The following is a 288,358-nucleotide window of genomic DNA, read 5'->3' on the forward strand; positions in this document are numbered from 1 at the left end:
TTGAAGCTGCCCTTCCTTACCTCGTGGTCCAGTTAGCTTTATCTCCAGATAAACATGTAACATGTGCAGCCTCCAAACTCTAGAGATTTTTAGATTTCTAAGCAGCTTTTTGGTGAGCCTCTATCTCTAGTATCAACACAAAATTCAACCCCGGGCCCAGCGCCTCCCAGCCGACGCCAACCTTGCAGTGTGACGTAATGCAGAGGGCCTCCCCCAGCCACGCGCCGGGCCTCCGGCGCCCCCGCCTCCCTCGGACGGCTCCTCGTGGACCGCTGAGGAGCCCAGTCCCCGCCAGGCCAGCGCTCGGGCGGAGAAGCCACCGGCGGGGGGAGACACGCGACGCAGGCTTGGCAGTAACGGTCCCAGCTGCGATGCCCCCTCCCCGACTCAGGGTCCCCGCCGCCTTTCAGAAAATGGAAAGTCTCCAAACGAATAGATGATAGATGACAACTTTGTGTAACGTGTGGAAGCACTCACAGCGGTCACGTCAGGGAGACTATGAATCCTTTCCTCTATAATCAGAAGGAGAAGGAAGGCTTTTCCGTCCCCAGCTCTGTGTGACTACGGCTGCCACCGTCCCGGTCATGGCACCCTTGAAGGGGCCTCCCTCTCCCCACATGTCCCTGGAACAGAAGCTGAGGGTCTACTCGGTGAAGGCCGCGGGTCTCAGGGAGGCCTGGGGACTATTATTTTAGGCGGCTTCGATGTACCTGAAGCTCTGTACGTACCTGATGTTCTGGGAAAGGGGCACTTAACACCCATTCTGGAGATGAAGACATCAAATCCAGAGGAGCCAAGTCACCGTGGGGCTGGGATTTGAACCCAGGTCTGTCTGGCTCCGAATCCCATCAGCTGTCCCTGTGTCGCCCTCAGGACACCCTAGGCTGGGCAGGCCCAGCCTTCTGCACAGTAGGAAGCTCCGGGGAGCTTTAAAAACCCTCGGCGTGGAGCCCCACCCCAGAGACCGTTTAATGGGCCTCAGGTGAGGCCCCATCACCGGATGGGAACAGTCCCCAGGTGACCGTAATGAGCCGCCCAGGGAGAAGCCCCGCCTGCCACGCGCAGCACCTGCGAAGGTCGGAGCCACAGCCTATGCCCCCTGCCCCCCGCCAGTGGGTGGACTCATTCACTGAGAACTCGCATGTCCACGCGGCCTGGGCAGAAACCCCAGTCCTGGCGCTGACCTGCTTGACGGATGAGACCCAAAACTGTGTCCCCGCCCCGCTGCCCAGACCACACGGCCCGCAGGGCCCGCCTAGCCGGGCTCTGTCCCCGTCTGCAAAACGCACACCCCGAGTCACTGCAACGTGCAGGCGCCGGGCTGAGGTTTGGAGGGGGCACAGGATAACTGCCCCGCGCGTCCTCCAGTCTAGCGGAGGAGACACAGCTCAGCTAAACAAAAGAAACGGGGAAAAAGGACAAATACATTCCACCATATGAAAAGAACCAAACAAGTGCCCAACTGGGGGTGCCCCATCGGGTGTGTGGGCCCGAGCGACGGTGGGCACAGGGAGGAAGAGACAGGTGTTTGCTATCGAGAGATGAGTGATTGTGAGCCCTGCCTGATCGCACACACGTGTGCACACACACACACACATCCCCCCAGGCTTCAGCGCGAAGTAGGTTAACCTTTTTGCAGGGGCAGAGAGGGTGCCGCTTCCTGCTACTACAGGCGGCTCTGCAGGCATAGGGAGCGTGGTTTCTTTGCCCCAGGGGTAACCCCATAAAGCTGTTGGGAACCCCCTTTCTTCTCTCTCTCCCCCTCCCCACCCCCATGACCTCAGGGATCCCCAGAGCTTCAGCTCCTACACAACTCACATCCGGCGCAGCCCTCACCTGTCCCCTGAGCTGCGGACGCCCCGCCTGGACGCCTGCCCACTGGACGCCGCAGCGGGCCCCGCAAACTCCCCCTCCCCCCGGCGACAGCCCCACCCCCAAGTCCTCCTCTGCGGAACTTTCCACCCGGGCAGTTCAGGGACAGCCGACTGGCCCTCTGCTCCAAGACTGGCATGTGACCCAGAGGTGGGCACGAGGCTCCGGCCAGACGGGTCACTGCCGGGTCCCCGGTGAGAAGGGGCAGCGGAGTGGCCGGGCTGGGGACCAGGAGGGTGAGCTGCCGGGGAAGCCGAGCGGGGAGAAGGCGGCTCTAGCACCGGCCCCGGGGTGCCTGCCCCCGCCGAGCGCCAGGCCCCCTCCCGGCCTCCCGTGCAGCCACTAGCACTGTCCCATGTCTGCATGAGCCGGTCCGAGCTGGCTTTTGTCCCTTTTTGCCATCAAAGGCTCCTCGAACAAGATGAGCCCACGGCCTCCAGGCCCAGCGACCAGCTCCTGGCCGGCCCCCCGGCTGCCCTGGTGGCAGCGCCGCCCGCGTCCGCCGCTCCGACCCGCACCCCGGCGCCTCGTCCCCCCGCGTCGCCCGCGCCCCGCTGCACCCCGGCGGCCCCCTCCATCCCCCTCCAACCCCCTCACCTGGGCCCGGACGACTTCAGCCATTTCCTCCCTGGGCCTCCCGGCTCCGCTCCGCCCTGCGCTCCGCCGCGGGATGTTTCTAGAACCAGCGCTGATCCGACAATCGACCTTCATCGACCCCCTCCTGACGCCGGAACCGCGCTCTCGACCACAGCTCTAATCCCCGGGCTCACGTGCGCTTCTCGCTGTCCCCGCCAGCGCCCCGGCCCGGGCCACTCAACGGCGTCGTCCCCTCCGAGGGCGACTGGCCTGCGCCTCCGCCCCGCACCCCGGGCCCCCCAGACCCCGGGGCAGCGGAGTCTGCGCCTCCCTCACCCTGGGGTTTCCTACCTGGCTCCGTAGGCCCCGGGCGCCCGCAGGTGATGCCTGAGCGAAGGAAGGAGGGACCCACCCACCACGTGCCTCCCGTGCCCGCCCCGCCGGCCCCGCCCCTCCTCGCCCGCCCCGCCCCTCCCCGCCCCTCCTCGCCCCCCCGCCCCTCCTCGCCCCCCCTCCCCTCCCCTCCTCGCCCCCCCTCCCCTCCCCTCCTCGCCCCCCCTCCCCTCCCCTCCTCGCCCCCCCTCCCCTCCCCTCCTCGCCCCCCTCCCCTCCCCTCCCCTCCTCGCCCCCCCTCCCCTCCCCTCCTCTCCCCGCCCCGCCCCGCCCCGCCCCGCCCCGCCCCGCCCCGCCTCCAGCTTCCCTCCGGGGCTGCAGATCAGCGTGACATCGTTGGGAAGCTCACCTCCTGGAAGCCAATGCGCACGCTTTTCTGGCTCCTTTCTTTCTCCCCCAATTAAACAAAAACTTTAAAAAACCCAGCGGTATAGGGGGGATGACGAGGTGGAGCACCAAGGACTTGGGGGGAGTGAAACTAGTCTGTCCCCTGCTGTGATGGCGGATCCACGTCGTGGACGTCTGTCCAAACCCACAGGACATCCGCCACCGAGCGAGCCCTCGTGCCAACCGCGGTCTCCGGGGGACAGGGACAGGGACAGGGCCCGTGCAGGCTCATGCGTTGTCGTAGACGCCCCCCGCCCCGGCGTGCCGGGGTGTGAGGATGGGGCCGCTGGGGACAGAGAGTAAATCCTTCCTCTCCGTTTTGCTGTGAACCTAAAACTAGTCTTAAGAAAAAAAAAAAGACAATACATAACAGGAAAAACTGGCTCGGGTGCAGCTCAGTTTCAGTAAAGATGAGGTGCTTCCCTCCTTTCCTGTTCACGCCACGCCTCCACCCACCTCTGCCCACACCCCGCTGCCTCTGCTTCCACTCTCCTCGCCCACTGAGGCTGACGGACGGGCCCTCGTCCCTTCACTCAGGGTCACCATGTGGGCACCTTTAGCCCCACCTTCTCCGGCAGGATCCAAACCCTGGAGAGTCAGCACTTAACCTCAGGGGGCGTAGGGCTGGGCCCTGGTGCTGGTGAGCGGGGAGGGAAAGCAGGTGGGAATGATCTGGAAGATTCCAGAAGGACATGGGCCAGGCCGCCGACCCTGCTGCTGCCTGGTAGGGCCCCGAGGCCCAGAGCTGGGAGGACGGCGTCCCGGGCGACAGGGCACAGGCCCCCCGGGGCAGAGCCCGGCTGTCACCAGGGGCGGGGCTGGGCTGTGGAGGACACGGCAGGACGGCGGGCAGCCCCCGGCCACTGCGACTGTGCAGAGCCCGGGGAGGAATAAGCGGGCGCTTGAGGCTGGGGGACATGACCCGCGGCCAGTCGGCTGACACAGAGCCCTGGATTCTGGGCCCCTGAGGAGGGGTGGGGGGTGCTTAGGCAGGCGTCGCTGTAGGGTAGCAGGTCTAGGCAGCACTGGGGAGGGGCGCCGGGCCGGGGCAGGGCCCCCTCCGGCGTCCTCACGATCCTGTCCGTGAGCTGGGTTCTGCCGGCGAAGGCGTTGGGACTTGGAGGACGCGCTGGGGCCAGTGCGCTGGCTCCGGGGCCACCTGCCTCTAGCCATCTCCCGCCGTCCCGGTGGCCGCCGGCTTCCCACCCTCCCCCAGAGACCGCGGCCCCTTGGTCCCGGGGGAGGCCTGGTCGGGACGCGGGGTGTGCGTACGGTCCGCACAAGGCTGCGGTGAGGCCGCGGGCGCCTGGGCGCACCTACCCCCCGCCAGGGTCCCCGTGCCCGAGGGAGCCGACCTTAAACAGCCAACAAGCAACACCATGGGGGTGGGTAGGAGAGAGAGAGAGGGAAGGAGAAAGGCTTTCCCTGCATTTCGAACAAGGGCCCCCCCGTTTTCGTTTTGCTCCGGGTCCCGCAATTGCCGGCCAGCTCTGGCGAAGGGACAAGCAGGTATCAGAAGACGGGGGCCCAGAGGTCCAGGAGGGAGACGCAGGCGGAGGCGCCTGCTCCCAGAACTCAGGGCTGAGGTCGGGCTCATGCAGCACTCACGCAGCTTCGCTTCCTGGGCCGGGGCCCGGTTCCGGGGTGCGGTGGGGTCCCTGTGCTGCTACAGGTGGGTGGGTAGCTACACGGGCTGGAGAAGAGGGCAGGCGGGGTGTTGGAAGGAAGGTCCTGGCGCATGTCCTAGATTTCAGAGTTATTCCAGCCCAGACGACGGCCTCGGTGTTCCTGACGGCAGCTGGCGGCACAGCCGACCGGCAGGAGCCCGGGACTGTGTGTAATTTCTGGAACAGTGGTTTTCGAACCTTCCTGGGCTTCAGAATTCTCTGGGAATTTGCTAATTCCCTCCTGAGAAAAATTCCTGAATCAGTAAGTCCGGAATTGTTAACGAGCAACCCAGGAACTCTCTCTAGTGTGCGTGGGTTGTCCACACCGAGGAGCTGAAGGGCCTCCCGTCTTGGAGGTTCTGCCCCGGCAGACGCCTTGTGGAGCAGAGATGAGCCAGCCCTGCAGAGCCCTGCCACCCACGGAATCCTGCCCCTAAGTTCTGGTGTCACTTGCTTTGCAGCAGAGAAGCTGGAACAGTCAGGAAGGCACTGAGTAACCTTGGGAACACATGGGCAGCACCCACATGGTATCTGCTTCCACGTCTGAGAAGCAGGTGCTCCCAGTTTTCTGTAACTGCTGCTTCAGTGGACACCACACAGCACCACAGACCCCCACGGCACCCACCTTCCGTTTTAGCATTTTTCTGGTGGGCAATTTCATCCTAACAAGGCCACCCATTAGCCAGCTGACCTGGGCAAGTCATTTCACCCTCATCTCTGCTCCAAGGCGATAAGGATTTTTTTTCCTTCCCAGTTCACTGGACGTGGGTGAAGATGAGAGACAAAACCCACGGGAAAACAAGTTGCAATGTGCAACGTGCTATATAAACATGTCCGAGAGTGAGGAAGGAATGGAAGTCGGGCCCAACTAAAACAGCAGTATTCAATAAATAAAAACAGCGTTGAGAGGCAAGATGACCGCTTTAACTTTTTTCTCCATATTTTCCTGCAGCTCCCAAATTTTCCAAACTTTTACTTAAAAGAGCTGCCCCCGTCCCTGGAAGAAGGCGGGCTGGGGAGCGGCTGCAGCCTCGCCGGCCTCCCTGACTCTTGCGGGCGAGGTGGAGGCTGCCAGCCGCCGGGCACGCACCTCCCTCCCTCCTTGGGCTGTGGCTTCCTTCCCCGAAAAGCAAAACGGGAAAGGAGTGCCCGCTGGTTTCTTATTTAGGACACTGATTTGGCAGCCGAGAATTGGAGGGGCCTGTTTTGTCATTGTTAAAGAGTAACCTTCAATTTCAAGTTTAAAATAAACCCGGTCCTCTCCCCGGGTCCCAGCCTCCCCGGGAGCTGGTGGTGGAAAGGGGGCCCAGGCGGGCCGGCACCCGGGCGGGGAGCTGGTGGCGGGGCGGTGCGCCGGAGGGCCCTTCTCGCTCCTCGGCCGCTTCCAGGAGCCTTTGGAATCTGAGAGTCGGGCACCAATGCAGAAACTCAAGCAAGATTTCTGGGTGGCTTGTGCTCAGGCTGTGGCTGGAGCAGCGCCTGGTGGGAGGAGACGCCAGAAGGGCCCAGAATCCACACAGTCCAACACCCGGCCTGGGCTCCGCCTCCCTCCCGCTGAGACGGGGACCAGACCCTCCCACCCTCCCACGCAGGTGTCGGCCCAGCAGGTCTGCGAGAGTGACTTTCTTAGTGCTGGATGTCCTGAGACCCGTCAGGTCACTGTGCCCGCCCCCTCGTGGCTCCTCTTCCCTTGGACTTGCCTTGATTCCGTATCTTCCTGGTCTAGTCCGTTTGTCTCCCACTGTTACAACCTTCGTTCCGCAGGGAAAGGAGTCTTCTGTCTTTTTCCTCACTCTGTTCTCCATGCTGAGGACAGTGCCAGGTGCACAGCAGCGGCCCAGGCTACACCTTGTTGAATAAAGGCACCCGTCGGGGTAACTGGATCCTGGGAAGAAACAAGCAAAACACCCCCAAAGCTCCATCCAGTTCAAGGCCTTATCCATGTTTTGACAGCTACAAAAGTAAAACTGATTTTTAAACATAAACTCCTTTCATTTCCCCATCTTGTAATAGGGATGGTAAATCGCGAAGGGGGTTTCTAACGGGAGCAAGCAGAAGGTGAGGCAGGGCCTCGGGGGAGATGGCCCTTGGTTCTCTGGGGTCACCTGTGCTTGACTGGGATTCTTTGAAGAGAAAACAGAAGGGAAAACCCAAGCCCACGTGTTTACCTAATAAACGCATCACTCTTGGGACTTCCCTGGCGGTCCAGCGGTTAAGACGTCGCCTTCCACTGCAGGGGGTGCGGGTTCGATCCCTGGTCAGGGAGCTAAGATCCCACATGCCTCATGGCCAAAAAGACCAAAACCTAAAACAGAAGCAATATTATAACAAATTCAATAAAGACTTTAAAAATCGTCCACATCAAAAAAAAATCTTAAAAAACAACAAAAAAGGAAAACCCGCCCCATCCCCGCCCATCATTCTTGACGCTAAGGCTCCTCATGTAACTCGCCATCAGAGCCAAAATATAAACTCTGCCAGGAACGCGCACTCTGCATGTGCCCACGGCCTCCCTCTTCCAGGACAGCTGCCTGGGCGAGCGGGCGCCGGCCAGCCTGAGCGTCCTCCCCGTCTGCCCGGGGCCGGCAGCACGGGAGACTCAGGCCGGGGCGGAGGTGGGCGCCTGGGGGTGAGGTGGCCTGGGAGGAAGGGCCCGCAGCTCATTCCCCAGGGGCAGGGGGCCCCGGATGGCTGACAGCCCCAAGCACGGGAGGTGACAGGGCAGATGAACTTCCTCTCCTCTTCCTAAGTAACAGGCTTATTACTCTTTTGATAAATTCCATCTTTCACCTCCTATATGCTTCTTCCAGCATCACCCAGACCCCCAGGGGTTGTACCCAACACACGCAGACATCGGTGGGCGGAGGGGCATTTCCCTGGGGTCTGCACCCTGCGTCTTTTGCGTCCTATTCCACAGGGGCTGCCCCTTTGCCCTTCACACTGACCACGCGCATTCCCAGTTCCCAGCCAGGGACGACCCCATTCCTGGGGAGGCACTGTTAAGTGCGGCTCCTCGGTGGCCAGCGGCAACCCCGCGCCCATGAGGGCTTGTCTCCTGGGAGCTGCTTGTTTATGTTACAACCATTCCTGAGTTATTTGGTTGTTTTATTAACACCGGTCAGGACCCCTCACTGGACCTCACCAAAGCCAGTCTGTCTCCTGGAGCTGGTGTGTGTACGGGGGGCCCGGAGGCCTTAAGGGCCAGAGCAATCAACTCTTGTCCTGCAGGCCCTGGCGCTCAGAACTGTAACAGGGTCAACTCGCTGGAAGCATTTTCTGCAATCAGCTCCCCTGAACCCAGCTTCCTCCAGGGCTGCTTTGAGATCCACTCCCAGCTTAGAGGATTCGGGACTTCGCCCTTTTGCTGCTTTACGATGGCAGATCCCCCAAACATGGGTTCTGACCTGCTCTGTCCCCCAGCCCTGGGGTCACCATCCTGTCCAGGCCACTCCCCTGTCCAGACTAACTCAGGACTCCTTTGAGTTACAGCAGTTCTCCGCCTGGGGACAACTCAATCTCGTGTAACCAGGTTGGAGGAGGAGGAAAGACAAAGTGGATCCCGGGAGCCGCTGGCCAGAAATACAGCCCCTGGCGTCAGTGGTCGTGAGCAAGGACCGAGCTGCTGCTGCCGCGGCCCCGGAAGAGACCACCCTGGGCGAGCCAAGATGAGGGCACGAGGCAGCTTTTGAGAGATGCCACCTGGGTGACGGCTCTCACGGGTGCCACGCTGGTGGCAAGCAGGCCTGAGGTTCCCCCCCCCCCCCCCGATGGCCATGGACACCAATGACCCGTCCCCAGCAGGCTGCGGCCTGGGGGTGGGACAAGCTAACAGGATCACAGCAAATCAGAGGACGGGTGACCGGCAACCTGCCGTTTTTAAAATATAACATTTATTGCTTAGATGGTTTGATACAGAACAGCTTTTCTTCTCATTCTGAATTTGGAAGTACTATACAACTGAATACAAAGAGGAGCGAAAAGTACCAAAACCAAATTTGTGATTCTCTGTTCATGTGGCATAAACCAGTTTTGTACATAACATGTAGCAGCAGTTTTTAAGTTCCCTTTAGAAAAATATGAATTCTACACATTTATTATTGTTTCCTGTTTAATGCATGGGCTGAAATCACTAGGATCAACTTCCTTCTGGAGGAAAGAGAGGAACAGAGGGTGGAAAGAACGGTGAAACTTCCTGAAACCGGCATCCGACTGTCACATAGCTTCCCCAGGGCTGGTGGAAAAAACAGCCCTTTGGGTTTTTTGTTTTGTTTTCACAGCCGGGAGTTTCATGTAGTGATTGAATCTCAGCATCGTGTCCATAAATCAAAGAGAAAAACAAAAGAGAGAAACTTGCACCTCAAAAAACTTTTCAGAAGATCCATATATATATATTTTTTTGTAAAAGCCCTGAGAGAAGGAGAAAGAGAATCAAACAAATGTATAGAAACAAATTAGCTGGACATGCAAACTAAGCTATGATTCACCCAGAGTTTAAACAAATCACAAATTTCACAGTTTAATATTGGGGGAGGGGACAGAACAACAAACAAATGATACATCTCTCAACCTCACTAGTAAAATGTGGCAAGACCTTATCGACTACGAGGGTGCAGACAAGGCTAAATAAAGCTTTCAGTCGATCGTGATCACCGCGAGCGGCAGCCCCGGCTGTGCTGCCGGCCCAGCTCCTGCTCCGTCTCACCCCAGCGTAGAGCTAAGTCGTGGCTGCTCCCCACAGCGTTCCGAGTTTGAGTGTGGAGAGCTGCGAAGAACAACAAAACACAAGCAACCCCAAATAGTAACAACAACAAAAATAACAACAACAATCGTCGTAAGAAATTAAGGGATGAATGAACTGGTTTTTAACTAAGCACACCACGCTTGGTAGGAAGTGATACTGGGTGGGGGAATCATTGGTTCTGATTCGTGCTCACGGAGAGTGAAGAAAACCTCCTTTTGAAACTGGTTCACACATCCCTAATACAGTTAAAAGTCATATATACCTCAACCTTTTTCCTTTCACATGCAAAAAGAGATCACTTTTTCATCATGTCAACAACACACAGCTTCCTTTGAAGCCCGGGTGGTTGGCTTTTGGCTACCAGGAGTTGGTGAGGAAGTGGAGAGGAAGGGGGTCCCTGTGGTGGACACAGGCGTAAGGGCAGAGGAGCCCTGGGGGCCAGAAAGGGCGAGGGTCCCGGGAGGGGTGGCACGGGAGGCCTGAGGCACTGAGGCTGGGGCGTCCCAGGCGTCTGGCGGGAGGACAGGATGCTGAACACAGCCCAGGTACAGTAGGATCTGTTTCTTTTCACTGCGGGCAGCTACAGTAAGGGGGTCTATGGCCTGCAAACGATGCTCACGCAAGAAAATCCCGCCTCTGTGCACCCAGGGGTCCAGGCGATTCAGAAACTAGACACAACATGTTTATCTTCGAGCACCAACCCCAAATCACAGGAAGGTAAACATACACCTATTTTTCCTCTTCAATCTCGCATGTGCAGTTTTATTACCAGTAGTAGTATTTCATCGCTCTGCAAAGGACAGGAGCACAGGCGGGTGAGGCTTGGGCTGGGTTTGGCAGGAAGACCGCGAGTGACAGGTCTTGCTGCCTGGCTTTCCCGGAAGCCCAGGCATGCACCTCGCCTCCTCTCCCCTCCCCGGCTGCCCCTCGGCCCCGCGGGCGGGCGGGAGGACCACACGGCCCCTGCTGGGTTCTGCAGTCACGGAAGAAAGGCTTGTCTAAGTACAGTAGAAGAGCCACCGCCCGGGGAGCCAAGGACAGCTGCGGGCAGACGCTCACACGGGGACCTGGGGGCGGCCCAGGTCTCCCAGGACAAATATTGCCCATTTGTTTCTGCTGACTGCAGAGACCAGCAAACTGATGAACTACAAATAATAATAATAATAATAATAATATTATTAATACATATACCGAAAGGGGGGGGGAAATCAGATACATGACACCTATGCATGTTTTCCATCAGTTCAGTTGCCAGGGGAACTCTTCTCTGTCTTGAAACTTGAACAGTAATGGCATATCTAACGCTGAGAGTGTGGAAACATGTACGAGGCCGAAGCTAGAATCTTTCCTGGTTTTGGCTTGAACCAAACTGGAAACCTTCATCAACCACATCCTGCAATATATCGAGGACCAAATTACAGCTCCACCATGTAGCAAACAGGGAAAAAAAAAAAAAAAAAAAAGTCTAGTTGAGAAATGAGCATCTTCTCCACATTTCCTCTGGGAATTTACATGAAATTCACATCGCTTTCTTCCAGTTATTGGCCGTGGGTATCCAAGGGCATGTTTTTTTTTTTTTCCTTCTGTTTCCAGCTCACAGAACAAACGTTACTATCACAGAATTGCAAAAACAAGTTAACACACACCAAAACAGAAGGTAACGTTAATGCTTAAATGAAAAGGTCCTCTCCAAATAATTCATTAAAATATTTGCTTTGTTTTTTAAAAAGTCATTTTGGGAAAACACAACACCCAAGACGACACCAAAGGGCTGGTAAGTAGTTAAGGCACTCGAGTCGCACGTGCTGCATCTCCGCATGGGTCTGTAAGGCTATGGCACTGAGCGAGGCGCCCGCCTCTCTCTCCACACCCCTCCCCCTCCCTCCCCCACCCCGAGAGCTGAAGGGCACTGAGGAAACCTGGGGAAATATAGACTCAGGACATTTTGCTCTGCTGGCTGTCGTCTGTGTGCTGGGGGGCAGGACGGGCTGTCATTCCAGGCCCAGGAGCGAGGCGCTGTCGGCAGCGGCCAGGAGGGGGTGGGCGGGCCTCCTGCCGGGCAGCTCCAGCAGGTCCTGCACGAGGGCCGCCGGGCTCTCCCGCTCGGGGTCACCCGGGGACGCCTGCTCCTGGGGGCTGCCCGCGGCAGCGGCCCTGGGGGCACCCCTGCTGGCCTCAGCCTGGCTGGCACCCGCCGTCCGGCCGGCGTCCTTGGGGGCCAGACTCTCCTTCCGGCTGCGGGTGCCGGCCACGTGGCTGCCGGCGGGCAGGCCCGGGTCCGCCTCGCCCTCCGACGCGGGGTTGTTGCCGCTGTGGGCGGACTCGCTCTCGCTGTCCTCCTCGCCCCGCTCCTCCTTGTCGCTGTCCTTGCCGGGGGGCCTGGGCTGCCGGGCCTTCTGGTGGACCCGCTGGTGGCGCACCAGGCTGTGCTTCAAGGTGAAGGTTCGCTCGCAGGTCTGGCATTTGTACGGCCTCTCTCCTGGGGGACGGAGAGAGATTCACGGCTGTCAGCAAGGCCACCGGCACCCACCTCCCTGCGCCGCATGAGAGCAAGCGAAGGCCCCAGGGGAAGGGCGGCGAGGCCCGGGCCGGGCCTCCCTCCCGCTCACAGGAAACCTTATCTGTCTGAACTGGCAAAATGGGGAAGGAGGAGAGTGGAGGCCCACACAGCCCTGTCTCCTCGTCCTTCAGCCCAGGCTTCGCACACCCGATCCAGGAACCAGAGTCCCAGAAGCGGAACCTCAGGGACAACCAGACCGGCCTGAAAGAACCCCGTGGAAGGACAGCAGCGGCGTCCTTCCCAGGGTCGGGCACCGTCGCCAGGGACCCTGCAGGGCGGCACCTCCCTAGTCAAAGCTGCAGATATGCTGTGCTCTGACTCAGAGCAGCTGGGGCTTCCCCTCTCGCTTGCAAACACGGAGCTGAGAGCAGCTGAGAGCACCACCTGCCAGCAGCCCGAGAATCTCTCTCTGCTGGGAGCCAAGCTCCGGTGCCCTCAAGTCCCAGCACAGGGCCGTGGGTATGTGTGGGGGGCACGTGTGCACCTTGGCCGCTGGGAGGAGAGGGGAGCTGAAACCAAGACACAGGGGAGCTTTTCTGTTTGGCGGGGGAAGAATCACTTGTATCTTCCGGCTTCACGAGGACATCCAGGCGGCCTTTCTACCAGAACAGCAGCCCCTGCTTTGGGGCTTGCAGCCTCAAGCCCAGAGGCGGTGGGTTCCAGGAGGAGCAAGGACGTGCCCAGGAAGCAGCCGGGTGACCGCCCCGTTCAGCCCCATCAGCCCCGCTGCTGCGAAGCCAAGAACAGACAAGGTTCTCGCTGCACGGCCCACCTAACACCTGCTGGCTGGCGACGAATCCCGGGTGCCTCCCCACACAGGCCCCGGGCCGCCAGCCCCAAGGAGCCCGGCCGCAGCGCCTGCTCCGCCGGCCACACCCCCAGCCCCGCCCCGCCCGCCCCCGGGCCAAACCCACATTCTTCTAGATGCTGCTACCAGACAGGGCAGCCATCATCCCCATTCTAGAGACAGGACGACGGAGGCTCAGAGGGCTAAGAGGCCGATCAAAACGTGCTGGCCAACACCCCTCCGCCGTCCACTGCTCCAGCCCGTGCCCTCCAGTGCTAAGAGCTGGACAAGCCCTTACAATTCCTAGCTCACCCGGACTCTCTCCCCGCTCGGCAAAGGCGTCCTGCTGCCCACGGCGGCTGAAGGACGGGAACCCGGCTGGCTCGCCGCCCCCTCACCCCCCACCAGCAGCCCTCCCTCCGCCCCTGCCGCCTCACCTGTGTGCGACCTCATGTGCCGCGTCAGGTCCTGCAGGGACCAGAACCTCTTGCTGCACACGCTGCACACCTTCTTCCTCTTGTCCGCCTTGCTGGCCGCACTCCTGGGGGAGGCTGTCTTTGGCTTCCTGTCGTCCTCACTCTTCTCCGAGGGCTTCTGCTCGGCCAGGCCCTCCCCATCCCCGTCCGAGGGGCCCTCGGCCTCCTCGCTCTGCTTCTCTGTGGGGGCTTCGGACACGGCCTCCGCCTGGGCGGGGGGCTCGGCGGCCGGGGGCTCGGCGGGCCTCGGAGGCAGCTCGGGGGCAGTGGGCGGTGGCCCTTCGGGCTCCCGGGGGGCCGCGCTCTTGTCCCCGGGCTCCTCGCGGCCGTGGGCCTTGCGGTGGCGGTTGAGGGTTCCGAGGAACTTGAAGCTCTTGCCGCAGACGTGGCAGGCGTGGCGGGCGTGCCGGTGGTCCTGCGCAGCCGGGTCCCCGCCGCCCCCCGCGCCGGCCTCGCCCTCGGCCAGCTTGAAGCCCATCAGCTTGCTGGCGAGGTTGAGGTCCAGGCTCTTGTTGCTGACCGTGTCCTCCTCGGGGCTGTCTGCGTCCTCGTCCCACTCCTCCTCCGCGCGCTCGTCCTCGGGCTCCGCGTCCTCCTCGGCGCCCCTCTCCTCCCCGGCCAGCGGCGTGGCTGCCGCCGGCTTCGCCTCCTCCGCCGGCGACTCGTCCGGGACCGGGCTGGGCTCGGCTGCTCCTTCCGGTGTCGGCGGCTCCCTCTCCCGGGAGGTGAGGTCCAGCACTTCGCCTCCCGCCGATGCCTCAGCGTCCGACTGGCTGTCTGCGGAGCAAGCACGGGGCAGGCTGAGACCCGGGCCACCAGACACGCCCCTTCCGAGGGCTCGCTCGTGACCCACCCCCCGGGGGCCTGTCTCCCAACCCCCGCCAGGACCTCTCTCACCCAAATCCCCCTCACCCCTTATGTCCCTCAAGGGCCAAGACGAATCTGGGGTTAATTTTAAAAAGGCAGAAGGAGCAGCCGCACATGGGCGCACACAGGCTGGGGTCACAGGGTCGCTGCGCCTGCAGCTCCCGGCCTCCCTTCACCCCCCATGCCGAGCCAGCCCCCTCCACGGGCACACACAGGGATGCTCGGGGCCCCCAGGGGCAGCCAGACAGAGCGACGGCGAGAGAGGACAGCTGGCACATTCCAGAGACTCGCAGCACGAGGGAGGTTGAGGAAGCTGAGCCGTAGAAGTTATTTTCCAGTGCAAAGAGGTTGTATACACATGCAGCCTACACAGGACCACCCCCCAAACACGGTATCTGGGAGCACCTCACAGGAAGTGGCCCAAAGCAAGTATTCTGTGTATGTGGCACTCATGCTCCCGCCTGACGGCTGGTTTCCAGGAGAGGTCCCAGGCAACAGGAGACGCATGCACATCTGTATGCACACCTGCAGGCCCCCCTGGCAGCTGTCAGGACCCCGTGTAGGGAGCGGAAACATTCCCTGTCTCTCAAGGGGTTCCTACCTGCCCAGTCTCCACAGCAAAACCAGATGTGGACAGGCCACCAGTTTCTATCAGCCTTCTTAAGGGCTGGCCTGGTGGTAACAGTATCGACACCAAAGAGATGACGGTATTTATCAAAAGCACCATCTCCTCTCTGTTCTGGTTGAACAAGGTCTGACCCAGTATTTTATTATGTGCTCTGACAGTGAAGCTAAAGCTTGCTGAGCCTGACTAGTAACTACAGATGCAATGGCCAACGGACTACTGTGGCATCAGGCTGATAAAAGTTGTTATTTCATGGCACATACGTGACATGCACCTCCCTCGTCATGCTAGGTCTCCGATCACAAGGTCACACATCTAACCTGAAGCCTCACCTGATGAGAGCACACCACCGCCACACCGACCCAGGCCCGTGGCTCTGAGTCACAGGCTCCATGACTCGCCACCAATGCAGCCCTGGGCTGGGGGCGAAGGAGCTGCACCAGCCCTGCCATGGCCACACTGCCTGGGGCTCTCGGCTCACCTACAGCAGTCTACGCAGCTCTCCCACTTTACTTCTCTTCACTGGTTTTATTCTGATTACTTTTTGGCAACCACTGTTTGAGTATCTTAAAAGGTTTCAGAAGGAAACAAGTAATTGTAGGGTGAATATAAAATTTCTGAATGAAATTCTGACAATTTAAATGATTTCTGACAATTATCCAAAAGATGAAAGAAGATGACCCCTGAGACATGCACACCAACATCGAGGCCATATTCCAGGGGAAAAACCAGCTGCTCATTTTCTTGAATCACGCAAATGGAGAGCACCTATTAAATGGCTTTTGGTATAAACTCCAAAATAAAAAAAAATACAGAATGCTTGGTTTCCTATTTGTTGGTTCCGTGGGTAGTTACATTAAAGCCAAAAAAAAAGAAAAAAAAAAAAAACAAAAACGCGAGGGGAGGGTTGATCTCTGGTTACTCCCTATTTGTCCCAGTATATTCTAGGCTGTTTCACTTAATTATTAATTTTTTTCCACCAAAGAACATGGATTATTTAAAATTTCAACTGTAGTAGGATATATTTAAGATGATAAACTTTGGGGGAAAAATTCACAGTGAATTCTGAAATCAAACCCAAGTAAAAATACTAAGATAATAGACTAAGATCAGATCGTTCTGACTCCTGGGCCCTCCCTAAGTGTGGATAACAGAGAGCTCACCCTAAAGGCAATGGGAGGCCAACTTACTTCCTCCGAGGAGTGGAGAGGGCTTGCTGCGTTCTACCCAACGTCCACTAGGGGGCGTGTTTTAGCAGGGCAGCCGGTGCCCTTCAAGTTCCCAGCAGCACCAAGGGCTCTTCTCAGCAATTCTTGGGAACAATGCACTTAGCCCCCTCTGTCTCGTGAACACCCGCCTTACAGCGCCAGGTCCTATCTTGACCTCGTCCTCCACAGCTGCTCACCCTTCCAAGAGCAGGTGGCAGAGCTGATGACTTCTGTAAGCAATGCGGCTTTAAAAATGTGTTGATTTGGGGACTTCCCTGGCAGTCCAGTGGTTAGGACTCTGCGCTTCCACTGCAGGGGGCCTGGGTTCGATCCCTGGTCGGGGAACTAAGATCCCGCAAGCTGTGACGTGCAGCCAAAAAAAGAAAAAGAAAAGAAAAGAAAAGAAAGGAAAAGGAAAAGAAAAAGGGGAGGGGGAGGGGGGAGGGGGGAGGGGGAGGGGGGAGGGGGGAGGGGGGAGGGGGGAGGGGGGAGGGGGAGGCAGGGGAAGAAAAATGTGTTTTTTTTTCTGTCCCTGTCAGCCAGTCCCTCATTCGTGATGCTAATCTAAGAAAACTGCTAGAGAAAGCAGACAGAATCTGAAGGCACCAGTAGGTAAGAAGCCCAAAGCTCCTCCGATGCGACGCGGAGTGTGGAGACTTCTACGTTAGCGCGACAATCAAGTATCTACTGCTTCCTAGAAATTTCGCGTCACCCAACTGAGGTGACAATGTACTGACCTCAACACCTACCTGGCTGGGCAGGGGCACAGCCTCCACTTTATCTAGACCAGCACTTCCCGTGGTGCAGTCCATGCCCGTACGTGGCCTTCTGGGCCGGCAAGGGGGCCACCACTGAGGGACAGTCTTCAAGTGTCCACGCTGGGGAATTAATTCCCTGGCGCTCCAGTGGTTGGGACTCGGCGCTTTGACTGCTCTGGGCCCGGGTTCAATCCCTGGCTGGGGAAGTAAGATCCCAAAAGCCGTGCGGCGAGGCCAAAAAAAAAAAGTCCATGTTTACACTGATTTGAAAAGTCACATGCAGGTGCCCACAAGTAGGAAGGCTCCTACAGGCATCATCTGAGGAGGAACCAGGAGCGTCCCCTGAGGGCAAAGTGGGCCAGGGCACCTCTGCCCACAAGAAAGTGAACCACAGTTTCAGCCTAGCTTTGAACTATCAATATGTCCCTTTCAGCTAAAACTGCCCCCATCGGAGTATCTTCAGCATGCCTTTGGGGGAAAATCTAGGGCGCATTTTTGTGAGACCTTATGTGATCGAAAAAGTCAGACCTATGTTGCAAAACATGTCCTGGGATTTTAAGAAAATGCAAACCTAGGCATATAAACCTAGAAATCCCTCAAGAACTGCCTTGGTCATTTCCTGCCTTTGTGTTTTTACGGTCTTTCTCCAAAGCCTCACTTTTAACTTTATGGGAGGGAGCCGGAAAGAAACCTTCACTCCCTCCATGATGCTCACCTGGTTTAAAAAAATTCCCCTTGAAGTCACTGAAATCCACCTCCCTGACCCTCCTTCTCCCCATCTTACCTCTCAGCCCTCTTTCTCACCACGGATTGTGACCACAATTAAACCAAACCCATATTTTTCTCTTTGCTGGTTTCACGTTACAACTCTCACTGAACTTTCTTTTTCCAGAGGCTTTGTCCCTTAAAGGAAACCTACACAGCCTCTGGGCAGGGTTGGGGCAAGGAGGGCGCTGATGGGACTTGGAAAAACAAAACTCATAACTGCAATTTAAAAAATAAATTCACCCACCATGAAGATGTGGGCTGCACCGAAGCTAAGATATAAGTTCCGATTAGCTTTACGCCTGCAGGAGCCCTGGCTTTGGTGTTCCTTGATCATACAGATCAAGATGCTGAACCCAAAGTATGGATCCAGCACGTGGCTGTTACAGTTTAAGACCTGTCTGCCAGCGTGGGAAACCAAGGGCTCCCCGCGGCCACCTCGACTGTCAGCTGCTTTCCCTCCTTTGGGACCGCGACGGGCTGTGAGAAAATGGGCTGGGTAGAACGTGGTGTGGCAGCTGACACTCAAACACTGAGAGGAGTCATCCCAGTGAAGGTGTGCTCTGCCAGCCTCGCTGCCAGTTTCCTGGGGTTGGACAGCAGATCACCCAGCAACCTCGGGCTCGAGGGCACCCGAGTCACGGCAAGATTCTGTGGGACCTGTGCGTTTCTCTACTCACAGATCCTGGCAAGCCACGTGGACCTGGACGCTGGAGGCAGGGTGGCAAACCGGCCTATACTTTTATACCCTGAGAGGGTCTGGGTGCACCGCGACCGAGGGCCTGGCCGCTCGAGGGCTTGTTTCACTGGGCTCGGTGGGAGGTGTGGGGAAAGAGTGCAGGGCTCGGCACCAGCCCCTCTTCCTGGAGAGGCTGCCCGTTCACCGCGCCCCTCTCCCCCGTACCTGGGACAAGGACGAGGGGGCTGGGGCTGGGGCTGGAGCCTGACCCTGCAGTCCACACTCACTCACAGACAACACAGCCCCCAACCCACCCAAGTCTGCGGGAGAGAGGCCCGGACACAGTCACAACCCTAGAAAAGCACATTTGCGGGGAATCTCCTCGGATTCAGAAAAGGGGGAAATGTCAAGCTTTCAAGATTTGCCAGACTGAACCCATACCTGCAATAGTTATTCAGCACTGGCCAACCAGCCCTGTGTCTGAGTAACCTGCAGCAGCCGATGTTCTGTTTTGTTTTGGGGGGCGAGGGACACAAAACCCCAGCAGTTGGAGATAACGGAATATATTGAATAGAGGACACGAGTAAATACAGAAGCTGTAAGGAAAAAAAAGGTGGCAGGAGACGCACGGGGCAGCTGTTAATTGCTCTATAGGGGCCGGAGGAAGGAAGCACATATCAGCACATGAGAAGAATACCCGGATTCGGGTCAAGCAGAGATGTGATTAAAGAAAGGACATGCAGAGTGCTTTTTCAAACAAGACAAAGTTTTTTTACTGGGAAAAGAATTACTGAAAAGAAGAACGCCCCACCCAGCCCGGCCCCTCCTGTTGAGGGCGGAGCATCACTAGCCCCTGCAACACCCTGACACCCGAGTGGCCCATCCCTGCTCTGTAGGATGCGGCAGACGCTGGGGTTTGAGAAAGCAACACCCGAGGAGTTCCACATCCCTTTCAGACGTGTTCCTAGGCAGAGCTGGACTGTGCTCCCTCCTGCACAGCCCAGCTCCACGGGGCAAAGGGCAGGGACAGGCGTCTGGGGTGGGGCGGTGGGGAACAGATCTTCCCTAGCAGCTCAGAGAAGCAGCCTGGGGGCGCTACCGTGGCCCCCATACCCGTCCTGCTGCTGGGATGCCAGCAGGATGCCTCAGGGTCCTGCAGAGAAGGGGAGGCCGCCAGCCGCAGCGCGGAGGCCGGGGCACGGCTAACGGGCTCCTGTGGCGCCCTCCTCTCCATCGCTTGGAGGCACTACCTGTGCTATCATGGGCTCCAACATCACTCTCTTTTGACTGAGGGATAAGCCCGTTTCTTCTCAGGGAACAGGCGGTAACTCCGTGTTTGCGCAACTGGTGGCGTTCACAGTTAGATTTGGTGGAAAAGAAGGCACCGCATTTTTGACAAGGGAAGGGTTTCTGACCTGAAGCGGGAAAAAAAATACATGTTTATCTGGCTTTCTACTGCAATGAAAAAGAAAAATCGCTTTCCATTCATTCTCCTGGGATTGTTGGCATTTGTCCACCCCCCCACCAAACCCCTTTCCTCTAAGAAAATAAACAAAATACATTAAAAAAAACAAACAAACACTGAGAACAGCAGCAACTCAAATGATCACCTTCGCTTATCCTGAGTGGGATGAAAGATTTGTCTTCAAAATACTAAAAGTTAACAATGAAACCAAGATACATATCTGAAGTAAAACAGCAGTATTACAATTACAAATCTTACATAATAACTACAACAACAAAGGTGAGCGAAGGGATTTGAGCACAGCAGGAGAACACCTGTGTCCATCACAGAGAGAAGATGCCTGTGACAGTTTCCAGCCTGGCAAGTACCGTGGGTGTGGGGCATCGAATGGGACGAAGGGCAACGCCCGGGCCTCCTGGAGGAACCCTGAACCCTCTGGCTGTCTCTGGGGTCCGGCCCTCCCACCTGGACTGGGAGTGCTGGGTTCTGACTTCCCGGGATGCCTCCTGTCTGACCTCTGCCCAAGGTCACTGTGGTCCTAGCTGGCAAGACAGCGGAGGTCGGCTTGGTGCACGAAGGTTCTCTGTCCCCCTGCTCTAAGCTCTTGCTGGTGGTGGATCGGTGACCAAGGTCCCGAGTCTCATCAGAGCCGCGGGCTCCACTCAGCAGCCCGTGTGCGAAGCTGAGTCACTGAGCGGCCCCCAACCCCACCAGCCCCACGAGAGGGCCAGCTGCCTGTCCCCGCCCCGGCCATTAGCTGCTTTGACCGGCCTCTCCCCTTCTTCCATTTGGATTCCTTTTGCAGGCTCCTCAGCACCCGGTCCCATGTCTGCATGGACGGACGAGGGGGCGAAGCCAGGGCAGACCACGAGGACAAAGAGAAGGAAAGAGGAGGGACCAGGGAAGGGAGTGGGCGGGCACCAGGACAGAGGAGGTGTGGTTATCAGCTACTGCATCACTGGATTCTTCTGTTTTCCCCCCGAGTGCCACATTCTAAGGTCCCGGTTTCTGATTTTACAGGGAAAAGGTTTCGTGCACCAACAAACAGGACTCATAGAGCTGCAGCCAGCACGGCTGTCTCATAACCCCAGGGCTGCCACGATCACACACACATCAAGACATGACAGGCAAGTCAATCAGCGCGGTTCCCTGGAAACACTAAGGGGGGTGTGGGGCTGGGCTTCAGCCTTCCACTCAGGTTTAGACGAGCATTAACGGACCCCAGACCCAGCGCAGGCGCACAAGTCCAGGCACCAGGGAGTGAGCAGCGCGGGCCTGGAGCCCCGAGTTCTCAGGCCAGGAAGGGCTGGCACTGCCAGCCGCACAGCTCTGGGGCGCCGTTTGCACGGAGCACACCGCTGTGACCCCGAATCCCCGCACTCCAAGTGTGGGCATCCGCAGTAACCAAAGAAAGGGGACACCCACTTCCGCCCGAGCCATGGCGCCCAATCACGGTTAGAGGTTTTTAAGAACACAGATGCCTAGAACCGTCAAAGACCACGGAATTAGAAGCCTGGCAAGGTGGAATCAGACACTCAGAAACCGGGCCCGTGCACCGCTAAGGAGCTCCACTTGGGCCTGAGAGGATGAACTGGAGAACCCGACTGCTTCACAAAGCTTGTAGGTGTTTTGCGCTAAATTTATAAAAATGCTCCCATTAAAAAAAAAAAAAAAAAAATCACGCTTTTTGCGTGAAGACTAGTTGTAAAGTATTTTAATGTTTTTTTTGTGCGCCCCTCTCGCTTTTCACTAAAAGTTGAACATAATGTTTAATAATTATTCAGGCTGTGTTAAGTAAGAAGAAACTACTTTTCCTTTAACATTTTATTGTCAAAAGGCAACATCACAGCTTCCCTGAATCAGGCCAGTTTGAAAAACAAGAGAACCAGGCTCGAGACGAAAACAAGTCAGGAGCTGTGACTATGAACTGTGACCTGGTTCTTGATTTCAAATAAAGCAGTTAGTTTCTTGCTTCTTCCTCTTACATGATTTATTCTGTAATTTTCACACTGGTCAATGCTTCACTCTTACGGCTGGTTTGAATAGCCAGGCTGGTGTCCCATGATGATGAAGAGTCATGTTAAGGTTAACTGTAGAAAACGATTCAATGACCTGAAAGTATTGTATCCAGTTAGGAAGATTCCCAAAGTGACAACTAACAGGGGTCTTTAAAAGTCCCCATTTCACTGCATAAGCTGCACATGTGACACAGCAGTGTGCTCTCTCCAGACTGCATGCACACAGGAAAACAAGAGCGCTTTCACTATTTTATGATCATACAGGTTTCAGAAAAACCTTGCTGACTCGTAATCTATGTGGAAAGTATCCACTGATTTTATTCATTTGGTAGCAGCCACAGAAGACTGTTTCAGCAGGGGTGTTTCTAAACGCACCTGTAACAAGGAGCTACCTCTGCACCAAAGGCCCCTGACGTCCTTCCACCCCACCCCGCGATGTCAGCCAGCGGTTTTCACTCTCACAGAACAGTCAAGAAACGAAGAGAGAAATTCTTCAGGAGACGACGCCATCTGGCAGGCACTGGGCAGGAAGGAATAAAGGACGAACAACCAGAGCAAGTCCGATGGCCCGGCCTCACACCCTCATACGCCTCTCCGTCTCTCCGTACCCCCCCACCCCGCCCAGGCCCGGGGCACAGGCCTCTCTGTCTGTCTGTCTTTCTTTCAGGATTTGGCAGACGCAGGGCCGGCCAGGTAAACGCTTTCAGAGCTGCCCCTTAAGAAAGTTGGAAGCAGCCAAACACGGCTGGTGTCAGAAGTGCTTCCACACTGAGGTGTGTACATCTCACTGCTCTCAGCTCCGACGCCGGTTGCCTGTGAACAGCGGATGGGAGAGGTGGGTGGGGCGGGCCCCAGGCTGGCAGAAAAGGGCAGCGAAGCCAACCATGAGAGAGTGAGCAGGCAGGGGGCCCGGGGTGTCAGAGCGGGGGGGCTCCTCGGCATCACAGGTACCGGCCCCTCTGTTCCACAAGGAGGAAGATGAGGAAGGGGCTGAAATGGACCGTTTTCTGGCACTCTCTCCTCTACCTGTGGCCTCAAAACACACGGGACGCCCACGAGGGGGAAAGGCAGGAAGAGTGAGCCGTCTTCTCCTGAAGAGGCAGCACTGCTCAGGCTGAGAAGGGAAGGAGCCAGGACGGCCCTCCTCAACAGGATGCCATGGGCTAGCGGGGGGGGAGGAGGAAACTCAGCTGTGTGTGGAGCTCACGCCAGGATCTCACGAAGTGCGCCAGCAGACGCCAGCTTCCTCCTAAGGCGATTCCTAGAACCTGAGCCACGCAGAGAAAGGGCTGAAACCACGTGCCCCTTGCCTGAGCAACAGTGAACCCCCGGCTGGACACTGAACACCTGGGCTACTTAATGCTGCCTATTTACGGGGCGGGGTGCACTGGAAACACGTCTGTGAGACGATGTATAGATGCTAGAATTCTTTGCATTCGCTGAGAGGTTGGGAAAAGGCCGACTCTCAAGATGCACAGTTTGCTTCAATCCAGGTTAAAACTGGACACCACTCAAAAGCTTCTGGCTGGAATGCAGCTAGACTGTAACACCACCACGCCGGCCCCCCAAGCCTCTTCCCTGTGTAACGAGGTTTTACAGGGTCATTGCAGAGTCCACGTTTAGTTTCTGCTGCATGTGAGCCTCAGTCTAATTTCAGCATTGTGGAGGGAGCGCCTCACAGGAAGCCAGGAGGCAGGCACTCGGAGATCCCACAGCAGAGCCGTCTACCAGGAAAACCTCAGTGTGCAGGAAGGGTGGGCAGGTCACATGATTTCTCAGGCTCCGTCCAGCTCCAGCACCGTACCAGACGTAGCCGAGGGCTGTACAAAATTACTGAATGGAGCTACTGCTGAGACTGCTGCTGGAAGCTGAGGCTGTGGAAGAGCGAAGGACGTTACCCGAGCCCCATGGGCGCCAGCCTCCGTCTAGGTCTAAGCGTGCGGTTAGCACCATCCCACGGCCACGAAGCCTCTGGTCAACAGCTCGTGGTCCACAGCCGTGTTCCACCTTGTCTCAAACCACTTCCCAATCTTCTGCGTTGGGACGTGTCAGGATACAGCGGGGCAGAAGAGGCACGCCCCCTGCATCCTCAGACGGAACCTGACCCTGGCTCCCACCCCCAGCACTACTGCGCGTCCCCCGAATGCCTGCAGGCAAATTACTCAAGCCTCCCTAAACCTCACCTTCGTCATGGCAAGATGGGGACGACATGGCCCTCGTGGCCCGGTCACCACCACTAGCCCTGGAAGGGTTCTCTACCCGCCCGAATGCGCCCCTCGAGAGACAAAGCCCGCGACCCCACGGCAAGAACACAGGATGTGAGGGACGGGCTGGAAGCAGACACGGCCGTCAGGGGGCAGTGACTGTGGGGGGAGAAGCGGCAGAACATGTTCACACCTACACCTGCCCCCGCCCCCCCCCCGCCCCCGTCTCAGACTAACTCCCATCTCCTCTGCTCCATTCCGACGCCACCAAATTTTAAACCAACGAGGACACTTCAGCGTTCAAAAGGAGCTTCTATCAGGCACCTGCAAAAACACGGCACGACCCTTGAGAGGAAGTAGCGGCGGCTCAGTCCTCTCAGGGAGACCGCTGGCGTGCAGGGAAGAGAACAGAGCGCCCGAGAACCAGTGGTACCCGCCAAGCACAGGGCTCCCGGCTGGAGGAGGAGGTGGGGAGGCGGTGCTGGCAGGGGAGAGCGCGCCTCATCACACCCAGACCATCTGCTTGCTCAAAGGCGGTAACGGGAATACTCACTTCTCCAGAGACTCTGCAGGCGACAAACAGGTGCCACCCAAAGAGGGCGGCAAGAGAGACTGCTGTGCGGGGCACCTTCTCTCTAAGAAGCATCTTCTTTCTGAACTGCTTTCTTCCTTAGAACTGTTCCCTTACTTTGTCAGGCTTAAATGATTTCAAACGGAGAGAAAATGACAGCCTGAAAATGCAGCACAGACTCTACAAATCTAGGAATTCTGGTTCCTGTTAAATGAGTCCTCCGTGGACAAGACACTCCTGACTGATGCCTGGGTTTGAGGCCCCACCACGCTGGAAAGAGCCGCGGTGCCCACGTGGCAGCCAGCCTCAGACAGACCCTGCAGCGCACCCTCCCCTCCCCTCCCCTGCCCTGCCCGTCTCCTCGGCACTCTCATTGCCCAGGACAGCGCTGCCATCCCCTCCCCATGTCCCAACTTGTTAGGAGAAACAGCCTTCCACGGAGGATCCACCCTGCGTGAAGCCTCTCCACCTGGATACAGAGCGTGGCTCCCGCCCAGCCCCCGCCATCTTCCCCTCTCCACACCGTCACGAGCCTCTGCACTGCCTGCGGTTGCCAGATTCAGCAACTAAAAATACAGGATGCCCAGTTAAATCTGAATTTCAGATACACAACAAATAAGTTTTTAGTACATCCCAGATAGTGCATGGAAGATATTTATACTAAAAATTATTTGTTGCTTATTTGAAATTAAAAATTTAACTGGCATCCTGTATTTTATCGGGCAATCCTGTACCATACAATTCTTTATTCTGTTTTAGGTCCTATCAATTAATATTTGGGTGGTGATCTCCAAAAGGTTAAGGATCTCACCCAATTTGTCCTTAGTTCAAAGATGTAAATTTTGAATACTCAGCTTGAGTATTCAGTAACTCATAATTAAGATGACCTTAAGATGACCCTAAGTTGTAGGGTCATCTGACTACTAACTACTTGGTATAAAATTATTTAAAGTGTATTTCTTATCTCAAACTTCTCTTTAAAAATCAATACACGAAAACATTTGAAAAATACTTTTAGGATATCTTTTTGTCAACTTAAGTCTGTTACTTAGAATAATATTTATATTTGCGTGTTTCTCTCTGCAACAGCCAACAATTTTAGTACAGATACAAAATTTTTTAAATTCTAAAGCTACTCTGTCACTGACGTTCACGATGAACAGGAGAAGATGTAATCGCCTTAGTGAACTGAAAGGTAACTGCAAAATTTGCAATATTTCCCTTTATGAATACACAGCAGTCAAAAGAACTTCACAGAATGTCTGCAATTTTAAAAGCTGCCTTGAATGCAAATTCTTCTGCCAAAGTCCTCGTCCCCCTAAGCTGCCTCCTGTGCGTAACCAAGTAGATGATGTCTCAACCAAGCAGATAATGCCTCGACCACGTGAGGGATGCGATGGCCCAAGACCATCTCACCTAAAAACACCCTGCCTGACCCTTCCCTTCACCAGCAGCCCTCGGAGGCCCAGCCAACGGAAACAGGCCATTCTGGTTATACGAGCACACAGGGAAAAACTCTCGGCCCCATCAGGCAAGCCCCTGCTTCTGAGACTGAGGGAGAAGAGAAGCTAGGAATGGGGAGGCGGGAAGAGGGCCCCCTCCTTCGACCCCACCCGTTGCTGCCCCTCAGCCCGGCGGCTGGGCCACAGCCTGCCCGGCCCTCTTACCAGTGTGCGTGAGCATGTGCCTCTGCAGGGAGCTGGCCCAGGGGAAGACCCGCGGGCAGTGGGGGCAGTTGATCTTCTGCAGGCAGCTGGCATAGGAGTTGCGCTTTGCCCTCAGCAGCTTGTCCTCCGGGGGGCTGCCCTGCTCCTCATCGCTGGGCCCGCTGTGGTCCGCGGCCACCTCGTCCTGAGCGTCGTCCTCCGCGCTCTGCAGGAACGGACTGAACTTGTTGGTGTCCGTCGTCGCCAGCATCTTCTCGATGCTGGCGAACTCCCCGCTGGAGTCCAGGTCCGCCCCGCCGCTGGTGCGCAGCCGGCTCCTCGTCCCCTTTTTCCGGCCCCTCTTCTTTGACAAGCCAGCTGGTCCCGGCTCCGTGGGCGAGGCTGCCTCTGGGCTGGTGGCAGCAGGGGGGGAGTCACTGGATCCCTTCCTGCCGGTGACGTCGGTGGTGGCTTTGGAGACGGCGCCCCCTACAACGTCCGCAGCTGCGGCGTCACTGCCGGTGCTCGCGGGCCCCGGGTCGGCCACCTTGGTTTTCAGCAAGGTGGGGGCCGAGGACACGGATGAGATGATCTGGGCAATGGAGGCCAGCGGGGGCAGCTCTTCCGTCACGGGGGGCTTTGGCAAAAGCAGGGGGGGCTTGGGGCGCAGCGGCCGCAGCAAGGCTGGGCTGCTTATGAGGGTGGAGTTGCCCAAGAGCGGGGAGCTGTTGACCAGGGCTGAGGAGTAGATGGGCACAGCGAGTTGAACGGAGCCCTGCAGGGGCGGAGCCGGGGCTTCCAGCGCGCTGGCGGCAGAGGCCGCCGCTGCAGCGGCCGCGGGCTCTTCCAGGAGCCCGCTGGGGCCCACGGTCGCCGGCAGGGCGGGGCGGGCTGGCGGACAGGGGGAGGCCCGCTCACTGCTCGCGGGTCCCTGCTCGGGCCTCCTGGCTTCCCCGGGGGCGGCCGCGTCCTCGTCTCCCCTCCTGAGGTTCTTGGGGATGGACAGATCGATGGGCTCCATGGAGCAGTCGTACGGGGCCGAGGCGCAAGGGCTCAGGAAGGAGGCCGAGTTCTCCTGCTTCACTTGGACCAGGGCCAGGCCCTTCTGGGAGAAGTCCAGGGGCTCGTTGAAGTCCCCTGTGAAGTTGCTGGCGGGCTCCACTTTGACCGCGACGTGCGGGGGCAGCGGCTGGGCGGGGGCCCCGTGACGGAAGCCGTTCTGGGGCTCCAGGAAGGCGGCCAGGGGCTTACGCTCGCCCAGGGCCGCGCCGCCCTCCTCCACCCTGCCCGGGGCCTCGGCGGGCGCGTCGGCGGGGCCCAGGCCGTCGGCCGCCAGGACGTAGCTCTCGATGTCGCGCTCGGGCACGTGCAGGTGCTGCTTGAGGACGTGGTGGATGCAGTTGCGCTTGGCCGAGAAGGCGGCGCTGCACTCCTTGCACTCGAAGGGCTTGCGGGCCTTGGGGCAGCCGCCCAGGCCGCGGCCGCAGTGCGTGCGCATGTGGATGCGGAGGGCGCGGTAGTGCTTGAGGTCCTCGCCGCACAGCCGGCACACTGTGTCTGGGGAGCAAAAGGCGTCCACCATCTCGGCCGCGCTGCTGGTCACGTACTCGATGTTCTTCTCGATGTCCTTGCGTGTGGCCTTGAGGTGCTTCTTGCGCAGGTGCCGCTCGCAGTTGGCCTTGACCGTGAAGGGGTAATGGCAGATCTTGCAGATGTAGGGCCGCTCGCCGCTATGTGTGCGCAGGTGGCGGATGAGTGCGGCCTTGTCGGCGGCGATGTAGTCGCAGATGTTGCACTGATAGGGCGAGATGCCCAGGTGGGAGCGCACGTGCGCGCGCAGCACCCCCGAGAAGGCGAACACCTGGTTGCAGAAGCGGCAGGGGTAGAGCACCTTGCGCATGGCCGGCGCCTTCTTGCCGCTGGGGGCTGTCATGATGGCCTTGAGGTCCCCCTCCGTGATCTCCTGCTTGATCTTGGCCTCCATGCTCAGGGGCAGGAGGGCCTCGATGATGCTGTCCTGCTCCAGCTGCGTCTTCATCTCGGCCTGGCCCGGCAGCTCAAGGCGCGGCTGCTGCAGGAAGAGCTGTGCGGCTGTGTTTGGCTGCGCCCCCGACTGGGACTGCAGCAGGTGGGCGTCGGAGGCCGCCTCCACGGAGCCCTTGAGGAGCTTCAGCGGCGGCGGCGGCAGGCTAGGGCTGATGCAGCCCGGGGAGGCCTGCTGCGCGTTGACGAGGGGCGGAGGCGTGGAGGTGGCCACCACCGTCCGCGGCGTGACCAGGGGCTTTGGCTTCAGAGGGGGCATGTGTTTGAAAATGGCCTGTAGAGGGGCAGCGGGGGCCTTGGACAGAGGCGGAAGACTGATCTGAGGGGGGGCCGAGGCTGCCATCTTCAGGATCTGCTGGATGTCCGCCAGCTCGATGGCCGACTCCCCGGAGATGGGCTTGACCACAATACTGCTGTCAGGCTGGATGATGAAGCCCTTCTGGAAGGGCTGCAGGGACAGATGCTTCACGCTCTCCTTGGTGGCCGGGAGGACGGTGAGAGACCCGCCCAGGGAAGCAGCTTCGAAAGGAGACAGACTCAGCAAGTTGGTGCAGCCAGGGTCCTGAGGTAGCTGACACTTGAGTGCCTGGAGCTGTATTGCTTGGTTGTCATCCGGCAGCGGCTCCTCGGCCGGTGCAGGCCTGGCGTCTTCGATGTGCTGCAGGCCCAACATGGCCAGGAAGACCTTCTGGTCGGGGGCGTCGCCAGGCAGGGCCCTGGCCTGCAGCTGTTCCCGTCCCTGGTCGGCAGTGACATGGCTCTGCTTGTGCAGGGTGAGCGAGGAGAGCATGGGGAAGGCCTTGTCACACGTGTCGCAGACGAAGCGGTGCTGCTCACTGATGCACCTGCGCAGGTTCGTTTCACACCAGGCCTGCATGGAAGCCGGCGGGCGAAAGCAGGGGAACAGAGAGGAGCATTTAGAAATGATCGCCACGCTGCACAGCTGCCCCCGGCATCCGGCCCTTCTCCACGGCACGTAGGGTGCCCACCTTCCCCTGCTCGCTAACTCCCGGACTGAGTAAGGAAACCAACTAAGCATCTTACGAATCCTATCTGCTTGATGAATGACGTCAATCCCCAGGATGTCTCGGCAGGGCAGCACCGAAGCACGGTTAAGTAATAACACCACAGAGGTAGGATTAATTCTCTCTTTAAAAATGGGGGCCTTGCAAGCCTAACTGATGGCAACCACCACCATCAGTGAAGAACTGGCTTCCTCTGTGACTGCGGGAGAGGAGCTGCCTGGGAAGGGGCACCGTGGGGGAGGGGGCTACATGAGCGTACACACGTGGGTACGTACACACGTGGACATAGGCATGTGCGTGTGCACACGTGGACGTATGCACGTGGTCATGTACACGTGGAATAAGTCACTGAGTCTGGGGCTTCTGTGATGGAAGGATTTCACTGTTGATACCTTCTACCTCAATTTTTTTTTAATTGGAAAAAAATGGGTTCCAAAGTAGTTTTAGCAGGTGTTTTATAAGCAGAACACAAATACAGCTCAGGCCAACACTGACCCAAAATATTTGAATAGAAGCTACAACACTAGAAATATTTAGCTGTGATATCGATATTAAAGAAATATTTAAAAAATACAAATTCAATTCACCTAGGGTTGTGTGGGGTAGTGAACAATTCACAACTTTAAACCCAAATGCCCCCCAAATGGGCAAAGTACCGATGAGCTACACTCATATGCCAGTTAGCATGAAATTCAGCACGCAAAATAGAAGGCCGCCCGCCCTCGTCAACTCAACAACTCAATGAAACGGGAAGGGCCAAGCTGAATTTCAAGAGAAAGGTACTACTAAACAGAAAAAACCCAAATGACAGCATTTTAAGGAAAGGAAGCCTCAGGTGAGGAAATTCAGTCCCGCTGTGTGGACCACGGAGGCGGCTGCCAGTCATGGGCCAATTGGAATACCTGAGAAATGCGAGGAAACTTCCTACAGGAGAAGTCGGTGAAGCCTAAGTCATGGAAGCCGGCAGGGATGGAGGGGTTGTTCTGGATGAAGGGCCTTCCCACTGCGTCCCTGGGAAGCTGCTTGTGGACCAGCGCGTTGTGGCGCAGCAGTCCTCGGTGTGTGCGGAAGGTGACGCAGCAAATGTCACATCTGCGGGAAGAAGACACAGGACGTAAGGAGGCAGCCACGCCGGGGCGTCCACCTGCCCGTTAGCCGTATTGTGTTTTCCGTTGCTTCATTTCAAGGGAGCAAAACAAAAAGGATGTGACATCAAGAAGCCAGCCACCTCACGGTGAGCAGCAAAAGCCTCTCCCTTTCAAAAAGAATGTATGTCCTACCAGCCTCTGGACACCCAGTCTTTGCAGACGGCACAAGTGTGAACAGAGCAGAGAGGTGGGAACCTGAGGCCACTTGCTCTTACCTGTGTTACACGATGTGGAGGGAACACTTCCCTCCCCCAGCTCCATGGATTCTGATTATCGAAAACGTTTAGAAGCCAAAAAGCACAAATCTCCACAGCAGCTGCAGCAGTCACATCAGCATCCCTGATACGTGACTGGGATAAAATGATAATCAGATCCTCCAACTGAACTGGTAGCACGTGACAGCGATTATGTATTCAATTCTGCTATTATTACCATCTATCTAAGAAATAACCATAGCTCCCGAACGCTGAGCCCACGCTAAGTGCGAGGGCACCCCACAGGGGTAGCGCACGACCCGGCAGGTGGGTGGGCATTCTCATCTTCATCTTCCAGAGGAAAACACCGAGGCGCGAAAATGTTCAGCAACGTGGTGGAGGTCACACAGCCAGGAAGAAGCAAAGACAAAATGTGAGCCCCGTTCATACTCCCACCCTCACCTACCATGAAGCCATCTCCCTATCCTAGAAAGACTCTTACAGATGCGGTCCACGGAAAGATGAGAGACTATCACGCTTCACTTCAGAGATGACTGCATACACCTGACCCGTCCTGGGCCACATGGACGTGTGACCAACACCACTTTCTAACGGTGGCTCCGTTTTCTCCATGTTTCACACCAGTGCCGCCCTCTAGGTCTTCACTGAGAGCCATCTTAAAAACCAACAATCATTAGGACATCACCCGCATCCTCTAGACCTGCACTGAATACAGCGGCCATGACAGCCCTATTTAAATGAATTAACACGTCCTCAGTCACAGGAGCCCCGTCCCACGGGCTCCGCCGCGTCAGGCGGTGCAGGCCTGGCTCACTCCCAGGATCGCAGGAAATCCCACTGGACAGCGCCTCTTTCCAACTACTTACGCATACAAACACATCTGCCCCTCACAAAAGCTCTACGGCAGGTCTTATCCCTGTCTCACAGAGAAGGAATCTGGGGCACAGAGGGGTACAGCGACCTGATTGAGCTTACACTGCACACACCTTAATGGAAACTTCTTTTGCTTTGAAATTCTTCTCTGGAAATCAAAGAGATAACGGCATCACTCATGAAGCAGCTGGGCTTCACGTGTAGCGCCGAAAGACCAGTGCCAAGTATGTGCAGCTCCGCTCCCTGTGCCGGGCCGTGGCTGGCACAGCGGCGCGCTCCTGTGTCCCCACCTCCTCGACACCCCCCTCCCCCTGCTGACGCACCCGCATCTCGCCACTGAGATTCCTGTCATCATTCAATTAAATTTAGCATGCTGGGTTCCCACGAGCCACTCAAAACACAAACCCCTTTTGAGGGACTTCTGGTTAAGCTCACCGACTGTGATAAAGGCTCTGGGCAGGGATGGCCGCAGAGAACCCAGACGCCTATAGGTATGGAAAGTTCTCACGCCGTGGGCCGGCACAGCGCAGCTTCCGTCTCTCCCCGGCCCTGCTTCCCGCAATCCCTTGCACTGTTCAGATTTTCTCTCCCTGCACCTCTTCCTCCTCCTCTCTGTCCTGTCTGAGCCACAAGCAGGTGAAGTTCGGGGAACTGTCTGGAAGCTGGTCTGTGCCTTCCCCGAAAGGTGAGACTAAGAGGAGGTTAAGAAAGAAAGGACAAGCGCAAAGGCAGCAGGGAGCTGCCACCCAGTGGGCCCTCAGGCGTCTTCCACCTGACGTCCACGACGACTCACTCTTCCCGAGTTAACAATTAGCACCGACGACATATATGTTGTGTAGAATACTTGCAAAGTGTTTATAATTAACTTTTACCAGCGCTGGGACATTGCAACAAATACGTGAGCTCAGCGCATCCTAGCAACCCTGCCGGTGTGTGACCATCCCGTCACAACGGAAGCGGAGGCCTGGTTCTCGCTCGCCCTCAGAAGGCAGCAGGGCTCACTCCGTCTGGCAGAGAAAGGGTCGTTCATCAAAGTTGGGTAAAGGGGTGGGGTGGGGGGGTCCTCATTAAAAAAAAAAAAATCATGCACATTTAATATTTTACTCAACCTAAAACATATTCAGTTGATCCTCATTATTTGCGGATTCTGTGTTTGTGAATTTGCCTACTTGCCAAAATTTATTTGTAAACCCAAATCAATACTCGCGGTGTGTGCTTGGACAGGCAACGCAACAGAGAACAGAGTGGGAAGAATCTGAGTTGCCTGACGCACACGTTCCCTGCTGGGGTTGGACAAGGAGACGCTCTGCCCTCTCGTTTCAGCTCCTACTGTAAACAAGTGTCCTTTTCGCTGTCTCTTTAGTGCTGCCACATTTCTAGCATTTTAGTGCTTCTTCTTGATGAGTCTGCTATTTAAAATGGTCCCCAAGGGCTTCCCTGGTGGCACAGTGGTTAAGAATCTGCCTGCCAATGCAGGCGACACGGGTTCAAGCCCTGGGTCGGGAAGATCCCACATGCGGCGGAGCAGCTAAGCCCGTGTGCCACAACTACTGAGCCTGCGCTCTAGAGCCCAGGAGCCACAACTACTGAGCCCGTGTGCCACAACTACTGAAGCCTGCGTGCCTAGAGCCCATGCTCCACAACAAGAGAAGCCACCGCAGTGAGAAGCCTGTGCGCACCGCAACGAAGCGTAGCCCCCCCGCTCCCCGCCACTAGAGAAAAGCCCGCGCAGCAACGAAGACCCAACACAGCCAAAAATAAATAAATAAAATAAATAAATTTTAAAAATAAAATAAAATGGTCCCCAAGCGTAATGCTGAAGTGCCATCCAGAGTCACCAAGAACAAGAAGGCTATGACGTGCTTTGTGGAGAAAATACGCGTGTTAGATGAGCTCCGTTCAGGCGTGAGCTAGAGTGCTGTCGGCTGTGAGTTCAATGTTGATGAGTCAACAGTATATACTACATAGAGTGTCTTTAAACAGAAACACACTTAATACAACAAGGTTACGTATCAATTAGCTGATGAAAATGTGACCAGAGGCTCGCAGGAAACTAACCCTGTGTTTCCTCCAGGAACAATGGTTCAGCGCCCACTAACTCTCTGTCTGTGGGGACTTCACGGAACGTACCTGCTGTGTAACAAGACCCCACTGCACATTCATCTCGCCCATCTTTTATGGGGGCCAAGGACTTAGCTTTGAGTCTAGTTCCACTGAGTGAAGATCCATGTCGTCATCACTGGGAGTCACACTCATAACAGCATCTTTGATTTCTGGTTTTAGATGCTTTCAGGTAGAGCAAGAACTTAGATTTCTGCAAACCAAACTAAAGCAGCATCCTAGGTTCTTATGATTGTTTCTCTCAACTGTTCACAGCTGTCTTGCCCACCCTAAATTTGACAGCAAAACAAACAAACAACAGCAACAACAAAAACCTGTCCAATCTGGATTATGTGCAAGTATGCCCAACTTAGTTTTCAGACTATTCTTTAAAAAAAAAAAACAACAATATTTCGCTGGCTTACAGAAAATTTAATTAAATTACAGCAAATAATTACAAGTATTACTGACATAAACAGGTTGGGGAGAAATAATACTGACCCTCGGCAGCCTGCATGTCAACTGCAGAAGGTGAGCAGGTGGGCCTGGGCAGGGGGCTGCACGCTTCTCGAGCTTTTAACCTTGAGCTTCTAACTTTAGACTTAGAACGTTTTTGAGCATTTATCCCGTATCTGCTTGCTGTTGGAGAAATGTGTGTGTGTTATGTATCTTTATGTATTTATATGCACACATATATAATGTACCAGGTACATTATAAAATATAAAAATAGAAAGTTTTAAAGGATGAGTGAAGAAAAGTCCTATTATTTTGCCTTTGTGCCCCAGAGATCTTTCTGAACACCCCCCCACCTTTTGAGACTATGGCATCAGTGCAGAGTCTACTGGCCATGAGTATTCCACGTGAGGGCATCACCCGTGGGTTGTACAAGGGAATGGAGAGTGTCTCGGAAGGTGGCGATAAGGATTACTGCCCTTCTACCGTAGCCGTGAATTCTCAGTAACGCTGAGTTTGCACCATTTATCTAGACATATCCATCTCCTCCTTCATTCTCTTATTCACCTTCAAACCCTTCCCATTTCTGGTATCTGGTACCGAGTTTGCGCTCCATACACACGTGGCAGAATTACCTGGCACCAACCACAGGCTGTGTCCTCTGAGGAAGGCAGGTGTGGAGCAGTGGGGGGATGGGCGCAGGGACCAGGGAGTCCCAGCTGGGAATGGGGAGTCAGACTGTGTGACCTTGGACAACTTGTTTCATCTGTATTTCAGCTGCCTGCTGTGTAAAATTTCCCAAACGTGCCTGAGATAAGAATCCCCTCGTGACCTTGTTAAAAACCAGATTCCTGGGGCCACTGCTGATGGACCGGCATCAGAGTAACTGGAGGAGGAACCCAGGAATCTGTATATGTGCAAGCACACCAGGCGCCTCTTACACCAGACAAGTGTGGAAAATAAATTAGTGAGAATTAAGCAAGAGGATCTCGAATTTATGAACAACTTAAGCTACAAGCCTGGGAGCGCTCATTCCCTTCCTGCTATGAGTCTCCGTTTTCTTTCTCATCTGTATGTGGGGATCTTTAGAGTTACTGTGAATAACAGGTAACCAAATGCTCGGAGAACTGCAAGGTGCTAGACCAAATTTAACCATTATTTTATAGCGCTAGGTACAAAAAAAAAAAAAATCAGGAATAACCCATTTCCTGGCAATGACAGCAAACACAAAAACGCAGAAAAAATGGAATTTTAATTTCCAAAGGATGTATTCTCTCCTTTCGCTCTCGAGAACTTCCCAGAACAGCAGAACTTCTCCACTGCTGCTGTTAAATCTGGAGACTCACTGGGGGAAACGTGTGTTCCTTCTAGTCCTGCCTCTGCCCCGCACCCCCTGCTTCCTCATCACCCCCGTTCCCTTCTGGAGCCACAGCCTGCACGCAAATGCACCAAGAGCCTCCTAATGCCGTGAAACGAGGCCTCCATCCACCACATCACACCTCTGTTTCCACAGGATTTCAATCAAGGTGCTCCTATTTCACTTCTGAAAGGATGCAGACTATCACCTTACAAACAAACTTCTTGAAAAGTGGCAGAGAAAATAAAAATCTGCCTTGAAATCAGAAGCACATCAAGAGGCTGGTTAAAAAGAAGGAAAGAACCCTCGTGGGAAAAAACACTGCCCCCCCATCTCACACTTGGACCTCTATCTGCGGACAGACTTTAAAGGAAACCATTACGGAAAACCGTCACCCCGAGACGTTCAGATGGCCTTCATCAGGCAGAGACACTCGGTTCCTCCTGAGGCCCGGTGGAGGTCACTGCACATCTGCAGGTGACGAGCTGGCTGCAGGCGCTGGTCTGGGGCTATCTGCTAACCTCGCTTCGGTCTGTCACCTTCATTAGGCCACAGCCACTGATCGGGTGGTCCCCACCACTCTTCTCCTCGACCCCGGTTTGGGGGATCTTTCAACCCTGCCAGGAACTCGTGAACAGCACACTGTAAAATATTTAGATGGAGTGGAACTGTACTTAGAGTCACAGCAGAGCGACTGGAGGATGATTTCATTTTGCAAGTGATCTGACGACGTGCCAGGGGGAAATTTTACAGATCCGAGAGGCTGCTTTCGGATTTTCTGGCAACGGAGATGGCCTTAAGTTGCAAACTGAGGGTAACTTTTCCAAATGGAGACTAACTTTCGCTGTCAGTAAGATAAATGCATTTAATGGGGGAAAGTGTATCTAGCTGTAGGGTTTAAAGAAGCTAATAACATTCCACCCACTCTTCTAAGAACAAAACTTTATTTTTTTCTTTTTAAATCACATACTCAAATAGACTACCGTAAAGAAAACAAAAATTCATCATTTGAAAAAACTCTAAAGGACAATTTAAGTAAAGGTGAGCTTACTTATGAAACACAGGGACGAATGCCAATGTGGACATCCTGCCTGCCCTTGGCTTACGGAAGGATGATCACCTATATGTGAGCCCCAAATCGTCTGCTCACAGAAACAGCGTTTCTGTACCCAAGGCAGTTCACCAGAGCCCACTTCACCCAGAAAGCACTTGAATCCCAGCACGTGTTAGCAAATGCTTCTCTGAGAAAGGAAGCACGTTCAGTTCAGAGTGCTGGGAGAGCGTCCTGCTCCCCCAGCTGCAGGGTTCCACCTCCCTCAGGGCGGCTCTACTCCCGGGGCAGGGGCTCCAGCACTTCAGTTTACTCGGGGTGGGTGGTAAGGGAAGCGCTGAGGTTTGGGGCCGCGCAGGGTTGGAACTTCTGGAAGCGGAGGGAAAGCAGCTGTCTGTCTGCAGCTTATCTGCTCCGCCTGCTGTGGCAGCACCTGCGGCGTCACTGAGGGGGTTTGGGGAGGTGTGAAGCAGAGACAGGAGGGGCTGGGCTGGGGGTCCCAGGGGAGGGAAATGCCCCCCAGCAGCAGGCAGGTGAGTGAGCCAAGTTTCCACTGTGGCCCCCGGGAAACAAAGGGACAGATGGCAGGACTGGGGGCTGCCAGCGCTGGGGCTGGAGGGAGGCACTGTGATCCCAGGGCACCTCCACCACGCGCTGGATCTGTAGCCTGTCCTGTCCCTTCTCCTTCAGAAATCAAGCAAACTCACACAGTCTCTCAGCACACGGGCTCTGGCCCTGACGTTGGGCCTCGCCGGGAAGAGCACACTGTGAACGTGGTCAGAGAAGGCTGACTTCCACGAGAGTGGCAAACTGCACTGATCTTGAAGCTACCCTGCCAGCCACAGCTCAGGCCAGGGATGGGCCAGGCAGCTCCGGGAGGTCCAGGAAGTACTCTCCTTTGTTAGCTGGGGCTTTGTCCTTTCAGTTCTCAGAGGGCTTCAATGCAAATGAATGATGTTCTTGTTCATGCCCAGATCCAGGACTAGTCTCAAAAAAACAAACGTCAGGATCTGAAAGTCACTGAATCGAGGACTGACACGTACCACGGCGCACCCAATGGGGCAGGGCACCACGGAAGCCGTTCTTCACAACACATGCCCTTCCTTCTGATTTATTTTTCAGAAGAAAACTGCAGAATTCTGGGCTGGGGTAGGCATGTGCTATGATACACGTGCTATGATATGACGGCGTGGGCGCTGTGCGGGAAGTAGGGGTACGGGAAGAAGCTGTCAACCGAGCAGCTCACAGTAGGGCTGACAGTGACTTAGCAGGACGAACTCTCACAACTAAAGGCATCAGCCGTGAAACAAGGAACGTGTAACCACTAACCAGAGTGGGTTTCCCAACTAACCTTCCTGAAGGATCTACAATGGAGGGGAGCTCGCACACACACACAGAAGATTGAGTCAAACCAAGGTAAATGTGGAGGCAAAATCACCAGCAAAAGCATCTACAGAAATGGAAAACAAGGCCACCAAAAAGCTTTAAAGAAATTTTTTTTAAGCCTTGTGGCTAAGCAATTCTGGGACTAACTCCTCCCAGGGTCTGCTACAGTAATACTGTATCATCTGGTGACCCCTTACTTCCACATTGTTCTATCATGTCTCCCAGTTAAGGGACAGACAGACGACCCCCACTGCCACAAGAAAGGGTTAAAAAAATTTTTTTCACTATGCTAAACATATTTTTGAAAGACTGCTTTGGCAAATTTCAAACATCAGGAAACACATTTCTTTAGAATCTCAGGTTTCCCCAACAATCTAAGGGAAATGGTGTGCGGTTCTATAATTCAAAGGTATCAGGACCTTCCCAGCTTCCAGTCGTCTGGGTTTCTGTACAGCTGGATCACAACACTTGGGAGGCAGGACTCACACCAAATGTAAACAGCCATTCAGTCAACCAATCTTTACAAAAGCAAAATCAGATACAAGTGGCTATTTACAACGATAAAGACTAAAGGCCAAACTGCTTTCATGTTCTCTGTCAAGGAAATGGTACCTGGAGAAGCTCCGGCATTGGCTTCCTTCTCTATTTTACCGGAATGGGATTCCCAGAGAGCGACATGAACCCATGACTGTAAGTGTCGCAAGGGCTAAAATATTAAAAACAACACATGTTCTAAATAATAGTATCAGAAGTAAATGTTCACTGACTGTTTGTCACAGTCTGGGGACTGTGGATGCTCCCTTCATCCTCACACAGGCCCTAAGTCCATTTTCCAGACGGGGAGACTGAGCCCACGGTCACGGAGACGCCAGGCCCCGGTCAGGCTGCAGCCGGTTCCCTCACCACCCCCTGCTGCAGCTGCTGCGCTGTGTGTTCAGAGGATGGTTACTGCAGGTGTCCCAGCTCCTTCTACAGCCCACGTCACGTCCTTAACGCCTGGGCCCCGGACGGCGGCTCGACTGGGAGTCTTCCCGACACTCCCCGAGCAGCAGCAGGCCCGGCCCTGTCGTCAGAACCCGTGAAATACCCTGCTGAGAAAGTGGCAGTCACCCTGGCTGCTTCCTTGAGATACTGAATTTCTTGCTCATTACAGTGTTTTAATCGAGGGACTGACATTCCTTTTTAAAGGGATTCCATGCTTCATTTTCTCTGCTCTGTCTACGGAGGCAAGAGGGGCGAGTGCGAACAGCTTCTCGTCAGAGCCCCGCCCGGTTCAGACACTCCTCTCCCCTGGTGCCCACCCTCCCTGCCCTCCCCCGCTTCCCAGCCGCAGAGCTGACAGCCAACAGCTGCACTAATCTCTCCCAGTTGCTGGGAGCAACAGTGACGGCCTGTGAGAGGGCCCTGGCCAGGGGCAGCCTGCCCTCCCCACGCCCAGGAATCCGCCGGGCTGCACACTGCGTCCTGACGCCCTGCTAGGTCTGTTCGACCGAAGCAACGCAGCGGGAAGCCGGGCAGGTCCAGGGACTGCTCAACGGGCGGCTGGGGTGAGCCCAGAAGCCGGCGGCAGTCCCCACTCCGCACGGCCGGCGGAGAGGCCCCTGGGCAGGGTGGGGAGGGGCCGCCCGGACAGAGGCCTCCAGCTTCCGGCCAGTCAGGGGGCGGATCTTCTCCTCCCTCAGCCCCCAGCAACGTTTTAAATCTGCCCTCCACCTGGCTGAGCCTCAGACCCCCGGGGCTCTTATAGGAGATGCTGTAGAGTATTCTGTTATACCCTCTCCCTATTTTTAGGATGACATTTAACAAGTGTGGGACCAGCGCCATGCCAGTCAGTCTTAGGGTCTCCCTGCAGGTGACGGGAGTGTGTAGAGGGGGGGTGGGGTGCAGGGCAGGCGGTCGAACGTTCCTTGGAACACTTGAGAATCCAGAAGAAGAAGGTCCTGGCGACTCTCCCCACCTCTGGCAGCCCGCCCTCCATGCCTGTGGGCACCTGCCCTCCCCTCCGTGCCGCCGCGTGCCCGCAGAGCCCACTCGGGTCCCCACCTTCCAACTCCCCATGTAGATTTAAGGGCATCACCATAACGTTTTCCTCACAGACGACCAGGATCGGTAACTGGACTGGACTGAGGAGGGCCTGCCCCGGGCAAGCGCCCCAGCATCCAGTGTAAAATGCCGTGGGAAGCTTTCCGCCAACCCATCCGGCTCCCCGGCTCCCTCTGCGTGGAAAACAGGCTGCTGGCCTGTCTGGCCCTGAACTGACCCACTTCACTCTGCTGTGATCGCTCTTTTACTCTTTGCCGACAGCCCTCGAGGGGCCCTGTCTCCACTGTCACCGCTTTTTTCTTAAGTCTGGTCAAGGGCCTGGCACACAACAAGCACTCATTCATTTGCCGGATACATTTTAGCTGAACTAACTTAAAAATTATTTATTACCCGATCTCCTTTAATCAAGAAGCCACGTAAGATTATACAATAACTTTTGCCAAATTTCGCCCCCAGCTGCAGCCACAGTGCCACCGTGACTACCCAGAGGTCCCCCCGGCCCAGCCCAGCCCCCATTAGCCAGAGGCTAGTCATTCAGACACAAAATGGGGAGGGGGGAGGGGGGCGGGGTCTGAGACAAAGCCCTCCCAGCTACAGGTGGGCTTGTCCTAGGCTCGCACCTATCCATGGGCTGCTGGGGGCTTGGAATGTGCCTCTTCCAATTGAAATGGGCTGCGATCATTCCCCACACACCAGATGGCAAAGACTGTATGAGAATGAGAATGTAAATCACATCACTGACGATTTCTGTACTGACATTATATTTTGGATATATTAGTATACCAGCAAAGCATGATCAATTTCAGCAAAGCATGACCAATTTGGCTATTTGTTCTTCCTGTTTTAGAATGTGGCTACTAGAAAACTTAAGGTGGCCCTTGTGGCTCTCCTCCTGTTCGCACTGGTGGGTGCTGACCTGGACTTCCCTCCCAGCTAACTTTACTCAGGGCGGCGGACGGCCTGTTGCTCTGTTCTATTCTTATAACCGGGCACGATATTCAACACCCAGGCACCCTCACACAGGGATGTCCTCTCTGCATCCAGCTGCTCACTGAACACTCTGTCACCTCCAGTCCCAAGTGCCAGCTCCCACCAAGCCTCTGCTTCTCCTGTCTGGGGGGCTGTACAGAAGGGCCAGGGCAAAAACAAACCCGACACTCGGAGCCAGAACCACTACAGTGGTTTGTGTCTTCCTTTTGCTCTACGCTTACACTTCGTTAACTTGAAACACAAGGCACTGCAGGAGAATGGCCTCGGCGCTTACATGAGTTTGGATTTCCAATGCTTTTTATTAAGGAACAACGGGCACCTTGCCAGCTTTGGGGGTGGGCGGTAAGGGCAGGAGAGGGAGAGAAAGAAGCCAACAGCTGTTTCGAGTTATAAACTTTCTGTCTAATCTGGTAGCATCCCACTGTGGTTCTGCTGCCTCTGGGGTTTGCAAATGGAGCTGGTGCCTATTTTAGCTCTGGGTTAACGAGCAGCCTCTCCCACCAGCTACCGTCACGGTTCGCTGCCTGGCTGGGCCCTGCCGGCTCATGCCCGTCCCCATGGCATCCTCTGATGGCAGGCCATTACGTGGAGGGCAGAGCAGAGGGGAGAGAAGGGAAATTAACTATGTTCTGTAATTAACTCCTTTGGTTCCCAGGCACAAGACCCACCCACACAGCAACAGCCGCCAGACGGGATGCCATGCTTGCCCCCACCACGGATGCAAGCCAACCTCTTCTCGCGCCACTGCCGGGAGGGGCCGAGCCCCCCACCAGGCTCAGAACTCCTCCAGTCCGCCCTCCCCAAACAAAGGATGCTATCACCCAGTGGGCAGGGAGGACCTGAGGCTTAACTTCACAGCCTTGGCGTCACGGCAAGTGAATCACGCACCAAGTCATGTGAAACAGCGAACCAGTGTCCACGGCGCTTCCCGTCTCCATGTGCTCCAAGCAGCCAGCGAAGCCTGTCCCCAGATTAGGTGCCGGTCCAGAAGGCCCCACTCCAGGCGCACCCACGCCCCGGTGCCGGCCAGCACTAAAGGAGGGGACACCCGATCTGCCTCTATCATCGCTATACACTGTGCCGTGCAGGCTCCAGCTGCCCAGAAATCTCTCTCGAGAGTCATTTTCCCTGTCGGACAGAATCATCTAGAAGAGGGTAAATGGGTAGTTCCTAAGATGGTATCTGATCACAGAATACAACACAAAGTGAAAGAAAACCTCGGGAGGAACCCAGAGAGGAGCAGTGTGTGGACTGAGGCACCCTGCAGCGCCGGGTCAGAAGCGCTGACGGGGGTCGGGGGTCGCAGCTGCTATTCCTGCCTCTGCCCACGACTCACCACGTGAGGTTTGTCTGGTAACTTCACCTCCGCTTGCTCAGGTCCTGCATCTAGAGAACTATTCCAATAGTCACCACCCACCACCAGCCCGCGTCCTGGGATGCTGTGAACGTTAATGAAACCGTGAAGTCAAGTTCCTGAATCTCTCAGAACGACAGGGCCTACAGAAGGAAGAGCCAAGTGCCCTTTCTTGGTAGACAGAAGAACAACTGCTAAGAGGCAGGTTTCAGAGTCACAGAATTTCAGGCCTGAAAGGGAACACAAGGACGATCTGGTCCAGCTCTCTTTCAAGGCTCAGATGCAGCTGGCCCAGGCCCCATGCGGGCAGAGGCGGGACAGGGACCCAGGGGCCTGGCCACCAGTCCGTGCCTGCCCGTCACATCCAAGAGTCTCCCAAGACGGGCAGTCACCTGAAGACGTGTTCTAGCACTTCCATTGCTCAGAGTTTAATCTCCCCATAAACTCTTTTTTCTCTCTAATGGAAAAATGTCACGCTAATGTGATTAAGGATAATGATTATTTGACACGACTCTATGTTACTGGACAATTAGGCTTTTTCCCCCAACACAAACATGTTTAGCTGCCTCAGACCTTTTCACTCCTAAGTCACAACCAAACATGTGCCCCCAGGAAGGAAATGTGGTCCATGTATTGGTGAGTCAGACAAACAGATGTCCAGATTTCTGCACTCCCAAGCTGTCTTCTGAAACCCAAAGCTGCGACCACGTACGCACTGGCCTCCGCTCTGGGGACCTTCAGCTGTGCCTCTCAGGACGTGCCACTTTCAAGTCTCACGATACCAGAGGCTCCCCTACAGCGCCTTAAAAATGATACAGTAGCAGTTTCAGAGAGGAATAGGGTACCTGCTCAGCAGGAACAAAGGGCTTTCTGCCTGATAAAAACGTAGGCAAGAAGGTCGGGGAGGCAAGCCGAGCTCTCCCCCGACCCCAGCCCCAAATTCTACCGGAGGTCCGCCTGGGACCACTGAAAATCAGAAAAACTATGTGGAGCCTGGACCAGCAGAACCATCACCTTTGCTGCTACTGCGACGGGCTTCATTCAGGTCCCGTGTCCTGCATGACAGAACTCTGTCTTGCCCCCAAATGCTCTCCTAGGTTTCTGTGCTACCAGCCCATTCCAGACACCCACGAGCACCTGATCTGCCCTCCCCGTCCTTATCACACACACGGGCGCAGCTAACGACCATTTGGGCTGCAACACCTTGTGTGAAGAAAACGTGCCTGCTGCCCAAAGCCCGGTGCTAGGAGGCTACCCGTGGGCGGGGGCTCATGGGGATCGCCCGGGGGCCCCGCCAGGAGTGCAGGAGGCGCCGTGACCCCGGTGAATCCTCCCGGGGCTGCAGCCACCTGCCCTGACCCCTCTCAGCCCCACTTCCACCCCCGCAAGCACTCTGATCGGCCTCACTAACGGCCTCACAGCCCAGGCTGGGGTAACAGGAGGTAGGTTGCATCACACATCACAAGGAGGAGCCCCCAGAGCACAGGCCCGCCCCAGCCTCTCTCCTACCTTAGAGGGTTATCTGAGTGGGTCTCCATGTGGGTCTCCAGCCCGTACTTGCACACGAACTCCTTGAAACACAGTGGGCAGTGAAACACTTCATCAGCTTTCTTCTCCATGTCACCCGACTGCCTGTCCTCTACCATCTTAGGGGAAAGTAAAAACATTAGGTCACAAGGGAGGGCTCCCACGTGGTTTGTTTCAGAGAAGCCGACACTAAATCCAGAATCTGAAAGGAAAAGGACGCCTCCCTCCTAGGCATTAAGGATGTTACTGACCAACGCTTCATGTAACAAAACCTCACCCAACAGCAGCACCCACCCACCCACCCTCAACCCACTCATCCATTCAGCAGATATTCACGGAGCACCTAGGACCTGCCAGGCACTGGGAATACACGAGTGAGGACAAAAGAGTCCCTAATACTCAGGAACCTTCCATGCTAGCTGGAGAAACAAAAGCCTGGGAACAACGAAACAAGCCCCTCAAATCATCAGTGGGCTCAGCGGGGGGCTCTTCCTTCCACAAAGGAAGAGCAACCAGGCACTCTTTTCTCCAGAGACCTTATGAAACAGTGCAGGGAAACAGAGGTTAGAAGCTTGGGACGGGTGTCCGCCAAGCCCCCAGACTGCGAAAATAAAGGCTGGAGGGATTTCTGCCAAGAGTCCCTGGGGCAGGCACATCTGTGCTGGGGGCAGAGAGGACCTTTTTAGCAGGCGCTGGGTCTTCCTTCTCTGACTCTGTGTCGTGACTCAGTTTCCTTTTGGAGGACAGCCGCCTGCGCTTCAGTGGGGACGGAGGGGCTGCAGCTGTAGCGCTGCTGGGGTCCTTCTCATGAATCTTCATATGTCTGGAAAGAACACACACACAGACAATGTGATTTAGCAAAAACTGAGTTGGTTTATTTAAAATGTTTTATATTTTCTATTTGGGCACTGGTAGTTAAATTTTCCTTAGTTAAGAGATACGGGGTATAATTTATACAGTGACTTCTTTTTAAAAACCTTATAATCTCCTTGAACCCCTCGTGAAGCTCTCACAACGAAGTGCTATCCAAAAACGTGGCTCAGTGCCTTGCTGTCTGTTGGAAGATATTCATGAACTTCACTGGCACTAATGAGATAAAAACAAACTATTTGATGATCTGTTCTACTTATTCAGGCAAGCTGTACTATTTTAGGGCACATAATTCTATAGACAAAAGAAGTCCCAGGTACCACTAGTTCACAAACCAAGAAACCACTCTGTGGTCCCAGAACCCACCCCCTGTCTACCAGTAGAATGTGTTCTCTCTCTTCTGCCTCTGGAAGCATGTTGGGGGTCAAATATGAGAAGTGCTGGCCGAGCACATGTCTGAAGTGCCTGAGACCTGAAAGCCTGCCCATGCTCTCCAAGGTCTTACATGGATTTGCAGATCATGAGAGTAGCTGGGACAATGGGATAAGTTAACGTGTTGCAACCCTGACATCTATAGGACTAGGAATACACATACAAGAAAGTATTATATTAGTATGCATATGTCTGTTCCAAAAAGAGAGTTTTATGGGTGACCTGACTTAAGTGACCTTACATTATCAAGTTCTAAAACAAACATTCTAGGAACCAGGTCCCAAGAGCTATAGGGAAAGAAAGAATGGCATTACAAAAAGAAAGTCTCAGTTTCCTTGCTTTGTGACGTTAAAGGTTTACTTTTCCTAATGACAATCATCATCGGCATCATCATCTCTGACCGGGGTTAAACTGTGCCAGATGTGGGAATGTAGCCACAGCTTTTTATAAATAACCCTCTGATGGGATTATCTTACTGGAGACGTTCTCAGGAATAGGAAAAGACAGCAAGTTTTCATAAACGATCCTGTCAGACCTCTACAAAGAACTTCTGCTCAGCTCAAGCTCACATTTTGCTGCACCTTCTGTACAGGAGACAGGCTGGGGATAAAAGGGCTGAGAAGCTCATGAACCACCAGCAGCAACAATTCAAGCTCTCAGGCCAATGATTCAACGAGACGGCTAGGCAACACCTTTCCCACACACAACCTCTGCCTCCAGACACCCGTGAGTCCTCCTTCTATGCGTGTGTGGAGGTAAGAGCTAGGATCTCCCTGGTTCTGGCCCTACAGACGTACTCTAGAAGGTGGAGGGGTCCCCACGCCAGCCCCTGACCACACCAGCCTCTGCCCGAGGAGCACCAGCCCAGCATCCACCAGTAGGCGAGATGTGGCCTAACCTCTGAGGAATGGCATTCAAGGAAGGAGGCTCAGGCCAGCCCTCTGTTCTCTTAGGGGGAATCAGTGTGGTGAGTCAGAAAGATCTAGTGGGAGAAAATGGAAAAGAATCACAGACAACCATCACGCCCACAGCCACATAATTCCTTGCTTAGATTATTAGGGAAGGATGCTTTATTATTAGTTCTTGGTCACCTAAAGCCTTGAGAAAGTTAATGGAGACAAACAGCCTTGTTCTATGTACCCCCTCTATTTCAACGCGATTGGGAGTTCAGGAGACCATCACTTAATATCAGTGTTTGGAGAAAAAAAGAAAGGCTGGCAAGTTTCTTTCGACATTTATTGTATGGCACATTCCAATTTTAGAAATGTAAAAAAAGTCTTCAGGCATCTAAGAATTGAGGAAGTATGATAATACTATGGGATGTAAATTAGTACCAAACCCATCCTTTCAAGAAATCACTCAAAATGAATTTTAAAAACGAATATCCTTTTCTACAGCCAACAGGCTACTTGTGCAGATAAACATGAGGCTACGATAACCCACGAGGATACTGGAAATCAGAGACTGACAACTGTAAGCAGCCCACTAGCGCATTTCAAGCTATCAGCACACCTTTCCTGTCAATACGACAGTAACAGTCACAAGACTGATGCTTTATTATCTAGCTCCTGGGATTTATGACAGAAGCTGTTTTCACAGAGCAGAGGAAGAGGGGGGACTGAGCGAGCACACAGTGAGGATCTGCTGGGAACTTCACCCAGATTATGATTTCCATTATGCAGATGAGGCCGTTGAGGTGTGGAGAGGCTGACATGCCAGGGCCTCACAGCTGGGATGGACCCAGGTGTGCCAACTCCAAGGTCTGTGCTTTTCCCCCAAACTGCCTTTAAAGGCCGAGCCTTTGCATCTCTGTTCTAGATCACGGATCACGGGCTGGACACTCAAGGCTATTCCCTGAACCCTGGACACTTCTTCTCTGAGTGACTGTGGCCCACAGTCTTGCAGTTGGTACCAAACTCTAATCTCCGTTCAACAGGAGACTGAAGGGCCCACAGGTCAGGCCTGGACGCTCCCACCTCCAGTCCCGTGTCACTGCTAACAGCAGGGGGACGAGACCAGGTCAAGGCCGTCTCTGGGGCTTGGTGGCAAGCATGAGGCTTCTGAACATACCAGCCACTCCGGCTCCCCCACTGAGCCCAGCTGGAGCCTCAGTTCAAAGCTCAAGCAATGCTCCATTCTAGGGTTAAATTGTGCTTGTTGGCCAAGACACAGGGGGTTCGCAGTCTGTCCTTCCACCTATGGGATGGCCAACTTCTGGAGGCTCGTTTAAGAACTTGATTCAGTCAATAATTGAGCTGCCAGGCGCTGGGATCTCCGGGCATTTCTGAATTTGGATGTGATCTGCAGTTAAAGACACTCCCTACCCTGACCCCTTCTCGTCTTCCCTCCAGTAGCAGGAGCGGCCACAGGAGTGTCAGTTTCCTCCCCGATGCTCACAGGAAGTGTGGCGAGTCACCATGATGAGCCACTAATGGCCTCTTCCCTGCAGAGTGTGGCCAGAAACAGAGAGGAGCGTGGGCAGGGAGGAGAGAATCCAATTTCTCTTCTTTAGAAGACCTGGGTCTGTTTTTCTTTCAGGTTTTATTTCAAGGGCTAATTCACCTAATTTCCATGTACCCTAAGAATCAGCAAATTACAAAGAGCCTCAGGACTGGAAGGGAGGTGAGACGCTATCCCACCACCACGCAGCACAGAGCGTCCCTCAGCAGCGTGCACTGGAGACAACGCCGTTCAGTTCGGATCGAGCGCTTCCAGCAGCGAGGGCACCTCCGTTGTCAACAAGGCCAGCTGTCAAAACCATCTTCCCCATGTCGAGTCAAAGCTTCCATCCCGGGCTTCCCCGGTGGCGCAGGGGTTGGGAGTCTGCCTGCCGATGCAGGGGACACGGGTTCGAGCCCTGGTCTGGGAAGATCCCACATGCCGCGGAGCGGCTGGGCCCGTGCGCCACAACTACTGAGCCTGCGCGTCTGGAGCCTGTGCTCCGCAACAAGAGAGGCCACGATAGTGAGAGGCCCGCGCACCGCGATGAAGAGGGGCCCCCGCTCGCCTTAACTAGAGAAAGCCCTCGCACAGAAACGAAGACCCAACACAGCCAAAAAAAAAAAAACAAAAAAAACCAAAAAAGCTTCCATCCTTCCTTTAAACGTGTCTGTCCTCGGGGGCGACGCAGAGCCAGTCCACCTGCTCTTCCGCAGGGCAGCCCTTCAGATAGTTCAAGGTGAGGTCTGCGTCTCTCCGGAGTTTCTCTTCCCAAAACTGAACAACTCCGGCTCCTTCAGCCAGCGCCCTCCAGCTCTGCGCTCCAGTCTGCTGGTCGCTACTCATCTTGGAATACTCTCCAGTTTGCGAACATCCTTCATGAAATGTTGGATCGGAAGTGAACACCAGTTTGGATGTGGTCTGAGTGCAGGGCACACAGAGGGCTGGGACGACCACGTCCTGAGGTTGTGTAAACGGAGCTGGGGTTCCCAGGTGTGTGGGTCTTGTTTCGTTTTGTTTTACTTTTTGGCCGCGCCGCACAGCATGCGGGACCTCAGTTCCCTGACCAGGGATCGAACCCCCTGCAGTGGAACCTCAGAGTCTTAACCACTGGACCCCAGGCAAGTCCCCCCCCCTGTGTGTTTAACAGCAACGTGACACCCTCAGCTCGTGCTCAGACCCCCGTGATTCCTTTGTTCAAACTGCTGTCAAGCCCTGCGCCCTCCATCCTGCACCTGAACACTGAACAGCTGTTCACTTTCCAGGCGGGCCAAGACGAGCAATATGCAGCAGTGCTGTGGTACACAAAGCTGGCTCTCAACACTGTGGATGGTACTGAGCACTGGTAACCACCTTTCTGCAAAGTAGGTGCGTAACAGGGATCTGAATTTTAAATACACATGCCCTTTACTCCAGTGATTCCACTTCTAGAGATTTGTCTCGAAAACTAATAATTGGACAAAAGTGCAAAGATCTACGCACAGGGATTGACGTGCCATCATACCCACAGATGGATATACCGCAAAAACGGCAACCACAGGATTCTTGACTGGCTGGTCGTAACATTTTACACTGGCCACCCTGCTTTCCCTCTTGCCCTCCTGTTGTTCGTTCTCTACAAGGCAGCCAGAGTGAACTTCTAAAACATGGATCAAATCAGACACTCCTCCACGTAAATGCCTCTGATGGTCCCCTCTTAGATCTGCCTACTTCTTGGGCCTCCTTTGTCGGCACCGTACCCCGATCCAAGGTGCTTTCAGACGTAGTACTCTCTCCAGGTCCCTCAAAGGCATCCAACCAGTCTGACCCTAGGGCTGGTGCACTTGCTGCGCGCCCTCTACCCAGGCTGCTCCGCCCCCGGCCTTCCAGGGCTGGTGCCTGCCGTCACAGCAAGCGCCCCAGCCCACTCAACAGAGATGCTCTCCAGCCTTCGACCCAGTTTTACTTCCTTCACGGCACATACCAGTAACTGGAAATACCGGGTATTTACTCGTGTGACTGTCTCCTCGGCTCAGACTGAAAAAAAGTTTCATTATAATCTTGTCTCTCCTGTTCTCTGCACTCGCCCCTGGGGATGCAGTGAGTGGTTAATAAATAGCGGTCAAATGGCCGGATGGATGAGTAGGCGGATGAATCAATCACCGCTGAATGGACGGATGGATGGAGGGAATGGATGGACGGATGACGTGTACGCAGAAAGCCTGCTACACTTGCAGCATCACTACCACATACGTCTTCAGGTTCCAAGATAACTTCTCACTCACCGTGCTAGGATTTAATGTGCACTAACTTGATATGAGATGGTATAGAAAACAGTGTCACAGTGAAGGGACCTCGATGAAGAACACTCCAAAGATCAACACTGAGGACATGGGGTAGTTTTTTCTCTTATTGGAATTCATCTGTATTTATGCATTCAAAACTACACCTAACATCCACAGTAGAGAGAAGTTGATGTAAAATCAAAGTAAACATCTGTTTTCTGCATATAATCCTAGAAATTTCCTTTGGAGGCATGCCACATCGACTGTAGAAATCCTGCCACATTGCGGTCTAAGGAAGGCATTTTACCAGAACTCTTTCAGGAGTCAAGGGAAATTTTCTCCCATTCCTAACACTGCACTCCCGGCCCCCTCCTGGGAGGTGGGGGGACTCTTCCAGTAATGAATAATGACAAATATTGCAGATGTTTTTCAAACAAGGGGAAAAAAATCTAAGCCTGAGTACTTTTTAGGAGCCCACTTTGAATTCTGGGGTGGATGTATATTTTCAGCTCAAAGTTTCCCTCCTGTAAATGTTATTATTTAACTTCTAAAATGTGAAAAGATCCATTTTAGCTAGGGTGGGATGTCTGTAAGAATACTGAATACATCACAGCTAAAACAACTACACCTGTACAAGAGCTGAATGCCAGTCTAGTAACTCAGAGCAGACAGACCAATTCCTAAAGCACATCCCTCCCTCCCCCCCCAACTTCCTCACTTCCAGTTCCAAATACAAGAATTTTCTACTGACCTTTCTTAGGTGTGATTTGGAAATGGAGATAAACCCTTAACCATTCAAGCATTGGCTTGCTCTGAGAACGAAGCGGGAATTCAGTAGGTGAAAAAGCAAATTCAGGTGGGAAGATGGTGTAGTAGGTGGAGAGACCATGTGACGGCAATGAAGCCTTGGGGTGGTCTCAGAGCATCGAAGACGTTTTAGATGATACCACCTAATAACCATCTAGTAACCACGGAGACCCCACTAGTTACTTAGGTATGTTAGCTTCAGATTCCACACCTATAAAATGGGGATAATACTGACAGTCTTCCAGAGCACTGGTTTGCAAACTGTGGTCCTCCAACCAGAAGCATTGGCATTTACCCAGGAGCTTGTTACAGATGTAAATTCAGGCCTGGCTGAAGACCTGCAGACTCAGAGGCTGTGGGCCAGGGCTCGGTACCCTGGGTTTCACTCCACTGATACCCATGCCTGCTCAAGCGTGACAAACACTGGATCCCAGTTACCTTCTTTAACCGTTCGCACTGTTCACAGGTCAGTTAACTATCGGACTACGATGCTGACATTTTTTGGATATAAGCATTAAACCTGTCCCAGGTTCACTCTGCAGTTTACCTGCACAAGTTTACCAGGTATAAATACGTAACAAATACGGGGAAATTTAACCTTCTTATCTTGGGGGTAAAATCCCTTGAAAAACTTTCAACAAGTTTAAAGGACCACCTGGTAGAAGGTGTCCCCATGGCAGGTCTCAAACCTTCTTCAAGCTTTCCCGTGTCTAATTTATGAGTGAAGGTCAAAGTTCAGGCAACATCTAGACACTTCCAGTGTCTGCTCCCTTCTCAGCCTGAATTTCCACATAGGCTTTACTGATCCAGGGGCCGAATCCTCTGAGTGAATGGCATCATAAGGAAGGTCACGCTTTCAGTAAACAGGACACAAACCGTACACAAAACCAGCACCGAGCATGGCTCAGGGCCCCGCCAGACTGAAGTCAACAGGTTCGCACAGGTTTTCACAGCCTGATTATAGACACCTCGCCGTCCATACCCCGTGCTAGCTTTGCTTTTACAACAAAGCCTTGTGATAACCACAGAGGGAATGAACGAGATGAAGAGGCATCGCACCTCTACAACCTATTTTTTGGGCCAAAGCAAAGTAAGTCTCCAGAAAGATTTGTGTGCGTTTCCCTAACAGATGTTTAGGGGAGGAGTTTCAGGGTGCGGAGCCCAGAGTGACGCCTGTAAGTCAATCACGCCCTGTGCTGGCAAACGACGGGGTGGCGGGGGAGTGAAGACAGAGGTGGACAAGGGGCCGGTGGGGGAGCTCTTCCCCGTGTGGCCCCACCTGTGAGCCCAAAGGCACCTTCTGATGATTCGGGTGTTGCTCAGGTTCAGTCATGCTTATCCAGAAGGCAGGTCACGCCAGCTGTGCCAGGGTGTGGAGGAAGGTTTGATGGTGGTGTAAGCAGCCTTGCAGACTGAAGAGACAGCACCCTCGGGAACGTCTACAAGTCAGGCCTGAGAGAGGCGCAGACCTCAGGGAGGCGCCCCCCCACCCCGCCGTCCGCAGGCCGGCCGCGGGGATCCTCTGCCAGGAGCTCCTGGGGGCTGCCCTGGACAAAATGCCTGGAGGCTGCAGCCCGCCCCCGGGCCTCTGCCACGTGGCTGGTGGAGGCCGCGACAAAGGAGGTTCCCTCCTCCTGCCCCTGCCTCCACTCAGGGGCAGAGCATGGCATGTCGGCCTTTCCCCACAGCTCCTCTCCCCCTGACCCTAGGGAGACGCACCCCAAAGCAGAGCATCTCTCTCCTCGTGCCGACCGCGGCCTTGCGCTCTGCTGCTGCCACTGCGAGGGTGGTTTGAAACTGTGGGAGAAGTTAGGGAATCTTAACTCGAGGCAGGATGTATCCGGGGGTCAGGTCCACGTTTCTCGTTAACAAATAAATGCCTCTGCGCTCTCCCCCTCCAGAGCTCCCCAGCCCAGAGAGGCTCTGCAGCCCGACTCAGGGCTCCATGAGTCTCCAGCTCCGGCTGGACCTGATTTCTGCTCCTCTGTCTCTGGGTTCCTTCTCCATCTTAGTCTCGTGGGAGACCCTGGTACAAACACTTCCTCACTGACGGACAGGGCTGGGGTCACGCCGCCTGAAGAGTATTTCCCCTCCCGTCCTCGCTCTCCCGGCCATCCTTCAGGCAGGAGTGAGGCCACCTTTGGCTGCTGCGTTCCTTCCCTACTTTCATGTTGACACTGGGAGCCACTGACTTCAGAGCAGAATCGAGGGACACGCTCTCTTGTTATCGACCGTCTACTTAGACAACAGAGGGCCCGTGCCGCTCACTCTCAAGTCCCGTCCTCCTCTCCTGACTTTCAAATCCAGCGCAGGGAGCTTGGCAGTCGGCCCACGTCAATAAATATCAACTTGTAAAAAAATCTTTATTCTAGACCTTGTTCCTAACAGCCATGCCTTTGAATCCGAATACCCTGAACCCTCTTGTACTTTTCCCCTTTGTCTGCCCTTGTTTTGCTAAAATAATCTTTCATTTGTTATAACACTCTCCATGCATTATTTGGCTCCTTTGTTTATAATACCCACAAAGACACTGAGTACCTATTTCCATGTAAAATTAAAGATTCTGAAACAAAAAAACTAAAGACCCCAGAGGCTGGATGAGCTGACTGCTCTCGCATGCAAAGAGAACTCTCTCATTCACGCAGAGCTCAACCAGCCTGCCTGCCGGGCCCATCCTGTGTTAATCCAGAGAAGAGAATGACCGCTTTCCCCCTTGACAGCCCCTAGGTATCTCCGGGCGGCCGTCATGTTGTGCGGACTCTTCCCTTCCCTGGGCTAGACTCCTCCATTTCTTCAACCTTCCCATACAGCGCGGGGGCCGCCCCACACTCAGAGCTGGCCCTGTCCCAAGAGTGACTCGTATCTATGGTCTTGGGTGATGGGGGCCCTCCGCTGGGAGCCATCACCTCCGAGGGAAGCACCTGCCACCGCCCCCCAAGAAGGCCCTTCGGTGGCAAACAGCTAAAAGGCCAGTCAAGCGAATTCCCAAACCAACGCTTCACGGTAGAATGGAAATGCGCACGGCACCCGGACCCTTCCGCAGAGCCCAGCAATTCACATCCTTTCTGGGCAAGGAGGAAGAGAGGACTACCTGGTAATAAGGGGGTGCCACGGCACCGTGTGCTGCCCCCCAGCCTTTTCCAAAAGAGGAACAAGCAGTGCCTGCGCCGGGCCATTTGAGACGGCCTGCCACGCACCGCAGGGAGAAGGCAGGTGTGGGCGTGGGTGCAGGAGATCACCACCACTGCGGGGACAGCATCCTCTACGCCTCAGGGGCCAGCGAGAGACAGAGAGAAAATGAACAGGGCTCCAAAGACAAACTTCACCTGCGAAACGAACTAGATCACAGGGCCCCTATCTGTGACTGCAGTCCCTGCTATCTAAGTGGGATAAAGGCTGGCCAGGGGTGACACACAGGACCACATGATGTGCTGTGGGGGAAGGAGGGTCCAAGATGTGCTTGGGCCTTGGCTAAACTCCGTGCCACTGCAGACCTCAGTCTTCTCACCTGCAAAACCGGCACAGCCTCCCGAGGGCGCTGGGTTATATAAGCTCAGAGAGTGAGACTGGAGTGCAGTCGCGGCATCCCAGTGAACCCATTATGCAACTGCATCTCCGGTTTAAGGAAACACAAACTCTCTCCCCACTGAAGGCCAACAAGCTTTCCGTCAACCCAGAGCCCTGAAGGAAGCAGAGGAGAAAGGCCACCAGCACACACACACGCCCCAAGGGAGAGAGTGGGTATCCAGTGTGGTAAATACACGTGCTAAGATTTTTGTGCTACTTGTTCACATTTTTTTTTGGGGGGGTGGGCGTGGGGTGCAGAATTTGCTGCTAATCACCTTCCTTAACAAATCAGAAAAACGTTGACAGTTTCGATGTTTGCTAGCACCAGCTTGTTCAGCCCAAACAGGTTGGACAGGTTGAATATTTAAGCAAAGGCGGAAAAATGCGAGGTATAAAGCAGGACGTGCTGCGTGGCCTGCAGCCAGCACCCTGCAGGCTTAAGTTTGTGATCTAACGCTGGCAGTCAGACTCGCCCTCTCCCGCCTCCCTCCTCACCTTGCTCCTTGCACATTATAAAACTAAATGGGACCCACACTCATGATCTGCTCAAAGTTCTCGGGCCATCAGACGAGGGGAGTGTGCAGAGGAGAAGAGGGCAGAGGCCAGCTCCCCGGGCCGCATCCCACCCCAGCAAACACACACCTTGCCTCCCATGACCTGATTTCCAGCGTGCACAACTGCCAGGTTGCTCAAGTGTGGGCAAGCAGGGATGCTCCAGATTTTGATGCCATTTACCAGTTTTACCTGGTGCAACTGAGCTTTCGAAATAGTTTGACAAGGTGGGTCAAAAATACCAAATCACCCGCGCCCAACATTTCTTTTGCGTTTGCTTAATCTCCAGAAACAAACTAATAGACAAACACCACCTCTGCCAAAACAGAAGAAAAGCTAAGTTGTAAACCTCAGCATCCAGGTGGCCAAATGGTAACAAACGATTTAATTAGGAAGCAGATCGTAAATGTGAGAAGCAGTGATACAAGGAAAAACGCTTGGCTGGTGTTTACCACCTCCCTGCGCTCCGACGGTCCTATGAATAAACTCTCTCCAGCATAAGTGAACTTGAACTGGTCCTTCAGAGGAAAACGCAGAATCAAAAGTGAGACACAGCACAAGGACATTTTTCAATTAGCCCTTCAAAAAAGATAAAATAAAATAAGCTGTGCTGGGGTGTCCCTGGTGGCGCAGTGGTTAAGAATCTGCCTGCCAATGCAGGGGACATGGGTTCGGGCCCTGGTCCGGGAAGATCCCACATGCTGCGGAGCAACTAAGCCCGTGAGCCACAACTACTGAGCCTGCATTCTAGAGCCCGCGCGCCACAACTACTGAAGCCTGTGCGCCTAGAGCCCGTGCTCCGCAACAAGAGAAGCCACCGCAATGAGAAGCCCGCACACCGCAACGAAGAGTAGCCCCTGCTCGCCGCAACTAGAGAAAGCCTGCGAGCAGCAACGAAGACCCAACGCAGCCAAAAATAAATAATTAAAAAAAAAAAAAGCTCTGCTGAAGAGGTTAAAGGGGTATTAGAATAGAGAAAACACAAAGTAGAAGGAAAAATATTTTGGAGGATGTCAGTCTAGCAAACACAAAACAGGCTGCACAAGACAGTGTCAACTGAAATGGGTAAACTTCCAGCTTTGCTATTTTCTTACACTTTGTATCTCATGTGAAGAATAAAATTCTGTGACAAATCACTCTGACCTGTTCTTTTTCTCAGAGAAGAGTGGTAGCTTTCTATTACGTGCAGATTTCTAAAATGTAAAGTAAGAATTCTGAAAAGGACCACAGACTCTCATCTAATAGTGTAAGTGCAAATCCACACAAAAAATGTAAAAACACCACAGAACAAGAAATCCAAAAAAAACAGAAGTGTTCAAATAATAATGAGGATGTGCACAATTCAGAAAAGGTGTATGGCACACAAAACCCTGCTCTCACACCGTCACGAACGTAGGACGCAGCCTGAAATCCTCATGGTCGAAGGGCACAGAGTCTATTTTCTTGGTTTTGTAAATACTCATGCTTACCGGCACGGAGGAGTGACTAGTGGGTTAAACTTTCCTCAGGGAGAAAAGAAAGGAAGGGAACTATAATTTGTCAAATATCTTACGTAAGCCAGACGCTTGGGTATATATTATACAGCATTTAATCCTCATAACAACAACTTCTGTGAGCAAAACGTCACCCTCATTATAGATGAAGAAACGGAGGCCCTCTTCCCCCTTCCGTGGAGCGTCCTTTATCAGCCACAGCCGGAGAGGAAGGAAGAGCTCTCAGAGGACCCACAGAGAGGCCGCCTCTATTTAAACAACTATTAAGTTAAAATAAATGCATACAAATTTCAATTCCAGCCAATGAGATGTGAAGAAAGGCTAAAAACGTTTAAATATAGTCAAACAATAAACTCATTTGGTGAAAAATTAATAATGCTACTGGGGGAAAGCGGTAACTTAGACATTTTGCTCTGACAAATAGATTTACAAATGTTTACTCTCGAGGGGAAAATTCTCAGTCTTTTAATAATGTAGACTCTCAAGACAGTGAAAAGCATATTAAGTGGAATGATCAGGGAATGGGGTATTATACTTTAACGACTTTCTTTTTTCCGGTTAAAAAGAAAAAAAGTTTCATCCCTTGTAATAGAAAAGGCTTTCTAAACTGTATCCCAAATATGTCTATTTCAGTACGGAGTACTAAATATACCGAAACTGCCTTGATACCCAACTGCTATCATGAAACTACCATATAGTCACCGAACACCCACCAGATGTGAGGATCACATGTCCAGCACATTTCATACAGTTGTGCTGACCGTGTATACGACATTAAAATCTCATTCACACAAACCCTTCAACAATCTTTAGAGGGCTGCGATATTTATCATCTTCTAAGTGGACCTGAATGTATAAAGACCTCTGAGCGTCCCAGAAAGGTATTTTCTTCTGATTTGCCTTCCCCCCTAAGGAATAGATACTTAGTTATAGATAAGAAAAGTGTTAGTACATAATCATTTCCCCCTTCTTTTTTATAGAAATATTTCCAAGGAAACAAAATTTTCAGTCCTGGGTAGGGTGACCCACAGATTTTTATCCTAAGATAATTTCTTTGCATGTGAGCTGACCCAATTCCTTCCTTCCCTCCAGGGAATATGTCAGGAAGCAGGCAACTGTGATTGAGACTCATTTCAAGATGGGACTAGCTGAGCCTCTGCGTGCGCACCTCCACTCTTGAGAAGTAGCAGGTACAAAACTAGTGACAGGGTGCCCTTAGAAACTCGATTATTACGACGACTGATTTTCACAAGGCGCTTCCTCCTGCTGGGCTTGGAGGGTAAAGAAGTGACCCTCCCGAAACACTGTCCTACGTCTGCTCCTTCTGTCCTTCAATGCCGGCCACCTGTTCAGATACCCAAGTTCAGCTGTACATGCCAAGGGCTGGCTGTGCCTAAGCATCTGAGAGTAGTGTGCTAAATTCAGAGCCTCCGCGGTCTCATTCGTCATGGAATAGGTCACATTTCTGTGCAGCGAATGTTTTTTTCCAGCATAATAGGAACACATAAGCCTCTGTTCCTGAAGACTGTCCATTATCCAGCGGCATCCTCAGGGCCTGTGTCTCCTGTACTTAGCAATGGACAAAGGCATGCCCATTGGAGGAGGAAAGCAAAACAAGCAGGTGACACTCCAGGGATGTCCCTGCCTTACCTTCTAAACACACAGCTGAAATGATAATACATCCCTGCTCTCTGGAGGATGTGTTATCCTCCAAAGGATATACCTTCCAAAGAATGCAGAAGTTAGGAAAGCTTGCTCTGGTCAGGGTCTCTCGCCTGTGTGTCCTCAACATGATTCCATGACTCTCTTTACAGCTTAAAAGTCTAGAGTTTGTAAGATGAGGAGCAAAGTGGAAATTAATTTCCTATTTTCCAAGGCAAAAGAAAAATACCCATTTCAGAGGTCTGATTCTTTCTAAATGAGATCCATTGCAACCCTCTCAAGTATCATCACTTCTTCATAGCTCTGCCGTCCAGCACTTTTTGGAAAGTTTTGCAAATTGCAAAGCTCAGTGCCCTTTTTCCTACACTGAGCTCTCCCAGAGGGCGTGCTCTGGCTCAGTTTCCCAAGTTTGTTTTGGAAGACAAGCACTGCTCAATCCAAATTTTCAACGTGGGAGCAACTGATAAAGAGTTCTGGGAAGTTAAAAGCTGGAGCCACAGTGATGTTTCCGTGATACATGTTTTGCACTGTGATGGCAGCCTGTTATTCTGCTCAGGAACTAAGCTGTGGTTAGAAAGGTTTGGGATAAAGGATTTTCAAACCTCAAAAACATGAGAATCCGCAGTCAGGGAAGTGGTAACTTGAAAAACTGTACCAGATACGGTAATAAATTGAGACGGTCTCTCCCCCAACCTTTTTCAAAATGAACTGGAATTTGCATCACTCTAGTGTCCCTAGTTGCCAAATATACAATCAGTTTTAAATATCATTTAAATGTATTTACTGGAATTAAATTATAATAAGTTATGGGCTGCATCAGAGCTACAGTGCAACTATCAACATGACAGCACATAACAATTTAATCTGCTCTCTGGTTCTGTGAAGTTTATTTTTCTTTTACTAATATGATAATTCTACTGGGTTGATTATGTGCTGATGGTCCTCTCATGAAACTAAGGTGAAGGAAACTCTACAAAAAGGCCAATTAGCCTAATAAACAAAGATAACAAACACACTTATAAAATGACTAGTGGCCAAAGGAGATACAGCGAGTTGCTTTACAAAGTGGGTGACTGCAAAGAGTACCTCACTATCAGCTAGGAATAACCTGAAATTGGAAAGGACATAGTTCTGGGGGTCCATGCTGCGAAACGTAGAATGAGGCCCTCTGGGTGCTGAAGCAACAAAAATCTGGGCTGGAACCCAGATCTGCCTCCTACATGTGGTGCTCAGCGATAAGCCTGGGGACGGTGGGGCTTATCCAAGAGAACGTGCACACGGAGGTGTGCAGCGTGCGTGCGTGTGCAGATGACCTTTGGAACAGGTGGGCAGGAGGCCAAGGGCAGGGGCACTAGGAGGCCTCAGACCAGCTCTGTGGAATCGGGCCTTGGAGAATCAGATCTAGAAATCTGCATCACAGAGACTCATGTCACGGCAGGGGCCTTACTGCATCTGCACCCCGGAAGAGAATCAGATCTAGAAATCTGCATCACAGAGACTCATGTCACGGCAGGGGCCTTACTGCATCTGCACCCCCGAAGGGGGTGTACTGAAAACCAGAGCCCAGAGCCGTGTCACATGAAACTGACACAGGAAAGGGGGCCCAGGGCAGGTTAGAAACAAGGCAGAACAGGGACTCGGGGGTGGGTGCACCGGCCTGGGCTTAGCATGGGCTCCAGAGCCCCGACCTGTGAGCTCCTGGCTCTCCTGATGGCAGCTGCGGCTGCAGACCTTGAGAAGCAGCAGCAGCCGAAGAAAAATGAGAAACAGAACTTTGGTCTTGAGCACCACACACACAGTCCACTGACCTCCTTCCAGGCTTTGGAAGTCGAGCAGGGATGCAGCTAAGCACAACTTGGGTTTTCACTCTTCTTTTTTAATCCCCGCCCACACCTCCCAGGGCAGCTCCGGCCCCTGATTAATGTAACACAGGTATGTGCTCAGGAGAGATCCCAGCTCACCGTTCGAGTATCAGATTCTGGAACAGATCCACCAGGACAAATAAATCTAACTCTACTCTTTCTGGCACATTTTTGTCAGTGTTTTCACATTTTTATAATTTTTCATTTTCAAAAGTACAGATTCACCAACAAGTGAAGGTGGTAATGACTATGACTGATTACCGAACACCAAATGTTCTTTTAACTCATTGTTTGCAATTTTCTACAGGGAAGACAAAAATAAATGCAGTGTGATAAACTCAAACATTCTAAATAAATTTTTTGGTATTTAAATTACAGGGTTAGTAGAGCAAAAGGCGAAAGAAAAGACAACCTTTCATTTATGTTCTGGCATCACATGCGTAGTCAGTCGCCATACCTCCCTTCAGTGGCACCACCACCATCACAACACTAGTGACCACTTACTTCAATTTATTTATAAGCAGTGATTAACTAACATTATCCTAAGTGCTTTGCATGTGTTAATTCATGAATCCCCACAATGCTCCCATTGGTACAGATATCCCTGCCTTCTACAGATGAAGTAACCAAGACACAGAGAGGCTAATTAACCTGCTAGCGTCACACAGCTAGGAGTGCATACCTCTCAAAGATTATCACAAGGGTGCCTTCAGCTCTGAAAATACAAACTCAGGAACACCCCTCACCCAGGACATTTCCCTAGTACACGGTAAGCCTTCACAATGCTTTCACAAACACTGCATTTGAATACAAGTTCTAAGTGAGGTTTTTACCATGCCATTTTGGTAAAGTATAGAGAAATCGAGAGATTTCTGAAACGTTCTGCAGAATCAGGACTAGAACTCAGCCCCCAACAATTAGTCCTCTCCTCCAAATCAAGATGACTCACAATAAAATCAGCACAAAACCCAAAATTAGCATAAACATCCCTAAGGCCTGCTTTAAAAAAATACTTATAAACAGTAATTTACAAACAACTCCAATATGCATTGTGCATAAATGAGAAATGCATCTTAGGGTAATATCAAGGGTTGGGCTATAAAAAATTCAATATAGTTCACAAACAACACACTGTTAAAAAAAAATCAATAAAAAGCGATTCCATGCTCATGAAATAGAGTGTACTATGCTAGTAGGATGGCTCAAATAGTTTGACATTGAAAATAATGCTCTACAACAACATGAAATTATTCCTAAAGAGGGTAAAGCTTGAAAGAGTGCTTTTTTTCTAATACGCAAAGTGACACGAAAGCTGTATCAATTATTCCTCATGGCCTCTAAGCCTGACAGCCTATGTTCAAACCTTGGCACTGACTTTGATCTTAAAGCAAGTTTCCTTATCTGCAAAATGGGACGATAACCGTACAAACCTTACATGTAGAGCACATAAAGACAAATGAAAATCCGTGAGGAAACAGAAGACTTAAACAGTGTATCAACCATCTGGAACTGACAGTACGTCAAGAAAACACTCCACCCAACAACAGCAGAATACATGCTCTTCTCAAACAGACGCGGGATGTTCTCCAGGACAGACCATATGCTAGGCCATAAAACCAGCCTCAATAAATTAAAAAAAAAATTGAAATCATAGAAAGTATGTTCTCCAACTACAATGGAATGAAATTAGACATTAATAATAGAAATAAATTTGAGAAGTTGTAAATATGTGGAAATTGAACATACTCCTGAATAATCAAAGAAGAGATCGCAGGGAAATTAGAAAATACTTTGAGATGAATGAAAAAGAAGACACAACATACAAATATTTATGGGATGTGATGGAAGCAATGCTTAAAGGGAAGTTTATAGCTCTAAGTGCCTCTACTAAAAAAAGTTCTCGAATAAATAGTCTAATCTTCTACCTTAAAACACCAGAAAGAGAAGAGCAAGCTAAACCTAAAGCAAGCAGGAGGGAAAAAATCATGTTTAGAGTAGAAACTTAATGAAGGAGAGGACAGAAAAGCAACAGAGGAAAAATCAACAAAATCAAAAGTTCTTTGAAAAGACCAATAAAATCGTCAAATGTTCAGCTGGACTGAATTGACTAAGGAAAAAAATTGAAAAGGCTCAAATTATTAAAATCAGGAATGAAAGAGGAGACATTACTATTGACCTTACAGAATAAAGAGGATTGTAAGGGGACACTACGAACAACTGTATGACAACCAATTAGATAACTTAGACAAAATGGCTAAACTTCTAGAAAAGACATTCACTACTGAAACTGACTCAAGAAGAAACAGAAAGTGTGAACAGACCTATCACAAGTAAAGAGACTGAATTAGTAATTTAAAAACTTCTCAGAAAGAAAAGCCCAGATGGCTTCACTGATGAATTCTACCACATATCTAATTAAAAAGAATTAATACCAACTCTTCACAAACTCTTCCAAAAACCAGAGGAGGAGAGAATATTTCCAAATTCACTCTCTGAGGCTAATACTACCCTGATATAAAAACCAGCAAAGGACATCACAAGAAAACTACAGACCAGTGTCTCTTTGCCTATAAATACAGGCAAAAATCTTTTAACAAAACGCTAGCAAACCCAATCTATCAACATATGACAAAATGACTATACATTGTGCCCAAGTGGGATTTATCTCAGGAATAAGGTTAATTTAACATCCAAAACAGAATAAAGGACAAAAACAACTTGACCATCTTGATAGATGTAGAAAAAGCCTTTGACAAAATCTAACACCTTTTCATGATAAAAACACCAAGCAAACTAGGAATAGAAAGGAACTTCTTCAAACTGATAAAGGGCATTTATCAAAAACCTACAACTAACAGCGTATTTAATGGGAAAAGACTGAATCTTTCCTCCATAAGATCAGAAATAAGACAAGGATGTCCATTCCTTTCACTTCTTTTGAACATCACACTGGAGGGTCTAGCCCAGGCTAGAAGGCAAGAAAAATAAATAAAAGGTTTCAAAGGAAAAAGGAAAACTCTCTATACTTGCAGATGACATGATCTTAGATATAGAAAATCCTAAGGAATCCACCAAATAACTATTAGAATGAATAAACAAGATCAGAAGGGTTGCAGGAAACAAAACCAATATAAAATTTGAATTGGTATTTTTATACATTAGCAACCAACAGTCAAAAAACAAAAGTAGAAAACAATTCCACTTACAATACCACTAAAAAGAATAAAACACTTTGGAATAAATTTAAAATAAATATAAATAAATATATTTATTTATAAATAAATATAAAACTTGCACTCTTAAAAACGATAAAACATAGTGGAAAGAAATCTATTAAGACTTAAATAAATATCCCGTGCTCAAAGATTTAATATTGTTAGATGGCGATGCCCCCAAACTGACCTACACATTTTGCAATCCCTATAATCTTCCCAGCTGCTTTTTTCTGCAGAAATTGATAAGCTGACCCTAAAATTCACACAGAAATGCAAGCAACCCAGAATAGCCAAAACAATCTAGGAAAAGATCTAAGTTTGAATTTCAAAACTTACCAAAAGCTACAGTAATCAATACAGTGTTAGGCCTCAGGACAGACATACGTATCAATGGAACAGAATTGAGAGTACAGAAATAAATCCTTACGTTTATGGTTAACTGAAATTTGATAAAGGTGGTAAGATAATTCAATGAGGAAATAAAAGTTTTTAAACAAATAGTACAAAAGACTGAACTTGGATTCCTTCCTTATACTATACACAAATATCAACTTAAAATGAATTGTAGACTTAAATGTGAAAACTAAAATTATGAACGCATGGGGATTTCACTTCACACCTACTGGGGTGGCTGTGATGAAAAAGGCAAGTGTTGGCAAGGATGTGTAAAGCTGCAACCCTCACACACTGCTGGTGGGAGTGTAAAATGATGGAGCTGCTCTGGAAAACAGCTTTGCTGTTCCTCAAAATGTTAAACCATGGAGTTACCACACGACTCAGCAATTCCCCTCCTAAGTATCTACCCAAGAGAAGTGGAAACACATGTCCACACAAAACTTTTACAACAATGTTCACAACAGCATTATTCATAATAGCCAAAGAGTGAAAATGACTCAAATGTCCACCAATTGATGAAGAGGTGAATAAGATGTGGTATGTCCATACAATGGACTGTTATATGACAATAAAAAATAATAAAATACTGATAGATGCTACAACACAGATGAATCTTGAAAACATTAATGCTAAGTGAAAGAAGCTGGTCACAAAAGACCGTATGCTATATGAAAAGTCCAGAATAGGTGAATCAACAGAGGGAAAGTAGATGAGTGTTCTCCTAGGCCTGGAGGGTGGGTAGTAATGAGAAGTGACTGATAATGGGTATGGGGTTTCTTTTGGGGGTAATGAAAATGTTCTAAAATTGGTTAGGAGAAAGCGGGGAAACCCCCCAAGAAGGGAGCAGGCAATACCTCTAGGACCGGATTTTGAGGGGTCAAATACACAAGCGACAAAGGACTTTTTTTTTTTTTTTTGCAGGTGGGATAAAAGGAGAAGGCAAAACAAAACGAATGGCAAACAGAAGGCAAAATGATACTAACAGGCTGATGTGGAGGTAAAAAAGTAAAAAGCTAAAATGTAAAATGTATCAAAAAACGATGACAGTACTCACTTCCTGCTTTGTACTCAAAAACACTCCTAGGAGGAGATGAGGGGGCAAAGGGGATTGGAACTTATATGGAAAAAAAAAAACCACTTCATCAAAATTCTTTAAAATAGTGATACCTTTCATAATGTCATACTCTACCCTACTTCTAGGAGTTCAGACTGAGAAATCCACAGGATTCAAGTTACGGCAGCATTACTCAGAAATGCAAATAAAAATAATAAATAGCACTAGTTGAGTGCCTGCCATGGGCTAAACTCATTATCTCCAAATCCTCATTAAAAATCTCATTTTAAAGAGAAGGAAAGTGAGGTACCAAGGTTATGCAACTTGCTCAAGGATGGAAAATTTACAAGTAGCAGAGCTGAGATTTGAAATCAGGAGCCTAATTCCAAAAATCCAGAAATTTGCCACTATACCAGTATGTCCCAAGTACACCATCAGTGGATCATAAAATGATTTCAGTTGGAATAAACTGGACCATCTCGTTTGAGTATTTATATATGATAAAATATCAATTTCACAACTATATAAAGTCTCCTTTGAATAAATATGTAAAAAACAATGTTAGTCAACTCTTTAAAAGAAATCAACATAACGCCTAAAAGGGAATATGGAAAAATAAAAACAGCCTGATTTTTTGAGAAGGTGAAATTCTGAGTCCCTTTAAAACGTTTTCCTGGATTTCCAATGTTCCTAAATGTGTGTGTAAAAAAAGAAAAGCATTAAAAAAAGTCTGTTCTAACCCTTAAAACATAAGTAATCGTTCTGTAAAGTGCATTTTCCATTGGTTCCTCCCACATTTTAATATACCCACCACTGAGCTCCCTCCCACTTCTGAGTGAGCCTCTTTCTCCCTCAGGAAGTAGATTCCTGACATTTATCAGATTTTCTTTCTCATTTTATCCTATCTTATCCTGAAGCTCTAGGACCAGCCCACTTAACTATTTATTCAACTGCTCCAGAAATTTTTCGCCCTGCAGGGTATCTGGTAGGCATACGCAAATAGTTTTAAAAAGGCAAGGGTTACTCTGCTAATCCTCTAGGGTTCCTCTGTGTCTGATAAGCTGCCCACCTCTGGCACCTAGGCAAAGAAACTCCAATTGGCAAAGGGTCACCCTGAAGATTCCCCCATCGGCCAAAGACCTAGCCCAGGTACTTCTGTTTCCTTGAGCAGACACCTCTGACACACTGGAGACTGTACACGGCAGGCAAACAAAACCATCTCTGGCTTTTCCATACAGTGAACAGAACTCTTTGCACCTTTTGGTAAGATGGATGGAAGGCCACTTTGCTTTCTGTCAGCCTCCAGGCTCCAGCCAGCAGGCAAAGGCTGCCCTCACCCACCTGTGCATGTTCCCGTTGGTGGTAAAAGACTGGCCACACACAGCGCACTTGTAAGGCCTCTCCCCAGAGTGCACCAGCATGTGGCGGTCCAGGGAGCTGGCCGAGCTCAGCGACTTCCCGCAAATGCTGCATGAATGGTCGGCCCCTCCAGTGTCTGTGTTGTGCTGCAGAAAGCAATGATCGCAGTGGTCACTTAGGAAGACGGGTCAAAACGAGGTGATCATGAAATGCACATTCAGGGCTTTATTAAAAAAAAAACTAACACTTCTCAGCCATTTTTTTCTTTTTCATTTAAAATATCGTCCCGAACATCAAAATCTATTGAGACCATAGGCAAATAAATATTCTGTTCTATCAAACCCAAGTTACTAAATGATGCTACTATTCAGTACCATGTTATGATTTGAATATTGTCAGTCCTTCACTGTTCTAGATTCAATACTTGTCATGAACCAGCCACAGCAGGCAAGGGAGAAGGATAAATCTTACAATAAAGAAGAAAAGCCAAAAGAGATCCCAAATCAAGGAAATTCCCTGCTACATGATGTAAGTTTATAGCAATATATAGAATTAGGGTCTACGTCTATAATCTCACTGTACTGTGAGGAGATCTGGTTCACAATGACAAGTCACAGATGATGAAAAGTCTTCTGTCATATGTGGTTAGTTAATTAGATGTTTGCTAAATTCCAAAAAGATATTCTGTGTTGACCTGGGACTCTGTCACAATAACACGGACACACAAAAATTATTTCATGACTGCCCCTCAAAATTAAGAATATTAACTCTAAATTAAACAGCCACAATTCATCCGTTAAGATAAAATCCCATCCCTTCTCTTAACAAAGAAAATACAAAAGCAGCAGCAAACCTGGCGAATGTGCATAGTTAACTGATGCTGTGTAGTGCAAATCTTCTCACACAGGGGACAGTTATAGGAAGACTTCTCCTCTTTTGTTTCCTGAAAAGAGAATAAAAGCGAGAATCCATTTCAGCTCACAGTGAACTAGTGCCTCTCATCTGTGTTATAAATATGTGTCTGACGAGCTGTAGCAACAGAGCAGCTGAGAGCATAGGCCCTGGAGCCTGGCTGGGTATGAGCTTGGGAGAGTGGCCGTCCTGTCTGCCCTCAGTTTCCTCATTTGTAAAATGGGGAAAATAATAGCATCTACTGCATCACGTGGTGATGAGGATTAGATCAATCAGCACATAGAAGGCACCAGAACAGTGCCCCGTACAGGCTAAGTGCTCAGTAAATACTAGTGTTCTTGTTAGGCACCATTTAGTTAATCATCAGTGATGGCGAAAAATTAAGCATCAAGTCACAGCTGAGCTAGAAAAGGGATGTATTTCTCCTCAATTCTGACCCAGGCTCCAGTCACTAGTTTCTACCTGGTCTTGAGTCCACCAAGACACACGAGAGGGAACGGAGTTCTCACGTCAAAAACCCACCCTCCCGAGGGTGGAAGGCCCCTGTACCCACCAGTGTGCCCATCGGACATCAACGGGATCCTTTTACTCGCTGCGAGCACCTGCTTACCACTGCTTATAAATAATAAAAAAGAGTGAGGGAGGGTGCAGTCGCTGGGAGGTGACAGGAGGGAGGGCTGGACCCTCGGGCATCTTTCAATAGGCCTCTTTTTACTTGTACTCATTTGAATGCATTTCTGTTCCCTGAAATAATACCAATTACTGAACACTTACTATGTGCTAAACTCTGCACATACAGAATAGTGTTTTTTCACACAACCGTGAGAAACCGCCACTATTATGGATCCCATTTTCGGGATGAGGAAACGGGTACAGACAGGCAAGTAACCTACCCCCAAATCAAAGAACTATTAAGTAGCAGAGCCAGGATTAAAACTCAGGCCAGCTGCTCCAAAGCCCATACCCTAAACCGCTAGGCTGTATAAGTCTGACCCAAAAAGGATTAACCCCAAGGCACAGAAAGGAAACACCCTTGTGGCTGGCTCATGAGAGATGATGAAAATAAAAGTCACCCTGAAGACCATAGAAACAAATGGCACCAGACGGGGTGGAGTGAACGCATGATGGGGTCTAGTACGCGGCTCCTACAGTGAGAGGGACCCATTTTAAGCAATTAAGCAAATTAAGCCTCATTTTAAGCAATATACACCTGCTCCCAGCCTGTGGCCTTGGGTCTGAGAAATAGGTATGCTGCACGTTTTTTCACTCTCAAATTAAAAAAAAAATCACAGACATGAATTCTAAGGAAGGTGATTAACCCAGAGACAATTTAAAAAACAAAACACAAAAAAACCCTGCACCCTCGCCCAGCCATCATCCACTCCCACTCCTCCCCGAGGCAGAACGTGTGCGTCTGCGGGGAGGAGGGTGTCAGGCCTTCTCAGCCCCACTCCACGACAGTCAGAAAGGAGCTGGCCAAGAACCACTGGGCAGAGAAACCAAAACCAAAAGTAGTAACAACAAAGTGAGAGCACTCGTATAATAATGAGGGATGCCTCACAGCTGGGCCCAAACTCGGTCTTTGGGGTATTTTTGTTAAATTATTAGGTTAGTGATAATATATATTAAAAAGTGGTTTTTTTTTTTTTTTTTTTAAAGAAAAGAGATTCATCGGTAGGATGGAAATATATGTTAAAAAGTCAGGCCTCCAAGTAGCCAGCCTCTTGAGGATTTTTAAATTCTTTTTTAAAAAAATCATCTTGCGTTCCCCTGAGGCAGATTCCAGACACGCTGAGTGGCCCCTGGGGCTAATGGGAATGATGCTGGGTTTACGGGGGGAACTGGAGCCTCACCGTTCTCAGAGGTGGGCAGCGGCACGCTGCAGACCATAGCACAGGTCCAGGACATCCACGATGGTCTGGGAGAAGGAAGTCTCCAGACTCAGATTTAATTTTTAAAAACAAATCAAACAGAGAAGGGAGCACCGTGATGCTGGAAGAGGCCCTACTGGAGAGTGCTGAATCCAGTGGCTGTGGCCGTGCTGGTGGAAGGAGCACGCTTCCTGAGCTGACAGATAAAATTAGCAGCTAATGTGATAACTAACCATTCCATAATGAAACTATCTGGCACCCTTGTTGGCTTCCGGCTGTGGCTAATCTGCCCTGGAGCTCTGCTAGCTGCTGGGCTGCTCCCCAGGGCTCCCTCCCAGCCCTCCTGTCTGTCCCAGGTGAGGACGACGCACTCTGCACTCTCTCTCCCGCACCGCGCTTGGTTTTTTTAATGCACTGTCTTTCCCATCCTACCTCTAGCCCAGACCTCCTTTCAAAAACTCAGCCAGTGCCCTAAGGAACCCCAGAGGACACAGGAAGTGGGTGGGAAATGGCCCAGGCACCCCTGTGGAGTCAGCTCCACTTACCATGCCGGGATGGAGGTGCCGTGGGCCCCCTCTACCTACTGTCTCTGAATCACTGGGAAGGGACCAGAGCCTGGACTTGGGCCAGGTCTGCCTGTGCTGGGGCGATGCTGGGCTCTAAGGAAGAGCTCGGCACCTGGCGCAGTACCTGGCTGGAAGGAGGAGGGGGCTGTATATTGTGAAATAGGGGGATGGATGGAGGGATGGACAGATAGATGGATGGACAGTCACATGAGAGTGGAAATAAACCTTTTCTTCCCAGAGCTAGCACGCCTTCTCGGCTCAGGCCACAGTCAAACAGGCTGAGAATTTTCTCAGGTACCCATAGGAAGAGAGGCACGCGGAGACAAGGGAAAAAAGAGAGAAAAAGTATCAATGCCCCAACCCTAAAGCATCATTTAACTCTTCCAAGTCTTCAGCCTTGAGAAAGAGGCGGAGAAACGGACACGCCTGTGCTGCTGGAGGGATTTTAGGCAGGGACAGCTTTTCCTGGAGGGCACATCGTATCAAAAGCCGTAATTCATGTTGTACGTCTACAGATTTATAGAAAACCATCACACTATGCTCAGACAATTCTGTATAAGGACAGTCACTGTGGGATTGTTAACAAAAAAAGAAAATTAACTCACAAAAGCCCAACAGGTTTACCTTGCCGTCCACCCCCGGGCCCTGGACAAACTCAGAAGACTGCCTTCTCCCGAGGGTTTGGTGGGACCCCATTAAATCAGTGACGCCGAACACGGAACGTGCACATCACGTGGACGCGGAGTGGACAGGGCAACGGCTCGCCTCGCTCCCTGAGCTTCACGCGCCGCCGAGCACGCTGCCGCAGGACAGCAACACCTTCTCAAGTGCCCCGTTTGTACGTTAATTAAAAGACGCATCTTATTTCCCAAGGGAGCAGACATGGCCTTTCATAACGTCCCTGCCCTCCCATGTGCTCTTCTCCACCCCTCCTGATCTCTGAGAAGTCAAGAGGAATAAGTGGCATCTTGAGCGGAATTCTCGGGAGCCCCATTGTGTGCTTTGTCGAGGATGGAAGCTGAAGAGCGGCTCCAGCAGAGCCGGGACTCATCACTACCTAATCTGGAGACACTTAAAAAAAAGTCAAGGCGGTGGCATCAGAAACCCAATTAACCAGCTGCATGAACGAGGAAACAAATCATGCCACAGGAGAGGAATAAGTCGAGTTCTCTGCCTCGCCTATCCCGTGGAGAAAGCTCGCATTCAAATCAAACCACACGGCAGAGAATAAGGGCGCTTTCACTGATACTGACACCACAGCATGGAAAATTTTCTCTACGAAGGGAAACTGACATAAGCTATGAGAAGTTAGCTCTTGAAAAAGGATTATGGCCTCTGGGTATGTCCATTCAGTTCTGACCACATCCGAGTTTCTGGCTTAGGAAGCTGGGGCTCAAGGGGACATCCTTCTCCCAACACGCCCATGGACGCCACAGCCGGGCACACTAACGCTTACCTGGTTCCTTCGGCCAATCCGATTTGGTCCCGGAGGCTTCGTGGGGGACCTGATGCTCTGGGGGCTCCCACCATTCTCGGCAACCTTCCCTACGCTCATTACCGCTGACATCATGGTGTTGATGGAAGACAAATCTGAACCTTCCAAGCCAACGGGCGAACTTGACGTCATTGGGACAAAGGTTTAAGCTTCTAGGAAGCCTCGGCCACAGAACTGAAAATCAGAAATTGCTGATGTGATCACTGGGAAGTTTAGGCTTCTGTCACAACCAGGTGGCAGTGGCCATGGCTGCCACCGCTGCAGTCGGGTTAAAACCCCTTCCTCAATTCAAGCTGACACTCATATGACTCCTATGACTTAAGCTTTCATCTAAACCAAGTGCTGTCACACCAAACCGATAACCTTGCTTCCTTTCTGAGCATGTGCCACTGACGAAGCTGCCCGAGGCAGGTCTTTCTGCCTTTCCTAAGCTTTCATTAGGCGGAGTGGGGAAGGCTACAACAATTAGGAAGCCTGGGCGCTGCCATCTGGCCAGCACCCACCTAACAGTCTAACTCACTTACTGCTATGTGCATGTTCTAGACCTAACAACTAAGGATGAGAAACCTCAGCTTTCACTTAAACTCCACGCTACAATACCGTGATTTTAATGTGGAGCCCGAACTGTTAGGACAACTGAGAAGCCAACACTATCACCCAACACTATAACCAAATTTCAAATCAGCGTAAAAAAGACTGTTTCTTAAAACATGCAAGTACATAATATAGCTGTACCCCAGAAAATGGACAGAAGAAAACCCAGCCCTCACTGCCAATCACCTCCATTCTCTGCCCCAACTGATATACTGTGAGACCTTCCCCTGCTGTAGCGATTGCCCACGTGGAGGAGGAAATGAGGCTGGGTTCACTTCTTTTTTTTTCTTCTCTGGTATCACTCGTTGACACTGGAAAGGAAGCAAAGGCAAAAAGGTTCAGTGAAAAAAAAACAGAAACCATTTGTTTACCATGATCTCAGACCACTATATTCACAAGACTACAGGGGGCAGTGTGAGAGGAGATGCCTAAGTCTTCTTCTTCTTCTTCCCAAACCACATTCTGTGGTTGGTTTTCACCCTTAACTGAGGTTCCCTACAGTGCTGTCACCCTCACTCCCAACAGCCAAAACGATTCTGTGGTATTTTATTTTCTGAAGCTCATATTTATATCCATACAGCAAGCTTTCTCTCATACCCTACTCCTGTCTCCCACAAGGACTCTCAAGACTCCCACTTGACCATCTCCCGCCTCCCCCTAAAACTGACCAAAGATAAGGCAGTAAAGGAGTCAGAGTCTGAAGGCTAAAGCCTCTAAAGGCTCAGAGTCTAGGAGGGATTAGGTCAGACCTTAAAGAAACTTGGTAATACAAATAGGTTGACTGAAGGGAAAACTACAGCCCATGTACACATCAAACCTTACTTCTCCAGGCCTTTTCTAGTTATGCTTCTTCCATAGATGTACTATGGCTATAGGTATGGCCAGAAATAAGTCTCCAGGTCAACTGTTTCCCTTATTTTACCTGGGAAGATATTCTCTAGCCACGTATCCTGTTATGCTCCAGTGTGCATTAAATTCTGCAAGTCCACAGCTGCCTCAGAGATCAAGCTAATTATCTCAGGAGCAAAGTGGATACTTAGGAACAACACCAGAAAAGAATGTGATGTCTTGTGGTTCCTCCTCCAACTCTAGGAGAAGTGACCTAGGATGTGACAAACGGTAACACCCAGAGCAGCTGCAAACATGTCCAGCAGCAGAGCAGGAAAGCCTGGGGACATAACTTTATTAAGTGATGCTTCCATCAGCTGAGAAGTCCTGAGCTAAAACCTTACCCAAGAGCCAAAGTGAACCCCAGGAACAGTACTTTCCTTGTCAAGAGACAAAATGTGCCTTCCTTTCAGTAGACATTTTGAAGATATGACTCTAATACTTTTCCAAATGGTAAGTAAGAGGACTAACTACCAAACATACAACTTAAGACCACTGATCCAGCCTCACCCCTCACATCTTTCCCATTAAAAGAGGAAACCTTGAGCCGGCGAGCCGCCTGCCGCAACTAAGACCTGGTGCAACCAAATAAATAATAAATTAAAAATAAATAAATAAATAAATAAAAATACACATTAAATTAAAAAAAAAAAAGGAAACCTTGGTCCAAAATTAAAACAAACAAAAAAACAACAAACAACCCCCCCCCGAAACCCCAAAGCTGTTGTCTTTCCATGAAGTTTCCTCCATATATGGAAGACCATTTAAACTTATTAAAAATTATGCTTTAAAACTTCCCATTTTGACTGTCTTTGAAAGTTTATTTGGGAGATTCCTCTCTAGGAAAAAACATTCAACATGAGTACACACATACGGAAGTATACACACACCTCATTTTCTTTCTTAAAGGATTTCTAACAAAAGTATCATCAGTTCCCCAGAATTGTTGTCATCAATCAGTATATGATTAGTTCCTTGATTCAAGGGGACATCTTCTATACCAAAACCATCTCATTCTTTTAAATATATATCCCCCATAGTTTTAATGTACATCAAATTATAAAATAAATGACCAGAAATCTTTATTGTAATTACATTATGTCAGTAAAAATAAAGTGAACCTTTCCACTAATTTATAGTGGGAGTTTAGATGATCTTGCTTTTGTCCTATTACTACACTTAGAGAAGAAAAGTGTGGTAGAGTTTTTCAGACCAGGAATAGATTAGAGAAAACACCTTTTAGATAAATATAAAATTATAAGTTACAGAAAACATATTCTAATTCTTTCACTGAGTAGGGAAAGAAAATGGAGAAAAGGGTAATAGTCAATATGAAAAGTAACAAAAAATATATTCATCAAAAAGAGCCAAAGTGCCAGTAAGAATTTTTGTCACAATCATTATAACATCAAATATACATTCTTGCAAACTACCTAAATGTCCTAAATATAGAAAACCCAGCAATAGTCACAACAGTTAACCAACCTAAGGGCTGAAAGTTGCAGGGGCTTATATCCCAACTGGGAAAGGAAAAAAGTCATGCAAACTTGCTGTTTCCCATTTTGTCTGGACAGGAAGACATTTGCTAAATTTATTTCCCCTTTGGGATAAAGTGTGAAGTGTGACACTACCCACTGAGGACACCAAGATCACCTACATTCACTTCCTTTTCCTTGTTAAAATGTAAGTAAATAGTAATATTTAAAAAAAAATACAAACTCTTCTCATCTTTGATCAGAAAGTGCAATTAACAAAATGAAACTCCCAGTTACACTGTCTGACAAGAAGAACAGTCACTGGACTCATCCCTGAAAAGCTGTTTCAGAAGCAACCCAAACCAGCCTCTCAGACCTATTCTAAGATTTTCCTCCAGTTTGTGCTTGGTTGGGTGTTATGCGTGAGCTCTCCTTTAGGGAGGATGGAGCAGGAAGAAGGGAAGGGACCTGGTGTAAAACAATGTAGCCCATTGTTCCCAGTCAGAAAACACAAATCCACTTTAACGTTGAGGTGCATTTATGCACTAATTTAACCGGAAGCCAGCAGCCAGAATTAGTCAGTTCTACCTACCCCATGCCCGACCGTGGACCACACTAGAGCAGTAATCCAAACTGACCAACCTAAACCTTCTGACACTCAATCTCAGGGGCTGAAAGACAGGTTTAACACTTTAAGGTCCATTTACAAAGCACACTTTCTTTATAAATACTTATAGTCCGTATATTTTCATTCTCTCCTCTGCTCCCTGACACCATCCTACACATCAGCTCCATCACTGCAAATTAAAAAATAATAATAATAACCATAATAAACAAAATAAAAATAAAAATCACTGGCCCCATTCTAGTACAATCTCCTCCAGCTGCAACCAGAGAGGAGTGGGAACCCAGATGAGGCCCCCAAATCACAGACATGAAAGGAAATCGTCATCACCATTGACATGGCCAAGTGGACTGGCCTGGTGTTCCAGTTTTGAACACAAAGAGTTCAAACCTGCGGGTGGGAAGGAAGAAGCAGGGAACGGGGGTGCCTGCAGCGTTGCTTCCTGTGAGCCAGGCCCTCGGCACGCTTTCCGAGACTTCTCATCCCACACCCCCGGCTCTTAGGTGCGGAATAACTAGCAGTTCACAGTGAGAGTTTCACCTCGGTTTTGCATCAAAACCTCAGGAGGACCCCAAGCAGAGGGTGGACCGCTCAGTGGGGACATGGGGAGGGGAGGGAAGACAACATTCAAAGTTACTGTGACTCAGAGAGGGTCAATAAAGTTTAACTGACCAGTTTATCTTCGTCTTATCAAGCTGGCTCTCCTTACTGAGGAGCTGGTGCTGGCTGGGCCCAAGCGTGGGCAGGGTCACACCTCAAAGCCACCACCTCTGGGACAGATTGGAGCAACCTACAAAAACAAGAAAAGGTGACATTAAGAGGGAGTCCAGACCAGACAAGATCCTGTCTCTGTATCATTTTCTCCACTTAAACCACTGGGAGTCACAAATTAAAGACAACAGCATTTCCCATCCCCTGCCTGCACTTATAAGCAAACTTCCAGCAACTAGGTCAATTCCACCCGAGCAAGAGCAACTGGAATCGAGTGTGACGTGGACGGAAGGAACCCCCAAAGCATGCCCCAACAACATCGAGGGCATCATCACGTGCAAATGGCCGAGACCAATGGCTCCAAGTGAAGCTTTGAGCATCGAATGGCATGCTGACAGAAGATGCTGATGGAGTGCCACTTTAAAAGGAAGAGAAGAAAAGACCACACTAAGTGCTATCAGAAACAGAAGGAGAAAAGAAAAGAGTTGAAAGTAAAACATATGGAACTAAACAGCCCCTTAAGTAAAGCAGTGACTATTATGCCTTTTCCTGAGTGATGGGGAAAATGTCCACAACAGTGCAAATAGGACCAAAGGTGTATCTTTTCCTTTCTGTAGGGAAGATACAGAAAACTCCTCAAATTACACATGCCCTTCAAGAGTTTGAGAAAGTCTGCTCTGGGGTGCCAGGGGCCTCAAACCCCCGACCTGGGAAAAAGCTGTGTCTGGTCCTCTGCAAACTTAGAGAGACCTACAACACAGCATTTCCTAGAACTACACATCCAGAGAAAATGCAAGAAATGTTTAAGAAAAACCTAGAAGAATTAAAGAACAAACACCTAGAAGAATTAAACAACAAACAAACAGAGATGAACAATACAATAACTGAAATGAAAACTGCACTAGAAGGAATCAACAGCAGAATAACTGAGGCAGAAAAACGGATAAGTGACCTGGAAGACAGAAGGCTGGAATTCACTGCCACGGAACACAATAAAGAAAAAAGAATGAAAAGAGATGAAAACATCCTAAGAGACCTCTGGGACAACATTAAACGCAACAACATTCGCATTATAGGGGTCCTGGAAGGAGAGGAGAGAAAGGACCTGAGAAAATATTTGAAGAGATTACAGTCGAAAACTTCCCTAACATGGGAAAGGAAATAGCCACCCAAGTCCAGGAAGCACAGAGAGTCCTAGGCAGGATAAACCCAAGGAGAAACATGCCGAGACACATAGTAACCAAATTGACATAAATTAAAGACAAAGAAAAATTACTGAAAGAAACAAGGGAAAAACGACAAATCACATACAAGGGAACTCCCGTAAGGTTAACAGCTGATTTCTCAGCAGAAACTCTACAAGCCAGAAGGGAATGGCACGATATATCTAAAGTAATGAAAGGGAAGAACCTACAACCAAGATTACTCTACCTGTCAAGGATCTCATTCAGATTCGATGGAGAAATCAAAAGCTTTACAGACAAGCAAAAGCTAAGAGAATTCAGCACCATCAAACCAGCTCTACAACAAATGCTAAACGGACTTCTCTAAGTGGGAAACACAAGAGAAGAAAAGGACCTACAAAAACAAACCCATGACAATTAAGAAAATGGTAATAGGAACATACATATCGATAATTACCTTAAATGTAAATGGATTAAATGCTCCAACCAAAAGACACAGGCTCGCTGAATGGAGACAAAAACAAGACCCATATATATGCTGTCTACAAGAGACCCACTTCAGACCTAGGGACACATTGAGACGAAAAGTGAGGAGATGGAAAAAGATATTCCATGCAAATGGAAATCAAAAGAAAGCTGGAGTAGCAATAACTCATATCAGATAAAATAGATTTTAAAATAAAGAATGTTACAAGAGACAAGGAAGGACACTACATAAAGATCAAGGGATCAATCCAGGAAGAAGATATAACAATTATTAATATATATGCACCCAACACAGGAGCACCTCAATACATAAGGCAACTGCTAACAGCTATAAAAGAGGAAATCAACAGTAACACAATACTAGTGGGGGACTCTAACACCTCACTTACACCAATGGACAGATCATCCAGACAGAAAATTAATAAGGAAACACAAGCTTTAAATGACAAAATAGACCAGATAGATTTAATTGATATTTATAGGACATTCCATCCCAAAACAGCAGATTACACTTTCTTCTCGAGTGCACAGGGAACATTCTCCAGGATAGATCACATCTTGGGTCACAAATCAAGCCTCAGTAAATTTAAGAACATTGAAATCATATCAAGCATCTTTTCCGCCTGCAATGCTATGAGATTAGAAATCAATTACAGGGAAAAAGACGTAAAAAACACAAACACATGGAGACTAAACAATACGTTACTAAATAACCAAGAGATCACTGAAGAAATCAAACAGGAAATCAAAAAATAGCTAGAGACAAATTACAATGAAAACATGGCAATCCCAAACCGATGGGATGCAGCAAAAGCAGTTCTAAGGGGGAAGTTTATAGCAATAAAAGCCTACCTCAAGAAACAAGAAAAATCTCAAATAAAGAATCGAACCTGACACCTAAATGAACTACAGAAAGAACAAACAAAACCCAAAGTTAGTAGAAGGAAAGAAATCATAAAGATCAGAGCAGAAATAAATGAAAAAGAAACAAAGAAAACAATAGCAAAGATCAATAAAACTAAAAGCTGGTTCTTTGAGAAGATAAACAAAATTGATAAACCTTTAGCCAAACTCATCAAGAAAAAGAGGGAGAGGACGCAAATTAATAAAATTAGAAATGAAAAAGGAGAAGTTACAACAGATACCGCAGAAATACAAAGCATCCTAAGAGACTACTACAAGCAACTCTATGCCAATAAAATGGACAACCTGGAAGAAATGGACAAATTCTTAGAAAGGTATAACCTTCCAAGGCTGAACCAGGAAGAAATAGAAAATATGAACAGACCAATCACAAATAATGAAATCGAAACTGTGATTAAAAATCTTCCAACAGGGCTTTCCTGGTGGCGCAGTGGTTAAGAATCTGCCTGCCAATGCAGGGGACATGGGTTCGAGCCCTGGTCTGAGAAGATCCCACATGGCGCGGAGCAACTAAGCCTGTGCGCCACAACTACTGAGCCTGTGATCTAGCGCCCACGAGCCACAACTACTGAAGCCCGTGCGCCTAGAGCCCATGCTCCGCAACAAGAGAAGCCACTGCAATGAGAAGGCCACGCACCCCAATGAAGAGTAGCCCCTGCTCACTGCAACTAGAGAAAGCCCGTGCACAGCAACAAAGACCCAACACAGCCAAAAATAAATCAAAAAAATAAATAAATTTATATTAAAAAAAATCTTCCAACAAATAAAAGTCCAGGACCAGATGGCTTCACCAGTGAATTCCATCAAACATTTAAAGAAGAGCTAACACCCATCCTTCTCAAACTCTTCCAAAAAATTGCGGAGGAAGGAACACTCCCAAACTCATTCTATGAGGCCACCATCACCCTGATACCAAAACCAGACAAAGATACTACAAAAAAAGAAAATTACAGACCAATATCACTGATGAATATAGATGCAAAAATCCTCAACAAAATACTAGCAAACAGAATCCAACAACACATTAAAAGGATCATACACCATGATCAAGTGGGATTTATCCCAGGGATGCAAGGATTCTTCAATATACGCAAATCAATCAATGTGATACACCATAGTAACAAATTGAAGAAGAAAAACCATATGATGATCTCAATAGATGCAGAAAAAGCTTTTGACAAAATTCAACACCCATTTATGATAAAAACACTCCAGTAAGTGGGCATAGAGGAAACCTACCTCAACATAATAAAGGCCATATATGACAAACCCACAGCAAACATCATTCTCAATGGTGAAAAACTGAAAACATTTCCTCTAACATCAGGAACAAGACAAGGATGTCCACTCTCACCACTATTATTCAACATAGTTTTGGAATTCCTAGCCACAGCAATCAGAGAAGAAAAAGAAATAAAAGGAATCCAAATTGGAAAAGAAGTAAAACTGTCACTGTTTGCAGATGACATGATACTATACATAGAGAATCCCAAAGATTCCACCAGAAAACTACTGGAGCTAATCAATGAATTTGGTGAAGTTGCAGGATACAAAATTAATGCTCAGAAATCTCCTGCATTCCTATACACTAACAACGGAAGATCAGAAAAAGAAATTAAGGAAAGAATCCCATTCACCACTGCAACAAAAAGAATAAAATACCTAGGAATAAACCTACCTAAGGAGGTAAAAGACCTGTACTCAGAAAACTATAGGACACTGATGAAAGAAATCAAAGGTGACACAAACAGATGGAGAGATATACCATGTTCTTGAATTGGAAGAATCAATATTGTGAAGGTGACTATACTACCCAAAGCAATCTACAGATTCAATGCAGTCCCTATCAAATTACCAGTGGCATTTTTTACAGAACCAGAACAAAAAATCTTAAAGTTTGTATGGAGACACAAAAGACCCCGAATAGCCAAAGCAGTCTTGAGGGAAAAAAACGGAGCTGGAGGAATTAGACTCCCTGACTTCAGACTATACTACAAAGCTACAGTAATCAAGACAATACGATACTGGCACAAAAACAGAAATATAGATCAATGGAACAGGCTAGAAAGCCCAGAGATAAACCCACGCACCTATGGTCAACTAATCTATGACAAAGGAGGCAAGGATATACAATGGAGAAAAGACAGTCTCTTCAATAAGTGGTGCTGGGAAAACTGGACAGCTACATGTAAAAGAATGAAATTAGAACACTCCCTAACACCATACACAAAAATAAACTCAAAATGGATTAAAGACGTAAATGTAGGACCAGACACTATAAAACTCTTAGAGGAAAACACAGGAAGAACACTCTTTGACATAAATCACAGCAAGATCTTTTTTGATCCACCTCCCAGAGTAATGAAAATAAAAACAAAAATAAACAAATGGGACCTAATGAAACTTAAAAGCTTTTGCAAAGCAAAGGGAACTACAAACAAGACGAAAAGACAACCCTCAGAATGGGAGAAAATATTTGCAAACAAATCAACGGACAAAGGATTAATCTCCAAAATACATAAACAGCTCATGCAGCTCAATATTAAAGAAACAAACAACCCAATCAAAAAATGGGCAGAAGACCTAAACAGACATTTCTCCAAAGAAGACATACAGATGGCCAAGAAGCACATGAAAAGCACTGCAACATCCCTGATTATTAGAGAAATGCAAGTCAAAACTACAAGGAGGTATCACCTCACACCAGTGAGAATGGGCATCATAAGAAAATCTACAAACAACAAATGCTGGAGAGGGTGTGGAGAAAAGGGAACCCTCTTGCACTGTTGGTGGGAATGTAAATTGATACAGCCACTATGGAGAACAGTATGGAGGTTCCTTTAAAAACTAAAAATAGAACTACCACACGACCCAGCAATCCCACTACTGGGCATATACCCTGAGAAAACCATAATTCAAAAAGAGTCATGTACCACAATGTTCATTGCAGCTCTATTTACAATAGCCAGGACATGGAAGCAACCTAAGTGTCCATCGACAGATAAATGGATAAAGAAGATGTGGCACATATACACAATGGAATATTACTCAGCCATAAAAAGAAACGAAATTGAGTTATTTGTAGTGAGGTGGATGGACCTGGAGTCTGTCATACAGAGTGAAGTAAGTCAGAAAGAAAAAAACATATACTGTACGCTAACACATATATATGGAATCTAAAGAAGAAGAAAAAAAAAAGGTTCTGAAGAACCTAGGGGCAGGACAGGAATAAAGATGCAGGCGTAGAGAATGGACTTGAGGACACGGGGAGGGGGAAGGGAAAGCTGGGATGAAGTGAGAGAGTGGCATGGACATATATACACTACCAAATGTAAAATAGATAGCTAGTGGGAAGCAGCCGCATAGCACAGGGAGATCAGCTCAGTGCTTTGTGTCCACCTAGAGGGGTGGGATAGGGAGGGTGGGAGGGAGGGCGACGTAAGAGGGAAGAAATATGGGGATACATGTATATGTATAGCTGATTCACTTTGTTATAAAGCAGAAACTAACACACCATTGTAAAGCAATTATACTCCAATAAAGTTGTTAAAAAAAAAAAAAAAGACACATGCACCCCAATGTTCATTGCAGCACTATTTACAATAGCCAGGTCATGGAAGCAACCTAAATGCCCATCGACAGACGAATGGATAAAGAAGATGTGGTACAGGGGCTTCCCTGGTGGCTCAGCGGTTAAGAATCCGCCTGCCAATGCAGGGGACACGGGTTCGAGCCCTGGTCCGGGAAGATCCCACATGCTGCGGAGCAACTAAGCCCATGTGCCACAACTACTGAAGCCCGCACTCCTAGAGCCCGTGCTACACAACAAGAGAAGCCACCGCAGTGAGAATCCCGCTCACCGCAATGAAGAGTGGCCCCCGCTCGTCGCAACTAGAGAAAGCCTGCGCAGAGCAACGAAGACCCAATGCAGCCAAAAATAAATAAATAAAATAAATAAATAAATTTAAAAAAAAAAAAAAAAAAAAGAAGATGTGGTACATATATACAATGGAATATTACTCAGCCATAAAAAGGAATGAAATTAGGTCATTTGTAGAGACGTGGATGGATCTAGAGACTGTCATACAGAGTGAAGTTAAGTCAGAAAGAGAAAAACAAATATCGTATATTAACGCGTATATGTGGAACCTAGAAAAATGGTACAGATGAACCGGTTTGCATGGCAGAAATAGAGACACAGATGTAGAGAACAAACGTATGGACACAAAGGGGGGAAAGTGGCGAGGGGGAGGGGTGGTGGTGGTGGTGGGATGAGTTTGGAGATTGGGATTGACATATATACACTAATATGCATCAAACAGATAACTAATAAGAACCTGCTATATAAAAAAATAAAATAAAATTCAAAAATTCAGAACTACACCTCCAGCCCATTCTGTCTCTGAAACAGCCTCCGAAGAGTGCAAAACTGGAGAGAGTAAAGAAGTAAAGTGACTGCCACACGGACAAAAGTTTGTCCCTTTTGGAGTGTGTGCAGAAAAGCTGCCCGCTACGTCCCGTGCCCGGTCACCATCCTGAATCTTACTCTGTCCACACAGGTACTGAGCACCTAAGGCGTGCAGGCTCCTCTGGGGCCGGGTCTGCTGGCTCTGAGAAAGCTGCACCAGCCCTTCCTGTCCGAAGCAGCTCCTCAGTGATTTCTGACACCACAGCAGCTTCTCTCTCTTCACACCTCACTGCTTCAGTTCTCCTTCCTTTCTTTGTGTCTTTCTCTTTTGAAAAGTTCTTTGGATTTTGAACAAAGTATCAAGAAGCAAGAAATAACTCACAGGGACAGCCCCAGAAAGGCCAGAGACACCACCACCACCACCCCGCCCCCGCCTTTAACTTGGAGGAACCCTTATTACTACCCCAGCAATTCCCGATGTTTCTTGTAGGCAAGACCCTCCTTGAGGATCTGATGAAAATTATGGACCCTCCCACAGATAAAAGGACATACTCTACACCCAACATTTTCCTTCAGTATCAAGGGGGTCAGGGGCCCCAGAAACTCATCCGGGATAAGTAGGATAAGAATCCCGGTTTTACTTGATATATAACCCACCTTCCTTGAAACTGTGAATCAAGACCATTTTACTAAAATTCCCAGGAGGTTTCAGAAACGCACAAAGAAAACATCCTTTCAGATCATCCCCACCCATCTAAATTTAAAGATGCCTAAGGTGAAATTGTACACTGTTTAAATAAAAAAAGCAAGCAAAGTTTCCTTATGTTGTTATTCATTTTTATATTAATGGCAAATATTAAGAAGAAAGTCCAGAGAAGAATAGCTCCATGGTTTTTTCCTAGAAACTGCCAAGATTTACAAATAAGCAAAGTGAACTATAGTCCTATACATAATGAATAAAAACACAATCAGAGAGACAAGTCTCTGGAATTAAGATTTTCCAGAATATAACTAAGACTCTCATTAAAATATGGACCCACTCCCTCCCCTCACTTAAAAAAGATACTTTAAAAAGTCCAGGGGCTTCCCTGGTGGCGCAGTGGTTGAGAATCCGCCTGCCAATGCAGGGGACACGGGTTCGAGCCCTGGTCTGGGAAGATCCCACATGCCGCGGAGCAACTGGGCCCGTGAGCCACAACTACTGAGCCTGCGCGTCTGGAGCCTGTGCTCCGCAACAAGAGAGACCGTGACGGTGAGAGGCCCGCGCACCGCGATGAAGAGTGGCCCCCGCTTGCCGCAACTAGAGAAAGCCCTCGCACAGAAACGAAGACCCGACACAGCCATAAATAAATTAAAAAAAAAAAAAGTCCACCAAGTAACCTCCTCAATCCACAAGGGGAACCAGGGAGAGGAGAGGGCCAACCTGACAGACTTGACCCTGAAACCTCCATCCTGTGATCTTGGATGTAAATGATCTGAATATCAAGAACGTCTTGCGATTAAGCTGAGTAACAAGAGTCACTACCCCGTTTGCTTTGGGTTCCACCAGTCCTGAGGGATTCACACAACTCAGAGAGTGGAAACGTACAGGACAGTTCTTGGAAGTAAATTCAAGATACCCCTTAGCTCTATCACCACCACCTCAAAAAAAGAGAAAAGAGAAGAGAAGAGAAGAGAAAAGGGAAAAGGACCCATGAGGAGAGGCTGTACCCTGGAGACAGAACCTCCAGGAAGCTGGAGCGGGGTGGGGGGGGCGGGTGGGTCCCAGGCTCCTGAGGGAGGCTACTGCATTTCTGGATTTTCATCCCCACACAGGCTTTGCCCAGATCTGATGGAAGCAGGATGGCCTGAAGAGGGCAGAGGTCCCTCTGTGAGGATGATGGGGAGGGCAGGCCAGCCCCAGCCCCAGAGGAGATAAGGGACAATGCTATGCGAAGCCAGAAAGAAAAGATTAAGGATCCTGTCTCCAGGTCAGTGAGATAGCAAAGAAGAGATGAAAGATAAAAGGGAAGATGGTCTAGAAACAAAGCTTCCCAGCTTGTGAAAACCCGCAGGGTTCTTGAAGTGACATCTAACATCTGTCCTAAGGCCCCCAGGAAAAAGCCTGGATGTCCAGGATGACAGGCGGAGCCCACAAACCAGCCGGCGGGGGGCGGGGGCGGGGGCTTTACAACCCCGACCCGGGGCAGAGGCGGTGCGGGCCTACACAGACGCCCACACATACTTGGGATGGTTGATCCCCTGACTGGAACAGCCGGTTCGGGCCAACCCAGGACCGGCTAACAGAGTGCGAGTTTAGAGGAGTTCAGACACTAAACTGTTCTGGGCTACTCGGGGGCTTCACAAGCAGCAAGGACATCTCTTAGGATGGGCTGACTGATGCAGCAAGTCTTGGCTAGGCTGGGGATGAAACCCCAGCAGACCAGTGTGCACCATGCCTGCAGAGCTCGGGGCAAAACCGTCTCCTCTAACCAGGACGGCCTCGCGTGTGCTCTGAAGGCTGACAGCTGTGACGACGGCTCTGAGTTCCAGGAAGTTGATGTGTTTCTTGGCTGAGAGTTCAGTCTATGCCTTGGGTAGGGCGGCAACCCATGCACGGCCCCTTCCCCCTCGCTGGCACGGGCTTTGCTCAAAGGGAGCCTTGGAGTGTCACGTAGAGCATTCGAGCGGTACAGCAGGGCACCGTGAGCTGCTCCGGCCAGGCCTGGATCCTACCCACAGGGGGAGCGCGGATGCACCCCTCGGCACCGGCCACGTGCAAGAGAGCAGAGCCGGGAGGTGCGGGGAGGGCGGCAACCCTGGGTCCCACGGCCGTGTGTGTGGCCCCCGGGTGCTCTTCTGGGCTCTGCCTCCACAACATGCCCCCTCTGGACGGAGGACTTGCTGACCCACGTTCACAGTGCTCCGTGCTCTGGCCTCAGTTTTCCTCTGGCCTTCTTGCCCACCGGCCCTCACACTCTCTGTTCAGTTTCTTCCCCCAGAACATACACCTGCACCCCTCCCCTGATCCCATCCCTCAGGGGCCACTGTTCACATGAAGCCTCCCAGATTCCCACCAGTCGAAGGCTCTCTGTTCCAAACTCTACCTCTGCAACACTCACACTGAAAGACTAGAATGAAGACTAATGATGAGAGCGGCTAACACTTTCTGAACACCGTCTGCCACAAGCTAAGTGCATCATCTTACTCGATCCCTGTAACCACCACCCTGTGAGGGTTAGTCCCACTGCAGAGCCCCCAAGACCACGGTGGGAGAGCAAAGCGAATCCAGATCCTAAACTCTGTTCCGTTTCTGTTGGACATTTCCAACTCCTAGCGCAGGGCTTGAGGGAACAGACGCGCTCCCTCTGTCACATTCTCGGACTTCTAACGATGGTCTTCTCTGAGTCACCTCTGCCCCTCCAGCGCGCGGCTTGCCATTTCCGCCTGTTTCTAGGCAGGAAGAAGGTGCTCTCTGCTCCCACCTTCACCTCTGGCAGGAGTAGGACTGGACTCCCACCCCAGACTAACAAGTTCACTGCACGGAGTCTGCGTCCACGCACGGCCCCTGCTGTGAAAAGGGATGGGGGTCCACGTTGTACCCCCTGCGGTTCTCCAAGCAGGCAACTGGAAGGAAGCCGCCAGGCTCCTGAAATCCCAAACATCCCAACCCTGTCGGCGAGGCTGGATCCCACTGACCCACTGACGGGAAGCTCGAGCTCAGAAGTGACCTGAGTCCTCCAGGGCCTTCCGCTTCCACACGAATCGATCGCAGACCCGGAGTCCACGCTCTGGGGTCCTCTCCTGGGGTGTGGAGGAGACGCGTGTGTAGCAAGTACTGGGGGGCAGGAGATGGGGAGCACAGATGGTGGAGAGTGAGTCGCAGAACTGCACAGATCAAATTAAGCAAACACCATGCGAAGGTTGGAGTCTTGCCTACAAGAAACGGGGGACAAAAAGGTCTCCGTGCCGGGGAGCCCCACAGGGCCCTGCTCAGCATCAGAAGGAAACCTTACAGTCTCATCTACTCAGTGAGAGGTTAACTACTACTGACCCTCGCTCCAGCACGGCCACCCCCGAGTCGTCCCGTCCAGCGGCATCACAGACCTTGCTTTAGAAATGCAGTCTCAGTAAATGTGAGTCAGTCATGACGCTGTACACCTTAAACCAACACAGTGCTGTACGTCAATTATACCTCGATTAAACTGAGAGAAAGAAGAAATGCAGGTTCTCGGGCGCCACCCAGAACTGCTGCATCAGAAACTCCCCTGGGGGCGGGCCCTGGAGTCTGCTTGTTGGCTCTCAGGGGATTAGATCCAGCTTCGAGGACCAGTGCTTTACACAGAATTCTGGAAGAAGGGTGACACAAAACCAAGGATCTCCCTGAAAAACGTTCCTTCTATGAGGATTTGGAAGAAGCCGCTGGCTTATCATACTCCCAGGAGCAAAAATCAAGGCACTGGAGCAGAGACTCAGACCCCAGTTCTAACTTTAGCTTTATTTACCACAAAGAAATTAAAAAAAAAAAATTAAAACAATAAGGGCGGAGGGAGAGGGATAAATCTATGTGGGGCTATTTTAGCTTCCTCAGGAGTGGGCACGTGTGGGACATGAGCTTCAGACAGGGCAGAGACAGCCTGCAGTGCACAGAAAGCAGAAGCACTCAGCCTGGGCCCCCCAGCTGCCCCCCAGGCAGCTCTGGATCCTCAAAGCCCCCTCTCCAGCATTCACCAAACCTGTGTCACTCACAGAAAAGCTCCTTCCAGGGTGCTGAGGGATGGTCTCCAAAGCTGAGGCCTTCAGCCGGGATCTCCGGCGGCCCTGGACACCCTCACGGTCCCCCCAGGTCCCTCCCCTTCTCTGCTGCTCCTGGCAGTAAATGCGCTGCAGGGGTGGGAAGGCAACCCCAGAGCTCCCCCAGCCTCAGAACTAGCTCACCGGTCTACTGCGCGGTTTCTCTCTTAATGCGACCCACGGTGGAGGGAGAAAAATGGAACGGAGACTGTTCCTACAGCCTAGAGCGGCTGCCCCTTCCTGCTCAGGCTTCAGGGGCCCCAGCGGGTACCAGGAATAACACAGGCTGCTGACGCTACCTTTCAAAAGGAACGTCCAGTGTCTTCACGTAAAGGAACACTCTAACATTCAGTAAAGTGTGTGGGGAAGGGGTGCCTTAAGGGAGAGGGACAGTCTCTCTTTTAAAAATAAAAAACCACTTGGACATTTTAATTGCTCCATTACCTACAACCTCAGCAGGGAGGCGAGTGCCGACCGGGAAGACAGGGTTCTTGCTCACCAGGCCTATCTATGTGAGTCAGGGCAAATTCACTACTTAAAATAGGAACTGCTGGAAAGGTGGGGAGGTCTCCTGGTACACGCTGGACGAAACCGTCCTGCGGCCCTCACTCTCCTTCCTGCATCCCTCTGCGAGGGCTCTTGGCTTCTCTGGAGGGAGGAAACGGGGCCAGGTCCCAATTACATGCTTTCCTGGGAAGAGCTGACTCCACCCCGCAGCTCTGCCCCCCACCCCTACCCCGCCCCACCGGGATCTCATCTCACTGCTGCCAGACCTGGAGCCACGGCTTCTGCAGCTGCCGCCCGGCAACCATTTGTTCTCAGTGGCCTCTCTTCAGGGAGGGGCCTGGCGGCCCATGGGCGCAGCCCTGTCCCTCTCCCCAGGTGAGCCAATCTCTTCCCGGCCACCAGGATCTGGTATTTCATCACCTTCTTGCCCAACTTGGCAGAAGCCTGTATGGTTCTCTACTCTGCAAGGAAGCTGGTGAGAAAGGGGGTGCGGGAGCCCTCAGGCTGAGCAGAGGGGCAGAGGACCCAGGGCACCCTCACCTGCCCCCAGGGCAGGGCAGGGCCTTCCCTAAGGCAGGAGATGGCTCACAAGAGCACCCTGCGGGGATAAGGGTTAGCGGCCCCGCCCCACCCTTAGATCTGCTCGGCTGGCTTATCGGGAAGGGTGGGGAGAGGCCTCCACATCTTACCTTGGCTGAAGAATTTTTAAATAGAAAAGAAAGCTATTGCTAAAAGAGAAAACAGGATCTTAGTCAGGGTATGTCACAAGTCTAGTGTTTATCCATTTACGTGTCTTTCGGAGTATCCCTTCTCTAATAACTACGGGGTATTATCTACTGGGGCATAAACTCTGGGCCAGAAAATGTGTTAGGCACTTTACATATATTTACTCCTCCCCCAAATCATATCAGGTAATGATTAGGTTATCTGCTGGCTATTAATTAACACAGCTCTGCAGGGGCAGAGCCAGGATTCTAGCCCAGGTTGTCTGACTCCGAAATTCTTGCACTTTCCGATGCCACAAAAAGGATCACGGAAAAAAACATTCAGAGAGGGGTGATTAGCAAGCTAGAGGACTGGGAAACCAAGTCGGGGGAAAACAAGAAATGGCTGAAGGAACTGGAGACACCTGCAGGCCTGGCGCGTGGAAGAGAGGGCACACTCTTCCCCCGTGCCCACCATGGCGGGAACGGGGTTTGGGCAGGAGGCACAAAGAAACTGGTCTGGGGCCCCAGAGTTCTTTACACCAGAGCCGTGAACGACTAGAGCTGCCCACAGAAGGCATGCGGCCCCGTGAAGTAACGAGCTCGCTGTCTCTGGAAGTGTTCCAGCAGAGCCTGGGTAACCACAACCGGGTCCTGCAGTGGGTGGGAGACCAAGTCAGATCAGCCTTCTGACTTCCAGAGTCAGTACTTCTAAGACGACAGCCCCTTTCTCGTCCTGCTGAAAGATTCAGAAGGATGCACCAGGAGAACACACCACAGCAAGCACAGCCTAAAGAGCACACGATGTGGAGTCTTCTGTCTTGGACTGGAAACTCCGCTTGCCACCAGTGGAGCGACTTACGTCTCTGAGCCTCAGTTCCCTCATCCGGAAAATGAAGCTAGTAATACCCGCCCTCCATACTTTACAGTACAGAAATCAATCAAAGGAACGTTAACTAAAACACTTTACAAACGGCACGGCACCCCCAGTATGAGCTCCTGATGCCACGCTACTCGCCTCCGGACGCCCCAGGTTAGCTGGGCCCTCGGCTGGCCCTCCCCCAACCCCTCCATCCGCCTGCGGCGTCCCCTCTTGGATTGCCCTGCCTCTTGGAGGGCAGGGCCCCGTTTGCTGACCTTAAAAAAAAATTCTGCTCCAGCCCCCAAGTTTAACAATGAAATATAAATATAATTTAGCTTATCACAAATGCAATCCCATCGACAATTAGGAGTAAAACAGCTGCTGCCAGCTCGCAGGGCTGTATGGCCAGCAGGAAATAAAACGCCTCCGGCTTCAGGTCACCGCTGAAACAAATCCTGGTCAGCCTCACATGTGCTTAATCAAGGAAGTCTGCACCGCGGGCTCCCACAGGACCCGAGGGCTCTTCCCCACCCTCTCCTGCATCTCTCCCCTCCCAGCTCTAGAACCCGAGCACAGTGCAGCTGGCACCCCGCAAGCTGCCCCAGCCTCTCAGCAGCTGGACTATAGTGATTGGGTTTGCTCTGGACACTCCTCTGACGTGGGCCTCAGCGCCTGCAGTCACATTTAGAGCCTGGGGAGGAAGCTGGGGTAAAGTTCAGTAGCAGTTTGCAGAGAGTTTTAGGCAATATCCTGCAACTCTTTCACAGGCCCTGAGGTCGTGGGGCTGGTCTCTTCTCTCCAACAGGCTCGGTAAAGGGTCAGGCTGCAGAAACGGGACTCTCTACTTTTCCCTAGAGGAGGCGCTGGATGCAAGCTGAGCACCCCGGGACAGGTGGTCACCCTATAGCATCCGGGCCGCGCATTCCCAGAATTCAGGGCGGGTTCAGCACGACGCCCCTTATGACACCAGAATGACTCTGTGGAAGATAGAAGTACTGTTGGAAATGCTTCTAGCTCAGTGGAAGGAGGAGATCACATCTTTCCTCACCCAGCGCATCGGAAAGGCGGTCAGCTGGGGTCAAAATTTCACAGTGGGTGAGCAGACATTACAAACTGTCAGCTGAGAATGACTCTGAGTTTGCTGGGCCCAACGACCAGGGGCTCCAAGGGCTGCCCGCTATGCCTCCTAACGGGTGACCATTTTCCCCTCTATTTTGCCTCTAAGAAAATTATTCACCACTCTATCTACGAAGAGAAAACAAATACTCTTGAGATACAAGACGTTGATAAGTGTTTATCACAAGCCAACCAACCAAAAACACTAGCAAGCAAATGATGTTTCTTAAAGCAAACTGAGCACAAGCCCAAAGCTGCTACGGGCAGGACGGGGCGCTGGGAGGGAAGGGGGGCGCGTGCGGCCGAGGTCCCCCTCCCCCAGCTGTAAAGAGCTGCCAGGCAGAGGCACCTGGGGAGGAAGGCGGTAGTGGACCAGCGGGTCTTGGAGGAAGCCTGGGCTCTGTTTCTCCCCAACACCCAGGAGGGTGTGGGACGTCTCGCTGAACCAAGGGCCGAAGCCCCAGCCCGGCGGGTCTGAAACAAGTACACTGTGCCCAAAGCACGTCTGCTGTCTGCATCTGCCTGAGCTCACGCAGCGGCCCTGACCAGGCCCAGGCTCTTCAAGGTGGGGTCACATTTTACAAGCCCCACCCTGAGAAAGCGATTACCCCTTCGCAAGCCATTAAACTCCCCCTAAAGTGACAAAGAACAGGAAGGAAATTCCAAAAGGGGAGATCCGCACCAGTCGGACAGATCCCCTCCCTTAGGCTCTCAGGCCTGAGCGAGAACCCAGCCAGCGGCGGCGGGAACCTGAGAGGAGAGCACACGCCACTGAGAAATCAAGGAAAGGGAGCCGGCCTCCTGCGCTCCCCTCTGGCTAGGCCAGCCTGACACTTCCTCCCGGTCCCGAGGGTCACACGCCTCCACAGGGAAACCTCTGGGGCACGAAGATCTGGAAACCCAAGCTAATGCCCATTTAACTTAAGCTGACCATTACACTACCAACATTACAGACATTCCTAGTCGCATGGACCGCTGTGGTTGAAAAAGACTGGCCTCTACCAATACTTCCATGGTACAGAACTGATCTTGTGCGTTCGGGAAACCACGCCGTGCTTCTCCAGCAGAGTCCTCTAACACGCTTGCGACCACGAAGCTGAGGTTCTCCCGCTCACCCCCTTCACTCGACTCGAATGCCTGCGATAAAGGCCCCCTCGTGTTGTTCAAAAAGAACATCCCTGCTCTTCCCTTTTATCTTCCCTTAACAGTTTGCCATCCAGTGATAGAAGGGGCCTCGCCTCCAACAGTCCCGGCCTTTTATCTCCCGCTGACCTGACCACGCAACAGCAACAACACAAAGCCAGGGGCTGGGTTTCCTGCAGCTCGCCCAGAGGGGCTGTTTGACTCGTGTAAAATATGACTGGCCTCCAAAACCTTGGAACGATGCCGAGCAGCACCCACCCAGCTTCCATTTCAGCTCCGGCTTTAAAAGCCTCCAGGTGCAGTGGACCAGCGCCCTCCCACCCCACCCCCGCGCCTCCGTGTGGTAGAGGCTCACCGCTTCCAAGGAGAGCTCGCTTTCCGGGCTCACGCACATATCTGCTTTCCGTCCGCAGCAAACCTAAGAGCTCTCTTCGTCAAAGTCCAGAAAACCCTAGAAGTTAGTTACGGTAGCTCCAGTTGAAGTCTGAGTTTATACTGCTATTATTAAAGTAATTCGGTAGCGTTTAATAACATCCTTCACCACTGGAACGCAGGGAGCACACCACGTGCTTCCCTGTAAAATAAGCAAGCAGCCTGAGATACAGCGGACCCCTCGTCTGCAGAGTGAGGACAGGCCGTGACCTCTGACGCCCTCCCCAGGCCTAACTCTCGCGTGAGACTCAGCTCTGCCGGGACGCCTGGCTGCTCTCAGGCCTGGTCTCTGAAGACCTCCACCCGCCTCACGCTACGAGCGCTCCCGTGGATATCCAGGGCCAAACTCCACTCTCAAGGAATCAAGGCAGACGTGGGGCTGTGTGCCACTTACTGGGTGGGACGACCAGAGGGCATCCACACACCAGAGCACAGAGGGCCCTGCTCCCCGCGTTCAAGGCCAGGACTTCCATTTTCTTGGCATCACACCAGCACATGTGAAGTTAATAGGTTCCGAGGATGATAAGATCAGATGTTTGAAACAGTCCCCCAGAGTTCCTTTCTGGGGTATAAGGAATCTTTCCAAAGCCAATTAATGAAAAGAAAAAACTTCCTGGCCTAAACACACGTCCCCTAACCCCTCACAATCTCAGAGGCAAGAGGGAGGGGCGGGAGAGAGGTGATGGAGTGGTGACATACGCAAGGCAGTGGAGAAAATGGGGGCAAATGAGTGACAGAAGCCAGGTTACGCATTAAACCCACAACAATTCCTGTGCCAACACTCCAAAATGGAGCCGGTACTTTCAGGATCTTTTTTTATGAGGCGAGATACCAGAGTAAAAAACAGTGTGCACAGCCCAGAGCGGCCACGCTGCCCCGTGCACCACCAAGCACGCCGCCTCCTGTACGGCCCCTCTCCTGTCGCCACGGGACTGGGCTGTGTCACTGGCCCATCTGAGAACAGGAGCCAGCTAACCGGTTCAGCCCCACCGGCCAAACGGCAAGTGCTCCACGTCCTCAACTTCCTCCCAGCCATGAAGTCAGGAACAACCTGTACAGACAAAGAAAACAGAAAACTTGCGAAACAACGGCATCTACCGTGCTCCCTGAATATGCCCGAGGAAACTTTTTCAAAGCCCTTTAAGATGCTTCATTACAATTCTGGAAAGAAAACGCAGTCCACTGCACCCAGGCACGCACATGTTCACACAAACCCAATTTCATGCTCTGCCGGCCCCACGACGAAAATGCAGAAGTCAAAATATAACTCGAGAGAGTGGCCCTGGTTACTTAACAGATCGGAATTATAACTGACACTTTTCCAAAACTGTATGAGAGGCCAGGGACATCCTGGCAGGTTTCCAATCTGGAAACAGAATTTGCCTAAGGGGGAAAAAATAAAGGTCTAACAGATTATACAATCTGCTACCTAGCCACAGTGAAAATGCTGTTTAGATGGGGATGTGAGGGAAAAAAAAAACCTCACCGTCTCTTTATTCCTTGTAGTTAACCCCTAATACAATGCCGTAGCCAAGGCAAGAATAACCCTCTCAGGGCTTCACCACCAAGAAACTACTAATCGTGGGGATGACTTTTTTTACCCTATCAGCCAAGATTCATTTAATGGGATCACAGTTTGGAAGACGGATATGCAAAGTAATTCCTAGTTCCGCTGGCCTTATGTGGAGATTTTGAAAGTACCATGCAATCGGTGCCAGTCACATATTCTGTACAACCCAAATTTACAGTCAGATGTTATTATTCGCGTTCACAACATTAGGCAAATACTGTTTTAATTTTTTTAGCTTGAAGAAAGGGAAAACAAAGGGACACATTAATCCGTCAAAGTTGCCAGGCCCTAAAACTTTCACAGCTTCTTCTCACTTATCATTTCGACGGCTTCAGCCACCAAACAGCTTTCATTTAAAAAAATGAGTGTCTTTAGTTTCCTGCAGTTTGAGTTCCAGGCCCATCCTTGCTGCTTTCAGTGTGCTAGAGCCCAAGCCTGGGCGAGTGCACAGAAAATGTGCATTCTCCGCAAGGGTTAAAATGAGTTAAGAGGTTCTATACTATTTTTGTACCCTAGCTGTAGGGCGAGATTTGGTATCATTGTGAAACCCTGAAATGGGATGAAGCTCAATCTCAGACATCAGTCTACTTCAAGTTGCAGATGTTAGAACCACCAAGAGCTGGAAGATAGAGCCCCCGGCCTCAAAGGCTGATACTCAGGCTGGGGAGATAGAGTAGACAGGACACAGAGAGATAAATTCCAATCCAAGGGAAAACGGATTACGAGCCACAAGCCTGAAAGGCTGCAGGGCTCCTCAGAGGTAAGTCATCGAGCGTGCGGGAAGTGGGGCAAAGGCAAACCTGAGCTTTGAGGAAGGATCCGGCGTTCAGAAGACAGGGCATTCCAGTCAGAAGGAAATGCACGAGGGAAAAGCACGGAGACCCTAGAGGTACATCCGGATGGGACACCGTGCCATGAGAGCACCAGCTCCTAAAAGCCTACCTTTTCACCCTTCTCCAGCGAAATGAGGACTTACTGAGATTCTCACAATGCTGAATGCATTCGTTTTTTCAGGTTAAAATGCCCCCTTTTAAGAGGAAATGATGGGTTTCCCTGGTGGCACAGCGGTTAAGAATCCGCCTGCCAATGCAGGGGACACGGGTTCGAGCCCTGGTCCAGGAAGATCCCACGTGTCGCGGAGCAACTAAGCCCGCGAGCCACAACTACTGAGCCTGCGCGCCTAGAGCCCGTGCTCCGCAACAAGAGAAGCCTGCGCACCGCAACAGAGTAGCCCCCGCTCGCCACAACTAGAGAAAGCCCGCACGCAGCAGTGAAGACCCAATGCAGCCAAAAATTAAATAAATGAATTTATTTTTTTTTAAAAAAAGAGGAAATGATAAAGACAGTAGATGGTTGGGACTGTTTTTTAACGACCTTACTTGGCAAAAGAAAAAAAATGGCAATCCCCTGTGTAACTGCCAGAGCTTTGCCTTCAGTCTCTGGCCCATGCAAACAAAACCCTTGGGAGCCATCAGACTACACCAGCCCACTGTGCAAAAGGAGGGAGAGTGGAGTGGGGGAAACGGCAAAGATGGGGCTGGCAAAACGACGCTGAGGTCAAGGCTCCACCTCAGAGGGGTGAACTTCATCCTGTGGCTGTGGGAACCCACTGAAGCCCCCACCACTCCTTCGGAAGAAAACCTCTGGGATGAAATAATCGTAACCACATTTTCAAAAGCTCTTGGCAGCAGTTTAAAAATTTGACGATTAGAGGCACATAACCCAGATAGGAGGTTACTGCAATACAGTCTAAGGGACAGACATGAGGAGCACGGGGTCAGGAGAACATCACCGAGGGACCGACCAGGCTGCCAGGAGTGAGGGCGAAGGTCAGGGAGGCGCTGGGCTTCCTGCGCTGGCAACAGACCGGGCCACAAGGCAGTTAACTTCGATGCAGGAAAAATTCCCAGTACAGGAGAGAACAAAGAGAATACAGCAGGAAGGGACGGGTTACCGAGTAGCAGGATTAAGCAAGGAGTTCTGTTTAACAGAAATCCAAAGACGGTCCCTAGCCAGAAGGGAGCAGATGGGAAAAAGGAGAAGGTTCTGGAGGAGGTGGGAAAGGAGGGCCGGGGGGCTGTCAGGCACAGGAAGATGAAACACTTGTGGTTGAACGGAATACATAACATATGCAGACATATAAATGCACGTATTCATTGTCAAATGGGCTGCTGACGTGGGGGGAAAGTGCTTAAACAGCCTTAACTTACAGGTTACAAGTCCACACAAAACTGTACCAAATACAAAACAAGACAAAACCAAAATCCACCCTGCTCTCCCTTTCAAAGAGCCTAGCCTATAAAACGAACACGTTAGATGCTGGGTAAAACATTTTATTGAATCGATACGGTCTAGAGCGGCGCTGTCCAAAGACGAAAAGAATCTCTGCGCTGTCCAGTCTGGCAGTCTCGAGCCACGCGTGGCCGCTGAGCACCTGACGTGAGGCTAATGTGGCTAAGGGGCTATATTTAAAATTTTCATTTCAGTTAAACAGCCACATGCGGCTAGCCGGCTGTTGTACTGGACAGTGTAGGTCTATGGCATTTTTTTCCTCCAGTAATCTTGAGTTACTAGACGGTGGTCCTTAATTCATTCGCTTGCTTCCCAGGGTTTTCAAGCCCTAAAGCAGGAATAAAGATGATCTAGTATAGTTTTAACTGGAAGGCATGGGAGGGCAGTGAGCTGACCCCAGAAGTTACTTACTTTGCTATGATTCTTTATTCTTCCCAGGGTTTATCAGAGTTTCAATGTACAAAGGGAAATAACCCATGAAACCAACAACAGAGGGACATCTCCTAAGCTAGGCTCGCTTCTTCTAGGTGAGTCATCAGTTCCCTGCCCCGTCTACCCAAAACCTGCTCAGGCCTGGTCCCACCTCACTCGTGAAGGTCAATGTGTGAAAACATGGGAAAATGTAAGTTAGACCAAGGTTAGAAAGCAATCTAGTACATTTAGGCATTCTATGTTACAACGTATTCATGGATAAGTCTGGCAGAGGCCACCTGAAATGAGATACGCATCATGGGACTATAGTGCTCCTTTAAAAATAAAAGTATAATTTAATGTCACTGTAAACTTGATGTTTGTAATTTAAAGTTATTGTTTTAAAAAGATACAAGAAAGTAATCAAACTGCATTCCTTTTTAAGCTGTTAAACTGTTCCCTCCTTCCTTCTCTCCCTTCTGACCTTACCTTTCTTTAGTCACAGCCCAGTGCCCGGCACACAGTAGGTTTTTATATAGTTCATCCTACAAATCTGGGCCATCTACTAGGAGTGATATGCTCAGGTTGATAAGCCCTGCTCTACAGACAAGCGCAAAATTCATACCCTTGAAACTATGTAAAATTTATGTGGTATCATTTTTGGGGGGGGGGGGGGGAGTCCATAAATTTGATCAGATTTTCAAACCTTCCTTTTTCTTATGAAGATGAGATTAACCATGTAATTCACTTCAAATAGTGTCTGATACATGGCAATAACTCAATAAAAGTTAGTGACATCAATTCCCCCAACAAGCTCCCAATGCCTGCTATAAACAGGTATAATTTTACGACAGAATTCATCCTACAGAGAGATCATCGTGAGCCCCCCATCTATGTCACTGGGTTTACATGGTTTTGCTCTGTTCCCATTATTCCAGAAATAACTGATGGAACCAAGTTAGTTTCTTGATGATATTAGGTTAAAACAGTGCATATTATCACCATCTCTAGGCCATCAAAGGCAATGAGGAGGTTTCCTCTAAGATCCACATAATAGGTATAAATGTGGCCCAAGCACTAGCAATTCCTGGGAATCTCAAAGGAGTCCTAGAATAGAGGGTGGTCTTGTGGAGGATGTTTGTTTTTTAATTAACAAAAGGTAATGGGGGCGTTAGTGAGCCTTTTAAATAGGAACCAAGAATTTAAACTGATTCCCTCTATGCAGTCCTTACGTAAATTGCAATGCATAAATAAAATACATTGGCTGTAAAAGGGAGGATTATATCAACTGTAAAATTCAAACGTCACAACCAGGGGAGTGGGAAGAGTGACTGTGGTGACTGAGGTTAGAAGGTGTTGGGCTGGTGGCGGGCTAGCTTGGTCCTTGTTTTCTCATGTGTCCTTTGAAGGTGAAAACTAACCAATTTTTTCTGGCCTTCAAGCTGTCAGAGGATTAAAAAAAAAACTCCGTCTGAAAAAATAAACAAATGAGACCTGCAATCTCCCTTCAAAAGGTGGGGGTGGGGGTTGGGGGGGAAATGCCCCACCTAAGGCCCTTAAATATTTCCTGATGATTGTTACCTCAATTAGTAACTATCCATCTACGACAAGACTGGGCAGAGCAGGGGATGGTGGGAGTCAGGGGAGGGGGAGAAGAGATGTTCCAGGAGCTCACCACCTAGGTGAGAAAAGAAGAAACCATGAGAAGGTAAGAGAATTTAGTGTTGTGTATGCAGTACTAATTTTAAGTCCAGAAAAACCACTGGCATGTAAGTGGAGGGGTGTCCGAGGTGGAAGAGAGCCTGGAGGAGCTGATACCCAGGGAGGACCACGAGAAGCCCCGGAGCCAGGTCCTGCTTGCCGAGGGCGTGTGGGGCAGTCGCGGGGAGCTGAGAAAGCTGGGCCAGGGCAGCAGAGGGTGTCGGTCGGGGCAGCAGGGGGTGTCGGCTCGGCTCGGGGCAGCACCAGAGGATGATGTCAGAGTTTTAAGGAAACCTGTTTGAACAAGGTATGGGACCGCGGGGGAGGGAGACCAGACTGCAATGGGAACAAAGGGACTAGAGAGGGAAAGATAAACCTGAATGCCTTTCACAGAACTGCAGAGACCTGGAGGGAGCTGAGCAGGAAGTGGCTCCTGCCACAGGCTCGATTTCCTGGGGCACTAGCACGGCGCTGGGAAGAAGTTTTCCACTGTTAAGGGGGTTGGGCTCCATTACTTTTTTAGACACTTGCCAAGTGAAGAAATGGAGTGGATGAGAAAGGAAGGTCTTGGTACCTCGGTGAGATACTGGGACTCACGAGTGCAGGGGGGAATCGACCCCTCCACAGAGAGGGGAGGCCTGTACTGGCTGAGTGGAGACTCAGAGATGGGAGGGTCCAGTACGGAGCACGAAGAACACACATTCTGAGCCACAGACATAGGAACAAGGGCTGGCAGGAAGGAGGTCCCCAGGAAGGAGGAGAATGTGGCGTCCAAATAAGTGGGAAAGCACTAGCAACGAAGGGGCATCAAACCCCTCTGAGTCCGAAAGATGCAAGAGTAAAGCGCACATAAGGGGGAGCTGAAGGAAGTTCACAGTTGGATGGTCCTCATCTTGAGCACACAGTAGGCACCCCGTCTGCGGATTAGTAATCTCAAGAAAGTAGGCGGCGGGTCAGATGCTGTGAGTAGGAGGAAGAGAAAAGGGGAACTGATGGCTTCAGGAGCAAAAGACCCCAGGGAGCTGGCGGGAGGGAACGCAGTGGCTGAACGGGGGTTGGGCGGGGAGAGGGGTGCTCTTAGCTTAGGTCTTTACAATCACATGACCTCAAGGTGCTGGGGAACAAGAATGGGCCCAGGGGAGGAGCCAGGAGGCCCTTTGGAGCCCCCTCTTCCTACTCAGGGTAAGTCTGGCATCCTGTTTCCTACTCTGGATGGCTGGCTGAGGAGAAGGGAGGAAAACCGTGTTATTTCAAATGGTTGCATCTTTTATTCCTACTATTTGAGGCAAGCCTGGTACGTTTCTTTCAACAGATGCCCGAGTCACACATGTAGCTGCTTTCCTCAACAGTAAACAAGTGGATTCTATCTACAAACAGCAAGGACACCAGGTCTGCGAGGGGAGAGAAAACCTTTTCCAAACGCCCAACCCACCCCAAATGGCTTTCACCGTGTTTTTCTCACCAGGCTGAACTTTGCAACTCTAAACCCATCAGATGCACCTTGGTGCGGAATGCAGCTGGGAACCTGCTCAGGGCCCAGGAGTTGTTCTTAAGAGGCACTCGGCCCACCCCGGGCATGGGCTGGGGCTTCCCGAGTTCTCAGGGTCAGCTGGTCCCGGCAAATCGGCACGCAGGGCCCGGTGATTCAATTAGTGTGAGTTCAGTTGCTCTTTTTTAGGTCAGTTCTTTCTTCTTTTGTTTAGATCTGACTCAAGATTTACTTCAATTATCTACACCTCTGTTAGAGCACCTAAACAACTTAAACTGTTGAAAGTGATGAAGGCAAAGGAAGGGATGAAGGGAAAGGAAAGGAAGAACTTGGATCTTTAAAAAAACACACAAATGGTCTCCTCCCTCCCCCTCCACCATCTCTGTTCTCTTGAATTACTCAAGTAGACAAGCAACTGTTTCTCACAGGAAAATGCTAGACTCCGAGTCTGAATGTGAAAACCCCGTGGTTAAGCCCTGGCTTGCAGAAAACTAAAAATTTCAGCAACCCTGGAATGAAATGTTATGTTCAGAGCTATACGAAGCATCGCAGCTGCTCCCAGCCAACATGAAAACTGAAAGGGGTGATGCTATCTTTATCCTCTACCTACAGGCAAAGCTGGTACCATCCTGGGCCGGGCGGCCCAGGAGCCGGCTCAGTTCTAGGCTGCTGAGCACAAGAGACAAAGGAGGCAAAGGAACACAGGGGCCAGCAGAGCACACCTAAGCAACAACACACAACAGAGCCACCGGGAAGAAAGAAAATGCGGTTAATCATTAAAAATCTGAAAAGGATGCAAGGATACGGAACTGCTTGAAAAGCTGTTCTCACTGCCATTTGGAAAATCTGCTTCAATCAGGTCAAAATTCAAAAGGTTAGATCGCATCTAACTTGACCTGAATCTCCCAAGTGGAAGGAGAACCCTTTAATCAATTTTCTAGGAAGAAAAAACACATTTCTCCACTCAAACTCAGAAAGCGTCTTTAGACCACCTCATGGAATCAGGCCGCAGATGCGCATCTCAGAGAAGGGCAGGTGATGGAAAATGACCGACTCCAGAAGAGTCGGGAGGCAAGGGGACGAGAACGGGGCTTCGCTCACAGCTCGAAGCTGACACACAGGCTGAGGAAAACGCTCCCCGGCGTGACTGCGCCGCCTCACTCTGGGCAAACGCGTCCCACTAGCAACTCCTGCTGCCCCTACGAGCCCCAGGCTGCGAGCCGCTCCGGCTCAGATGACGGCCGCCGCCGGGCCGCGCGACCCCCAGGCCCGGCCAGGCTGCCGGCAGCCCGCCACACACATAAACCACCCACGAACGGAGCTGTGGTGAGGGGCTCGGCTCGCAACGTGAATGCCACCGACACACCACACTTCCTGCTCGCTCGGCCACACCATCTCCACTCAAGAGAAAGCGAAAACGACCGCAGGGCGGCCACCGCGGGGCCAGCGAGCAGGACGGCACAGCGGCTGCAGAGCGGACTCCGGGGCCACGTCGCCCGGGTTCAAATCCTGCCTCTTCCACTTGCCAGCTGTGGCGGCACACCCTTAGTTACAGAGCCTTTCTCTGCCTCAGTTTCCTCAGCTGCGAGGGGGAGACGACGGTAACACCTACTTCACGCAGCTGCTGTGGGACACGGGAGTGACGTGTGCAAAGTGCTTAAACACGGTCTGGGGCGGAGAGCACAAACTGCCCACACGCGTGCCAGCACTTCAGCGCTGATTCGCTAATTATCAGTCCAGCGGGCGCTACGGATATTCTCTTCACCCAGGGCCACGGTGCCCAAACTTCAGCAAGCATCCCGAGAGCGTACTGCGACAGAGTTCTGACTCAGAAGGTCTAGGGCGGGGCCTAAGAATGTGTGTTTCTAGCAAGTTCCCAGGTGATGCGGAGGCCGCTGGTCTGAGGCTCACACTCTGAGAACCACCGCTCTACGCACCGGTTAACTCCCGTGTTCCATGCTTCGCGCCTAAGCCTTACCTGGTTTATTTATCGGCACAGTGAGCCTGAATGAGAGACAGTGAGGAGAGCGGCAAAGCAGTTCACTGCTCAGAGCATATCCAAGTGCTCTTCCACACTGCCGAGCACCCCTGCACCTCTGCATGCGGCGGCTCGCACGACAAGTTCCGGCCAATGGGCTGCGGGCAAAGACGACACACATCGCTTCCAGGCTGAAGGTTTTAAAAGCTGATGTGTGGCCTGCTGGCTCGCTCCTTACTGTGGCAACCTGGAAGCATGCGCAGTGGCGGGCAGGGGGCTACAGGACGACAGCAGCCTGGACCCTGGGTCACTGCTGGGAAGGGAGCTACTGTAGAGAGCTGCTGGCCTGCAGCAGATTTCACATGAAAAGCAATGACATTTTGTGCGTTGAGCCACTCAGATTTTAAAGTTTGACAGCTTAGCTTAAGCCCACTAAAACACTTCCTGTCACCGCTATAAGAAGGGCCTTCGCATCAGTCTTAAGTCCAACCTAGGGACACAGGTGTGAGGTATTTTATAACACAATCAGTTAGCGAGGGTTTCTACCCTATTCTCGTTCACTTCAGTTCATCAAATAGATGTTTGTTTTTTTTTTAATCCTCCCATTTTGGGTCTGTTTTTCACCAGATATAAAAATTCTTCACTGCAACATGATTATGTAACAGTTGCCAATAATTCAGAAAGCTGAATATACTAAGAAGTATTGAAAATGTGAAAAATAAATACACTGAAGGACTCGGGTCAAAAGTCCCATGAAAAAAACTGTGCACGCGCGTGCACACACACACACACACCCAGAATCCCTTGACTCTAAAAGACAGGCCAGAAGGAAAGGGTTTCCATTTTATTTACTAAATCATGTGCAAACTGATATCGTACTTTGCCCAAATAGGAGAAGGTGATCTCTTTAAGGTAAAAGCATCACCATTTAACCACAAAACTGCTCTTAAAAGAAAAAATCGTAATTTCTAGTTAACCTAGGAACATTTGCAACTTGACATGCAGGTAATGAACTGTTCACAGTATATTACGTTCCAGATTATGTGGAATAAAACATGATAAAGATCCTTCTGTTATAAAAATTACCACTAACCCCACACACACGGCCCAAACAAAACGTAACCTAGAACAACTCCTCAACTTGAACTAGAAAATTCATGAAATAAACAAAATGACAAGAATTGGGAGGACTTCCCTGGTGGTGCAGTGGTTAAGAATCCGCCTGCCAATGCAGGGGACACGGGTTCAAGCCCTGGTCCGGGAAGATCCCACATGCTGCAGAGCAACTGAGCCCGTGCGCCACAACTACTGAGCCTGCACGCCACAATTACTGAGGCTACGCGCTAGAGCTCGCGAGCCACAACTACTGAAGCCCGTGAGCCACAACTACTGAGCCTGCGCGCTAGAGCCCGCAAGCCACAGCTACTGAAGCCCACGCGCCTAGAGCCCGTGCTCCACAACAAGAGAAGCCACCGCAGTGAGAAGCCTGCGCACCGCAACGATGAGTAGCCCCCGCTCGCCGCAACTAGAGAAAGCCTGTGCGCTGCAACAAAGACCCAATGCCGCCAAAAATAAATAAATAAATAAATTAATTAATTAAAAAAAAGAATTGGGGAGAGAGAATTTAAAAATATGTAATAGAATCACATAGGTCCTTTTGGTCTATGGAGCAAACAGCACTTCTCAGGAGGGCCCTCTGTGAGAAGGACTTCAATTGAGTAGGATCTACAACGTCTCTCAAAGGTGGGGGGATTTCTTGCTAGAATTCTCCCTAGCCCTTTCTACAGAGGGCAGGAGAACAAACCCCTTGTGAACACACACACACACACACACACACACACACACACACACACACTTTAAAACTCATCTCCGAAGGAGCTCAGTGGCTCTCTGCTCCCCAATTAGCAGCGGCAGAGCTAAGCTGGAGATGAAGGGCCCTGCTGCCCTGGCCTTCTCAAGTTCCTAGGCCCTTGAGCGCCTCATTCTCTGGGTGTGTCACATTCCACCTCTTGAGGTACTTCCACGTGGCCAAAAAGAAAAAAAAAAAAGGTAAACACTCAGGTAATGCATTTGGTCACATATTATAATTCAGCTGTAAAACCAGAGTTAAACTAATTAAAAAGGCCCCAACACTAATTTCTCTAATATGTTTTATAGCTATTTGGCAACTGCTGGGTTTTATTGGTGAGTTCATTTTTTTTTTCTTTTTTCATTTCTTTCAGGAGACATGAAAAAGTCATTATAAAAAAAAAAAAGAAAACCTGAAAATTTAAACATCTCTATTTTTAAAAAAAAATCTCATGCCATACTACCTTGAAGACACTGGGGAGAACAATAAAGTCTCCATGTATACCCTAAGACAGGGTTACTTCTCTACTGTTCATAAGGAGCTAACCCTGGGGAACCTTCTCTTAGGATAACAGGAATAACGTGCAATCAGATAATAGGTGGATCCATTACTAATCACAGAGCTAAAGAAAGCTGGCAGGGCATCCTGCTAGTACCCTCCTGCAAGGCCCCTGAAAACTCCCTACTGTTCAGCCAGTTAGGGAATGTACACATTATAGCTGGCTCATAATGTATCTGCACACCAGAATTGCTGTGTGTACATCTGCAAGAGAGACATAATAGGAACGTCCACATTTAGAAGATGAAAGCCATAGAAAAAGCAATCTCATGTGATTTTTGCAGTCTAACTTGCTCAGTTTATTTCTTCCATAATCATGTTCCTAATGAGAGAATCAAGCTATAAGTAAAGTCCTAGGAGTTTATAACCATGATGCTTTTTATACAGCCAAAAGGCCCTTTCCATTGCTTATACCCAAAGAGGCCTGTGGTGAAACAGACCACCACAGTGGCGGTGACTTCTTTCTACCCACTGTCCACGTGTCCTGGACTCACGCGAGAGCGTCACAGGATGGTTCTCTCCACCCGGCAGCCCCACGGCCACCGTGTAGGCACAAGACTGCAGCGCCCTCACTCCTGCCACGTCCTCCACCTTGCGCCAAGTATTAAATCTCAGGCCATACAAATGTCACGTCCCCGTGGCGTGCAACTTTTATGCAGACCTAAGGCTACGACCAAAACCAGTTCTTGGCTACATGACTGCCGAGCCGGCACATCCCACGTACTCAGCAGCTAGCTCTCTCCGTGGACTCCTCAGCACAGAGACTGCCCGCGCTGCTGCTCGGGGGCTGGTCTGCAGATCATATGACAGCCGGAATCCCTCGGACACAAGCAGGCATTGTCCACTTTTCCTTGAAATCTCAAAATCCTGGATAAGACCAGCAATCAAGTAACACTTAAATCCTCCAACAACCTTAAATCAATTGACCAAATTCTTCTCTTTGGGTCTCAACTCCCCCTTTACAAATAAAGCGATGATGTCCAATAAAAGCCATTTTCGTCAGCTTTTAAAGCAGACCCACAGCACTTACTTTAAATAAAAGGTTAGGATTACGTGATTGGGGGAAAGCATTTAAACAAACAACGAACGTTACGGACGGAGCTGCTAATAACTGCCCCACAATTTCTGTGGTGCCTTTAGAGTGCTCTGGGGGTGTCAGAGCATTAACTGAACGCTCCCTTCCTTCTTCACGGCTGGCCTCCAGACCCACAGATGACTCACGGAGGCTGAGCTCCGGGCAGCCAGCAGCTGCTCAAACCCGGGCCTGGATGCTTCCCTCCCTACTCCTCCAGCCCCAACATCCCAACCTCTCAACAGGTGTCCCAGAGGCCAGCCCACCGTGGATGCCATAAGCACATCATCTCAACCGAGCCGAGCCGAGCAAGGAGCTGCAGGTCCTCACAGGCCATGACACAGAAGGAGACCAAGCCCTTCCACCCTCCACCATGCCCCTTCCCTCCAGCAAGCCCTCTCTGCGCTGTCCACACTCCAAAAAGCCAGCACGAGACCCGCTCCTTGCTTCCTGGGAAGTAGTAGGTTTTATTACTTTTCCATCTGCTGTGAGCGTCTAACATCCAGAGAACTAATTCTTATTTCTCACGTGCAATTCATATAGATTTCCCTTCCCTGACAGAGTCACAAACATCTAACCATGAGAGAATGCGTTCCACCTTCAGCATGGCAATCAGGAGGTATATAGTTTCCATGGATACCCAGAAGACCAAATTTCAAAACTAATTACATTTTCAAAAGGAACAATTTCTCTTAGTAAAAAACAAACAAACAAAACCAAAACACAAAACCTATTTGATTCAGGAGCAGGAAAGTCTGTACCAACCATTTTATTTGTTAACTATGCATTACAGCAAATCTAAGCGCACAAAAACCTTAAATTTAATACTATCAGAAGCTAGTATGTATTTAAAATACGTGTATGAGTATGATTATTAAAACTTAGGCCTAGCAATGCTCTATGCTTAAGCAGATAAAATTAAAATTTTACAGCTTGCGAATTTTAGTAGCTTGAGAACTACTAGTATGTATTAGCTACCCTGGGAAGTTTTCAACTCTGGGATTTCCATGAAAATGTCCAAAAATAGTTAATGATGCCAAGGGAGATTTTTGGTGTACCACCACAGAGTGCCGCAGGGGTCTCCATCTGTAAAATGGAGCTACTGAGAATACAATTAACAAGAAACCTAAAAATATACAATCATCTCTGCCAAGTGAGCACATTTAATTTTTCAAGTTAGGATGAGCCCTCCTGCCAAAGAAGCCACACGGACGCTCCTCCAGGTGACATATTCAATTCTGGGCACAGACATGAACTGTGGAAGAATACAGACTAAAACAAAGGCAAACTCATAAAAACAGGCCAAGTGACCTCTGAAGTCCCTTCCAGCTCTAAATCCTATGGTTCTTAGAATAAGCCTATAGTTGGGATGAGGGGGGGAAAAAAAAAACACTCCTTCCTTCCATTTGTCATTTGATGGCTTACGATCAAATTTTTTTAATATTTAAGTTTTCTGAGGCCTCCCTTACACTCGCTCCTTTTCTACAGAGACTCCATCTCCCAGGGTATCTATGACTTCTATGGTACCCACCAGATAAAGGGTCTTCTCTAGCCCCTGCTTTAAAAACCCCATGACAGGACTTCCCTGGTGGTACCGTGGTTAAGAATCCACCTGCCAATGCAGGGGCCACGGGTTCGATCCCTGGTCCGGGAAGATCCCACATGCCGCGGAGCAACTAAGCCCGTGCGCCCCAACTACTGAGCCTGCGCTCTAGAGCCTGTGTGCGGCAACTACTGAGCCTGCGAGCCATAACTACTGAAGCCCACGTGCCTAGAGCCCGTGCTCCGCAACAAGGGAAGCCACCGCAATGAGAAGCCCGCGCACTGCAGCAAAGAGTAGCCCCCGCTCAGCGCAGCAACGAAGACCCAACGCAGCCAAAAAAGCAAAAAACAAAAAAACCTCCATGACATTCTGTGTATTATTTCAGTGAAAAATATGAAAGAACAATTCACATTAGGAATACAGAAAAACAACCCTCGTACCCTCGTGATGGTATTTGGACACCATTTGAACCTGTTAATGCCTCACTTTCTTCTCCTGCAAATCCGGTCAAAATAAATAATATTTTGGTATGTATCTGTACCCACTGGAAGTTTGATTCTAATGCTTCACGTTAACTCATAAAGCAGCTGCACATCACTGAGGAGAGCTGTGGGGGAAGTATCGAGAAGTTATAAAACTCCTGGGTGTAAATCACTATAAAGTATCTTTCTAACTTGCCCATCTCCTTAAGCAGAGCATGGTGAATCAACATATGATTAATCTAACCTTTTTGGGCGATGACTCAGGATCACTACAGTGAACAACTATTACACAAGGTGCCTTCGGAAACTAGTGTCATAACCCTCCCCCTTCAGTTTTGCTCCTATGCCACACGGGCCTCAGTCAGCCATGCTTTTTTTTTTAGCTGAAATTTTTATTCCAGAGACGCACTGAGAGCATGTGGATATACATGCAGTTGTAAGAAACAACACAGAAGGCCCCTCTGTTCAGGCTGTTTGCGTTCTCCTGTCTCATCCCCGGACATCCCTTCTTGCTGTTCTCAGAGCATCTCCTTCTGATGGCTTTTCTCCACCCTCAACCACCAACTTTGGCCTCTAATTTCTTGTGGACTGGAAAATGGGAGACGAGGTGGTCAGGGCCGTATCTACAGTGAGAATAAATAGTGCTAAAGTGTGGGCCCAAGGACCATCATGAATCAAGGGTAAGAGTGTTAGCGCCGCGACTTCCTCCACCTGCCCGGCTTCCGAAAGCTTTATTTTTTTGCATTCCCCCTCCGCCACCCCGGTGGTTCTCCCTCACTCCCAGGCTAAAGATTCTGGACCTCAGAATGCCAAATAAGTGACCTCCACAGAAGTGATATATTACTTTTGAGTCAACTGAATACTAGCTAAGCAACTGCTGTTTCCATAACTGGTAATTGGTACTCTGGCAGTACCCAGTGTCTTACCCTGAACATTATCTACCAAGCACTGTTAATAGCCTGAAATGAAAACACAGAGCCTAAAAAAAATTTCAATTTTTTTTTGCTGGACTCACTGATATTTTTAAGGAAGTTTTAAGTTTGTACTACTTGGAACAATTCAATTATATAAGTTAAAGGAGTAAAGTTCTAAAAAAGATACGAAAAAGAGCATAATGAATGTGTTTCAGAGACTTCAGTAAATAGGAAAACTGTCACTTTGTTCTTCTACTGCATTAGGAACTTCTCAAACAAAGAGGCTTGATGGAGGCAGACAGAAAGGGGCTTATCAGCTTAAGAAACGGGAAGGATGGTACAATTAACTGTCACACGGTCAGATATAATTCACTCTGACGAGGCCAATGAGAGACAACAAGGCAGTGAAGGTCCCCATCTTGTCTCTTTACATAATACCCAAACACCCCAGCGTGGCAAACCACCTTTTCTTTAAGGGTTATCCATACATGTGGCCCAAGAAGAAAAGCAATAGCCTTTGGAGGGAGGGGGGGAAGGAAGGACAAGAAAATAAGAGAAGGAAAAGGAAGAGGTCGCTTATCTGCACCACAAATGCCTCCGCTGCTCACTCACTCCAAGCTGAGGTGCTGTTATCCTAGGTATTCCAGGGGAAAAGGAAGAAAAAACAAAAAACAACTGCATTTCTTTCTCAGTACAGTCTCGTCTCCGCTCCACAGAGCCAGCCCTGCCCAGGGGAAAGCGGCGGCGCTCAGCCCCGCGGACTCCGAGCTGATGCTCTGCCCTGGCAAGGCGAAGGTGAAGTGTTGTAAACGCACGAGGTCGGCCCAGGGAGGATGCGGCGGAGGAAACGCGAAAGCAACTTCTCCACCGGCCACCGACAGCACAGGCTACGGGGCAGCGCTCACGCTCACAGGGTTAAAAGATGCTCCCAAACAAGCAGTCGAGAACCCCGGGGACCATAAAATGCGAAACGCGTGTGGTGTGAGAGGTACTAAGAAAAACAAGGGTTCTATTCTAAAACAGATGTACAAAGAGAATTCGGTCTCTCCTCACGTGAGGATACAGTTTCTTGAGTTTTCACAGTGCCAGACACACTAGGATCAGAAACATGCTTCAAACAGTGTAAAGATGGAAAGAAAAAAAAGCCTCCTGCCTCCTCCCTCCAAAAAAGAAAAAAGCAAGCAGCGACACACCAGAAATAGCCTGAGCCTGCTTCTAAGCACGGGGCTCTGTGCATCAGGAGAGGCTTCCCTGCAGTGCGTGTTATAGCGAGCTCCAGCGTGACTATATATGGTATGTTTACGGAGGGATTAGACACAAACACCACGCAGAACTTACGTCAGACCAGAGCTGGCTTTTAAAGAGCTCAGTTTCTCCGAGTTGACGGCCACAAGACACCCCTAAGTCCGAGCAAACTGCAGATGCTTTGCAAAGCAACATCTCATGACTTACGGGCACGCGGAGCGCAGGGGCTGCCCCTCGCTGCCCTCCACATCCCCATCCCGACCTCGCCTCCTCCTCTCCCCACCGTCCACCTCCCCCCCGCCCCCCCCCACGCAGGCCGTCCACCCTGCAGTCCCGCAGAGGCATCAATGCACACTCAAGAATGTCTCTGTTGAATGGGGCCTATGTTACATGACTAAGGGCACAGACATGGATTTCTCCAGAAACAGCTGGCGAGGCTGAGGCCTCTTGCACAGGCTCCTCATTGCCACAAAGTATTTTCATCACATCAAATGTCCTGCCAGAGAGAGGGAAAGCCAGACACTGAAGTGGGGAGGGGGCGGGGGAGCAGGGGATAATGTGAAGATGTTTGAAAGTCCTGGGAGAGGAGCGGGGGAACAGAGGAGGTCAGAGGGAGAGAGCGGGAGGGACAGAGAGAGGGAGAGGGACAGAGAGAGAGGGCGAGAGGAGAGGGACAGAGAGAGGGAGAGAGGGAGAGGGAGAGAGAGAGAGAGAGAGGGAGAGGGAGAGGGAAAGAGAGAGAGGAGAGGAGGAGAAGGGGGAGGCTTCATCACTGGTTTAACAGTCTTGCCCAACCTGTTCTGCGGTGCGCTCTGTTAACTCCTTTCTAGCAAATGGATGCGTACAGCAGCCCTTTCTTGCTTCTTCTTCCCCCCACGGCCAGGCTGCAGCTGAAGGCAGCCTTGCAGAGAAAAGTCCCAAAGAAAAAGGCTAAACCCATTCCCGACTGGACTCAAACCCGTAATTTGTATCCTGCAGCAGGAGACCTTCGCTGCCAGCTCCCAGGGCGTCTTCTCCACCAACTTCCCAGCCCTCTCCATCTCCTAACTCTCCTCCTCCCCTCGGAAATATGGAAATCGAGGTTGGGTCCTGAACGCAGCTAAGTGGAGGTGAGGGTGAGGGAGGCCCAGTTTTTACCCTCCGGAACAAAGTACTACGGGAGAAGGAAGCAAAAGGTGGTTTTTCCTCTTGCTGTTTTTTGCTTGATATTAGGCACTTACGGGGTTAACAGACAGCCTGCAGACCAGAAATTTACCTGCTTAGCAACAGAAGCATCAGCTAAGCCACACTGGTTGTTCTGACACAGGAAAAGCAGTTTCTACCTGGTGAAAATACCTGGTGATGTTTCAGTTGCCATTTTAAGCAACACACATATTAATCACATGAGAAGGGCAGTAAAGAAACCACGGTTAAAGGGAGAAAAAGTCCAGAGAGTTTACCCAGCTTAAAGGGGCAGATCAAAACCAAGCATGAAAACGCTGGACCGAGTAAGGAAAACATGCTCTACAAGTTAACAGCAGACTCCAAGGTAGAAAACTGCTCTCGGAAACCCTGAAACCGGGGCTCACTTGCCCCCTAACTTGTTTGCAGCTGCTTAGTCTTTACGTCGACCTCAAGGACTCTTCAGGTAGTGGGAGACAATCCTCACAAAAAGACAGATTTTCCCCCTCTGAATGGTGAGATGAAAAGGAAAGCATGAATCTCACAAACGATTACACTTTCTTCCTTAAACATACCTGTATGTCTCAAAATGCAAGTGCAACCCGGGGCCTCCCTATCTTCTTTGAAAGACGAGTGAATACAATCCTTGAAACCTAAATATCTACTTTAAAATTCAACTACAGAGAGCTTCTTCATTTTCAGCAAATGGCTGTTTCATTTTTGGAAGCTCCAGGATGCCAGGGTTTGTAGAGTTGGTTGCTGTAGGATGTTTACTGCTGTTTTAACAGAAATGTGTCTCCTTAGCCAGAGCAAGGCCTAAAAGCAATTAGAACTAACAATTTGGTCCAGTTGTTGAATATGTAAAGCACAGTAGAAAAATATGTTAATACATTCTTTCACCTAAAATGCAATTAAATAAAACGTAAAGGAGAAATAATGCCAATGCATGCATACAAAACACATAAATAATTACAAGGCCAAAGAATGAGAGAAACAAAACAGAAGTGAAATTCTGAACACTACTGGTATCATTTGGGGATGGAACCCCGTTTCAAGAAACAATGATAAACAGTCATTCCTAATGATAATATTCAAATATTCTAGAAAACCACATTGTACTTTTAACGGCTTCCCTTAAAATCTAAACTGAAAAAGATACTGGATGACAAAGAGATTTTGTGTAAAGCTGAGGAGATGTAATGATCTAGGAAAAAACCCAACTTTCTAACTTCGACCCAGTTTAAAATAAAATTTCAAAGGCACATGATTCTACAATATTGTAAAAAAAAAAAAAAAAAACAGAGAGAGAAAGCACATATGCAAAAACCAAGCCACAAAACTAATCTCCTCCTTTAATAAAGTAAAATACTTGCACTTATTCAGAACCTCTATACTAAGAGTTGGAGCAAATTAAGCCTTATTTCTGAAACTTATATTTGAAAAATGTAAGCTGGCTCAAAGAAACTAGTGTGGACAAAATGGTGGTATTTAAAGCAAAAATCTGGCCTATGCAGAAGCAAAGAAGAAGAAAAAAAAAAAAAAAGGAAAAGGGGAAAAAAAGGCCGCAGTGATGCACTCTGGTTGCAGGCAGAGTGGGCTGCAAGGCCAGTTGTATCTAACAGTTGTGCACGGGACGACAAATGGTGCATTCATAAGCTGCGACAGCAGAGGCTGTTCAGAGGCTGTAAAGTCTGCGCTCGAAATGATGAGCGGCCGCCTCTCCTGTTGTTTCACAGTCAAGGAGTGCAAAAAAAGATGGATTCAGTTAGAGGCACAGGCTGTCCCCTCAGCTGCGGCAAAATGGTGAGCAAGAGGGTCTAGATAAAGAGGCCCAAGTACCATTTACCCTCTTCTAACAAGAGCTGGGCCCGATGATAACTGAGTAAACACCTCTACAGAAGATAACACGGCAAGAGCGGTGGGGGGTGGCGGAGGCCCGGCAGAAACCAGAACGGACATCTTCTCCCGCCCTTTCTAAAGAAATTATTCAGCATCCCTAAATCCACAGCCTCCGACCAAGGGATTAAACGTCAGTAGCTTTATTACCTGTGTGTGACATTACCTCTCCGCAGCCTTAACAAAAGAAACATCTGGTCCCAGTTATTCGGCATCCCTGATAATTCTGTCAAAGCGCCAATTTCTTAAAAAATTAATTAGTGGCATTTACACCTGCCAGAGCAGACGGCCTATCAAGGGTCTAGCACAGGTACCACACTATCTCGCTTAACAGGAAACTCAGGGTTGCAACAGAGAAGCATCGGATAGGAGAATTTCAAGGTTTATGTGCCATTTCCTAACTCTAAGGAAAAAAAAATCCCAGTGGCTCAAATGTATTCATTTGTCTCATCAGACATAAATGTACAAGTAACCTGTTTATAAATACAATTTTGAAAGCTGATTATTAGGGGTGTTCATTAAAATCACCCTGGAAGCTTTTTCGAACGGACAAGCCCCAGCCTCAACAGACCTACTGAACCTGAATCCCCCGGTCTTAAGAATCACTGGATGCTGCAGCCCAGCGAAGAGTGATCACCCAAGAAGGCACACCAAAAACGAGACAAGTCACAGGGCGCAGGGCTCACCGGAAGTGCTCTGGGTACTGAGCTGCTCATGGGGACGGACGAGGGCCCCGGGTGGGTGAACCAGCCTCATGATGGCACAGGGGTGCAGGCAGGGACCACCCGCACGCCCCGGTGCTAGTTCGGGGCAGGCCTGCGGGGACACAGGGCACACTCGGCAGGGCCCTGGTGGCAGGCGGCCTTCAGGCGCCAGGAGCAAGGCCCAGCGCTCCCACAGGCCCTGCCGTCCCCCCACCGGGTCGGGGGCGGGGGGGGGGGGGGGCCTGAAGCGCAGCACGTGGAGCCGGCGCCCGGGGCAATGGGCTCATCGCTACTACGACCACGTGGACCACGGAGGGGCCCGGGGACAGAGGCCCGCGGTCTGCCGCCGCCGCCACTGCTGGGAGGGGGGGGGGGGGCGGATTTAAAACCTGAGGCCACGGTGGCTTGTTTGGTTCCGTGGTGCCCCTCGGCCTCCATCCGCAGAACGCGGGTCACATGGGAAAGAGGCAACAGCCGCCCAACACTGCGGAAGAGGACAGAAAGGACCAGGCGCCGCACTGCCCCGGGCGTCGCGTCACACAGAAGCTGCCCCTGTCCTTCCTCCTGCACTCATGCCTTCCCCGAACCGGGCTGCGTCCCCTCCTCCTCCTCCTCCCCGGCCGCCTCCTCCTCGGCCTCCATCCTCCTCCTCGGCCTCCATCCTCCTCCTCGGCCTCCTCCTCCAAAAGGCTCTGCCGACACTTTTTCAGCCACACGCTGTTCTCATTAAAACGGCCATCAGGTAAGCCAAACCTTTTAACGTGGACTCCTTCTGGGCAACAACTACCAGACGCGAGTGGGCACGCTCACGCCCATGCAAAGCTTCGGGAAACAAGTGGTCACAGGCTAAATGGCCTCAAGCGAACACCAGGGGGAAAAATAAGAGGGAGCACTTCCCTCGGGGCGCACATGTGTTCAAATCTCTACCTGAGAGGAACCCATTTCTAAAAAACGAACTCAATTACTAGACGGGCTCTTCGAAGGCCTCCGGCCGCCCACGAGGTTGCCGCCCGGCCGCCGCGGCCCGAGGAAAGCGCGTCAAGGTCTTCGTGGAAGCGACGCCGGCGCGGCCCACGGGAAGGCGGCCGAGCCCCGCCCCCCCCGTCCCGCCCCCGCCGGCCGGCCGGCCAATCGGCGCCCACCGCCCTGACTGACGGCCCCGCCGCCCGCTCACGGGGCGGCCCCGCGCGGGCGCCGAGGTGGGCGGACGGCGCGGAGGCCCGGGCTGGACCAGCGCCCCGCGACCCCGCCGTCCGGCCGTCGACCGCCCGCTTCCCACTGGCCGCCGCGGCGTGACGGGCACGGGCGAGTCCCGGGACGACGGCCGCCGCGCGCTCTGCTGTGCGAACGCACTTCAGCTTAGACGGTCCCAGTGCACGAAGGCTCCGCGGCCCGAGGAGGGCCGGCTGCCCGGCGGCCCGGCCGCCTTCCGCCGCGTCCTCCCAGGCCCCTCCCCGGCCCGGCCGCCTGGAGCCCAGAACCGAAATCCATCCAGACAGCCTCGATTCGGTCGGTGCCTCCCTCCGGGAAGGAGACACGACCCTCGGGCGCGCTCCGCAGCCCCACCCTCCGTGTCTGCCACGGATGCCTAGGGGGCAGCCTGCGATGAAGGGCAGGAAGAGGGTAGTTCTTACTGTCTCTGTAGTTTTTAAAACGTGCAGATCCTTTTGACTGAAAAGAAGGACAAGCCACATTCCTATTTTCGGAAAGAAGACACAGGCGAAAGTTTTAGAATATTACATGATTTCCGAGACGAGCACGTTTACTCTATATTTGGCGATATTTCATCTAGCCGACTTCACTGTGCTAACTCCGGAAATGAAATTAGTGCTCAGAGGGCAATCCCAAACAATCTCTGAGAAACGAAAATAAAAGGAAATCCCTATAATATCAGATCGTCAGAATTATCACGATATATGTTATAGTACTTCTTTGCTGGGACCTTGAGAACCTTTCATCCTAGAAGGCAGTCCTGAAAAAATTATTTCTTAAGGAAAGGCAAGAAAAAGCAGTGTTTTAAAATCACTTGTCTTGCCATTCGGAGCATCTGAAGAAATCTCTTTTAACCCCAGGACAGAGAAAGGCCAGACCAAGTGGCCTTGTCTTAGGCCCACAAAACCGAAGAGAGGATATTGAAAGTGTGAAACTTGACCCTAAATTCTCAATAATTAAAAAAAATTCAACATCCATGTGACCTTGGACTCTCTCATTTTCATCTGTCTCTTGCAGTACACTCTCTTTGCTAGCCATTCAGCACACTGCAAGCCCTGATAAAAGTAGTTAATGTTTACTGAAACCTGGGCATGAACTGTACTAAACCTGATAGGAGTGAAAAGGCAAAGTTCTGTTAACAGCATCCATGCACAATAAAAAAAAATTTTTTTTTAATTAAAAAAGAGGGGGTGGAGGACCAGGAAAAGAGGAATCTTTTTTTTTTCTTTCTAATTTGAACTTAAAAATCTCTCACTGATGAATACATCAATTATACATCCCCCAAAGAGGCTTTTTATCTTTGTTGTTATCTTTCTGGAAAATTTTCAACACAAATATAGTTCGATCATTTAAGATTTTTCTTAATTTTTCTTTATAGACCTTAAGACTGAAACCAATCTTTATATCTCTTGTTCTCTGTCTTTTTTGGAAGGCCCAGGTACATGATCAGTAACCAGTTTTAATGATACTGCTCTCAAACTTTATTCATTTGAATAGCTGCTTACAAGTTACAGCTAAAGAACTGGAGTTCATGCAAAAATAAGTTGAACATTTCAATGGATATCATCTAAAATATTTTTTCTTCCCTTGACTTTTTAACTTTTTCAAATGTAAAAACAGTTAATTTCAGTCTGATCAGATCTTTAAGTCTAACATTTCTTTATACCATTACCTTCACTCTAAGTATATTGTTGTGGATCGGAACTTACTGATATTTTTAACTTACTGATAATCTATCTTTTCCTCCCATTTCCACACTATCCCTTTTTCTCCCATTACCTCCGTTAAAATAATATTTCAACTTACACACATACACACAGACTGTATCCTGAACAGGATGCTCTCAGGTGTTTAAAGCCAACTTTCTCTCTCCCCATCCCCCCTTGCTTAAAGGGCAGCAATAGAACCAGTCACCTTGGAAACAAACATCACCCAGTGTTTGCAGAACAAACAATGGTACCTTTTCAGCCAGTACCAGGCAGGCAGGCCAAGGGGCAGCCTAGCAATTCTGGGCCATACAGGAGTGTTAACATATTGCATTCATTCAGTGCACGAAAAAGTAGTTCAGTACTGAAAATGAAGCGTTTGAACCTCTCAAACGTGTGAACCTTTGGCTAGAAACCACAGTCAAAGCCAGGGAGGCTGAAAAGTCCAATAAGGCTACCCATAGTCAGAAGAAAATCTTTTCATTATTTTTGGAATTGTTTTTACGTACCTCATGCATAAGGTAAATTACACTCTTGTCACTGAGAATTACCTTCTCTGGCAACTAGGAAGAAGTTGCTTAAAATCTTAAAAAAAAAAAAAAAAAAAAAAAGCATGTTTTATCTAATTACTCTTACAAAACCATCACGTCATTTTTAAAAATATGCCACTAAATTCTGGTTCCTAAAACATGTATATTGTTCGGCACCTAAACCCTCATGAATTTCTAGTACTGATAAAGAAATCTGACTTTAAGCTAGAAAATTAATTATCAATTTTTTAAACAGTGCCAAACATACATGAATCTGTAAGGGCCCTAGATAATAACACACCGCTTTTTGACCTTGGATAACAACAATTACTAAACTGGCATTTATTAAAGACTTACAAGGGCTAATCACTTGGGGTAGCTCAAGTGTGAGAGGAGATTCTGTTGTTACCGTTTTTAAAAAGCTCAACTGGATGGTTAATTTAAAAGAACACACACAAGTGTTCTTCAGATCCTTCAGAATGAAAATTTTAAATGTTAAATGTAATTAACAATTTCCTCCTTATTCTGGGTGTGTGCCAGAAGTTTTCCTTCCCACCAATTAAAAGAGAAGGCTGGGCCCAACTGAATTATTTGGACAGGAGTTTGATGTCAGTTAAATACCACAGTAACTGGCATTTTCTGTCACCTCCAGACTGAGGGACAAATGCCTAATTAACATGGACCAACATGCAGCTTAAACTGGAAAAGTGCCTGTCCTTTTTCTTTCTTTTCTTTTTTCTCAGATTTAGGTCTTTAACATCGTTGAGTTAAAGTGCACAATGCCATCTGACTGAGGTGTAAAAGTCTAATTAACTAATAATGCTTTTTCTGCAGCGACAGTAAATCAGTTAACATTATTAATCTTCCTGACTGGGCCTGAGGGAGGGAGGGAGCCTTTTGAAAGGGAGCTGAACGGTTAGACTGGATGCCCTTGAAAATGAAAAGGAACCCTGCGAGGGATGACTGATAATCCTAAAAATCGACTGAGAAATACTTTAAAATACCACCGCTGGGCGTAGCACCAGGCCATCCTCTGAAAACTGGAGCTGCGGCTCCAGGGCAGGGAGAGGAAGAGGAGGAGTTTTCTCCCATCCTTTCCTTCCAGGACCACAGAGAGCAGAACTGGAGGCTTGCACTCCCTTCTCTGATACTGCACCTTTCCAAATCACTGTGTTTTTTTTTTTAGTAGACCAAACAAAAAGTACTACCTAGAGTAGCTCGGGTAAACCAGTCCTACACTTTGACCAGTTCAGGCTAGTTTCAATTGATCAGGAAAACAACTAACTTAGCATTTGGCTGCTTAGCTTTAGCTGCCTTCGTTTTACTGCCTATTCAATACTCTAAAAATGTGCATGCGTGTCATACTCATGTCAGCAAACCATAAATGTACCGCATGAATGCCAGCCTCTGAAGAGGAAAAGCCAACAGCCAGACAACAACTTCCGAACCACAGCCTGGTCTGAACCGAAACAATGGCAGTGACTGCCGTCCACCTTTCCACCCTCTGATCTGGATTCCCCCTCCCTGCACCCCATTCCAGAAGGCGGCTCCTTCCCCCGGGGCCCAGGGGACTGGGGAGGCAGTCTCTCAGCACCCCCCTGTTCCGGCCGCCTCCCAGGCCTTCTCTGGAAAGCCAGGGACAGGACGAGTCAGCCCTGAGCGAGCTTCGGGGAAGGACTCCCAGTGCCAAGCCACTCCTGTCCCCAGATCCAGAGGCGCAGGGAGACCCAGGGCGATGACCCCAGCCACACGCAGCTTCCTCCACGTTCTCAAAGAACATCTCAAAGAGGCAGAGTCAGGAAGAAAAAGAAGGAGGCCCAGGTGCCAGGGTGGCTTTACCTTCTCCCCTCCTCAGTATTTCTATCAAGTTTCTGTTTCACTGTCCCCTCTCCTAAAGAGTAGGTGAAGTGATGCACACCTTTTAATGAAATTCTGTGGGAAACACAACAGATCTGATTAACAATGTGCTTTTTACAAGCCACCTGATAATAAAGCACTCATGAAAGCATCAAGGTTCAGAACTCAATCCATTTTGAACTAAGATATTTATGCTTTAATAGATTTAAATATCTTTAGAGAGTGTTAGTCATTACTTTGTGCACCATTATGCCTAAAAGTCATCTTTTCTCCTGTTCAAAAAGGAAGGTAAGTTCAGAGAAAACTTTACTTACGTATTCCTAAGTTTAGTATGTACTCATAACCCCCTCCTCAAATAACATCTCTTACAAAAAGCTTGGTTATTTACTATTATCTCCATGTTGCCTGGTCACTGGGACCAGCCACTGACGGGGGGAAAACCCCAGCTGACTAAAAAATTCTTCAAGATAAACTAAACTAAAATCCTTAAGAAAGAATTTATAACTCACTTCTATTTTTTTCAAAAAGATAATTACTAACTTCTATAAAACAAAGGCAAGATTTCAGAAAGATAATTACTAACTTCTGTAAAACAAAGGCAAGAGAAGGCGCTGATGGACTCCCCTTTCAAATCAAACCTCTCTTAGAATCAGAATCGTGAAACTGCTTTGGAATTCTTGAAATGATGTTTGGAGGGTTTTTGCCCCTGGACACCTCTGTGAGGTCATCATCCATCAAAAGTGACCATCGCCCTCCGTAGATACTTGGGAGACTCATCGCGGTTGAGTGCTGGTCCCACTGTACGGATGGCCACAGCCCTGGAACTGAGGTCAGCTGACTGTAATCACACTCTCACCAGGTCCGCTTCATGGAAGTTAATTCTTCCACATCAGGCCCAGCTGATATGGGCTTACTGTGCACCCTGTTTTGCTAAGAGACTGTTGAAGATTTTCTAAAGCAACTTGGAAAGGCTATAGAAGCTTGAAATAAAGGTAACATTCAACATTTTTTGAAAATACACAGACACCACATAAAACTTAAGCAGAATACCTGCTCCCAGCCCTGACTCGTTAAAAAAGGTGAACACTGGGATGATTGTCCTTCATCAGATAATACTGAGACATCAGAAATGAGGCGGCTTCTTCTGCCACCCATATCTTGGGGGACTAAGCAGTGCAAGAACTTTTTTTCTCACAGCCCAAGACTAGTGTTATATGAGGCATCACTGTTGAATAACAATTACTAAGAAAAAAAACCAGGACTATAGGAGAATGAAGATAAGGTTTTTGAGTAAGGTCACACTCCACTGGCAGGTCTTTTGGCTGCTGCCTTGCCATAAAGAAGCTTTTAGGATGCTTAGAATTTCTCTAGTTTTATGGTACTTTTCCTTTATATAAAAAGACAATAGCTTCTAGCCTCACAAAGATTTTTCTGTTTGCTTTCACTGATTAAAAAGAAAGAAAATGCTGCCTGGGGGTATATCATTATGTCACCTCCCAAGAATACGATAAAAGAGATACTTCCCATTTTACAGATGGAAAAACCCGAGGCACAAGGTGTAACATCTTTCCATTAACCAAAATCAGGGTTGGGCTTGGGTTTGGGACCTTAGTCTCCTAGCTGACAAATCCAGCCCTCTCTGTAGCAGATCATATGCAATTCTTGAAAAGGACCAAGGGAGATAGTTCATCAGGTGTGTTGAAATGTTCCTGACTCAATTCGCTTCTCCAACAACATTCCTTCCTCTGAAGTGATGAGGAAAGTGAGGTGGGGTGGGCCCCTCTGGAAACGTCAGCAGTGAGCAGTTGGGAACAAACTGCACCTTCCTAACTTGTCATTTAATAGCCCTCGGACCCTCCGCCTACACAGCTGTCCCTGGAGTTAGAGGATCCCACTTGCCCTTCAGAAGGGGCCTGATTGTTGTCTTCCTCACATTAGACCTTAGAGTGATTCACAGGCAGGCTCTATCTTCCTGAGGGCAGGGGCCTCCTAGGGGCTATTTCAGAGGCTCCGCTTATTCATAGGCCCATCAAGCATCGACAAGTCTCGTAAATCATACACATATACGTACTATTATTGGGCAAGTGTATGAAGATGCTGTTGTAATTAATACAGAAAAATTCCACTGAAAGTGTCATTTTTAAGAACTTTTTGTTAGAGCTTCCCAACAGTCTAAAAATATACCTAAAATTATGTTTGCCTCAGAAACATATGTATATGTATAACTGATTCACTTTGTTATAAAGCAGAAATTAACACACCATTGTAAAGCAATTATACTCCAATAAAGATGTTAAAAAAAAAAAAGAGGTCCTTATATTAGAAAAGACTGGGAATAACTGCACTAAAAAGTCCAAATTACATGACACTGATTGAAGCAAAATATCCAATTAAAAATAAAACTACAGGTACGTAACATATCCCATCAGCCGTTAACATTCACCCCGGTGTCCTATAAAAGATGGAAAACACCTCCTTCTCAAGAGAACTTGACCTTTTAGAAGGACTCTTTGAACTGCTCAGCTTGCTTTTCACCAGTGATTCTTGTTTGTTTGGAGCAATAGGATGGCAGATCACAGGCTAATCAAAAAATAAATACGTTTTGTCAGTTCAGCATTTTCCTCTTTAGAATAAATCAATTTCCGATTACCTATTCATAATTTACAGTAAAAATCTTAACCTTAGATTGGCTTCATTTAACATAGGACCAGTAAGTGCCCAGGGAACGCAAAATAATTAAAACATTAACCTCTGACTCCCCCTCCTCAAATTATGCCACATCAAAATAAAGTGATTTTCATGGCAAAGAACATTTGAATACAACAGAAAATACTTATCCCATTAAATTTTTAATAGATACGGTATAATTTAAAGGCATGTACAAAAATGGGCTTTTTATTGTCTACAAATGTAACAAATCTCATCTTTTGTAATAAGCGTATGTATCCAGAGGAAGCAGATATACAACAAGGTGATTTATGACTCATGAAAGTAAGTAATTTTACTTTCTTAAGTGCTTTACTAGCTTTCTCTTCCTTTAGACTTTTTCTATGGTGAATATGAGTTAAATGTGCAAAAAAAAAAAAAAAAAATCTAATGGGAAAAACCTTTCTTAATACTTAGGGATGTTGACATAATCCGCTTACTAACATCCTTGGCAAAAGAATAATGGTGGCTCCACCATACAAACGTTCAGAAATCCCCCACCCCACCCAATACAAAACTCCAGGCATCTGGGCTTGGCAGGGTTGCTGACACTGAAGAGAACTGACCACGTAAGACGGAGGTTCCCGCAGCCCTGCCCCTGCATCTCTCCAGGCCTGATGTTCCTCACCTGTAAACTAAGGGGTGGAAGAACTCAATCTGGACGAGGACTCTGAGGCCCCTTCCAGTACAATGTTCTCACTGGAAACCAAGAAGATGCACATACAGCTTCATCAAAATCTTGCCAGTCGTGACACCACTTGCCCAGGGTAGCTTTAGACTGATTTCACCAACTTTACCAACTTCAAACGCTTCATAGATAGCACAGGCAAGAGAGCAATGTTGGATGAATAAAAAAACACTTTTAAAAAGTTTCAGTGGCCAGCACATTTTCGGCGGGGCTAATCGGTATGGCAACCCTGCCCCAAAGGAAGGCAAACATAGACAAGAGGCTTGAAACCACCAAGGCAATGCCACTCATCGAATGCTGGTGCGGTGCCAGACACTGGTAAGTATTTATAGTGTTTTATATCATGTCCTCCAATCCCATGACATAGATCTGATTACTCCTGAAATTTTAGGTGTGTGAAAAAGGTCTGCTGAGGGCTTCCTTGGTGGCGCAGTGGATAAGAATCCGCCTGCCAATGCTAGGGACACGGGTTCGAGCTCTGGTCCGGGAAGATCCCACATGCCGCGGAGCAATTAAGCCCGTGCGCCACAACTTCTGAACCTGAGCTCTAGAGCCCGCGAGCCACAACTACTGAGCCCGCGAGCCACAACTACTGAAGCCCGCGCATCCTAGATCCCGTGCTCTGCAACAAGAGAAGCCACCGCAATGAGAAGCCCGCGCGCCGCAACAAAGAGTAGCCCCCGCTCGCCGCAACTAGAGAAAGCCCGCGCGCAGCAACGAAGACCCAACGCGGCTAAAAATAAAATAAAATTAAAATTAAAAAAAAAAAAGGTCTGCTGCAAAAACCAGAGATCTGAGGTGTGAGGTATTGTGCCTGTGTGCCAAGTCACCCAACTGCTCTGTTGGAGTTGCCTTCACTAGGATGGGGCAAAATGACCCTCTCACTCCAGTCATTCCTTTATTCAATACTGACTGAGCACCCAGGCCGGGCCAGGCACTGGGCTAGGTGCCTGGGATCCTGCGTGAACAGAGGGGAAAAGGAGCAAAGAGCCCTCATGGAGCTTACACTCTGGGACGAGGAAAACATCATAATGCCTAGATCAGAGTGGGTGCTTGATAAACATTAGCTCCCCCCTCCCATCTTTAGAAATGGGAAAAGCATTAGAAAACAAATCCAACAGAAGCCATCAGCTCTAAGCCAGCCAGCCCCAAGCCAGAAAGTTTTACTTAATCAACAAATATACCAGCTTGGGCTCAAAGTCCTTATACTGGAGTGGCCTCGGGCAAGTTATTTAAACTCTCTAAACCTCAGCTTCCCCGTCTGTAAGATGGAGATAACAACGACCTCAGAAGGTCGATGCAAAGGTGAAATGAGACAAAGTACAAAAAGTGGAGGGCACAGTGCCTCCTGTACCTTAAGGGTACCAGGTATGATTGGGAGTATCTTCCAAACCTGCAAAATGTGGACAACGGCACTAGCTTGGTGGGCTTGTTGTGAGGACTATGAAAATAATGCACGGAAAGCATTTACAAAGACCGCATGTGATGGTGCGTATGTGCTTCTTTAAAATGCCAGTGACACCAATGAATGGGGAGGTGGCCACAGTGGCATCGCCAGGCTAGAGCTCAAGAGAAAAGAGCTGGGTGGGGGGGAGGGGGGGGGTGGTTAGGAGCCTCAGAAGGGCGTTTTGCTTCTAGCACAGGTGCTGAGTATGCCCCAGACCTCCCCTTGCCCCAAATTAGGGCAGGCGAGGGCACCTTTTGGGCTGTGGCAGTTACCACAACGGAAAGCCAAAGACTTGGAAAACTGAATGCGGAGGAAGGGTCGGCAGTCTGGGCTCAGGCCCCACCCTCGGCTGTAACACCTGGACCAGGGCACGTACTCACTCACATCTCAGGACACACACGCGCCAGGAAAGCCTTTCCACCCTGGTTTCAGTAAGCCAGGGTTAACGTATAAACCAATATGCCGACATCATAAACGTGATCCAGGATTCCAGTGGACACGTCCCCAAAAGAGATAAGCCAGAACGTAGAGGTCTGAACCCAAAGAAGTGTATGGCTGTAAAGAAAGAAAGCCCCCCTCCTGTGTGTGTACATCACTCAGTGGGCTCTGGGCGATTCAGCGATCTGAGTGCTGCTTGGTTCACCCTGTACCAGCTGATGGGGGTGCGCCCTCTGCCTCGGGCCAGAAATCAGCAGTGAAGGAGCCCTAGCAGCCCCACGAGGTACAACCGTGGCCTCGCTGCCCCTCCCGAGGACATTTCCAAAGCCTCATCAGGCCACCTGTCACTTCTCTGCTCAAAACCTTAGGACCCCCTCTCACGGATGGAGGACAGCTCCAATTCTGCCCCACCCCCACCCCACCCCACCCCAGGGAGCCCTGCAATGCCAGCACCTTCCAGTATGCGGTCCTCAACCCCAAACTACACCTCCAAACCCAGCCTGCCCCTTCCCGCTGGGACCGCAGCCTTCCCATGGGTGCACGGCTCGGGGGCCACACTGCACTACATCCTTTCACGATGTAAACCCCCAAAGGCAAGAACCACCATGCTCCCCCACGCCTAAACCTAGTATCCTAAACGTAGAGGCACTCAAGTAATGTGTTATGCCCAAATCCGCGCCAACTATTAAAGAATCAAGACGAATGAAATCAAGCTTCAGAGCTGCTGGGCTGGGAACTCTCCAGGTACCAAGGTGTCATGAGGTCCCATGTAACCAAAGAACGTCCTTCAGACTGTGGATATGGCCTAAAGCTTCCTGGTAGTCTGACACTGGCTGCGTGATCTCAGAAAAAGTGAATTTCTCTAAGCCTCAGTTTCCTGTCTTTAAAAAGAGGAGGATGATATTTATGCCCCATCCATGGGGTGACACGTGCAAGCGCTCCGCACAAGGCCCTGGGCCCGAGGGGGGCTTTCCTTCCCCAGTGAGTCCACCCTGGCTGGTCACAGACAGAAGGAACCCACTCAGCGCTTTGAGACACCCCCCCTCCCCCCCGACTGACCCCTCAAAACCCCACCCCAGCTCATAGCACCCCACCTCCTCCTGCACGATTCCAGCTCCAGTGAGAGAACTCGGTGAGAAACAAAACGAAACGAGAGGTTGCCAACAGTTCATAACATTGTAACCTATAAATATCAGTTTTAGGTGATGAAATTATTAACTTTAAGGTATGCGTTCCATCCAAACTGCCCACTCTGCAGGGGCCTTCCCACATTTTTCACAGCCCTCTCAGCCAGGTCCCTCGGTCCCTGAGTACAGGCCTTGAAACGTATAAAGTCACACATATTAAAAATGGATCTGTCCTCCCCAGAGGAAAAGGCAGTATGTGCCTCCACCGTAATTAATAAACCACGAGCGTCTCTGGGGCCCGCTATCTGCCTTCACACCCCGCATCTCTGTGGGCACAGCGCGCCTTTCCTGGCCGACCTCACCCGTAGGAGGAGGTGGAATCCCAGCAGAGGACTGGGAACACGGGAGGGCAGATAGAGCATTACCTGGGCGAGGGCAGATGCTACCCGGGTGAGCAGAACAGGCACAAATCCACTCCACTCAAGGCAGCTTCGTCTTTGTGAGCAGATTCTTCTCCCACCCGCGGCTTCCAGAAACCGTCATCCACAGGCTTGTCAAGACTGCACGCTAGCTCACCCTCCCAGCCCGCATTCGCTCCCGGATGACAAACTGAATAAGTAGCTCCCCCCGACTCCCAGCATCCATCCTCAATATTTTCAAGGGTACAGAAATGAGTCTGTCTCTAATTCCCTAGCTGATGAGCTTAAGTAAGTACCAAGGAGTAAAACACAACCAAGGAAGTTTAAGCATTGTTGAACTGAATTCTATCTGCTGAAAATAAAGGTCCCACCTCTCAATGATCATTAAACACCACTTCAGACGGCAGCCCACATGTCCTGGGCTGAAAAAATCTCTTGGAAAAAACAGGAAGAAATATTCGGTTCCATATGGCATCAACGTCCAAGTTCATTCTGCTGGACAAGTCTCCTCTGTGGCCTGATTTTTCTAAAGGTTTAGCAGTGTTCTCTCCGGGGCAGAGCTGCTCACATCACGGCCCGGCTTCAAAGCACTTCCTGGCCCACAACTGCCTCCACAACTGGCCATCTACACTGCCAGAGACACATCTCAACACCCCTTCCACCCTAACTCGGCACAGCATCCCAACCGTACTCTCTGGTCTCACCCCACGGCTTACCCATCCTGCTCTCCACCTAGAAGTTCATTTTCACTTTCCTACACGCTTCTCCACGTGGCCAGCCCTTCACATCTGAGAACAACATCACTACCTCTTTTCCCGACGGCTTCCCACTGCCAGGTCCTCAGTGTGTCCTGGTGTCTCTGCCGGTTGTGACGCACTGGTGAGTTTCAGGGCTGGACCACGTCTTACGCATCCTCGCCTCCCTGGAGCCTAGTGCCTGGGGGAGGTATCGAGAAGCATTCCAAATGCAGGAAAGCTGATGGGATTCCATCCACGAGAAAGAAAGAGCCCGGGATGCTGGTCTCCCACCCAGACTTCTTTCACTACTCTTCTGTTGGACCCATCAAACTGCCACAAGCAAAATAACAACGGTACTAATAACGGTGGTAGGAGCTGGTAGCACACAAGGCTGAAATTTTCTATTTGTAACTAAATTTCAAAACAATCCTCCTCCACAGACCCACCGGAAACAGGAAACAGACCATCAGGCGCTCGTCGCAATTCAAGACCTGCTGGTTCCACATCTTGCTCGGGGGCTCCCACAAAAGGGTAGGAAGAGTGCACAACTGGACACCCTCACCCCAGAAACGTTCCACGGGAGACAGGGACTGTCCTCCAGTCCGTGTAGCTCCTACTGCTTAAAAAGCAAAGCAAACAAACAAAACACCTCCTAGAGGCTCTCTCCCCTGAATATGGACAAATTCAAACATTAGGTTAGTAATTAGATCAATTCAATTGTTGCCCCTACATCCCTGGGAACACAGACCACTGGGCCTCTTAGATGGCTGATCCTGACCCCCAGTACTAACTCCGAGGCAACATCTTGATTTTATATATTAAATAAAATGATAATAGCCTATTATAACAGCAAACAAGTGACCTGTTTTCAAGGCACTGGCCCTCCAGAAACCCAAGGCAACCCTCACCCCCAGATGCTCAGAGCTTACAGCGTGCTGGCTTTTCCAAAGTGGCCAACACACCATCCTTACTTTGAAACGGAGCTCAAGCACTTTTAGTGAGGTTAACAGTGGGTGTCCGCAAGAAAGAAGTTAAGGGGCAGGCGTGCGCCCCACTACCCACCACACGGAAGACGAGCAGAAGCCCCGAGTGCCGGCCCAACCTCTCCGCTCCCTGGAGCCTCTCATGGGAACTTAGGGAAAACTGTCCCCCAGCAGGATGTTCAGGGCCTCCCCCGACGCTCTGCAGGGTCTCCCGGGCCCCAGGTGCTCTGGGCAGCTACTTGCGCTGGCTGATTTGTCAGCCAACTGTACCTCCCCTCCCGCTTGATCTTCCACAGAAATGACGGTCTAACTCACTTTATCAAACACCAGATAGAAGGACCTGTTTCACGGGTTAAGTTTTAATCTACTTCCAGAAGTCAGCGGCCCCGTCGCACGCGTGTCCCTGTCTTTCCCCTTGCTGTGAACCGCAGGGCTCTGCACACAGCAGGTTTTCAGGGGATGTTTATTTGGTGACTATGTCATGTCACTGTGAAAGGAGGTTGAGCAGCGGCCACCAGCACAGGCTCTGGGGTCGGGCGGCACTGCTTGATGCCTACTAGCAGACTTCCTCACTGGGTCTCAGTTTCCTCCTCTGAGTAACGGGGATAATCACTGAACCTACATCACAGGGGCAGAGAGCTGTTGTGAGGAATGAATGAGATGACCCACGTCCAGAATTCAGGACAAGGACATAACTGGTACGTGCTCGATAACCTTAGTTCACATTACTGCTTCCTCCACCACTCTCGTGCAGACAGTTCTTCCAGATGAAAAGCCTAACAACCATAAGAGGGTGAAACGGGCCAATAACTTGAGATTTTTTGACTTAGAGTCATATATGGATGAAGTCTAACACGGGCAGAAAAGAAACTGAAAAGCCAACATCTGGTTTATCTGATATAAAGCGAATACAGGTGGGCTTTGACTAGTGATGCTTTTCATCAAGGGCAGTCTGTAATTCAAAGGTCTGCTGACCGTATTTAATTGCACTCTCAGTAGAGTCGTTTATCATATGAATAACCAGGTCATAGTTTCTGCTGTTTGCGGCTGGATTTCTGTGTCTTCCCTTTTCTGCAGATACAGGTGGCAGCAGGAGCAACCTGACTTCCCAGAGACAAGCCGACCAAAGAAGCCCTCCCTGAATTCCATCTGCCATAGAGATAAAACAGTGAAATAAAGCTGCCAGGCCATTTTGGCTGCGTTCTCTAAGTGTAATCATTTGACCATCCCCGAGCCCTTCAAGAACCAACACCAGGGATTGAATACACAACTGTTTAAAGAAAAAAATTACCCGACAGATAGCGTGAGTTGTCACCACTATCTAGCAGTTAGGGGTGGGTTATCTGAAAGTGAGCTTATATAATATACACCTTTGTCACCAGAAACTAGCTACTGAACATACTACCCACACCAATTCCGGACACTCACCACAAGGCCATCCCTAGTAAGCTATTTTTGCAACAAACGTATTAGATCTCCAAGTCCACGCTTCTGCTTGGGTCACGGTGAGGTGAGGGACGGCGTTGTGTGCATTGGACCTTAAGGTTTAAATTTTCCAAAAAGATGCGTAAACCCAGTTTCTCGAGCTCCCTTCCCACCATCCCCTCACCAAGCTGTTTCAGCTAGAAAGAAGCGGAGGGGCAAGGCCCCTGCTGAGCTTTTTTCCCCCCATTAGCTCACCTTATCAAATGTAGGGCTGGAATAAAGCGTGCCATCTGTTACAAACGGGATGTGAGGCTGCGGTGATGCGGAACACCCGTGCTTTTTCAACAAAAGATGTTAAATCGTACTCTCCCCAAGGTGGGCAGCGCTCTCTGGGGGCCAGTGGTCGGGTTACCTGGGTCAGGATCGATCCCATATAAAAGAGAAGCCTCTGGGAAGCAGGCTGGGGCTCACCTGAAGTTTTGATGAGTCATTTGTATGACGTCAGAGAAAAGCTTTACCTAAATCCGGGAGCACTGCTAATGCTTTCTTGCAAGATGATTTAAGGAAGGTGTCCCAGCTCACAAGGATGAGCGAGGCCGGACCTCTCCAACCCCCTCCATGAAGCAGGAATTCCAGTACAGGAGGAAGTAAGGAGGGTGGCACTCCCCAATGGACTCTCTGGGGATCAGATTGCACAAGGCCGCCGGCCTGCGCTCCAGCTCCAAGTTTTTACCAACTCAGCGGAAAACACGCCACTTTCTAGCTCATTCCACAAAGATTTCGTTTGCCTTGAGAAAAAAAAAAGTTAATTAACGCAGTAAAAACCCAAGGACTGCCTTGGGGCGATGGGGAGCAGGTCGGCCATCACCAGAGATGTTCAAACACAGGCTGGACCGCGGCTCGGTGGAGACCATCCCCGTGGAAGGATGAAATCTCTCCCTTTGGCACCCAAAGGAGATACACAGCACATTTTGTTTACTGAAGGAACTTTGTTTTCACACAGATTACTGGTCAAGCAAAACACTGTTGTCGTTCTAAGACATTCAGAGCATCAGTGAACACTGAGAAACTAAGAAATAAGTTGGAAAATCAGGTCAGGAGAGGAGTTCTGACCCTCTTAAGCAGAAGGTGGGGGCAATTTTGAGAGTCCTACCTTGGTTCTTACCCCGGAGCCTCTGCCCCTGAGCCCCAGGCTCACAAGTCAAAGAGATAAAGCATCACTAAAACAAACAGAAACTTAAATACGCTTAAGGTTTTAGTTGTATGCCTCATCTGAAAACCATTCAGAAGCTCAGGCCATCGAGGAGAACTCTTCCATGTTCCTTTTGGCCTCAGGAAATTTAAAGGAAAGAAAGAAAGGAAGAGGAGGGGCAGGGAGGGGAGAAGGAAGCCATAAGTAAGAACCTATCTTCTGTTTCTCACTTTTATAGAAGTCCTTTCCATGCATTATCCATGCCAGGAATAGTATGTTTTGACCAATGAAAGCAGTACAAGTAGAGAAAATGCTGATAAAATTCACAAACATAACTTCTTTGAAGGGTAGGGAACGTACCTGGTTCATAAACCTTGCTTTATCCCGTGATCTGATCTCAGAGAAAGGCACCGCCAGCCACCAGCCACGGAGGCCTGAGACCTGGAAACCATCGGGCCCATCCTCCATCCCATCCCCCAGCCAGCCTCAGATCCTTCCTCCGGCCTCCATCTCTGTCAAACCCACCCAGGCTCCCCACCTCCACTGCCACCCACTCTGAGCCACCACTGCTTTTCAAAAGTTGTGCAAAACTAACCTTCTCGACGATCTTGCAAACAGAAGGTAAAACAGTCACTTCCTTCTACTCTAGTTTATTCTCCACTCTGGGCAGGAGTGATCTTTAAAAATGCAAATCTCATCATGCCAGTCCTTGGCCTAACACCCTGCAAGCCTTCCCAGAGTTCTCAAGGGAAAACTCCAAATACCTGTGAGCTACAAGCAGCCCATCCACCTCGCCACGCGTGTCACCCGCCTGGGTCTGTTCTTCCTCCACGCTGCTCCTCTCCAACCTCAGGGGCTCAGCACCAGCTGCTTGTGCTGCAACTCTCCTTCTCTTCACGTTGTAGCTCAGGGGCCACTCTGGGGGGATGCCCCCTCCACCTGCCTCCCAGCATCCTCCTCCCCTCCCCCACAGTGCATGTCACATGCTCTTGTCATACTTAACACCCAGCACAGATGGGAACGACTTAGTGGTCCTGTGTCTCTTTCCATGTCTGGGAAGCTAGCAACTGTCTCTCTTTCTCATACTAGTACCCTTGGTGTTTATGACTGCCATCCCAGCGTTGAAATTCAAATTTGTTGAATAAATAAAAATCTATAAATAAAGATCTATAAGTGGTTTAAAAAAAAAACAAAACGCACTATGAGGTTTTCAAATTTGGGGGTGGAAAAGTGCCTGTTTTCCAAAAGGAGACTGAATCTGATACTGAATCCAACTTGATACAGTATTTTAGGAAAAGGAGGTTGTAAAGCTTTACTAAGCTCTCAAACAACAAATGGTTCTCAGAAACATTATTTTCATGATTTAAAAACAAACTTAATTTAGAGACGTGCAAGTTGAGCCTCCTTTAAATTATACTTGGTTTAAATTTTTAAGTAGGACAGTTTGATCCAATATAAGTTTAACTTACCAAGTCGTGAAAACCTGTTTGAGATGCTTACTAACCAATTTTATATAATTATCCCTCAAAACAATTAAAAGCCCTAAAGTGGAAGAGAAAATGGCTTTTTAAAAAAATCGGTTTTTCACATCAGAGAGGAACATACACAAGCCTCCTTAGAAATAAGATGAAGTTGGAATATTATATTTGAATGTATCTGCCAGATCTGAGCCTAAACTCTAGTTATCAGGTAAGCACATCAAGGAATATTTAAAGGTAGCAATAATGTACTTTTAATCAACTAGGATTTTATCTCATATAAAGGATACCAAGACCTTCCAATTTAAAAAGAAAAAAAATGGTAATTCCTTTTTCGAAAAGGAAACCTATCCACATAGTTACAAACATAAAGGTATAAAAGGATGCATAAGCAAAACGCCTCTCTCTCACCCCATCCTTATGGTATCTCCCCTATTTCTGAAGACATAGGTACCTCTTTTAGAAGAAAGGATTTTGAGATGATTTTGTGTATTCAGGGTTTTTTTGGGTTTTTTTTAACTATAAAGTCTCAGCACAAAGGAACCTCCCCTAAAACAGTGAAAATGATTCTTTCTGTAAATACGATCTATAATCAACTTCCATCATGTACATACATATATTGCGCGCACACACACAAATAAGGCAAGATCTGTACCCTGTAGGTTTCTGGTTTGCACTTTATTTTAAATCCAAGGAGTTACAGAAAAAAAGAAAAGTTAAATTATACACGGACCAACACTCCTATTAACTCATACCACTAATGAAACAAAAATCTAACTAAGCAGAGAAAGTGGGTCCACACGTTGGAGCTCAGAAATGATTTTGGTCTTTGATCTGTGTGCCCATCTCTCCTATTTAATATAAACTTCAAACCAAGAGCCATGAAAAGTGGTTATAATTAGTAAGGGCCCCAGTGTGACAGCTTTTAGTGCAATCAGGCATTAACAACTTTTTTTTTCCTCTTTAATTTTGAGTAAATTAAGCTGAGCAAACTTTTATTTTAAAATTTCTGTAATTCAAAATGCTTTCCCACCAGTGTGCACTTAGCACCCAATTTCTGCAGGATGGATCTGCTGGAAAACGATAGTTTACTTCTGTTTCCTTCTCTTAATTTGTACTGATATTTAGGACTTAGCTTCCAAATTATACGTGCTCTTCTCCAAAAATAACCTGCACCTCTTCAGAAAAACTCTGGGTTTTTTATATTTGAAAATGGATCCAACAATAATTATTGAATAAGCATCAACTATGCAACCCTTGAGCTAGGTACAGAAGGTGGAAAAATATGATTTGAAGTTGCTGGCTATTCTCCAGGTGGGGAAAACATGCCAACAGGTAAATTACAACAGACAGACCGGCCAGATGGGGTAAGGGTTATTCTGGATGGAGGGCCTGATTCTCCCTGTAAGAGGTGGTATTTGAGATGGGTCTTGAAAGAAGAGTTGAGAAATGTTGTGTGCAAGGAGAAGGGGATGGGGACAAAACAGAATGAACACTCCACAGAAAAGCAGAAGCAGGACGAACTCCTTCCGTGTGGCAGTGGCCTGGAGGGAGAGTGAGAAGGGCTAAAACTAGGAAGACAGTCTGGGAGCTGCCGATGGAGGTCCTCGTGTGCCAAGTTGAGGAGTTTGGATTTCTTCCTGCAGACAACAGGGGGCCATGAGATGTTTTTCAGCAGCAGGCAAACCCCATGTGCAGCTATAGTGTTCAAGCCGAGTGGAGGGCAGACTGGAGGAGGGAGACAAAGGGAGCAGGAAATTGACTTGGGAGGTGCTTGTGACATGATGAGGGCCTAGGTCAGGACAGTGGGGCAGGCAACACCAGAGTCAGACTGGACCGGGGTTTCGAGGAGGGTCTGGTGACTGCTGGCAGCTGAGAGAGAGACCAGAGTCAGGGACTGGCCTGGGAGGCTGGGTGGACGGTGAGTTTCAGCTCACCTTCTAGAAGTGGGGGAGAGACTTTTTTCCCTGCAACTTCCCTCCAACGCACCTGCAGGTGATCCCCAGCCTGCCAAAAGCTGTAAATGGAGAGGGGCAGCGGGGACCGCCCAGTTTACAGGTTGGAGGAGAGGGCAGCAAAGCACCAGAGGCACAGCTCTTACTACACCAGGCGTGGGCTGGCGAAGCCAGCTTCCAAGCAGGTCACTGACACCATCAGCCCGGAGGGACATGAACGGGACCCTGACAGTCTGTCCTCGGGTTAGGATGTAAAGAAAGCTGCCTGTAAGCGTTAAACATTTCTCTTAGGTAAGTGGGAGCCCAGACCATTCTGGAATCATCCCCCTCTCTGCCTTTTCTTCTTGCTCCAAAGCTTCCTCCTCGCCTCCTGCCTGTAAGATGGGGGGGGGGGGGGGGGGGTGGACCAGGACAAGGGTCAGGCAAGTGGCACCTGTGGCTAAAAGATGGCTCCTGCCACTGTCCTAGGCATGTCTGGTCCGAGGAAATGCAGTTTAATGTTTGTATACCACATTTTATTTTTCTTTCAATCAACCACCTTTCCGTGCATCTGAGGTCCGCAAGTCCCCAAAACATAAAATCACCACCGTCTCTTCCCTTGATCCCTCCCCAGCGTTCCCTGGTAAAGCAGCAGCCTGCCAGCCACGTGCTCAAGAGGAGACGTACGGACAGAAGACAGGGCTCCCAAGGGTGGAGAGGGCGCTGTGGTTGAGAATCCACCTGCCAATGCAGGGGACACGGGTTCGAGCCCTGGGCCAGGAAGATCCCACATGCCGCGGAGCAACGAAGCCCGCGCGCCGCAACTACTGAGCCTGCGCTCTAGAGCCCACGAGCCACAACTACTGAGCCCGCGTGCCGCAACTACTGAGCCCGCACACCTAGAGCCCGTGCTCCACAACAAGAGAAGCCACGGCAGTGAGAAGCCGGTGCACCGCAATGAAGAGGAGCCCCCGCCCGCCGCAACTAGAGAAAGCCCGCGCGTACAACAAAGACCCAACACAGCCATAAATAAATAAATAAATAATTAATAATTTTTTTAAAAAAAGGGTGGAGAGTTATGTAAGAATTTTGCAAAAACTTAAGAAAACAAAATAAGGGAGACTACAAGGGCAAAAAACATTAACTGTCAAGCAAGTAAGGGCTAATTCAAACACTGAGCAAAAAAATAGGGGGGTATGGGGGTTACCCTCCACGTAACTCCAAACACGAGGGAGAAGTGGCAGATGACAGCGCCGGAGCTAGTTACCTAAATAAGTGAAGAAGTGCCACCTACCAGAGCAGCTCCCCAGCGCCAGTGTATCTGGTTTGTTTTAGAAGCAGACGAGTTCTGGAACTTTTATTTACTACAGGGTTTTTAAATATACATAACTCCACTTAAATGTTTTCCCCAACCCCCAGTCTTCTGTGAAACCTTGAACTTGCCAACCACAGCACCTTACAGGCCTGTAAGGAGAGCTTACTCGCTCTACGAAATTCCAGATCCCCGAATATGCCACGTGCAGTACAGTGAGAACGCCAGGCTGCTTGCACACGTGACACAGGCCTCGACTCCTGTACCTTTAAAGCAGGCTTTCTTACCCTCCACCTACTGATATTTGGGACTGGATAATCCTTTAGCTGTGGGGCCTTCAGGTGCATTGTGGGATGGGCAGCAGCACCCCTGGCCTCGACCCACTAAAGGCCAGTCGCACCCCCCACCCCCAGCAAGGCAATCAAACGTGTCTCCAGACTTTGCCAGATGCCCCCGGGGCGGGGAACCACCAAGCTGAGAACTACTGCTTTAAAGGGGGCATCCAAAGCTTACCACCTGCCTTTCCCTTAAAATCCATCCCTAAGTGAACTCCAGGAAGAAGAATTTGCTAGCCTGTTTGTCTCTAGGCGCTCGAAGCAAACATAAACTCTGCCTGAGTACTGGAGTTGTGCACAATTCTGGAAAGGAAATCCAGAGTGGATACCCACAAAGCTTCCTGAGCTTAAAATACACCACTTTCTTCCATATATAGATTTTGACTTTCTGGAACATTTATTTTATCCTTACAATGATCCCACGAGGTAGAAAACCTACTGAAAAAAAATGCCTATAAAACCTACTGAAAAGAGTGCCTATACTCACGTTCCTCAAGAGAAATGCTGGCAAAGGCTAAAAAGTTTCTTTTCTAATTGCCTTACATCTTCAAATTCAACCACAGCATTATTGTGAAAGGATCTGGTCTCATTTAAAAAGCACACACACAGATAAACAGGCCCTGTATATTTAATGCTCTGTCTTCTGAGGCCAAGCTGACTTGAAAAAGCAGGTGTTGTTTGGACTGAGGCTGGGGCTGGGTGTTCTGGGTCCTGGGCCTGATTTATTACCAGCCACCGGGTGGAAGTTGGCACAGCTGGAAAATGGGTTAATACACCCACCCAGCCCTCACCATGCTGCTCTGAGGATCAAATTCGAATCTTTGTTCAAGGCCTTCACAAAAGCAGGGTGCAGTTAACTTTGTCCAGAGTCTGCCCTAATGAAAAATGAAATTTCACAAGTAGTGAAACCACTAAAAGCCTCCAACATTCTTAAAGCCATCTTACCCTGCAGTCTCTGAAAGAGGGGGTAGAAGAGATGAGATACCAAGCTAGCCAGGGGAAAAACAAATAGAGCCATTTAAAAGCTTTATCTAATTACCCCCACTGAGACTTTTTCTCTGCAGTCTGGCTGGCTGACAAAGAATGTGGTGGGGCTTTTGACTGGGCTTTCTCCACCCTATCGGGACCACCCGCCCTCCCCGAGTCTGAAAGGCCCGCAGGAGTAGCCCGTACCCAGACGCGGGGACTTTACAGAGGCTTTCAAGTCCTATTAGCACGGCTTGCTTGAATCACACTGAACAAACAGTCTCCACCCTCTCCCACGTCTTTTGTCTAAAGCACCTATTAACTGGCAGCCACCTTTACTGATGGGCAGACTGGCTCACCTGTGCCCGAAGTACCATCAGAAACAAGATGCACCAGTAGCTGGAAGGGAGAGCTCCCTGCGCCCTCCTCCCAGGCTCCCCCCCCCCACCCCCCCATCTCCACCAACCAACGCCAGCTACACTCGGACAGGGACACCCAGGGAAGGTGACGAGGGAAGCAGAGCCCAGCACAGTGTTGACCCTGTCCCAGAGGACAACTAACAGAAAAGGAAAAAGTCCGTCACCCTCGCGCCCCATCTTCCTCACTCTCCCACCTCGGTCATCATGAAAACAACGCAGATGGTTTTCCTCTCTGTATTCTGCCTTCCATGGGAGCAGGGGAAATTAAAAATAAGTGATGCATTTCAGAAAGCACATCGTATGCCTGCCTCTGCGTTTCAGATGGTACACCTTTTACCGCTGATTTATGGGGAGGCCCCCAAGGGCGTGGAAATCACAGGCTGACCCCTGCTTTTTGAAGACAGCCACAGCTATCTCTACTCAAAAACCACTTTCTAAGTCTAAAAGAGAGGAAAAAAACTCACTTACCCTGCCTCCTTCCCCCACACCCCCAAAAAACCCATCTAATTTCTTAATTATATTTGGCTATAAAAAACATTACTCAACTTTGCCTGTTCAGTAGGTCAGATGTACACAAGTAATCTTGAGGAAGGGAAACTTCTGAGTTAGAGTGAGCTTGCCTTTCAACCAAGAAAGGATGGTTACTAACCATGGCTTCGGTTAGATTGCAACCCTTTTATCTCACTGAAATACCCCAAGATCCTTCAAGTGTTGCTTTCGAACACTTGGTTCCAAAGATACTCTACACCTAATGTAATTATTTTCAAAAAGGTATTATGAAGTGTTCTGAAATAAACTGAGATGGGGAGGTGGAGTGAAAAGGAGGAGCCCTATCAAAACTTAATCTAATCTCAGTAAAGGGGGAAGAAGACCATTGTCCTGTGATCAGGAGACTATATTGCCTTCATTCTATTGATACTCTATTGCATTTCTATCTTTTGAATACAAACCTGTTTAATAAAGAGCAAAATAAGACATCACTTCATGGATTAGGTAGGTTTTCCAAAACGAACTGAACAATCTGTTATTAATAAATGAAATAAGGTGACGTTACACACGCATTTCCTTGGGAGGATTTAACCCGAACACACAGGTAGCAGGGAAGAAGTCCACCCAGACAAGCTGCCATCTGACACCAGAGTTGGTCAGAGAGCATGAACTTCAATTAAGACACTTACAAAAGAGAGATTATTTAAATGTGATAACAAAAACAAAACAAAATTAACATCCTACTTTCCCAGGTCAAAGGACATGGAGAATTCAGAAATTAATTAAATCTAGTTAAATAATGTAAAACAGGGAAGGACTCCCTTTCAAAAATGCTTTGGTTAATTTTAGCATCCTTCTGTTTAGCTGCTTAGCAACCCTTATCCTCTGACCTTTTAAGCACCACCTACTTTTCAAAAGGATAATGAATAGAAACATCAAAAGGATTCACTTCTGACTACTTCTAGAGAGCACGTTTAATCAATTTCTGTAGGAGTTAAAATTTATATCAATTATGCCATATAAAACCCTAGAAGGGTAGAATTTTTTCTTAGTTTCATTAACCAGGAAATTTCCTTCACTGAAGATAATAAATGATGTTAACAACTGAGCATAACACAGCTAGCAAAAACTTCCAAACTGATCTCAGCAAGTGGACCAGCACAGCAGTTCAAAATTGAGTAAAAATGCAAGCCACATAATGGCAACTACTTAGGGCCCGGCATACAGCAGGGAACCAATCAATAACTGTTGATGACGTGCCGACTAAACGAGGTAGGTTTATTTTTCTCCTTCTAAAATAAAAGACCCTTCCATCAAAAGGTCATTTCTTAGATGATGCAGATAGTTAGGAATGGATGTCCCACCTGTGCCAGCTGAGTCAGACCCATCTTCCCCATCACACAACAAACACTTGTCTGCCATAAGGGCTGAGGCTCTGAATTTCTGATGAGAAAAAAAGTGGTATCTAGAAAAACGCAGAGAATGATATGCCATAGAACAGTACACGTCAGCAGCATTTCTTAAGAGTATCACATAACCAGCAAATCCTCTTTAAAAACAAAACATCCTAAAATGCAACCTGTTTAGCAGTATTTTTAAGAATTATAAAACAGTGCAAGTTCATTAACAACCTAAAATGGACCACAAGGTAAACAAATAACCAAATCAAAGGGCTCTCCCTTTCTTTTGTAAAAGTGGGGGGGAGTGGGAAGGAAGGGGTTTTTTCACACATTTAAAACTTGATAAAAGCCATTCAAATGTTTAATTCATCAGTGTAACCAAAGCTCAAAACACATCAAAGCAAGATCCATCAGCGGTACCCAGAAGCTCCCTCCAAAGGGTAGTGGCTCACCTTTGCATAAATTGCTTGAAGAATAATTTGAACCCATTCCTTCAAAAGTTCTGTGTGACTCTTGAAGGGAGAACTAAACGTTTAAAAAAAGAAAGCGAGAGAAAAAAAGAAGTTTCAGCCAAGACTTCAGCCTCTAACTTAAGACTTCCGGGTTACATTATGTCTTAGACCCATACCTGCCTACTCGAAAAGGCACCAGACCTAGAGGATGCTTTTAAGGGCCATGGGGAGAAGAAAAAAAAAAACCCCAAACAAAACAAAAACCATTCTTTTCTTTGCAGTTCCCTTTTCTCCACTTTCCACATCAATTAAATTTATTTCAGAATACACTCACGCGCATGCACACACCACTGCCTATCTAAAAGAAAACGACCTCAAAAATATGGGATGCACATGAACAACTCGGCCTTTGCACAAATCACCTCAAGTCTCCTCTTCAAGACAGAAATACCTCGCTATTTCCAGCATCCCTATCCAACGGGCAAACTTTAGTTCCACTGGCTTTTAAACCTAAACGCTAAAACAAGCACGGGGTGAATTTTTCTTCTGGTGAAAACCATCGGACAGGTTTTTCAGCATATCCCAAAGTGATATTTTTTATTCACCTTCCTATCGCTCTCCACCACCACCATCCCCAAAAAAGAAGCCGAAAAAACTCCAAAGTGCCCCGAATGTGTCCTGCTGCTGGCTCTGAAGCCGTGTAGAATTTCGTAATGGAATGTGAACTGCTCGTCCGGATCTGGGCTCACGTTCTATCTTCTAACCAGTAAGGAGCGAGGGAGGGCAAATCTGCTGAGCAAGGAGAAATACTTTCCTGCTCTTTTATAACCCATCGCGGATGCACCGCGGACGCTGGACGCGAGCTGCACGCGGCGCCTGTCAACCCGCCCGCCCGCCCGCCGGCCGGTCCCCGTGCCCCTCCTCTGCCCGCCCCCCCCCCACCCCGCCGGAAAAGAAAAGTGACCCCACCGACAAGTGGGCTCGGCCGCCGCACCCCTCACTCACGCGCCTCCCGGGCCCCGCGGGCGGCGGGGAGCGAGTCCCCACATCCTCGACGCGACCCTCGGCCCCGTCCAGAAAACACGCCGCTTCCAGGGAGGGGGCTGGCGACTGGAAGGACCTCCCCTGCTCCTTAGCAACCATTAAGGTCGCAGTTTCCTAAGAGACCGCGAGCGGGGAGGGGGCGCGGGGGACCGGGCCGAGGCGGGGGGCTGGGGGCTCACTGGGTCTTCAGCCCCTCGACGCCGCCCCCACCCCCGCCCCTGCTCGGCTCTGCGGGCCGGGACGGGAGGAGACAGGGAAGACCCACAACTCGCAAAAAAATTGGTCCAGCGGGCAGCGGACAAAAGTTTCCGAGCGCGCTCCACAGCTGGGCGGCGAAGCGGGCCCCGGCGGCCAGCCCCGCCTCGGATGCTCCCGGCCTCCTTCCTGTGCTCGTGACGGCGCCGGGCGCCGAGGTCCCCCCCCCCCGCCCCCGCGATGCAGGCTCCGCTCCACACCGATGGCTCCCACGAAAACACGTACACCGCCAACGGAAGGGCAAGGGAACAATACGCGCGGACGCGAGCCCCCCCTGCCCAGTCACCCGGGGGCGGTGGTCGGCGTGACCACCGGCCACGAGCCGGGAACGGCGAGGGCGCTGGGCTGCCCGCGGCCCCCTCCCGGCCGGCGCCGTCCGCCCGGGAGGATCAAAGTCCGCAGAGCAGGGCGCGGCGGATGCTCCCACCGCGCGGCCCCGGCGGGCACCCCCGAGCCAGCACCCCAGGCGGGCACCCCGAGCGGGCACCCCCGGATACCTTGCGGCGGCGGGCGGGCGCCGTCATCTCCGCGCTCCTCGGCCCGAGAGGGACTCGAAAGTATGTAGGAGAAAAGTTTCCCCTCCCACATGGGGGGGAGGATGTCGGGGGAGAGAGGGCGGAAGATGGAGAGCAGCGCTGGGAAGATGTTTCTGGCCGGCGGTGCGCGCACCATCCGAGTCCCGGCGGTGCTGGTTAAAAATAAATCCCGCGGCGGGTGCGGCGGCGCGGGTCGGGCCGGATTCCTGCGCTCGGACGGCTAATATGGATGCGCATCAGGTCCTGGCGGCGGGGCGCTGCAGCGGCCGCGGCGGCTCGCGCTGGGAGCTGGTTGGCAGAGCCGGCAGCTCGGGAAGGGGGAAAGGAGCGGAGGAAGGGGAGGAGGAGGAGGAGGAGGAGGGGGAGGAGGAGGAGGAGCGGCCCGGCGCGCAGCCGGAGGGGAGAGGGCTGCCCAGCTCATCCCAGGCCGGCCCCACCGCCCCGAGCGCACGTAGCGCGGCGTGGGGCGCTCGGGTCCTCGGCTCCGGGAAACCCTGAGTTTAAAAAGTACAACGCGCTCTGCAGACTTCACCCTCCCCATCCCCAAAAGTTCTTTAAAAGGTCGCTCCCGCTCAGCCCCAGACATCTCGCTGCCACCCAAGGACCGCGAGCCGGAACCTCGGGCGCGTACTTACGGCCGGGCAGGGCGCTTGGCGTCCAGGCATGATGCAGTGGGGACCGGTGGGCTTCGGGGAGAGAACGAGGAGAGATGCAAACTTGTTCCGGAAAAGGAATCAAAATGGCGTTTCTGGATGTGCAAAGTTCATCAACTCCGCAGTCACTTCCCCTCCTCCTCTTCTCCCACAGGGAGGGAGGTGGGCGAGGAGCAGGCGACCCCGGCGCCCCAGCCGTCGTCCCGGCCCCCGCCTCGGCCCCCCGCCCCGCTTCCTCGCCCGCACGCTCGGAGACTCGCTCTCCCCCTCTCACCCTGATAAGTAGACACATCACGTGTTGTTCCTGCGAGTCTCCTGGGGACGTGTTACTGAGCGGCGGCGGCGGCGGCGCTCGGGCTGGGGGGGGGGGGGGGGGCCGCGGTACCCGCCGGTCCCCACCGCAGCCCCCGGCCCTATTTTAGCGGGGTGACCGCAGTTTCCATCCCGGGATGGATGGAGGTGCAGTCCCCCACCCCACCCCCACCGCAGCCCCAGGTTTGCCCCACGCCCTCCGCAGGCGCCCCGGGCCAGGGGAGGGCCGGGCAGCCCCGGGGGAATGGTCTTGGCGGCCGCAGCTGAGCGCCGTCCGACCAGCACAGCGATCGCCGGCCGGCCACCCTCTTGGACCACCGCGCCCCCTCCCCTCCGGCCCCTCATTGCGGGCGACTCCCCGGCCCTGGCTTTCCATCACTTCGCTCAGTGGTTTGTTTCACTATTTTAACGGAGGACGGGGAAAGGCAGCGATGCCTGGGAAGCGCGAGAGGGGCGCCTCGGAGGCCGGGAGGGGGTGCCATGGGGGGCGGGGGTGCCTGGCCCGGCGCCGCCCCTCTTGCTCTCAGAGGCAGACGGGAGGGTGAACCCCACCCGCGCGGTTCCCTCTCCACGCGGTCCTCGCTCTGCATCCAGGTGGGACAAGCCGACGATGGGGCGGGAGATTAAGGAACTGGCGCTTCACCCCGCCCCCAACTTCGGGCTGTTTCTCTCCCAGGGCCGGTCCTTCTCGCTATGGGGCTGCCGCCCCGGGAGCGTATTCTCCATCCAACAAATTCAACGCTGACTTGGCTTTTGTCACCTTCCCTTCCCCACACTCCACAGCTGATGCTGTAGCGGGGGCTGCCTTGCCCCCAACGGGCCGCCACTGTGTCCCCACCCCGCGATGGCACGGCTGATGCTGTGTCATCCACGTCGCCCTCCGAGGCATCAGGGAAGCCACATGCAATATCTCTTTCTCTCAGAGGGCTCCTGTTTCAACTCTGAAAAGCAGGGGCCCTCCTCCGAGCCGCGCTCCGTCTCCACGGCTCCAAACACCAGCTTCGCCCAGGCTGCGGCGGCCCAAGTTATCACCGAGCCCAGAGAAACCAGGCCTGGGCTTTGCTTCCTCCATAAGGCAGCTGACATGTTTCCAACTGTTAATACTTTTCCTACCGAGCTTCTGAAAGGGGCCTGTTGTCAGCCTTTGGAAACATCTTCAGACAGATAAGGGTGATTGTGGTTGCAGAAAACAAACACCACCCGCTCCCCAAATTCTAAAGATGGGGGGCCTCTTGTCTAGTTGCAGAGAATGCTACCGCAGAATCATGCGTTTGAGGCTTGTTAAGCAAGATGATGTTATACATGCAGAAAGCTGGCCACTATCTACTGGCTGTGACCTTTGACCCTCTTCCACGCCAACTCCTCTGAATACCCTTGCACACCATACAAAGTTGTAAGCCCAATCACGGGCCTTTAATTTGAGGCCTTTAGTGGAACTCTGGTGTTCAGGGCTGCAGATAGAAGTGTCTACCTAGGGATGGACTAAATGGATGGGTCCTGGCTAACACAGAACTCTCTAGAACCAAGCAGAAGCAGCTGGACCATTACCTATGACTTGAGATAATCAGCCACCCAAGAGGGAACTGATTCAGCTGGCTGTTTCTCTGACGTCCAGAGTCATCAAAATTAAGTTTTCAGAACCTGTTATGTTTCCCAGGGTCTACTGTTTACTGAGGAAAACTCAACCCAGGGAAATGTTAGCAGTTGCATTTTTCTAAGCCTCCCCTCCACCCCAACCCCATGTCCCCATTCAGGAGTTACCTTTCCTGGTGTCCCCACTGAGGGGTAGGTTTTGAGTAGGAGCCATATCAAAGTTGGAATTTTGCTTGTAATTTAGCTTATTCTGTAAAATACGTGCAAACCTGCAAAGCTACATGATTTTTCCTGACCTTGATAATATCACCTAGGTAATACTGGCAACCTTTTAAGTTGAAAAAACAGTCTAAAAGTAACTTTTGAAAGTTGAATTCTAATGATACTGAGCTCTTTTCTAGCTCTTTATTCTAGTGTTCATCTTTTCTAGCTAATTCATAAACTTGGCAGTCAAACGAGCCATCCAAAGGTCTGTTTGTTCATACTACATAAAAATATCATTGACCCAACAAATAGTTATTGAACATCTAATAGGTAAAAAGAGACATGCTATTAAAACCATGATGCATTGCCACTTCACACCCACTAGGATGGCTGTAATAAAAAAAGATAGATAATAACAAGTGTTGTCAGGGAAGTGGAGAGATGGAACTCTCGCACACTGCTGGTGAAAATGTAAAATGCTACAGCCACTTTAAAAAACAGCTTGACAGTTCCTCAAAATGTTAAGCATAGAGTTACCATCTGACCTAGCCACTCCACTCCTAGGTATATAACACAACAAATGAAAACATACATCCACACAAGAACTTGTACAAGAATGTTCATAGCAGCATTATCCACAACAGCTAAAAAGTAGAAACAACCCAAATAGCCATCAACTGATGAGTGGATAAACAAAATGTGGTACATCCATACATGGAACATTATTCAGCCATAAAAAAGGAAAGAAGTACATACTACAACACAGATCAATTTTGAAAAACACACTAAATGAAATAAGCCAGACCCAAAAGGACAAATATTGTTCTGATTCTGTTTATATGAAATGTCCAGAATAGGCAAATCTTTGGAGACAGAAAGTAGATTAACAGTTACCTAGGGCTGAGGGTTTGGAGGGAAATAGGGATTGACTGCTAATGTGTGCGACATTTCTTTTGGGGGTGATAAAAATGTTTTAAAATTGATTGTGGTGATGGTTGAACAACTCTGAATATACTAAAACCATTGAACTGTATGCTTTAAATGGGTGAATTGCATTCTTTGTAAGTTATATCTCAACAAAGCTGATATATATGTATTCCATACATATATATGGAATTGTGAGTATATATCTATATCTATATCTATATCTGTATATCTATATATATATAGAATTGTGCTAGGTTCTGTAGTGGAGAAGTGATACAAAAATGGATAATTTATAATCCATGACTTAAAAGAGTTTATAGGCTAATCTCTGCATCCATAAGAAGTAATCATGAAATGCAAGCCAACATTTAATAAGAACCATTAAATAGGTACAAAATTCAGAGGTTCCAAGGAAAGAGAGCACTTCAAATAAGAGTCATTGAGGAAAGCTTCACAGAAGAGAAACCGATGGGGCTGAGCCACGGAGAGTGGCTAGAAATTTCGTATATGGAGATGGGGATTAGAAACAGCAGATGCAAGGGCACAGTGGCAGCAAGTTATGAGCCCTGTTCAGAGACCAGTAAGGATTCCAGTGTGTCTGGATGATACCCCATACAGCAGTAGCAGGTGATGAGAGCGAAAGCCAACAGGCTGAGGCTGTTCCACAGAGAACTCTGAACACCATTCATGGAGAACCTCAGGGACGAGGGCCTGAACTAGGGTGGAGCAGGGAAGGGATAGAGAATAGCTGATCGGGAGCCACTTCAGAGGAAGAACTGATAGAAAAGCAGCTGGTGAGCCGGGAATGGGGGGTGAAGAAGTGAGGGCCGAGATGATGCCTGGGTCCCAGCCGGGTGATGGAGAGAACGAATGACTAATACGAAAGTCAGAGGTAGGAGCCCATTGGAGGTGGAAGGTGACAGAGCAGGTGACGTTGAGCTGGAAGTAGAAATAATGGAAACCAGAGAGCTATGCCGTGGAAGAGAATCGAGGAGAAAAAGGATGTGGATGGTGGAGAAGGCCCCTAGGATGAGGTGACACGATCCGCTGAATCTCATGAGACGTGTAGGTGTCCCAACCCCACCCAAAGGAGGGGGGCAGGGTGCTCCAGACAGAGGGAGCGGTAAGTAGCAAGCACAAGGACACAGAGGCGTAAAACAAAGTCAGTTAACGGAACTGCAAATACCTGACTCTGTGGCTGGACCAGAGGGAGGAAGGGACGCAGCCAGAGATGGAGCTGGAGAAATCGCCCGTGGGCCGGACGGCCGAGAGCTCCGGGCACACCGAGGAGCTGACCTGTGCTTTATCTGACGCCGAGCCCCTGAAAGGGCTTAAGGAAGAGGTAGACAGAGCCTCCCTCGTGGGACCGTGGAGAAGGGTCTGGGAGACTTGGGATTGGAAGGCTAGGTAGGAGTTAATAGAAGAGCCCACCTAAGAAATAATAAGGACCCCGTCAGCCGCTGGCTATAGAGGTGGAGAAGAATGGATTGGTTTGAGACATAATTAGGACACAGATGCAATAGCATTTGACCAATTTGATATGGGAAAGAGGGAAAAAAAATCCCTCTGGAGCACTGACCATGGGGCGTGGCATCAAAAGAAGGGAAACCACTCCAGCATCGGTAGAATGACACATGACAGAGCAGGGGTTAAATTAAAAAGAGGGGGACAGACAGAGGGACTAACGGTGGGAGGTGGTAAAGAAGATGGAATCCCCGGGCTTGGTCCCAACTCCTTTGGAGGGAGAAGAGACTTGAAGAAGACAGCTTCCCTGGTCTTGGTTTGGGACCCGGGTTGGGGGGTGGGTCCATGCATCATGGCGGGGTTGGGGGGAGTAGGGGGTGGTGTGTGGAAGACGAGAGGAGGCTGGACCCAGGAAAAAGGGCTGGAGAGACATCTGAGGGCCAGAGAGGATGGGAAGTAAAAGGCTAGAGGCTAACCCCAGGGAAATGCCTGCCATGAGGTGGAGGATGCAGAGGAGGGGTGACAAGTGCTCTCGGTCTCTTTCCTCTAAAGAAGCAGAACAGCTGGGGCGGGGAGTGCTGCCTTTAAAAAAAAAAAAAAAAAAAAAAAGGTTGTCAATGGTGTTAAGTCACAGAGACGTCAAAGCAAGTAGCTGAAAAGGGGGTGAGATCTGAGAAAGTAAATTGATTTGAGAGAGGAAGACAAAGGCCAGAAAGCAAGGGTTAAGGAGTGACTGGCAGAAGAGGAAGTGAAGGCCTGAAGGCCTGAAGGCTGAGAAGTTAGGTGATAAAAGGAGGGGTGAGAAAGGAAAGTAACAACGGCAACATAATGGCAGCTAATATGTACTGAACACCTACTATGCGCCAGGCGCTGCTCTGAGGGCCCCCTGTGAATCATCTTGCTTAATCCCCTCCGTCCTCCAGCCTGGCAGGTGCCTTATCACCCCCATCCTACAACTGATGGAACCGAGGAGTCCCAAGGTCCCCAGGCCGGGATGGCTGGGACCTGGCAGAGCTGAGCTGCACCCCGGGACCCACTCTTTCCCTGTTGTCACCACCCCTGCTGCTGTTAGTCAATCGAGAATTAAATAGTTTGCTAACAAAAAATGCCTACTTGATTGTCTTGACTAATCTGAATAAAATACTCTCGACTGGAGTTTGGCAGAAGGGCCAGTATTGTCTGTGCCGTCTTAACAAGGATTTAATTGGAAAGATAAGCAAATGGCCAGCTTTCAGTATTGCTAATTTGCTTTATAACCATCCTTCCCGCACATAAACCTCGGGTACAAACCCCTTTCTGTTCTCCATAGACATTTATGTCAACAGGAAAGGAATGTAGATCCAGAGAGAGAGAGAGAGAGAATACAGATCTATGAAACAGAACACAGCTTTTGAAGGAAGGTGTGTATGCGTGTGTGTGTCTGCCTGCCTGCCTGTCTATGGCAGAGGAGAAATGGTAGGGAGATCAGCCTTGGGGAAAAAGAGGGATAATTCATATTCTGTGACAGGAGGGCAGGGGAAAAGATAGTAGAAACTTAACTACTACATCAGGTTGTGGGAGTTACCATCCGATGGCTTTGACTTCGGACAGCAGCAGGGCCGCAGAGCAAGGGGAGTGGCAGGGGGGCTAAGGCTTGAAGCGAGAAGTCAGGAACTGGTGGTAGAAAAGTTCAGCTCTGTGTTAGCGTCAATGCCACAGAGCCACGGAGGGGACAAAACATATGGTAGGGATTACTGACAGTGGGAAGCTGAAATGAGTAAAATCCATCACAAGGGGGATGGATGACACGAGAAAGGGCCTGAGGCTGTAAGAACGGGGAGTGGCCCAGGGCCCTGAGGAAGAAAGGCAGTTTCAGTGATCAGGAGGGTGAGGCAAGGGATGAGGGAAGAAGGGGGGATGAGGGGAAGAAGGGGGGATGAGGGATGGAAACGGGGATGGAGACCTCGGGGGAGACAGAGAAGCAGATGACTCTTGCGAGCTGGAGAGAAACCCTACTCGTGGGGCTGAGGAAACGATGCAAGAAGGACAGGACACGAGTGCTTGACACGGAGGGTCCTCCATTCACGGAGGGACCGAGAACGAGGACAGGGAGGAGGCTGAGAGGAAGAATGTGAAGTTGGTCGCTTAGGCTCTCGTGCAGGAGGGTCTGCAGATGGCGGGATGCAGATGAGAAGAGGCGGGCGTTGACAGGTGACACCCGCGTCAGAGGAGGTAGCACGGGCTAAGCCGTGTCCCCCCGAATTCGTACGCGGAAGTCCGGGCCCCCGGTCCCTCAGAGTGTAACTGTATGCGGAGGTATGGCCTTTACAGAGGTCATTAGGTGAAATGAAGTAATTGGGATGGTCCCTAATCCAGTAGGACGGGTGTCCTTCTCAGAAGAGGAGATCAGGACACAGACGCACACAGAGGGACGACCAGGTGAGGACACAGGGAGAAGGTGGCATCTCCCAGCCCAGGAGAGAGACCTCAGAAGGCACCAACCTCACCAGCACCCCGATCTCGGCCTTCCAGCCTCCTCAACTGTAAGAGAATACATTGCTGCTGTTCCAGCGCCCCAGCCTGTGGGGCTTAGTTACAGTAGCCCGAGCTGACTGATACAAGAAGGAGGGACCCAAAGACGACGGGGGGCCCTGGCGTGGAAGGCGAGTAGAAAACACTCCAGAGACCCCACGGCCTCCCCGTGAACCGGGAGAACCCGTCTTCTTGAGGAAGGGCTTTGGGAGGAAGTGTCTCTAAGGACAAATGAAGTTTCCAGCGGGGTGCAGAAGTAGGGAATGTGCTGTGGAGAAGCCCGGCAATTCGAGTTTCTTAGGACAGGGGGTGCACAGTCTCAATGGACGGGGCGGCTTGAAAGTCGGGGCCTGTCTTGGCTAATGACTCCTCTATCCCAGCCCTCAGCCCAGGGGCTGGCACAGCGCAGGTTCTCGATGAACACGTTTGCACCCTATGCAGAGGTGGAATAGACATGAAGGAGGGGTGGAAATGGGCTGGAAACAGTGGCGAACGTAGGGGAAATTCCAACTGTGGGAGGAAGGTCTGCCTAGGACGGGCAAGGCGAGCAGAAGCCTTGAGAGGCGGTGGTGAGACGTCATTTCAAACGTCCAAATCCCCTTCGTAACGTAGCCAATCAGATGCTGCCTCTCAGACAAGTCGTGCAGCATCATAGGCTACCGTCATACAACTTCTGTTACCCTCAATACATTATTACTTTAGCTGCCAGATACCCTGGGGAATGCATTATTTCTGGTGTTTGACGGTCTTTCCCTTTAAACGTTAAACGTTTGGAGCAGAATCGTTTTCTAAAATGTATTATGCACCTACTCACTTTTTCTCCCTTTTCTGAAAAGTCAGAAACTTAATATCTGCACAAAATGATATTATAAACTTCAAATATTTTATTGGATTGTCAAATAAAGATAACTTTTTATAAGCAAGATTTATACTAGGCCACAAGATGGTCGCATCTTCAAGAAACTATTCATCTGAATAGGTAGGTACTAGCTATTTGCTAACATCCCCTAGGCCTCCGCAGTAGATCCCAGCTGGAGTTTTCTGTCTGCTTTTAGTTATTTTTCCTCCCTCACTATCTGGCTGTGTCTTGTCACTTGTTTCTGAACTCAGTGTGCCTGCCAGTAGCAACCTCCTCTTCCCTTTCTAATTGATGGCTTCTCATCTACGTGGCTAGGAAACTGGATGACCAAGATTGTGAGAAATATGTCAAAAGTAAGTGTAAGGACCAGCATCTCCTTTTGCTGCCCAGAAGCCAAAAGTTGCTCATGTCCTGATTCTCAGCTGGGTTTTAGATTGATGTGTGGTTAGCATACTTCTAAACTATTAAAGTTGTTTCAAAGATATCAGAATATCAGGGAAGGTTAAATAACTCTTCTAAGTCAACCTTTCCTCCATGATATAAGTTTATTGCTTATGGAATTTTTAAATGATTTAACTTCACCCCTCCACAGAAAGGGCCGGTCATCCCTCCTGCCTTCAGACAACGTGGCAGGTATTAGAAAAAAAAAACTGCTCTATTCTCACAGGATGCAGATTCTTTCTTTCCCTAAAAGATGTACTCAGAGTTCAACATTTGTTTCTTTGTCGGGTAGCGCTCTTTTGTCACATACCAGAGTACAAATAAATGAAATAAATACTTCTTCAATGAGTAGTAAGTATCTGTACCTTTGTGGGTTCAACTGAGGGTGGACCAAAGCAAAGTAAAATTTCTGCAGTTTCAGTTAAGTCGACCCCCAAACAGTACTTGTCAGTCGAGCTTACTGACAGTGCGGTAGTATTTCCAATAACTCTGGCCACTGGCCCTCCTGCTCACAGACTAAGTCCACATGTTCCCAGGCCAAAGGGTCAGAACAGAGTTTTCAACTGTAAAAAGTGCTCAAGAAGCTGCAGTAAATTACACAACTAGATAGCCATGAAAGATGCTGACAATTGCAAACGCTGAAAACAGTGTGTCTATCCTAATAGACAGAAGACTCTCTTTCTTTCCCTCCGGAAGAAATAAAGTCATATCTAGTGCTTGGGTGTCATTCCACAGTGACTAGGGCGTGGGGATGATTCTACCCACTGCCTCTAACTCCTACAAGGCAATGGACTTAGCAATTTCAGGCACTTTTCATATGCTCACCTCAGCTAAGTAATGGAGTCCATGCTCAAAAAATGAGATATTTTAGAGCGTGTGGGCTGACTACGTTACTTCTTCATGTTACTAAAGAAACCTGACATTCATTACTCACTCATTCAACCAGCGATTGGTTGCACTGATGATGTTTCAGGCTCTGAGTACAATAAAGCACACAAGTTCCCTGTCCCAGTGAGTCTTACAGGCTAAAGGGTTGTTATGTTTTAATGTCCCTATCTTTAACGTCTCTATCAGAGTCAAGGATCTGAAGCAATCATCTACAGAATGTGACAGACAATATAGGTAATTCAAATTTTAAAATATGAGCTCTCTCCACAGCAGATCCGTTCCTCTTCCCCACGATTTATCTTTACACTATAGTTGTATGAGTTCTTCATGTTTCCTGTGCCTTACAGCCATTTCCATTGTGTATCAGATCATGTTTTATTCCTAAATTGAAACCGAAGTTTCAGGCTTCAACTACTTTCTTTCTTCTCCAATTTCTCAGAAATTGGACTTTACAAAGCAAAACAAGGACTGCAAATATACTTGGAAGTGCCCCATTACAGTGTAAGGAGCATGGCCTGGGCTGTGAGACAGCCCTGGGTACCATCCCGGCACCATCACTTACCAGCTGTCACTAGTACAGGTGTCCAACTCTGGAGAACTTCAGTTCCTTCAACTATAAAACGGATGTAGGGACTTCCCTGGTGGCGCAGTGGTTAAGAATCCACCTGCCAATGCAGGGGACATGGGTTCGAGCCCTGGTCTGGGAAGATCCCACATGCCGTGGAGCAACTAAGCCCGTGTGCCACAACTACTGAGCCTGCGCTCTAGAGCCCGCGAGCCACAGCTACTGAGCCCGCGTGCCACAACTACTGAAGCCCGCGTGCCTAGAGCCTGCGCTCCACAACACGAGAAGCCACCGCAACGAGAAGCCTGTGCACTGCAACGAAGACCCAACACAGACAAATAAATAAATATATAATTTTTTAAAAAATGGATGTAATAATGAGGATCAAAAGAGAGGATATGCATGAAGCATTCAAAAAAGGCATCTGGCCCATGTTATGTACGCAGTAAACTGTGGCTCTTATTGTATATTTTAAAATTTGATGCTTAATATTTACATGCTGCAGCAAACACGTACATCTTAATCCAATAAAACTGTTAAGGTTACATCAAGTTCCTTATGTAATCTTTTATTAAGAAAAAAACAGAATAGTCCACATCAAGTTCATTATTTCTTGACTGCTACATGATAATCATCCATTTATCAATATGAGTATGTTTATATAGCTGGATTTACATATGTGAGCATGTATATACATAAAAGTACTTATAAGCTGTTTAATGTTACTGAAATTATATTATGATGACAACAGATAAGACAAAATTGTTATAACCGAAATACTGAGTTAGAAACTTTCTGCAGTCAGTAAAACAATGGCTTATTTTATAGAAATAGATAGACCTGAGTGATGTGACTCTCTGATTGGTCAAGTTGGTCCTGTTATTTCAGAAGAACTGGGGATAAGGGCTGATTTCCCCATGATTCCTTCAGTAGAGAACCCAAGGCACACAGAGAGTACATAATATGCCCGACTTAAACAGCTAGTGAGTGGAGCAAAGTTTGGAATCCAAGTCCTCTGAGTCTATAGCCCAAGTTCTTTCTATTGCACTCTATAGGATGACAGGAAAATTTATGTCCTGATCAGGCTGTAAGTCTAGAGTTGCACAGAGAAACAAACTTTCAGTTTTGGGGAAAAAAAAAAAAATAGGAGGGAGATGAGATAAGTACATGTAGATATTAAGCATGCAATACAGCTAGAATATACATAATGTACATATGTTCCATCCTATGCCATAGTGCCAATGCAATGCTAGACTGGTCAATGGAATCAAACAGGAAACCTAGAAGTATTTGCTATATGATAAAGGTGGCACTTCAAATCAGCAAGGGGAAAAGGATAGATGAGTCAACAGAACTGGAACAATTGAAAGGGAAAAAATTTCACACCAAATACCAACTTCACACTAACTTTACACCAAAGGCTAAAACCTATTCCAAATAGATTAAAGAATTGAATGTAAAATGTAAAAGGATAGAAGAATCAGAAGAAAAATATGTAAATATTTACCTGGTCTCTGGCTGGGCAGGGGGCGGGGGTGGGGGGGTGGGGGCAGGTTTGAAGGGTTTTTAGGCCAAAGGAAGAAACCATAAAGGAAAAGATGCACATTTCCATTTGCATAACAATTTTAGATTTAAATACATTAAAAAAAAAATCTACAGGCTAAATTGAAAGGGAAATGACAAACTAGGAAAAAAGCATATTTACAGGCAGAGTTGGTAACGAGCCTCAGTATAACAAAAGCTACACTTTAGTAGGTGTATAAGATGTGTTAGCTTTGCACACAATATCTCATCATAATCTTATAAGGGAGATACAGTTAGTTCCACTTTTAAAATAGAGAAGTGGAGACAGTGAGTGGCTAAGACGTAACACAGCCCCGGTCTCAGAGGTAGTAAGCATCAGAACAGAGACATGAATGTAGACCTCTTTCTGAGTTTCATGCTTTTCCTCTTAATTTTTATGCTCTACCGACTCTTACAAGTCAATATAAAAAGAGAACCTCAACTGCAAAATGGACAAAGGATATGAAAAAGCAATTCACAAAAGCAAACATATAAATACTTAATAAACACAGTTTTAATGTCCAGCATCTGCAGTAATGAAAGAAATGCAAATCAAAGCTTGCAGTTAAGATTTTTTTCCCCTATCATATTGGCAAAAAATATTTTAATATTTCAACATCTAATTTGGGCAAAGCTGAGGAAAATAGATATACACTGTTGTGGCAATGATATTGTTTCAATTATCTTGAACAGAAATTTGAAAATTTACATCCTTGAAAATGTGTACTTCTTTCAGCCAGCCACTCCACTTCCAAAAAAAAAAAAAAAGAATTCTAGAAGCTTTTCTAAAGAGATATATACAAAGATATTTGTATAAAGATGGCTGTTATTAGATCACTTGCCATCATGAAAAACTGGAAACAAGCTAAATGTCTACTAATAGGGCTTTAGTACATAAATGGTAGAAGATTCATATGATAGAATAACAGGCTACCATTAGCAATCATGAAGTGTAAGTTTACTTAAGGTTGGAAAATGTTCAAAATACAGTAAATGAAAAAATTATAAAGAGGCATGTGTTATTTTTAATTTTTGTTTTTGTGGTTGTCCACATTTTTCAAATTTTCCAGAATGAATAAATATTACTTTTACATCAGGAAAACAAATATTATTAAAACACCAATAAACCTGAACCAGAAGAATACCTAGATTAAGATTACAAAGTTTAAATATGATTTCTACTTAAAACTTGTATGTTCTAAGTTTTGGTATACATGGGAATTCAAAGTAAGAATCAAAGATAAAAAGGTTCATGTGGAACCCCAACCAGATATAAAAGCAAGGTACAGATTTCTATATATGAAGAAACTGGTGGTTAGGCCACTAAAGGGAAGATGCCCTCCCCGACCCCACCCCATCCCCAAGGAGGTTAACTGCTCTTCAGTATTCAAATCCATAAGAGGACTCATAAATACCTCATACAGAGACAGGTATTTTTACAGGAAATAATAACCTGTATGTTCAAGATAGGAGGGATCCTTAATTTCTATCTTTCCTCTTAGGTAATATTAATATTGTAATTTGTAAATAAAGTTGTTCAAATTGTATGAATCTTCCAAGATAACCAGTATATATATATTAAATATTTTCTTGGCCGCGCCATGCAACATGTGGGATCTTAGTTCCCCGACCAGGGATTGAAACTGTGCCCCTTGCATTGGAAGCGTGGAGCCTTAACCACTGGACACCATGGTGGTCCCCAAGATAACTGATTTTTAATTTAAAAACACTTAAACAGTAAGAACTGAAATATACTTCTCCAACATATAAAGAGTATCCATTTCAAACCACAGCCAACTAATATACTTCATAGGGAAATTATACTTCATAATGAGAAGCTAGAGGAACTTCTTTAAAAGTAAGAACAAAAATCTCCAGGACAGAAAAAAATTATTTAGTATTGTTCAGCAAGTTTTTCTGGCCAATGCAACAAGACATGAAACAGATAAAGAGATTTAAGTACTGGAAAGAAAAAGTTCACATTATCATTAATTGTAGATATCATTGTGTAAATAGAAAACCCAAAGAAATAAATGGAAAACTATATTCAAGAGAAATCTAATCAAAGTAGCTATCATTTATTGAAATCCTATATGATCAACACTGCAGTGCTATATTCGCAGAGTCAGGCATCTAGTAAGTAGTAGAGCGGATCCAATGGATCAAGTCTGATCCATCCCAAACACTCCAACGACTGTGTTCTCTTCAATATGTTATTGCTTTGCTCTGTAAGTGAATAGCTATAACATATGCAAGTACACACACACACACACACACACACTTCCTATATGAAAGCGATAACCATCAAAAAGTACAATTAAAAGAAAAAGTACAATTAAAAAAACCCCATTCACAAATCAACAAATTCAACAAAGTTTGTGTGTAATCAATAAAAGCAAAAAAAAAAAAAAAAACCCACCTAGACATAACCTAGACATAGATATAACAAAAAGTAAAGAGAGATAAGCAAGATTTAGATAGGAAGGCTAAAATTTTATTTTTAAAATGTATATTCTAAATTAATTTATATGTTAACTGCAATTCTGATCAAAACCTCAACTGGATAAAACATTTTATACAAAGAAACATAACAAAACAGTTCCCATGTGAGCCTAAAAGAAACAAGCAGATGAGACTAGTAAAGAAAATTTTGCTACACAACTACAGGAAGAAGGCATATTAGATATTTAAACAATTATCAGTCTATAATTAAAGCATGGGGACTGTGCAAGAAAAAACTAATTAACAGAACAGAGTAGATAAACTAGGACTAGATCTGTCTGATACACTTATTAAAAGTCAGTTTATGATACAGGAAGCACCAGTAATCATCAGAGAAGGACAGAATTATTCAGTAACTAATAATTGTTGGAATACTTGGTTAGCAATATGGGGGAAAATATCAAGGTAAATTCTTACCTCAAACCATACACCCAAATAAATTCCTTGTGGATTAACTAGTTAAATAGGGATGTAGTTTTAAAACCGAAAAATAAAATAAAAACAAAATTGGTCATACTCCCAGAGAGAAAAAAATGTATCATACCACTGGAGGAGGAAGAAGTTTTAAAACTCGAATGCAAATAAGGAATAGACAAATATAAAATTAGAAATAAAAGGGACATTAAAAAAAAAAAAGACCATAGATAACTTGACCATATAGAAATAGGAACCTTCTCTATGTCAAATTAAAAAAGCAAAAAACAAACCAGGAAAAACATCATTTGCCTTTTACAAAAGAAACATAAATTAAGCCAAGTAGTTAAACATTTTTTTTTCTATTAAATTAGGGGGAAAGAAATGCCCAAAGTCCACCAGGATATAATGAAATGAGTACATGTTTCACATGCTGAATTGCTAATGGCATCAGCAAACTGGGCAAAACCTTGTGGAAAGCTTTATTTACACACTTTATGTACATATTATTACAATCATTTTTTTTAAGTAAGTAAAAAAGACTGGAAAGAAATGTACCAAAATGATAAAGAAATCATGTTAGAGTGATGGGAATGGGTTATATTTTTTCTATTTCCCAAATTTTATGTAATTGCCTTACTTTATTATTGTACTAATTTAATTAGACTTATTCTTACCCATATGAACTTTATGTGTTATCTCCTCATATTACAGAATCTCAAAGCATTTTATGAAACCAGAAATCTGGGATCGGAGCCACAATTTTCACAATCATCTAAAAAGCAATCATTCCACTGGAAACATAAACCTGCAATAAACAGGTCTTGCATTTTTTCCATTTACCCTGGAAAACTAATGCTTTTGTGGTAGGTGAGCGTCTTTTTCAAAAGCTGTGGGAGGAGCAGGATATCTCTGTAAAACTAAAAAATGTGTCAGTGGTGAGTTTGCCTTCCAGTGAAAGCACACCCCCCCCAGCAAACTGATCAAAGTAAGTGCCTCTGCTCCTGCCCAAGTGCTTGGAAGAAAGATCTTCAAGGAATCCCGACCCACCCCAAGCTGCTACAACCTCCTTCCTCCAGGATGGAGCTAAGAGCGGCCCAGATCACGTGTCTCTTATCTGCAGTTGCCCAAAGAGCCGCAGGGCTTAGCTAGAGCAGACCAGAGCAAGGGCTCAGATCTAGACCCCAGGCAACGGGGAAAGGTAAGCGGCCTTCTCCTCGAGTCTGTTCCATCGCACAGAAACACAGCCGGGGGGTGGGGGTGGGGTGTTCAGCTCTGCACGCCACCAAACACCAATACTAAAACCACCACTGTCCCAAACCACCATGGGACACCACCCCACACCCATTAGGAGGCCTAGTACCAAAAAGCCAGAAAACAACAACAGTCAGCAAGGGTGTGGAGAAAATGGAACCCTTGTGCACTGCTGGTGGGAATGCAAAATAGAAGAGCCTCTATGGAAAAACAGTATGGCAGTTCCTCAAAAAATTAAAAATAGAATTACCCCTATGATCCAGCAATTCCACTTCTGCATCTATACCCTAAAGAATTGAAAGCAGAATCTCAAACATATTTGGACACCCATTATTCACAATAGCCAACAAGTGGAAGCAACCCAAGTGTTCACAGATGATGAATGGATAAACAAAATGTGGTCTGTATGTACAATGCCATTCAGTCTTAAAAAGGAATGAAGTACTGACACAGGCTACAGCATAGGTGAACCTTGAAAACATTATGCTGAGTGAAATAAGCCGGTCACAAAAGGACAAATACTGGATGACTCCACTTACATGATGTCCCTACAGAGACAAATCCATAGAGGCAGAAAGTAGAACAGGGGTTGCCGGGGGGGGGGGGGGTTGGTGTTTAATGGGTACAGAGTTTCTGTTTGGGAAGATGAAAAAGTTCTGGAGAGGATGGAGGTGATAGTTGCACAACAGTGTGAATGCACTTAATGCCGCTGAACTGTACACCCAAAAACAGCTAAAATGGTAAATTATATGTAACGTCTGTTTTACCACTATATCTACAAAGACGATCGCCACACAAATGCTAAAGGCACCAGTCACTTTCAGTGAATCTTTTATTCAAGGATGCAGATTGCTCCTGGGAACATCCCCCGGGACACAGCACACACCTGTGGCTGGGGAAATGGGACGTACACGAGCCAGACCCTGGACAGGTGACAGAGGGTGGGGTCACACTCGCTTCTCAGGCCTTGCAGGACTCGAATCAAAGCGGCACATGGGAAACCACAGGAAACCGAGTGCTGGCACCATAAAACTGCAGAGCAATTTCCTTATCGCCATCTCCGCAACTCAGAATTTTTTACAAAAGGCGTTTACAAAGGGCAAAGTTCTCAACCCGCGGGGCTCCCGGGGTTGGGCTCCCTGGGTGCTGGCAGAGTCCGTCCGTGTCCCGCAGAGCAAGCCTTCCGGAGGGGCTCCCGGGTGGGGCTACAAGGGATGCCACCACATCATAAATTAGAGGCTGAAACAAGGCTGGCCGAGACCTCTGCTCTGAGGACCCGCTTCAACTATCCGAGTGCCAGGTTTGGGGATTATTTTGAGAACTTCATTTAGCCATAGTCAGACATGTCAATTTGTAACTTGCCTAATTTAAGTCACCTGTCCCCAAGCCAGGGTCCCATTCAGCTCCTCCTGCATTGTTCTCTGGACAAAGCTCCAAGCACAGTTTTCTTTTTAAAACCTGGTCCAATGGCTCTGTCTTCAGTCTTCTAAAGACTCTTTGGCCACCTACTGGATTTTTTCAGCGTGAGGGCTGGGCAGAAAAAGAGCAACTCACTGCCCCTGTTCAAAGGAAAGCGAGAAGAGTCGCAGACTAGAAGCTAGTCAGACTTTACCGTTAAGTACCCAGGGGGATTTGCAAGAGAATAGCTCAGACACAGCCCGTACTGCCCTCCTTTCAAGGAGAAAGCCAATTATTCCTCTTACCTAAAGAGTTGAGCAGGAGTGTGGTACCTAAAAGCTCCTATGACATCGTTATCCTGGGCACAAGGAGGGAAAAATCAAAAGTGACAAAAATTCAAGTCCCTTGGCTGATTTTGTTGTAAGTTACCAGGAGGAAAAAGGTTTAAATGGCTTGTCAGTTTTTTCACATATAAAAAAAGGATTATCAGCTACTTTCACTTTCTCACAAACAGCATCTTGCCTTCTAAATGAGTCCTGTGTAAGGCATTTAGGGTAAACCAGAGTCATCTGATTAATAGAGAAAGATGTTGAAAAAAAAAAACACACCCCCTCCTTTTTTTAAACACAAGCATTCTGTCAGATGTGGCCCTTGAGATCAGAGAGCAAAGTTAGAAAAAAACCCAAGTGACGACTCATTCAGGAAGAGCACACTGAAAATGAAAGATTCATTGATGAGTTTCTAGCTCTCAGACAGAGTCGCAGAAGAGAAGCAGGTTCAAGGTAGAGGCTGAGGAAGGCTGGGCTGCGTGGGAAGCAGTGGGGTCACTGGGCTGTGCTGGGAACTGCTTAGTTGTTCCAGCAAACTTGGTCGCGGGTATGTAGAACACGGTCCCCAAATGACGATTTCTCAAAGCTGCATGGGGGCTGGAGAGGTGCTGGTAGCTAGGGACCGCGCCCCAGGTGCTAATCCTGGCAGGTGGTACTGCCTCCGAGGAGGAGGCCTGGAGAGCTGGTTTCAAGTGCATTCGGTCCCCGTGGGGAGGATCTCAGGGCCTGGAGGGTCTGGTCTATGCATGTGCACACATAACTCACAATCCTCATGCATGTGAGGAGACTGGGGTCAGAGAGTGACTGGCTGAAGGTCCAAAGCTACGTGAAACCGGGACTGGCATTCAGGCCCCATCCCCCCACCGCCTCCCAGAGCTGAGTATTCTCACTTCTTGAAATCTGAAAGCCCTCCCGGATGCTCACAGCAGCCAGAAGGCACTTGACAAGGCCACGTGGCCGTGCAGGCACCACCAGCAGCTGCTGCATCATCGGGAGGTAGGGCCCGGATGCAGATTGCCCAGCGGCCTGATGGCCGCCTGTCCGGTGGTAGAAGACATCGGGGAAAGAGGAGAAAGCACCTCAGCGGTCACAGGCGGGAGTGCAGACACATGCAGATCCTCCCCAGCCTCCCCCTGCTTCCCCTCTGGCTCCAGCCTCTCAAAGTTCTCCTCGTGACTCAAGTTGCTGGAAGCATGGCTTGTCCTCGCCTCTGTTCTCTTCCCTTCCATTTCCCCAGCAGCTGAGGATACCCCCCCAGACAGGCTCCCCTTAGCTTTACTGCTTTAATGCTGATTGTAGTGAGCTTCAGAGCTACAAAAGCTTGCACTGGAAACAGGTCTGGATCATGAAGCTGGAGACAAACCAAAGTTAATGTGTCCCGAGAGCCTTGACTCCATCTTGAGCCACGTGGTTTGCCTACAGGATCGCATCTAACGTTTGCCACCACCCCGGAGGCAGACACCTGCCCCCATTTTGCAGAAGGGAGGGTTAGCAGGGCTTGAATCTCCCAAGGTCTCAGTGAGCCTGTCTCACCCCAAAGTCCCCGCTTTATCACTGCGGGTCCCGAAATCACACCGGTGGGGTCCCTCTGACTGGCTTGGCTCTACTTGAAATAAGGATTCGGACTCTCTTTAAAGGGGCTGAAGTTAAAACAGACCAACAAATCAAAGTCGCTGTGTTCAGACAACTCTGAACTGCCCCGATCTGCTGAAGGCCACTCTCCCTGTCTGCGTGCCTTGCCTTGAGGATGGGAAGTAACAGGACTAAGAAACGCCAGGTGTTGCCAGGGAGAAGCTGGCAAACCATCTTCCAAGATGCCAGCTGAAAACACCCTCAGCTGTAAACACCCAACTGGAATGGCTCTTCCTTCTTTCCCCAAAGGCAAACCAAGACATCGAGAAAGCTGGGGAAGGGCCCTGATTTCTTTCTCTTTCCTTCCTTCCTTCCTTTCTTTCTTTTTTCTTTCTCCCCTTCCTTCCTTCCTTCCTTTCTTTTTCTTTTTTTAGATTTTTTATTTTTTGGCCGCACTGTGCAGCATGTGGGATCTTAGTTCCCCGATCAGGGATCGAACCCGCACCCCCTGCGCTGAAAGCGCGGAGTCTTTAACCACTGGACCTCCAGGGAAGTCCCATGGCCCCTGATTTAAACCACGGTGGAAAGAGTTACCAGCGGGTTGGAGGACCACTGTTCTGAGCACAGAGGTACTGTTTTCCTGCTGCACCACGAGTGCACCACAGCTCCACCAAGATAACAGGACAAAGGTTAAGGACGGCTGATAAGCTGGGCAAGAGGTGGAGGCCGAGACGGCTGAGGCTCTGCAACGCTGGGAGAAGCAGGCCCGGGAAAGAGGGGAATGTGAGAAGTCCTTGCACAGTGAGAGGGCTTCGCCGGCCAGCTAACTAAAGCAAGTCGTTTTTCAAGAGAAGAAACCACCCAGAGGCAACTGGTCAAAATGCATGTTTTGAATTCAGATAGATGATCAACGTTGTTTCCCACGCACAGCCTGCCACGACCCGCTACCTCTGCAGGCTTCGTCGGCTGCATGGACAATGGGTGTTTCAAATTATAGCGCGACATGAGCGGAGTTAAAATGCAACTCAAAAATCTGGCCAGCAGAGGCCCTGATTCCATCCTGATTGAAGACTATTTGTGGGTGTGTATGCAAGTGTGCTCTCCATTTAGAAGAGACTTATTTCCAGTCCCTGAGGCATCTGAAAGATTCCAGAATCGTGCACAGGTTTTTAGACTGCTTTCCGGAGAGGCTGATACACCAAGCAGTCACTATGCTGGGCTCTGACCACAGGTCACAGGCCTTTCTGGCAGTTGATGGAGAAGGTTCTCTGGGAGGGTAGAAGGGCGAGGGGGTGGTACATCACATAGGTCAGAGGAAGCTCCTCTGGGACCAGAAATACCTACCATGGCGGCTGCCACGAAAACCCAAGTGGCCGAAACTGGCTTTGAATCCAAAGGTGCCCCCTAGATTCGGCCCAGCACACCTACCAGGGTCCAAATTAAACCATTTACAGGCCCAGAAAGGTCACCTCTAGGAGACACTTAAGCAATAATCTGTCCTGGCAAAGAAAGAAGTGATTTGAAATCTTAACTGGCTGTGCAGAAAGAGGGTACTAGGAAACAGGTCTTGCTGTGGTTACTGTATTGGTGTCTAGTATCCTCTGGGTGGGCTCGGCCAGTTCCACACTGTCTGAAACCCCTTCGTAGATAATGTCAGCCCGATGCACCTGGATGCTACCGCAGTGGAAGATTCCCAACCTGGATGTGAAGGTTTCCTCACCACTACTCTCCGCATCTGTGCGAGAACGTGGTACACGAGACGCACTGCAAGAGTATGGCAAGGCCAGGCCCTTCCTCCAGCGTGGATGTGGGGAGAGAGAAAGGGCAAATCTACTGTTTCCTTAAAAGAGAAAGACTACCTAAAGCAAAGGTGCTACAAAAATGCACAAACCCTGGTTCTACCTCTTATCAACTGACAACGTAGACAAACGATCTAACCTCTCTGAGTTTCAGTGTCTGCACTCATAAAGACACATGATGATACGTACCATATAAGACTGCGGTAAAGTTAAGTAACACACAAGCACGCAGCACAGGGCCTTGCCCACAGCGGTGATATTCCTTCCTTCAGAGGTTCACTTTCTACCAATTCCAGAGTGGCAGTATACACTGACCTCTGGTATGCTGCAAATCCTTAACGATCCTGATTTCTCGACACACTTCTATTAAAAATCAGTTCCATGAGGGTAGAGACCTTGTTTGTTTTATTAATTGCCATCATCCCAGTGCTAACTAAATTTCTGTGGTAGGAACACGCTGATAAAGCGGAGATGTCAACACCACTTGGAACAATTCTGTGTATTTACTTGCAGGTTTGTGTCCAGGCAGTGAGGTATACACCTCTTTGTGTACCATTATTAGTGCCTGGTATCAAAAGTCTATGGTAGGGACTTCCCTGGCCATCCAGCGGTTAAGACTCTGCGCTCCCAATGCAGGAGGCACGGGCTTGATCCCTGGTTGGGAAACTGAGATCCCGCATGCTGCACGGCACGGTAAAAAAAAAAAAAATGTCTATGGTAAAAATACTCCTAATACAGGGGTTCTCAAACTTTTTGGTCTTAAAATTATTGATTTTAAATTTTAACCAAAGAGCTTTTGTTTATGTAGGTTTACAGCTGTCGGTATTTTCCATGTTAGAAATTAAAACCGAGCATAAATTTATTATCTAAAATAATGACAAATCCATCACATCAGTATAAATACCATATTTTTATGAAAAATAACTGTGTTCCAAAAAAAAATTTAATGAGAAGAATACATAGCTTTACATTTTTGCAAATCTCTTTTAATGCCTGGATTTAGAAGGTGCTGGGGGTCTCTGCAGTCTGTTTTTTGTTTTTTGGGTTTTTAAAATATTTATTTATTTATTTATTTGGTTGCGCTGGGTCTTAGTCGCGGCAGGTGGGCTCCTTAGTTGCAGCATGCGAACTCTTAGTTGCGGCATGCATGTGGGATCTGGCTCCCTGACCAGGGATCGAACCCAGGCCCCCTGCATTGGGAGTGTGGAGTCTTAACCACTGCGCCACCAGGGAAGTCCCTCTGCGGTCTGTTGTGATATCACACGTCACGTATCCTCTGGCTAAGTCCAGAGAGAAAAAGAGTGAAAAAAGTCAACCTTATTATTGTTATAAAAATAGTTTTGACCTCATGGACCCATGGAGAGGACATCAGGGATTCCTAAGGTTCCAAACTAGACTTTGAGACCCACTGTTTTACCAGTGATGGCAAGAAAACACCCTATTTGCTGCTACCATTAAGGGTGGTTTTATTTGACAAACATCTGAATTTCAAATTTCAAAACTAAACCCAATGTTTCATCATTTGCCTCTGTGTATATGCCTTCATTTGGCTGGAATCTGCCGGATACTCTACTTAACATAATGACAAGGATATATATCTGAGTGTGTGTGTGTGTGTCTGTAAAATATAACTTCCCAAGGAGGGGTGCTGCAAACCCGACCTACCCCAAACTGACCTCTTTATCCTTCCCCCAGACCTGCTCCTCAGTGGTGAGGAACTATAATTTTTTCAATGAAGCATATTTTTCCTCTCCCCAAAGTCAAGTCCTGCAGGCCCAGGCCTGTACTGGCTCTCAGACTGCAGCTCACACCGAGAAAGCCCCCTTCACTTCAGTTTCTCCTAGTCCCTTTTTCCCACGCACATCCTCAGAATCATGCTTCCTCCTCAGAGCCTTCTTTAGAAGAATAGTCGAAACTTCTTCTTGTCTCATCCAGCTTAAACCACACTGCTGCTTGGTAGGTTTAGAAACTTCACAAGTGGATTTCTCTGTTACGTGTAACCAGCCTGTATGACTTTTCATTGTATCATTGAAATAAATTGGAGAATAGAATTTCATCAGTTTATGGTCATTTATAAAACTGTTTCTATTAAAGTAGGCGTTGGCTTTGTGCCACCTGTATACAGAGAGGCAGAGGCTAAGGCACAGCATTACAAAGCAGATGATCTGATCAATTACAGGGCATCTCACCACTTTGCATCAAATTCTCTTTGTGAAGACCCACAGAAGGAAGGTCTTGGTGCCAAAGAAAAAATCGTGTTTCTCCTGCACAACTGGTTTGTTTTCATATCACAAGGGCCCTATGAGTCTTATTATTAATCATTTCCCCTATTTGCTTTGTGCTAAGCAGACCAAAGCCAGCTCTGAGGCCCACATCTAGCAAATGATCTGGATTTTGTGACACTATTTTGTGTATCAACCTCACCCTAGGCTTTAGCTTACATTTCTACTTTAGCCTTGATTCATTTCCTTGTTTATTCACTCATTCATTCATTCATTCATTTATATTTTGTTTTTGTTTTTAAATTATTTTTCCCCTCTCTTTTTAATTTTTCCCTCATTTATTTTAAATACTGTTGTACTATGCATATTTCTATGATCCCTCTTTGGAATGAAGCGGGGTATATATGAATAAGTAAACTGGGTAAAACTTTAACCTACTTCAAACCAAGCTTCTCCAATGAGCCCTCGAAGAGATTGGGCCAAAATCAGTCACAGTCATTTGTTTTCTATGATCCATATTGTCAACTACATTTCTGGATACATGTGAGTGGTTACTTAACATTACACACTTCCAACTACCACACACGTAACCCACCTTGAAGGTGTTAGTTTGCAGAGGCTCTCCTCGGATTAGAGGGTAGGAAGAACAACCCTGGGTAAGTTACCTATATTATCTTTACTCTCCACAAATACCTATGAAAAGCAATCGCCAGGTGAGAAAACTAAGATGCACAAAGGTCCCATAATTTGCCCCAGGTGACACAGATGGTAAATGGTGACACCAGATTATGAAACCAGGCCTGTGGTACTCAAAAGCTCTCGGGGGTGGGTTCATCCGGTGAAAATTCAGGGAGCTGTCCCTTTATACTATGTGTACTTTCCTGTGAGCGCGTTACACTTCAACAAAATGTTAAAAAGAAAAGAAAAAGGCCATGGGCTCTTGTGTATCTCAGTGTGAAGTCAATGTGACAATGACAACGTGACAAAATTCGTATGGAGTAGAGCAGAAGACAAGGCAAGGAGTCACAGCATGGGCCCTGATGTTACTGCCTTAACTGGTCCACACTCGTGGGATTATTTTTAATGAATGAAACAGTAAACTTAATGAACAGATTCTTTCTTAGGTCTCCTCCACTCACATGCCCATTCTCCAAGGACACTGGGTCAGAGGGTACAACCCACAGCTGTGTGTCTGGGGCCTCGATAATAAGGTCGGGGGCCTAGAAGATTAAAAAGTGATAAAGACGTTCACAACGATACGTACCTCTTCCTTTTATTATCTTTTTGTTAGGTTTTCTTCCTCTCCATTGAAAACCTGTATAAGCAAATGGAACATCCATAAGGAGATTTTCCACTTTGCTGGACGTGAAGCTCTCCAGCAGGCCTGGTAATAGTTCAGAAGAGTCTCTCTCATCATCCACCATTGTACATTTAGAAACATAAAATAATTTTATCACTAGCCTAAATAACACATAATAAGGAAGGTAAATCTGCCTTTAAAAAGAAAGCCCTATTGGGACTTCCCTGGTGGCGCAGTGGTTAAGAATCCGCCTGCCAACGTGGGTTTGACCCCTGGTCTGGGAAGATCCCACATGCTGTGGAGCAACTAAGCCCGCAAGCCACAACTAATGAGCCCGCGTGCCTCAACTACTGAAGCCCACACGCTCTAGGGCCCAACGTGCTGCAACTACTGTGGCCACATGCTCAACTACTGAGCCCACGTGCCCCAAATACTGAGCCCGTGTCCTCAGAAAGCCCTACCATATGAAACATTTTGAAGTTGAAATTCTGAAATTCTTAGGGCTTATTCATGACATGATTCAGCTTGATGAGGGCAGTGCCGCCATAAAATCAGATCAAAGAGGTGGAAGGAAGGTACTGTGCTGGGTGCCGGTAACTGTGTTCTAGACTTGCCACTAACCAGTTACCTGGAACAAATCTCTTAATGTGCAGGTTTTTCCTTCCCTTTTCAGTAAGATGGAGAAATTGAGCTGGATGATTTCTAAGGTTTCTTCATGACCAAACACTCTACAATTCTGAAGTGGCTCAAAAATAATCATATTGAATTCCCTCTCTCTCTCTCTCTTTTTTTAATTGGATAAAATTGCTTTACAATGTGGTGTTAGTTTCTGCTGTACAATGAAGTGAATCAGCTATATGTATACCCTCTTGGACCTCCCTCACACCTCCCCCATCCCACCCATCTAGGTCATCGCAGAGCACCGAGCTGAGCTCCCTGTGCTATACAGCAGGTTCCCACTAGCTATCTATTTTACACATGGTAGTGCATTTATGTCAAACCTAATCTCCCAATTCGTCCCACCCTCCCTTTCCCCCTGTGTCCACATGTCCGTTCTCTACGACTACATCTCTATTCCCGCCCTACAAATAGATTCACCTGCATATGGCACAATACCAGACACTGAACATCCTCTCATGAAAATTAAGGAGCCTGCTTAGAGCACAGAAGGCCAACCCGCCTCTGCACAGTGGTAAGCAAATGGTGTACTTATGGGCAAAGCTAGGATGTTCCTTCAAAAACCAGTTCTGGGGGACTTCCCTCGTGGCACAGTGGTTAAGAATCTGCTTGCCAATGCAGGGGACGTGGGTTCGATCCCTGGTCCGGGAAGATCCCACCTGCCACAGAGGAACTAAGGCCATGCGCCACAACTACTGAAGCCTGTGCGCCTAGAGCCCGTGCTCCGCAACAAGAGAAGCCACCACAATGAGAAGCCCGCACACCGCAACAAAGAGTAGCCCCCGCTCGCCTCAACTAGAGAAAGCCCGTGTACAGCAACGAAAACCCAACGCAGCCATAAATAAATAAATTAATTAAACAAACAAACAAACAAAAAAACCAGTTCTGGGCCTCCTCCAGTCCCTAGACATCTGTCAATCTTGTTATTGGCCATGAACCTGGCCATCGTCATATTAGCTCTGAAGGATTCTTACCTGGCGGGCCAGGCAGGGGCAACAGAACCAGGGGGCAAAGTGGGGAGGCCAAGTAAATGATGAATGACATCATAAGCCATTGAGAAGATCTCTTTAAACCTCAGAGTGATCTTAGTGACTAGACTGTCTGGGTCACTATCAGATGGACAGTAATTCTCCTCCAGAAAACAGAAAATCCTATTTGATTGCATAGTCAAAAGCAGAACATACAGTGGCTCAAAGCCGGGTTCTGGAGAGAGGCAGGCATTGTCTTCCTATCACAACCTGGACGCTGTATGACCACGGGCGAGCTTCTTTGTGTCTCTAAGTGTGTTCAGTCAATGATCAACAGAAGCCAATGAACAGGGTTCTTGTGAGGGATAAATGAAAAATTACCCGTAAACACTCAGCACAGAGCCTGGCACAGGTTAACAATGGACAGAAGCCCCTCTATTCCACCCCACCATCCTCTCATCTATCCTCGGGCACCTGCTAAGAAGTTACGAGTTTGTCTGATACACTCTCATTTCCTGTATAAGCCTTCCTTTTGTGGAATCCCTACCTAAGCCACAGGGATTCTAAATGCTCCTAAGGACTTGCTAAAGGAATGAATAATTTATAAGGCACAGGACACAATACCAAGGCACAATTCAGATCCAAATAGACCCTTTAGGTCCATTTCTGCTAGTGTCCAGCTTATTTTGTAATTAACAAAGGGCAGGATTTTGCTTTGAGGATCCACAAAGAAAATGACAGTTCCACATCAGATGTTTGACTCTGGGCAAGTTATTTAACCTCTCTGCGCCTCCGTTTCCTCTTCTGTAAAATGGGGCTAATAATAGTGGTCTACTCATAGGTTTAAACATAAAGGGCCTGACGCGTGGCACCTAAGAGGTGTCAGCGATCCTATATTAAACCTCTCTGAAACTGTCCTTTAAATGGTAGGTGATCGAAGAAAATCTGAGCCTACCACACCTTCAGCATTGTTACTAGGTCCCGTCTGCCTGTCAGTACCACCAGGGAATCGTTTAAAATATGCAAATCCCTGCCTCCTCTTCTCCCCCCGCTTGTCTTCTTCCCTTGGTCTAGATCAGGCCCAGGAACCTGCATTTTCAATGAACCCCCTGAGTCCCAGCAGATAATCACTGAAGCGACAGACACTGCCTGGAACACGCTAGAGAAACTGGATCAGACGTTGGGTGATTCCCCTCTCCCTCCAAGAAACGGATTTATGGTTTGGGTAAAAACCATTAAGAACACATTGGTTTTCTCGTTGGTTTCACTTTGAGTTTCTGCCTTCTGCGACACAAAATGAAATCATACAGAGCTTGGGGCTTCACCTCCCACGTGGGGCAGAACTGCCACGTGACCAGAGGGGTGAGAACTGAAACCAGAGGCAGACAAGTTGAGGGGAACCTATACACAGAGAGAGAGATACATATACATATGCATATTCTTTTCCCTTTCCTTTCTTCTTTAAAAAATGATAACTCCTCAGAGACGTGTGTGACACGTGTGACAAACGAACGGCAAAGGAACAATGTGAGTTTTCACCCAGAGGATTGTCACTTATAGTGGATGCAAGTCGAGGTGTGAAGCTGTGACTCCAATCTCAAAGGGTGTGGCATCTTTAGGACAGAATTTCGGGGAAAGGAAGAGCATTGGAAATAAAATGCGCGATCTCAAGCGCGCGATCAAGTATGGCACTAGAATGAGTTCATAAATTGAAAAGAAATAACGAACTGAAAGCAGCCTGATATGCAAGATAAAAAGAACCAGGCTGCCAAAACTCTCACATAGGTTTCCACAACAGATGTCAATAGGATACAACCGTTTAAAATTACGCCAAATGGGAAAATGTTCAATCCCATGAAACCAAGTGTGATGGCAGTCACCCAGATGGAAGTGTCCACATTTCTTGTCTGCTCCAAGAAGTATCTTATGCAACACGGGCACTTAATAATTCTTCATCAAAGATAATCATAATCAGCTCACAAAACATACTAAAGAAAAACACAATAATACGGTACACCCCCCAAAAAACTTTTAAAATACCATTTACAATAGCATCAAAATGGTTAAGGTTCCCAGGAATATTATTACACATATTTCTGTATGTTATATGTATATGCAGCAATGTATTTTTTACATATTATATATGGTTTTATACAGAAAATTATAAAACTTTCTTGGGACAGTGAAAATGATATAAATAAGCATGAAGAAATCAGTGTTCATGTATAATACTTATATAACATGTACTGACTATGTGCCAGACAGTATTTTAAGCACCCTCCACACACTATATGCAACACATTTAGTCATTTAATCCTCTCAATTATCCTGTAAGGTAGGTACTATTATGATCCCTATTTTACAAATAAGGAAACTGAGGCTCACGGAGCTTCTGCAGGGCCACGTGGCCAGTGAAGAGTGGGGTCGGGATCTGAATACAGGAAGTTGGGCGCCTTTTTTTTTTTTTTATGGTTTGTTATTTTGGGCACCATTCTTTAAAGACTACACCCCGCCTTTCGATGTGGTGAACATGTCAGGCCTACAAATTCAGTGCAGTCCTAATAATAACTCCAACAGGTTCTGTTAGGGAATTTGTTCTGTTTCTAAAATTTATATAGAAGGGCAAAAAGCCAAGAACACCAAGACATGCTTAATGGAAGCACATGCCCTCCCAGGCATCAGGACTCACTGTGAGGCTGTGATAATTAAGGGATCGACAAAGAGACCAGTGGAATTGAGTAGAGAGCACGGAAACAGACATAGCACAAATGGCCACGTGGTTGATGACACAGGTGGTAAGTATTCCAGGTTATGTGGATACATAAATAAACAGACAAACGGTGCCTAAATAGACAAAAAATGAAAATAGTCTCCTACCTTAGAACATTCACAAAAATCAGTTTCAGATAAATAAAATACAATAAAATCACATGTGAAAGGCACAACTCTAAAGAATACAGGAGAATAGCTTCATGAACCTGGGAGAGGGAAGAATTTCTTAAACAAGATAGAAGGGACTTCCCTGGTGGAACAGTGGTCAGGAGTCTGCCTGCCAACGCAGGGGGCATGGGTTTGAGCCCTGGTCCGGGAGGATCCCACATGCCGCAGAGCAACTAAACCCGTGCGCCACAACTACTGAGCCTGCGCTCTAGAGCCCATGAGCCACAACTACTGAGCCCGTGTGCCACAACTACGGAAGCCCACGCGCCTAGAGCCCGTGCTCCGCAACAAGAGAAGCCACTGCAATGAGAAGCCCGCGCACCACAACGAAGAGTAGCCCCCGCTCACCGCAACTAGAGAAAGCCCGCGTGCAGCAACAAAGACCCAACGCAGCCAAAAAGAAAGAGAGAAAGGAAGGCAGGCAGGCAGGAAGGAAGGAAGGAAGAAAGAAAGAAAAGTATTGACCATAAAGGAAAAAATTGATAAATCTAATAATATTAAAATTAAGAGTTTGTGAGCATCCAAAGGCATCATAAATGGAATAATAAGACAAGTCAAAGTGGAAGACGTTATTTGCAACACGTATAATCAACTAGAGACTCAATCCAAAATATATAAAGGAAGCCTACAAATTAGTAAGAAAAAGACAATCCATGGAAAAATGGGAAAGCACTTAAGAAAAAAGAGTATCAAAATGTCCAATAAGCCTTATTATTAATCGGGGAAAAGAAAATTAAAACCACAATACGACACCATTTCATATTCATCAGACCGGCAGAAATGACAAAATCTAACGATACCAAGTTCTGGTGAACATGTGCGGCAGTAAGAACTCCCAATCGTTGTTAGAAGGAGCACAAACTGAACCAAGCACTTCGGAAAATAGGCTGGAGTTACAGTAAAGTTAAAAATACAAACCCCCTGCGACCCAACAATCCACCGCTCACACCACACCACATGCACCCTAGAAAAACTTCTGCACAACTGTACTAGAAGCCATATATATATATATATATATATATATATATATATATATATGTATATATATATATATATATATATATGTATATATATATATATATATATATATATATATATATATATAATGTTCTTGACAGCCTTTGTCGTAGGAGCCAAAAGCTGGAAACAGTTCAAATGGCCATCAACAGGACAGGAACCCCAGACAATGACAACGACTGAACCACAGGTCCAGGCATCAGCGTGGCTAAGTCTTGTGATTATATCGTTGATGAAAACAAAAAAGTAAAATGTAATATACACCAAACACTTGCAAAACTAAATGATGTCATTTAAGGATACCTACACAGCTGTAAACTTCCTATGGACGGAAGAGGAAGGTGGTTTTAAAGCGGAGAACATTCTAAGGTCATGTCCTATTGCTGAATCTGGATGGGGGTTACATGCATGTCCACTTGCTAATTAAAACATATATATATATATATTTTTTTTTAATACTCTTCTGCATATATGCTATATATCATAATTTCTGATTATCCTCTTAAGAAGGTGCAACACCGCCTATGTCCTGATTAGGAAAGAGGCCTGTTTTTTAAAAAGAAAAGCACATCACAAGCAAACTTTCAAATGTAAAAAATTCAAAGACGTATTCCAAAAGATAGTCCATCAAAGACAGAAAGAATGTTCAATTACAAGGAACCCTAAGTAAAAGTAATAACATCTCACCAAAGTCTGATTATACTACCATTTTTATAAAAGTCAAAAGATGAAGGCTGATAATGAACATGGATGTTGGATTCTATGACACATTGGAGGAATTACCATCAAAATAATTAGAAAAGAGGTAACAAATGCAGAGCAAATACCTGATGATGGTTTAGTCACATTTCAAAGGCAAGCTATAAAATTTAAATATGCAAAACTAATACTTTTAATGATTCTTTTATATTTCTTCATCTTTTGCCTTAAAAAAAAAAATTCAGAGCCTTTACCCAGACCTAAGACTTTCCACTCTGACTGAAACTAAGTACAGAACTCTACAGAAAGTACCAATTATTTCCCTGAATGTCTAAACTCACACTCTAACAGCAAATAGATTTCTGCTCAGCTGAAGTTTTCTGAAAATGGTCTGCATTTGTTTTTAACAGGAGCCCACTTAAATCTTACCCACTTGTTTAGCTGCAAGGATTGAAACAAAATGTTTGCTTGCAAAACAAACACTGGTTTTAAAATTCTCCACTTGGGCTGCTGGGTAAAACACTTGTTTACTGAAACAAATGTTTTATTTGGAAAACGCCCGCCAGTGTGGACACTTTCCAAGAAATACACCAAGATGTGCTAGGATGGTGATGTCACGCCCTTGATAAAAGTTGGCATTTTAGGGTAACTGCACAAAGTTTACTTTCAGAGAATAGAACAACAATGGGAAAACCAATCTGTTTTTTTAAAAAAATCCAAGGCCTAAAATGCTTTTACTGGGTCATTAAATAGGCCAGTTCAATCCCCCCAAAGCTAATCTCTTTATACAATCAAATTAGTTTTATAAATGACATAATAAGTATTATCATCATCATCATCATCATCATCATCATTATTATTTTAGAGCTAAGCCTCTTCCTTTAGATTCATTCTATGCCTTCTGGCTCCCCTATGTGACATAGCATGAAAAACCATTTCCATCTCTTAAGAAGATACGCTAGAACCCTGAAATGCCATTATTAACCACAAAATAGGATTGAGCATAGCTAAGTCTAACTTGAAAACCATCCAAGGAGATTTACTTTCGTAAGTACGGAAAGAAAACATCCCAAAAGATATTCTTGGGACCCTGTGGTTAGTTTCATATGGAGGCTCCAGTAAACACATTACATTTGACCAAATAAGATTCCGCTCCCCCCCCCCACCCCATCCCCTAGAAAGCTTAGGAATTTTCATCAGTATTTTCCTGCTAAGGTTAGGCACTAAGAAATAAAACAAATCATTTTTATAGTCCATAACAATGGACTTTCAAAAAGTACATCCCCCATCTTTAAAAAACACTTTGCATATATCCTAGCATATGTATATTTTGATTTATAAACTGTATACTACTCTTAGGCATTATGAAACACACAAGAATGCACAATGCAAAGGACTTAATAGACATTTCTCTAAAGAAAACATACTACTGACCAATAAGCACATGAAAAGATGCTCAGTATCATTAGTCATCGCGGAAATGGAAATCAAAGCCACAAGATACCGCTTCAGATCCAATGGGGTGGCTATAAAAAAAAAATGGAAAATAACAAGGGCTGGGAAAGATGTGGAGAAATTGGAAGCCTCGTATATTGCTATTGGGAATATAAATTGGTACAGCCACTGGGGAGAACAGTTTGGCAGTTCTTCAAAATGTTAAACATGGAGCTACCACATGACCCAGCAATTCCAGTGTTAGGTAAATATTCAACATATACGCAAAAGAACTGAACACAGGGATTTCCACTGACACTTTTATGCCCATGTTCACAGCAGCATTATTCAAAATAGCCAGTGTGGAAACAACCCAAACATCCATCAACTGATGAACAGATAAACAAAATGTACTATACACAGACAATATAATAGGATATTATTCAGACATAAAAAGAAATGAAGTACTAACACATGATATAGCATAGATGAGCTTTGAAAATATTTTGCAAAAAAATAAGCCGGACCCCAAAGGACATACATTGTATGATTCCACTCATAAGAAATATCTAGAACAGGCATACGAGACAAAGTAGATTAGAGAGTGACGATGGATGTGGGGAGTTGTTACTTAATGGGTGCAGGTTTCTGTTTGGGGTGGTGACAAATTTTAGAAATGGTTGCACAACATTGTGAATGTAATTAATACCACTGAACTGTACACTTAAAAATGATCATGATAGCAAATCTTATGTTATATCTTTTTTACCACAATTTTAACAAACTAAAAAAAAAAGGACAAGCTAAAAATACAATTGAGGTGCTAATATTTTCTTCTCAAATTCCAGTGGGTGACCTGGCATGCGCCAGGGCTGGGTAGAGGCAGAGCTTCCAAAGCCAAAGCAAGAATTAGTGAATTGAATGTGGGATAGAGGGAATATTGGGGAGAAAATATACGAGAAAGCCTACAGCTCAAAAAGAATTGTATTTTTTTTTTTTTTTAAGAATTGTATTTTTAATTCCAAAGGAAAGAGGACCTCATTCTGTAGCCTTGGCATAGAACTAAATGCAAACCACCTGTGAGTTCTCGCCATCCCTCACTCCACACACTTGCACGTCTGAGTCACTGCAAAAACACCAGGAAAACCCTCTTCACTTCTCCTGCAAAGCATCCATTCGAATCTAGCTCACTCGGTGTGAGGGCTGAGGTTCTGCCTTACAAAGCAGACTGTGCTTTTTCCATTGTTTTACCGTCTCAGGTAAGCCCCAAGTCCAATATAAAATACTCCTTTTTAAAGCTGTTTTCAAAGTCATTTTCATCACTATCCCCCCGCCTTGGGCTCAAAAGGATCAATTATGGGGAAAAGCGACAGGAAATAATAAAAAGATGAACAGCTCAACATCACGAAGCAACTCTACTACCTATGCTTGATGTGTCAAAATACGAGGCTGGCCCAGAACTAAGGTCATCAAAAGGAAAACACACACGAGTTTGAGGCCTCGGCTGACGTTTCAGGAGGCTGAAGGCCGTGTTCAACACAGAAATGACAGCGCGAAGGGCACGGTGATGGAGCAACTTGGTTCTGCACTAACACACAGCACAGAAATGTCCTACATTCAGCATCGCACGGTTTCACCGTAAGACAGGCACCTGTCGATTGCTGGATTGTTTACTTTAAAAGCTGGACTATTTTTCTAGTAAAATGTAAGAACTCAGCCTTAAAAGAAAACTCAAAATTGAGATATGTTAGACTCCCAGGACCATCTGAACTTTCATTTTCTGTAGATTAATGACGGAGCAACATGAATTAACTGCTGCTTTCCTTTGGCAAATCAGCTGAAGCTCATGGCTTCAAGGACAAACATGCTCTAAAACTGCAATGCAAAACTGTTGATTCATATCCTTCAAATCTCTCGAGTGACTGTACCTTATAAAAAATAGCTCCGTGACTCTCAAAGTAATCCTTTAGAAAGAGCTCTCGTCTGAAATCTGTATTTCAATACCATCAGAGTGCAAAGTATTCAAAAATCTACATAAAGACTGCTTCTAGGACTTCCCTGGTGGCGCAGTGGTTAAGAATCCGCCTGCATTGGCAGGGAACACAGGTTCGATCTCTGGTCCGGGAAGATCCCACATGCCGCGGAGCAACTCAGCCCGTGCGTCACAACTACTGAGCCTGCGCTCTAGAGCCCGCGAGCCACAACTACTGAGCCCGTGTGCCACAACTACGGAAGCCCACGCGCCTGGAGCCCGTGCTCCGCAACAAGAGAAGCCACCGCAATGAGAAGCCCGCGCACCGCAACGAAGAGTAGCCCCCCCTAGCCGCAGCTAGAGAATAGCCTGCGCGCAGCAACGAAAACCCAATGCAGCCAAAAATAAATAAATAATTAAAAAAAAAAAAAAAAAAGACTGCTTCTAAACAGAATTCAGTAAATTATATTGGTGTCATGCGTGGGTGCAGGATTGTGAATATGTAGGTATCCATACAAAAGAAACCATCTTCCAAGTTCTTCGTGAAATTCTAATTGCCTTTGCCTGTTATTGCTACTGTAGGAAAACCTTCCACTGGTAATTCAGTCCTACTATGAAATCTTGGCTTTTAAAAGATGAGTCCTCCAAACGCAGAGAAACATATGAGGATTCTTGTTTAAAAGCGTTCCGTTTTAGTTCCAATGCTGGTATTGTTTCAAAACTCTTTTCTCAAGGCCCTCCAGCATGCTATATGAAAAAAAAGTTGCCAAGCTGGTTTTTAACACATCTTCACAGGACTGATAAGCAAAAGTTTACTAAAGCAGTTTGGAATAAGATAAACTCAGAGCCATTCTGTAAGTTTTCTCAAATTCAGCAGCACTTTTTAAATGGAGGGTTGTTAAACAAGCCATAAATTCCCAAAGCTGTGAGAGAGAAATGAAAGCATCTCTCCTTTGGTAAAATACGAATCCACAGCGTCTTTGGAACTGCAGCTGACATCCTGTTGGACTGAGCAGCTTGAAACCTGTTTTGTGGGTATTATGAATGAGTGCAAACAGTAAGGGGTTGTGAAAATAAATTTTCTAATGGGGGAAAAAAGTGAACAGCAATAATGTCTCTAGTCTTTCTTGTGAATCTTACCTATTTAACCTTAAAATCGTTCTATTTAACCATGTGATCATTGACATGCTGATAAATTTAGAGGTTCTTGCTCATTTAGAAGTTTTTTGGCTGTTAATACCCATATTTTCATAAATGATTATAAGATACATGCCACTAGGAAAACTAGGACACCAGCAGTAAATATTACCTACCCCTCAGTGTGCATCAAGAGAATGCAAAACGTGTACAAAACTCTATACACGCCACAGAGTACACAAAACAAACTCTGGAGACCCTAGGAAATTGTGTAAATTAGATTCTGTAAATTCTCATTTTAGCTCTTTCATTTTACACTCAGAGCTTCAAGAAGACTTTAAAATCTGTGTATCAAGATGCTAGCCATAATGGAAAAGAATATGAAAAAAAAATACATATATGTATAACTGAGTCACTTTGCTATACAGAAGAAATTAATACAACATTGTACGTCAACTATATTTCAATAAAATTTTTAAAAATTAAAGAAAAAAAGATGCTAGCCCAATTTCTGGCTTCTTAAAGAAATCTCAAGCACAAAATTGCCTTTTTTCCCCCTGTACTCTAACTTCACAAATAGCTGCTGAAAAGGATGTTCTCGGGCAAGCCCATCCCGCAGATGGGCCATCCATCTACCTGCCATCTCTCACCTCTCACATGAGTGCTCTAAGGGTCTGCATTTTATACCATCCTCTCTCACTCACAGTTTCTTGGGTACCTTGGGTTTCATTTTCTGATATTTTTAGAATACTCCCTTATATTCTAAATGAAGTTCAAGGCCTAGATTCCATTGCATAACAACGTGAATGTACTTAACAGTACTGAACTGCACACTTAAAATTGCTGAAGATGGTCCATTTCGTGCGATATGTACTTTACCACAATTTAAAAAAAAACAACAACCCTGATTCCATCATTTTCTACTGTTGTTTGGTAGGGGTAAAGTAAAAAGTCAACGAGAAAAAAGCCCCACCTTTGGCTTCTGCAGGGAGAGGACGCTACTCCTCCGACCTCCACCATCAATTTTAATCATTAGTGTCTGCCTGCTAGCCCACCAGACATGTAATAACACGGACGTGAGAATTTGTCTCTTTATAGCTTACAAACAGGAAAGGAAAAAAAAGAGCAAATGACAACTTGCAGCCGGATAATCAGCATCTGGTTAACTGAAAGTGACAAAATGCTTGCTGCTGCTCAAAAGGACAGACATTTGTTTTTTGTGACAATAAAGCAATGAGATACACAGATAGACAAGTATTCCTTGAAAAAGGTGTGAACGGTCATCATCTTTTAGAAGTCCAACCCTGAATTTCTGACTATCCATTCTCTCTAAACTGGACTGGTTCTCTCTAAACTCTAGACTGCTGTTTAGAGCTTACAGCTTGCCCTGCCTTACCTCTGACTACTCAGCTCCCTTGAAGAAGATCAGCCAAATAGTCTCCTCCCGAGAATATTGCCAAATACCATGCCCGGGGTCTGCATATCCAAAGGTACAGGAAGGGGTCTGCCCAGGGCCCGGTTTATTGCATCATCTCGACATACTTCGATGGACGGAGTGTGAGTCAGCCCCGAACACAGCGCTTCAACCCCAAACCTCCTTCCTACCTAGCAGGGCAGAGCTCTTCTGACACACCCATCCAGGCTTCCAAACCCGTGCTAAATTTGGAAAGCAGCAGGTCCTCTGGATATAAAAACAACTTGCAGCATTGCCTATCAATGGCTGTCCATCAGATACAAAAGCACAAGAACAGGTTGAAACCAACATGTGAAAAGGAAGAACTCTTGCTCTCCTGGGGAGAGACGGGAGGCTCTGGGGAGATCTCAGAGAGGGGAGGCTCCGGGGAGGTCTCAGATTGTAGAACAAACTGACGGAGGCACTGGTTCCCCAAGAGGAATCTGTATCAGAGTGGCCTGTAATGCTTATATAACACACAGCCTACCAGCCCAGGAGATTCTGATTCAGTGCCTATGGGGAGGGACCCCTTAATCTGTTGAGCCGGGTTTGGGAGCTACTGGGTAAAGTACTTGGGTTACCACAATGCTGATTCAGTAGATTGGCTCTAACTAAAGCCTCAGGAATGACTACCTTCTTGTGCTTTACAAGGAAGGAGGAGAATCTTTTTTTTTTTTTTTTTTTTTTTTTTGCTGCACGGCCTGAGGGATCTTAGTTCCCCCACCAGGGATTGAACTTGTACCACCAGGGAATTCCCAGGAGAAGTTTGGAATGTATACATATGTATATAGGTATATATACAAATTCTAATCATGCATGTACCCTAAAATTCGTCCTTTGCCACCAAGTTCAAATTTAGGACCAATAATCACTTACTTCTATGTAGATGACTCACATCTCTACTTTCAGCCAAGACCCATCCATCTTCCCTAAATCACCTAAACCCAGCTGCCAATCACGGCTTCCAATTCCACTTCTGAAATCAACCCTTCAATTTACCTTAAACACTGGTTTCCTGCTCCAATTTCTGTTGATAGTAGCACCTGCCAAGGCATCTAGATTTAAATCCGCAGTCACCTTGGATGCTTCAGGTCACATCCAAACACTATAAAGTACTGTCAATTTTCCGTTTATAAAAACTCACGGGACTTCCCTGGTGGCGCAGTGGTTAAGAATCCGCCTGCCAATGCAGGGGACACAGGTTCGAGCCCTGGTCTGGGAAGATCCCACATGCCTCAGCTCAGAGCAACTAAGCCCGGGCACCACAACTACTGAGCCTGTGCTCTAGAGCCCGTGAGACACAACTACTGAGCCCGCACGTCACAACTACTGAAGCTCACGCGCCTAGAGCCCGTGCTCCACAACAAGAGAAGCCACTGCCATGAGAAGCCCAGGCACCGCAATAAAGAGTAGACCCCGCTCGCCGCAACTAGAGAAAGCCCGCGCACAGCAACGAAGACCCCATGCAGCCAAAAATAAATAAATAAGATAAATAAATGTTTAAAAGAAAATAAATAACTCTCCAAGCATCGCCTTCCAACCAAGTCCCACTGATACAACCCTTGTCCAGGCCCAGGCATTCAAGGTCCCTAACTGGTCTGTCCCTAAACCTATCATTCAAATGACAAATTTCATACTTGATCCATCTCCAATAGCAAAGTTGACCCATTCAAATTCCCCAAATGTACCCCTGCAACTTCCTGCCTCGCGGCTTATCTTCCTTCTACCACTAGGAATGTCTTTCTTTCTCTAGCTATTAAAATCGTGTACACCCTGTATCGCCTAAGTTCAAGTTCTACCAACTCCCTCGGGAGCACTTCCTGATGGCTGCCACCTCACAGCTACCCTCCCAGGACACGCCCAGCACTGCCACATCTGAGCCTTTGCTAAGTAAGGGTTTGCTTTTACCTTCCCTTTCACCCTCTGCCCTCTGCCCCTCCCTGGAAGTTCCTGAGCGCTTAGCGACTGACTTTTCATTGATAGTCAATTGTACACTAGCTGTCTGGCAACATCTCCCTAAAAAAGAGCAAACCCTCATTCTTACACAGAAGCAATACAGGTTCACTGCTAATATTTCAGAGAATAAATAGAAGGAAAAGAATGTTTTTAATCTCTCATTCTACTTCTCAACTCATTTTAACTTTCATCTATGAATCCATCATCTCTTCTTATGCATATAGGCACATATTTTTTCCTGGTGTCTTCATTTAACTCCTAAACTGTTAAACTTCTTATATTTATCATCTAGCTGTAACCACCCCCAACTAAAACATATTAGACTCAGTCTTTTTAGGAACATGAACATGCCTCTCTCCACTGTGTAATCTCCACAGTGCTTAACACGGTTCTAGACAAAATAGGTGGCTAAAATGTTTAAAGCACATGTTCACTGAAAAAAATATTTTGGGGGTAGCAGTGAGTAAACGGTTACAAATGCATGGTCCAAAATAATCTATGTGAAAACCTGCTACACATAGGCGATTTCTTGAAAAGTGCCCCCCGAATTATGTAACACATGTTTTAAATATACAAGAACACACAATATTAAGGACTCTATTGTTAATCCTTTCTGAACAGATATTTATTCCTTAATTTAACTTGCTTTATAAATCTGATTTATAACTAAAGTGAAGATCACCCTATACAGAAATGTTTCATGAATGCAGAAGAAATTGAGGCGTGGGGAGAAGGGATGGGAGGAAAAAGGAAGTCTGCCACTTCATTTTCTACTTAAATTTTCAATTCATTTCTATAGCAACAATGCTGGTTTGAACCAAGATTTGAAAGTCTCATTATCTCACACAGAAGGAAATCATGCTCCCTAACAGGGTGACCAAATCTAAGATCATGAACGTCTTCATTTTTTTTCAAGTTTCCAGGAAAGTTATGCATAACTCTGCCATTTTCATTCAAATGCAAGACTATCCAGCGTATGGAATTGGTCCGTTTCCAGCTTCAGCTGTTGTACAGTTCAGGAAAACACCATAAGCGAAAATAAAGACTCTTGCCAGTTGAACTGAAGATCCTCTATCTAGAAAGTAATAGAAAAAGTCCAGTCTACTACCCCAAAGCAGATCACGCATTATTATTCTTATTCCCATTTTACTGAGAAAACACAGCAAAGTTAAAAAATAAAATAAAAATAGACTAGGGATGGTGAGATCTCCACAAAAGTTTTCATCACAAAATAACCCCCTCTTTTATATATAAATGTAGACTATGATTCAATTTACCGAAATTCAAAGGACCAGTTTTTGCTTCCTATGAATATAGACTCTTTAATGCAAAATGCATCTCAATTTAGTTTTCTTTATCTAGGGTTGCTTTGGAAACAGAAATTGACATGAACTGCTAAGTCAGCTAGCTTTTCGGCTAACCCTTAGGATCTCTCTAGAGGATAACACACCCCTTCTGGCTTCTTGAGCAAAACTCTAGCAGTTTCTTCGGAGCCTGAAGCTTCATGGCTTTCTGGGCCTTGGTTCCGCAGCCCTAGCCTGCACTCTGTAACTGAGGTCTCCTGGACAAAACCAGCAGAAGGAAAAATGCGACAACTCTCTGGAAGGGTGCTCAAGAAGGGTTTGGGCTGCAATGCTTCGCAGTCTCATTGTTTACTGTTATTTTTTTCCTTGACTCTGCTCGTGTCACCAGCATCCAAACCCAAAGCCCATCGCTTTAAAATCTGGATCCTCCCTCTCCTAATCACATGCTTGGGGTGTGAGGTGCCACTGGGGTCTGGAGGGAACTAACTGGACTGTTCTCACTTCTCCTGCTTTGAGGAGGGCTGAGTTTGGGGGGTTTTGCGCTGCTTTTCTTCTCCTTTTAATAAAGGCCTTTCCATGTTTGTTTCTCAGGCCTTCCTCAAATACAAAACTGTCACTGTCCCTGTCCCCTGCTTCTTCCGACTCGAAGATACCAACTTCAAAGTGAGCGTTTGTTAAGAACTTTGGTAAACTTATGGCAGCCCGGGCCTGCATTTGGGAAGACTCAAACTCGAACGCGAAAACGTTGAATTTATGTTCTCTGAGACGGTAGAAAAACAAACAAACAAACAAACACGAAGCAGGGCAAAATCCCGCCTCCTCGCCAGCTTTCCTTTCACGTCTTGGTTCAGTAATGAGAAAAGTGAATCCACTCCCTAGTGCAACTGCAGCCTCCGCACCGCCAGGCTCACCTAGAACATTCACTGCATCCTCGCATCCAAGCCAAGCTCGGTTACTGAGGCAACTAAGTTTTTCTTCCCAAAGGGTCACAGGGAAACACATCCCTCGGGATCCCCTGGTAACCGTCCACCGATAATGCTGGGGAACCACAACGGCAAGAGACTCGCTTTCCAAGGCTTGCGCGGGCCGCCGCTGCCGGCACGGGGGCGGGGGAGGAGGTGCGTGCGGGTGCGCAGCGTCCAGTTACATTCCTGACCCACTTTCGCATCCCCTCCCTCCCCCTCCTCTTCCTCCTCCTCCCGGGCAGGCCGCGAGGGCACCAGCGCCCCGAGAGCCACCCGCGAGCTCTCCCTAGGCCGCCGCGGGCGGGGTGCACGCGGCGTCGGGCTCCGCGGGGGACCGGGAGGGAGGGGGAGGAGGGAAGGAAAGGAGGGAGGAGGGAGGAGGGAGGGAGGAGGGAGGGAGCCCGCCCGGGAGGGAGCCCGCCCCCACCCCACCCCACCCCCACCCCGGCTTCCCCTGCGCGGCCCCTCCCCCGTCACATGGGCTCGCGAGCACCTGTTGGCGACCTCAGCCCCTAGCGGAGCCCCTCCCGCCTGCCTGGCGAAAACCCCCGCGGGAGGCGATGGGAACACTGCCCGGTTCTCGCTCTGCAAACCCCGCTTCGCCCGGGGAGGGCGCGGGGGTCGGGGGGCGACCCCTACCCAGCTGCTCAGCTTTGCAAAGTGCGAAAGCGCCCCGGCCGCGCGGCCATCGGCTGGAGGGGATCCTACCCGCCCTCTCCCCCCTCCCGCTTCCCCCTCCCTCGGACTGAGCGGGGAGGTGGGGTGCGCCCGCCCCCAGCCCGACTCCGCTGGAAACCTGGGCTCCTGGCGGGCGCCGGGCGGGGATGCTGCCGAGTCCGGGCCGGGGCGGCGGGGGCGAGGGCAGGTAGCGGGTGGTGACGGGTGGGGTGTGTGTTTCGAGTCGGCGAGTCCAGGAAGGGGGCGGGAAGCTGCCGTCTCAGCTGCAACTTCTGAGCGTGCAAAGCAACTCAGCAACTTTGCCTGCGCCGCGCCCCTCCCCCGCGCCGCCGGCCGGGCCGGGGGCTGCGCTGCGCCTGGGGCCCCGGCGACGGGCCCGGCGGGGAGCAGATCGGGGCGCAGGCGAGCGGGCCGGGGGCCGGGCCCGGGCTGCAGAAGTGGCCCGGCCGCCCCGGGGGTAAGACTGGGGAGCGCCGCCCGGTCCCGGCGCCGCGCACGCCCCCCGCCGCCCCCACCGGGCCCGTCGCGCCCGCCGCCGGACTGTGCGCCGGGAAGGGGGCGGAGGATGGCGGCGGAGCCATGGAAACTGCCGGGTGGATAAATAAGGAGAGGGCCGCGCGGGGCCGTCCCGGGCTGCCAGCATCTCGGCGGCGGATGCGGCGCCCCGGGAAGCGCGGCCGAGCTCGCACAAGTGTCCCTCCCGCCCGGAGGGAGGCCAGCGGTGGAGACCGGCCCCCGGAGGGGAGAGGGCTGCGAGGTGGAGGGCAAGGCGAGGGTGAAGGTGACCCGGGCCTCCCGGGGTCAGCGGCTGTTTGTTCCGGTCCCGAAGGACGGCGCGAGGCCCCTGCCGGTCCTGCCAGCCCGGAGGCCTGGGGAAAGCCCCAACTTCGCGTCCAGAAAGATGGACTCGTCCGGTTCAGGCATTCGGAGGGGCTGAACTTGGGCATCAGGGGAAGATGGAGCGCCTGGGCCAGCCTGGGGTGGGACACCCCGGCCCCGAAGCGCTGCCCGCACCCCCTCCGGAGGCGGATTGGCAAGATGGGGAAGGATGGAAACGGGCTGACATGTGTCGGGCCCTTGCACTCCTGCACTGGGAGCCTGCAGAGCCCGGCCCAGCGCCTCCCCCTTCCTCTGGAAGCCGATTTACGAATCTTCCAACCTCCCCCCAGCACTCACAAACTTCATCTGACTCACTGTGGAGTTACTGATGCTTTACGCCCAAACCTATTGCTTGGGAAGTGCTAGGGATTTTAATCGTGGGTTAGGAAATTGAGTCACTTCAGGGTGTCGGGCTTTTTTTTTTTTTTTTTTTTGGCTGTGCCGGGTCTTAGTTGCTGCATGTGGGATTTGTTCCCTGACCAGGGATGGAACCCGGGGGTCCCCTGCATTGGGAGCGCGGAGTCTTAGCCCCTGGACCGCCAGGGAAGCCCCAGGGTGTGGGGCTCTTGAGAGGCAAAGGGGTGGCTTCGGGTGAAAGTCAGCTACCTGTCACCCCGCGGGATGATTTAATTACATGACTTCTTAATTTAAAGAACTTTACAAGCTCATTGAGGACAGCTGGACAGTTAGATTCTGATGTGAACCTAGAAGTTACTTTTTAACTGAACAAGGTCCCTTTTGCACCAAAAACGAGTGAGCAGTACAGTGGTCCCTTGGTATCAGGGGTATTGGTTCCAGGAACCCCCGCCAATACCAAAATCCAGGTATCCTCAAGACTCACGTAAAATGGTGTGATATTTGCATATAACAGATGCCCACCCTCCCCTGTACTTCAGATCACCGCTGGATTACTTATAATACCTAATGTAATATAATTATAAATAAAATAAACGTTCTGTAGATAGTTGTTGGCCTTCAGCAAATTCAAATTTTGCTTTTTGGAACTTTCTGGAATTTTTTTTTTTTTCAAGTATTTTCTATTCGAGGTTGGTTGACTCCAAAGGTTACAGGGAGGGCCAATTATCTTTTTTTTAACTTCAAAATTTTTAGTTCTTTTACTTCTTAATGGGAAAAAAATAACCTTTTACTGTCTTCCTCTGGAATAATTGTAAAAGCTCTAGGCTAAAGCATAGCTTCCAGAGTGTTGCATAGAACACTAGATCCTCAGTATGTCCATAGGTGATGTTTGAAAAAAGGTTCACATTTCATCTATTCCAAGATGCACATATTTTCAAATTTTGACATCTCTCATGTCCAATTTGGTAGCATCACTGAGTCCTAGTTTAACTGGAACTGTTTTTTTAGTGGGACATGAAATTAGGAAGTTTGAGAAATGCTGAGTTAAACAACTATATTTGTTATACAACCAAGAAATGCAACAAATAGCTTTGTAGCAAGGCCTTTCAGAGTCTTCTGTGTGCTAAGGTGTTTGTGAATCACCAAGAAGAGGTTATGCAGACTTTCCTAAATGTACCTGTCCAGTCACTGGTTTTGTGAGCATCATTGCTGAGGACTCATATTCCTTTCAGGAAATGCTGCTCTAGGGGTTGTCCCAGATTGGAACACAGTGAAGGGGAATGTTCACATTTCAAAACTGTGCCTGAGGATAATCTGGAATCTTTAAATGATAAACTAAACTTAGTGACGTAACAAAAAAGAAACAGCCCATTTAAGGAAATCATAGGCAGAACTGTTCCCATTCAGCTGTAGTAGAAACTGAATCAGGAGCATCTTTTCATCTAATTCAGGGGACATTTAGTTCATCAGAAAATTCAGGTATCTGATACATACAGTTGCTGTTACACTACCTCCTGCGATCTTTTGGTTTGTGGAAGTTAATAAAGATGGCTTATTTAAATTAGACTGGCACTAAGCTACTAACCAATTACTCCAAAAAATTCCCCTAAAATATCATTACTGAAAAAATTAAAAATGGTGATGGGTACCTAGAAGTGTAATTTTAATTAAAAAAAAAAAAAGAAGAAGAAGGAAAGAAAGGCATATAAAAATTTCCAAAGAGAGGAAATTTAACATAGGAAAGAAAAAAAATGCCTATCGTTCATCCCTTAACAAAGGTTAGAGGCAAGGTTGGACTTTCATAAGTGAATAAAATATTCTACTTGGAATGTTTCAAATACAAATAATAACACTGAATATTTTTCAGTATGTAATATAAAAGGAACATTTTCATAGACTAACGCATTCGCCATACAATAATCCTGCAAGGTAGATGGAGCGGTCACTTACCCTCAGATTGCAAACCCAAACATTCATGTGTGTAACAAGCGTCTATCAAGTTCCTACCAGGTTCTAGACACTAGGCTTTGATGATAGAAAGATGAATATGAGAAATTCCCACTCTGTGGAAGTTTACGTCTGGTAGAAGAGATGAATAAGTAAAATAAATAATTGTAATACAGTATAGCATTGAGGCTTAGAAACTAGGTTAATGACTTACCCAAGGAAACGAAGGTCAGGATTTGAGTGGTCTTATGATTTCATGCTCTCTCCTGTAATAGACATGCTCTCATCCTTGCAAACAACATCATGAAGTTAGAGTATTTGAAATGAATTAAACATCAAATCAAATATGTTCAACCTTAAGAGCCAGAAAGAAATGTAGGGATTACGTAGGCTAACCCACTCATTCCACAGACTTAGAAACTGAGACAGAGAAGAAAATGGATTTGCTCAAGATTGTATAGGTATGTAATGACCGAATTAAGACTACAATCAAGGTTTTCTGACTCCCAGGTCTTTGCACTATAAGGTGTTGCTCTCCAGTAAGAGGTGGCAAGACAAGTCTTAGTAGAGCCTGTCTACACTGTTGAACAGTGTGTGGGCCCATCTCAATAAAGGCCCAGGGTGATTGATTGTTGAATCTGTGATAAAATACCCCATGGCTAAGCACTTATTTAAAGAAATATTTCTCGGAGGAACTGCAAGGGGATTTCAGCTATGTGAGTTCCTTAAAAACAGCCACGATCCTTAAAAGTTGAAGATGTATTTGATAAAAAGTAAATATGGGACATTTGGGGAAATTTGAACACTGGCTGACTACGTATTAGAGAATCTCAAGGGATTATTGTCACTGGTTTAACCATGAGTGGATTTGTGATTGTGCTATTTCAGAAAAGGAGTTCTCGTGTCTTAGGTGTATATTGTGAAATATTGCACTGAAATTATATGATGTCTGGGATTAAAATAATCCAGTTTTTTGGGGGGTAGGGGCGGAGAGTAAATGAAAACTCTAAATCCATATGCTGAAACTAGGAAGTATATATGTGAGAGTTTATATTACTATTATCTCCACTTTTGTGTATCTTCAAAACTTTCCAAAATAAAAAGATTTTTTGGTCTCTACAAAAGAAAAAGTTGTTAGTCCTCCTCCCCCAACCTCCACCCCCAAGAAAAAAAATCTCCTCCTAATGTTGAAATACCTTCCTGTTGTAAGTTTCACAGTTATTTTTCCTAACAATTGAGTCAAGGTTAGGGAGAAACATGATCAGTAGTTTTAATTGCTGACATTTGCATAGGCTAGCACCTTATAGTTTACAAATGATTTACATCTACACAGATCTTCCCTCACATTCATGATTAGTTTAGGCCTGAAGTTGAAAGGCAAAGGATCTCAACTCTGTTCTCCTCAGAACAATGCCTGAAGCCCTGTCTGAAAATGAAATTTTCTTAACATTTGTAAATGGTAGTAAAAATTCGAAGGATTTCCAGGAACACTGAAGCCAGGCACATGCTGAGCTGCTTCTGCCTGGCAAGAAGACTCTTTTCCTTTTCATTTTAGGTACACAGAAGGGGATGTGCTCCGATGTATTTCAGCCAGTTAACGTTCTTCCCAGGGAATATTAAGTCAATCCCAAAGCCACATCACCGTGGAATCTATAGTATTATGAAGGGCCTCTCTGTGGCTAAGAGCGTGTTACTATAAGATTTACAGAGCTGGTTTATAATACTCGATTCTTAATTGTATGGGTAATATATTTAAAACATATGTGGCAACTGCAGTTTTGGTTCTGTTTTGAGTGGCTTTGGGTTCTTTCCCCGTTCTATTCAATAAGGTATATCTGTATCTGGAAACTATCAAAATATCACGAAGACAACACAACAAATGTGGTTAATTAAAGGGGGTGGACACCATGGAGGTTATAAGCAAGATCACTGTCATTCAATAAATATTTTATTGGCAATACTTCTTGTTTTGTGGAGAGCTGAAAAACTGTAACACGGGTGGGATTTCCAAGCACATCGAAATGAAACTAATTTCAGGATGAGACAAACTTCATGTGCTCAGATGTTTAGGGGAAAGTAGTTTCATCTCATCTTGCTTAAATTCCAAAAACACTCTAAGGAGGTACTGAGCATCCCATCCCAATCTGTGCACACCACTGGACCTGAATTACCCAGGATATAGCTCTCTGCAGGAACTTTTTACAGTAATGGAAACTGCAAATTGGGTGGTTCTCGTCAGAAACACAAATGTTGCTCAGAATGTCTTGGAAGGCTCTTAATACAGAGTAAATTTTTATGTTCTACATTTCTGTACTTGCTCTTTATCACTTTCCCTCCCTTTCTTTCTTTCTTAGACTTTAGTCTTGGATTATTACAGCAAGCAAGCAGATGGCATCGTTGCTGAGTGGGGTTCCAGGGTGAAGGATGATACGCTGAGCTCCCAAATCATAATCGGAGGCGGGATTAGTTGGAAGAGTCTTATTTATTAACAAGTCCTCCTCATTTCATTTATTCTCCCATAATTATTTGCCACTTACTAAGCCCTTACTCTGCGCCTGGCCTGTTATGCTAATCTTCACAACAACCCTACCCAGCGAATACTCTTATTCTTTCATTTTGAAGATGAGGAATTTGACACTTAAAGAGGTTACTTTATTTAAGTGACGGAATTAAGATTTGAACCTAGATCTATGACTCCAAACCCTTAACCAGCACAGACGACTCACTTTCCTCCTCAGAGAGGAGTTTAAACTCTTGTGGGGCCTCCTTACCAGCTCTTGGGTCTAAAGCCTTAAGCACCTGCCTCTTCTTATCTTTAGAAAGGCAAGAATTGCTGTAAACTGAACCAAAATAACGACAGCTGTTTCCTTGGACCATCCATCATTAGTTACTTCTTCCTTCATCCCTTCCCTAATAGTAGGTTAGTAAGTGGCTTAACTGTTACCAAGATCGTCTGCACATTCTATGCACAGATGGCACTGAGCTAGTTATGACTTAACCTAATTATTCTGGCCTTTCTAACTTTTCACTTCTAGAAATAGTCATTAAAAAGGGGGGAGATTTTGAAAGACTTATTTAGGTCTTACTACCTTAAAGGAGAGGGAAATTATTTTCAAGGCAAATGAGTCCTCGATTTCCTGCAGAAGGGGAGATTATTTATTATTTGTCTAAGTAGAAGTTAATTAAGAGGATTTGCACACAAAAGCTATTAAGTCAGTAATGGCCTGTGGAAGCTGAACGGTCCCACTTTTCGACACATATGGTGGCTAAAAAAAAATGGGCCATCTTCTTGGTCGTAATTCATCCCTAGCCTCTCTTGTGTGTCTGGACGTGGAACTCACTCTCTCGCCTTCTAAACTCTTCTCAGGAGTTTCAGGTCGTTTTGCCATTGGCTGAGGACTGTATCTGATCGTCTTTTTCAGTGTACCTCTTATTTTGAGATAGATGGAGGTGAAGCCTTTCTAAACACCCCTACTTTATTTTTTTTCTTTTAATATTTATTTATTTATTTGGCTGTGCCGCGCCTTAGGAGTGTGGAGTCTTAGCCACTGGACCGCCAGGGAAGTCCCACCACCCCTACTTTAAATCCAATAGGATTGTCTACCAGAAATAAACTCTTCCCCATCTCTTACTAGGAAGACAAAAACCAAATGTAGGCAGGAGGACGGGCTGGCACCTCATAACGTTTTCCGTGCACGGCATACATCGTCGGCACTCCCTTGGTACAGAAATAAGAGGAAGCCACTCACGTCTGGGAGTTGGGAGGAAGGGGCGTGTCTCAGCAAGGCCAGAAACAGCGGTTTCTGGGTCTGAGGGAGCAGCCCTTCGGAGAGCAAGTGCTAGGTGTCAGATAGCAAGCCCTGCTCTGGTCCTGGGGGGGGGGGGGGGCGGTGTGTGGTGGGGCAGGCTGAACACTGGCAAGAGCAGAACCCCGCCTCTCAAAGCAGCTACCATCCCTCAGCGAGCCGAAGGGCTGCCTGCTTTATGGAAACAGCTGAAAATACAGCGTGAGGTTAGGCCCTGAGAACTGGCCGCCTGCCAGTGGCAGAGAGAGAAGCCAGGGTCTCCCATACAGGACACCAAGACAGCAAACTGGGTTTCTGCGCGCCTGGGGCTTAACATGCCTGCCTGCCTGCCCGGGATTCCAGCTCTCAGCCCTGCCTTGTGGAACGAGTGCAACTTTTTAATACTGTTTGTCCTGTTGCCCGAATAACAAAGAGATGGATCCAAGTCAAAAGGTGTGTCTGTGTGTGTGTGTGTTTCCCGCTTGTCGGTTGGTTTACAGTTGCATTTTACACTGTGCCTGTACATTTCATGTTGAAGAAAAAGCAGTATTTCGAACCACGAATTCAGTTGCTGAGAGACAGTTTGCTCTGGCTGTGGCTCTTGCCCAGAGGAAGCAGGTTAAACCCTTGTAGGCTGTATGTTGACTTGTTAATACTACCCGTGTCCGAGGTAGCAGGCTCTGATGGGTCTCAAAAGAGAGCAGACACACATGGCTGATAAGATCCCAGTGGGCAGAGGTAATGTTACACCATCTATGACATAACTTCTAGAATAATCACTGCTGCCCTTTGCTCCAGAATCCAGCTCCAGCACCTTAAAAAGTAGAAAGTCCTCAAACAGTTTGGGGCTTAGTGTGTGTGTACTTTCCTTGAAGTTGGTTAAACTTCCACTCAGCCTTGGAAGCTGATAATAAGCAGCTCACAGCCTTTGCTTTTCTTTCTTTTCCTTTTTTTGCTTTAGAGGGACAGATCGCCAAACAAACTTTCTGGTGGCCGTTAAGAAGGACACAATTCTTTGCCGAAGCACGTGCCAGCATTTTACGATGCACACAGAGGAAGCCGTTGGCACACACCGGGGCACAATCGGGTTCCTGAGCTCGAGGGGCAAAGAATGTGGCTAATTTGTGCAGACGCTGCTTTAGAATAGTGATGGGGGAGGACACTCATTTAAGGAGCAGGAAGTCAGGGCATCTCAGTACGTTGATTTTTCCAGGCTGAGTGACGCTGGTGAAGGAAGGGGAAAGCTCCATCTCAAAAGAAACTTCAGTATCTGCTGACCCCGGGGGGCCTGATGTCAGGTATCTTGCCCCTTCCCAGAAAGACCTGAATCTCCACGCCTGCTCTCCTGGAAAGCGGCCTCTTGGTGAGAATGTACTCTAATATTTATAGAGGAAACCAGGAAGTGGGGAGTCACAGCCCTGGCTTCCTGATCCGGCTGCTGACTCACGCTGTCATCTTTGAGGCCATTTCCTTCATTTCTCTGTACCTCAGTTTCTCAGTTAAATGAAGGATGGAAATGGAATTCCCCTAGAGGCATTGGGAACACCTAATTCATGTTTATGCTTCTTCGAGATAACTGGGATTAAGAGGTCCTAGGACTGCAGATCATCGTTACTTGGAAGATTACATCTTTATGGTCAACTCTAGGCATACACTGAATAAATGGCATTCAGTCTTAGGGGTCACCTTCCTGACTCTCCACCTATCTACTTCATGACATCCCCTCCCCCTCCTTTTCCACATTGACCTCGAGTTATGTCATTTGCAGGAAGAGTTGTTTCTAAAAGGAAGGAGACTTTAATTTCTCTTTGCTTGTTCCAGAACCTCGTAGCCCGTAAGTGCAGATGAGAGACAGAGAGAGAGGCTTTGGAGGAAAGGGCTGGCTTGCTGCTAAGGGCACCTCATTCAGACACAACCCTCCATGTTCTTTTAAGGAGTTTTGGTTGTCCCTTTGTACTTGATTTTCTTTTCCCCTTTCAAAGCGTTGACTTCATTGTTTGGCTAGGGTGAATACATCACTTCCTCTTTGGGGGGGTCTGTGTTTTGTCTCCTGCTGGGTCTGAAATGTCATGTAATTTGTTGGGTTTTGCTAGATTAAGTTGGGGGTTTGTTTGTTGGCTGGTGTTTACAAATTGTCAGTGGTCCCCAGCACCCTCGCCAATTCTCCCTCCTGACGAATGATGTGAGAGAAATTTGCAGCCTTCAGCATTTACCAAAGAGATATGCCTTTGTCGTTACTGCTCCCCTGGATCTGGTGCCTATAAAGGGAGTTACCCTGCAAGGGCAAAAGACCAGCAAAACTCCACACAGCTGTTATCTTTTCTTCCTGCTGTGAGGTCAGCCTGCTCTGCTGCTTTGCTCATTTTCCGAACTTCATTGACGAGCCGCTCTCCAAGCCTCCCATCAAGAACAGGGTGCAAACCTCAGGTTTTTTTCCTCTTCAGATGTACCAACCTTTCTGTGGTTTGTCATAGTTTCTCTGCTCTCATAAGTAGATGTTGGTAGATACACTTGGAATTTATTAACTCATTCCCCAAGCTTTATTTACTTACCGCCATGTGCCAGGCACCCTAGACGCTGGGTGTGTGATAGGAATTAAGACTGAGTTCGGCTCTCTGGGAGCAGGGTTGGGGGCATGGCAGGGGGGTGGAGGTGCAAGTGGTGATGGGGAGGGTTGAGAAGAACCCACAGACTCATAAGTGACAGGGCGAGGAGAAAGATTTCTGAAGGAGCCTGGGAATTAGTACTTATAATATTCGTCATATCGATAGCATGATAGCATTATTTATTATAACAGAAATGCGTCCCTGGGTGCTTACCATGTGCCGAGCTCTGTGCTAGGTCATCTCTTTTAATCCTCACTCAGCCCTTCGTGCTAAGTTGTATCCTCATCCTAATTTTCCAGATGAGGGAGTAGAGACCTGGGAGGCTAAATCCGGAGTGCAGGGTTGCTAGCTAATTTCAAATTTAGGCAGTGAGGCTGGGCTGTGCAGAGAAAGTAAAGCTCGCTAGGGGCCCTTTTGGTCCGGGCCCTGCCTGTACCTGGGACAGCACTAGAGATGAAGTCCTCTCCCCTGAATCTCCCTGGAAAGAACCTGTTTCTCGTGTTCTGGGAGGATGTTGGGTGGAGATGCTGTGTTTTGAGGCACATCGACGCCTTCGGTACTAGGCCCCTCTGAGACCCTGCTAACTCAGGAAGGCCTCAGAGAGCTCTTGTTGGACTTAGGGAAAACTTTGGGCAGTTCTGCCAATCCAATAAGGGGTACCTGCTTACCAAGGGACTTTTGGGGTGATACCAGCAGCTGAGTACTCCCCCTTTATCTATTTATTAAAAGAAAAGTCTTTCTAATATACTTAAGACTATTAAGATTACTGGGTACCTACACCCCAGATGAGCATCCCTGACGCTGATGTGCTTGCCAAGGTCATCAACCCTGTCCTTGTCACTATATTCAAGGGCACATCACGGTTCTTATTTGACCTGCAGCATAACTTGCTGCTGACTGCCATCTTTTGAATGAGTCTATTCTCTTGGTTTCCTGGTCCTCTTCCTCTCTCTCAGGGCAGTTTGTTTGCCTCTTCAGTGTTGGTGCTGTCTGAAGACACGCTCTCTGGTCCAGGGCACCGTGGTTTTCAGAGCTCATTTATTAACAGGGCCTTGGCAACCAGCTTGAGGGGAATGGCTTCCAGGCCTCTTATCTCCAGATTGGATCTTTTTTCTAAGGTGTGGAACATATACCCATCAAGTTTATGTGGCTCACAGTAACTTCCAGCTCAGAAGGCCCAACACCAAGCTTGTCCTCTTTACCCCAAACGGTCTTCTTGCATCCTCCCTCTGGAACGGGTACCACTGGTCACCCGTTTGTCTGAGCTAAGGGACTCGGTGCCATCTTTGATTCTTCCCTTTCCCTCTCTCCACAAGAGCTCTTCCTGCAACAAGTTCTGTTGCTTCTTACTCTGTAATCACTCCAATCTTGTACTTTTCACCGTCCCATCGCAACCATCTTAGCTCATGCACCGTCATCATTTGGCGGCTCACCTTCTAATGGTCTTTCCTGCGTGAATTCCTCCTCCTGCTAATCTACTCTCAGCCGGGCAGCTAAAGTGAAATTTCCAAAATGCAAATCTCATGATGTGACTCCCCTACTTAAAGCTCTCCAATGGTTGCTACTGCTCTTAGGATCAAATGTAAATGCTTTAACAGGGCTGATAAGACCCTATATGAGCTGGCCCCAGCTTTCGCTATATTCCCTCACTTCACACTCATAATTCTCCAATTTAACAAGCTCCATCTTGCCTGTATAGTCTTTCGTATGTGCTAATCCGTCCGCCTGGACTATTCTCCCCTCTCCTCATATGGCTTCACCTGGTCTTATGGGCTGAATTGCGTCCTCCATCTCCCCCCACCCCCAATTCGTATGTTGAAGTCCTAACCCTCAGGAACTCAGAGTGTGACCTTATTTGGAGATAGGATCTTTACAGAGGTAATCAAATTAAAGTGAGGTCAGTTGGGTGGGCCCTAATCCAATATGACTTGTGTCCTTATAAAATGGGGAAATTTGGATACAGAGATACGCATAGAGAGAAGACGATGTGAAGACACACAGGGAGAAGATGGCTGTCTATAAGCCAAGGAGAGAAGTCTGGACCAGATCCTTCCGTCACCAGCTCAGATGGAACCAGCCCTGTGCACACCTTGATCTTAGACTTCCAGCCTCCAGAACTGAGAAATAGTAAATTTCTGTTTTTTAAGCCCCCCAGTCTGTAGTCCTTTGTTACAGAAGCCCCAGCACACTAACACACCTGGATAATTAATTCCTGCTTATCTTTTAGATGTGAACCTAGTTATCACTTGGCTTTGACCTCCTAGAATGGCCAGGTCAGCCTCTTCTGTGCTCGCCTGCACCTCCCCCTCATTGGTGCCTCATTCTTTCTATTAGAGCACAGGCTGCTCTCAATTAGTTGTGTTTTTTTTTTTTTTTTGTCTGTGCTGCCAATTAGCCTGAGCCCTGCGAGGGCCAGCAGAGAATTATCTTACATACCATTGTATCTCCAGATCTTTGCAAATGATAGGGGAGAGGCCTGTATCAGGTATTTACTGCTGCATAACAAATGACCCCACAACTTACTGCCTTAAGACAACGAACATTCATTACGTTACAGTTTTTGCGGGTTGGGAATTCGGGAGCAGCTTTGCTGGCTGGTTCCCTCTGGAGGCTGCAGTCATGATGTCACCAGTCATCTGAAGACTTGACAAGGCTGGAGCTCCTCCTCCAGGAGGGCTTGGTCCCGTGGCTGCTGGCAGGGGGCCTCCAGTGCTCACCCCCCCACATGAGCTTCTCCAAATGCCTGTCTGAAGGCCCTCATGACGTGGCAGTGATTTCCCCCAGAGCGAGTGTTTCAAGAGAAAGAGCAAGGAAACCGGATGCCGTGTGTGTCCTAATCTCAGGTGGACCACGATTTCAGCCATGCTGGCCACATTGTATACATTAGAAGTGACTAAATACAGTCACATGTGACAGGAGGAAAATTAGCCTCCACTCTTTGAAGCGAAGAATATCAAAGAATTTGTGGACCTCTTTTTACTGGCACTTGTTGAATAAATGAAAAGATTTTGAATAAATGCAATTTATTTTGCAAATGCAACCAATACCAGACTCCCCCATTCATTGACTGAGCCAGATATTCACTGAACATCCCCTACTGCATTACTTCCTCTGGAGAAGAAGGTTGGACATCCCCCCGGGAGAGTGGGAAACACACAGCAGAAGTGGCACTGAAGCTTCATCTCTCAAATGTGTGTGTGACAAAGACCAAGGGGCCACGCTACCCCAGGAGCCCTGTCATCGCTGCCCTGATCTAACTCCACCCAGCTCCATTGTTTCTTTCTCTCCCATCCCCCCGAGCTTCTAATAACAGTCCATTCTTGTTTTTATTTTCTGATGTGTATTTTGGAGTCCTTTTCACGATGATCTGTCTCGTATCTCCTCAGATCATTGGCTCCTGGAAGACAGAGCTGAGATGCATCACGTTTAGCGCAGAGCCTCGTACACATTGGGCGCTGAATAAATGTTAACAGACTGTGTAGGTCAATGTGCCATGTATGAGCCTATGCACTTAATAGTCGCTTCAGTTTACACAGCACAGGAACTGGTGCTGCTGTCACGGCTGGGGGAGTTGGAGAACCACCGTGGCCCTCTTCCTGCCCCTGGTCCTGTCCCTCAGGCCCCGTGTCAAATGTCACAACCTTGACTCCACTTTTGATAGGTTGCCAGCCTCTGGCACAGCCCTTTCTACTTTGTAATGTCCCTTTGCACAGATTGCCTTGTTTGCTTCGCCAGCAATCCCTAAGACTCAGGGAAGTCAGAGGTTTCTGGAAAATCAGAATGGAAGAGCTACAAAATGGTGGAAGAACATTGCTTGGTCAAACATCTTCAGATCGTCCTGCATTTTACTCGGTGTCTTAGAACAAGGTGGTGACGAGTAACAGAACAGGACTTGGGGCCAGGGCAGGCTCCTGACTTCTACCCTGGGCTCTGTCGCTCTACTCAACAGGGAGGCTGGGAGCTTAAGGGCATGGGCTCCGCAGGAGGACCGTCTGGGTGCACAGCTCGGTGCTGCTACTGCCTAGATGTTTTATTTTATTTTATTTTAAATTATTTATTTATTCATTTATTTACGGCTGCGTTGGGTCTTCGTTGCTGCTGCACGTGGGCTTTCTCTAGTTGAGGCGAGCGGGGGCTACTCTTTCTTGCGGTGCGCGGGCTTCTCACTGCAGTGGCTTCCCTTGTTGCAGAGCACGGGGTCCAGGCACTCGGGCTTCAGCAGTTGTGGCTCACGGGCTCTAGAGCGCAGGCTCAGTAGCTGTGGCACACGGGCTTAGTTGCTCTGCGGCATGTGGGATCTTCCTGGACCAGGGCTTGAACCCGTGTCCCCTGCATTGGCAGGCGGATTCTTAACCACTGAGCCACCAGGGAAGCGCCCCCCCCCCCGCCTAGATGTTTTAGGTCTCAGTTGGTCATCTGTAAAATGGGAATAATAATGGCACCTACCTCATGGGATTGTCGTGAGGCCTAAATGAGATAATCCATCGGGAACTTAGCATACGACAAGTGGTCAGTAAATATTAGCTGTTATTATACCATCCTGGCCTATATTTTATTTTAGGCAAATTGAAAAGATTCCTTATTACCCACGTTGGCTGAAGATCTACATTTCCTCATCTGTATATCCTAAATCAGCAGCCCCAAATGATTAAATACATATATGTGTGTATATATATTTAATAATAATATATAATAATATAATATATAAATATAATAAGATATAAAACACATATATATACATATATATTTGTTTCTCTGAAGTAGAAAGCTTAATAGGAGCACTCTGACAGTTTGATTAAGGTGGGGTGTGTGTGTGTGTGTTTGTGCATGTGCGTGCTCACGTTCTATTTTCTTGATATTTTGCAGAAAGGTTCTTACGTTCAGCTTTTGGTTATGACACTGTGTTGGTGGAACTACTTCTGTTAGATCAACTGATTGGAGTCTCTCTGAGAGAGAGAGAGAGAGAGAGTCTTTTAGATTTTGCCTGACCCTGGGAAAAACTTAGGCTTGGACCGAGATTGGATATTTGTTGCATGAGTCATGGAGAGTGAAAGGTGAAAGGATGGGGCATGTTCTCCTGAACTATTTGGATAAGGAAAGACAGAAGGGAATTTTCTTCAGTGGGTATCAGCACCTGAGGAAGAAGTCACAAAATAAGGCAACAATTCCCAATTTGGGGGAAGTTTGTTGTCATGTTGCTTTCTGTTTAATTAATGACTCCACCCCCGCCAATATTTTTCTATAATTGAAGCCAATTAAGGAAAATTTTATTCGAGGATAGAACTACATTACAGGTCCCAAAGATGATGATGGAAATCATGAGATTTATTCAGATGAGGCCCAGGAATCTTGGGTACCTTCTCCCCCAGGTGTTGTACCAGGTGTGACTGAAGTTCGCTCCCATACCAACTCACCTGCTACATTGCCCTCCTGAAGCTCTTTCTCATGCTTCATTATTTTCCCAAGCATTGGTGTTTTTTTTTTCTTTCTTTTAATTCTTCCAAAAGGAATTTGTCTTTTCATTAGAAAATAAAATAGCTACTTCATTTTGCAGGAATGAAGTCCAGCTTCCTGCGTAACTCCAGTAACTTCCACATAGACCTTAAATTTCCTTCGATTCTCTTATCCCCATGCAGATAACTTAAGACAGAAACTTCAGATATGGTCCCAGGCAACAAATGGGTTATTTGTGCCATAGACCGACCAAGGGAAGGAACCCTAATTCCAACTTTATTTTACTAAGGAAATTTAGAGATGGTGGCGAGGAGGGCGGGGACAGTGGTTTATTTGTCTGCTTTTAAAGTGCTGAGAGGCTCTTTTCCCCTCTCCTTCCCCTTTATCACTGGGCAGTGACTTTTCTTTTGCTGCTTGCGATGCCTCCGGGTGGGTCCTGCGCACTCCCTTCTGAGCCACAAAGGCAGTAAAGGCAAGGGCTGATGTTCCTGAAAACTCTAACGCACTTGTTCGGGAGGAATTTTTATGTTGAGACTTCTGCTGAGTAACTTTTGTTGTGTTTTCCAAGTTTTTGCCTTCCTTTTGTTTCGTAAGTTCTGGGTCTAGATTCCAGAAGTCAGATGGACCTGAGTCCATCACATCACATCACAGTAGAGAGGAACAGCGCAATCCAGGGCCCACGATTTGGGCTGGGGGCCCTCACACGCGCATGCGTGGCACCCAATAATCGTGTGAGTGTAGTGATGAGCCTGAACTCCTGCCTGTGTGCCTCTGACCGCCTCTCCTTACTGGAGGGGGCCAATCTCTCCAGTTCTCAGGGCACCTTTTCTTGGTTTTCCTCTCTGAACTCGATCATTTCCTTTTACATCCTGCCCCATCCTGCAGCTCTTCATTTCTCAGATTCCGGCAGCCAAGGAGGAAGAGGATACAGAGCCAGGAGGGGGCAGGGGAAACTGCTCAGAAAACATTGGCCGAGAGGGCTTCGAATTCAGGGTCAAGGTTTCACTTCTTGTCCTTCACAGACAGGCGATACTGAGCTCAAGAGAGCTGTTTGCTGCAAGGGGGATATTTTTTCAACATTAATGTGTTCCAAAATGTGGGCTGCCTCAGAAGCAAGGCCCTTGTGTATAAACTCATCAATATTGTTCAAAGCACCTCCATGTGCATGGCAGCTTAGAGTGTATCTCCCGATGCCTCCTTTCCAGAAACACATGCCGAGCCTGTAATTCCCAAGTACCAGAAAATGAGGAGGAAACCCACACAAAATGGAATTGGAACACACAGAACAGATACGGAGCAATGGCACCCCAACATAGGGTCACAGGAGTCATGCACATTTTATACCAGAATGGATCATTTTTACAAAAGCAAAAAAAACTACATAACACTATCAGAATCTTTAAAGAGGCATTTTGTTACTTTTCAGTGATTTCTTCTTTGAAAGCTTTGTGTTTGTGTGTTTATTTTCCTCTGGGCAAACATCTTTTGCAGGGTGTGTTCATTCACTAGGTATGAATGAAATGCTTTATAAGAGAATTTCCTTACTGGCAGGATTGAAAGATCACTGGCCTTAGAACCATATAGACCTGAATTAGAATTGGCATTTTTGCTAGCTGTGTGATGCTCAATATATTTCTTGACATCTGGGAACTTCAGTTCCCTAATTGTTTTAAAAATGGAAAGTGTGGTTTATTATATTTAAGATCGTCCTATAAGGCACCTTCCCTAGTTTTTGAAAAGGGACCAACAATATCTTCCTTTCCAGATAGTCATTGTGAGTCAACGAAAGAGTGAATAAAAGTCGTCAGGGGCCCCAGTAATTCTTAGCTGATCTCAGTTCCCTTTCTCTTTGTATTTATTGCACCTGGATGGCAGGTGTCCCCTCTAACCCTCCCTGCGCCACCACCCCCAGCAATGCACCATGAGCTTTATTTTGGGGCTTTTGAATTACTCTCTAAGAAACAACTTACTGAATTACTTGGCAAGGTAAAATTAAATTCATAAAACCAACAACTTCTTTGGTTTGTATATATTTCATCTACTACATAGTAAGGCTTGCAGAGAAACAGATGACAATAACAGATGTCTTTGCCATCAAAAGCTCTTGGTTTATTTGACTGAACCGTATGAAATCTTGTAGGACAAACACAGCGGAATGTGAGCTGTTTCATAAGGTTCGACCTGATGGTTGGAAAGAGAAGGGGGGTGTTTCCAGCTGAGGACCGGGGAAGGCTTAACTGAGCCCAACATGGCACCGGGCCCTCAAGCGGCCACCCCTCTGAGCATCAGGTTCACGTAATAGGAGGACTCCAGCATGATGGCTGTGTCCACACACTTCCTTCCGAGCTGCCTGCTCCCACTGACTTCTTGCGCTCAGCTCTCAGCATCCCAGCCTGGCCTTTGGGACGGGTCACTCAGATGTGGGCACTGACCTTGGTCCTCTCTGCAGCTGGCTCAGGCTCCTCTTCTCTCTGGACCGTCTTGGGAAACTAAGACTCCTCGGTTGGACTTGGCCTCAGAACGCCTTCCTCAAGTCACCCATTTGGGTATGTGGAGTGCCATTTTAGCTGCAGAGACAATATTTGCCAAGGTGGGGAGGGGATTGGAATATGGCCTGTGATCCAGGCGGGCAGCGGTGCAGGGTCCTGTCTTGGGACAAGTCCCATGGGACCCCTCCCTGATCTCTGACTCAGAACAGGGTCTCCTCTCGGTGAGATGCCCTGCCCTTGGCATTGGGCCTCCTCAATGCTGGACTTCCCATTGCCTGTTGCCACACTTGCCACTGACCATCTTCTTCCTCTAGAGAGGGACTCCCTCCCTCCCTGCCTCTCAGGAGTCTGGCTCTCGCAGGGCCCCGCAGGAAGAGTGCCCGCCCGCTGCAGTGAGCCTCATGGGCCCACGGCCACCCCCAAACAGGACACCTGCGGAGGTAATGGAGATAGAGGAGAGGCAGATCTGTAGTCCATTAGTTCACCCATCGCCCAGTCCCTGAGCTCTTCCCTGGGCTCAGTGCAGGCCGGTTGCCATGGGGAAGCCTCACGGTCTGGGAGGGAAGCTTGGTCTGTGGGCAAAGGCTCTGGTACAGGACGCTGAGAGCTGGGAGACAGGTACACGTGGATGAGGGGATGCCTGATGGACAGATACAGAAGGCGGAGCTTCCATGAGAAGGGGATCTGGAGGACTTGCGGAAGGGAATTTGTTTGTTATTTCATGAAGCAAGTGTTGATTTGGCCCCTACTTCGTGCCAGGCAGTGTACCCGGCACCAGAGGACGCAATGATAAGCAAAACTGGATTAGGTCCTGCCTTTGCGGAACTTAGTGTCTATTGGGAGAGACAAATATCGATCAATAAGCACAAAGATAAATGGATACTTACAAGTGGTGGGAAGGGTGAGGGAAAGTGGGGAGAGTTTGTGAGAGGGGCCCTGGCTGGTCTGGGGGACGGGGAGGGATTAGGGAAAGCAGAGTGTCATTTGAATAGAGATTTGAAGAATGAACCTGAAGTTAGCCAGGTGAAAGAGGGCCACTGGGAGCCTTTCAGACAGAGGGATGGTGCTGGTGAGGGCTCAGTGGTGGAGGGAGAGCCCTACACCCAGGGAGCTGTGACTGGAGTAGTCTAAGGAAGTGTTTAGGCTTTTTCCTAAGAATAATGGGAATCCAAGGTTGGGTTTTTGGCTGGGGGGAAGGGTGGGTGCAGGGCTGGTGACAGGATCAGATTTGAATTTTGAAAAGGCTTCTGGCAGCAGAATAGAGAATTACAGAGAACAAGAGTAGAGGCAGGAAGTCAGTATTTATTTATACATAATGGAATCCTATTGTATGTATTGTTTTGTAACTAGCCTTTTTTTAAGTTATTTTGTCACATTGATCTATCTCATTCAACTGAACAGTGCTGCCCAATTTTCTGTAGTGTCGATGTACAGCCTTTGTAACCATTCGTAGTTTACTTAACTATTTCTCAGTTGCTTCTAACTTTTTATTTTTACAAACTCTACTGGCAGGAACATCCTTGACCATGGGTGTGGCGGGTGGCATTCCGAGATTGCCCTAAGATACCCACTCCTGTTTCTCTCGCCTGTGTAATCCCCTCCCCTTGAGTGTGGGCAAAACCCATGCATAAAATGAGATGGAACTCCTGCGATTGGCTTAATGGACTTGGATTATGCTGGGTGCGCCTGTGTAAACAGGGATCCCTTAAAGGAGAGATTTGAAGAGTGAGGGGCTGGAGGGGCTGAGAGTGACCTCTAGTTGCTGAGAGTGACAGCCAGCAGAACAGGACCTTCCCTCCTACAACGGCGAGGAACTGCATTTTGCCAACTACCCCAGGGAGCTTGGGCCTCCAGGTGAAAATGCACGGGTGTCCCCATTTTGCCTTCAGTCTTGGGAGGTGCTGGATAGAGGACCCAACTAAAATGTGCTTGACTCTTGACCCTCAGAAACTGTGAGATAACAATTTTGTGTTGTTTTAAGGGGCTAAGTTTGTGATAATTTGTTATGCAGCCATAGAAGACTAGTATCGTGACTGAATACATTCTCTCCAGGACAGAGACGGAGTTTCTGGAGTTCAAAGGTATGAACATTTACATTAAAAAAAAAAAAAAATTATTTTATTTACCTTTGGCTGCATTGGGTTTTCGTTGCTGCGTGCGGGCTTTCTCTAGTTGCAGCGAGCGGGGGCTACTCTTCGTTGTGGTGAGCGGGCTTCTCATTGCAGTGGCTTCTCTTGTTGCGGAGCACGGGCTCTAGGTGTGTGGGCTCGGTAGTTGTGGCTCGTGGGCTCTAGAGCGCAGGTTCAGTAGTTGTGGCACACGGGCTTAGTCGCTCCGTGGCATGTGGGATCTTCCCGGACCAGGGCTCGAACCCGTGGCCCCTGCATTGGCAGGCGGATTCTCAACCACTGTGCCACCAGGGAAGCCCCAGCATTTACATTTTTAGTAAGTGTTTTCAAATTGTTCCCTCAAAGATCACATCAATTTAACATTCCCTCTAGTGGAGAACAAAAATATTTCCCCATAGTCTTACTCATTATTATTGGTTTTTTAAGTTTTGCCAATCTTATGGGTAAACATGGCATCCCATTTTTGTTTGAAGTTTTACTTCCCTCATTATTATGGAAGGTGAGTCTCTTTGGATATCTATCCTTGCCTACTCTTATCCTTTGCTTTTTATTCCATTGTCTTTTTCTTCTGTGGAAAAAAAAAGTATAAAAAAAGCCTGGTACGTGCTCAGTGCTTGATAAATGTTAGTTATAAATATCATCATTGGGACTTCCCTGGTGGCGCAGTGGTTAAGAATCCGCCTGCCAGTGCAGGGGTACACGGGTTCGAGCCCTGCTCCGGGAAGATCCCACATGCCACGGAGCAACTAAACTTGTGCGCCACAACTACTGAGCCTGCGCTCTAGAGCCCGCGAGTGACAACTACTTAAGCCCATGTGCCTAGAGCCTGTGCTCTGCAGCAGGAGAAGCCACCTCAATGAGAAGCCCGCGCACCAAAACGAAGAGTAGCCCCCGCTCGCTGCAGCTAGAGAAAACCCACGCACAGCAACGAAGACCCAACACAGCCAAAAATAAATAAATAAAATAAATAAATTTATTAAAAAAAATCATCATTGTTACTGATTTATAGGAATTAAGCACATAACTACCCTGTTAATCCTTTCTTACAGTTGTTACATGAATCTTATTCCAGTCTGATTTTTATGAAAAAATATCCCAGTTTTTATTTTTGACATATATATTTTCTTAAAAATTACCCTTTTCCTCTAGATTTGCTTATGTATCTGTATAAACATTTCAATGAGGTTCTCGAATACATTTTGATTTTTTGTAGTTATGACCTTTTGCCATTCCTAATGTAATTTCTTAGACAATATTATTTCATTTATATGTTTGTGAAAAGGTTATTATACATGTGGTACAAAACCCAGTATGCACACAGGGCATATAGTAAAATATATATACACACACACACACACACACACACAGGGACACCCTTGTCCCCCAGCTGTCAAGTTCCCCTTCCCAGAAGTAACAACTGTAATCTGTTTCTTGGGCAACCTCCACCATAATCGATTTTAGAACATTTTCATCATACCCCAAAGAAACCCTGGACCCAGTAGCTGCCACACCCCATTTTCCCCTAAGCTCCTCCAGCCCTAGGCAAACACAGATCTACCTTCTCTTTGCCCATTCAGGACATTTCATATAAAAGGTCGCATAAACCTGTGGTCTTTTGTGACCAGCTTCTTTCACTGAGCATAATGATTTCAAGGTTCCTCCATATGGTAGCACATATCAGTACTTCATTTTTTAAAAATTAATTAATTAATTAATTTTTATTTGTTTGCACCGGGTCTTAGTTGCAGCAGGCGGGCTCCTTGGTTGTGGCATGCGTGTGGGATCTAGTTCCCTGACCAGGGATTGAACCCGGGTCCCCTGCATTTGAAGCGCAGAGTCTTAACCACTGCACCACTGGGGAAGTCCCAGTACTTCATTTTTTAAAATTCCCAAGTAATATTCTATTGTATGGATATACCACATCTCGTTCATCCATTCATCAGTTGATTGATATTTCGTTGTTTCCACTTATTGGCTATAATGAATGCTGCTGCTGTGAACGTTCTTGTACAACTTTTTAATTTTTTGTTTTTTGGCTGCTCTGCGCGGCAGGCAGGATCTTAGTCCCCTGACCAGGGATTGAACCCCTGCAGCAGAAGCACGGAGTCCTAACCACTGGACCACCAGGGAATTCCACCTTGTACAACTTCTTGTGTGATTATGTTTTCATCTCTCTGGGAGTAGAATTGCTGGGTCACATGATAACTCCGTTTAACATTCTGAGGAACGGCCAAACTGTTTCCCGGGGTGGCCGCACCACTGTACATTCCTACCAACAATGCACAAGGGCTCCAATTTTTTCACATCCCCAGCACTTATAATTTTCCTTAAAAAGAAAAATTATGGCCACCCTGGTGGGTATGAAGTGGTGTATATTATTGTGACTTTTTGATTTGCATTTCCCAATGAGTAATGATATTGCGTGTTGGCTCTTGTATATCTTCTTTGGAGAAATGCATGTCCAAATCCTTTGCCCATGTTTTTCCATTGGGCTATTTGTCATTTCATCATTGCCTTCCATCGCTTTCTTGGGAGTAATTTCTTAACAATGGCATTAAGTTTTATTGCCCCAGATCTCTAATTATTTAGACCAGCACTGTTTAGTTGAAATACAGTGGTAGTCAAAATGCAAGCTAAATATGTAATTTAGATTTTCTAGTTGCCACATTAAAAAAAACAGGCAGGAGGAAACAAATGAAATTAATTTTAATAATATGTTTTATTTAAGAATATGTATTCTTTAACCCAAAATATCAGAATAGTATTATTTCAGTGTGTACTCTATACAAAAATCATTCACGTTCTTTTTTCTTGTATAAAGTCTTTTGAGGGTATACTTCACATTTGTAGCACACCTCAATTTAGAACAGTCCCACTTCAAGTGCTCAGCAGGTCAGGTGGGAATTGTCTACCATGTGGACAGTGCATATTCAGATTTCACCCTAAGGTTTATGATGGTAAAGGCTACAGTTTTGCCTGCTGCCGTTTCTTCGATTCCACATTTTCACTGGCTTCCTATTTTGGGATGGGAAGTTGAGAAAATTCAAACTGAGTGGCTTTTTACTCTGAGCAGCATGGGGTCAGTTTAGAGAACTTGAGGGCAGTACAAAGAGGGAATCAAGAAATACAGCAGGCGAGGAGACCGCTGTGAGCGAGGGCTGTAATCAGGGTGGTGGTCGCGGAGAAGGGCAGGTGGCAAGAGACGCCAAGGACATTAAGGAAATAACACAGGAGGGGCTTAACTGATCACGTGGGCGTGGAGGCCTAGGGAGAGGGAAGAGTCGAGAATGATGGGGGCTTTAGTCTGGGTGAATGGGGGCCGCTCTATCACAGAGAACTGCAGAAGAAGGAAATGGTTTGGGGAAGATGGCGAGCGGTCTCACCCCACGGGTCCAAGATGCCGATGTGACAGCAAATGGAGCGGGCGGGTGGGCGTGGCCCTCGGCGGGGAGGGTGGAGCCACTAAGCAGGGTTCTGGACTTGTCCTTAGCGAAGTACTAGCTGGAGACCGAGAGTGAGAGGATGAAGAGGAGGTGGGAAAACAATCCGAAAATAAGCTGCCAAGGGAGAAGTAGGAAAATGAGAGTAGCCTGGAATCTGAAGAAGGAAGCCAGGGATCAGTGTGCAATGCAAATAAAATAAATAACAACAACAGTAAAATAATAGCATTAATCCCGTAGTGGGTCGTTACTCCCCTACTTTACCCACTGAACTCTTGAGAATGAGAAAATTCTTGTTTCGTGTGTAAGAAAGTGCAAACTGTTCATACATTTTAGTAACTCTGAAAGCCTGCCCGTTCTGTGTCTTTGAAGACAGAATTTATTCCACACGCTGGGTCCTTGCTGTTTGGGGAATCCATGACTTCAATCCCACCCACCAATCCAAAAGCCACTGAGTGAGTTGAGTAAATCTGGGTTGCTTCAGCCCAGCTTGGAGGCCTCCGGTGGCACGTGAGGACCTTGGTGGTGTGGCCCCAGTCTGCAGCTCTGCCCCTGGCCACACACAAGGCCTCACACCCGCTGGCAGTAGCCACGCCTCCCAGGGCCTTTGCATGTGCTACTTCTCCCAAGCACTCTCTCCTGCCCACGGCCTTGCCTGACCAAGCAGCTGGGATGATCACTTTAAAACACAAATCTGATCATGTCAGCTGCTGGCTTAAAACCCTTAACTTCCCATGACGCAAACAATAAAATCCAAACTTGTGACCATGATCTATGGAGCCTTGTGTGATCTGGCCCTGGCCTCTGTCTCTGACCTCGGACGCTTCATGCTGCCCCTTGCCCACTACATTCTGGGCTTTCGCCTGCTTCTCCAGCAGCACCTGATGCCTGTGGCGGCAGGCCATTTCCTCTGCTTGAGAAGCTCTTCCCTCCATCTTATCATTAGGTCTCAGCTTGCACATCACTTCCTCAGGCCTCTCTGGCCACAAGGTAACTCTGGCACAATCCTCTGCCCACTGGTGGAATGTGAGTTTCTAGTGAGGAGGACCTTGAGTGTTGGGTCCACTGCTCTATCTCAGCACTCAGAGCAGTGGGGGCCCGTGATAAGTACTCAATTTCAGTTGAATGGATGGAGGTGCTAGAGTGCACCTCCCCCAGGCAGTCTTCCCTGACTCCTGCTCCACCCCAGCCTGGGGCAGGCTCTGCTCCGATGTGCTCACGTGGTGTCTGGGCTTCTTTTCGGTTACGGACCTTCTACACTGGGCTCTAACTGCCTTCCTGCTTGATGTCTCCCTGCCCAGGGAACCTGGAGGCCCAGGATGGCTCATCGTGGTGGCGGCAGAGCCCCTTGCCAGGCCTGGTCCATCCGACAACCAGTATTTGTTAGATGTTGAATGAAGGAAGAATCCCCTCTCGTTGTGACGCCAGGACATCGTGCTGGTCCCCATGGCTCCTCAGCTATTCTTCCAAAACAAAGGCACCGAGTGCACCCCTCCCCCGGGCATGTCATTTCCCCACGTGTCTGTCCTAGACAAATGCCAGTGAATTTTCCTGGGAGGCCAGGTGGTGGAGTGCCCTGGGGGGATGGGCCAAAAGGTACAGATGGCTCTGGAGGCCTGTCCTGCAGAGGAGAGGGTAACGTCCAGAAACTGGCCCGGCTGGTTTTATCAATCTGCCTTTCAGTGAAATTGTATGGCGCAAAATGTAACAATACAGTTGCTTAACAATCGCTGTCTGCAAAACCATTTTAGACAAAAGCAGTTTGCACTCAACCTGAGTTTGGTGAAGCAATCACAAAAACTTGAAAAATCAAATGCCTGGGTTTAAGTGCCAAACGTTGTTTCAGAACGAATATCACTAACATTTAGCTTTAAAGAAAAACACCACCCTTAGGCATTACCCTATTACCTTTTTATTAAGTGTGGTGCTAAGACTGAATTGGTGAAATTAATTAAACAGTGCGAGCTGGGAGATAATTTGGTTCTTATTGCTAAGAGGAAATACAATAAAGCAGAGCACATGGAAACAGGAAATTAAGAAAAGGAAACCCAGTTAAATGAATGTCCTTTTGTGTTTCTCCTTCCACCGTCCTTCTCCTCTCATTTCTGAACTTTTTGATCCCTTCTCCTCACCCCTCCTCCACCAATTCTTAGCTCCAGCTCCCCCAAAAATGTTTGATGCCAAGTCACACTTCCTTGTTCAAAGTGAGAGCCACAGGCCTTGCCTCAGAAAGCTGGAAGGAATTCAGGTTATGAATTTCACTGTGACAACAGCCGGGGAAAAAAAGTGGGTAGCAGATTGGAGCCGTGAGAGAGAAAATAATGAAATAAGACAGGTTTATTGTGTATCTAGTGTTGTATACAGGCTACAACTGCCCAGAGACAAACGGACCCCAAAACCGACAAGGCCCTCCCACATGGTTCTTGCTGAAGTGCCAGGAGGAACAGGGTGTCCGGAACTCAGTCCCCTGGTTTCCGTGTGCTGTCACTCCGCAGAAGGCCCTTGCTTGGTGGACTCAAGGCATTTCCAAAAGCCCCTGGCAGCACAAGGGGCTTTATGATCATTGTTTTTACATTGCGAAGCACTTACGACTTTGCCCCTCCCCGTCCATTCTGTGTATTTGTTTGTTTATGTTTTGAGAAACTTGTATTACTCTTGCCTTTTGGACAGACAGGGGTGAGAGGAAGGTTCTCAGAGGCCCTAATCCCCACCCCTGGCAGAGTTTGATTTTCCTGGACAAATGCCTTTGCTCCACCTTTGCTCTTGACTTTTGTTGTCCCTGACCTTGGCTGAAATGGATGTCCTCACTGCTCTTTGCCAGTAAATCAGCCTGGCTGGTCAGATGGGCCACCTGATCAACCTTGAGCCCAGATACTTCCAGGGACACTCTTGGAAGCTTCTTCCAGAGTAAAGTCTGCATCAGGCCGTGCAAGATCCTAACTTAATCCATCAACTTTCATATTTGCTCCCAAGCGAAAAAGGAGTCATGGTGCCTCCAAATGTTTTTATGCAGCTTTTAATACTGCTAAGTTATGGGGATTTTGTTCCCCATTTCTTTTCTCCCTGAGGCCTAAGCTCCACCTATATTTTTGTAGCGGCTCTCCAAGAAGATGGCCCGGAATTGCCTATTTCTGCCTCCGGTACATAGCTTTCCTCTTTTTTTCCCTCCTCCTTCCTGGGTCTCGGCTGTTAACAGGGCATCTTGGACAGACCCCACCACTCTGATCATTGCTAGATGCTTCTCCCAGCAGCCTGCAACTTGCCTTCCCTGAGCGGGTGGCCCTTGGGAAGCTTGGGTTGACCACAGAGCCTCTGCTGATCTGACCCCAGCTGTAGCTGGAGCTCTGAGTTAGCTATGAAGGATGGAGCTGGCTGTTTTTCCAAACCTGGTAGCCTTTGAATACCCTGTAAAGTGTTACAGGGTCACAAAGACAGATGGGCCTCCCTTAGGGAGCACAGAGCCTAGTAGGGCCTAAGAGAAGTTAAACAAGGTTGATGACCCAAAGAAAGGTGGGATGAGGGCTATTTAGGGAGGTGCTAGTAACTTACTTTCTCATTTAGATACCCCTCTCCTTCACGGACGCACTAGAGGAAATGACGGCAGGGAGGAAAGAGGAACCGGAAGGAAAAGTCGACCGCTGTCGTCCCCATCCAGCATGTTTGTCCCATCCATCTCCCCAAGCCTGCCTCTGGGCCCTGGCTCCCATGCCTCTGTAACTCCCATGCCTCTGTAACTGCACCCACCATCGTGGGTCACGTGGGCCCCCTTGCCGCTCTCACGCCCACAGAGCGAGCCCAGTAGATTCTCCCTCGTGGCTGCCCTCTTCTTTCCTCACTTTCCTGCTTTCTCACTCATGGCCCTCGCTTCCGGTGGCCTCGCTCTAGTGCGTCCCAGCCTAGACTCTCTAAATCTGAGGCCGGCCGGCACATCACGCCTTCGTGCCCCGCCTCCCCTGTTGGTTCTGAGCCCTTGGCTCTTCCTCATCGCGGTCAACACCACCTCCTCCAGCTTCCTGGATGCACTTTCCTCATCTACTCCCTTTATTTGGACCTCTGGTCTCCAGGCTGGGCACAATGTTTTGTAGAGATAGACAGATCCTTTACTTTGATGTGACTTTTACTCAAATGAGAGGGGCTAGGCGGAGAGGAGGAACACCGTGGGGACCGACTCCACCACCTCACACGTTTGCTCAAAAGCTTACAGGGAATTTACAAATTTAATTTAATTCTTTTTTTGGCCACTTGTGGGATCTTAATTCCCCAACCAGGAACTGAACCTGGCCCTCGGCAGCGGAAGCACGGAGTCTTAACCACTGGACCACCAGGGAATTCCCTAAGCCATATTTGTTAAACAAAACACATTTGTTGTAGAACAGTGCATGAGATGTGTATAAATGCTTAGAAAAGGTGCTAGAAGAATCTATACTAAATTGATAAAAGAAGTATTCTGTGCTCCCTTTTATATAGTCTTTTATAACAAGAAAGCACATAGGAGAGTGCTTTATATATACCATTTTTTAATGGAAAAATAAAGCCCAATAAAGATGCTTACACCGGCATCTCTGGCAATCCTACCCTAGTTCTTGGTGGCTATCAACACCGCGATAGGACCCGTAGGGAGAATCGTTCGCTGGCTCTGTCAGTGCGGGGTTAGCTGAAAACTGCCCAGTGTGCCTCTTAGGCTGTATGACACGGAGGATAAGGAGACCTCTGGGAAGGATTTTAAGACATAGCGTGAGCTTTGCCTACTGGGAAACGTGAGGGAATAAAACAGATGTGCACTCAATTAACTTGCCAATGAAGCAAACCAAACATCACCACCATGGGAAATAGATTAATGTTACTATTTTATTTTTATTGTTTAGGCTAATTTGGTGTGAACTTGTTTTGTTAGTGTGGACTTTACTTATCAGATGCTATACACACCACCATGGCAGGAACCTGGAAATACTATTTTCTGGATTTTCACTGGAGCATGATAGATTCCTAGTTTCATAAACTCGATGCCTGATATGTATAAATGTCACTAATTACTAGTATCTGGCTCTGTTTTAATGATTCAGTTTCCGTATCCTCTCGAATTATCTGCAGATAAAGCCATACATCTCATGTCCTATTGCCCAATTAGTTGTTTTTGTCAGTCTAACAAATAGAAGGGTTTCTGGTGTCCTTGGCCTTGACATGAGGATTGCAAAAGGCTCTATACCTCATTTGTGTTTCTCGTCAAGCACATTGGTAGGTGTTACCTTTCCTTGGGATCCCACAGTCCTCTTTTTTAACCCTTGTTCTTCCACAGGCCCCGTGGAGCAACCTCACAACTTTGGAACTGGACGTAGAACTAACACTCCCCTTAAGACTCAACCTGGTTATTATGGGACCAATACGGTTACTGTATTTATGGAAAGCATTTTCTGACTTGAGGAGTGTTGTTCAGATGCCTTTGCTCATAGGCTGTGTTATGCTGGAGTTCTCCCGGTCTTCAAACACCTCCTTTTACTGACAGAGCTACCTCAGCTCCATCATGAAACACATCTGGCCGCTGGAGATATTGAAACCTGTTGAAGAATAATGACTTCCTCAGTTGGTGATCCACGTGGGTATTTTCCATTCTTCCTAAAAGCAAAAAAAAAAAAGAAAAAGGTCTTTATATAGCTGGGGAAACTTAGCAAGATATTTTGTTAACATCCAGAACTTAGTCATGGACCCCAAGTCATCTACAGAAGACTTGTACTTTGGTTTGAAGCATAATGCATAGCAACAAGCTAAGCCAGAGAGAAAATTGTCACGTTGGCCCGAGCTGGTCTTTTCTCACGTCACTCTGCTGGGTCTTCAGACCCTCAGCACTGGTACTGACTACCTGTGGGTGGCTGGAGCTCCTCAGGAGATGACTGTCTCCTCGTGGAGTATCTATGCTTAATGTTCCTCATGACTCTGCCCTCCTGCCCTCTGCACGGAACTCTCCCGTTCGGGCTCTCTTCCCCGAGAATCCCACTCTAAGCCTACTGTTCTGTGGAAAACCAGTCTTTCAAGACAAGGGTTATGGCTCAATAATGACTTTCCCTCAGAGCTATTTTTATTTTACTCGGAGATTCCTGGTAAAAGGACCAGTGCCCTCATCTAAGTAAATAAATCTCCAGTGGCGGGAATTTGAGGTATGTGGCATGACAAGTCGGGTGAATATTTTTGCCTGGGAGAGGGGTTCCCCTCCTCCCTAAATGTAGGAACTGAACATTTTCCAAATCACCCTAGTGAAGTCACTTCATGTCCCTTTCCTCATCTATAGATAAATATCGATGATGATTTTATAATAGTTTCCTTCTCTACCATTTTCTGATTCCATGAAATGAGTGATTTCCTGGTACCAGTGAGATAGAGGTCACTTATGTAATTTTCCTGAACACATACAGTGCAGCAATTCTTAAAACTTGCATTGAATGTTTGTACACCCGTGTTCACAGCAGCATTATTCACAATAGCCAAGAGGTGGAAGTGATCCAAGTATCCATCAGTGGATAAATGGATTAAAAAATGTGGTACATATATGCAATAGAATATGATTCAGCCTTAAAAAGGAAGGAAATTCTGACACAGGCTACCACATGGATGACCGTTGAGGACATTATGCTAAGTAAATAAGCCAGTCATAAATGGACGGATACTGTGAGATTCTACTTATATGAGGTTTCTAGATGAGTGAAATTCGTAGAGACAGAGCAGGGAGTGGGAGGAATGGGGAGTTAGTGCTTTTTGTTTTTTTGTTTTTTTGGCCGTGCCAGATGGCATGCGGGATCTCGGTTCCCCTACCAGGGATCGAACTCGTGCCCCCTGCATTGGGATTGCGGAGTTTTAACCACTGGACCGCCAGGGAAGTCCCAGGAGTTAGTGTCTAACGGGGAAGATGAGAAAGTTCTGAAGAAGGATGGCAGTGATGGTCTCACAACAATATGAATGTACTTAATGCCACTGGACCGTACACTTAAACATGGTTAAAAAGGTAACTTTCATGTTGTCTGTATTTCACCACAATAAAAAATTTGCATTGACCTTAAAATGAGTACTCAGTTCTTGATGACTGATCAATACATGGACGTGAGTGGCATCGTGCTGCAATTAGCAGTCATTTTATTTTCTCCTGTTGGTTGGTACCTGCTGAACGTGATTGATCCATGTTACGACGCTCTTCCGTTGGTTTTTAGACAGCAGCTTCTCAGCTGTGGTTGACTTAAGAAGGGCTGGGGATGAACATAGTCGTGATGCTGCCACTTCTTCGTTTTGCCGATCGTGGAAGAGGAAGAGGTGGCATGTTTTGTCAGCTGTTACCCCTCATCTAAATGGAGCAAATGTGACCATCCAGGAAACTCCCAGCTAATGTGATATTATCCTCAATTTCTCTTTCTTGTGATTATGCAAAAAAAAAAAAAAAATTTTTTTTTTTTGGGGAAAGAGAACATTTTTATTCCATTCTTCAAGGCTCACACTTATTTACTAAGGGGGTGTGTGCACCTGCTTAAAAATTTTTTTTAAGGCAGGTATATCTTATACTTGTAACCCTAACCCTAACCGAAACTGAGTTTAAAGATGGAATTTTCTTTTTTTCTTTGCCCTCTCTTTTTGGTTAATACTTAGTATAAAACGTAAAGCAACTTATTAAAAGGAAATAATTCCTCTTGATTCTTTCTGCCTAAATAACAGCCTCTCCCTGCGCCTGAGTTCTGAGTCTGGAGCTCTCTCTTCAGGTCACCTTGGAGCACTCATCATGTGTGTGCTGAAGTTGAATGTTGAACATGGTATTAAGACGTGAAAGGCTATAGCTGGAAAGCAGACCATCTAGCCAAAACCAGCATTTTAATCTAATTTTCCATTTATTTTTTTTCCCTCTAGTATCAGAGTAAAACACATACTTATAGATTTTTTTCTTTCTTTATTTTTTTGGTCATACCGCGAGGCTTGTGGGAACTTAGTTCCCCGACTAGGGATCAAACCCGGGCCCTTGGCAGTGAAAGCACTGAGTCCTAACCACTGGACTGCCAGGGAAGTCCCAGATTTTTTTTCTTTAAAATATTTTAGTCTGGTAGAATATATATAACATGAATGTACCATTTTAACCATTTTCAAGTGTACAGTCCAGTGGCATTAAGTACGTTCACATTGTTGTATAACCATCACCACCATCCATCCGCAGAACTTTTTCATCTCCCCAAACTGAAACTCTGTGCCCATTAAACATTAACTCCCCATCCCCTCCCCCAAACCTGTGGCACCCACCGCTCTACTTTCTGTCTCTTTGAACTTGATTACTCAAGGGACCTCATGCAAGTGGAATCACACAGTATTTGTCCTTTCGTGACTGGCTTAGTTCACTTAGCCTAATATCTTTAAGGTTCATCCTTGTTGTAGCCTGTGTCAGAATTTCCTTCTTTTTTAAGGCTGAATCATATTTTACTGTATGTATATACCACATTTTGTTTATCTATTCATCTGTCAGTGGATATTTGGGTTGTTTCTCATTGTAGAGAATTTTGGAAAATATAGAGACAAATAAAAAGAAAAAAAATATAAAGTTCTATCGTAATCCAATTGCCCAGAAGCAATCACTGTTAACACTTTGGCACGTTTCCTTTTAGTGGTGAACAGTGACATTTACGGCTAACTCTTCCGAGTCGTAAGGGATGGTATCTTCATAAACGTCTCTCTGTCTGAATTTCTGGTAATGTTTCTTAGAAAGGGAATCACTGGGACTTCCCTAGTGGCGCAGTGGTTAAGAATCCGCCTCCCAATGCAGGGGACACGGGTTTGAGCCCTGGTCCGGGAAGATCCCACATGCCACGGAGCAACTAAGCCCGTGCGCCACAACTACTGAGCCTGCGCTCTAGAGCCCGTGAGCCACAACTACTGAGCCCGCGTGCTGCAACTACTGAAGCCCACGTGCCTAGAGCCCGTGCTCTGCAACAAGAGAAGCCATGGCAATGAGAAGCCCGCGCACCGCAACGAAGAGCAGCCTCCGCTCGCCGCAACTAGAGAAAGCCCGCGCACAGTAACAAAGACCCAACGCAGCCAAAAATAAATAAATTAATAAATTAATTTTTTAAAAAAAGGGAATCACTTGGCCAATGGGTGTAAACATTTTTAAAACACTTGATGGATAATGCCAAAATGCCTTCCAGAAATAACTTCGTAATTTTAACACGAGGAAACGGGAGCAGAAAGGCTTCCTTTGTGTCTCTGTGGCTCTCTTTACAGTGAATAAATATTCTGATTAAAAACCAAATTTACACATTCAACTGAGCAATTTCTCATGTGCCTACTGTTGGTACCACACAAATAAAATATCCGGGTACTTGATTGATTTCTTTCCCCCTAGAGTCTATCAGAGGTTTGGTGCCTTGAACATTTCTCTTCGTGCAGGGACGGAATTATCGCATCTATGTGCCAGTCTGCATGAGATCTGGGATCAGAAACTGGAAAGGGCTCAGGGATTTGTACTGATTTACATGAGGTGATGACAGCCAGAGGGAGGACGTGAGCTCTGGGACATCACGCGAGCTGTGTCCCGCCTCACTTCCTGCTGCCCTGAGAGTTAAGCTGAGATGGAGCGTCTCCCACTCGATGACTGGTGTGAGGTCTGTGCTGCGTGGGGGGAAGCCTGGGCACTCAGCCCTCACCCTCGGGAACTCTTCGAGTGAGGTTACAAGCAAGCCCAGCAACGGTCCTGGTCCTGATGAATCTTTGTCCACAGTGGGCAATCACGTAGCGATACTGGGCTGCCCAGACGAGCCAGTTTCTTTCCAGAGGCGCCATGGTTTTGTCAACAGAGCACCCACACCCCATGTAGCACTGGAAGTCCAGCCTTAACATCCATTCACTCTGTGACCCTGGGGAAGCTTCTGACTTCTTAGAGTTTCGGTTTCCCCATTGGTTTCCTCAGTGAGCATCGATTCAGACAGCTGTATTAAAAGGACTTGGAAACCAGAAGAGGGCTAAATAAATATCTGGTGTTAATATCAGGCCAGGGGCGACTATTCAGTGCTGCAAAGGTGGCAGTGTTTATTAACTTTGAAAGTAACTCTTTCTTGAAGATGTTATCAGCATCCTAACAGTATCACTTCGAAAAGAATGTAGCCTTTCTTGCTCATATTATGGCTTCATGCATTTCATGGAGTATCATTTGACATTTACCCAGGTGTGTTACTTATCTCATTTAATCCCTGAGGCGACACCGTGAAGAGGTGCTACCATGTCTAAGACAGGAACGTGCTGTCCCGTGAGGTCTAGTGTCGTCCCCGGTCACAGGGAAGAAGGGCTGAAGTGCCGGACTCTCGCATTCAAGGCCGGCACATCCACCCCAACCCCTCCCCAGAATCTCAGATGTCCTTAGGTTGGATGATTCCGTGGGTACTTCCTGCTTTACCTGGTGTGAACCTGGGCAGGTGACTGCAAATGTAAACCAGGCAGGCTGGAGTTCTAGCAACACGAAGGTTCGTTCCAGATCTAGATGCTGAGGTTCTCCGACGTCACCCCTTCAGGCAGCTTTGCTCTCGTCACCACTTCACATGGCCCTGCTCCCCATTGCGTCCGAAGTAACACGAGGACAAGAACCGAGTCTGGGGCCCTCCTGCTGCAGCCCCACGCCTCCGGTGAAAGCTACCTCTTACTGCAGTGCCCTAAATAGTACGCTTCTTCTCTGCTGTTAATTTTGAAGGCAAGATGCTTATTATTTATTAGTCATTCCAAGACAGTCTATTTAGAGCCATTATTACCTAGTTTGCAAACACACTTTAGTGATATGTACATATTGTGGTGTTTGACCCTGTAAATAAGAGTTTATTCTTATCCTCGAACGTTCACACTGACATAGAAAAAAAGCGACATTAATATCTGACATTTTCCCTCACTGTGGTTAGCGCTCACTAGCCGTCTGTGTTAACAGTTTTCAGACTGTCCTCATGGGGAGGCAAGAAAAGGGCTTCTTATGCTATTTGTGAGTGGAAAAGGGGAGCCAGTCGGGGGAGCGGTGAATGGTTAAGGTTTGAGTGCTTCTTCCATTTTCAGCTGCGTGGAGCCCCCGTGGAGATCCTTGCTGGGTTTCGGGGTGGAGTAACCAAAACTTGGTTCTGATCTTTTGCAAACCTGGATTACTGCCCAAACTTGGTTTCAGCATGAGATGTCCAGACAGCCCTCTGTGGACTGCGGCCGTAGAAAACCATCTGCTGAGACGAGCGAGTCCAGAGTCTGCTAAATACCAGCAATTGTGCCGCCGAGAACAGTTCTGTGCTCTGTGAGGCCGGTGATGCGAGTCAAGGAAATTATAGGCTGCTCAGCCAGCAGGCCTTCTGAAAAGATTATGGGGTGACTTACTGATCTTTAGGTGGGTCAGGGGTTTTGAGGGAAGGTTAGATTTCCAAGCATGTAGTTAGCGTGGAAAAGACTGGGTTTGAAATCTCAGAGTTCAGGAGATGGAGCCTAGAAGTTCAGAGAGATACAGGCAGAGTGGAGAGAGCTCCAGGCAAAGACAGATGGGGGCTGTAGTCCTGGTTCTAATACAACCAGTGGGTGGGCCCTCTGTCCATCCTGGGGGACCCCTCCACCTCACAGAGCACAGAACTGCAGCTCAGCAAGCGACAGCCCACATTTCTCCAGCTGATTGGAGTCAGACCAGGAGTACAGACCACAGATTTTGATGTCCAGGCCAGGATGCCTTCTATCACTCAAAATCATTTAATTTCAGTGATGCTCTGTCAATTTTTCTCTACTCTCTTGGCAGTTTTCTTGGTGCTTCAGATATTCTAGTCTTAATACATTTCATATTTAATGCAAGAGGTATAGCTAGGGACAGCCGCAAAAAGAGGGCATACCAGAGCAGGTGTTTGGGAGGGTTCAGTGTGGATACTGACCTTTGCCCCTTGTTATAGACGGAATCGTGTCCCCCAAAATTTCATATGTTGAAGTCTTAACCCCCAGCACCTCAGAATGTGACCTTATTTGGAAAAAAAGTCATTGCAGATGTGATTAGTTAAGATGAAGTCATGCTGGAGGAGGATGGGCCCCTAATCCAGTATGACTGTGGCCTTACAAAAAGAGAAATTTGGACACAGACACACACATGCAGGGAGAATGTCACGTGAAGGTGATGGCAGAGGTCAGGGTGATATTGCTACACACCAAAGGTTGTCAGCAAACCACGGGAAGCTAGGAGAGTGGCCTGGAACCGAGTTTCCCTCCTGGTCCCCAGAAGGAAGCTACCCTGCCAACACCTCAGTTTTGGACTTCTGGCCACCAGAACTTTGAGATGGTTGTTTAAGCCACCCAATGTGTGGCATTTTGTTATGCAGCCCTAGCACACAAACACATTCCCCTTACTCAGGGCTCTCCTCACCCACGCGCTTAATGATCTCAGATATTTTTTTTAGTACTGAAAAGAGCTTGGTAGCTAAGGAAAAGTACCCCATTTAATTGTAAGACTTTTTAGTTAGGCTTTTGTTTTGTTTTGTGTTTTAAACACAAAATGAAAAAACACCATCTCAAGCAATTTATTTGACAATTTTTCTCAGGGATTTTATTGGCGTTATACTGTTTAGGCTACTAACCCAGGGTCATTTATCCCTCACTCCAGTCCCAGAGTTTATTTGCCTGCTTGATTTGTGTCAACCTACCTGCCAGAGCATATGCTCCTTTTCTTTGGCCTCGACATGGCCCACACTTCTGAGCCGTGTCAGAAGGGCTACCAGAGCCCCGGGGTCCTTTGTTCTGTGGAGGAGTTGCTATAAGGTCCCTCTTCTCATGGCGGGTCCCTCCGAGGTCCACTCAAGGCTATGCCTTTGGCCTGAGCTGACCACTCAGAAGCCATATCTCAGAGGGAGTAGTGCTGCCCGCTCTCCAGTCAGGTTCTCACAAGGCTGGACTGGCATGTGACCATCACATGCTCAAGGGCCACTTGGGCTTTGTAAGTTAATTTGTCCACTCACCCAGAACTGTTCCGACGGCTTCATGGGATGGGAGCTGTCAGGCGAGCCATATGTAAGCCGGCACATCAAGAGGTACGTATCTTCCTGGGCATTGGGATACCCCTGTTCCTAGTACAGGTGCTGCCTTGTGAGGGTTGGTCAGAACAAAGTGGGCTGCTACCCCGAGGACACCTCAGGACCACTCCTGCCCCAGCGAGCCATTGAGTCCTTATACTCTGTGCAGACAAACCTACACCTGTTCAGACGGGTAGTTCTTCAGACAGGTTTAAATACAATTGATTAGGTTAAATTTTTCCTTTAGGTTAATTATATAGTTAGCTATATGAAATTGCCATTTTTTGTGGGTCAAAAGCAGCCCAGAATGGACATGTTCGTAGAATTCAACCTAAAAGATTTAAAAACTTTTAATTTTAATTTAATTATAGATGAGCAAGAAGTTACAAAAATAGAGGTCCCATGTACCCATCACCCAGCTTCCCCCAGTGGCAGCATCTTACATAATATGGTTCACTGTCAAAACCAGGAAACTGATACTGGCACCACACCATCAACTAGTTTCAGGCCATACTTGGATTTTACCAACCTAACAGCTTCTGGGGGCTATTCCTAGTTACTTCCATGGTGACACACTGAGGAATCTTTTAGGCTCTGTTTATTTTAGAGATGATAGGGCTTTTATTTTTATGTTTTTGCAAATATTACATTTTCAAGATAAAAATTCAAACAATATAATGTGTGTAATTGTGTAGGTGTGAAAGCTTCCTCTTTCCTCTCTCACTCAATAGAAGTAACTATGGTTACAAGTTTGGTGTGAATCTCTCTTTATGTTTCTTGTATGGATCTATAGCTATATCTATGTCTATTTATATCTATATCTCTCTATCTATTTACATCAGATTTATATAAACCCATATACCTATGTAGCTTCTTTTAAAAAATCACATTTTGTAAACCTGTGTTTTCTCACTAATATGTTATAAACATCATTTTTTTTTTAACATCTTTATTGGAATATAATTGCTTTACAATGGTGTGTTAGTTTCTGCTTTATAACAAAGTGAATCAGCTATACATATACGTATATCCCCATATCTCCTCCCTCTTGTGTCTCCCTCCCACCCTCCCTATCCCACCCCTCTAGGTGGTCACAAAGCACAGAGTTGATCTCCCTGTGCTATGCGGTTGCTTCCCACTAGCTATCTATTTTACGATAAACATCGTTCTTAATCTGTACCACGCTTTCATGTATCCTGTTTCACTGAGTGAAAGACAAGGTTCTGAGACTGACTTCCTCTGCCCTCCTTGGCGAGTCCCTCCACCTTTAACCCTCTCCTTGAGCCCAGCCTCCGGTTCTCTGAATACTCGGCCTCCTTGTCCTTCCATTTTCCCCAGGTGGCTCTACATTTCAGGTGTAAACTCCAGGACTCTCTGAGCGGCCAGCTTCCCTGCCTCCCACCTGCCCCTCCACCTGTTCAGCCTCTCCATCACGGCCAGATGAGCGGACTGACCCGTCTTGATCCCCTTCTCAACCTGCCGTGTCGGCCACATGATGCTTCTCATTTGCTAGACCCGTGTCTCCCCTATAATTTGGGGCACATTTATTCAATCTTTACAGACTCATGTTTCCTCCCCTGTAAAAGGAGAGGCCCGGATCACCTACAAAGCTATCTGGTCTAGAGCAGGAGTGGGAGAATTCTTTTCTGTAAATGACCAGGTAACAAATATTTTAAACTTCGGGGGCTATATGACTTCTGGCACAGCTACCCAACTCTGCCCTTGTAGCATAAAAGTAACCATAGACAATATATAAATAAATAGGTGTGGCTATGTTCCAGTACAATTTTATTTGTGGACACTGAAATGTGAATTTCACATTGTTTTTACATGTCACAAAATATCCTCTTATTTATTTATTTATTTTTAACTGTTAAAAAAGTTATTCTTGACTCACAGGTAGTACAAAAATAAAGGTGGTCGGCCAGATTTGGCCCACGGGCAGTATAGTTTGCCAACCCTTGGTGTAGTGGAAAGAGACTGAACCTTGGGGTCAGACAGATAAGGATTGAGGTGCTTTTGTCATTTGCTAACTGTGTGACCCAGACAGGTTATACAATCTTCTGAAACTTCAGACCTTGCAGAGTTGCTATGAGAATTAGGGATAACTGATGTAAAGTTTCCGACATGCAGAGGACACTCAGTATGTGTTAGTTCCTTTCTTTCCCTTCAAGATCTTTCCAAAACTGGAACCCAGCAACCTAGAGCACAAAGCCCAGTTCTGTCCCGAAGCCTTCTAGACTGCCTTCAGCTCACCCTTTGCCCTCATTGCAAATGTACATGAGGGTGCACAGAGCTCTTACGTTTACATATGGGTTCCATGTGTCTCCATGACAACGGGGAGAAAATGACCTCTCACTGTGTCCATCTACAAAGAGGTTCTGAATTTTAAATTGTGAAATGTCTCCATTTAGCAATTCCTTAATCTTTTAATATTTTATAGCACTTTAGAGTGTGTTTTTTTTTAAATCAGAAAGTTTCAATACATTTTTAAAAATCTATGTGTTTTATATATTCTGTAAAAGAGACATTTCAGTAACTCAGAAATCCCATTATCTTCAAGTGTCCTGCCACAGAAGCCCAGGGGTTACTGCCTGTGGATGAGGAATCTTTCCAGACCTCTTCTGGACTGACTCACTTCTCTGCCCATGCTTGGACATATCAACTCAGAGAATTTAAAATGATTTACATGGATTATTTCACCTGACACCCAAGACCAATTTTATTAGTAATTTTTTATGTGAGGAAACAGGCTCAGAGAGGTTGAAATGATGGCTGGCATCACACAGCGGTGGGAGAGGTCAGGATGCAGGCCCTTGGCCTCTGGGTCTGGGGCTCTGGCTGCTGCACAGACTATATCCAACACTGCTCCTAAAGCTTGTATGTGGTCCATTCCGCTCCTTCAGGACATAGTTTTGGAAGTTGCAATCTACATCTTTTTGTGTGTGTGTGTTCTGTTAGACCCTAAACAACTTATTACAATGTGATTTGTCGATTGGCATCCAACAAATATTTATTCATTTATTCAGACATTCAGGAAGGATCATTTAGGCGTTGTTCTCCAGTCAGTAAGCATTTGCTGCGTGCTTCTGTGAGCGCAGGGGTGGTAGCAGAAATGCCGTATATGCTGGGACTTTCTCAGTTTTGCAGAATGTAGTTTTAAGAGCAGAAGCCTCTGGCATTAAACTGACTTGGTCTAATTTCTCTTAAAAAGACATACAGATTGCCAACAGACACATGAAAAAATGCTCAACATAGCTAATTATTAGAGAAATACAAATCAAAATTACAATGAGGTATCACCTCACACCGGTCAGAATGGCCATCATCAGAAAGTCGACAAACAATAAATGCTGGAGAGGGTGTGGAGAAAAGGGAATCCTCCTACACTGTTGGTGGGAATGTAAATTGGTGCAATCACTGTGGAAAACAGTATGGAGGTGCCTTAAAAAACTAAAAATAGAGTTACCATATGATCTTGCAATCCCACTCCTAGGCATATATCCGGAGAAAACTCTAATTCAAAAAGATCCATGCCCCCCACTGTTCATAGCAGCACTATTTACCATAGCCAAGACATGGAAGCAACCTAAATGTCCATCGACCGAGGAATGGATAAAGAAGATGTGGTACATGTATACCACGAAATATTACTCAGCCATAAAAAAGAATGAAATAATGCCATTTGCAGCAACATGGATGGACCTAGAGATTATCATACTAAGTGAAGTAAGCCAGAAAGACAAAGACAAATATCATATGATATCACTTACATGTGGAATCTAAAAAAAGATACAAAGGAACTTATTTACAAAACAGAAATAGACTCACAGACATAGAAAACAAACTTAGGGTTACCAAAGGGCAAAGTAGGGGGGGGAGGGATAAATTAGGAGTTTGGGATTAACAGATACACACTACAATATATATAAAATAGATAACCAACAAGGACCTACTGTATAGTAGGGATTAACAGGTACACACTATAATATATATATAAAATAGATAGCCAACAAGGACCTACTGTTTAGCACAGGGAACTAACTATATTCAATATCTTTACTAACCTACAAGAATAACTGAATCACTTTGCTGTGCACTTGAAACTAACACAACATTGTAAATCAACTATGCCTCAATTAAAAAAAAAAGACTGACTCGGTCCAGTTCTCAGCGCTGGCTCGAGCAGGTGTCAGGTTCCTTACCCTCTACAGGTCTGTCTCCTCATCTGTTAGGTGGAGAGATGAGAATCCAGCTCTTGATGATGTAAGGATGTAAGTGCCTGGCTTATAAACAGTGCTTAGAAGACAGTGTCTGTGGGCTTCCCTGGTGGCTCAGTGGTTGAGAATCTGACTGCCAATGCAGGGGACACGGGTTCGAGCCCTGGTCTGGGAAGATCCCACATGCCGCTGGAGCAACTGGGCCCGTGAGCCACAACTACTGAGCCTGCGCGTCTGGAGCCTGTGCTCCGCAACAAGAGAGGCCGCGATAGTGAGAGGCCTGCGCACCGCGATGAAGAGGGGCCCCCGCTTGCCCCAACTAGAGAAAGCCCTCGCGCAGAAACGAAGACCCAACACAGCCATAAATAAATAAATAAAAATTTTAAAAAAAGTAAAAAAAAAAAAGAAGACAGCGTCTGTGATCAATAACATTCAATAGACAAACAAGGCTACACTGTGGTCAAAAGGGGTCCAGATCCCAGCGGCTTAGCACTTTCTTCCCACATGTGCATGTCCCATGTCCACTGTGGGTGAGCTGTGGCTCTGATCCAAGTCTTCTTTCTTTCGGACTCAGGCTGATGGAGAAGCTTCCATGGTTACACCAGGGCAGAGGGAAAAGAGCGTGGCAAAACCCTAACTGACTCTTAGCGTTGAATGTGACATAATTTACCTCTCACCTTCAGTTGGCCAAATCGAGTCACATGGCCAAGCCCAATGCGACTGGGAAGAGAAATAGAATTCTCCTCTAGGCAGAGGCAGGGAAAGTTTTTGAACGCTATTACAGTTTAGCACAATATATCTGCAAAATAACCTTAGGAAGCACGAGAGAGTGTGGTTCAGAAAAGACATGTAAATGCTGAATAAACATGAATGTGGAGTGTGCTTTCAGGCTTAATTGCTTCTTTAAGAATTTTCTGAGAAAGGCTTGTCATTGTCACTCTCTTGTCAGGTTTATATAAAACCAAAGATTACTGTACATACACTCCCAACAGTTCTCAAATACACAGAGTTCTATGCAAGCCAAGCTTCTGTTTATCTTCTTGAAGGCTTTCAGGGGCAAACACTGATCAAAGCAAATAGCTCCTTTTTGTCAGCCAATCTGGGCTTTTAAAATAAATTCAGAGAAATTAATGGCATCTTGGAGACTCATTAATTTAAGCACGCGCGCGCACGCATCCACACACACGCACTATGGTCAACTCTTTGGATCCTGTATCCCTCAGGGTCCTTTAGTTACAAACAACAGAATCCATTCTTGAGGGGAAATCGTGTAATGGCAATTAGGTAGCTCAGAAGATTTCCAGGAGAGCTTGGCCCTTAGAAACAATGGCTGAGTTATGCTGATTGCACTGCCTCACTGTTCCGGGGAGAATTAACTACTCCAGTATCGGGCCTGAGGCACTGCGCCTGGAACCTCTGTCAGGCTGCCCCTGAAAGCTGGGTGCCCCCTTTCTCTGCACTCTGCCACTTTGCCACAAGGGATTCTGGGAGGCTTCCTCCTCTTTCTTCAACTTTAACTTTTTACAACAATCTTTTCCAAATCAAAATCTCACGCGTTCACCACGTTAACCAAGTGACCAGACTTTGCAGCCCAGTTGTGAGAAAAGCTGGGATAGCAGGTCTCCTATGAGATGCATTGTGACACACACAACATGACCTATGAAATGCTCTTTTATCAGGATGCACGGAGAGTCTGTCTATTTGTGTGATGTTTGCAGCTATTGGTAATTGTTGCCTAAATGCGTTAATTCATTGGGGGTTGCAAAATGGTGATATTCTAAGTTTACTATTTCTTAAAAAATGTTTAGTTGGAAAAATTTAATAAAGATACTCTTCCCCTTATCTACTTTTGGGTTACCCAGTTGTTCAGCTCATCATAAAAAGGCAGGATAAATGTTTGATTTTTGATGTCTTCCCTATATTTATTAGTTTTCAAGATCATGAGTTGGGTCCTTTTCACCCTATCCTTCTCTGAAGATGACCAATTAGTTTTAAAATATGTATATTTCATCGTGACTCCATGAATTAAAATGTTCTGGATGAGTTTCAATCAATTGTAGTTATCATTTTTTTAAAAAATAAATTAATTAATTTATTTATTTTTGGCTGCGTTGGGTCTCCGTTGCTGCGCACGGGCTTTTCTCTAGTTGTGGGGAGCAGGGGCTACTCTTCGTTGCGGTGCGCGGGCTTCTCATTGCAGTGGCTTCTCTTGTTGTGGAGCACGGGCTCTAGCCGCGCGGGCTTCAGTAGTTGTGGCTCCCAGGCTCTACAGCACAGGCTCAGTAGTTGTGGCTCACGGGCTTAGTTGCTCCGTGGCATGTGGGATCTTCCTGGGCCAGGGCTCGAACCCGTGTGCCCTGCATTGGCAGGCAGATTCTCAACCACTGTACCACCAGGGAAGCCCCAGTTATCATTTTTGAAGCTCCAATTCCTTTATCTTTTGCTGGTGGAAGCCTCTTCAATTTGCCTCCTGAGTCCTTTTGACAGGACCCTTGTGGTCTTTGTTTCCTCACTAGTTTGACAAAAAGTTTTCAATTTTCTACATTTTGTGCCTCAGACCAGAATCAGTCATTTCTCCAAGAAGCCCTGGTTTCTTTTAGTGAGAAATGGCATTTCAAGACCACGATCTGGCCATTAATAATGTTTGTTGCTACTGGGTTGGCCATTGTTTCTAGGTCTCTTCAGTGGACAGAACTAGGAGATATATATATATATATGCAATATTATATACATTTTTAAGGTAAAATAAAACATGAGACAAACTACTTCATGAGTTTATAACTGGTACTTCTAATTCAAATTTATGACTATTATGATGAGTATTTTTCAACTTAAACTTTTCTATGTTAAATCCATATATCCTTTCTTTCATACTGAAAACCCTGATCTTAAAAAATACAAGAGATGCTATAATTAGAATATTGTACAATGACTCATTTATTTTATCTCATATTGGACACCCAATAGTCTCAGAATAACAATACTACTACCACCTCAAATGGAATCACTGTGAATGGTTCAATATCTTTTTCATATATTCTTATTTTCCCCATTTTTAAATTGTTGTGCTGTATCTAATTTACCAGAGTGTAGAGTCATTGCATACTGTTCTCTCTCTTCTTTAAACCTCACTTAGTGTTAGTACTACAAATAACTGTACGTTTAATGCTCATCACCAGTCCTTATTATGTTAATGTCTCTCTGGCCATTTTGGTTGCCTGAAGCTTGTTCTCTGGTAGATTTTTCAGAAAGCGTTTATGAATGGCAACAATATTCCCTGGTTTCTTGCATGTTAACAGTTTACGCCTTTTATACTTTAAAGTCACTTTTTCAGGATACAAAACCCTTGGATCACATTTTTTTCCCTTGAGAATCTTAATACATTATTTTATTTTCTTCTGGCATCAAGCCTTGCTGTCAAAAAGTTTGATGAAAATTTAATTTTCTTGTCTTAAATGTCACTACCTGTTTTTGCCTAGATGCCCCAGAGGGTTTTTTCATCTCCAGTAATTTTTTCTAGAATATATTTTGGTGTTAGTCATTCTGGGTTGGTATTTTCAGCTACCCTGTGTGCTCTTTCACTATGTAGTTTCAATTAGTTTTTTTCTTATTCTGCTCCCTTGCTTTGGTTTTCTTCTTCAGTGTCTCCTATTATCTTGTGTGTTAGGTCTTCTCTGCCTGCTGTCAACATTTGTTACTTTCTTTCAGATCTTTTTAATTTTTCTTTGTTTCTTTTTTATTTTAAAATTTCCTTACATTTTTTTCCTGTTTGTCTTAAGGCATTATCTATTGTGTTTCTTCATTCTAATTTTCTCTTCATTTTTGAAATGATATCTTCTTCTAAATACAATTTTTCCTGAGTTCTGTCATCTCATTTCTGAGTTTTTCTTAGTTCTGATTTTTGCTGTTCTTTTATGTCTTGTATCCTTTAAAACTTATTTTAGTTTTTAAAAATTTTTAATAGGAGGTTACAGTTTTGATATGTTTTTTAGACATGTCTTTCTGGTGGGTTTTCATGATCTATAGAGATGTTTTTCAGCTTCTTAATCTCTTTTTTCTTATGATAATTTCATATAGGATTTGGTCTTGATATTTTTATGTTGCTCATTTAAAAAATTAATTCTCCTAAACTTTTAGAGGGTGGCACAGTTGAGAGAGTCTTTCTAATTTTTATCTTCTGTTTTATTTTTATCTTTCTAATTTTTATCTTCTGTTGTTTTCATGTAACTTTCCTGCCTCTGTCCTTCCCTTTCACTTTTAGCTGGAGCATCTCTATCCTTTGTCTCTATCCACCTCAAGTCTGACTTCACTCTCAGCAGTTTCTCCTCATTGTGGAACCTGCCTTAACAGTTTCAAGAATTCCCGGGAGCTTGACTTCTCCAGACCCATTAGTCCTTTGTGAAATCTCCTTCTACTCTCAACCACTATTAGGTTGGGCAAAGCCCTGGCAGTTTTAGCTGCTGTTCTCAAATGGTCCCACAGAGCTCTCCTTTACATGCCTGCTGGCTGACTGGGACTTCTCCTGTTCTCAGGTCCAGGAGACACCCTTTTGCTTCTCTGTGCTTTCTCCTACACAGATGCTGAGACCCTGCAGACTGCGTGACAGTTGGTGACCTTGTATTTTGGTGTTTGTGGGGAAAATGTCATCTAGTTTTGTTGTCGATGTTGTCCATGGTAATTTGGCTTTGCTTTATCTTTTTCTTTTTTCTTTCCTTCCTCCCTCCTTCCCTCTTCCTTCCTTCCTTCCTTCTGCGTCCCTTGCATTGGAAGGCGGATTCTTAACCACTGGACCATGAGGGAAGTCCCTGTTAAGAACATATTAAGTAAAATGTAAGAACACAAAACAGTGTTATTTCATTACCTCCCTTTTATAAGATGCAATATATATGTGTGTGCGGGGAAAGCTGCTGGAAAACAACACACCAACATGGTGGTGGTGCTTACCTCTCGGTAAGAGGATTACAGATGACTTTTATTTACTTCTTTATATTTATCTGTATTTTCTATTGTTTCTGAAACAAGTACAAACTTCTTATATAATAAATTCTTAAAGACTTTTGAGAAAACTTCTACAGAAAACCTTCCTTTATCCACTGCTGTGAGCTCAACATCCCACTGTGGGGTTTCCTAAAGCATGGAATATATATAAGATGATTTTAGGTGGTTTGATGCAGATTAAGCATTTCTTATTTTCATAATATATTACAAAAAATGGTAACATATATTAAAAAATAAATTAGTTTCAACAAAGGGTGCTGAAACAGTTGGACACCCATATACCAAAAAAAAAAAAAAAAAAAGAGAATCTAGACACGGATCCTAACCTTTCCCCCAAATTAACTCAAAATGGATCATAGATCTAAATGTGAAAGAAAAAACTGTAACGCTCCTAGAAGATAATATAAGAGAAAAGTAATTAGCACATCAAAACCAGGATTCAAATGATACTCAAATTTAAAAACCAGGACTCCTGCAGTGCAGGGAGAAGGACTGTCTTTTTAAAAAACGGTGCTGGCTCTGCAGGGTACCTTTATGGAAAATAAGTAATTTAGACCCCTGCTTCATCACACGCAAAAATTGGTTCCAGTTATCCCAAATGTTAAAAAGAATATGTAAAGCTTCTACGTGGTAAACATTTTTTTTTTTTTAAAGAAAGGGAAAAAAAAAGCACACAGGTTTCTTTAATTCTTTCATCACAATGGCCCTAGTTGCATAAGGATTAAATAAGCACGCGGCAGACAAAGTCGACAAATTTGCGACATGCAACATCTGTCTAATCTTTTCAGACTCTTCATTTCTGTACCAGCCAAGGGTTCCTGGTAGAATATGTTATTTATAGCACGACATATGAGTGCAGGCAATAGAGTGTGGGCAAACATGACACATGGAAGTTGACTTCTAGGGGAGGGAAGCTGCCTTTAACATTGCCTTGTTTCCTGTTTTTGCTGCTATATTTGCTAAGAGTGTCTGAAGCATGTCATTTAATGAGTGCCTAGTCTGAAACCTTTTTTTTACCAGACAAACCAGGACTACCCCTGGCTTTTTTTTTTTTTTTTTAATGTATTTATTTATTTTTGGCTGCATTGGGTCTTCCTTGCTGCGCGCGGGCTTTCTCTAGTTGCGTAGAGTGGGGGCTACTCTTCTTTGCAGTGTGCAGAATTCTCATTGCGGTGGCTTCTCTTGTTGCGGAGCACGGGCTCTAGGCGTGTGGGCTTCAGTAGTTGTGGCTCGCAGGCTCAGTAGTTGTGGTACGTGGGCTCTAGAGCACAGGCTCAGTAGTTGTGGCGCACGGGCTCAGTTGCTCCGCAGCATGTGGGATCTTCCTGGCCCAGGGCTGGAACCCGTGTCCCCTGCATTGGCAGGCGGATTCTTAACCACTGCGCCACCAGGGAAGTCCCTACCCCTGACTTTTTCTAAGGACAGGTTGGTTGACTGAGGTGGAGCTTGCTGTGTGGCGACCACTGTGGATTCTGAGAGCAAAAGGAGGTGAGCAGCCACAGGAAAAACCCTAGCAGACCCCGAGCTCTTCTGTGGGTGAGGCTCATCACTCACTTGTTTATCATTTCATTCTCCCAGGAACATCACGAAGTAAGTACCATCATCTTCACTTTACGGAGGAGAGTTTTACAATTCAGAGAGACGAAAGGGTCCCGACTCATGGGCATGCAATCTGTGCCTTTGTGCTGGTCCCCAAGCTTAGAACAGCCCTGTGTTTGGTTTGATGCTCTATTATGACCGTCTTGAAATTCTTAATGATTTTTTTAAACAGGAGGCCCTGCCTTTTCATTTTGTGGATCCTAGAAACTATGCAGCTGATCTTGTCCTCCAGCATGAATACTTGCACACATGGAAGGCCCATGTCCCTTTCTAGGGCGGCCAGCTTCCTAGACCTCAAGAGGGAGGCTGGGCAGCTCTGCCATGTGACCAGGGGTGTTTCTTGCTTCCAGAGGCAGTGTCTCCGGGTGGAAGGGGGAGGCGGAAGGAGCTGCCGCATAAGGTCTTCCCTTCCTCCCTGACTCTGCCGGCTTCTCTGAGCTCACGAGGGAGAGCTGATACTTCTCTTCCTGACCACGGCACCTTGGCTATGACATTGACTGTGCTAATACTGAACGTGTTTTATATGACCTCCTTCTCCCCAACACTCCCCGTTGTCTCTCTCTCCCCACTGCCCCCATAAAAGCAGAAACTGAGTTACTCCTTCTGCATTGAAATTTATCCCCGAACCACCCAGTTGTCCTATGTCCAATTTCACCAGTTCTTCTGTCCTCTCACATGGTGCCTCTTGCTGGTTTTTGGCTTCTGTGTTGCAATGGAACTCAGATAACCAAACAACTTAGAATCATGCTCTGAGGATGGTCTTGCGACTGGCTCTTTCAGGGCTTACCTCCCTGGAGAGCCCAGGTGTTTCATTTGATTTTGGCTCCTCTGAGGTCTTTTTCCTTCACGTTTCTAGTTTCTCAGCGATGTTCCGGGTGGTTGGAATCGCTCCTGGATTGTACCTTCTGGTGCAGTTCAGGTCTCTGAGCTCCGCATTCCTCTCTACTCTGACTGCGGGGGTTCTGTGCCCACTGCCGCCTGGCTTGCATCTCTGTCTATGGCCCCATCCGTATGCCCCCCCTCCCCCCGGCCCGTGCACTGCTTAGGACCGTCTTGCTTAGGATTCTCAGCACCGACTCCCATCTCCTAGGGCAGTGTTGAAACTTGTCTGTGTGTCTCTGAGCCCAACTTTGTGTCCCAGACCCTGACCTCAGCTTTGCCCTCATGACTCATCACATGACACCCCTCTCAGCATAGACATCTTTCAAAGTGAAACTACACAGGTGCTGGGCATGAACACGGGGGCAGCCGACAGCATCCTTGTGCATCACACCTGCCGGCTACCACTCGTAACACAGCCAAGTATTGACGCCACACACGGGCATTCTGTTTCCCTCTTACAGCAGAACTGTGAAGCTAGTCAGAGTGTCCCTGCATAGGACAAATGCAGGAAAGAGTACAGAAAAATGAAATAAGCAGAAAGAAATCTCCCACCTCAAAGGTCATGCCGTCCACAATGAGTTCCCATTCCACGAAGTCTAATAGGGTGATCAATTATGTGGTTTGCCCAGGACAGTCTCAGTTTAAACATGGAAAGTCCTGCATCCTGGGAGACCCCATGGCTACAGGCACACCAGGGTAGTTGGTTCACCTAAAACTGAAAAACAACTTTGAAAACACAATTTGTTTTAATCAGAAGTGATTCTTCTATTTAGTTTACCTGATGAAGCAATGATATTGTAAATCTCAATGTGTGTTTATCAACCCAAAGGAGAATAACTTTTAGAGTCCAGCCTTTATAGAGCATGCCCACCTCTGGTATTAGCTAGCTGCGTGTCTGTTTTTTCAATGCTTCAGGACTTGGTATAGGCTGGATTGAGGCCAAGCACACAGGGCTTACCTCCCTGGAGAGCCCAGGTGTTCACGGGTTCACATCTGGAATTTAACACATTGTCAGATAACTAAGGCTTCAGCCCTTTGTTTCTAGAATGTATACCACACACTACTGCACTATAGGAGGGACATTTTCTCCACCTCCCCATACTCAGGAAGTACCAGCTAGCAGGAACTCTTTATTCTGGAAAATCTCTTAGAAGAAATCAAAAACCAAGACAAGGAACTCTCTTAGCACTTCTCCTGCAGACGTGTGCACCCTGGATGATGGAGAACGTGGCATCCGACTCACGGACGAGGAGATTCACAGCATTTTGTTTCTTGCTTTTTCATCCTTGGGAGAAGGACATTGAAATGTCACTGAGGCGTAAGATGTTATCAGTGAAATAATTCTTTCTCAGCAGATATCTGAGATTCAGGGAAAACTTTAAAAAACAAATCTGAAACTGCTGTAGTAGGGTTAGCTGCAGGGCTAAATTGGACTTGTATACAGGCGGGAGTGGCTCAGGCTGGGGAAACAGGGTGTGGAATTACTTTCCAGGCATAAAGGGATTTGTTTTCCAAAGAGTGATGAAAACCAACATCCCAGAGGAGGGCAAGTTCTTCGTGGGCTACAAGGCTCTGGGGGACAAGGGGTTACCTAAACCAGGTCCAGAAGGGATGAAGATGAGTGCCTGGGAACTGAGGCACGCCCTAGACACATGTGCACACACAGGCATGTATCTGACTCCCAAGGTCACATGCTTTTTACCCTATGCGGGACCTCTCGTTTTTTGGACTTCCCCCACGAACTGTCATAGCAAGCACTAAATATATATATTCTTTCAATTGAACCAGTGAAATTATTTATTTTTGTTAAGGACCCCAGAGTCCCACAGACCTGGATTTGAATCCTAGCGCTGCCACTTGTCAGTTTCGTGTCCCTGGGTGAGTTATGAAATGCCCAACCCTCAGGTTCCTCCTCTGTACAATGGGGTAACGCCTACCTAGTCTATCTCCAGATTTGTTGGGAGGAGTAAAAATGAGAATGTACGTGAAAGTGCTTTGAAAACGGTAGACTTCTGTGCAAACAGGGTAGCAAATCAGTATGGTCTGAATTGTGTTCCCCGCCCCCCATTCGTATGTTGAAGCCCGAACCCCCAATAGGGCTGTATTTGGAGATGGGGCCTTTAAGGAAGTAACTAAGGTTAAATGAGGTTGTAAAGGTGGGACCCTAATATGATAGGACTAGTGTCCTTGTAAGAAGAGAAGGAGACCCCAGAGCTCTCTCTTCCCCTCTGGGTGAGCACAGAAGGGCGATGTGAGGACAGAGCAAGAAGGTGGAGTCTGCAAGCCAGGAAGGCAGGCCTCACTAGAAACTAACCCTGATGGCATCTTGACTTGGCCTTCCAGAACTGTGAGAATATAAACATCTGTTGTTTAAGCCCCCCAGTCTGTGGTCTTTTGTAATGGCAGTCCAAGCTGACTGGCACGGAAGAAAACCAATGTTTACACAGCCATTTAAATCCTACAGAATGTTTTCCTGTATATCTTTTTAATTTTATTTTTTGTTGAAAGGGTAATAAAATACTATCAAGTAGCGTGTAGAAATCTGTTTTATTTAAGTGCCTACATTTTTTGCATCATGAAGTGTTAAGAGTGAGTTTGCGTCTTGTCTTCCTGGTGCTTTGCCATCTATGAAGCTGGTGGAAATGTCTGACCATAAACAGAGCAGCTAAAAGTGCAGAACAATTGCTATTCTTTAGAAGAAACTCCTTAAGCTTTTTACCCTAAATCCCCCCTTCTCCATCCTCCTGCATGTTATTAGAGTTTCTGGGACTGATATAATTTTTTTTTTTTTTTTTTGCAGTTGTGATAAATGGTGTGCAATGCTGGTTTAAGATAAGAATCTACAGTTTGGTGGAAAGAATTTTCAGAAACACGAATTCCCTCCTTCCTGCCTGCAACCCTGACGTCTTGGACTGGTAAGTCACGGACACAATTGCTACACTCTGGTTTGCTGTTCCCAGTGGTTTGTGTGAGTTTTTCTGCCTTTCCTCCCTGCCTCTTTGCTCCCTACTAACTCCTATCCTCTCCCACCCAACACCAACACCTGCATCTCCCTCTTAATTATAGTAGGAACTGTAGACAGTTGGAGATCAGAGGGACCATCTCCTACCTTCACCCAGGAGAGCCTTGGAGTACAGAAAGAAAGCATCACCTTTGTCCCATCAGTAATGTGGGCCAGCTACTCAAGCACTTTGGCTTATATTGACCCTCTTGGGGTTACTAACTCATTGATGAAAAATAAGGCCTCTTCTGGTCTTTTCTCTTTCCATTATGAAATATATTCAAATAGATATTTGTACACCAACATTCACAGCAGCATTATTCACAGTAGCCAAAAGGTGGAAACAACCCAAGTGTCCATCCACAGATGAATGGATACACAAAGTGTGGTCTATACGTTCAATGGAAAATCATTTGGCCTGAAAAAGGAAGGAAATTCTGACACACGCTACACCATGGCTGAACCTTAAAGACATTATGCTCTGTGAAATAAGACAGATACAAAAGGACAAATACTGCCCTTTTTGCACGCCTGTGAAGTAGCTAGAATAGTCAGATTCACAGAGATGGAAAGTAGAATGGTGGTTGCCAGGAAGTAAGGGGAAGGGGACGGGGAGTTAATATTTAATGGGTCAGTTGGGGAAGATGCAAAAGCTCTGCGGACACATGGTGGTGATGGTAGCACAACAATGTGAATGTATCTAAAGCCACTGAAACAGATGCTTAAAAATGGTTAAAATGGTAAATTTTACGTATGCATATTTTGCCAAAATAAAAAAAATAAGAAAGGAAAAGTGGTGCCTGCCTGAGAGTGCTCTTCCCATTGAGACCAACCCACCAAACCCTTAATGGCCCTGATCTTCCCCGCCCAGACCGTTAAAACCATAGCTCTCATTGATAGCTGACTGCTTTGGGCACATACCCAAAAGTGGAATTGCTGGATCGTATGGTAATTCTGTGTTTAACTTTTTGAGGAACTGCCAATCTGTTTTCCACAGTGGCTGCACCATTTTACACTCTTACCAGCAATGGCAGGCATCTTTGTAATGGGTGTAGTGATTTACGGGGCACCTTCCGATGATCAGTTAAAGCTATAAGTAAATGACAGAAACACATTCTACAAAGCACAATGGCACATGAGCCATGATGTGCCATATAAAGGCGTATTTTCTTCATGTTTTCCCATCCAATCAGATGGGAAGGGCAGTAGCCTTGGGTTGGGAGTTCTAATACATAGGAATATTTGATCAAGGACAAACCAAATGCCTCATGCTCTACTGAAGGTGACCTTCTCTTCTAATAAATAAACTCAAGGGACATACTTGTGGCCTTAGCACCTGGGCAGAGTCCTGCGATAGAGCTGCATTCCTTGGGGGTGGTGAGGGGGAGAGCAGGTGGTCCCACTTGTGGCCCTTCTATGTGGCTCCTGCGTGGGTTGCTGGGGGTCAGCAGTGACCTTGAGGTTCTCAACACACATGGCTTTGGCATGGACCTCCTGATCCCTTTGCAAACAGAACAGGAAATCCACGCGTGGCAAAGGGGGAGGTTCATGATCTGTACTAGCTTCTTTGGTGTTGAATCTGTTTTTCTTTTTCCCACGTTGACTTCTTCTTTTGGTCTTAACGTCTCTTCTTCCTCACTGTGGGTCTTATTTCTCTGGCTGGCTGGGTGGTTGTCAGGCTCCTGGATAAAGAGTGTTCTGGCAGGACAGGTCTGTCGTGAGGGTGTCCGGGTACCTGCATCTTGAGCATCTTTTGGGAGGTGTCAGGGAGCCACTTGGTTGAGCTGGGTGGGACCAAAGCAGAGATTAAAAATGTTTTCCTCACTTTTTCACATATTTGCTTTTCTACCACTGGCTTTCATTAGCCTTTTGGAATCTGGGTGAGTAAGTGAGCTGCGTGGAGGAAGCTTTGCTTTTGGGGAGGTTTTGCCTTTTTCTTTCCACACGTTTTATACTTAAGTTTTCACTACTTTTGTGGCCAAGAGGGAGGGTAATAACTGCTGGGGTTCTGAGGGCTCTTTCTTTTTTACAATTTCTCCAAGAATTTGCTCTTCTGGCTGATGTTCCTTCCTCTATTTCCTCACTTTTCGCAAAGGCAGAACATGTTCTGAGAGTGGGTAGATTTTTTTTTGTTGATTGGTTAAGAGCAATTGTTGGTATTTGAAATACTCTTTTGACCTTGATGTGCTGGTTCAGCAGCAATTTTTATTGTGTAAGCTGAAGCAAAAAACAATCCATGTAAAAATCTATGGTCTCCGCGATACTGAGCACATTGCGCTCTTTATATGTGAAATGCCACCAATGGAAGCGTAAATAAGAGATGATGTGAGTCTTGGCGGGTGGTGGAATGGCGGCATTATTCTCGATGCAATAATGCTTTCTGGCTAGGATCAGACTCACTTTCTCTTTTCTCTTTGCATGTCAGTCCCTGAGACCTTACTATGTACCTTGTTCCAGTGGCATAAGGAGAAGAAGAAGACAAATTCCTTGCCCTCAAGAAGCTTGGGGAAGACACGGAGGGGTAAACGGTGATAATTGCTACTGTAGGCGTTTGGACCTGATGTGGAAAGGCCGCTTCTCTGTTTCATAGAGAAAAGGAGGGCTTTGAGGGAGCAGAGTGAGTGAGGGCTGAGCTGGATCTAGACAGGGTTTCTCATTCTTGGACCTGTTGGCATTTTGGACCAGATCATTCTTCATCGCGGGGACTGTGCTGTGCTTTGTAGGATGTGGAGCAGATCCTTGGCCTCTGCCCACTAGAGCAGGGGTCCCCAACTCCTGGGCCATGGACCAGTACTGGTCCGCGGCCTGTTAGGAACCGGGCCGCACAGCAGGAGGTGAGCGGCGGGCAAGCGAGCAAAGCTTCATCAGCTGCTCCCCATCGCTCGAATTACTGCCTGAACCACGCCCCTCACCCCCAGTCCGTGGAAAAATTGTCTTCCACGAAACCGGTCCCTGGTGCCAAAAAGGTTGGGGACCGCTGGCCTAGATGACAGGGTAGCAACACTCCTCTCCAGGTTATAGTAATAAAGATGCTTCCAGATGTAGACAGATGTCTGCTGGGGGACAAAATTGCCCCTGGTTGAGAATCACTGAGTCCCCAGGGAAATCAGAGAGGAAAAGGGCCTTCCATGCCCAAGCTTGGAGAGGGCCCCGCCCAGTAGGACACCCTCAGGTGGTTCAAAACCGGGTGGAGCTCAGTACATCTGGAGACTGGAAGGTAAATGGGCCAGGTCTTGACCGTCCCTCATGAAGAGTGCAAACTAACCACCGAGGTGCAGGGCAGGCAACAGGGAACAGCGCCACACAACCAACTAAGCCGTTCTGGGTGGCCTACTGATGGGTGCCATTAGCAATATGCACCGCCTGGCAGCTTCCCATTGTCATGAATTAGTCTCGCTAAGTACGCGCTAAGCTTTAAAAATCATCACTTCAAAAAGCTGCACAGAAAAGGTAGGTGCTTCGGGAAAGCCCAGGGCTCTTTGTTTCTGGCCATGCTCTGGAGAGAGGGCTTCACGTGGCCTCAGGGGGAGCCGGCCAGGAGGGTCCAGTGGAAGACCACCCGCTAGGAAACATCAGAGGCACCAAGACTAGAGTCTGGGAGACCAGGTAGAAGGCAACAGAAATAATGAGGGCCTGAAACAAAGACACAGTGTCCCTGGGGGAGGGGACGCGGGGCTGGCTTGTGAGCCCATCAGAAGGTATAATTGGCCAGGCTGGGATGGCGGCCCCGGAGGGGAAGGCACAGTCGCAGGTGAGCCTGGATTTTCTGGCTTGGACATCTCCCTGGGCAGGTGCACAGAGCTGGGAGGCGGAGAAGAGCCAGAGCAGGTAGGAAGGGAAGACAAAGATGGTGAGTGAGAGTCACTCGTCAGGACAGCGGGGAGGTCCCCTCACAGACCCCTGGAATCTGGAGTTGAGGGAAAAAGGCTGGGCTGAAGAGAAAGATTTGTGAGTGTCGGTAGTGGAAGCTGAGGGTGAGATTGCCCAGGGGGGTGTGTGGAAAGAGAAAGCATGAGGAGGGTGGATGGATCAGAGAACAGCAGCTGTTTTCCATTACTATGGAATCCTGCTGTCAAGTCCTGTCTCCCATGCTCCCTTTCCAGACCCACAGGCCACTGGGATTTTCTCCTAACTATTCCCTTCTTTTAAAGTCTAATCCACACGTATTCCACCTAAACAATGGCAATTCTGCAGACCTTTTGGGTCGGACCACTCTGTATTTCTGTTAACTTTTCTGTATAACTCCTCTGTAAGCTCGTTAAGGCTGGGACTCCATTTTTTTTTTTAATTTTTATTTATTTATTTATGGCTGCGTTGGGTCTTCGTTTCTGTGCGAGGGCTTTCTCTAGTTGCGGCAAGTGGGGGCCACTCTTCATCGCGGTGCGCGGGCCTCGCACTATCGCGGCCTCTCTTGTTGCGAAGCACAGGCTCCAGACGCGCAGGCTCAGTAGCTATGGCTCACGGGCCCAGTTGCTCCGCGGCATGTGGGATCTTCCCAGACCAGGGCTCGAACCCGTGTGCCCTGCATTGGCAGGCAGACTCTCAACCACTGCGCCACCAGGGAAGCCCCTGGGACTCCATTTTGGTATCTCTCCCCACTTTCTCTAAATCAGTTAAACCCGGTAACAACTCCCCCTCTGAGGGCTGTGGGATGCTGAGTTGAAGATTCTGGGCCGAGGTGAACATTTTGACTAGAGGACAAAGTTCAGGTCCCCTCTGAGGGCTGTGGGATGCTGAGTTGAAAATTCTGGGCCCAGGTGAACATTTTGACTAGAGGACAAAGTTCAGGTCCCCTCTGAGGGCTGTGGGATGCTGAGTTGAAAATTCTCGGCCCAGGTGAACATTTTGACTAGAGGACAAAGTTCAGGTCCCCTCAGAAGAGCCTGACACCCATGTCCTTCCTGTCAGCACCTGGGGCTCGGGGCTGACTCACTGAACCAACATTCCGTGGGTCTGTGTGGTGACCCCTAAGCCTGATGCCATGAGCAGCCTGAAAGGAGAACCTCCGTGGCCTTATCTCTGAAAACACTGCTTGGCGGACTTGTGGTCTATTTTACTAAAAATAAGGAATGCGTGAACACTTTTTTGGGGGGTTGTTGTTTAAATAAATTGAATAAAAACCAAACAAATAAAAATAAGCTGGAAATGGATAAACAACAAGGTCCTACTGTCTAGCACAGAGAACTATATTCAACATCCTGTGATAAACCATAATGGAAAAGAATATTAAAAAAAGAATGTGTATATATATATATATATATATATATATATATATATATATATGTAACTGAATCACTTCGCTGTACAGCAGTAATTAACACAACATTGTAAATCAACTATACGTCAGTGAAAAAAAAACAAGCTGGATGTTTAAGCAGCGTGTTGAAAAATAAAGCACTGGACTCATTGTTTATTTTGGAAAAAATATTAAAATTCCGTTAATCCTGCTGTAGTTGGTTGTCAGCACCAGAAAGTCTGGTCCGAGGCCTTCCGTAGTGAGGCCAGCTGGAGGGGCAGCTCGGAGGTGCTGTCCAGTGTTTTCTCTCCTGCTGGGCTTATCTGCCAGCAAAGGTGCGGCTTATCACCGTGGATGTGTTCACCGGGCTGCTTCTGAACTTTAACCCACTGTTGCAACTGGGGTCACGGCAGGAGGGACAGGACCCAGGTCCCCGTGCAGCTCACCCGACTGTGGAACTGGCGTCAGCCCCGTGCTCCGACCTGCAGCCTGGGGAGGGGTGTCAGCCCCCCGCGGGCCGGGTGAGACGCAGCGGGAAGCGGGGGCCCCCTGGAGAGGCGAATGTGGTCCAGAGGGAGCGAGGCTTCTGTCCTCAAGGCTTTCCCGGACGCCGGAGGGAGCTGCAGCGTTGCCCAGGCTGGTCACACCTTTTACCTCCCCTTCCAATCTGTCCACGTGTCCTGAGTCTGCGCTCTTCAGTTTTTACCCGGGTGCTGGGCCCTGGCTGATTTTGCTTCTTGCTCCCTTCGCCCTGTGATGGAGACACAAAACCAGCCGTGTTTCCCCTTCTTTGCCCCATGAAGGGCCCCCTCTGCTCAGAAGGCGGGAGAAGCCTGCACCCACAAGCATGCAGCACCCAGGCGTGTTTCAGCGCGACAGAAAGAGCGGGACTTCCAGCCTCCCGAGCCCAGGCCTCTGTTTCAGGGCTGCGCCGGGGCTGGGTTAGCTCTATCTGCGTGCCGGGCCCTCCTCCCTCCCCTTACCTCTGCCACATGCCACTCCGCACTACCAACAGCCCAGCTCGGGGGAGAGTGGCTTTCTTGGAATGTACTGAGGTTTCAAACCTCCTTGGGGTGGAGGCATCAGAGCGGAGAGGGTGGGTGTATTCTTCCCAGCGTCCCCAAAGCTGTCTCAACCCGGCCATGATATTTTGGGGTTTAAAGGCATCTGGAGAAGCAGGAGGGCAAACTTCCTCTGGGCGTGAGCGCTTCCATTCAGAATACTGTAATTTAAAATCTGTAGGTCCTACGCGCTCTCCTGTTATTTCCATGTGTGTGCCAAGTTTATAAAGCTGTCAGTCTCCATAACCTCAAGTGCACGTAGCTTTTTCCTTTTACTTAATTCGATTTTTGGTGGGAGGCACATGCGGACAGAAAGAAAGGTGCCCCATGCCCAGCTTCTCCATCCTGGCTCAGAGATTTGCTGAGGCGCTTGGGGTGAAGCCAGCCTTGGGCTCCTGTCTTCGGGGCAGGGAGGACCTGGACTGAGGATGGGGGCAGGGCAGAGAAGAGGAGACTGGATCTTGGCTTCTGGAACCCGCAGGAGCCACGCGGAGGGGCTAAGGGGCCTTTAACCCTTTCTTGTTTGTGCCAGCGAGCTTTTTACAAATCGTCCTTCCACAGCCCCACCCTCCCTCGCGTGGGAGCTGGCACGATTGGGGGAAAGTGGATAAACCTTTGGAGATGCAGAAGGCGGAGGGGGCCGGCCGCGGGGAGCCGATCAAGGGATGCTTTGGGCTAAGCTTCTGGGAACTTCCTTCTTGTTCCCTTCGCCCTCTGATGGAGACACAAAACCAGCCGCGTTTCCCCTTCCTCGCCCCGGTGAAGGGGCCCCCTCGGCTCAGCGCAGGAGCCCGCCGGCCCGCCGGGAGCTGTGGAGACACGTGGTTGCCACAGAGGCAGTGAGTCAGCGTCCGCCCGCCCTTGGAGGCCCGGCGAACCCACAAGGGTGCTCATCCCCTGGGGTTAATATTAACCGTCCAGGCAGGCCCAAGGCAAACCCAGGGAGGGGGCGTGGCATCCCAGGGTGGGCGGGTGGGAAGAACCCGGAAGCCCGGAGTGCCCTTAACCAGGGCCCTTCAAACGGTCCAGCTTATCCCTCCTGAAATTCGTTTTCTCTTTCCCTGCTGCCCAGGTATTTAAGTGAAACGCTGCCTCTGGCTTGGCCCATGTTAGGGAGGGACCCGAGGGTCACAGTGTGTTTGTGATTTTTCAGAGGTTAAGAAGGGCTTTGGGGTCAGAGCTGGGTTAGAGGTCAAGGTCCATGGTTGATGGCCTTGGGAGGGCTCTTTTCTGAGCCTCCGATGAGGAAAACCAACTTCACAGTATGTATAATAGTACAGCACAGGGTAGGTAGCAGCTATTATCTTTCTTTTTATGAATGACTGTTTCCCTTGCCTCTTCCCCCAAGATGTGGCTTTCCTGCCACTTTGACCTGATAGGGGAACTTCTCAACAGTTCTGCCATGAAACTTGTAGATGGGGTTTTCAGCACGGTAACGGGTGGCTGGTTTCCCTTCCCGGGGTGGTGTGAGAGGGGAGGGTGGCGTGAGAGGGGAGGGTGGTGTGAGAGGGGAGGGTGGCTGTGTAAACAGAGGTGGGAGCGCCGCACAGGGTTGATTCTCCTGTGGAGGGGCTTTCCTAAGCGATCCCGCACACACTGGTGGGCCTGAGATGTCTAGATTATGGGAAATCATCAGGCCTCTGACGTTTGGAAAAGTGAATTCTGACAGTTGTGAGCCAGTACTGCAGTCCTGGGGATTTGGGCAAAAGGGTTGATGAAGTGCGGCCGTGTCGTGTCACAGCTCCTGTCCTTGGAGGCTTATCACCCACCGACAGATAACCAGGCTTGGCCAGATGACTCACGAGGGTGGCTTAACTCCTTTCGGGACTGTTCATGGCCAGCTCCGGGGAAATTGGGGGAAAACAAGCAAAAAGAGGAAGATTTGTTTGTTTGCTCGACAAATATTTGCCGAGCACCAGGATGTGACAGCCTGTTCTAAACCACAGAAGATGCAGAGCCCTGAGCAAGACCGGCAAGTTCCCAGTTGTCATGCAGTGTTCATTCCAGTGAGAGAGGACAATAAATAAATTAGGCGTGCAAGTAAATAAACAAGAGAACTCTGCAAGCGGTCAGCGCCCTGAAGATAGAGAACTAGGCAGTGGTTCTCACATTTGAGCATGTATCAGGCTCACGTGGAGCGCCCGTTAAAACACAGGTGGCCCGGCCCTACCCCAGTGTTTCTGGCTCAGTGTGTCCAGGGAGGGGCCGGATAATTTGCCTTTCTAACAAGTTCTCAGGTGACGGTGATGCTGCTGGTCCCTGGACCACACTTTGAGAAACACTGACTAGAGTCTCCGTTTAAAGCGGTGGAGCGGGGGCTAGTTTAGAAACAGCTCAGGAAGGGTCAAGGATGTCAGGATTGTTCCCTTTCAGTTGGCCGGGGGTGGGGTGGGTGGGTAGAGGGGGTAGGGGGTAGGGGTGGAGGCTGTATGTTATTTGCAGTTCTTTTTGGAATGGACAGCCGCAAGGAAAGGAAAACAGAGTCTCTCTCATATCTCCCTTTACTTTTTTTTAAAAAATTAATTAATTAATTAATTTATTTATGGCTGTGTTGGGTCTTTGTTTCTGTGCGAGGGCTTTCTCTAGTTGCGGCAAGCGTGGGCCACTCTTCATCGCGGTGCGCGGGCCTCTCACTGTCGCGGCCTCTCTTGTTGCGGAGCACAGGCTCCAGACGCGCAGGCTCAGCAATTATGGCTCACGGGCCCAGCCGCTCCGCGGCATGTGGGATCTTCCCAGACCAGGGCTCGAACCCGTGTCCCCTGCATTGGCAGGCAGACTCTCAACCACTGCGCCACCAGGGAAGCCCTCCCTCTACTTTTGTCCCTGTTCAGATGAACATTTGGAATCTCATTGTTCTGGGGAGTTGGCCATCCGGCTGGCCTCAAGGCATGATGCTACCTTGTGGCCTAGAATATTTTCATCTATTTGTTAGTTCTCACGAAGCAGCAATTGAAAGCAGATCTGAGTCTCAACATTTCAGGAACATCACTGATACCAGTGGGAAGGAGATCTTTGTTCTGGTTGTAACCAGCTCTAGGGCTCCCTGGGCCCCTTCCTACCAGTCACCCATTGTGTAGTTGTGTTTTTGTAAAATAAAGATAGAAAGCATCATGGATTAATAGATCAGAATTGACCTGAGGGCAGAAGATAGAACTTCACCTTTCTATCCTCAGGGTCTAGCAGCATGCCTGCCCTAATGGTAAGCCATGCATGCTTGTCGACTGCAAACCTTCATTCAGTTATTTATTCACAACTAGGCACTCTGCTGTTTGCTGGGGTGTAAAAGGCAACGTCAGACGAGCCCTTGCTCTCATGGAGTTTATGGTGTAGGTCGGGGATGAGGACAGATGGACAGGTTGTTACCCTGTGGGGTGCTGCCTGAAATTCTATGCTAGGAGTGGGACAGGGTACTATGGAAACATATGGCCTAGGGAGATCAGGAAGGCTTCCTGGAAGAAGTGGCAGATAGCATGTGGGTGAGTGGGGTGGAGAGCAGGAGTGTGCGTCTGCGTAGGCCCAGAGGTAGGAGGCACATCCCCTGACTGGCATCAGTTCAGGACAGTTGGGGTCAAGAACTGAGACTCGACCCTGAAGGGCATTATAGGGAGTGGTCAGCGTTAGGGCACATTGAGAAAGTGTCTTAGGGCTGGTTGTCCTAAATGGCTGGTTGCTATTTACCCTAAGCGTAAAGGCTCTGACTTATGTCCTGAATGGGAATTAGTCAAATACCCAGGTTGGGGAAACTTGCAGTGGTGGTGACGACTCTGTTTTGAGTTGGCTCTGTTTGCAGGTCCTGGTTCCCAGATTTCATCTCCTCTCACCTGTTGAGTAGGGAGGGCTGGGCAAACCAGTTTGGATGAAGGAAGAGGTCTGTTGAACTCTGCACCATCAAAGAGCCTTCTTGGGACACAAGTGACAGCTCTGTTACAGTGTGGTTTTGGGGGAAAGATCGTGTCCAAAATGGTTGTTGAAATACTGAAATATAATTTTAGTGCCTGGCGAGGCATAGCTGGTTTCCTGTGAGCTCTGCTGTCTGCCTGCCTGGCATGTAGGTCCTGGCTGATGACTCTGTGACTTGGGGCAAGTCAGTTAGCCTTTAGGCACCTGACTTCTTTCTCGTTACAAAATGGGGATAGTCTCAGCCTCTGTGAAAGTCGGGGGATGCTGTGTATAGAAATGGGATGGTGTTTGCAAAGACACTGGGCTTCTGGAGGAAAAGTTCAAACGTCCAGGACGTGGATTGTTAAAGACGTTTAGTTGGTATGGCAATGGTCACTGTATATGCTGTGTGTGTGTGTGTGTGTGTGTGTGTGTGTGTGTGTGTGTGTGTGTGTGTGTGTACTTAATGGTTAACTGTTCAGCCCAGAATCTGTATCTAGTTTATTTCTATACAAATACTTTCTACTTGCTTTTATATAGACTTTCTTTTTTATTTATAGAGAGAATAGTATGTTCAGAAACTTTAGGTTATTAAAACATCCCCAACAGAAAGAGAATGGGCCAAACACAACTTTTCCAGTTAATTCTCAATGTACTTGGAAAAGCAGCAGAGTTTTAGGTAAAAGTTTGTGTTTTGTGTGAGAAATGTGTACCGTCTCAACAACTCTTTGAATCCCTTATTTTCCTTTCAGAAGTGGTCCTTCTTTTAGTGATTGAGATTCCCCGGCGCACCCCGCCGCTCTCTGCACCAGGCTGCGCCCCCTTTGAAGAACTCGGGTCTTGTTCAAACTTGAAGATTGAATAACTCCCTCTGTCCTGATGGACTTGTTTTCTGGCCAGGCTTCCTCCTGATACAGCTGACCTGGATTTTCTTCCTTCCATTTGGGCTTTTTTGACCCTAAGAAATACTGAGGATCAGACTGGCGTTACCTGGAGGGGACGCATGCAGGATTTTCTAGCTGTTCAGGATGTTCTGTTTCTCAGGCTGGCTCCCAGGTTTGTTTAGCAGACATGAAAGAAACTCTCAACTCCGGACATGAGAGATCCTTTTCATGGGGTTTCTCTTTTTTTCATGCCTGATTTCCTTCCCATTTCTCTCTACCATTTTGAAGAATGGTATGGAAGGTGGAGAAAAGAACTTCTATGTAAAAGTGTGAGCTATGTGCTTGGTGCAAGAAAGAGGGACATTACTAATTCTAAGAGGCTGATGCCAAATGCAAATTACAGTTTGTGGCTGAGAAAATAAACTCACCTTTTTTTTTTTTTTTTTCCAAAAACCCTGATGTCCAAACTGCAGATTCCTAAAGGGAAGCTAAGTGCCTTTGATCAATCTTCGGAGGAAACATATTCACGCCAACTCCTGTTTTCTGTAGATGTCTTAAGGAAGTGTAATTGGAACCAGAGTTAAATTTCTGTATTCTCTTTCTTTTCCCCCCGATGGATGAAAATTAGAGTTTATTCAATGTCAGTTATCGGGCTTCCCTGGTGGCGCAGTGGTTAAGAATCCGCCTGCCAATGCAGGGGATATGGGTTCGAGCCCTGGTCTGGGAAGATCCTACATGCCACGGAGCAACTAAGTCCGTGTGCCACAACTACTGAGCCTGCGCTCTAGAGCCGGAGCTCCACAAGGGAGGCCACCGCAATGAGAAGCCAGTGCACCGCAGCAAAGAGTAGCCCCCGCTTGCCTCAACTAGAGAAAAGCCCGGGTGCAACAACAGAGACCCAGTGCAGCCAAAAAAAATAAATAAATAAATTAAAAAACAAAACAAACAGACAAAAAAAAAAAAAACCAGAGCCTTTAAAAATATATATATATATCAGTTATCTATGGTGTGTTTTTTTGTTTTTTAATGACAGTTTTTTAAACCAACTGTATATATAAAACATTATCATCTTAACATGTAATAAGTATAAAATTATTAATGAGATAATTTATATTCTTTTTTCATGCAAAATGTTAGAGACCCAGTGTGTGTTTCGCAGTTACAGCACTTCGCAGTTTTGACCATCTGTATTTCATGTACTCAATAGCCACCAGTCATCTGTGACTACCTGTGCAACAGCAGAGCAAGGGTAGGTATAATCTAGGTTAAATATAAGTATAGTTACAGATTAGTTACCTTAAAATGTAAAGAGGGCTTCCCTGGTGGTGCAGTGGTTAAGAACCCGCCTGCCAGTGCAGGGGACACGGGTTTGAGCCCTGGTCTGGGAAGATCCCACGTGCCGTGGAGCAACTAAGCCCGTGCACGACAACTACTGTGCCTGCACTCTAGAGCCCGCGAGCCACAACTACTGAGCCCACTGAGCCCGCACTCCACAACTACTGAAGCCTGCGCGCCTAGAGCCCGTGCTCCACCAGAAGAGAAGCCACCGCAATGAGAAGCCCATGCACGGCAACGAAGAGTAGCCCCCCTCGCTCACTGTAACTAAAGAAAGCCTGCGTACAGCAACAAAGACCCAATGCAGCCAAAAATAAATAAATAAATTAATTAATTTAAAAAAATTATAAAAAAGAATCTGGTCTTAAAAAAAAAAGTAAAGAAAGCAGAGTGATATTCCAACGTCTTCTGAGACAGAAAGATTTCATTGAAGGTAAACTCCAGGAATAATAGTGAACATCCACATTATTGGATATAGTTTTTTTTTTTTTTTTAATTAATTAATTAATTATTTAAAAAATTTTATGGCTGTGTTGGGTCTTCGTTTCTGTGCGAGGGCTTTCTCTAGTTGCGGCGAGCGGGGGCCACTCTTCATCGCGGTGCGCGGGCCTCTCATTATCGCGGCCTCTCTTGTTGCGGAGCACAGGCTCCAGACGCGCAGGCTCGGTAGTTGTGGCTCACGGGCCCAGTTGCTCCGCGGCATGTGGGATCTTCCCAGACCAGGGCTCGAACCCGTGTCCCCTGCATTGGCAGGCAGATTCTCAACCACTGCACCACCAGGGAAGCCCTGGATATAGTTTTCATTCAGTTTGAATTTAGGCTTAAATAACATAAAGTAAAATGAAATTAATTTAAAACGGAAAAATGTAAGTTACAAAATTCAAGTAGAAAGTAACAGTTGGTACATTTCTGTATTCTCTTAAAATCCAAACTTGGCTTCAAATGGAAGAGCGTTGCAAGTTCAATGTCATGCAGTTTATTTCGGAGTGTATGAGGTTGGCTCATCTTGGAGCATCATTTCCTGTCTGAGCCAATATTGAAAGGCCAAGGGCCCGGACTAGAGCACCAGCCTCCTAGCTGGACTTCTCGACGTTAATTCTGCTTCCTCTAGGGCAGCCTTCAAACCACTACCGTGACTATATTTCCAAAAACCGGAGCTGATTGTGTTGTTTCCTCTTAATCTCCTTCAGTGGCTCGATGGCTCCCCAGGGCCTGTCGCATCCTCTCCAGACGCCCTCACGTGCCGTCAGTTTCCAGCTCTCTTCCCCAGCTTCTATTGCTCTGGCTGTGGTGTACCTTTACCACGCCTGCCAAGAGTCCCCTCTCCTGCCTTCCTCTGTCCTTCAGCATTCAGTCCTAGTGGCCTTTCCTCTTGGAAGCCCTCTGCATCTTCCAAACAGGATGTCACTCCTCTGGGCTTCTGCAGCCCCAGGGCTGAACTGCAGCATCACTGCCTTGTGGGAGATTTGAGGGTGAGGATGTGAGTGAGTCAGCCAGCTGAGGGTCTGGCTCAGAGCAGGTGGTGGTCAGTATTTGTGTCGAATCAATAAGGCAATGAATGGAATGGGCTGAGGGAGAATTCATGAATGAAATATGAAAGCATCTCATTAGAATGGGGGGCCCTCAGGTGGGACCGCCGAAACTTTAAGAAGAGTACTTATTCAGGTTGGCTGGTGCCTGACCCTGTGTGTCCCTGGACCAGAGTCCTTTCAAGGAAAATGGGTGACTGTGGGTGGGAGACCCCTCAGTGGGGAGAGTGGGTGGGGAGGGCAGTGGCAGAGTTTGAGGCATTATGAAAAGGGTGTCTGGAGATGTTGGGAGATTTTGGAAAACTGAGGGAATATGTGATGTTTCAAGATGGAGCTGTTTGATTTTTGTGATTTTAAAAATCACACGATTTGCCAGAATTAGAAGAGAGGATTTTCAGAAAGCAAAAGATATCTGAGAGTGATCGGGCTAGAAGACTAGAGTCTGATTTTGGTCCCTTTCTTTTTCAGTTTTCTATTAGATTGTTAGCCAGTTGAAGTCAAGGTCAATGTTCAGATTTTCCAATTATTTTAATTGTAAGAGTGATGCATACTTGTGGTAAAAATAATGCACAGGTATACAGAAAAAAGATGAAAGTCCCCCCTCATAGGACTGCTACTAGCCTAGGTGGTATACTTGTGTGAATTTAGAAAAAGGCATTCCTGGGAATTCCCTGATGGTCCAGTGGTTAGGACAAGTCACTTTCACTGCCGGGGCCCAGGTTCGGTCCCTGGTTGGGAAACTAAGATCCTGCAAGCAGTGCGAAGTGGCAATAAATAAATAAATAAATAAATAAATAAATAAATAAATAAATAAATAAAAGTTAAAGGAGGCAGTAGGGTTGTCTCTCAGGGGGAAAGAAGTACTGTAGATGACAATAAAAGACATTTCTTAAAAAAAAAAAAAAAGAAAAAGAAAGAAAGAAAAAGGCACTCCTGCTGGCTGCCAGAAAATTGTATAACAATAAATATGCAAATCCATGACGTCTGCTGTATGAATGTCCCGTGCTCGGTCCATGCCACCATGTGTGGCCACCTTGTCTCTGCAGGCCTCCTGCAGCCCACTCCCCTCTTCCGAGGTGGCCAGGTCTTTATCTAGCCATGTACTCACATACATGTATGTACACGTGCATATATAAACATATTTATACGTAGACACACAACTCATATATATAGAGAGAGAGACAGGAGAAAGAAGAGGTTTATAGAAACAGGACCATATTCTACATGCTGCTTGGTCACTTGCTTTTTTCCCTTGACAATGTATCCTGAATATAATTTACTATCAATTTATATAAATCTGCCTCTTTCTTTCTAGTGGCTGCATGGTATTCCAGAGCATGGCTGTACTATATTTAGCCATTTCCCCGTAAAAGACACTTGGTTTGCATCCAGTTTTTTTTTTGTTACACACAATGATGTAACGTATGTGAATATCAGAAGTATGCATTTATAAATCCAGGTCTACTGCCATTTCTCCACCTCCCTGCCAACACTTATTATCGATCTTTTATATTTTTACCAGCTTGATGGAGGAAAAATGGCATCTCATTGCAATTTTACTGTTCCTGATTACTAGTGAGGTTGAGCATCTTTTCATGTATTTATCAGCTATTTGTGTTTCTTTTCTGAAATGCATATATTTATCCTTTGTATTATTTATTTATTTTTAAATTAATTAATTAATTAATTTTTGGCTGCGTTGGGTCTTTGTTGCTGCGCGCGGGCTTTCTCTAGTTGCGGCGAGTGGGAGCTACTCTTCGTCGTGGTGTGCAGGCTTCTCATTGCGGTGGCTTCTCTTGTTGCAGAGCATGGGCTCTAGGTGCGCGGGTTCAGTAGTTGTGGCACGTGGGCTCGGTAGTTATGGTGCAAGGGCTTAGTTCCTCCATGGCATGTGGGATCTTCCTGGACCAGGGATCAAACCCGTGTTCCCTGCATTGGCAGGAGGATTCTTAACCACTGCGCCATCAGGGAAGCCCTATCCTTTGTATTTTTCAAATTGACTTGTTTAATCTTTACTATGTATTGCTTTGTAATCATTTATTACATTATTTTGTTTTCAACATACACTCAATTCCTGTTAACTGCCCTGGAAATAAATGATGAAAGGTGAGTGAGAAAGAATGCAGTCAGTTAGAGAGATCACAGCATTTTGGAGCAGAAAGGGGTGGTGGAGATTATGTTGTCCAAATGCCTTATTTTACAGATGAGAAAATTAGTATCTCAAGAGGCAAAAGATGTGTCATAGCTGGATAGTGGCAAGTCTGAAAATTGTTTCTCGTTCAAGTATCTTTTTTTCCTGTTTGTCGTCTCTTCATGAAACAGTGCTTATGAAGACTATCATGGGTTATTCTTTTCTGGGTATCGTGTCTTCTAAGCAAATCTTCGTTAATTTAACAGAAAGCACATGCAAATCTGTCTGTTGGCGGGGAGTGTAAGCTTTATTAGTCACATGGGAATGGCCCGCAAGATCCCTGTTTCCAGGCATAAAGCTAAAGCACAGTTTCTTAGATATTTCAAGTGGATGAAATGAGTAGGTTTTGTGGGGGAAAGGGGCATTGTATGTTGATGATGAAAAGGTATTCTCATTTTTAAAAAGGGGGAGGGGGTGCTAATAGACCCGCTGCCCACATATGAAGTTTCCAGTGGCTGTGCATTTTCGTTTTCCAATCCTTCCAGAATCCACGGTAAAGTGTCAGTAGAAATCATCTAATTCAGAAACCGCCTTCCTACGACATTTAAGAAAATACTGCATGTGATCTAGGGGTGCGCTTTCTGATATGCAGTACATTTGGCTTGTAGTGGAGATGGACGGAGTGTGAATCTTCTTTTAAGGAAAGAAAAAGAGTCAGCCTTCAAGTCAAGTTAGAGGCCAAAGCTGGGACTTCCCAGTTCAGGATGTGAGCAGGATGACGAAGAGTTTCCTCAGAGCTGGGGGAAAAATGCAGGGACTGACGGCAACGTGTCATGCCCTGCACATGGCTGGAATTTGAGGTGGATGAATTTTCTTGGTCCTCATACAGCATTACAAGGAAGAGAGGTGAGATGGGCAAGCAGGAATGTTCCCGGGCCTGTTGGCTGTATTGACCGGGATGGCCTGGGGCCACTCTTCCCTGCTCATATTGGACAGGAATTTGGGAAAGTGAAACACAGTTATTATCTGAATACTTGTCTGCAGCTCTGGGATTGGGGGCCGCCCTGAATTCACAGCAGATTCCAGATGATCATCTCCCTTTCCTAAATCATGTGGCCACTTGAACCATTCCTGAGTAATTCCTTATTATCAGTAAATTTCTACTCAGCGCTTATGTCTTCTCAATTATAAGATAGGGATGCTGCTGCTGCTGATGGTAAGACAGCTTGCTTGATTGAATCGGGATCCAAATCAGGTTTATATTGTGGGGTCTGTTGATATGTTTGTCTTTTTCTTTTTGGCTGCGCTGTGGGGCATGCGGGATCTTAGCTCCCCGACCAGCGATCAAACCTGCACCCACTGCAGTGGAAACGTGTGGTCTTAACCACTGGGCCGCCATAGAAGTCCCGATATGCTTGTCTTTTTTAATCTATAGGTTCCCCTTTACCTTTTTTCCCTTGCCATTTTTCAATTTTTGCTTGTTTGTGAAGAAACCAGGTCATTTTTCCTGTGGAGTTTCCCACAGTCTTCATTTTGCTGACTAACGCAGAGGGTGTTGTTTATCATTTTGCTATGTCACCTACATTTCTGAACCTCCGGTTGGCGGTGAGATCTGACCACATCCGAGCGTGATTTGTTTTGGCACAAAACCCCACCTGGGAAGTGGTCTCGTTCCCTCTCTGACCTCACCTACCGCTCTCCTCTTGCTCATTCTGTTTCTGCCCTCGCCCTTGGCCTCGAACATTCTAGGCGCTCTTCCTCCGCAGGGCTGTTGCATGGCTGCATCACTTGCTTCTCGTCTCCTTTGAGTCTTGGCTCAAATGTTCTCTTCTTGATGAGCACTGCCCTGGCCACCGATGGACCGCTCGTATCCTCAGACCAGCACTTCCGGTCAAAGAACAGTGCCTGACACGTGGTGTGGTCCATACGTATGCACCAGATGAATTAAAGAAAGGGGGCAACTCTTCCTCCAGTCTTACTCTACCCAGGATGCCAATGGCAATCACAGCAAACGTGTACTGAGGGCCCACTCTGTACCAGGTATGCTGTGTACTGAATGCAGAGCTTATTTCAATGTCACAACAACATAAGGTAGGGCCTATCATTATCATCCTCCTTCTACAACCAAGTGCGGTGGGCACGAAGATGTGCTGCCCAGGTCCTCCAAGGAAAGGCTGGTAGCTCCAGCAGTGGGGAATGCAGTCAGCAGAGAGCCTCCAGCCGTCAGCTTCTAGTTCAATGTCATGTGTACCCTGGGCCGTCCACAGTGATAATGGATCCCAGCAGGAGTACAAAAGCCTGGCCACCAAGGGACGGCTCTGATGGACCACATATGCTCCCGATGTCCCCACGGGGCGGGCTGAGGCTTTGCTGAAGTTCAGCATCTCTCTCTGCCCAAACTTGACTGCTCCATTTCCCTCTCTGCAGGTGTCCATTCTTAATAAATACCCTGCAAACCAAACTCCATCTCAGCATCTACATCCTGGAAACCCCAACTTGTGACACCAAGGAAACCAAAGCTCAGAGAGTGAGCTAACCTTCCCAAGGTCACAGAGCAGTGCTGGTAGAGGAGGGATTTTACAGAGCTGTGGTCTCTCTGATGGGATGCGCCATTTCTAGAAGTACCACACACCTCCCAGAGCCCTGAATTCGGGGCAGGACCATCGGCACTGTGGTTCAGCTCTGTTTTGAGTTTCGGCTGTTTCGGTGAGGCAGCCTATCAACGTGTCACGTGTTTCTATAGGAAACTGGATTCTTAGTCACAGATGGTGAACTACATTGCAACTTAGAAAGACAAGTTGTCGATTTCCTGTCCAGCAACCAGGAAAAGGTTCATGGAGGGGTCAGAAGTGTGATGCCTTCGAGAAGCACGGTGTTGGCTGGGGCAGCAGGGGTGGGAAGAGGGCCGGGCTGAGACCAGGGGTGGGTGGACATGAGGAGGGCAGGGAGGGGCCCCATGGAGAGTCTGGAAAGTGAGCAGAGGACTCAAGTGTTGTGCAACTGGGAATCTCTGAGCTTCTTATGGGGGGTGTAATCTGATAAGAGTGATGCTTCAGCAAGATAAACGTGATGCAGGGGGTGGGCTGGAGGAGGGGAAGACTGGGGCCAGGGAGACAAGTGAGGCCAGGGAAATAGGGGAGTGGTGATGTGGGCTTAGGGACATCGGAGATGCAGAGACAGGGACAAAGCAAAGAGACACCATCAAAGGAAAAACAACATGGCTGGGGGAGGGGGTGAAGAAGGAAGAAGCAAGTTAAAGATGGATTCCTGCCATTGAACTTGGAAATGTGTTTAATTATATGAGTAATGGAAGAGATCAACACAGCCAGCAGATCCCGTTTTCACCTATCAGCGTGGCGTTCTCGGTGTCTCCATGAGAGTACCCCGAGGTGTTTTAGGGTTTGTGGAAATAGATGTTCTTACAGTCTCCAGTGGGAACAGTGCAACCATTTCAGAGTTCTGACAAAAAACCTTAAAAACAGTGGTGTTTGATTTCCTCATTTCAGTAAATTAACGTGTGGGGAGTGGAAAAAAAAGATGAAAGGGATCAGCGAGAGTCCCTGTGAGTCCCGGCTTTCGTCCTTGGAGCTCTGGTGGCCTCAGGACCATAAACCTCATCTCATCTCCTGGCCCCCTGGGGTGGGTCTCTACCCTGTGTCCCATAGCACTGGTTACTTACTTTTTTTTTAACCACTGGCGTCACTTTGTGATCTGTTTATGTTTTGTTCTTCCCCTCTAGACTTTGGAGTCCTCGGGTCAGGGGCTGTGTCATGACTTTGTGTGTTTCTCTAATGACCTTGTGTGTCCCTCTCGCCTCGCACGGAGAAGGCATAGATCACGTACTTGGTGAGTGAGTGACTGAAGGTTAAGTCGTGAGCAATGGCTTATCTTCAAGACTGGCTTCCAGAACTCAGCAGCACCTGCAGGCGACAGGTGTGTGTGTGTGAGTGTACAGGGCAGGGAGGCGATTGTCACACAGCTTTACCAGTGTCCTGATGACTCCTAGAACAACAAGTTTCCGGTTCCTTTGTTCAGCTACAGGGTGTAGCCCATAGGACTTTTCTCCGTGTTTCCTTAAGAAGTACAGGCATACTGGGTTTTACCGCGCTTTACAGCTGTTGCGTTTTAAACAAATTGAAGGTTTGTGGCAACCCTGTGTTGTCAGATGTTGCTTAGCTTTTTTTTTTTTTTTAAAGCACAAAAGTATATTAAATTAAGGTATGTACATTGTTTTTCTAGACCTAATGCTATTGGGCACTTAATAGACTACAGTAGAGCATAGACATAACTTACATGCGCTGGGAAACGAAAACACTCGTGTGACTTGCTTTGTTGGGATCCTTGCTTTGTTATGTGGTGTGGAACCCAGCCCCTGGTATCGCCGAGGTCTGCCGGTATGTGTGTTCTTCTGGTCCTGTCTGGCTTCTGCTTTGGGTCCAGGTGGAACTCCCTTCCAGCTCATTTGCCGCAGAAGGAAAAAGAGCCCTTTAGAGCCTCAGTCCAGGGCAGGCGTTTCCCAGGTGGGACCCAACCAAACCTTTCTTCTTTCTTTGGGCTCCTCTTTGATCTATTGTTTCATGGAAACTGGAGGTCCCTTGAAGAATCCTCCCTTGTTTACCCACTAGCAATGAACCCGTAACAACAAACCACATTTTCCAGAGTCCTCCAGCTTGAGCCGAGAGTCTGAAGGCTGTGGTGACGGCCGCAGAGGTGGTGGGAGAGGTTATCTGGCTTAGTGTGGGCAGGTGTCCCCCTGCTGAGGATGCAGAGGCTGGCGGTGGGGACCACTGGTTCGTGATTGGCTCGGGAGGAAAGCAGGGCAGGGTGATGGTTGGAAGGAGGACAAGATCAAGGGGGAGATTTCGCATCCAGAAGACGGCGTTGTGCGTGTGCAAATCTAAAAATCCACGTCCGTGAATATTTACTGGACTCTGGTCAAGGGAGAGCCACAGGGCACAATGATAGGATCCCAAGGGAAAAGCAAGCTAGGGGGTGGGGACGTGAAGGGGGGCTCAGTGGATAAAGTGAGGGCAGGGAGTGAGCAGAGAGGCACGAGGCACAGCTCTGGAGAGAGAGATAAGGCTCATGGTGTGACAGCAAATTTCCCCGTGAGATGATAGAATCCACGTTACGGAGCCTCAGTGTGGTTGGCGGGTAGGGTGTGCCTCCCCTGGGCCCCCATTAGAGTCACCTGGGGAATTTAAAATACACTGATTTGGGCTCTTTTCCAAAAGAGTTTAATGTAATTGGCCTGGGGTTTGGCCCAGATGATTCTAAGGTGCCAGCTGGTTAGGAATGACTGCTTTAGACTTTGGAAAGGGGGTGGTCCTTCTCCTGGAGGCGGGGAGGAGAAGAAAGCTGATGGGGACTTGAGGATAGGAATATGTTTATCATATATTTTCCTAGTTCTTTCAATCACACTTCTCAGTCTCTAAGTACAGACGAATCCCCTGGGGGTCTTGCTGAACTGCAGATTCTGATTCGGTAGGGCTGGGTGGGTCCTGAGACTCTGCATTTCCCACACACTCCCATGGGGTACCACTGCTGCTGGACCCCACTTTGGTTAGCAAGGCTTGAAGTTGACAGAGGGTTTTGCGTTGACCCTCTTGTTTTGCGTATGACTTACGCTATGGCCTATAAGACATAGGTCTTACCATCCTGATTATACAGGTGAGGAAAGGAGATCAGAGAAGGGCAGGAAGAGGAGCGGAGGGTGGCCCCGGGCAGCAATGTCTGGTGAGCAGATGCCTTACATCCGCTGCCCATTTAACCCATCTCCTCAGATCACACACAGGAAGTGGGGAGCTGAGGTCTTCCGACTACAGGTGGGGAGCCCCTTGTTCTGCACCCCAGCAGCCTTCACCAGGACACGAGAGGACATTGTTATTGAAAGGGAGAGTGAGTAGGGATGGGAGCTTAGGGAGAAAGAAGAACCTCTGGAGATGCTGTTGTGGGAATCAAGGGACTTCCCTGGCGGCCCAGTGGTTAGGATTCTGCACTTTCGCTGTCGAGGGCATGGGTTCGATCCCTGGTCAGGGACTAAGATCCCGCAAGCTGCACGGTGCGGCACCCCCCAAAATGGAGCTGCTGTTATGGGAATCGGACAGTGGAGAGAGGCTGAGCAGGGGTCAGAGCAAACTTGTTGGCCTTTATGAGTCAGCAGTGGATCAGAATCTTCCGTTCCATTAAGGGGATGTCTGCATCCGTGCCCTGAATGGAGACCAAGAAAGCACATGGGTGCACTCGTGCACTCGTGGGTGATGAGAAGGCTTATAACCTAGGACAGGTGTCATTAAACTTGAACCTGTATCAGAATCACCTGGAGGGCTTGTTAAACACAGAGCTGGGCCCCAGCCGGGGAGTTTCTGACTCAGGAGGCCTGGGAGGGCCTGAGAATGTGCGTCTGTAACAAGTCCCCAAATGCTGCTGCTGCTGGTCTGGGGACTCCACTCTGAGAACCGCTGGCCACAGATGCCCGAAGGACAATGAGGTCAGTCAGAGCCAGAGTGGGCTGTTGAACCAAGTGCCTTTTAGTGATGAAGTCCAGGCTGGGAAAGTTTAAAAGAGGGCAGAGTTGACGGTTTGCTGGATTTATACCACTCAACGTGGTATACATTGGCCAAGTTTCATGCCACGTCCTCATGCCCTCCTGTGGCATCCATTGGGCGTGGAGGAAACTCCTGGCTCTCCGAGTAATGGTGGTGACCCGGGGGAAATCAGACTTCTCAGAGGAGAGTTCGGCTTCTGCAAAGGTGAAGAAAAGGAGGGAGGCATTGAGAAACAAGGTTTGGGCGTTTGCCCTGATGGAGCAGGAGTTACCGTCAAAGGGAACAGCCGCAGATGGCACGCCTTGTGGGTCTGAGGGGCAGGATGGGAGCCACAGAAGGTGGGGCTGGGGGGCGGACCAGGGGCGCTGACGGCGGGATGGTCATTCATCACCCAGGTGATGCTACCTCCTCTGGCAGGTGTGGCTGGTCTTCCAACCAACATGCCCTCCCATCACCTCACTGGATGCTCCTGGCACCCCTGCCAGTGTGTGGAGCAGGTATGGTCACTCTCAGCTCATGGATGAGGAAATAACCACAGGGAAGTTTCTGTCACTTGCCGGAAGAGGCTAAGACAGCAAGAACTCAGGTCTTCCTGCTCTGGGGCCTGTGGTGGTCCTGGGAGCTGGTGAGGGCCACAGGCTGCTGTATTCTGAGCACAGGCCTGGGCGTGACTCAGTGGACACAGCGGGAAGCGAGGCCCAGTCGTGGCTCAGGGATGGACCCCGGTCCCTGGGAGGGATGCTTGCTGAGTTAGTTTGGTTATTTCAGGTGATGGAGAGTGGAGACTGAGGCCGGTTGCTGCAGGTGATGGGGGTTTGGTGGAGGGACACCCAGAGACGGGGTTTTGGGGGAGGTGGGAGATGCTTCCGTAGGCCTCTTGGGGAACGGGAAGGTTGTTCAAGGTTGAGTGTTACCCTAGCGACCAGCTGTTCTCCGCTCAGAAATGGTGACTTCCCCCCATTGTGGTACTTCCGCTCTCTCCCCGCTGCTCTCCTGCTGCTTCAAACTCTCTTCTCTCTGCTGTCTCGTGACTCCTGCTTTCTGCAGGCTCTCTATTTCCTGTTACCATCTACTCCCTGTTTATCCTCTCGATGTGTGTTATATTCAGAGATCCTAAACAATAAAGACCTAGTTTGGGGATGGGCCTGGGGATGGGGTCACAGTGCCTTCTCAGGCTGGTCTCTAGGTGGCTACTTTGGGGTAAGGCCTGACACCTGGTCCGGTAAGCCGAGGCCAAGGTGGCAGGGCGAGATGACGCAGAGCAGGTGCCGGAGCTGCCCGTGGGGGGGCAGGCCCTCAGAGCAGCACGCCCCATACCTTGCAAAAGCAAAGCAGAGCCTGTTCTAGGGGAATTTGAGAAGAACTGGGACACTAGGCAGATTTCCAGAAATTCCAGGATTTCCAGACAAGGGGAATGAGAGAAGATTTCATTTTCTCGAACTGAAATATTGGGCAGGGGTGTGGTGTCTGGAGAAACCCCCGAGACCACAGGTGGGTGAAATAGTGGACAGAGTTGGATGAGGTCAAGGAAGATGATGATAAGTATCAGAGGGCTGGGTTAACAGTCCATAAACCCCTCCTGCCTGGGGTCGGTCCTGGTTCTGGACACTAAGGCCGGACTGGGCTCACGAGCACAGCAGTGGGAATAGGACGGCTAGGGTCAGTGATGGACTGACCAAGGCCACAGTGGACAAGTGCAGATGGGCCCACATGCAGGAAACCACGAAAACACCATGTCTACGTGGAAAAGGGGAGACTTTACACGTAACACACGCTGTCGGGACCTGTTCTCAAATGAAGAGAATTCTGTTCTCATTTGTAAACTCCTAAGTGCTAGCAAAAGCACCTAATCTGTGAACATTTTTTTCCCTTTTTTTTTGGCCAAACCATGAGGCTTGCAGGATCTTAGCTCCCTGACCAGGGTTCGCACCTGGACCCCCAGCAGTGAAAGCACTGAGTTCTAACCACTGGATCTCCAGGGAATTCCCAACATATTTTTAAAATTTCATTTATTTTTTATTTTTTAAAAATTTTATTGAAGTATAGTTGATTTACAAGGTTGTGTTAATTCTGTACAGCAAAGTGATTCAGTTATACATACATATATATATATATATATATATATATATGCATTCTTTTTCACATTCTTTCCCATTATGGTTTATTACAGGATATTGAATATAGTTCCCCGTGCTACACACTAGGACCTTGTTGTTTATCCATTCTATATATAATAGTTTACACCTGCTAATCCCAAACTCCCACTCCATCCCTCCCCCAACGCCCTCCCCATTGGTAACCACAAGTCTGTTCTCTATGTCTGTGAGTCTCTTTTTGGTTCGTAGATATGTTGATTTGTATCATATTTTAGATTCCACATATAAGTGATATCATATGGTATTTGTCTTCTCTTTTTGACTTAGCTTAGTATGACAATCTCTAGGTCCATCCATGTTGCTGCAAATGGCATTATTTCATTCTTTTGGATGGCTGAGTAATATTGTGAACATATTTCTAAGCAGATTCCTACCCAAGGGGTTAAACTAGGTGTCACGGACAGAGGCACAGGATAGTGGTCTTAGGAGGGGGCGGCAGGCAGTGGGTGGTGAGTCCCCTGAGAACGTTCCACAGGGGCTAAAGGGTCGCTGACCCTCTCCTGCTCAGGGGCTGCAAGCATTGGCTTGGGGTGGAGGTAGGGGTTGGACCCATGGGCTTTGGGGACCCTCCTCACTCTGATGCCATTTGGCTTCGAGGCCCCGGGTTCTGTCTTTGCCAGGTCTGCCGTTCAAAGGGCCGCCCCATCTCCTCCTTCCAGGAGCAGGAGGGGCCTTCAAAGCCAGTCCTGTTGGCTTCCCTGCTGTGCCACAGGTAAATGGCAACTCATTCAGGACGCACAATTGTCTGAATGAAACATAATTTGAAGCAAATACAAAGTGAATAGGGTATATGTGTATGTTAGAGCTATTTCTCATAAAGCTTCTCGAGCCAAAGTGAACTAAAGTCAGAGCAAATGTGGGACTTCCCTAGTGGTCCAGCGGGTAAGACTCCGTGCTCCCAGTGCAGGGGGCCCAGGTTCGATCTCTGGTTGGGGAATTAGATCCCACATGCTGCAACTAAGAGTCTGCATGCTGCAACTAAAGATCCTGCATGCTGCAACGAAGATCCCGTGTGCCGCAACTAAGACTCGGTGCAGCCAAAATAAATATAATCAATAAATAATAAATATATAAATATTTTAAAAAAAGAAACAGTACATTAAAAAAAATAAAGTCAGAGCAAGTGTATTCTTTTAAAGTCCCTTTGAGGGTGATGACCGATGTGGCCCTCTGTCTGGGCTATAAACACCTAATCCACCCCCAGAGAAAAGAAAAGGAAAGGAAAAAGAAAAACAAAGTCCTTTTGTCCTGCATTGGCCCTGCTCTGATTATCCTGCACTGGGTTAGTTCTGTGTGTCCTGCCTGTTTTTCCTGTTAGACTATGGTTCTCTAAGCAGGATCCATGCCTTTTCATAATGGCTTCACTTTGCGTTGTCTATCTCTTCACACAGATTGTGTCTTCCAGATCCGTGGCACCAGTGGACCCTCATACTTTTCGAGGGAGGTGAGTGGGCATTATCATGACACACTCATTTGGTTGGTGAGGGTTAATCACCACACCTCCGGGGAGGTGAGATGCAAGAGAGGTTTTGAGTACTATAGGTGAGCTTTGAATCCTGGCTCTGTGGTCTTACTCAGGGTGTTTTATTTTTCCGAGCCTTGTTTTTTTCATCTATGAAAAGATAATATTTACCTGATAAAATTATGGTGAAACTTGAGATAGTAGTTCTGTATGTAAGACTTTTAGTACAGTACCTATCACATAGCAAAAGCTAATGAATGTTGGGTCTTGGGTCTTGCTCCTGTGTGATCTAATTCATGATTATTTATTGAGCAGTTACTATGTGCTAAGCCTTGTGTTACGTGCTCTGACCTAGTTAATCTTCACGAACTGTAAATATTTTTTTCCTTTCTATTTTATAGATGAGGAAATGGAGCCCCAGAGAGGTTAAGCTCTTAACTGAGGTCACCCCAGTGTCAAGTGACACAGCCAATATTTAAATCCACGTCTTGCTAACGTTTATGATTGTGCTTGTTGCCATTATGCTAAGTTGCCTCTCCTTAGGGCCTGAGCTGAGTTCTGGATTTAAAAGGAGGCAAGAACGATGTTTAGGGTCTGCCCTAGTGACCTGGGCTAACTTTGCCACTCTGGTTTGCTTGTGAGCCACGCAAGACTGCAAAGGAAATATGAGTTATGGCTACAAGAGAGTCAGTGAACAAGCTCCCAAGGCCTTCCTGCCCCGATATCTGTGGTCATTTCTGCCCTTAGCGAGTAAGCAGACTTCCACGGCCTGGGCTGCATCTGCACGCCTGGGGCCACCCACCTCCTGTGAAGCAAGTCGTCTGTTCCTGGTGTGGTTTCCGCCGCCTCAGCCAGACCCAGGTCCCCTGCACACAGAAGATGCTCAAGAAATACCACCTACGAGTGAAAACCTGCGTGATGAAGGCTAAGCCCCATATTTTATGTACATTGTATGTTGTTTTGAAGGGAAGATTTGAAGGGATGCAGAAAAGAATTGTAGACCCTGACCAGAAGGGACTTTTGCAAAAGCATTTTGTTTAGAGGCCTGAAGGGAGCTGATATTAATAATATTGGCTACTTATTAGGTATTCTTCCAGATGCCTTCAGCATCTGTCCTTATTAAATCCTCCCAAAGCTGTGATTATAATGACCCTCTTTGAATATAGAGTGTGTTTTAATTACTGGTCACGGTATCAACTGTGATCTGTCCTTCCACCCGCAGCAGGACTCTCTCTCCTCTCCAGGCCCCTCCTGTTGAGAACTCTGCCCTCTGAAATTACAATTACTTCCCCCACTGGCAGTCTGAGAGTACAAGGTTCAGAAACTTGCTGTTGCCCAAGATCACATAATGAATTTCACGGCAGAGTCAGGATTGAAATGCACGCCTGTCTAGATTTCCCCACCAGCACCCACTGCCATATACTGTTTAATGAACTGAAACTTAAAGAGAACTGGATTTATTTTTAACTTACTGTTGCCTAGTGCGTCACCCTCGAGGAGTCTTTACGTTCCCTGTCTCCCACCCAAAGGAAGGCTGTCTTCACCAGGCCAGTCCCTCAGACTGAAGTGGGAGCTTCAAAGGAGCCATAGTTCGGGGTCTTTGGAAGGAGCTTGGGGTCAAGGTTATATCTGATACAGAGTGAGCTCGCTACCCTGAAAACATTTGAATCGATAGTTTGCAAACATATTTCTGGCCACAAGCAAACAGGAGGAGTGTTGGGAAATTAAACTGGCACAGAAGCAAGTCAGATTTTGGGAACATGTAATTTTTAGGAGTCTGAACTTTGGGGTGGAAATATTTAAAGAATTGAGTGGACTTACTTTCAATTTCAGTGAGATGTTTGGCAGTACGTGAGCCAAACCTGAATTGGATTATTAATCCTGTATTCTCAATGTGTGGCTTTGTTTGCACACGTCCTTAGCGTGGAATAGATGTACAAAGAGTGCTTGTTGAATTGATGAAAAACGTAGCCTTGCTTGCTTAATTTTCTATTCTGTTAAAATATATATAACATAAAATTTACCATTTTAACCTTTTTTAAGTATACAGTTCAGTGGTACTAAGTACATTCACTTTGTTGTGCAATCATCACTACCATCCATCTCCAAAACTTTTTCATCTTCCCAAACTGAACCTCTGTCCCCATTAAACACTAACTCCCCATTCCTCTATCCTCCCAGCCCCTGGCAACCACCCTTCTCCTTTCTGTCTCTATGGATTTGATTACCTCTAGGGACCTCATATCGGTGGAATAAGGTAGTGTTTGTCCTTTTGTGATGGCTTATTTCACTGAGCATAATGTCCTTAAGGTTTATCCATGGTGTAGTGTGTGTCAGAAGTTCCTTCCTTTTTTCAGGCTGAATCATATTCCACTGTATGAATACATCCCATTCGGTCTATTGATTCATCAATGGATGGACACTCAGGTTGTTTCTGCTTTCTGGCTACTGTGAATAATTCGGCTATCATCACTTCCAGCTTATGGATCAGGCTCCTGTCATTTCTTTTTCTTTTTTTGTTTGTTTGTTTTGTTTTTTGGATGCACCATGCGGCCTCTGGGATTCTAGTTCCCCAACCAGGGATTGAACCCAGGCCCTCGGCAGTGAGAACGAGGAGTCCTAACCACTGGACCACCAGGGAATTCCTAGGCTCCTGTTGTTTCTGTTCGAGCCCCTGCCTTCAGTTTTGTCTGCTTGTTTTCCTGTGCTGTGTCATCTTTAGCACTGAGGGTTCGTATGCTTTCTAGTCTCCCAGCAGAGCACTTTGGGGTCCCCTTTTCAATATTACATTGTGAAGCCAAACAAAAAAATGACTGGAAAGATGTCTCTGACAATAAACTTGTGGCAAAGCTACTTTGCTTCCTACTTTGCTTGTGGCAAAGCTACTTTGCTTCCTACTTTGCTTCCATTTGCTATGAAATCGCCCACTTTTAATTCCATTTCAGCTCACGTCAAGCGGTTGAGTTTCTGTTTACTCGCCAACGTGTGATTTGCAGGGGAATGACCCACTCGGGCACGATGCTGGGCTCCTGGCGCTCCCGTGCCTTTGTGACATCCTGCACATGTTCGCTTGAGACTGGCAGCTGCCCTGCCACATCGCTCTGTCACTTCCTTCCCTGGATTTCAAATTGAGCTTCTAAAGCCCAGAGCAGCCGCATGGTTGAGGTCATTAAAAAAAAAAAAAAGAAAAAGAAAAAGATCAGCGCTTAAAGAATAGCTCAGTTCTATTTAACTCTCTCTAAAAAGGTTGGCTTTATTCAGGTCTCAACCTTAATGCCCCCTGAACCCTTCCATCCTGGTATCTTTCTGCGTTTGGTTTTCCGAGCCCCACGCGCTCAGTTTGGGGGGCGGGGCGGGGCGGGGCGGGGCGGGGCGGGGCGGGGGGAGGGGTGGCCCTGCCTTGTGCTTCATCACAGTAAAGTTATTCTGGGTCCCAAAAAGCCTCATAAATCTGTTCCCCAGATGGAAGTCTCCATAAAAGGTTCCTCTCTTTGCGTGAGTCTCAAATTTCCCTTTAACAAATGAATAATCACATGGATGAGGTAAATTGCAACACCCCCCCAAAAGAAGTTTTTAAAAAAGCCAGCGCAGTTGTGAGTTCTGACCTCCTTTCTTAGTTTACGAGGAGCCACGTTTGTAGCAGGTTAACCTGCGATTCCTCAGAAACGGAAGTCAAGGCCATTCACCAACACGCAGATTTGAGTAAGCAAATGTCACCAAGTGTCAACATTTCAATTATTTATTTCTTAAAAGGAATTTCATAACACGAGTTTGAGTTTATTGGAGTCGTTTATAAGAGCTGAAGATTTAATTTTTCTTTTCTCCCGGTGAAGGTAGACCTGGAGGCCAAAGGCATGGGGACCACAGTGTGACCTTGTGAGTGAAGACAGTGACCCTGGATGAAGAACAGGATCTCGGGTGCTGGTCACAGGTCTCTGCCTTGGTGTATTAGGACTGGTGGCCTGGCTATGGGACGCCACAGGACACTGCCTGTGATACTTTGCAGGATGGCAAGCTTGGACGGCCTCTAAATCGGAAGCTTGGAAGCAGCCCATAGGCCTTCATTTCCCCTCCCCACCCGGGCAGCTGGGCCTGGATCTTTCCTCTGCCTGGCGCTGCTTCTTTCATCGTGGATATAAAAAAACAGGCAGACCTTTTTCTACCTGGTACACAAGTCTCTTGGCCTTTTATGTTTTTTTTTTTTATTATAAAAGTACCACATGTTGATTGAAACAATTTTAAACAATAAAGAACGGCATAAAAAAACCCATTTAATCCTCTCCCCTCCTTTCTTCCAGTTTCTCCTCCATCTTCGCAGAATTGGATGTGATTTTTTTGGTTTCCTATTGTACAGAAATGCAAATCATATGTCATATTGTTTTATATTAAAGAAGTGGAGTCATACTATACCCATTATTCTGCAATCTGTTTTTCACTTAACAATGTAGCATGGCTATCTTCCCAGATCAATATATCGAGGCCTAAATCATTTGAGTTGCATAATATTATACACAAAACTTTGCTATAATTTATTCAGTCCTATGGATAGACTTTCCAATTGTGTCTAGTTTTTTACTATTATAAATAATACTGCAACTGAAATCCCATGTAAATGAGTACTAAAGCTTTTACTTCTATAGAAAAGATGAAGTGGGATTGCTAATTTGTACCGAAACGGTTTAATTTGCAAAATATAGAGCAAATCACACCGTCACCAGCAATGTCTGAGAGCGACCATTTCTCCACCTTCTCACAAAGACTGGATGCTGTCAACTTTTTGTCCAATCATATCTCGTTGTTTTAATTTCTGACCCTCTAATCACTAGCGAGTTTGAGCATTTTTCCCATAAACTTATTGGTCATTTGCATTTCCTCTTGTGTGAATTGCCTGTCTATATATTATTTTTTGTATATTTTTTGGGTTGTTTCTCCTTTATTAATTTATAAGATTAAAAAAGTATTAGGGATATTAACCCTAAGGCTGTCATAATGATACAAGTATTTTCTTCCATTCTGTTGTTTACCTTTTGACTTGGTGGTGTATTTTGTCATGCCAATACCCTGACACCATAGCGAAGTTTTCATGTAGTTAAATCTCTCAATCTTTCTTTTTTGGCTTCTGAGATTTTTGTTTAGCTTAAGACCTTCTCTATTTCAAGCAAATATTTTTTCCCCAATATTTTCTTCTAGAATTTTGTTGCTTATTTTTGACAGTAAAACTCAATCTTTCCTGGAATTTATTTTTTAATATGGTATGGGGAACAGGGCATTTAATTAAATTTTTTTCCAGATGCTTTCCAGTTATGCCAACATTATTTATGAAATAATTCATCCTCCCCCCCTTTGAATTGATGTGCTTTCTTTATCACATTGTGGATTCTTGTATACCCTTGGATCTACTTCCAGGCTCTCTATTCTCTGTCACTCACCCATTTGTCTGTTCCTGTGCCCAATCTATAGAGTTTATAATGGTTAAAATATTAGTTTTAATATATGGAAGGGCAAGCTCTCTCACCATTTTTGTTTTTAAAACGTTTTTGGCAATTTTCATACATTTATTCTTCCATAGAAATATTAAGATTATTTATCCAGCATGTAAACATTTTCTTGGTGTTCTGATTGGAACTCTTAAAAAACCATTATATTATCTTTGGAGGATACATAGTATTTCATTGTTTTCCCATCCAGGATCATTTTGCGTTATGTCATTTAATAAAATTCTATAGCTTACTTAAAGTTTTATGTTTCTTGTATCTATTTATTCAAAGATATTTTGTTTTCTCCTCCGTTATGAATAAGACTATTTTTCCTTTTTTTGTTAAGACAATATTTTTAGGGCAGTTCTAGTTTCACAGAAACGTTCAGTGGAAGGTACAGACATTTACCGGATGTTCCCTGCCCCACACACGCATGACGTCCTCCATTGTCAACACCCCCCAACCGAGTGGTACATTTGTTAACAATGAATAAACACTGACACATCACACTCACCCAAAGCCCATTCTTTACGTTACGGTGCACTGTGCCTGGTGTTGTACGTTCTATGGGTTTAGACAAATTTACAACTGTTACCCTTTCCAATTGGGCCCCAACAAGGGGCCTCCTGCCTGGTACCGCGCTCCCGCCAACAGGACAAGAGCGAGTTTGGTTCAGAGCAAAGGAGAGCGTTACTCTCTGATCAGAGGACGCGGAAGCGTGAGCTCCGGCTCTAGAGCACACGCGGTCCCGCCAGGCCGTGGGCGGGGCTACTTTACGTGGAGCCGTCAGGGGGCGGGGCCGGGGTTTTGCCGGTAGGCGCAGGCGCAGGCGCAGGCGCAGGCGCAACCGCTGCTCAGGCTCCGGATCGCAGTGCGGCCGGCATCTTGGATTGCGTGTTGTGTGCAGCGTCTGTGCACACAGCCCACGGCTGCCGTCTTGAATCGCGGTGTCCTCTGCAGCCTGAGCTGAGGTGCTGGTGCCGCCATTGTGCGTCGGGAACTCTGGTCTGAAGGGTGTGAGACTTCTGCACACGGCCCCCTGTGAGCAAGTGAAGCTACACTAAGCACAAAGGAAAAGAAAAGGTTAGACTTTATTTTATTACCTAGAGTCTATTTTTATTTCTTGGGAATTGTTAGTGGGGGCTTTGCTGGTGACATAATGACAAGTGTCAGTCATTACGGTATCATAGGGAGTATTTTCACTGCCCTAAAAATCTGTGCTCCACTTATTCGGCGACTACTAATCTTTTTATTGTCTCCGTAGTTCTGCCTTTTCCAGAATGTCGTATAGTTAGAAGCATGCAGTATGTAGCCTTTTCAGATTTTCTTTCACTTAGCAATATGCATTTAAGTTGCCTCAATATCTTTTCATGGCTTGATAGCTCATTTCTTTTTAGTGCTGAATAATATTCCATTGTCTGAATGTATCACAGTTTATCCATTCACACACCAAAGGACGTCTTGGTTGCTTCCAAGTTTTGGCAGTTATGAATAAAGGTGATAGAAACATCCTTGTATAGCCTTTTGTGTGCACATAAGTTTTCATCTCCTTTGGGTAACACCAAGGAGTGTGATTGCTGGATCGTGTGGTAAGAGTATGTTTAAGTTTGTAAGAAACTGCCAAACTGTCCTCCAAAGTCACTGTATCGTTTTGCATTCCCACCAGCCTGAAGGAGCGTTCCTGTTGCTCCACGGCCTCATTAGCATTTGGTGGTGTCAGTGTTCTGGATTTTGACTATTCTAGTAGGTGTGTAGTGGTATCTCAATGTTGTTTTAATTTGTATTTCCCTGATGGCATTATGTGGAGCACTTTTTCATGTGCTTATTTCATATGCTTATCTGTATATTTCTCTTGGTGAGGTGGCCCCTTTTAAAATCAGGTTGTTTGTTTTCTTATTGTTGAGTTGTAAGAATTCTTTGTTTATTTTTAGAAACAGTCCTTCATCAGATGTGTCTTTTGCAAATTTTTTCTCCCAGTCTATGGCTTTTCTTCTCATTCTCCTGACATTGTTTTTGCAGAGCAAAAGACTTTAATTTTAACGAAGTTCAGCTTATCAATTCCTTCTTTCATGGATGTGCCTTTGACATTGTATCTAAAAAAATCATTGCCACACCCAAGACCATCTAGGTTTTCTCCTATGTTATCTTTTAGGAATTTCATAGTTTTGTATTTTACATTTAAGTCTGGGATCCATTTTGAGTTAATTTTTGTGAGGGGTATAATGTCTATGTCTACATTCATTTTTTTGCATGTGGATGTCCAGTTGTTCCAGCACCATTTGTTGAAAAGACTATCTTTGCTCCATTGTATTGCCTTTGCTCCTTTGTCAAAGATCACTTGACTATATTTATGTGGGTCTATTTCTGGGCTCTCTGTACTGTCCCTTTGTTCCATTTGTCAATTCTTCGGTCAGTGCTACACTGTCTTGATTACTGTAGCTTTGTAGTAAGTCTTGAAGTCAGGTAGTGTCAGCCCTCCAACTTTGTTCTTCTTCATTATTGTGTTGGCTATTCTGGGTCTTTTGCCTCTCTATATAAACTTTAGAATCAGTTTGTTGATATCCGCAAAATAGCTTGCTGGGATTTTGCCTGGGGTTGCACTGAATCTATAGATCAAGTTGGGAAGAACTGACATCTTAGCAATATTGATTCTTCTTATCCATGAAGTTGGAATATCTTTCCATTTATTTAGTTCTATTTTGATATTTTTCATCAGAGTTTTGTAGTTTTCCCTATATAGATCTTGTACCTATTTCGTTTGATTTACCTAAGTATATCATTTTTGGGGGGTGCTAATGTAAATGGCATTACATTTTTAATGTCAAATTCCACTTGTTCATTGCTGGTATATAGGAAAACTACTGGGAATTCCCTGGCAGTCCAGTGGTTAAGACTCCATGCTTCCACTCCAGTGGGTGTGGGTTTGATCCCTGGTCAGGGAACTAAGATCCTGCAAGCCCTGCAGTGTGGCCAATAAGAAAACAAAGGAAAGCTATTGACTTTTGTATATTAACCTTGTATCCTGCAACTCCATTTCCTTTTAATTAATTAATTTTTTGCCGCACCGTGCGGCTTGTGGGATCTTAGTTCCCCAACCAGGGATAGAAACCAGGCCCCTGCAGTGAAAGCATCGAGTCCTAACCACTGGACCACCAGGGAATTCCCTCCATTTCCTCTTAAAACTAGTTATTGCTAGCATAAATAAGAACTTTTGTATTTTGTACATTTATTACATGTAGCTACCTCATCAAATTCTCTAAATATTTATAATAGGTTTTTAAAATAGAGTCTCTTGGTTTTCTAGGTATACAGTCATATATATCTATATCCATATCTATATCTTCTACTATTTGTACTCCTTAGTTAATTTTCACGTCTTATTGTATTAGTGAGAACTTGTAAAAGTAGAATGAATCATTTTGGTGAGGGAGGCACCTGTATCATAGTCCAGATTTTAATGGTTTAGCTTTAGTATTTCATTGTTTAGTATAATGTTTGTTGTTCGTCTTTTGATATATAGGTTTCTACCGTATTTAAAAAAATTAGAATTGGCTCCTGGATTTTATCAAATGACAGTTTTTCTTCAATATTAATATTATTTTCTCTTTTCCAAATAAACTTCTCCCCCTAAAAACTTTAAAAATTGTTGCTATCTGCTGATAATAAAAATGTTACTGTTGGCAATGGGTATCAAACCTGGGTAACCTGGTGTATCCTCTGGAGGCCCTGGAGGGTGTCAGCTTAGAGACGTGGGGCAGGACACAGCAAGACAATAAGGGGTGGAGGTGAGTGTGTCACTCCTGAAGGAGCTGGGGGAGCCCTCAAGTAGAGTCCAGGAAGCAAGGGCAGGGTGAGGAGTGCTGATTACCAGCTGTCATCAATCAAAATGTCAACGTGAGCCTGGGAGGCAAGGCTGGGGTTGAGAGTGGAAGTCAGTAAGATCCCTCCCTGAGTGTTGGGTAGAAAACTCAAGGAACCTGTGGAGAGATAACCCGTGTCTGGATGCGACTTGCTGCTGAGGTCATGGGCCAGCGCAGGTGAATGAGGTAGAAGGTGTGGGTGGTCCAGTGCGATCCCTGTGGCTTAGGGCTCCTTGTTAAAGGCCCAAGAGCTTGCTTTCTTGTCTTCTTTTTGGTTGTCTTGAAGACAGAGTTTGATAGCATTCTGTGAATAAAATGCTGGGTGAAATTGAACAAGATACACAACAGTCTTCCCCAATTACTATTGGATGCTTTCATCCTTTGCAAAGGAAGGATTATCTTAAGCCAAAATATTTAAATAATCCTTTTTTTAAAAATAAGAACCAAACATTGACAAAAAAATCTAGTTTGAAAAATATAGAAAAGTATAAGGAAAAAATAAGAATAGCTAATAATTCTCATCCCTTAAAGGTAACTTCAACTGACCTGGTAGTGTATTTTCTTCCATTTTTTTTCTTTATGATTTGCAATCATATAGCATCTATATAGATAAGCAATTACTTTGCTTCTTCATCACAAGCATTTTCTAGTGCCATTGAGGTATGTGATCAGGGAATTTGTGTTCAAGCTTTATCCTCAGTACCTGGCATATACAGAAGGAGCTTATTTGTTGAGTGAATCTATTAAGTTATTCAAATGTCTTTGTGATCATGGCTTTTAAAAACTACATGAGGGACTTCCCTGGCGGCGCAGTGGTTAAGAATCTGCCTGCCAGTGCAGGGGACACGGGTTCGATCCCTGGTCCAGGAAGATCCCACATGCCATGGAGCAACTAAGCCCATGCACCACAACTACTGAGCCTGTGCTCTAGAGCCCGTGAGCCACAACTCCTGAAGCCCATGCGCCTAGAGCCTGTGCTCTGCAACAAGAGAAGCCACCGCAATGAGAAGCTTGCGCACCGCAGCGAAGAGTAGCCCCCGCTTGCCGCAACTAGAGAAAGCCCGCGTGCAGCAATGAAGACCCAACGCGGCCAAAAATAAATAAATAAATTTTAAAACATTATTAAAAAACAACAACAAACAAACAAAAAAGCTACATGAAATTCCTCTTGTAGACATGCCCTGATTTACAGCAGCATTTGAGACCACAACTGTCCTTTCTCTCCAGCCATTGGTCTTCCCACGCCTCGGCCATCCTGAATCTCTAGGAGGTTCTTGAATGCTCTTGAATGTTCTTGAGGCTCTTGAATGTTCCTCACTCTCTGTTTTGTACCCGATGTTCCCTCCTTCCCCTGCCCACTGTGCCTGGCTAACGTGTCCTTGCCTAATGGGTCGCAGCTTAGCAGACACCTTCTGGCAAGACTGCCGTGCCCCGTTCCCCATTGGTTAGACTCGCGCGTCTCTTGTCCCCCAGCCTCTGGCGCATCACTCAGGCTCCCGGCAGCAAACAGAAGGTGTCGTCTAAATAGGTCATTGAGGAGAACTTAATGACAGACTGTTTACAGAGGTGTAGGCAGGGTGACGGAAGGCCACCGGGAGAAGGGGGAGCACGTGGGCTAGCCTAAGGGAAGCCATGGCCAGCTCTAAGCCCGAAGGGCCGAGACAAAGAAGGGGTTCCCGGAGCCCAGAGAGGACTCCTGACGGGAGCTTTGGTTGGGGAGCACATAAACTGACAGCCTGTGGCCTGCCAGGGACGGAGTCCCCCTCCTCCCCTCCCATTTCCCCACCTCCTTCTGGAGCCCTGCACTGGTCAGCCCTCGAGGAAGCCAGCAGGTAAGGGAACCTTGGATGCAGTTCATAAGGACCAGCAACCGAGCTGAGAGCAGGGCGGAGAGGAGGGGACGGTGTACCTGGAGTCTGAATCCAGCACATTGGGGTACCTCTGCCCAGCACCTGCACACCTTTTGGACCCTCGATGTTGCCACCTTTGCACGCCACAGCTCATAAAGACCCTCAAAGTCAGGAACCGTGCCTTATCTTTTTGGGGGAGTAGAACCCCAGGAAATAACCCAAAAGGGGAAAATTAGTCCTGTGCACAGAAATATCCACAACACCTGTTTATAGTAGTGAGGATTAGAAAAGCCCCAAATAGGGAAGGAGTACATCCAGCTGGGATGTGTGGTTATCCAGCTCTGAAAGGACTGTCAGTGGCTCTGTTAACACACGCCAATGGGGCACAGATAACAAATGGCAAAAGCAAAGCCTGCCGAGTATAAATTTCTCAAAAAGTGTAGATGTGTCCTATATAGGAAGAGCTTAGAGGCACATATGTTCATAATAGTTAAGAAACACTGGCCAAATGTCCCATCCCGTAATTTAAGAGAAAATAGCCAACTTGTGATAGAATTTATCCCAAAGTTAGTGCAAAGTAGCAAGAAGAGTTAGGACCATGCACAAAATAAGAAATGGGGCTGACAGCTTATTTTAGGAGGCTAGATGGCAAAGCCACTTGGCTTTTGTCAACTGTTCATCCAGCCCCCAGTATTCTTGTTGGCACTGAAGCTCCTTTTCCAATACCCTGTGGTGGGTGTGCGGTGCGTTTGTTGGCTGACACACAGCAAAGGGACTTGAAACTTTCTCAGACTTTCATGTGCATATGAGTCTCCTGAGGATCTTGAAAAATGCAGATTCTGATTCTTTAGGTCTGCGTGGGACCTGAGATTCCCCATTTCAAACAGGGTCCCAAGAAGTGCTGCTGCTGACCACTGAGTGAGTAGCAGGGCTTTAAATCGGTGGGACTGTTCGCTGGTTTGCTTTTTAACCTTCTAAAACGTGTATTCTCTGTTGATAAATATACAAATTACACATCCTTTGTCACCCCATCTCCAGATTCAGACAGGCCTCTGATAGAGTGTGTGCCCTCCAGTTGAGAATCCCAGTATGCTCTGGGCCTCTCCATCAGCCAAAAAGAACTGGCTGAATTTTACTTTTTAGAGTAATTATCCCCAAAATGATATTTAGTGTTCCTGACATAAATATGATCAGGTTGGGGATTTTTCACAGTGCGTACAATTGCCACCCTTTCTCTTCCTAGCCACAGTTATTTTTATGATTATCATCTTGTATTTCTCACATTATCTTCGTGTGAGAGACTTAAAATTCTCCATGAGTCCTTACAACTTCATGAATTCTTCACAATGACCTTATGGAGGTGATACAAGGCTTTGCTCATTTAGATTCCAAATAACATAGTGACCTAGTTGATTCCACTAAACCATAGCGAAAAAAGGCCCTTATAAAAGGTTAGTATTTGCTGTTTGTTTCCATGACTCCCAAAGCCTGATTCGGGTACCATTTTAGCCAAGTCTTGCTGTAGAATGAACCTCCGGTGGAGGGAAGTGTCATCCATGCTCGTTGATGCCATTACTTAACTTTCTTTCAGGCATCATTTCATCTCCACTGAAATGCCCTTATTTTGCACATGTCTGCAAAGAAAACATTTCTGTTGTGGTTATAGATCAAGGTGTTTTGGGTTTTATTCTCTCTCCCTCACTTCCCATTAAAAAGTGTCAAGAATGCAAATTAAGTTTCTATTTGCATAAGTAGCCTTTGTTACTGAGTCTACTTTCCAGCTGGGAGTTTAAAAATTAACTTCTAGATCCAACAATGAGAACAACCCGTGTAATTCTGCCCTATTTTGCTCCGTTTTCCCTTATCCCTCTTTGCTCCGTTTTCTTCTCCTTGCCTGATGCTGCTGTTGAAATGTCCTGATGGACAGCTGGAGAGTAACGTCCCCCACTGTGATCCCAGACTCACCTCAGTGGGTCATCACACCTCCTCTGAACGGGTGAACACACCGAGTATACACGCTGGGGTGAGGAGTCGGCGGTGAAGGGTTTCTCTCCATGGCTGCATCCCTGACTTGTTGTGTGACCTTGGGTATACCAGTTAGCTGGTTTGGGTGTTTTTATCTCTTTGTTCTGGAAGATATTTATCCCTCGTAAATCTAGAAAGCATTTTTAAAACTTGAGGTAATGTTGATTTGCGACAGTATATAAGTTTCATGTGTACAACTTTATATTTCTACTTGTGTATACACTACAGCGTACTCACCACCAAATATTTAGTTTCTGTCCATCACCATACAGTTGATCCCCTTTACCCATTTTGCCCTCCCCCCTCCTCCTCCTCCTCCTGTAACCACTACTCTGTTTTCTGTTTCTATTTGTTTGTTTTTGTATGGTTCTTCACTAGTTTTGGGGTTCTGTTTGTTTGTTTATTAGTTTTTTAGATTCCGCATATAGTGAAATCATACAGTGTTTGTCTTTCTCCATCTGACTTGTTTCACTTAGCATAATACTCTGAAGTTTCATCCATGTTGCTGCAAATGGCACGATTTCATCTTTTTAATGGCTGGGTAGTATTCCACTGTAGATATATGCCACACCTTCTTTATCCATTCAGCTGTTGATGGGCACTTAGGTTGTTTCCATATCTTGGCTATTGTAAATGCTGCAGCAAACATAAGGGTGCATGTATCTTTTTGAATTAGTGTTTTTGTTTCAAAAGCACTTCTTAAAGAATTACGGTGTCTTTGTCCTCGCAGATGTTTTGTGAGGATTTAGGAAGAACTATGTCAACAGATTTGTTCTCTGGCCCCAGTTCCTGACATTGTTTATACACAAACACACCATTCACACAAGAGAATGCTCACAGCTCTTGAATTTGTGTGTGTGTGCATGTGCACACACTTACAGAGAGGCAGAAAATGAAATGCAATCAACAGTAAACAGACACTTGCCTGGGACTGCTTCTTTGTCATTACTCTCTTCTCTGCAAAAATATGGCCCTAGCCAGTATCTCTATTGGCTATACCCCTTATAGTGAATGAACTCTACACTAGCCCTACGTTCTTACCAGAAATGTAAATAGCTCATTAATAAATATCCCACAGCTGTCCAATTTTCTTATTTCTCAAGCACCTGCCTATTCTTTTGCCATCCCAAACAAATAGATATATTTATATCAATATTTGCCTTTCTTGCTCTCCTTTTTCCCCACTCCTCCGTTTCTTTAAACCCAAATAATCTCAGTCTTGGTGACAACGGACCAGGAAACAGCCACAGGGTCATAGACTGTGGAGAGATGGGAACAGAGCTGTCTGCCAAACCATCCACTTTTTCTCAGCTGTAGAAAAAGAGGATTTACAGGTTTGGGAACAGATTATTTTTAGGGTCGTCCAGGCTGCTAATATTCTATCCCTGTTTGCAAAATTCCTCTCCCAGGTTGAGACTCCCACGAGTCTCTGTGACCTCCACAGAGAATAAATTCCCCTGAGACACACTCCCATTTGGAAATATCCTAAAAATACGGAGTTTGGAGCTGTAGGATCTGCTCCAGTTGCATGCAGCGCCGTCTTTGTGCCTCTCTCCATGTTTCTAGCTGAGGGAAGCACCTGTCTTGGATGAAAGGCGGTTTACATTAGAGAGGGACAGGGAGGAAAGGGAGTAAAACAAAAGTGGAGTTAATTTGCATTCAGATGTTTGCATTAAATATGAGTGGGCTTGGGGGTGAGGGGAGTCTCTCTCTTGTTCCCCCTCAGGGCGCCCTGCCCCTGCCGTCTGGGGTGTGCAGGGAGGAGGGGGAGGCAAGATGGAGGAAGAGGGCCACCGTTCCCCGGCGGGCAGCTCAGGGTCGGCTGTCCTGTGCCCTGGCACTGTGGTGCAGTCCGGCAGGAGCAAGTTCAAGGAACTGAGGGATGTGGAAGTTTCCAGTAACAACCGGGGAACATCCAATGGCCAGTCTTTAACCGATGAAACACGCTCATGCTTTAAAAAGAAATAACCTGGGAATTCCTTGGCGGTCCAGTGGTTAGGACTCTGCGCTTTCACTGCCGAGGGTGCACGTTCGACCCCTGGTCGGGAAACTGAGATCCTGCAAGCAGCGTGGTGCAGCCAAAAAAAAAAAAAAAAAGAAAAAGAACGAACCTGAGTTTAGGGGCCACAGACAATACCAGGGGAGGGAAAGAGGGGCACAGGGGGAGAGCCCACTGCGGACGTCTGATGGATGGGAAGTGTCCTGAGGGCCCTTTGGAGGCGGGGCTGGAGAAGGTGTCCAGGCTTTTCTTGGCCTGTGGAGCCAGCAGCCCCAGTGCTTTCTTGAGTGAATTCACAAGTCAGTGAAGAGGGGGGTAAGTGCTCCATCCATCTCTGGCTTTGAGGGGAGGTCAGGAAGGAAGGAAGCTGCTCCTTTGAGGAGACGGTGGCTCTGGGCCCAAGGTGGGCTTTGTCATCCGTACGAGTCCTTCCCAGAGGAAGCCCTTGAGGCCAAGTGTCCGGTCCAGAGAGGCTTTGTGTCTTCTTGCTCTTATCTTTTTTTTTTTTTTTTTGTGAGAATGAGGGCCTCCCGGTGCCTCTAAACTCACACCAGCTGAGTGACTGTTTACTTAGCCTTCTTGCAAGGCTGGCTCTCGTCACCCACGTCTGGGACTGTCCTGAGTTCTCCTCCTCCAGGGAAGCTTGGAAATTTCCATCGCTCCCCTCTCATCCAGCCCAGCCGGCACCGGCCAGACTTCCGGGGCTGCCGTCGTCTCACGGCCGAGTCGGCGTCAGTCTTGCCTGCACGCTGCCATCACCAGACACCTTTGAAACGTTGGGATGCCCAGATCACCACAGCCCAGTAAAATCAGTCTCTGGGGTTGATCCTGGGCTCGGTAGTTTTTAGAACTTTCCAGGGTGATTCCAACGGCTGCCAAGTTTGAGAGCCGCTGGCACGGGGGGTATGAGCACATCCAGTTGCCTGGACTTGACTCCTGGCTCTGTGGTTGGTCATAGCACTGGGCAAGTTGTTTACTGCTCCCTGCCTCAGTGTTCTCAGGTGTACAAAGGGAACAACAACGGTGCCAACAATAGCACACAGCGCTGAAGTGAGGATTCAGCGAGTTAATGTGCAGCAAGGGCTCGGGGGCTGCCTGGCCCACCGGCAGACGTCTCGCAGCATTGCCACCGGTTATGTGGGGAGCACGCAGGCGGGTGGAACAGGCAGGACGGTGAAGGGAGCTGAGCTGGTGTCTTATGAGAAGAAGTGTACAGAATTGGTGCTATTTCTCCTGGAAGGAAGAGGCTCCGTTGAGATGTGATGGCTGTCTTCGGATTCCTATCCGATGGGAAAGGAATGTGGCTTGTTTTAATGGCTGTGAAGGAAAGAAAGATTTGGGAATGGCAAGTTTCCAGTAGAGCCGTTCAGCAGCACAGCGGACTGTCATGCAGAGGAAGTTTCCAGGCTCTGGGGTGTTCACGCAGCAGTGGGGCATTTTTGGGTGGACATGTTGTGAGAGGAATCACAACGGAATGGAATGACTTCCACGGGCTTCTCCAGCCCATGCCATGCAGGAACTAAGCACCACCAAACGTTAGCCTTTATTAAATGTTCTCTTGAAGCAGGCAAGGATGGCAGGGCTGGAGGTGCTTGCCATAGTGAGTCTAAAGTTGTGTTCAGGAGAGGACCAGGGTCAAACCAGGTGGAGTCAAACCTGTTTCCAGGTCAAAAGGATGAACTTGGGCTGGGCGGGATGTGGCCCTGAAGGCCTGGAGAAGCCAGCCATGGGGGTGGGTCTGGAGCTTCTGCTGTGAATAGGGGTGGGATGCCCCGAGGCCCTTTTTCTTGCGCTCTGGACACAGGATAGATGGGTGGGTTGGCTTTGTTTAAGGCAGAAGGTCAAAGAAGTAGACACTTTCTAAACCTGAGGCTCTCAGCCTCGGCAGTTTGCCACCCACGATGCTTTATACCCTTCCTCAGCCGCCTTCCCTTCTCACCGCGCACTTTCCTGGATCTCAGCTTCTCGGGGAGAACTCTACGAAGCCTGTTTTACTGGCTTTTTCTTTCTAGGGGTGGGGTGGGTGGGGAACAGCGCTAGTCGTGATGCTGTTTCACTGAAATGAAGCTGAATGTCCCTGTTAGTAAGCCAGCTCCTCTTGCTTTCTCGTCTCAGGCCAGCCCGTGCTCAGCCTCTTTCCTTGCTGCGCGTTTGGCGGATGATGTCAGCAAGTGGCTCCTGGTCCTCCTTGTGCCCCACCCCCGCCCTCCTCCCTGCCCTCCTCCTCTCCCATCCTCTGTCGGCTTCGGCTTCTCCCTCACCTCCCGCATCTCTCTCCTCTGCCACACCCTGGACCTTATGGCCCCTCAGGGGGCGCCACCTTTGAGATCTTCATCTCTGAATTGCCCTCTACAGCCCCGACCATATGTCCTTCCATTGTCCCGTTCACTCGTTCCCACTAAACCTCTTCTTTGCCTTCACTGTGGCCCCTGGAGCCCTCCCTATCTTAGGGCATCTTGGACCCATCCTGGTTGCATCTGATCCCTCCCTCCCTGTTGTGTTTGGGTTCCCTGGTAAGCCGTTTTGGCAAAGTTCTCAAAAGTGTCCGATTCCCTTTCCCTCTTGACCTTGCTCTGTGTCTTCCCAGATGACCCTCTCATCTTCTCCTGATCCCACTCTGCTGAGTTCTGTTGAAGAGACTCGGGGCTCCCAAAGTAATCGGACCCACTGCCCGCTCCTGCCGTCGGACTCTCCCCACGCCCATGGCCATCTTCCTTTAACTCCATTTTTAGCTCCCTATCAGATTCCCACGACAGCTGCTCCAAATCTTTTCCACTCTGCTCAAGCCCTAGCTGACCCTGCTCGCCTCCTGTCCCGAAACAGACCTCTTCACTGGACTGGTTGAGAAACCCAGCCCTCGGCACTGCTGAGACCCTTCCAGCCTCCCTCCTTTTCTCCCTCCCTCTCTTCCACCCTTCCTTCCTTCCTTCCTTCCTCCCTCCCTTCCCTCCTTCCTTCCTTCCTTCCTTCTTTCTTTTTCTCATCCTCCTCTCCTCTCATCCTGTTTTGGGCAAGAAATGTTCCTTTTCTTCCCAAGGTTGAGCCTCTGCCTTTGCCCGTCACTCTGCCGTATCCCCTCGCCTTGTGATCTTGCTCTGTTGTTGCTGCCCCTCATCTTCAGTCCCCCCTTCCCCTGAGCCCTGAGACTTACTCTGATTTCCCCCACCTTAAAAAACAAGCAGAAACAGAGCCCTTACTCCGTCTTCCTCCTCTCCCCCTGCTTCCTCTCTCATCTTCCTCATTCTCCAGTCTGGTTCCACTTTCCTCCCTGGTCCCGTGAACCAGCCACACTGTCCCTGAAATGTGCCCTCCCCCAGAGAGGCAGCCTCTTGCGGTGGCTAAAGCATGACGCTGGAGTCGCCCCTCGGGGGTTTATAGCCTGGCTTTGCCCCACGTGTGTTATATAATCTTGACTCTCACTCGGCACGTTATTAATGTTTCCAAGGTTCGGTTTCCTTCTCCGGAAAACGGAAGCACCTAATTCATTGGGTTGCTGTGAGTTCCAAATGATTCTACTTTTAAAGTGCCCAGCACACCCTTGGTGCAAGATAAAAAGTATTGCCTTCCATCCCTTGCTTTAGCCCACGCTGATTCCTTCATGTGAAATACGCTTGCTGTCTTCCGTCTGCCTGTTGAATCTCCATCCACCATTCAAGGCTGGGTCACTCCTTCCTCTCCACCTGTTGGGCCCAGTCGTCCAGTTCCTTTTCTCTCTGACCCTTGTTCCTCCACTATAGTGGGTGCCGCGGTCTACCCTGCATCGGGCTGTACCAGGATCATTTGCACATATTTGTCTGACCTCTCATGAAATCAAGAGCCTCTGAGGGCAGGGATACTGAATTCACCTTTGAATCCCTCTAGGGCACCTATTGGAGCACCTGACAGGTAACAGCTATTCAGTAAATGTTAAGTTTAAAAGAATTTAAAAGAATTGCTTGGTGCTAGGTTATATCTTTATAACCTAAAAAATAAAAAAACCCAACAAAAAACCAGACAAACAAACAAAACCAAACTAAGCTGATCTCTTTCTCACCAATGAATATACTCCCTGACCTTGTAAAATTTACAATGTAAACACCTGGAGAAAACCTCTTAATGAAGACCATCAACAGGTCTAGCCAGATTTTTGTTGTCCTTATGCTACCCTGGGGAAATTATTTGCCTTCGGGTTACTGAGGTTTTATTTTGGCAAGTAATTGAGATATTCCCCACTTGGTGGAATCGATCACATTTCTCATGGGGAAGAGGAAATGGTCACACTAGTCAGTATCTAAGATTCTTTTCAGCTTGAACAAACTGTAACTCAGTGATTACATTTTGGGTGTGTGACACAATTAAGACACTCATTTATAAAAGTGACCGAGGATCCATCTCATGTTTGTCCTGGAACGGAAGCTCCTTGGGGAGGGCTGTTTTCTGCAGGTGCATTACTTAATTTATCTGTTCGTGCAGTGCGTATTTATTGCCCGTGGACTGCGTGTGCCTGGGTTGGCATTAGGTGCTGGGAACACAGAGCTGACTCAGGCCCGGGCTCGTCACGGTGCTGCTTGGCACCAGCATGCTCTTCTTGGGAAGGGGAGACGCCAGGAGGTGAACCGCGGGCCGGGCCGCCTGGTGGCACCCAGAGGGGACAGGCCTTCTTCAGCAGCAGCAACACCTGCCTCTCCTGGGGGTCCCCCCACGCGGTCACTCCCGTCTGAGTCTCCGGGCTCGTCACATTATCCACAGGCAGCCGGAAATGCCTCCTGCTATACACGCTCGCTTCCCTCAATTCATCTTTCAGTCTAGAGGATTTACAAAGATTTATGCCATTAGGAGCAAGATCTCAGCAACATGCCGTATGGGAAAAACATGTTTTGCTCCTGCCTGTGTACATATTAGTGTGTAAGCTCTTCTGGGCAGGGACCCATTTTATATGTCATCTTCTCTGGATAAAGCTTCATTCCTTCTTAGGGCCGATGTTTCAGAAATTTGGGTCTATAACTTCATCCGGGATCAACGTTAATTAACACCAGTTCTTGGCTAGTGGTGAGTCATTTGCACTTTACAGTGGGGCAGAGGAGTCTGAATGCTATCTTACACGCCCTAAGAAAACAAAATGCGGTGGAGGAGAGAACGTCTGTATTAACGAGAGTCCGTCCCCCTCTTGGCTGAGGAGCAGTGGGGCTGAGAGGCGTTGATCTTCCTCGTGGCCCGGAGGCCATGGCTTTGGCTTCTTCTGCGTGCTGGGGGTTAAACACAGGACGGACGAGAGAGGACGCTGTCCAGGCCATGTGCTCCCTGCAGCTGCCCATGTATCAGACACGCTTGACTCGTGGGTGGACGGTTCATGAGGAATCCAGACTGCTCTAGGGACAGGGATGTCCCCATAGGGCCATCTGGGGACTGTGGATGGAAGGAGATACAGGGAATCTTCCCCAGCTCGGCCTTGGTGATTTTGGGGGAGCTTATGAACCCCTTTCTTCTCTCTGCTGGCTGTCCCCCTCAATTGTGGACCACCTGTCAGAGGCCTGTGTGATGAGACCCAGGCTCCCCACTTAGGTCTCAGTGTTGAAAGAGGTTACAGACCAAGCAGAGGATGGGGAGAGGCCGTGGTCCTGATGGTATCCCTACGCGTTCTGGGAGGGGGCGGAGTGCGGTGGGGAGGAAGGGAAGAGTGGGCAGGGTCCCCGCTGCACTGCCCTGTGAGCTTTCACAGCTTTGCACGGGCTGATCCCGAGTGGAGGTAACTTGAGTCCCCCATCCTGTAATGCTGTTGCTTTGCTTTATCAAGGCGTTATCACAGGGACTTCCCTGGCGGTCCAGAGGTTAAGAGTTCGCCTTCTAATGCAGGGGGTGCGGGTTCGATTCCTGCTTGGGGAGTTAGGATCCCACATCCCTTGTGGCCAAGAAAGCAAAACATAAAAAAAACCCAGAAGCAATATTGTAACAAATTCAATAAAAACTTTAAAAAATGGTCCACATCAAAAAAAAATCTTAAAAAAAAAAAAGCATTATCACACCCCCAAGTAGATCTTTTCTATGTTTGTAGTAAATTTGGCTAAAAAGTCATCTGAAGCTGACTGCATGTCTCAGGCCTGAGTAATCCTGGCTAACATTTGGGCAAGGTCTGACAGTTTCCCAAACCTGTTCATATTTGCTCTGTTCTCATGAGATTGGATCCTTACACCACCTGTAAGTGGTAGGCAGGGTGGGTATTACTCACCCCGGTTTAGAGATGATGAATTAAAGGCTCAGATCTCTTTTCATGATAGAATCCTACAGAGCGCCACTGGTCCCCCAGATAGTTCACTCTTTTTCATTATATGATGTCTGTGTAGTGAGGGGGTAGGTAGTGGGACATTTCGATGTATGTGCCAGCACAGAGATTCCAACATTTAGTTTTAGAGAAAGAGAACAGTGATGAGCCCAGGTTCACGTGGATGCAGCTTGGGGACAGAGAAGCCGGGGGCCTGTCGAGGAGGTCATGAGCCTCACCCTTGCTAGAGGGGATCCTGCCACACCACAGTGAGCCAGGGCATTTCTTTCATTCTTTAAGAGAGCAGCTGACCCAAGCACCCTTCTCCCATCCCTGACAAGCCCACAGATTTAATCTGGGGTATAGACACAGGGCACTGCTCAGCTAAGTGAGTGCAGGTGCTTTTTATCTTTCAAATGGTTCTTAGCTCCGCCCAGATGACCGACAAGAATGCAAAGGGAACAGGACTCTCTTTCACACCTGCTAAATTTCTGACCAGCCAAAGAAAACTTTACTAACAACCAGATGACACTGGCAGCCAGTATCAAAAATTCAGGGTGAACAGAATGGCTGCATTTGGCTGACTGGGAATAGTGAGGGATTGAAATGAAACAGTGAATTAGGTAGGATAAGTAAGTCATCTTATGTTACCTTTCTCTCTCTGGCCATTTTATTAGGTGTAATTTAGATGTTGCCAGTGTACGTTCACTAATTCTGTGTGCTCAGATGAAATTTGAACTCACAAATGTTAGGGCCATAGCAATTTCCAGTTTGTTTCAATGACTATGTTACATTTCCTATTTAATGTAATAAGAATTTTTGGATAGAAATAAAAACATAGTCATAATTCTACTACTTGAGGGCAGAAAAGAGATGTTTTCTGCTATCTCTCTCATAAACTAAAAATGTGACAAGCTTGTTCTGCTTGTCAACGAAAACATCAGAGACTAAAATCAGCCATGGTCTACTTACGGAGGCCTGTAGTGGCCTGTTATCCATGGCTCCAGGTGGATACCCATGGGCCTTGACTGAGATAGATAGATGCTCATTCTAGATTTAGATTTGCATTTCCAGGAACTAAAGCAAGCACACTATAAGAGACTTAGAGCAGAAAATATTTTCATTTGGACCTGCTCCTTGTGTATCATCAAGGGAGAATCAAGGGATCCGTTTTACTGCAGGTGGGTATCATATCTCAGTACTTAACCAGCCACAAGGCAGAGGACTGGTTGAAACTGCAATGGGCAATTGAAACACATTGCTCACCAAATTGAGGGGGAGCGGTGATAAGGGATGGAAGGCTGAGCTTGCACGAAAGAACGAATGGGTGTTAACACGTACAAAACTACTAACCGAAATGGAATAAAAATATTAGTTTCAGGTATAACGCGATGCACAGTCTTTTAACACCTTAGTTTAAAGTAGAATATCAGCACATTGCTGACTGATCTTAAGATTCAACACTAGTTTCCAAAGTGAAACATTTCGGTGTATAAATAAATAGTTCTTGAAGTCAAAATTCGTTCATGATTCCAAGGCTTTGTTGATGAAAGTAGAACTGCTATCTCCAACATTTCGACAGAATCAGTTTTTCTGGGAGAACATAGCCAGAGTTGTCCTAGTATAAGAAAATCAGAGAAGGTGTCTTGAATGCAAACATACATTTTAAACAAAATGTTTATTAATCACTATTTAATCAGAAATGTCGATTAGTAGGGATTTTTTTTAAAAGATTTTTTTGATGTGGACCATTTTTAAAGTCTTTATTGAATTTGTTACAATATTGCTTCTGTTTTACGTTTTGGTTTTTTGGCCCCAAGGCATGTGGGTTCTTAGCTCACTGAACAGGGATCGAACCTGCAACCCCTGCATTGGAAAGTGAAGTCTTAACCACTGGACTGCCAGGGAAGTCTCAGTAAGGATATTTATCTATGCCCTTTTATAGGAGGCAAATAATCACAAAACTTTTCTTTAGCAAACAAGATGAAGCAGCTACCATTTGCTGACTACCTATTATGTTCTTAGGTACTTTATTTTACAAGAGCCACGTGGTAGCTTTTGTATCCACTTCACATATGAGGACCCTGCGGCTGAGAGGGTGAGAACTCATGTTGGCAAGTCTCTAGAGAAAGTAACAGGCAAGACAATCTGGTTTCAAAGCTATGCTTCTTTTTTTCAACTCTGGCTCTGTGAAGTATTTACTCAGGAAACGCTCCTTCAGTGTCCATCCAGGCTCCATGAAAATTTAACTCAATCGTCTATGTTTTTTACAGGTACACCTATGTGTATGTATACGTATATATACATCTATCTATCATCTACATATGTGGAATAAATAAAGGAACAGACCTACTGTCTGAACCTTTCTGTGGACATTCTCTTAATGGAGTCATCAAATTCTTAAGTTCTGAAAATGGATTGTATCAGTTAAATGTTATCTAGGGGAATGACTCCTGCTAACCAAACTGATGAATGAAACAAGTATTGCTTTGCCAGTTACATGTGAGCAGAAGTGATAAAATTCACCAAGTTTCCTCCTTGCCATGGTAGTGACTGTGGAAGCATGTGTTGCACAGAGCCTCCGTCAGCCTGGATTCAAGAGGCGATGCTGAGCCGATCTGTGTTGGGCAGTAGAGTGAGAGGGAAATAAGCTTGCTATTTGATCAGCAGAGGTGACAGTGTTGTTTGTTACGTATATAACCCAGCCTATCCTGACCGATACAACAAATTGGCCAGTCCCTCCTATTTAACAGTGGTTAAAATCGGGTTCCAAGCACGTGAATGAGAGCTGTACTTGAGCCCACATAAGGTTTTTAATGTAATCTATATTAAAATCTCAATGACCTGTAATCCAACGAATCAAAATTCAACGAATTTGTGTACTTACCACTCTCTTCAGTGTGCTGGTCCAAGCCACTTTCATCTCTGGGTCACTGCAGCTGTCTCCTTGTACTTTCTCCTTACGTCTACCTTTGTCACCCAACCCTCTTGCCTAACCCAATCCTGGGGTGTACACTTTACAAAACTGTGTTTTCACTGTTTTCCAAACTGATAATTTAAAACAGTTTTTTTTTTGTTTTTTTTTGTTTTTTTGGCTGCGCCGTGTGGTTTGCGGGATCTTAGTTCCCCGACCAGGGATCAAAACCGGGGCCTCAGCAGTGAGAGCGCCGAATCCTAACCACTGGACCACCAGAGAATTCCCCAAGCTGATATTTTAGTTAACAATATATGGGGAACATCCTTCTATGTTGGTGAAATTATTAATGACTTCTCACTGAAGTCACATGGTTTGAACATCCGAACCAGTCATTCGCTCAGCGCCCTTCCTCCTGGTGGGCTGATCCTGGTGCTGCACCAAAGAGAAGGCAGCTGGTGACCTGAGGTACAGAGAGTTAGGACAACAGGACCAGAGTCTCTGCAAGGAACGTTTCCATCAGGCAGTGGTGCCCTGGTTGACTGTCAGGTGTCCTGAGCCATAGCCCAGGCCTCTGTGCTCCTGGTACATCTAATGCTTGCTCTGCCAGAAAATGGCCTTCTGGTTGACTAAGGTTTCATGGTACGCTCTATTTTCTAATAAGAACATAGTCGCATTTCTAAGAAACCTCCGGTTATCAAAAACTAAATTAAAAAAGAATTGCTTTGATGGTTAAAACAAAAGCCAGAAACTTTCACTCTCACCATAATTAAATTATTTTTCTTGCAGGATTTTCAATAATAAAGGTATTTCACACATACATTTTGTTATTGAGAACTTAAAACTATGAACTATGTAATCAAAACTGGCAAAATCAATTCTAAATATCATAGAGGAAAGCCTCTACAGCATACAAGATGGAACATAAAATCCATGTATTGATACATCAGGAATATGAATCACAGCCCAGCCCGTGGCTGCCAATGGTAAGGAGAGGAGCAAGATGGTGCCCAGGCAGTGGGCCCCTTAAGCCAAGTGTGCCTGTGAACCCCCACTCAGCTTTTTCTCTTCCTTCCTTGGTGCCAGTGCCTGTTGTGATCAAGTTGAAATCAAGCACGACAGGTGTAATTCTAGCATGTTCCCGTAATTATCGCTTTATTTCTTTTTTTAAAAAATTAATTAATTAATTAATTAATTAATTTATGGCTGTGTTGGGTCTTCGTTTCTGTGCAAGGGCTTTCTCCAGTTGTGGCAAGCGGGGGCCACTCTTCATCGCGGTGTGCGGGCCTCTCACTATCGCGGCCTCTCTTGTTGCGGAGCACAGGCTCCAGATGCGCAGGCTCAGTCACTGTGGCTCACGGGCCCAAATGTTCTGCGGCATGTGGGATCTTCCCAGACCAGGGCTCGAACCCGTGTCCCCTGCATTGGCAGGCAGATTCTTGACCACTGCGCCACCAGGGAAGCCCTATCGCTTTATTTCTTATTCACCTTAATGGAACGAGTGCTGTAGAAGTTACGTCTATATGTGCAGTCACTACCACTTCTGTGAATCAACCGAAAAACAAAGCAAAAGAAGCTAATGAGCACAAAGAACACGTCTGTACCCTTTCTCGTGTAGACGACCAGCCTTTATTTCAAAGAGGGGCCTCGTGAAGAACAGGCTGTGGGGAGAGACATGCCGTGGGGTCACCTGGTCTCGTGACCCGTGGTTCTCAGAGCTGCGTGTTGTCCACAGGGGAAAAGGACCTGCCATTGGTTAGGGCTGAATGCTTGCCAGAGTGCGTCGCTTTCATTTGGAGGTGCTCCCAGAAGGATGCATTCAAATCTGCAAACCATGTGATGCCTAGTGTGTTATCTGGAAGAGAGTGAGGGCTGGAGGAGAGCGAGGGCCAAGAAGGAGAGAAAGACCGAAGGAACAGAAATAAATGAAACAGAGCCATACCCCCCCCAGACTGCAACATTTGACAGAAAAATGCCAGAAATGTTGTAGGAACTTCCTATCTTTAGGAACAGGAGAATAGTGTAGAATCAGAAAAACACCAAGAGAAAAAAGTGGATTTTCCTCAGGAGAGAAGGTTTTACCAAAAATCATAAAATGTGCAAGAGAAAGTTTATTTTTGGCCAAAGCTGAAGGGAGAACTTTGGCCTGTGGCAGATCATGGCATTTTAGAGGGTCCCCTTGTTCTGAGGAGTTTCGAGAAGGCTGCAGTCTTCCCGAGGCTCCTGGGCTTATTTATCAGTTGCCATGGCAACCATTAATCGCATTGCTGAAGTGCTAAGTGGTTTGATATGAAGAATGTTCACTTGAACACATTTTACCCCCAACCCCTGTTCCTACACGCAGCTCTGCCCTTGCCGCTGAACGCTTCCCACTGCTGTGGGGCCACAGATGCTGCAAACGTCTGGATATTCCGCACAGTAACCCAGGCAGTCGGGATTGTGGTCAGGAAACTCTAGCAGGCAAATAACTCCGGCAGGTCAGAGGCAAGTTGGTGTCAATGCTGGCACGGCCCGGCTCACCTGTTGTGCGATTAAGTCATGGGGTTGCCGCTTGTTCTCTTGGGACCAGGCCAGGCAGCATTTGTTCCAGTGAAAAATCAGGCTGTGTGTGTGTGGTGTGACTGTTTCAATAGAAACAGGCAAACAGATTCTGGGAAAAGAAAAAGAATGAAAAAGTGGGCAGTGGGGACGATCCGCCAGCAGTGTTGAAAGGTGTCTTAGTCAAGGATGGTTTGGTGGCAAGAAACAAAAAGCTACCCAGCTTGAGTAAAGAGGGGTTTGTTTGATGGTGTCGGGGCGCTCTCACGGAAGCTGGCAGTGGAAGTGGACGCTGACGTCATGGGAGCTGGGGGTCATCCGTGGCTCCTCTCGCTCTGGCCTCCACCCTCTCATCTCTGGGGTGTGTCTGCTTCATTCCTTTCCTTGTCGACTGAGTCTTGGCAAGGCCTCTCTCCCATCACATGGGCCTGATGTGGACGGGGGTTGCCGTGGTGCCTAGGAGGGCTCTGACCCAGTGTAGTCCTACCGCTCAGGTACCCAGCACTCTGCAACAGGTCCGACTCTATGAGGAATTCTTTTTTTTTTTTTTTTAATTTTATTTATTTATTTATTTATGGCTGTGTTGGGTCTTTGTTTCTGTGCGAGGGCTTTCTCTAGTTGCGGCGAGCGGGGGCCACTCTTCATCGCGGTGCGCGGGCCTCTCACTGTCGCGGCCTCTCTTGTTGCAGAGCACAGGCTCCAGACGCGCAGGCTCAGCAATTGTGGCTCACGGGCCCAGTCGCTCTGCGGCATGTGGGATCCTCCCAGACCAGGGCTCGAACCCGTGTCCCCTGCATTGGCAGGCAGACTCTCAACCACTGCGCCACCAGGGAAGCCCCTCTATGAGGAATTCTTAAGGCAGTATCTGCCATTGGCCCAATCACCTGTGGCCGGAGGTCAGAGGGTGGCTTCTCCTCTCTGGCTGAGTGGGGGGGGGGGGGAAGGTTCTACGAGAAAGAGGTGGAACTGGGGGAAGAAATAGTAGGTGGAGGAAATGACAGGCATTTGCAGAATGAAAGCTTGTCACGGGCACTGACAAATCCAAACGGGTTGGAATGGATGCTGGCCGTAAACAGTAGTGTGCCTGGATCCATCCTTACTGGCTGAACACTGATGCTGGGACGGGGAACGCGGGCTCTGAATAGGGCAGAACACATAATTGGCTGTGGATTCTAGAGAGGGCAGGGAGGCAGTGTAGGCAGGAGGGGGTTGAAGGGCTGCCAAAGGTATAAACGAGGTGAGCGGTTGAAAGTCCTGGTGAGAATGCAGACCCGGAGTCTGGAGGGAGACGGCCCTCAGTGCGGCTGGGATTGGAGGTGAGGAGTGGGTGCTGGGTTAGACTTGGGCGAGGTCTGGGTTGTGGCCATAATGGTGTGACGTAGAGACAACTTGATGAGTGTTATATTCATGGATGGTGTTATGGGCTGAAATTCGCATGTTGAAGCCCCACCCCCCAGGACCTCAGAATGTATCTGTAGTTGAAAGTGGGGTCTTTAAAGAGGTAATTAAGTTAAACAAGGCTGTGAAGGTGGGCCCTAATCAAATAGGACCTGTGTCCTTATAAGAAGAGATCAGGACACAGATACACACAGAAGGACGACCATGTGAAGGTAAAGGGAGAAGGTGGCATCTACCAGCCAAGGAGAGAGGCCTCAGGAGAAACCAGCTCTGCTGACACCTTGATCTTGGACTTCCAGCCTCCAGAACTGTGAGGGGATACATTTCTGTTGTTTAAGTCCCCCAGTCTGGGGTCCTTTGTGATGGCCGCCTGAGCAAACACAGATGACATACGGGAGAGAGGGTCCCTTACTGGCCTCGAAGCAGCGCTGGGATTTAAAGAGAAGGCCAGCCACACCCACCGTTGCAGTGAATCATAGGGAGTGAGAAAAGGCAGGAGGACGAGGATGCTCTCCAGGGAGGACAAGGAGGCCGAGGAGAGAGGTGGGGAGGAGCGGTCTGCATCAGAGACACGGCCCGCGGTGCACAGGCTCCGGCGGCGGGAGGCGCGGGGACACGGGCGCCAGTGAAGCGGGCAAGGGTAGGCCGATTGTTCGGGTTGGGAGCAGGCAGCAGGGGCAGGAGATCAAGCGCCCCCTCCCCTACACAGGATGCAGGTGAGTGGTGTCCCAGCAGCCTTGGGTGGAGGTAGGACACAGTCCCATTAGAGGCAGGAAGCGTGAACTTGGGGCTAGCAGGAGCTTGTCACTGACGGAGGAAGCAGAGATAGAGACAGCAGCACGCACACACCACACACCATACATGCACACACAGACATCACACACACACACACCACACACATCACACACACCACACACCATACATGCACACACCACACACACACACCACACATACACACATCACACACCCCACACACCATACATGCACACACAGACATCACACACACACACCACACACCATACATGCACACACACACACCACACACATCACACACCCCACACACCATACATGCACACACCACACACACACACCACACATACACACATCACACACCCCACACACCATACATGCACACACAGACATCACACACACACACCACACACCATACATGCACACACACACACACCACACACATCACACACCCCACACACCATACATGCACACACCACACACACACACCACACATACACACATCACACACCCCACACACCATACATGCACACACAGACATCACACACACACACCACACACCATACATGCACACACACACACCCCACACACCCCACACACATCACACACACCACACACACCATACATGCACACACAGACATCACACACACACCACAAACCATACATTCACACACATCACACACACACACACCATACACATCACACACACACCACACACCATACATGCACACACATCACACACACACACACCACAAACCATACATTCACACACATCACACACACCCCACACACACCATATATCCACACACACACACAACACACACACACCACACACATCACACACACACCACACACCATACATTCACACACACACACCCCCCACA

The 288,358-nt window shown here is 47.7% G+C and overlaps 2 protein-coding genes and 2 long non-coding RNA genes across 38 annotated transcripts; 2 read left to right on the forward strand and 2 right to left on the reverse strand.

Moving 5' to 3' along the window:
* Positions 1-11,151: 11,151 nt before the first annotated feature.
* On the reverse strand, positions 11,152-181,686 carry RREB1 (ras responsive element binding protein 1). 27 transcript variants are annotated; one of them, XM_082347705.1, is made up of 15 exons: positions 140,359-144,927; positions 140,067-140,147; positions 137,597-137,669; positions 74,902-75,019; positions 71,428-71,552; positions 70,609-70,821; positions 66,657-66,746; positions 65,786-65,949; positions 44,510-44,654; positions 43,814-43,950; positions 30,236-30,425; positions 26,287-29,179; positions 19,612-19,776; positions 13,421-14,236; positions 11,152-12,115 (listed from the first exon to the last, which is right to left on the reverse strand). In XM_082347705.1, exons 6-15 carry the CDS (start codon positions 70,777-70,779, stop codon positions 11,628-11,630), a joined length of 5,259 nt encoding a protein of 1,752 aa, XP_082203831.1. In that variant the 5' UTR covers positions 70,780-70,821; positions 71,428-71,552; positions 74,902-75,019; positions 137,597-137,669; positions 140,067-140,147; positions 140,359-144,927; the 3' UTR covers positions 11,152-11,627. The 27 variants fall into 27 exon arrangements, with proteins under 27 accessions (XP_082203831.1, XP_082203811.1, XP_082203813.1 ...); XM_082347685.1 differs by lacking the exons at positions 140,067-140,147; positions 140,359-144,927 and adding exons at positions 138,202-138,385; positions 139,393-140,033; XM_082347687.1 differs by lacking the exons at positions 140,067-140,147; positions 140,359-144,927 and adding exons at positions 138,202-138,388; positions 139,393-140,033.
* A 45,068-nt stretch (positions 181,687-226,754) lies between these two features.
* Positions 226,755-232,444, forward strand: LOC309608233. Its single transcript, XR_014232757.1, has 3 exons — positions 226,755-228,312; positions 232,004-232,118; positions 232,270-232,444. It is a non-coding gene; the product is annotated as an uncharacterized lncRNA (long non-coding RNA).
* A 985-nt stretch (positions 232,445-233,429) lies between these two features.
* On the forward strand, positions 233,430-262,695 carry LOC309608221 (uncharacterized protein). Of its 9 annotated transcripts, XM_082347790.1 has the most exons (4): positions 236,603-239,340; positions 258,355-258,407; positions 259,173-259,375; positions 262,259-262,695. In XM_082347790.1, the coding sequence occupies exons 1-3, from the start codon at positions 239,123-239,125 to the stop codon at positions 259,352-259,354; spliced, it is 453 nt and encodes a 150-aa protein (XP_082203916.1). In that variant the 5' UTR covers positions 236,603-239,122; the 3' UTR covers positions 259,355-259,375; positions 262,259-262,695. The 9 variants fall into 9 exon arrangements, 2 of the variants coding, with proteins under 2 accessions (XP_082203916.1, XP_082203917.1); XR_014232728.1 differs by lacking the exons at positions 236,603-239,340; positions 259,173-259,375 and adding an exon at positions 233,430-234,725; XR_014232729.1 differs by lacking the exon at positions 259,173-259,375.
* On the reverse strand, positions 236,480-242,796 carry LOC309608239. The gene is made up of 2 exons (XR_014232763.1): positions 241,164-242,796; positions 236,480-236,610 (listed from the first exon to the last, which is right to left on the reverse strand). It is a non-coding gene; the product is annotated as an uncharacterized lncRNA (long non-coding RNA).
* Positions 262,696-288,358: the final 25,663 nt, after the last annotated feature.

The sequence above is a fragment of the Balaenoptera borealis genome (genome assembly GCF_965194805.1).
Source record: "Balaenoptera borealis genome assembly, chromosome: 12".
Taxonomy (NCBI): Eukaryota; Metazoa; Chordata; class Mammalia; order Artiodactyla; family Balaenopteridae; genus Balaenoptera; species Balaenoptera borealis.

Coding starts and splice junctions, on each gene's coding strand:
- RREB1 (XM_082347692.1), bottom strand. CDS start 70,779: ATGACGTCAAGTTCGCCCGTTGGCTTGGAAGGTTCAGATTTGTCTTCC. Junction 44,655..65,785: donor ACCAACGGGAACATGCACAG/GTGGGTGAGGGC, acceptor TGTTCTTTCCAG/ACATATGAAGATTCATGAGA. Junction 14,237..19,611: donor TGGAGCCCATGATAGCACAG/GTAGTGCCTCCA, acceptor CTTGCTCCGCAG/ACAGCCAGTCGGACGCTGAG.
- LOC309608221 (XM_082347790.1), top strand. CDS start 239,123: ATGCAGAAGGCGGAGGGGGCCGGCCGCGGGGAGCCGATCAAGGGATGC. Junction 239,341..258,354: donor ACGTGGTTGCCACAGAGGCA/GTGAGTCAGCGT, acceptor CTCTTCACACAG/ATTGTGTCTTCCAGATCCGT. Junction 258,408..259,172: donor CCTCATACTTTTCGAGGGAG/GTGAGTGGGCAT, acceptor TTCTGCCCTTAG/CGAGTAAGCAGACTTCCACG.